The 288,358-nt window shown below is 37.7% G+C and overlaps 1 protein-coding gene and 1 long non-coding RNA gene across 3 annotated transcripts; one reads left to right on the forward strand and one right to left on the reverse strand.

The window, feature by feature from the left end:
- Window positions 1-1,630: 1,630 nt before the first annotated feature.
- Window positions 1,631-144,121, reverse strand: TTC29 (tetratricopeptide repeat domain 29; the record flags this gene model as incomplete). The annotated part of the gene is made up of 12 exons (XM_065688281.1): window positions 1,631-1,896; window positions 2,014-2,086; window positions 51,727-51,958; window positions 54,960-55,083; window positions 62,300-62,391; window positions 78,073-78,155; window positions 82,477-82,689; window positions 103,435-103,620; window positions 122,041-122,264; window positions 137,089-137,172; window positions 140,666-140,762; window positions 144,022-144,121. Coding segments are annotated over 12 exons (1,509 nt in total), but the record flags the coding sequence as incomplete, so codon positions are not given.
- Window positions 144,122-233,937: 89,816 nt separating this feature from the next.
- Window positions 233,938-266,752, forward strand: LOC136007287 (uncharacterized). Of its 2 annotated transcripts, none has more exons than XR_010609584.1 (3): window positions 233,938-233,984; window positions 260,676-260,754; window positions 265,391-266,752. It is a non-coding gene; the product is annotated as an uncharacterized LOC136007287 (long non-coding RNA). The 2 variants fall into 2 exon arrangements; XR_010609585.1 differs by lacking the exon at window positions 233,938-233,984 and adding an exon at window positions 240,928-240,984.
- Window positions 266,753-288,358: the final 21,606 nt, after the last annotated feature.

The following is a 288,358-nucleotide window of genomic DNA, read 5'->3' on the forward strand; positions in this document are numbered from 1 at the left end:
ATCAAGATCATAAGAGTCTGCATATTAATGTGATTTTTCAGAGATTATTTCAAAATTGTACTGGTTTGGTATGTATATATATTTATGTCAATAGCATTAAAATATAAGGGGTAGACTGGATACTCCTTTCGTTTATATGAAATTCATGGTCCTGTTTATCATCTTCCTGGTTTTCATAAAATGTTCACCTCTTTTTAACACTCAGCAAAGAGATTTGTATCTTTGTGTGTGTGCATAATTACACGTAGGAATATTCTTATACAACTTTTCAGGTTTGTAAACATTCTAAATGAACGTTGCTTGGTGTTCATTTATTAATAAGCTTGGTGTTCAGATGATAAAGACCTCTAAGTAAAAGAATAAAATTATTGAGGTATTGTAGTTACATTGCATATAACATCAAAATGTGTACATTATGTGTACTCTTATTACACCATCAAAAATGGCCTAATAAGAGCTAGTTAATGAAACATTTAATGAAAACCTTTTTACCATGCCTTAAAACAGGGAGAAATTCTATTGTCACATGTCAACCAGTTACTCAAGCTGCAATCCTGAAGAAAACTGTGAATTGAATTATTACTGTGGCAAAAGCTATTGTTTGCTCAAAGACTGCCATAAAAACTTATTACAGGTCTAATGGATCTTGTTTCAAATGCTGAATCTGGAAACTTCTGTTTAAAGAAACAAATGGTTCACTATTTGGATTCAGAAAGCTCTGTTTATGTGGTTTGAAAGAACAGATTTTCTAATACATGAAATTATGAAAGCTTGCACTAGATTAAATTTAAAGGTTCTAAATCCTGCTTTTACATATATTTTGTAAAGTGATAACCTCCATCTTCTGTCCTCTAACTTTTCTTTGGGCCAACAGCAATGGCAGCTGGAAAACGCCTTCTGAGGACCGTGAAGACAACAGGAGTTGGACTGCTGTGGGTTGTATGGTGAATCCACAGTCAAGAATTTCATCAGCTCAAAACGGGAGACAATTCTCCACACACACTCCAAAATCAGTGCTTCAGGTTATTTATCAGAAAGAATCTAAGCAGAATTTTTTTACCTGATTGTGTGAATGAACACAGGCTTTGCTCAAAGGGAAATTTCGTATTCACTTTTGAAAATGTGATGTAGGTATTCTACCAGATGTACTTTCATTGTTAAATACAGTTATTTCAGCTGTGCTTGTAGATTAACATTGCACTTGAGACAGCCAATGACATTTCAAATGCTTTGATTGTACAGGCTTTCAACACTTTCATGAGTGTACTCAACCAGATTTTAAACAAACAGTTGTGCTTTGGGTCCAACCTGTGTTATAGATTAGGTAAAAATTGCACCATAATGTGCCACCCATGTTGGATCTGTTCCATTTAAGCTACAGTTGAACACTAACTGTTAATCACAGCTGCTAAAATCACTGATAGCCCTATGAATTAAGTGTCAAGCTTGTAGTTGTTTTTTTCTGAAAGGGATAATAATTTGGCATTTAAAGAAAACTCTCCAGGCACGTTCAGAAACTGATCTTACAAGGTATTGAGCAGCTTGGATTCCCATTCAGTAGGCGTAAAATATGTTTAGTATCTTAACAGGAGGATCTTGCTGCTTTGGAAGGCAATAAGAATTAGAGGCACAACATGAAAAGTTTTTATTCTATATTACTCTTTTTCTTTTGTATTTATTTCAATGACACCAGCTATTTTTTATTAAAAACATGCAATACACATTGAAGCCACACTTCAGTCATAAAAGAACTTCCAGCTCTCAGATATTTATATTGCAACACTGTGCTTCCATTTAAATTACAAAACTCCTAGCAAAATTCCTACTTGGTTGCATGACTCTTCAATGCTCTTGCTGTACTCATTACTAGCTTCTCTGCAAGTAAGCAGGCATCTTCTATAATGAAAAACAGCAAATAAAAACCAGTAAATGTTGTAAGTATTTGATATCCACATATTTTATATTTGGGTTCAGCATATGATTAAGGCTATGGATTAAGAGCAAATACTGTACCATGAAGGATCTAGATCTGGTGTCTCTGGAAGAGGCTCACAGGGCTCTGAAGCACTGGTTTTGTTATCAGGTTCTGTTATTAAAAAAGAAAAAAAAAAAAAGAAAAGAAGTGCATTAATGCTTTAGACTCACAACATTCTTAATGGTAAAAAAGCCTGGAAGGTTTATTTGAAACGTGCAATACAGTAAAAAGTCACAAAAGAAGGAATCTAAGACAACACAGAGGTGAGCCACAAAAATCATAATCTTAGAATACAGGAATTATAGGGTTTTCTATTCTTATTTCTTGCACTCCTGTGAAGCTGCTCTCAACCAGGCCAGTTTTTCAGGATAGCTCCAGGTGGGACCAGCTGGGGACCCAACAAGGAAGATTCATATAGGAGAAGACAGCACTGAAAGATGGCAGGCAGTAAGAAAACTATCCAAGAGAATAAGCGAGCAGTGCCGAAAGCAAAAGGAGAGTGAGGAGGCTGGATAAGTGATGCTGCCACCTCTCAGCAGGGTCCTCCTAACGGGATGTAATCAAAAAAGCCAGTGGCTGGGAGGCAACGGCTTAACTGCAGCTTTGGGCAGCCACGCATTTCCTTTGCTCCAGTGATCTCTGATGCTCAGCCTTGTTCCTTCCTTGCTCTATTTCTGCACCAAACTGCCACCTCCCATCTGCACTTTCTGCTCTGTTCTCAGTGGCTGTCCAGCAAATCTCTCTCTGCCTAGTTACAACCTCCCCATCTCTGGGGGATGGTTTCCTATTTTGGGAGCTACTGATGTGGTTCACCTCCTCAAATGAAGAAAGTGCACATATATCTAGTCCATCCCTGACATCTATTTATCAAATCTATTCTAAAAGGCTTCTGATGAAGGTTGTTTCACAACATCCCTAATCTCTCCATTCCAGTTTCACAATCTTATAACTCAGTTTCTTCCCTGATATTCAAGATAAATATTTATTGCAAATTAAGCTGATTTTTGTCTTTTTCTACCTTTGGTAGACATGAAGAGCAGAGGAATGCCGTCCTCTTTTATAACAACTCTTTATAGCTTGAGAGACTATTTCCCTTCCTCTAATCTCTTTTTGAGGTCTCTTCAATATTTGAATTGAAGATTCAGTCTCTTCAATATTTGAAAGGAACTTGTGTTTTGTAGACAAGGATTATCTGGACAATCCTTGGCTGGATCCTCCTTAATTTGTCGCACCTCTTTGTACTGTGCTGCCTAAAACTGGACTCTTTCTTTCAGCCACAGCAATACCAGTGGTACTTATATGGTATCCTAATAATTTAATGTCCAAAATGAATACATTAATCCAGCTCTGGTGGAGATGAAAAGTAATGTTCAAAGCAGTGTCTCTGCTGGTGCAATGTTTGGAACAGATACAAACTACTGGACCACTCAATACTCAATAAAATTTACCTTTCATCATATCATAGGTTTTTATTAAGCAAAATTGCTAACTAGGACTTCACCTGTAGTTGTATGCGAGTAAGAATAAGACAAGTAAAACTATGAACAACCTCTGAGAATTAGCGTAAGTCGTGATATGAAGTCTCATTTTGTATGAAGGCAACATGTATGTTAGGGGTTTACTGTGTATTTAGCAATGTAGTTATTCCAGGTAACATTTTCTGAAACCAGGCCTGAAATACATCAATGGAAATTCCTTTACTAACAGACCACGTCTAAGCAAAAAACCTAACAAAACCTAGTTGAATTCAAGGCACTCTGCTCACAGCTACAGAGTATATAACTTCTCAGATTAGCTTAGGAGCTCAAACACTGTGAAACAGCTGAGAGCCTCATGCAATTCCAAAGTGCTAACAAAGGGTCTGAATTATGTTGCCCTACCCAGCTTTAAACCAGGGCAGCATTATTGCTCTTTCCAGTGAAAGCTTATTGTTGAAAAAGTGGTACAAGACAGATGGGTGACTCAAGCCCAAAACGTGATTACGTATGTGTAGCAACATACGTATTTGCAAGTAAATACACATGAAAGTGTGACTCTGACAGCAATGTATCTTACATAGACTGACACATGCAGAAAATGGTGGGGATGTGTACATGATGGGGAATTACAGCATAAATTGCTTTTTTTATGCACCTTTTGGCCTTTTGCCTTCACACTTGGACACCAAGCTATTATTGTCTGATTAACACTTGTACCCTCCCAGCAAATGTTAAGCGTATCAAGGATAACTGATGGAATACTGAGCCATAAATGTTTTCTTGGCATTTGTTTGGTGTGTGCTATCTAGGAACAATAAAAGCATCTCATGTTCATAATGATAATACATATATACCACCACAGATGACACCATCAAGCATTCTTCTTCTATCATACTGTGTTGGGCAAAATGCAGAGATAAACATTAATATGTATTAATAGTATGCAAATATAATTAATCATAATAGGATGTTCCTGACACATTATCACTGCTGTTGATAAAATATAATTAAAATTGTCTGGTTGAATTTTCAGTGCAGTTAGAATTGACATTTCTCTTCTTGCTGTTTACATGTGCCTATCTAAAGAGTGTTACACTTCTAAAAATCTCATTATTCCGTTATGTTCCTGGGAGAAGGCTAAGCAGAGCTGCTAGTCCTTTACAAAATATAATCAGTGAGAAGTCATACAGAAGAATGAAAGCTGCATCTACAAAGACTGAAGCTAGAATGATCACTAACTCCAGAAACGGCAGGAATTTTTGGCACCGTTCTCTCAAAAGATTCTAAATGACATGAAACAGGCAATGCTCGTGTTCCTGAGCTTGCAGGCCCACGTGATGGGAAAGCATCCAAATCCAGGTTTTTAATTGTTCAGAGTTTGCTGGACTCTATTAAACAAGAACTCCACTGAAATGCTTCATGAACCGATGAAAGATCATAAGAGGACTATTATTTTAGGAGCTGAAATTGCTTTGGAAAAAAAGAAAGGTAGTATTTTGAGGAGATAACAAAAGTTAAGAATACGAGTAGCATGCAGGAGGTGACCCAGAAACCATTTTTCACTGTCTCTTGCAATAAAAGAACAAGGTAGGATATACTGAAAGCAGCATGTGGTGGGCTTGGAGTCAAAGGAAGGGCTTCTTTGTGCATGGCTAACTCATCCTTAGAACTCCCTGCTGCAGGATGCTGCAGGAATGCCCTGATTTTCTGCAGGCTCAATAAGTAACATGGCAAACAAATAAGAGAAAAAAGTCTGTACCTCTCCTACTCTACCGCTACAGCTAACTGGCTTAAGTGGCATAAAATCCTATAATACAACACCTCAAAAAAGACAGCAACAGTGCTGTTATGTTTTCACATGTATTTAGGTACACATATGCAAGCAAGACCATACTTACAACTGCTGTTAATGTGAATGAACTCTTACTATGTTGTACATATAAAAGTATTAATATAAGAGAATTCAGTGTTTTCATTACTGTTAGTCTATTTTCCTTTAATACAGCTAATTCCGCTGTCAGCCAATACTGTAGTTTTGTCACAAGAGGGAGAGAGAGAAAGCAAGACTATCTCACCATATTCTTTATATCCTCCCCATGATTTGGTAGGGTATGCTAGATTTTCATGTTGGTGTAATGCAGCAGATGAGATATAATCCATTATTGTAGTTTAAAAATTACTTGCATTTTTAAAGGTCATGCAGATGGTTTTAGTTATATAATCTGTAGAACGATATAATGAAGTAGTAATAAAGATACAGCAGAAAATAATATGACTGCCAACAACATGCATGTCCCACACTTGTAGAAGATCATCCTACGTTTTTTCTGTCTTGACAAATGAAAATTGATGCAAGGCTTTTTGAAAAGCAGATTGGGCCTACATGTTTATCCATGTATCCTGACTAGGTTCGTTTGGAATGGAGGCAGTTGAACTTCGAGGTTTTATGAATATAAAGATTAATGAATTTGTACAATTTGGCCATGCAAAGCATTTTTATCAGGCATATTCCATTTAGAATAAGCAGTAAACCATATATAAGGGCTGTGTCAAGGTTTACTGAATAGGGCCCTTGGTAGCTAATGTAACATTTCTCCAACAAATCAAAGGTATTGTTCTATGCTCACATGAATACACAGTAGCCATTACCTTAAATTTAAAACTCACTGTAAGCAGCAAACACACTGTGGGAATATGAAGGCCATATTGTATCAGTGGAGTCTGCAGAGATTTTCTTCATATGGCTTTGCCTGGTTGAAATATACGTTGCAGTTGAAAGCTAAAGGGATTACTTTTGAATAGTCATCACAAAGGTTGATTATATTCGTATATCATTTAGCTGGACCCTGCAGGCTATTATTCCATTAGCTGTGCTGGCCCTGCACTGTCAAAAAGTTGATCATATAATGTAAAAAGGTTACATGCTCTGTTAAGGTAGGTGAAGTAACTTGAAACAGTAATCTTTTAAGAGCACTACGGCTTTGTACTTGAAAGTAGATTGCATTTAAAACAAATACTCTCAAAATGGAATAAACACAATTACCCTACCTCTGCTTCCTATTTTTCCTATTTTAAATAGGCTGTATATAATTTGAATAAGTTAATTGTACCAGGAAAGACTTTCACTATATTTTTTCAACCTATATCCAAAGAACTATACCTCAAAATAGCTGTGTCTTTATGTGAAATGCTTACTGAAATCATGTCTCTGGTGAAAAAGATTTGCTGATTATATTTCCCTTGCACATACAAACACACACACATTTTCTTTCAGTGCTTAATAAAATGGATCTTCAGACGGTTCCATTATGTGGATGCCTTAATATTATTTTATGCTAAAATGTGGACAGCACATTAGATTGAAAGCATCTTACTGTTCCACATGGCAGAGTAATCATGGACTATCCCTAGATAGCAAATGCTCCCATTGGGAAAACAATACCAACAACACAGGCTAATGAATCACAATAGTTATTAATCACGGGCATTTGTAAGAGCCACATATAATAGAGATGAACTCTCAAGATTAGAAAGGTTAGAAGGTGGAACCAAGGAAAGGACAGGAGATCATCCAGTTGCATTTTAGAAGTTTACAGGTGAGTATTTGTTCCAGTACAATTGTGCCCCTGCTTGCTCCAGTCTTTCTAAGCAGGCATAAAAGAAAAGAAACAATTTAGTCAGCTGGGTTCGCTTAGCTTTCAGATCCTTGCAGGACAATGTGGCAAAAATAAATAAACAAATAAATGCACACCTACAAGACCCTTAGGGCTTTATGGCCTAGTTAGAAATGAGACAGCACTTCTTTTATTAGACAAAGTTGTTTAATTTAGATTGTAAAAGTGAGAGTTGGTTCTTTTTCAGTATATCATATATATTATTCAGGGCAATGAATGAGTCTTTAGGAGTACAAAAGGGAGTCTTTAATGAACTGCAGCAAGTATTTGAGCAGGTAGGTTTCCCTGAATAAAGGCTTCACAGATGGGTAAGTTTATGAATGAGAAGCAGAATTTATTTTGCATGCTTTTAAAGAGCCTACTTGACTATGGCACTATAAGGAAAGTGCAAGATTTTTCTGGTTTGGATGAAAAAAACCTAACGGGAATATGAGTTTTTCCCTGCCTAATAACTTCCATTGTTTACTTATTCATATTCAGCAGTCCTCAGACAAGTTAATCTTCCTCTCTCACAGAGTTTGGGCATGTGCCAGACATTTGTTCAATGGAAATCTCTCTTGATCTTACATCTTTCAGTTCTGTTCATTGTGAAAATTATACCCTCATCTGTGGCAATGTAGTACCGCAGCATCTTTTGCACAAACTATTTCTTGAATATCAATTTTAACTGTTCTATCATGTCGGACTATTGACTGTAGGTAGAAAAAAGGTATTTTCTCAACGCCAAAATATGACACTGTGTCTTTTGTGTATCTGGAAGTTAGGGATCACAAAAATTCTACGCAAATTTTGGTGCACAGAAAAATCAGCTTTCAAAACAGTCATCAAGAAGATCACTTTGAACATGAAGAAACCTAAACAAAATACCAGCCAGTTTTTAGCTTATAGTTTTACCTTTACTGTCAACAATTTTTTTATGAAATCCAAACTATCAGTTTAAAGTTTCAACACAGCATCTCATCTCTCGCTCTACTCCAACTGAAGCTAAGCAGAAATTAAGGAAACAATGTTTCTGATTCAGTATCTTGAAATAGGTTAAAACTTAAACAGGGGAAGTTTAGATTGGATATAAGGAAGAAGTTTTTTACTGTGAGGGTGGCAAGGCACTGAAATGGATTGCCCAAGGAAGTTGCTCCATCCCTGGTGGTGTTCAAGTCCAGGTTGGACAGAGCCTTGGGTTACATGGTTTAGTGTGAGGTGTCCCTGCCCATGGCAGGGGGGCTGGGACTAGATGATCTTAAGGTCCTTCCCAGCCTTAACTATTCTATGATTCTACGATTCTAAACTTCCTCAGCCAAGGCAAAATTTTCCAGCAACATAAAGCAGGCTGAGTGCCTGTCCAGCTGGTTAATCAAGGGTTCCACAGCGCAGAGGAGAATTCCCAGATGGCCCAGAAGGGTTTCTTTTCCTTCATCCTCCCCCCAGATGCAGAATATATATCACAACTGGAACCTACTTTCTCTCTCCTAAGGACAGGACAAGCCCCAGGGGAACTTGCAAAGTTCTGAGCAAAGGGGGTGCTGCTCACTCTTGTGGTAGAAGCCAAATTCACCCTTGGCTACCCTGAGGAGCTGGTGAGGAAAGAACATACAACCAGTATAAAAACACTTCCACTACCTCTATACGTGCTGAAACCCATGAGCTGTCATTAAAGATTGAACTCAAAAGCTAGTTAGAAATCCTTACAAAAGGAAATCTTTACCTTGCTCACAGAGTGTGGTATTTTATAGTCCTGGAGAATTTTTGACAGCATTTTTAAAGATATTATTATAGGCTTTTACAAAGATGTGTGTATCTTAATGGTGTAAGCACAGAAGCTTTTAACACTGCTTTATAATTATGAGTAAAATATAAATTCATCGCAAAGCACAAAGAAGCAGTAAGTGGACTGATGTTTCGGGCAACATAATGATCATAGCAGAAGCAGAATATTTGGTTTCAATTTGTGTGCAGAATTATAACTGCTACATTAATTTTAAACCAAAGCAAGGTATATCAGGAGCTCAGTAAATAATTACAGTACAGTAGATGTGCAAACACATATTTTAGACATAGTGATGATTCTAAGACCAACCGGTGCCCAAGCCAGTTCACTGAAAAAATCTTACTGTCTTTCCCCAAATCACTACGGTCCTTGTCCTGTAAAACTTTTAAATAGTCTGTTTGAAAACCTACTTTATGCACTTATTATGCAACATTTTTTCATGGCTACGCTTAAGACCTCATTCCTTACCCTTTACTCGTAACATGCATTAATTCTGTTAAGTACTGCTATAAAGGCACAGTTAAAACCTGCAAGACAGAATAGCAGGACAATTCATAACTGTATTCTGCAAAATCCACTTTGTATGCATTGAGCAAAATATGTCACTGAACAGAGCAGCTTCATACTTACATCACTGGTAGTCTGTGATTTTTATTTCTGAATATGCAGCTTGATGTGTCTTCAATGGATCTGGCTATCAGAGAGTGCTTAGTACCCCTTTCCCTGAAACCCAGGTCCCTCAAAGGTGTCCCAAAGGGAGGAAAAGCTGGAACGACTATTTAAACAATTCCTCTTACTTAATTATATTCCATTAGCATACTGTGGTTCAAATATAGTATCAAGCTGCTCTGATTAGATGCATACCTGATTTTAACTCTTTTTGCCTTAATCTCCCTATTTTGACATGAGTGCTGTATGTTATTTTATTGAGAGTTTCTTGCTCTGCAGAACTCTATGTTCTGGTTTAGCTCTGCTGTTTTCTGGCTTCTAAAGGCTTACCTACTCTTCTATAATTCTATGCAAGAGTACTTCTTCATGGTTGAAACTTCTTTATTTCAGCATCTTCAGTGACTACTCTGCCTGGCGGCTCACAAACTGTTTATGATTGAGGCTTCTATAATGCATTTTTTTTGCCTGGGAAACTGCCTTCCAAGAGCTTAGCCAAAGGTCTCTTTCTGGGTACAGAAACTGATGTCAGTAAAGCAGAGAAAATCCAGCAATGCACCTGCTACAAAAAGAAAAAGGATCCCAGGGAGATTTTTTTCTCCTTACCTGACTTCAGCTTTATGTGTTCTAATGCACCTTAGGCATGAGTGCATCCTCTCTGGCTAAGGAGGTGTAGGGGAAAAATCTGGAAGATTGTGTTCTTCAAAAGAAGACACACAATCCTCTATGGAAGTATCAATTTTCTTGTGACTAAGGTTTTCTGGGGAGAATATCATTCTCTGTAGCAGCTAAAGTCCTTCTCTAAAATTGATGCAAAGTGGTCCTACTTCTCATTTAAAAAATAACCAACAAAAACTAGCTGCTGGAAATTAAGGTCCTGGTTTATGCAGGGTCCTTGGATTCACATGTGGTGACATGTATACAATGCTGTGAGATACCTCTCTCACAGGCACTTCAGAGAAGCTCCTTTGTCTCAGCTTTCTTTGTTGATTTTACCAACATAATGAGATCAGACCTACTTTTCTTCTCCAGGCATTGGGAACAATACTTTTGCTGGGCAGAGTAATACTGTGTGTTGGGTTTCTCCCTCTTAGCTTTTGGATTTATTCTTCCAGACAACATGGGACAACTTGAAAGGCCACTACTCTTCTTCTGTCTTCACAGTTGAGAGCTCTATCTTTCAGGCCAGTCATCCACTTCTTTTGATGAGAAATAGATTCACATGAAAAAAAGATTACACTGAAAAATGGAAATGGATTTTCTGTTTTATTAGCAGTCAGCATACGACTTGTGAGTAACTTCAGAAAGTTATAAAACTACAGAGACTTCTAAGAACATGCCAGTAGAAGCTAGAATTTAAAAATAAATGCTTTGGCTAGTCTGAGCCCAACCCTCAAGTGATGCAACCAATGCAGCTTCAGCGAAGTCAGCATCGTTATGTCAGCTTAGCCAAATTGCTTCAAAATAGGTCTTTTAAGAAAACATTTAACTTCAGTAATTTTAAATTCACTTTGAACTATGCCATACCAATCACATTGTTTTGCTCTAGGAACAGCAGAGCTTGGAAACATCTACCAGGCAAACAAATGTTTTCATAAAGTAAAAGACGTTGCTCTGCCACTCTGTTCCTTGACTGCAGTGACGAGGGTGAGACGAGAGACACCACTGGATACTTCCAGTATGGCAGAGACTTAATGAGACTGAAGGGAGGCATGGACTTCTAGCCCTGAGGGTAGGAGAGAAATGATTTGGTTTCTTTTGTACCTTTCCGCCAGCCATGATGCAAGGGGAGAAAAGGAAACAGGGTTATTTCTGTGTTACTGCCATAAGTTAGACTGTTAAGGGACGGTTCGACTCTCAGTTCAGTCCCTCACAAAGGCATCAGCCGAAGTGGAAGCAGACACCATTTCAGTTACAGTTGCTGCTATTTAAAATGCCAGTGACAAAAATGAATGACAAAATTCCTTGCTATAAATTAGAATAAGACTGCCCCACCTGGAGGTTTAAGAATCTCCAAGCAAAACCTCATTATAGCAAGAAGGGATATTTCACAGACACAGATCTTGAGGTTTGCCCTTCCAATAGCAGAGCTATTTGATCCTGGTGTGCAAATTCAATTAGGCAGCATAAAACTTGAAAGTACTTTGGCTTCTTCTGGATTTTGTTTAGATTGTACCTGTTATATTATGAACTAGCTAAGAAGAATATTTGTAATATGAAAGAATATAAATGCCAACCATCCACAGAGGCTTTATTTGAACTGAGCATTGGTCTGTAGTGAATTTGACAGACTCTGCTAGAGCAGCACAAGGCCAGTGCACTCAGTGACATGAACAACTGCATCCTTTACACGCATCTTCAGCAATCACATAAACTCGGTGTGCACAAAGAGGGCATGGTGGGTCACATGCAAGCCTGCCAGGCAGATGGCAGTGGGCTCACAGTCCTGGAAAGGTTTGCTTGTCTGACTGCAAACCTCTGTGGTGAACTGCTTGCTGTGGCTCTATTTAATTCTTAATCTTTGCTTCTCTTTAATTCCTAGCTGCTTTAGAGACCTGTTGTAACACAGCAGGTAAAAAAATATTCACATGTACTGTCAAGCCTCCCCAAAGAGCACTAACTTGACACGTAGGCCATGACAGCTGGGCTTGGACTACTAAGAAATCTAATCCAGGGTTTCCATCATCTCAGTTGTTGCCTTTCTTTCATTACAGTTTGACTCAGCCCCTAATGGATTCAGCTTTATAAAAATCAGAAAAAGGGGAAAAGAAAGCAATTTATTCATGTTTCACTAGAGCTCACAGAAGACATGAAATTTCTCTAAAAATGCAAATTATTTTGTGCCACACAAGTGAGACTGGGCAGCTAAAGCTCTTAGAGGAAGGGTCTTTCCCAGGGCTAATGTTTTTATGCCCAGTGATTGAATAAATCAATCCCTTTATTATCACATCTCTTTTACTCTCCTTTTTCTTCAGAACCATATAGCCAAAGGTACCAAAGCACTCTTTTTAATTCTAAGAAAATTGATTATGCGTGTTAATTTTGTTTTTAATCCCAGGCATATAAAAATAAACACCATAGATGTGTAGCAGAAATCAATCTCTCTTAAGTATCAAGTTGGTAAAAACAAGGATTTAGTGAGAATCCAAGATGTAAACGACTAACGTACAAACTAAGCCCTTATTTATGTAATGTGCCTTTATACAAGCTCAATATAAACCTGAAAGAAACTATTTCGGAAGAGCAGAAATGGTTTACTTGCACTGCATCAAAAATGACCCCATAAGACCTCCTTTACTGAGATAGCCCAGATATTTAATGTGAACATATGTTTTTAAAGGATTTCTTGTCTTATGTCCAGTCATTCCTGTTAATTCATGGGACAGCATACTGCAGATGTGCTCTTTTTTATGTTACATAAAGCAAAAATTACATTTAACAAGTGTAAGGTTGGTCATAAAAAATAAATAAAAATAGACTCTTAAAAGCTGGGAAATCACAAAGTGAAGCTATCAGTCATTCTTATTGAGAAGGGTGAGGACAATGTGAAATAAAACTTGCACATCTATGAAGAGACATACCTAATATGCCAGCACTTGTCTGTTATTTCACATTCTCTATAGGTTGCTTTCATCAGCCCAGTATTTCTTCCTTTAGGGTAAGCTGCGATGCACATTTTCCCTTTCTAGTCACTGACTTCAATTTCAATAGTAATTAAATATTTTGAACCTATTTGCAAGTTTGTTTACTTGAAAGAATTGAAACCAAAATCAGTGTTAGTTTTTGTGTGTTTTACTTCTGGGTAAGAACTTTAAGCATGTGTTATAACAGCAGTGTTCATTATCATAATTGCTTAATAGGCAAATAAAATAACTTTCACAAGATTATTTTTCTAACATTAATCCAAATCTAAGTACCAATTTGTGCCCCTTATTGATAGGCACACTAATCATTATAATTGTTATTTCTGTATGGTTTTATTCCTTCCTGAGTGCATATGAGATAAGCAACACCTCTTCAAGAAAGGAATATTATCTTCTATTTTTACTGACACAAAAGATGTTGATCAATCATCATTGATACACACATCTTTTGTTGTCAAGTACTGTGCTCCCCAAAACCACTTCTTACGTTGGCATAAGATGGCATATTCTAAGACTTACTACTAGGAATTTCTAATTAGAAACCACTCTTAGAGTTTTGGTACAGTGTAAATTCAAGCCAAGATGTGGAACCCTACTTGGCTTGTGAGGCTGTGAGATCAGATTTCCTTTAGTCAACACTTAGAGGACAGACAGAAAAGTTGTTCCTTTGGACCACTCTTCAGCATTTGAAACTACTAAAAATTGCTGTCTCACCTCAACAAGATGGATAGAGTCCACAATAAGTTAACAGTAAGACTTAAAACACAGCTTGAATCTTCCCAAAAGTAGGCACTCTGGGAGAAACACAATCCCAGCACCAGCCTTCTTGTAAAGTTCCACAAGGGCTAAGGGTAAGTTTAGTTCTTTGTAAGGATACAGTGTGAAGGGAAAGATCAATTGAGACAGTACCAAATGCCATGCAAATGACTTGCGCAGACCAAGAGACGATTTGAAGCACAACTAAATGTCACCTTTTGGTGCGTTACTTATGTTACTGGTAATGTTACTTGATTCAAACCAGAATATCCACGGAGGCACATCTACACAGTAGCTAAATCACTTCTGAATTTTGGTCTTTCTTACTAATCACAATTCTAGCTGTCTAAGTGAAATTCAGAAACAGGAATCATTCTGTAGTCTTCTAGGACATTGCTAGTTTAGAGATCACTAAGTAAATTCACTGACATTAAAAATATGGACTACTCAAACACGTATCTTTTTGATCTATTTCTACTCATGTTATTGTTGGTAATGGCAAAAAAATAATCACAATTAATAATTATATGAGAAAACAAATTTACAATGAAATTGGTTTTCTGATTTTATAGGAAAAGCATGTCACAGAGAGCAATATTTACAACTCAGTTCCCTGGGAGCTTTTAAGTAATGCTGTAAGAAACCAGAGTAGTTTATTATAACTTATTCTGAAGTTTAATTATACACACACATGCACAAAGGATTTACAAATAAATAAAGACTACAGCTACTGGCACGTTACAAGTAATTTTCATAGAGAGGTTTGAATTACGAAATGGGAGATATTTATTTGAAGAGTTCTGAAACTGTTTATGGACAGCTAAATTTATGAAGACAATGTTAAATATTTTGCAATATGTCAAATAATATGTTTGCTGAAGTTGCTAATATGTTTGCTATTGACCAAAAGTGAGTGTAAACAATTTAATGTGAGCTGCATCACTGCCAAATTAGTGGTTCAGGTGTGGACTGAATCCTGACTTTGTCAAAATTCTCAAGTTTATGCATTAACCACTGTGGGGATTGGTACTAAATGGCTGTAATTTTAATAACCTGAAGAACAGAATTCTTCCATTAATGGCAACTGAATCCTGGTGGTTCTAATGAAATATTTTTTGTACAGCCATATATTTTCTGTAAAATATTAAGCTGAGGGTTTTACCTTGCACTCAAGTCACCAAGTGAATTAAAAATCTTAAAACATTTTTGTTCCATCTCTCCCCAGCTATACTAAAATGATGGTTGAACCTCACTCCTAAAAATGTTAACTAGTGAAAAAAAAAAAGCAAAAAAGAGGGTGAGAGAAATTAAAAGCACAAATAACAAAATCCTCAATAGTCTTAAAACACGCCATGAAAAACTATGAAGGGAATCATAAACTGCTCTCCCAAAACTGAATCAGACAACAAGAAGTGCCTGAGAATCTTCATTTTTTAGTTTATAAGTCTGAATCAACACCCTCTGTGCTTTTAGGATCATAATCTAACTGTAGCAGTCACATATTATAATCTTGTTTATGTAAGTATTAAATCCTACCTTAACAGAAGTCCCCAGCGCTTTATGATAGGATTTTTTCAAGACTTCTCTACCTTTATTTCCTGACCTAAATCAGTGAGCCAATTCATAAACCCCCCTCTCTTCTTTTATCAATATTATCCTTGAACTTTAAAGGTCTTCTAGCTTGGTGTTTCTTCATCTGTGTAGGTGTATGCACTCTGCTAACTATGGTGAGATTTGGAACATGCACTAAGTATTTCATTGCATGCAAAGCTCACACCAGCAAGCTCAAAAGGATATTTGTCTGGTTTTGATATATTTTTTTTATATATAATTGCATTATGATGCTACTTAACTAAGTTGAAAGCAAAGAGGACTGACATCTGCATACAAGGCCTTAATACAAGGTTATATAATATAAATTGAAGGTTAAATTTTTACTTGTGTACTTTTATGTTTTGTTCTTTTAAATGTAGGTCTTGACTATGTAAAGAAAGTAAATAGGAAAATCAGCATGCTGAGGACACTGTAAAGTAAAAAACTAATAGTTAAGCTGTCAAAAAAAGAACATGAATTTTTCGTCATTTTTACTTCTTTAAATTTTTTTTTCAAGCATTTAAACAAACCATGACATTTTAATTTAAACATACATCATACAATTGTGAAAAATGTAATCTGGCAAAAATGTACTATGAGAGCTTTAAAGGTAACTTTGAAAAGCTCACAAAAAATACCACAAAGCACACACCACATCCAAAATTTCCAAAACAATTCAGCAAGCCTACAACCTTTAAGCATTCCTTTACAAACAGAAGATCAGCCAAAAAGATAGCCACAAAGGATCACAAACCGGATTTTCAATTTCTTTTGAATCCCTGACCCCCCTTATTGGGTGACCAGGCAAAACTCTTGGAAGATGCAAATCTGTCTTTCTTTGAGTGCTGATGTTACCGCTGATTGCACCGTTTCATTGCATTTATGTATTCCAAACTCTTTCTTTCTTTTCCTTTCTCTCAAGTACACAAAGACTTGTAGGATAGTTCCACTGAACTATTCCCTCCATTTGTTTCCCCAGAGGTTCACATTGTTCCTCCAATATGTAATGCAGTGGTATTTGCCTAAGTGAGCAGACAACTTGAAGCAATGTCCCTTGAGGAGTAAGTTTCTTCTTCCACTCCCAATTTGATGAGGATGTTATCTCTAAATTCAAATAGTGACACTGCTATCAAGCCAAACTTCATCTCTGATTATTTAACCAGTGCTATGAGGAAAGAATTAGGAGTGAAGTCCCTGTGGGAAAAGAAATTCAGAGAAAAGATGGAAGAAAACCCTGAAGACAGCAAAAATGTGAAGAGAATAATGAAGGAGGAAAGAGCAGAAATGGTCATGAACAATACAGCACTTTTTCTCAAATGACTAATAAGATAATACAGTGAAGAACCAGTAAATCGCTAAAAGTTTAGTTAACACAGAAGGCTGTATTCTGACGCTGATTACTGTAGAAGCTTTCCCAGGACTTTTTAACATGCAAGAAGGTAGGTACAGATGTCTCTAACATATAGCTCTAAATTAAAAGCAGAATCATGGCCTTTGTAGTTTGACATGCCTGTCAGAAATTCCCTTGGATAGCACAGGAGTGCATAGCTGTTTTGCAGGCACTCTGTATCCTGCTCATTTGCCACTGACACAGAAACCCATTCACTGATGCAGCCCAAGAACGTCAACTTGACACCCTCCCTGCACCTACAAATAGCTGATGATTACCTGGCTTTAAAATAAACTGTAATGTTAACTTGCACAATGCCAAGATACTTGAAACAATTTTCTAAAATAAAAGAGCCAAAATATTTCAGGGTATAGGCACAAAAAATACAGCTTAGTCATTTGCTTTATCTTATGAGGACTGCACAAAGGTAACAGAGCACAGATTTCAGGTACCACATTTCCACAGGTTATATTATTTTCCAAACAGAATTTATTATTGCTACTTGTACCATTCCAATAAAGTAGTGGGAAGAACCATAATTACATGCAATTTGTAATTTTTTTATTTTTTTTTTCCAAAAAACTCCGCACGCTAGAGTTCAGGGAATAAAAGATAACAATAGATGGGTGAAATGTAGTCTTGGGATGGTGGTCACTAGGGAAGACCTCTAGCAGAGACATACATCAACATCTTTATTTTCTAGGTAAGACAGAGGAACAGTCCCAGACTGAAACATCATTAGAGGAGAATTAGAACAAACTCAGAAATGCATCAGTCTAGAAAGTGGTATTTGCTCAAGAGGTTTAACGGACACACACATACCTATTGCTTAAATCAGCCTCAACACCAGAATAATAAAAAGTGTTAAACAAGACATTAATTAAAACCTATAATTTTCCCTGGGAGGAGAGACTCATAAAAATCTGATTCCATACTAGGCAAATTAGCTACTATTCTAACAAAGGATATAATGATAGATAAATGAATTAAAATGTTATAATGAAGAAAAGAAATCAAGATAGCTTTTGTAGAGATCTCATGAGATTATTGTCCTTTTGAGGAATGCATGAGGATCTGGATGAATATTACTTGGTTTGATTAGATTCTCAGAATGCTTCAGATAGCTCCTTAGTTCAGATAACTAGTTAAAGATAGGAAATAAAGATAAGAATAGATGGATTGATTTTCACTATGGAGACAGATCAGTGGTGAATTCAGCAGGGATCTAAGGAAGAATTTGTACAGTTCAACGTTAAAAAACCCCCAAACCACAAAATGTTAGTGAAGAGGGAAGTGACAGAATGTACTGCTGATAAAAAGCTACACAGGGTAATCAATACAAAAAACTTTAAAGAACTTCAAAAAAATTTTTTTGACTGGGCAATAAATCTTTGGACAAAATCCAGTGTTGATAAACGCAAATTAATGCACATGTGGAAAATAGTCTTTTATGTATCGGGAGATTGCAAGCTTCAGGTTGATAGAAAGATGACTGACCATGGGATATAGAGATGTATGTATTTTCATGAGCACCATGAAGAAAATGAGTGAGAAATGATAACTCACTATTTCTCACAGAGGAAAAGTTGAGAGGCCACAACTAACTGCAACACAGTGAGTTAAGGACAGATTTAAGGAAACTATATTTTAGCTGTGAAATTCAGTGAGGTGCCTTGGCTGCCAAAATTATGCAACATTTAGAAATACAGTGGACAAGTTCACGGACAAGTACAGGAAAGCCTATTAAATATTGTGGGATCTACACTCAACAGCTTCTTCAAAAAGTTCCTGTCTTGCAGGCTGCTGAAGATGTGGAGAGACTACCAAACAGAAATATCGTTTCCAAATTTCCTGTTCTGAATTTTTTTCCTAATATATTAGCCACTGCTAGATATATACCAGACTAGACAGGCCTTTGATCTAACTTACTGCAGTCATTTTTCCAGTATATCATGCTAATAGTAAAAAAGCAAGATCTCTAATAACGGAGATTAGAGAAGGGTTAACATAAAAAAACCTACATAGGAACTCCTCAAATTGTTCCCTGTATGAAATTTGACTGAACTAACTGATAAACACTATTCCAGAGTTTTCATCACTCTTTAAATTTCCCATTTTTGGCCACTAAAAATCTATTAAACTTGACATTTTCTGAGTGTTAACACCCATTTTGCTCCCATTCAAAAGCTACTAACAAATGATGGTTTGTGAGCGCTGATTTTTCCGAGATATGAAATCATAATTTTTACTTGCAAAAATTAACACTAATTCTATCTGTCATGCTAACATGAAGGTATTTAGACTGTTTTCCTAGGTTTTCTCAATAATAGAGCATAACAGCATTTCATAGAAAGACTGGACATGAAACTGTTATTTCAGCACTTTACCCAACAGCTAGATCCCTTTACTTTATATACTGAAATTGGGAGCACACTACTAGTTATTAAAAAACCCAGTACAAGCACTGATATTTAAAAACAGCAGTGCCATTTCCTAGAGCGAGTGGAGTTTACAGGCTAGTCTTCAGCTTGCAGATCATCTGCAACAGCCCTGTGGGAGGATAGTTTTTATAAATAAAATATTTGTGAACAGCAGTAGTCACAGCATTATTACAAAGTCCAAAAAAAAGATATCAAAGGGCACTGTTGCATGTGTTGAGCAACAAGTCTGCATTTTTTTCCCCTGAACAGTTGTATGCTTCTGTACCATACCCAGAAAAAAAAGAATTTTTAAGGTAGTTTAAAATACAATGCAGGATACATTTTTTTAAATCTAGTGATATTGCTTTTGTGTACACATGGAATTGTTTTTACCTGCTGAATTAGTTACGATTGTTACCATCTTTACATATTTTGCATCTGACTGAGGGTATATTCCAAAATCATTGCTTATGCCCTAACTCTCTTTTTCAGTAAGAGTGAAAGGCTAGGGCAAAGCTGGAGAAAACCTTTTAAGAACAAGGTACAATCACCCTCAAATTTGGCAAACATCAAGCCTTCGTGCACACACACTGGCCCTTGTTCAGGCTCCCTCATTTCTGGCAGAGCGATCTAAAGCAACTATGGCAGGACCATGGAGAATGGTGATGGGTAAAGATGTCTGCAGGAAATGAATAAAGCTCTAGTCTGAATCATCTTTTAGCTGCGTTGCTGTAGGCAGCTGGAAAGTTGACAGTGTGAACCTATCTCCAGGCTTTCAGTCATTGTCTATCTGTTGTTGTCTTCTGTGAGGGACTTTGCTAAGGAAGCATGGTCTGTGAGACCATGGGTAATTGTACAGTCGTTTGCAACACACCTTGAGTCTTGTTACAGTAACTTGGGAACTGCCTTGACTCCCCATTTCTGTGGGGTAAGCCTGATTCCTAAGTGTTTATTGTGGAAGTGCGGAGGGCTTAGGTAGGTACAGACTTCATGGTTTCTCTGTTAAATGAAACGATGAGGACTTCGGGATTTGGGTTATAACTGAGTAATGAAAAAGCTTTCTTCCTATGCTACTCTTCCTAGTATTGAACAGACTCAATTTATAGAAGCATGTTTGAATGGAAATGCTAAATAATTGTTGGATAATATGCTTATAATACATTTATCATTTACAAGGAAAAAAAATGTGATAAACTAAAAACCTGCATAAATGTATAAAAGCAAGTTCATCAAAATACATCACCCAGCATGAAGCACATGCCAGCAATGAGTCTGCCAGATTCAAAGGCGGTAATACAGTGTGATACACAATCTTAGTTCTTGGTAAACAGAACATTACACTGAGCTGATTAACATGAAAAGCATGATGATCCAAGAGCATGCATTGGGATTAAATATTACTACCAGACCTGCACATCACTCAGTAAAACCTGTCAGGATTTTTAATCCTTTACAGTACTGCTACTGCATCACAGTCCAGATTTTCAGAGATGCTATCACTGGGACAAATACAAATATCTGTATTGATCCTGCCATTTCCTCCCATGCAATGTCATTAGCTTCAATTAAAGACACTGAAATGAAGTTGAGCCTCGATTTTACATGATCACCAAGCATAAGTTTTATAGGTGGCAATAATTTACGACAGAATGTTGCGGCAATCTCTGAAAATTTTAGGGCATCACAGCATGCAGATAGAAATTGTTGCAAGCCAACAGATTTGCTTCCAGATTTGGGTCAGATTTTGTCAAAGATCTGTGGATCACATGAAGTTATTGGTAGTAGTATTTAAAAAGAAAATATATTTTTCTTCTGATGTACTAATATAAAAATGTTGGTTGGTTCTTAACAGTTCTTGTCCACAGCTGAGCATGGTGGCATTGGTCACAGATGATTGGGCATTAATCTCTCAAAATAACGCAATTTTTATTTTATTTATTTATAGGAAATGCCTATCACAAACTCACAAAAAAGAATCAGCCCCTGTTTTTGAGATTAATGTGAATGCTAGCAATGCTATCCTTGTGGCTTCAACGATGCATTTTTATAAAGCATAGTCACTACTATGTCCATTCTTCTAGCAATCACAGTATCTTTACTAGAAACCTGTTCAAGCAAGCTTCCCATGCAGGTTTTGTTTCCTGCATATATTTCAGTGTTGAAATAGGAACTAAGCAGCGCATTCCTGGATTATATTATCTGAGTTAAGGGTCAAAACCACCTTGTATTCCTCTGGGTAGGATGCGGGAGTTGGAGAAGACTTTAGCTGAGCATCATCCCTAAACATTTATTTTTTATTTATCTTTTTTTTAAACAGACTTGTGCCTGTTGTTCCCCTTTCACTTACTCTATCTTTGGTGTAGTATAGTATACATAATTTAAATAACCAGGGAATCTCTCTGGGCTCAAAACCACCTGCTGGCTTATATTAGCTAATTAATGGTGATTTATCCAAGTTACTAATTTGAGTGGAGCTGATTGCCTTTAGGAATTTTGAGGACGTTGTAAGAATTTTTATTATAATTATGCTTATTTGATAGGCAGTCCTCTTAAAATACTTTAAAAAAAATGCCTGCCAGCTGATTTTCAACTGTGCCAAATGAAAGACTTTGTGTTGTTTTCTACTCGAGATCATGTATTCAGGTAGTTTGTTTACTCTGCTACTCAATTTCATCTTTCTCTGCCTCCCTCTCATTTTCTCTTTTATATTAGGGTTTATTTGCCTAGCTTTGAAACAATGACTGCTTGAAAAATAGTACTGATCTGGAACCTGCAGAGCTTAATCATTTTCACAAAAACTAATATAGCAGATTCATTTTAGCCAAACTTCTCTGTCATGCTGACCTGATTCCCAGGGCCTGGAAGTGTGAATTTAATGGTGGTACAATGTCTGAGGTAAGAATATAATAGAAACCTCTCAGCAGTATATCTATTGGATCAGTGTAATTTCTTTTTTCTCTACTGGTCTCAATGTCTCTTAAGGCAATCTAGTCTGCAGACAGCAAAGGAGGCTAGCCTTCTCTTTTATTGTGATCCCAATGCTACTTATACTAAACAAAGAATCAGCTCCCTAGATAAGGTACACAGTAGATATCTGTTAAACACAGAATCCTAAGGGAAAAATTACCCTTAAAAAACTAAACTGTTCTTTTGCTGTGAATTTAGGAAGATACTACTGTGAGGTCTATCCTGATGACCAGAAAATAAAGTTATTACAATTTGGCTGTATTGCCATTGCTTTTTAACTTTGGGGGTGAGAAAGTTTCTCTCTTAATAATTTTCAGGTACTAAAAAGAGAATTATATACTGTGTTTTCTAGAAAGTAATGAGAACCTGGTGGTAGGTACATTGGCTTCCAGCACACATTTGTACATGTAAATTTAATGGAACTAAAATAATTCACCAAATGGAAGTAACTGTTTCAGTGTATCTCATGCATGAGAAATTCTATTCTTGCTGTATCAGCTCTTCCACAAATAATCATATTGTGCAAATTCTTTCTACAGAGACTCATATGATAAAGGGCACTTAGGATATGACCCAGCATAAGGGCATGTAGTGATATGACAAGGGGGAATGGCTTTAAACTGAAAGAGGGTGGATTTAGATTAGATATTAGGAATAAATTCTTTACTGTGAGGATGTGAGACACTGGAAAAGGTTAACCAGAGAAGCTGTGGCTGCTCCATCCCTGGCAGTATTCAAGGCCAGGCTGGACAGGGCTTGGAGCAACCTGGTCTGGTGGAAGTTGTCCCTGCCTCTGGCAGGGGGTTTGGAACTGGATGACCTTTAAGGTCCCTTCCAACCCAAACCATTCTGTGATTCTATGGTAAGTGTGCTCTTACAGATTCTTCTTTATACGAAGTGTTCCGACAAAGCCTTGTCTACTACTGCTGAGTTAGGAGAAATTGTAGACAAGTTTCCTCAAAGTCCCAGTTAATTTTATATGAGAAAGTGTATAAAAGTTATTATTTGTAGAAAATGTCTTTAAAACTGGAGTACTACATTTAGGCGTTTAATGCTACATCTTTGACTGAATTCCAAGAAGTGCAAGATAATAGTGAGAAAAAAACAGTCCTGGAATACTTTAGATCAGAATCAATTTTACCTGAATCATTTTGGACACACACTTTTCTAGCATACTCTTTAAACCCCCCAGTATCACCATCACACCCCCTCACCCCATTTCATTCTTTCTCTAGGCTTCTTATAAGTAAAGTGTGTATTTCCAGTGGGAGTAATGGATAATCAACATCTCAAACTGCTTTAAATATTTAGGTATGGCTTTCACTGCCTAATTATAAATAGCCAATATTAAAGAGATCTGACCTTCAGTTTCAGCAAGCTCTTTTCTTGACTAATGAAAGATTAAGAGAAGCATTAATGAATAACTGTACTTTTCTGCGACTATTTAAGAAACGAGAAAAAAAAAGTAAAAAAGGAGAGGAAAAGAGAGTTCTTAACATTCCCGAATCAAATTGGTGGCAAAGGGGCAAATAAATAGCTATCTCACACTGCACAACCTTCAGTGCCTTATCCTTTTCAGATATTACTCCCTATGCGCATTTCTGACAGTCTGAGTCCTTCCTGGGTATCAAATGTTGCTTAGTATGAAAATCAGACTCCACCATTTTTGTCCAAGTTGGGCTGCTCCTTATCATTAGGCTTTCCTCTCTGAATAGTGTTCAACGAAGTAAAACAGAGAAATTCAGAGTAATTTTTTCACTGTTCATTCATTAAAAATTATCTTACTGTTCAGCATAATGGGAGACAAGGAACAGAAGTGTTACAGTTCATGTCTGTAGTTGAACTTGTTCACCTTCATCACAATAAAAGCTACAGAGCTTTTGTTGTCTTCTACAGCAAAATAACTGATGCTACAATTAGTTTTTTTACTAGAAAGCCACACCTTTTTTGGCAGAGAAGACAAAGCCAACTCTCCCTCCAGTTTCTCTGCAATCTTTGATCTCTTAATTCCCCTTTCTCCTTCCCCTTGATGTTCTGGTCTCTCTGATCTTTGTTCATCACTACCATATACGTCCGTATAATCTCCCACTCGTAATAGCTTTAGGACAACCAGAACCTCATCCTTCATTTCTGGCAGATGTGCATTTCTTTGGAAATGAAAAGCTAAGTAATCCTGTGGTCTCATTTTAGACCAGTTTGTCAATGACTTTCTGCAGGACTTTTTGATTATGACTGTCCAAATTCAATGAGCAGGTCAGTGAATCATGTCTATGAGCACCAGATTTGCAAGAATGTGTAATAATGAAAAAAACATAAAAGAAAATACAAGGGACTCTTTGTTGTGTCATGTCATATTTAAAATATTGTCTGATTTAGCACACTCAATTGCTGCCCATGAGTATGTAAATTTTGCTTAATATGTTGATAACATAACACTAAGTTTAATTTTTTATTAACTTTCTGATATATTTACTTACCACGTGCAAAATAAAAGAAGCCTAGTCATTCAGTAACTAATTGTTGAAGAGCATAAGTAGCTGAACTTGAAAAACATGATAAATGAAGTATTTGCCATCACCAAAGAGTAAAGCAAGAAATGAAAGTATGAGTTATAAACATAGCCTCAAAATCTGCTGCACTGCACAGTCTGAAAGCAATTTATTGCAGTATATATGGCATTGTGATATCTAGAAAATGCATACTTATTGATAGTCCCTATTTTTATCCTTATCTCAATTTCTCCCCCACAAAAATTAATACACTGACTGATCAAGTTAAATATTATTTAGCTGAAAAGCCACTGTTGAATGAAATGAAATGAGCTTTATATCTCTAACCAACTCCTTCACAACTGGTAAAACCAAATTGAGCTTAAATTCAAATTTCTGAGAAAGATATGAGCCAAACTGGCTATCTGTAGAATGTATTTTATTTAGGATCTATTCACATTTAACACATCTAGGAGTGCCTGATATTTTAAACATACTATACTCTCCAGAAATTAGCTGTGCAGCTTTGGACTCATTATTATTTTCAAAAAGAATTTCTTGTGAGAAAATACACTTTAACTCATAGGTACTGTCTTATGCAATGTACTTATTAAAAACAGCACATCCCTGTAGCCCAGAGGGCTGACAGCTTCCTCCAAAGCTGTACTGCTGCTCTAAGCTAACCTCCAGGGGCTACTCGAGAGTGATGCAGCCTTCATCCCCTCCTACAGAGTCTGAACATTTCATACCTACAACAGTCTCAATCTCAGCTATCCTGAGAAATGTTATTCCTAAGGTGGCTACTGAACTTCACTTCTGGTAGAGAGGCAGTTTGGCTGAGCAGAGAAGAAAAAAAATCACCTATCATTTTCAAAAGATTTCAAACAATTTTATGAAAGAATAAGAGCATGGATTCAGTGCAACTGAGGGCTTTTTTCCTCCTGCTCAGACACAGGTAACATTTGTTTCCATTATATCACTCATCCGTGACTTTTTATCTCACATGATGAAAATATAACAAAGAAATAAAACTGCCAAACTCCAAGCCTTATGACTGAGACAGGGAATGCTCACAGACAGCACTGAAGAACAAAAAAGCACTGAACAAATTCAGTTCAAAAAGACTGATCATATCCTGAGGTAAAGCTAGGGCTTTTTTGTTGTTGTCTGTTAAAAGTGGCATAAAATCTTTAGAGATTTTTTTTTTCCTAAGATGATATTTCTCTAGTTTACTAGATACACTATTTTACTTTGCATGAACACCCTCTTTGACATAAAGTTCAGCCTTCAGGCTAGCATCACTTATCCCTGTTTCCAAAAATCCTCATATTTGATCATCACATTTATTAAGTCAGACTCTGAAACAACTTCCATCATTCTATATCCCTTTTATCTTTCTCTTCCTCCTCTAAAGTGTAAGCAATCAAATAGTTTAAAGGCTTATAAGAAAGTGGTGAAATTATAGATACAGATTAACCAGAAAGTATTGTACTCAATTCATTTTCTAAATAGTTGTCTGAATTTCAAATCCATAAATACTTGTAATTTCTTTAGGCCAAGAGACATGGAAAAATTCTCAGGTATTTAATATTTTACAACTTACACCTCCCTCCCTGATTTTCTGTTTGCTCAGTTTAACCTTTAAAAGTCCTAATTTCTTAGGTTATAGATCCCTTAATATTGAGTATAGGGAGAAAACACTACTGACCCAACAGAACTTCTTTCAAATTCATCTGACTTGTTAGTTACCTATGCCTAAAGTTGAATTAACATGGAAACATTTTAAACTTGAAAAAAAAATTTTAGTGAAAATCATAACTATGTCAGAAGACTTGGCAGCCAGAGAAACAATCTTGTGAGTGCACGTAAAATGCTGAACAAGAAAACATCCCTTGGTGATATCAGCCAGTGAAAACAAACGTTTCAATTATAGCATGTGGTCATCTTTGGATGCTAATTACCAGAGGTTCTAAGACTCAAAAAAGCATGTAACAGAACATTTTACCTTGAAGTAGCTTTAAAACAGTAATTGCACAGTGCATTATTTGGAAAATGTATCAAGGCAAGATTGGTTTGCCCTTGGAGAAGCAGGAAAGATTTTAAAACGAAGTAAGAACAAGAAAGTAGGAAATAATCTCCACCCCTAATTCTTACTTGCAAGCTACTCTTGATCCTAACACTACTACTTGCAAGCTACCCTCAATGCCTTTTAAACAGGATCTGTGAACTGCTTTCCAGAACAATTTGGATTGGAGCCCCTCACTGACATATGTCCCAACAATACAGGGACGCCATATTCAGGTTTTCATAAATAACTACTACATACTGAATAGGAGCTTCAGTATTCCTCACAATTCTAGTTTTGAGTACAAAGGTCTCTTAGAAATCATTCAGTAATTTTACCACTTTCTCATATGGTGCAAGCTTTTCAGCATTTGCGGGAAAAAAACACGTACACCAATGTATGCACACATGCATTTTGTTTACAGTCAAACAATTCATGTGAAAAAAACCCACAAACCAACAAAACCCCAAACCCTAAGAAATATACTGAATTGCTGCTAGAGGCTCTACCCTCCCACGCTTTCTAGCCAAAGCTGCCAACATTAGCCTTTAGGTTCTATGCAGAAAGGATGGTGGTGGAACCGCATGCTGCTGGTCCTTTAAGATAAGCTTGTCAGATTTTGGGCATGCAACCCAGGGAATAGCAAAGGAGGAGATCACAGATTTAGAATGTGTATGTTCTCTTCACTGGAATATTTGAATTTGAAAATGTCTGTACCTGAGGATAAAAATCACAGAAAAGCAACAAAAACCTTGTGCTATGTAGCCAGCACATTCATGAAAGTGCCATAAATAGCAGCTTAATATGAGGTCATGCACATGGCTCAAGCCCCAAGAGATGATGCTTTGGAAGGAGACAAAAGCTGAAAATGTAAAAGATTGCATTTACCACTTGTAGTAAATCCTGGTAGATTTAATAGATCCTGTAGTAGATCCTGGCAGCCCAGAGACTGATAATGGTGAGAGATAAAATGGGTCTGGGCTGGAAAGTTGACAATGGAAAGTTGACACGTGGTAATGCCTGTTCAAGCAGGATGAAAAGACTGGTTTCTTATTCTAGCCAGAGAGAGAAGAGACGGGCAGTGGAAGGAGGGAGGAGTATGAACTGCAACTGTGAACTTTGCTCCCTAGAGGCAAAAGGATTTCACTCAGTCTTCATAGCTTTCCCTCACACTAAACCTGAATACGAAGCTGATTCTAGGCTTTTCGACAATAGGCAAAACTGAATATTGTTGCCCTAAGAATCTATTGGATGAAAATTAATACTTTGGAAGCCTTGAAATGGTTTCTGCAGAGGAGCAGGGATAAGAAGAGAAGAAAGAACTGGAGAGCTTCCATGGAAGAAAGGATGAGGGGATAATTTGGGGTAGGCAAGGAATCTCTCTCTCTCACTATCCTTAAGTCAAGAAATATTTTGGAAAGCTATTTTATAAAAAATACCAACATCTTAAAGCTGATTTCACAGATGGGCAAACCGAGGCACAAAGAAATGATTTTACCCAACTTTTCTTAGCAAATGTTTATTTTCAAATAAAATGCAAGTTTCTTTATTCTCAGAAAATAACAGATATATCTCCAGGATTACAGCACATTTAGAATGCTGCTGTTTGTATGTATGAACAAATATATATATATGTGTATATAAATCACCCTCATCCTAATGCAACTCAAACCATTGAAACGTGGACATATGTATATGTATACAAAATGGACAACACACAGTCTGTTCCTCAAACTGCTATAAGTTTTTCCCAATGGCTAATTGGAAGCATTCTTCCAGTAATCGCACTTTTAGTTCAAGCTATCATGGACAATGAGAAAAGATCATTATTTATTTTCTCTCCCTCTTCAAATTATACATTACTCAAATCTGCTATTGTGTCTTCCCTGTGTTTCTCCTGTAGAATCAGAACCTCAAAATCTATAATTAATCTTTTCTTTTGGTCACAATTTTTAGATACTTTTCAATCTTTCTGAACTTTCTCCAGCTTGTCTGCATACTTCATAAAGCATGATATCCAGAACCGCCTTGATACTAAGTTGAGACCTTGTCCGTGTTGAGTAGACAGAAGGATTACTTCACGAGTCATCATTTTTTCATAGCCAACAAGATGTTTGCAGTTTTTTACAACAGCTTGACACTGTTGATTCAGGTTCAGCTTGTGCTTTACTGCAAGTCTAGATTTTTTCTTCCCCTCTCTGTAAAATTGGTACTTGCTCCCTTTTTTTTAACTTTGCAGTTGTTTATTCTTGATTATATAAACTCACACACACACATGCACACACATTAATCCTGAGAACATTACAACGTGTGTTTCTCAATTCATCAAGATCCTTTGGAATTGCAGTACCATGAAACAGAATGCTTATGCTCCTTCCCTAGTTTGTATTGTCTGCAAATGCAATAAGCATATTTTCTATTCCAGTCTCCACAGAAGGAACGAAAATGCAAGACAGTACAGACTCAGATCCCTGCAGAAGCACATGCTAAACAGCCTTCCATTTCTAACAACAGCCACTGATAGCTTTTATCAGGCACATTTTTTGGTAATCATTATTCAATCACTTAATAGTAGGTTCATGTAGTCCATGCTTCATTATTTGCTAATAAATATTGTGTATAATACTATGCCAAAAGCTTCAGACAGACTATAACATATATTCTCCTTATTTTAACCTCTTTACACAGAAGTCCTGTTGCCCTGTTAATTATTTTGTCTTTAAACAATTAGTTTTGGCAAATCCATTTTGGCTGTCATGCATATCCCTGTTTTCTCCTTTTTTTTTGATTCTATGTTCTGGTGTTTTTCCAAGACAGGATCTTAAGTTGATCTTTCTGAAATTCCTTGGTGGCTCCTACTCTTTCTCTTTCTAAAAGCAGGCATCAGGTTTGCCTTTTTCCACTACTCTGGAACCTCACTTGACCTCCATCAGTTTTCAAAAATGGCTAATGACCTCAAGATTGTTCCAGCCAGTTTTTTAAGTATTGTAGGATGAAGTTTCTGAAGCCCATCTGATTTGAAGATCTAACTCCTCTAAGTACTCTCTAGCCTACTTTCTCCTGTTCTAGACTTAGATCTTGCTTTTTTGTGGCAGATATAAACTGTTTGCCACATGATCCCAACTGACCTTTTTCAGTTAGGATTAAAGCAAAAAAAGCATTAAAGCACATTGGCCTCCCCTAGGTCATCTATTAAGAGTTTCTCCCTTCTGTTGTATAGCAGACTAGTACTCCCCTTGATCTTCCTCTGGCTAATAACATACTAATAGTTTGCTATCCTTGATGTCCCTTGCTAATGGTATCTCTACCACAGCTACTCTTATTTTCTACTTTATCAGAACATGAATCTTTTCTCTTCTGCTAGATGTTCTACTTTTTCCATCATACTCCTCCATATATACAATTCTGTATGATTAAAAAAAATAAATAATCAAACTCTGGTATATTGGTATACAAAAGATGTTCTCTTTGTATCAACATATGCACTTCTGCCTGAAAAATGTCATGGTGTTATGAATTTTTCAGTATTTGGAGAAATAGAGGTGCTATATAAAAAATGCTTTAACCATTTATTGATTGGTGTTTTAACAAGATCTGACTCTGCTAAAATCACAACTAGATGACTGGAAACTCATTGCTTTATTTAAACTCTGTGTTGCAGCATTGACAATTTTGGAGACTTGAGTTTAAGGATAAAAATTGGTGCTGACAAACAAATTAATTGGAAAGAAAATTATACCGAAATTAAACATATCTCAGCACTGGACTTTTGGCATGTGTCTCAGTAGAGCTATTGAGAGGTAGGCGTAAGAGAAACAGTTCCCCCAGGGCCTCGCAACAGTGGGGGCACCATATGGGTTCTGTGGTCTCAGAAAATTCAAGGAAAAGGAAAGGGAAAACTCAGGAAGGTGGATGAGAAGGAAATGTTATAATGGGAGATGACTACCATGGCAAGTGAGAATAAGAGTGAGGGAGAGGACAAATATTTTGCTGCCTTCAGGGCTTGAAAGAGCTCCAAGTATCTTTGTCCCTCAAATGTGAAATTTATTACTAAATTTATTACTAAAATCACAGAAATTATTTGTTTCTTCTCCAAAATACATCTGAAAGAAAACAGTAAGAGGAATGAAGCAACCATAAAAGGTTAGCCTTTTAAAGCTTGTTTAAATCTTTCAGCTGAACTATTTCTACAATAAGGGTCCAATCCTAACCCTTACTGCAGTGAAACTATTCATATGGGCAAGGATTACTCACATGAGTAAGAATCACAAATGTGTTTTCTAATGTGCTGATACCAAAAAAAAAAAAAAAAAGGTATTGATTTTTCTGCATATTTAAAGGACGCAATGTGAAATAATACAGAAAAGGCTTTAAAAGTGATCTTATTTCTGTTCATCTCAAGTTGGAGAGAAAACAAATTAATAATTTGCAAACCAACAAGAATTCAACCTTGAAATGCCTCTGGTCATGAACTGTTTCAAGAAAGAAAAAGCAAAATGAAAAAGAAACCTGAGGATTACATTTCAAAATCAAGAAAAGAACAGCTTCTGTACAGAAGAAATGTTTGCTTTGTACTCTGCACAGATGCTGTACAAGCAAAATTCACAGTATATTAATATAAACTGTCTGAAAAAAATTCGACCTGATTTCATAAGACCAACAAAAACAAAACAAAGAGAAGCATGACGTTTATGGGCTTTTTTCTATAGCACAACCATGCAAGCTGAGCTGTGGAACTGTGATGGAAATATTAGAGCTGTTGTGCCTGAAAAAACGCAGTGATCATTTCATTCTTCCTGTCTTTTAATGCTCCAGGGTTTTGGAGACGAATAGGAGCAATAAGTTCACTTTGCAGAATTAATGCTGTAATTCTTTATCATAAGAGCGGAGCATTACCTCAATCTGATTTTTCTACAAAATGGTTCAAAGTCTATTTTTAATGATGGCCCTAATTTGTTAACACCTTTTAAATTATTAATACCCTTTATATTCAAGTAGTTATTGCATGTCATAACAATGTATCTATGCAGGGAAATTTAATAGTATTTTCTGCATGTCAAGAAAAGGCTTGTTCTGCAAAATGCTATTAAAACTGATAATGAGCTAAATATTTGCCATAGCAAACACTGAAATTACTATATCAATCAACTTTCGGTTCTCTTATTCAATAAACAAAATTTAACCTATTAACTTTGCCTAATTTTAGGCAGGAAAATGCTTGTTTTCAGGCATATCTTGCCCTTGACTTCATATCTTTATCATCTGATAACTACATTTGCCTGGCCAATTAAGCCATTGTTTTGAATCAGATGTAGCAATAGAAGGCTTTATTCTGTCTTGAATGCAACTGTATTACTAGATCCTGAATGCGATTTTCTCTGAGCAAATTTAGACTACATTTTAAAGCACACATCTATCACAGGAAAATGATAAGCTATGTTCCTGAAGACACCTTTCACATTAAAGGAGAAGAAGAAAAAAAAAAAAGGGTTTTTAATAAGTCAAAAGGTAAAATAAAACCTTATATTGCAAATCTCTTAACTCTTCAGATTTCAGTATCTCCTCAGATTTGTCTATGTGGCAGGATGTTTTTGCTAATATTAAAAAAAAATACTCCAGAAATATAAAAACTGCAAGCAAGCATCACCACTGACAGGCACAAGAAGGGAAGCATCCTCTTTCATGAGCATCTAAAGCATAAATCTGAATGCTGATTGAATACCTTACACCCAATTCAGTGAAAAAAAGAGGCAGGTTCCACCTCTGAAGAGTACAAGCTGAAATGGTTTATTGCATAAGATGAGAGCCTTGCTTCAACAGTGTCTGCTGGTGTGTGATGTTGCTGTTCATGCGTAAGCGCCTATATTCACCCCCTCACTTTGCTTTTGTCACAGCAAATTGTTGTGTGATCAAGAGGGATCAAAGTGCACCCTCTAGAGGCTAAACGCAACTTCTGGCAGGATTGCAAGTCACCCCCTCACCCGAGGGCGGTATTTGGCCCTAGATCACCTCTTGTAAACAAAACAACCATAGACGGTTATGAGAGAGGTGTTAAAAATATTAGTTTTGCATTGGTTTCTTGATGTAAAACGCTAGTAAGGAACGTTCTTTCTCAAGTGCATCCTTCAAGGCATTGCTGTCTGGGATAGTAAGGCTGCACAAACTAAATGAAAAATAAGATTTTCTTACTCCTGCCTGCAATAAGGGCCACATCTTGCTCATGCTGGACTACATCATGAAGCTCATAATAATTTCAAAGAAACATAGGGGAAGCAAAGTGGAGTCAAAAGGCAGGCATGCTCCCCCAGATTCAAGGAAAAGAGGTGTATATACTAATTCAATAGCCTCTCGTTCTTACTCAAAGACAATCTCAATATAGAATATTTCCAATGAAATGATTCAGAGCCATTCCTGAATAGAAATTAACTGTGCTGTAAACGTCATTTAGGTAAGACAAGGCTACTTGTAAAGGCTCATGCTTGTGAACCTTGTCCCTCAGCTCACAATGAAATGACTACTTCTTTTCTCATATTTCACATCCTGCTATACCTCCCTGCTGCTAAATAAAGCACCCATGTGAAAGAATACCAATTTCATTTAATTAGGGGCAAGCACAGTATTAAGTTATTTTGTCTATATAAATTACATGAAGAGTGGACCTGAAAGTACCAAAATCCCACTCAGAACAAAACTGTTACATGGTAAATCTCTTACACTTGGCTTTCCAAGACAGTGCTCTGTTCATTAAGAAACAATTTTCTATTAAAGATCTTATTTTTCATACTGATTATTAAAAAAGGCTTTTTTTTTTTTTTTTTTTTTTTTTTAATGGATACCATGCATTGGTCATAAATACATGTAATATCTTAAACCCTTTCATAGTTTTCTTTGGTTACCAAGATGGACCAAATTTTCAGGTACAAGTTTGCAATCATTCATGTATAAAATTGCATTTGATGTAATCAAATCTGAGTTTGTGTCAGGAATTTGTGCGTAAAAGCAGTTAAATGATAACAGCAACTCTGCCTCTCTTCCCCCCCTCCCCAGCATAATAAAGCCAGGAAATTCTGAATTACCTTAAGGTTATATTTAAAAGAATCTCAGATTTACAAAACAGTTGCTGTTGAAGGTTCAGAAGCAGTTACCTTGGAGTGACATATACATATAAAATGACCACTAGTGGCAGCAGTTTCAGTTAAAACTGATTTTAAAAGCCACACTTTGTTGTTTCAAGTATTTCTGCTTACAATACTGCTAACATGAAAGGAAAAGAAGGAGGAAAGAGTGACTTTGCAACAGGGGAGTTACTCACTTCTAGCTCACACCGTGCCAACACAGCATCAGAGGTATGTCATGCAGAAGCATGAGCCATCAGCCAGGTAAACACATCCCTTCCAGGCATCTACTGAGACTTAGCCACTGTGGCTTCATCTGAGATTGTTCTATAGGCAAATTTTTTAAGTGATTATATTTGCTAATAATGGTTTGTTAATCTTACTTTTAGCATATAAAAAGTTGGTTAAATCTCGAACTAGAGTAACAAAATTGTGTATAGCAAAGCAAATATGAAAGAACCTCATGGGTGCCAGGTAGATATGAAAATCAGGCAACTGCCAAACACATATACACATTATATACATATATATATATACATACATATATATAAAAATAAAAAATTTGCACAGTCAGGATGAACAGCCTGGAGAACTGCACCAAAATCAGTCAACGGAGACAACTTTGGAATAAGGAAAGAACTATGAAGAATCAGGATTACTTAAAAACCCCCAAACTGAATATATTGTGTGTGTGTGTGCAAATAATCCATTTTTTTATTTAATCAAAACTGTCATTTAAAATAGCAAGTAAAAAATAAAGTTGCAGCTCACTCTTGCAGCTAACATATATCATCTGCTAACGCCTCAGAATCACAATTAAAACACTGACAGAGGAAAGCTTTTTTCATCAGTTCCCAGGAATCTATAGAGTACAATCCTTCAGTCTTCTAAGTAATGATTACTTCAGAAGCTCTTAAGCCCTTGTTTCATCCATGGAGACTGAGATTCTCAGGACATAGGAAACCTCAATCTAGCCTAAACAAAATGCAACAGCCTCCTTAATATCTAGACCACAAAGTTCTGTGTACACAGAAATTATAAGGTTAGGAAAAAAACTTTTCCCCTTAACTAAATGTGACTGTCAATGTTGGGCATGTGCAGGTCCCACACATGCATCCTTAGAGGCAAATACTTGGAAACATTTACAGCTAGAGAGGCATTGAAGATGCAATGATTATGAGAACTTGAACACAAATCTTAAGTTTATGGAAATCAATAATGGACAACATATTTTAAGTCTGACAATGTTCATAGACAATTTTCTTCTTTCCATTAGAAACACTCCTCTCCCCAACATCCCCAAACACAGTGGCATCTCACAATATAAAGACCAAAACTGTACATGTCTTTGCAGTGCTCAGTGCATGTCTAAGTAGGGGAAAAAAACATCCTTATTTCCCAGTGAGGCTCCATCTATCGATCTGGAGCATTCACAGCAGAGGAGATGACTGAAACTGGTAGAAGAAAATCAAACACACCTCTATTTCATGTGAAAAAATGTATGGAAGACCAACTAACTGCCTGGCCATAACTGCTTCTATAGGATACTCATTCTGTTCAACTATGATGAAGTCTTTTTCCTGAAGCAATGTCTCCTTGAGCTGAACGCTTGCTGGATGCAGTTCGAGTGGGTTTTACTTTCTCATTTGATCTGTTTGGAGATTGATACTTTTTGTACTCTCTTCCCTTAGTTATAACTTCTGCGGAAGACAAATAGAGCCTCAGACTTTTTTTCATGAATGAGTCCTATGCAAACATATAGCCTTGCCAGCTTCTAACTCAGACAGAAACTTCTTTGCAGGAAGCTAATAGAGGCTGCTACAGTTAAATCTTAGTTAGGACAGAAAGGGGAGTGACATTTAGAAAAGAATTTGACTTGAAAACCTGGACCTAGGAGGCTGTTGCAGATAAGACTATTAGAAGGGTCCCTAAGATCAGAAAAAAAACAAACCAAATCAAACCAAAATGCCTTAATTTGCCATGGGAGGGGAAAAAGTATGAAAAGCGAATAAAAGCATTTGATAAGGGCTCAAAAGATAAGCCATTTGTCTTGTAAATATTTTGATTTCTATTTACAAAAGACTGGCAAAACAGGACTTAGTACAGCTTTATAAGAATCAAGGGTTGTGAAGGCACAGAGCAGTAGTGTAATCATATTTATTTGAGGATATGGATTCAATTACTGAACTCTGAACCCGGAGAAAAATCAGTCTGGTTTGTGAAGTATCAAAACATGCTGTCTAAAATGGATAAAGAGACTGTTCAGATCTCACACCTGGGTTTCTAGAAGAAGCACCCTCAGTCATAAATAATGATCTAAAGCATTTCATTTGAGTTCAGTTGCACCTCTAGTAAGTGTATGAGTGGATTAACTCAATAAGATGAATTCAGAAATCTAGCTGCTTTCCTGCTTTAGAAACTTATGTAAGAAGAGTCCTGAATTATGTAAGAGACTTTGAATAAGAAAGCTTCCCAGCACTTAGAGAGACCATTTAAGAATTAGCAGCAGCCCTTCCCTCTGCATTGTTCTAATTCTTGCTGATGAAGCCCTTGTTCTTCCTGCCCTTTTGGGCCCAATACCAATCTACTATGCTCAGCTGAGTGGACTAGTCCTATTGGAAAATATAACTGGAAAATAAATAAAAAGGAAACAGGATCCTTGCATCTACTTTCTACTTCCTTCCAGAAGTCATGCTCATAAGAACGAACTACATTCTGTCCTATTGAATTAATAATTAAATAAGTAATCCTTATAACCATCCTTTTCAGAAATCACTATAAAATTTTCTTCTAAACCCCGGCACTTGTCATGTAACTCCTTTCTCCCAAGATTATTGCAAAGATGGAAGAAATGGGTTTGAAGTCCTCATTGGATAGAATAGATATGAGTTTGAATTACAGGCAATTTTAGACATAAAGGTAAAATGTTCTAGTCTTTTCCTGCATCATTTTAACCTTTAGAATAGATTTTCCATGGGTGCTGTGGAAGTTCCATTGCCAGATACTTTTTAAGAACAGGCAAGACAAACTTCTGTTAGATATGACATAAATACAATTACTTCTACGTCAGGGCTGGAGAAGATGACTTTTTAAACTCCCTTTCATTACTATTTTTCTATGATCCTATGTTTATTGTCCTGGCTCATTAAATTCCAGTTCTGGAAAAGAGTAGAGATTATGCTGCCAAGATGATTTGGGTATCTTCAAATTAACCCCACAGGCTTTTGCACTGAGAAAGACTGCCAACTGCTCTTCGCATTTTCCCTAGCCTGCCTATGATCCTTCTAACTGGCATCTAGACAGATTGAACTTGTACACGTATGTGTTTAAATGTATCAGTCCTATAGTTTATAGAAACAAATGTTCAAAACTGATTATTTTAAGCAGCAGGTTGTGTTTATGTGGAATCTGAATGTATCTGCTTTGATTATCCTATCCAAGTGTCTCTGAGTAAACAAAACCTCTGTCTCCATGCCTGATCACATTCAACTCCTATGTCCTACGTAACCGCATCATCACAACTGGTGAAGATTCCAGCTTTCTCCATCAGAAGACAATTATTTCTTCTTTACAGACCATATTGAAGACAGGTCTTTTTCTAAGATTGTCATTAACACATATTAAAACACACCCAGGGAGCGCACACAAAGAAGGTGGCTTAAAGGTGCTTTATAATATTAAGAAACAAATTGAGTGAAATGTAAAGATAATTATACTAATAAACTTAAAATATTATAATACAACGGTAAAGAGGCAACAAAGTAGCAACATGTTATTTGGTTTTCAATTTCAAAAGATGCGAAACATTTGTCAGCCTTATTGACTACACTTAGCTTTAACTGTTCTTACTCAGCTGTAGGTAAGCTGTTAAATGGTGAGAGCCCCAAGTAGTAGCTAAGTTATTGCACATACATAACGCCTAACTCAAGGGTTCAAGGCTCAGCTAGGCAGGTTAACAGCACGTTATACAATTATATACATAAGAAGAACTTTAGCAATAGGCATCTGAAGAAATGCCATACTGCAGATGCCACAATACTGTTAGGACAATGAATAACATACATGATGGTAGTCTCTTTCTGCAAATATCAGATGTCACAGTGTGCAATTTATTCACATCAGAAAGGTTGTTTAAAACTTACACTGTAAGGAATCTAAGTTCCTGAACTGATACTCAATTCACTTTGGAACTGAAAGGGATGCAGAGATTTCATGTGTTGCATTTGGAACAGCGCTTCCAAAAGACTTAACACTGATGTCTTCTTCAGTCTAACCAAGGAGGGAGAGTAACAGTGTCCTGCTGGTTTGATTCTGCGGTGACAAAACTGGCATGAAGAAGGAGTTACACTGCAGTCTGCACAGTTACTTTATGCTGCAGATTGTGCACAGTATCACCAGCTCCAGATGGCTCAGGGAACAAGGGATTTAATTTGGGGAAAAAAAATAAATTAAAAATGTTGCAAGAATCTAAATGTAAGACGTACATGTGAGATCCTAATGGTCGAAATGTAAGATCCCAGATCTACCACACAATGTACTATTGTGGACCAAATGGTACATTTTAAGGTAACCCCAAAAAATTATAGTAGGACTTACTGAAAATGAAATAAAAATTAGCCAGACTATATATAGGCTACAAAACTAAACCAAACCAAACCAAAACAGCAAACTGCTATAAACACTTTTAAAAGGTTAAGACTACGTCAAAACTTTCCAGAAAACAGGGAACCCCGTGAGATATACTGGTACAGAGATGCAGATATGCATTGTTGCATGTACAAAATGATGTGCATATATATATATTCTGCAGGTATAACCGAGGATCAGAGTTCAAAACGCCCTGGAAAATCTAAATACCCTTGCCCAAATCCTCTAGATCTCTTACTCAAATGGGAAAAAGTACTCTGAAAATAAACACTGATTGCCTCTTCAGTCAAAGGCTACAGTGGATTCATTGCTGACTTCGTCCATTTGCCAGTTGTTGACAGTTGTTAATACAAGGATTTGATTTCTTTATCCAAGCACCATGAACACTACATTAGTATCTTCAGAGAAAGATCTTGACTGTGAGCTGCAGTTTCACTGCCCCAACTCAATTACCGCATTCTTGAACTGCAATGTATTCATTTGTGGGCAGTGGGGCAGCCGGTGGGAAGGTATTGATTGGAGTACAATGTCATGTGTAGCAGGGAGAGTAAGATGAAAAGTGTTTTCTGCTTAATGGGTTGGTATTAAGTAGGTGGGAATGGCTTCTAATTAGCCAACAATTGCTGTGTTTCTCAGTTTCCCTCCCTTCCCTCCTCCCGTCGGTCACCAGCTGCCAATCTCTCTCTCCTTTTCCCTTTTTGTGTGGAGTTCATTGCTCACTGTAGTGAAAGCCTTTGTTTGAAAAAGAGGGCTCCCAGGGTCTCATCTGCCAGGGTACAGCTTGCTGCCTGCGATGAGTAGCAACTGTCAGTTTATTTTATCTCAACCTTTTCATCATTCTGCTGAAACTGGTCGAGTGAAACCACCTGAGAGACCTGAGGATTCAGTACCTACAAGTCATTAGCCAGGACTGCTCAGTCTCTCCCCACACATCAAGTCAACTGAACACTGCTTAAAATATTATCCACTTTAACCCCGTATTTTCCTATGGATGTATTAGAACTCTTCCTGCATCTTCTGAATTATACTTGCATGATCATTCCTTAAACATACTACAACTATGATTAGTAATATATTTTTCAGTGCTTCTCAACTCAAATGCTCAAGCAACACACTTTAGAAATACAAAATATAATACACTAAAACTTATTAGAATGCCTTCAGTCAGAATCTCCCTTTTATCTAGGTTATGTTCCCCAGCATACCATAGCTAGCAATTCTCACAATTATTTGAACCTCTGTTTTTCATAATGAATCTCAGGTAAAAGGGATAAATTCTGTTCACAGTTACACTTATGCAACCCCCCCGCAACTCAACGAGATTTTATGGGCATAACAAAAAGCAGTATTTGGTCCACAATTTTTAGCATATTTACATTTTCCTCTCTTTGCCGTATAGTTTCTCTCTCTGTATGCACATATACATGCATATATAATCCACATGCACTCCCACCTTCCAAACAGCTAGTATAATTGCACTACAATAATTAATAAACTCAAAGTATGTGAGAGAAAGAAATATTTTATTTTGAACTAAAACCAAATTAAATTTCTCTAAATCAGATTTCAAAGTCATTAGCCTGAACAATCTTTTTCTGGTAATCACAGCTAACTTGTTGCTGTCATTATTAGGTACGAAGTTTTAATACAGCAACTGAAATATATCTTGAAATAGTTCACTGTTTGCATGAGGGAAAGCAATATAAGAGATGACAAGAACAGAAACCCACATATTCTCCAATATATCAGTTGCTTAAAATCATCAATGTTTCATCTCAGTTCTCTTCTTACTGTGTGTAAGTGTGCATACTTGCAGAAGTATCAACAAAATAAAATACAATTTGCTTTAATATTATTCTCAAAAATGAGCTAAAGGTACCAGTGAGTATAAGCTTATTTTCAGGGAATTACGCATCTCAAGATGCTGTTTGGCAGAGTGAAAAGATCTGGAGTCAAAAGACTGGGCTCCATAGTACCCTGAAGTGACATTTTCCACCAGGAGAACAAAAGATTCAGGTAAACAGAGGGCTGCAAGTTCTGCACACGGGATAAGAAATCAGATGATAGCCCAGAATTACCAACATTGTGCAGCATGCAGCCCTCTCCCCTCTTGATTCCTACCAACTACAACATTCTGATTTTCCTTGACACCAGCTACTGGGGCATAATCTGAAGTTCTCATTCCTCAGATTCCATGGGTGCACAACATGAACTGAGCAAGACTACTATATGGCATATTCAACCTCCATTTTTCAGGTTCAATTTTATATCAGCAATGAGTTGAATGCACAGTACTAACTATGCCCTGGCTGAGGTATGTGGACACAATCAAACAGCTTGATGTTCACACCATTTGTAAATATCAAGCAGCATGAAATACACCTTCACAAAAGAGACATAGTCTGAGTACAGGCTTTCACAGACATCATTAGCGTATGAATAAGAACAAAGTTTAGATATGATGGTGATGGCCACCTGCACTTACCATTTCAAAAACTGCTGTAGAAGATTAATTCCCCACAGGAGCTGACACTAGCACTGTTTGACTAACATCCATAGCAATTACATCTCAAAAATCAAAAAAATGTGCCAGAATTTTTAGCAAAAGGAATTGGATTAAAACACTGTAGCAACCATGGCAAAAATATGAAAAACCCTTTTGATTCACAACAATTTCAAATTGGCCTCCCCTGATCAACTACTCTATCTGATACTTATTATTTTCAGTATTATAGGACAGCAGGTACATGTTCAAAATGATGCACTTGTATGACACATTGTGGAAAATATTGTATAATTACTTAGCTCTGTGGCAAGACTCATATGAGCCCTTAAAAGAGAATATTTTGTATTACAGATAATATTGAATGCTTAACTAACTGAGTAGAAACAAGTGGATGAGCCTGGGGGCATGGTCATCTGCTTAAGCATGCATTTGGATCTTCAAGCTAATTAATCACTAGTTGTATACTTAAACTTAGTCAATCCATTCACTCAGGTGATTAAGGCCTCTTCAAAGCCTATTTTGATACTTTGCATTTTTCTATTAACCAATTTACTGTGATATTTAATAGGAAATGTGATTCTTTCCAGTGCATTCTCTGATCACAGTGTAATAAAAACACAGCATGAAGATCAGTTCCAGAATGGCAAGTATGAAGAAACTGAAACACCACTCTTAAAAAAAACACCTATTGATTCTACTGCAAACACAGAAGATATACCTAATAAAGTATAGATTGAGATGCGAACTACAGGGTATAGGGGTAAGTGACTTCTGCTCTTCAAACACTGACTGGAATCATACATAAAATTGGGGTTTGGAATGAAGGTGTGGGGCCAAAAAGTGGGGAGAGAATAATTTACAACAGAAAAGTGAAGAACAAGAGACAAAACAAATGTAGGACACTGAACAGACAGGGAAGGATGAAAAACAAAATGACTGTTTCAGAAACTGTTCCAAAAAATCATGATATATTCCTAGTGATTATGGAAAAGAATAAAAAGAGATGTGGATTTTGGGGCAAAAGAAATATGGTCTCAGCTGCCAGCTGTTCTGCATTATGACTCTTCTCTTTGTCAATGCATTTCTTATGCTTTGGACTGCAGGCAAAGCTGAAACTCCTAGGTGCCTCCAAATCAAGGATTTCTCTGGAAGTGTCCTAATGTGGCTGGGCAAGAGTTTCTGTTTCTTTTGTACCATTCAAATGTCCTAGAGAATCAGAGCAGGACTGAGCTTCAGCCCTGAGAATTTAAATTGGTAGGGAACTACAATTTGGAAGAAGCAGTGACAATGCAGTGCACAAAGCTACACTAGTTCAGTGGATAAAGCTACACTAAAGAGTCTGACAATATATTGTGGTTTGAACACCACTTCCGATTTTTATTTTTTGTTTTCACAAGAAAGAACAATTCACCTTATTTAGGAAAACATTTTCTGCTGATCTAAAAAGATTGTCTGGGAAAACACAGCTGGATGCCAAAAATGTTTAGCACTGGATGTGTCTAAAGGAAATAAATGCATGGTGATATCTACATGTTTCCATTGAAAGTATAAGATGGAACAAAAATCTAGATGAGCTCCAAATCCTCTTCTGGTTAAGATGTTTATATATAACTGATGGCAAGAATACTCACAATCACATTAGGCAGGATGATACTGAATTTTTTTAAGTTATAACACCACTTAGGTATACAAAAACTGCCAACTCTTGGCAAAGAATATGAAGAAACTTCTCCTACCACATTATTCCACAGCTAAACATCAAAATATTCTACAAATCATCTCAAATTTGGTACTGCCAATCCACGCACCTGGCCTGAGTCTGATCCTGTGTCGCAATCCCAATTAAGGCAGCATTAAAAGAACGGGGGGAAAAAAAAATCACAGGAAGAAAACCTGGATAGTGCATTTGTACAAAGCACAAGAACACTGAATATCAACACTTCCTTATCAGACAAACTTCAGCCATCAGCAGAAAACACAAGCTACTGCACTCACAGCTAAACTGACATTTAAACTGTGTTCTCAGACTCTTCATTGAGAACCTGCTGCATCCAGCTGCTCTTCACAATGCAACAAAAAACTTCCATGTCACCCTCAGTTCTTCTCTATGCACCAGATTCGTTCTGTAGTTCAAGCAATAATCACTCTCACTTTCTAAAAAATCAAAGTATGCCAATAAGTAGACTTAATCAAATACTTTAAACCAAACCCCAATTAATAATAAATAAAATGTGTGAACCACTGTCCTGGTTTTGGTTGGAATACAGTTAATTTTCTTTCTATTGGTTGGTACAGAGCTGTGCTTTGGCTTTAGTGTGAGAATAATGTTGATAACACTGATGTTTCTGTTGCTGAATAGTGCTTACCCTAATCAAGGACTCTTCAGTCTCTCATGCTCTGCCAGTGAGGAGGGGCACAAGAAGCCTGGAGGGAGCAGAGGCAGGACAGCTGACCCAAACTAGCCAAAGGGATATTCTATACCACAGAATGTCATGCTCAGTACAGAAACTGGAGTTGGAGTTGGCCAGGAGATGCCAATTGTTGCCTGGGGATGGGCTGGGCATTGATCAGTGGGTGGTGAGCTGTGCATCACTTGGGTTTCTTGGGGTTTATTCCTCTTTTTTTCCTTTCCATTACAATTATTATAATATTTTACATTAGTTAAATTATTAAAATGCTCTTATCTCAACCCATGAGTTTTTTGTTTTTTGTTTTTTTTTCCTGATTCTTCTCCCCATCCTATTGAAGGGGAAGCGGGAAGTAAATGAGTGGCTACATGGTACTTAGTTGCTGGTTGGGGTTAAACCACGATAAGCACATAAACTGATTTTCTGAAACACATCTGTTCCCTGTCATCAATGTCTGTATGTAAGCATGCTGGCTTTCAGCAATTACATAAGATATTTTGCATTCATATCAAAGGTACAGCAGTACAAAAAAAAAGACTGAGATTCTTTAAAACAGAAAAGTGAGAAAAGCTAAAATTCACCAACTGGCGAGTGCTAGGTGATATGAACAAGCAGAGGCAGTACAAGTTTAGAAAAATATCAGGGAAAAAAAAAAGACAGAACCATCTCTAAATTCTTTTTTTTTTCCTAATCATTTTTTTTTAAGTGTACATATTTTGGCATTGCTAGCCACAGTATTTTTCCAGAAGAGAGCAAATTATTTGAAACAGTAAACCCCACAAAAATGGGCAGAAGCTATCCTGTGAATTTCAGTAGGGGACACTTAAAGCATTTCAGCTACTTCTGAAACATGCTTATGAAGAAGTGAGCCTTTGTGCCCTGGCACAGGGACAGCCTTGGAGTCTGTACTTGGTCACACACCTTTCAATAATCTAAATTCATAGTTCTTATTTAACAGTGGGAACAAGTGTATAATTCCCTTATTCCATGTTCAGTTGCATTTTCTCAGAAAACACTGAAACCTGTCTCTAAAGTCCTTTCAATTTCTCATTATTTTTGGTCATATTAACAATTTGATATTGACGTAAATCATAAACATAAAGAACTTGAAGGAGTGTCCGTTACAGATCCTACATCCAAACAGACTGCTGAGAGGAGGATGGTCCCCAGAGGGTTCTTGTGAGGCACAGGCATGCTCTCAACTTCCCAAAATGAAGGTCTGAGTCATTCCCATCCTCTTTACAGCAGTGGTTGGGAAGAAAGTTATAGTTTGTCCTGTTCAAATTCAGTCAAGCTACTTTGTCACTAACTTTACTCAACAACATAGTTACAAACCCCACTAAAATGCCATCAAGATAAAAGATGTTAAAATAGTAAGACTGTATGCTAATTTCAGTCACCATGTAAGCTAATATATATTTCCCTTCCATACACGCTAACTGAAGAATAGACCTTTTAAAGTAATAGATATAACAAAGACACAAACAGTGGCTTTGAGGGAGTGCATGCATGTGCGCAATTCTGATAGTCCTACGTTGGTATCATGATAGGCCAAAATCTATGATAGAGCTTTAAATACGAAATATACAGTGAAAGGAACCTGCTAACCCAAGCCACTACCTTTCCACTGATATCACATAAAAACTATTTTATGGATGTTTATCTGTGTAAAGTACAAAGACTTGCTGGTTTTATAGTTTTGATCAGTACACCATAGTTTCCCTTTCTCTGAAATATTCTCAGATCAAAAAATCTGCTACCACCAAGGCAAATTTACCGGGCAAATACAAAATATAATTTACAATGCATATTCCTGATGAAGATTGGTTTTGATTTGCTCAAGTACAGTAAAGCATTTTGGGTACAGTGCCATGGCATAACTGCTTTATTTAGCATGCATTTGAGGTACCTATTAAAGAACGAAACACAAGACTCATACTGTTAGAAGCTTTCCTGGGATTAGTGTTCTTCAGAAAGAAGAGACAGTAAAAAAAGCAGTTTATCACATTCTAAAGAGGAATGCTAGAAATAGTTCTGAAGTTGATGGTACATGATAATTCCATTGATTGGAGGATGTCACAATTGATAATATGGGTAAGACAATCATTTACTCTGCATTTAGAGTTATTAAAAAAAAAGAAAAAAAGAAAAAAGACCAAACCAAAACAAGAAAACACAGAAAACCTGTGATTGTAAAATGTGCCAATTTTTCAGAGTTCTCCGACGTTAAGAAATGTAAATGTAAACTGTGCTCAAAAGCACATAACGTTTTGTCCTGGGTTTAGCAGTATGTACTGTACACTGCAGCTGGGGAGAATGGTCCTACCTGGAGCCTCTGACAGAAAACTCCAGGGGAGACTCGAAGTCGACCCCTCAGCTTTTGGAGTCGGGGATACAAAGGATCAGAGACCAGCTATACCCCAACTCAGAAAGATAATGGCAGTCTATGAACAGGTTTGAGCTGCTTTGGAAGTGATTGACACTGAAGCACAGCTCCTCCTGGCACCCTGGTTGCCTGTGCTGGGCTGGATGTTCAAAGGAAGGGTCTCCTCTACACATCATGCACCTGATGCTACGTGGAGTAAATGGGCTGCACTAATTACACAGTGAGCTTGAATAGGAAATCCCAGTCACCCAGGAATTCTAGAAGTCATCATGGACTGGCCAGTGGGCAAAGATTTCGGAATGTCACCAGAGGAGGAGGTGATGTGTGCTGAAGAGGCCCCACCATATAACAAATTGTCAGAAAGTGAAAAACAGTATGCCTTGTTTACTGATGGGTCCTGCCATATTGTGGGAAAGCATCGGACATGGAAGGCAGCTGTACAGAGTCCTTGACGACGAGTTGCAGAAACTGCTGAAGGAGAGGGTGAATTGAGTCAGTTTGCCGAGGTGAAAGCCATCCAGCTGGCCCTGGACATTGCTGAACAAGAAAAGTGGCCAGTACTTTATCTCTACACTGACTCATGGATGGTGGCAAATGCCCTGTGGGGGTGGTTGCAGCAATGGAAGCAGAGCAACTGGCAACGCAGAGGTAAACCCATCTGGGCTGATGCACTGTGGCAAGATACCGCTGCCCAGGTGCAGAACCTGGTGGTGAAGGTATGCCATGTAGATGCACATGTACCCAAGAGTTGGGCCACTGAGGAACACTAGAACAACCAACAGGTGGATAAAGCTGCCAAAATTGAAGTGGCTCAAATGGACTTAGATTGGCAACATAAAGGTGAATTATTTTTGGCCCTGTGGGCCCATGACACTTCAGGCCATCAGGGCAGAGATGCAACATATGGATGCGATTGTGATCAAGGGGTGGACTTAACAATGGACACTATAGCCCAGGTTATTCACAACTGTGAAACATGTGGTGCAATTAAACAAGCCAAACGGTTAAAGCCTCTTTGGTATGGAGGATGATGGCTGAAGTACAAATATGGGGAGGCCTGGCAGATTGACTATATCACACTCCCACAAACCTGCCAAGGCAAGCGCCATGTGCTTACCATGGTGGAAGCAACCACCAGGTGGCTGGAAACATACATTGTGCACCATGCCACTGCCCGGAACACTATCCTGGGCCTTGAGAAACAGATTTTGCGGCGACACGGCACCCCAGAGAGAACTGAGTCAGACAATGGGACTCATTTCTGGAATAACCTTATAGACACTTGGGCCAAAAAGCATGGCATTGAGTGGGTATATCACATCCCCTACCATGCACAAGCCTCTGGGAAAATCGAACGGTACAATGGGCTGTTAAAAACCACACTGAGAGCAATGGGTGGGGGAACTTTCAAGCACTGGGATACACACTTACTAAAGGCCACCTGGTTGGTTAACACTAGAGGATCGGCCAATAGAGCTGGCCCAGCCCAGTCAGAACTTTTACACATTGTAGAGGGGGACAAAGTTCCTGTGGTGCACATGAAGAATTTGCTGGAGAAGACAGTCTGGGTTATTCCTGCTTCAGGTAAATGCAAACCCACTGGTGGGATTGCTTTTGCTCAGGGACCCGGATATACTTGGTGGGTAATGCGGGAAGATGGGGAAGTCTCATGTATACCTCCAGGGGATTTGATTTTAGGGGAAAACAGTCAATGAACTTAATTGTATGCTGTTTCCTGCTGTATAATACTTTTATAGCCCATCAACTAGATGTTTTCAGGTCACCAGCGACTGGCCCTGACTTCCCTCCAACCATCATCCCAACAGAGAATGAACTTTGATAGAACCAGATGAGTTCTGGTGTAAAGGAATGATCAGCATCAGCAGGCAACGATCCAACACTGCAGAAAGCCTTTCCTGTCCCGAAAGACTGTTACAAGAGATGGAACCTGACATCATGGACCAAGTGGACTCGACAGCATTACAGGGATTGGTCCATGCACTAAGAAATTATCTCTTTCTCTCTGTCTGTGTGTGTATGTGGATGTACATATGTAAAAGCGATGGTATATCGAAAATGTGGGTTCTGAGCATCACGTGAATGGTATGGAATAAGGGGTGGATACTGTCCTGGGTTTAGCAGTAGCAGTCAATTTTTCTCCTTCTTAGCAGCTGGTGCAGTGCTGTGTTTTGATTTTTGGCCTGGGAACAGAGCTGATAGTAACAGTGTTTTTAGTTACTGCTCAAATGTTTGGTCTGGCCAAGGACTTTCTGAGCCTCATGCTCTCCCAGGGATGAGGGAAAGCCAGGAGGAAGCAGAGACAGGACACCTGACCCAAGCTAGCCAAAGAGGTATTCCATACCACAGCACATGATGCCCAGGGAGGTAACTGGGAGTTACCCGGAAAGGCATCGGCTCTCTTCAGGGGTTGGGCTCCTTTTGGCGGATGGTATTGTATTCTCTTCCCTTGTTATTTCCCTTATCATTATTATTACTGGTGGTAGCAGTAGTAATTTGTGTTATACCTTAGTTACTGGACTGTTCTTATCTCAACCTGTGGGAGTCACATTCTTTTGATTCTCTTCCCCGTCCCTCTGGAAGAGGGGATGGGGGGGGTGGGGAGGAAGGAAAGAAAGAGGGAGGAAGGGGGGGAGTGAGTGAACAAGCTGCGTGGTTGGGTTTAAATCACGACACGCTTCTCAAGAAAACAACTGAAGACTTTTTAGTATGAGGAAAATGATATATTTTAAGTCTACTCTCAAAAGTGTTTAGATGATTTCAAGCATTGAAGGCCTCTTGCTGAGGCACAGCCCTGATAGATGCAATGACCAAGAAGTTGCCAGACTCACAGAAAACACAATTCCTGGTCAGCATTTCATGTAATCAATATAAAAAATCTGATCCAAAATTTTCCTGCCTTCAGCACCTTTAATTATTCTTCTGCCTTGGAGATTATTTACTGCAAGACTTGTGAAATATTTTCTCATCAATGTTAGTCATGCTGTAGGTTCTTTTTTAGGTTCCAACATGGAGTCACAAGCCTTTTTATCTACTGGTTCTGCTGATTGTTTTGAAAACATGTTTGACTAACCATAAAAGATCAATAAAAAAATTATTTGTTCTTGCAGTGGCATCTCAGAATGGCATAATTATTCCTTTTGTAAGTGAAGTGACCAAGTCCAATGCAAGAGATGGAAACACATTGTCCTTTGCATTTATAAACACGGTTTTCTGACAATCCTGTCCCTTTTGTCCATGACAACTTTGGTCAAAGCATCCATTTTATTAATAAATGTTGAGATAAGTTGAGTAGTTAATGGTTCTTCCCGCCTAGTTGTTGAAATGATTGATTTAGAAAATAAGTCTTGGTCGAAAGACATAAGGTACACAACAGTACTTGAATTTAAATGCCATTGCTTGTCTAATAGTCTAAGTATTTATTTTGTCTAAGTATACAGAAACTCTGATTTTTTTTTTTTTTTTTTTTTGGTCGCAGAAATATTATTCAGTCAGAACAGTTAGAAATAAAAATTTATTACCTTCCTGTCATTAAAATCCCCACGTGGACTGAGAATTAGTATTGTATCTTGTCTTTAGCTGTTTTATCCTAAGAAGACTGAGAAAAATCTAGTAGGTTATCGATGCCGAGCTGTTTGAAAGAGCTAGAATTACCGTTCTATTATCACAGCAGGAATTTCCAAAGTGATGAGTTCATCACAGGATGCACAGACATTCTCCTGGAAGGTAGGATAAAGGCTGTACCTGAAACTCAAAGCCAGTGAATCCTAATACTGAATTAATGCCAGGTCATGTTTTGCCAGACAAAGATATTAAAAATGTAATGCCAGTACTAACGAGGGATTTGGCACACAAAACATGAAGAATGTTACAGATTGTGCAGACAGTGTGACACTATGTTTTCCTGGATGTAATCTGGGGTATCATGAGAGTAAGCTTGGAGCACTAATGAGAAGAATGATATTGAACTGGAAGAGCTGCTAAATATGCAGTAGCCACAGGGTTCCTGGAGTTAACTGGAACTAAAATAAAAACTGTAATACTGAAAGTAACAGAGGGTAAACTAGGCAGAAATGCAGAAGGAAGAGACTCTCAGCAGGTAAAACTTGTTTCTGGCATCATGCTTGCCAGGACATAAAGGGTTTTTCTAATCATACTCTTTTTATCCCTGAAGTACCGTTAAAAAGAAGCATGAATCTCAAGCTTAAAGGGGCACATATAATTTCAGGATATAAACAAGTTTCACAATTGACTGGAGAAAGCAATGTATAAAAGTGGAATGGAAAACATCTTTAGGTGAAAAGTAAAATACATGTTGAAGATACAAATATAATCCTGTATTGTTGAGGCTCCTGTTATTTTGTTGTTGCCATTGTTCATTTTTCTTTGCCTCCTATTTACATCAGCTACAGCTAATGATCCTTGTGTGAAATACATATAAAATTGCTTGACATTGGATTCTTCTTTGACCATATTGGAATTCTTGGCATGTGCACTACAGGTCTAGGAACTTACTGTCCTTTGCAGGAGACATGCACCCAATTAACTCTGTCAGCCACCAAAATCTAAGAATGTGCTGAATATTCACTTATTGAGGCAAAAATCATAAATATATACAGTTATTGAAAAAGAAACCCAATATCATTGAGAAAGGACTGCCTTGTTACCATCACTAGAACTCCAAAGAGTGTGCTACCTAATTTGTCATCGCTTCAGCATGCCAGTGAATGTCTTTGTTCCACAGTTCTCAGTTGCTTCCAGTGTTGCCTCTGGTATCCTGGCTCCTATTAAGCTGCTCACATCTTTGAATACCAGTCTATTAACCACTTATTTTAAATATCAAATTTGAAATTGAAGTTATACTTCATTTCCCAATTCTATGAAAGGAAAAGATACAAAAGAAAACAGCAGACATGCAGTTCTTTGTCTTTGAGAATATGATAACTGAGGAAATTTGGACACAGTAACTCTGAAGCTCCATGTTACGAATTTGGCCCAGCGATCATTTATTTTCACTATACTCCAGATTCAAACTCTCCACAGGAATACAGAGAGGAAAGCTTTAAGATGCAGTACACTTGTCCCTTTTCTTTCCAAAGAACAATACAGTTTAATACTATCAATATTTGGAGATAATGAATAATTCAGTTTTTCTTGTATTAACAGATAGCAAAGGGGAAAAAAAAAGTAAAGAAAGTTTAACCCATGAAGAGGTCTACTCCATACAAAGTCCTCCTCTACTCTTTATCTCAGATAAGGAAACACAGCGAAGAAAACAGAGTAGCTTTTTTTTTTTTTTATTCCTTCCTTCCTCTCCAATGTCAAGTATAAGGATGCTAAAAATAAAATGGCATGCTCTTCTGAATTCAAAACTATGCCCCCTATATCAAGCAGAAATTATTTTTTATTTTTAGAAACAGGGAACTTATCCTTGGATGCACATGAAAAACTGACCAGAAAGAAGATTTTTTATGCTTGCCCATAACTGATGTTTTGGAAAACAGCACTGAAAAAAAGTAAGTTACCATCTATAGCAACTACTACTATCTGTTTGTTACATTTTTTCTCCCTGTTTTTTCCCTGTTTCTACCTGTTATTAAACTTACTTAATTCAGCCTTTAAAATAAGCGGACAAAGGAGTAAATCTAACCCCATTCAGCACGTGAATTAAACCCAGGAAATAATTTAATAAAACTCTACAAGAAAAATGACTTAACCATTGAGGACAATACAGCACTAATGTGTTTCATAACCAATGTCTTACCAACTGTAAGAGGGTCAGTGCACATGTCACTTCTGTTCTCCTTCCATGCCAGCAGATACTTGAGGTTGATGAGATCTTCTGCTTCTATATGGCTATTAAATGGCACCATCAGTTTATGAGCCTTTGCAATGCCATAGTAAGCTTTTGTTTCATCCACTAAAGGCAAATTATTTAAAGTTTTTGCTGTCTCATAAGCCTGACTGAAATATTCACAAGCTTCATTATAGCTCCCCTGGTAAAGAAAGAAAAAAAATTAAATTGTAAAAACTACTTCTAGACACCTGTATTTTATCCTGATATTATAGTTACAGCCTGTTCCTCCGGCACCTCAAAGATGTTGCAGCTGAGAGGCCAGCCCACAGAATGACCCATGGCAAGGTATTAAGCAAATCACTCTCCCTTGCTGCTTCCTAAGATCTAAAATCCAGATAACACTGCTCATATCTTTCTCAGGAACAAAACTGGTTTTGTAGTATTTTGAACATACAATACAAATTAAAGCACCTCTGGAAGATGCCTTCCATTCTCTTATTGGTGTGGAATTCTGCTGTCCTGATGGCACAAACTTCCTGAGTGAAAACATTTTCAGAGCTGTTGTATTCTTTCAGCTCAATTTAATAAATGTGAAATTTCCTTCTGCATAAAGCATAGACCAGGAGGAGAGACTCCAACTGATACCTGTTGCACTTGGTATTACTTTTGGGGATTGAAATTTATATAACTGCTAAAATGTGCATGTAATTTAAAAAGTAGGAAAGAGTAATAGAAATTCAGGTAGTCTTTAAGCTTTGTTTGATACAAGAGAGCAGATTTAGGCATATGAGGATACAATAATGAACAATAAGAGTAGGATAATAGATGAAAAGCAGAAACATCTACATATACTCATGAGAACCATAATAGGTTAAGTGTTGCGATTAGTGAGAGGAATACAACAAATCAGGCTAAGAAACTTGAGAAAAGTAAAATGAAAAATGACACTGTCATGTTAACTGTCAGAGTTGGCATACTAAGTAAGGAACTCTTAACTAACTTAACTTACTTAAATTACTTAAACTGGGAGAAATTAGACCTAATACTTGCACATAACACAAACCAAGGCATTTTAGGAAACAAGAAACATACGGGTAAAGCAAGCCTGTCTAGAAAGCATGAACCAATTGTTCAGCATTAAAGAAAGACAGTGATGGTGATGCAATAGTAAGAAGACAGAACTGTAAAGATACAGCAACAGCATGGATAGAACAAAGTGAATTTGGTCAAAGTCACTTTAGGAAGAACAGTAAAAGTTATATCCCTGGTTTACTAAGGGCTCCCTAAGGACATATCTGGATATAAATAGAGATATCTTTAATTCGATGAAAAGGATAGTACTACTGCAAATTGTGTCACCAGGGAAGTACAGAGTTGAATAAAAATACCCTAATAATGAATTAGAGAATACTGGTGATGACAGCTGACACCAAGCAGGCAGTGACCCAAGAGAGGAAATGGTACTTTAGATTCAGTTTTGGTAAACATTGCTGACCTTGCAGAAAAAATGGTGTAGAATACAGGGAATTGTAAATCTTGAGAAGATTTTTTTTTTTAGTATGTTTAATTTATATATTTTATATAAATTAATTAGATTAAGTTACTAAATTTCTTCCCTTCTACACCTCTATCTCAGTTTAAGGCAGCAAATTCTGAAATGTGAAGGATAATTTAGATAATAACCAAAAAGAGGTTAATTCTTAAAATATCAGTTCTCATAGAACTGATTATTAGCAATGGTGGTAGAAGCAGTGAAATATAGTTAAGCAGAATTTAGTTAATTATTTTTTGAATTTGGAGTAGAATAATTTAGCCAGTGTCACATCACTCTACTTTCTTCTAAATTTTAGATCCATTTTAGAGTTACTTTAGCAAGTTCTCAAGGACTCAAAACTTGATTTTCAATGTGAAATTTAGCATTTATGCTAAGAATATACGTAAAATAGAAGCCTCTTCAGCTAATACAGAGAACAGAGTAAGAATTTTTTCTACAACTCATGAAAAAAAAAACAACGGCCAGCAGCTTTGGTAGTGGGATTTCTCTGTAACAGAAATCCAGAAAAAAAACCAAAGGCATCTTTGGATGGTAGTGGAAGTGAAAAGGGGCAAGTAGCCTCTTCAGTATGTTACACATAGAAAAGAAATTCTGACAAAAATCAGGCCACAGAAACCAGAATGGGTGATTTTGAAATGGGATTTCTATTTTTATTTTGTTCATAGTGGAATTGTTTCCTAATTTCCACATTGTACAATCCGCAGTACATTATTTTTATTACTCATTGTATCTAAATAATTTCATGTAACATTTAGGTGTTTAAGAGCTCAACATGAATCTTTCACTTTTGCAGTAATGTTTTAACCCTTCTCATTTAAAAAAAGTGCTACTGCAGTGCAAGTGCTACATCTCTAAATGTGGTAAGGGACAGAGGAAGCATGGAAATTGCCAGTCAGACAGGCTGCTGACAGAACTGCTGCCTTTGCAGGATCCATCCCAGAACCATTCAGAGACTGACACATGGGTCTGAAAGAAGCACTTCAAAAGACCTCAGAAACTATAATAAAGGAGTTTCTTAGTCACCTCTGGCTTAATTTAATATTGCCTATCACTGACTATCTATTGATTTAGACAGGCCAAATCAAAGCCATCAGACTGGATGGAGGCATATAGGAAGGAAAGCACTTCCGCTACCAGCGCACTACCAGCGCAGACCTTTGCCAAACTATTTGTTGCTAGCACCCACTTTTTAAATTTAGCTGAGAGAATGTAGAGAAAAAATAAAAGCTAAAATAAAATACTGGTTAATAATACTCAATATAGTATACACTCATTTTAAAAAAGCATGAATTTCAATGTGTAGTACAATAAAATTTCATTTGCGTTAACTCTTTATGGGCATATGAGGCTTGAATGGTGATTTGGATGCAGATTTTCACAACACTGAAAATTTTCCATAATCTGAATTTGGAGTTTTTATTCACCTATTCTAGAACAAACCCCTATGCATTAAATATGGTGTGAAATTTTCACCTCACCCAAAACTTACGGCACATTTTATTTAGTCACACAATATCTTCTTTGGTAGATCTTGTAAGACACAATACCCGGATCAAATCATTCTGGGCCATCTCATATGCAAACTTAGTTTTTTACAATGAATTAAACTCCATTGTTTGACATCATTACTGCAACCAATACTTACTCTTTCATTGTAAATATTCCCAAGTAATACACATGCATCCACCAGGCTTTGTCTTAGATGAGCATTCTCAGCAGCCTTCATAAACTCTTCCAAGTGCTTCGTAGTTTCATCTGCTTTTCCTTGACTGAAGCAAAGGACAGGGACAAAAACCACTGAGACGTTTTCTCCAAATGCTGAAGAACTATCTGCCTGTTCTGAAGCAACTTTGTGATGACTCATTCATGACTGGACTTTATTTCTGAAACAGTCATCTGGGCACTACCTGTGCTGAGACCAACAAGATGAGTCCACACAGAACCCCTAAGGGCAGAACTGGATCCTTTAAGTGAAATAAAATAAAGTTTTTCTTCCACATATGGTGCCATATTTTAGGGCCACAAATGAAAATGCAGGTGATGATTTTATAGGGGTTTTGAAGTTTCCATTCTTTCCAGTTTTTCTACTGAGCAGCTGATACCATTTTCAATACAGCAGGACCCCATATCCTGACAAAATAGGGGAAGGAGGTAAAAGGCTAGTTTTTCAGTAAGACTCTTTGGGCTCCTGTCATTCAGACATGCCATTTCTTGCTCTAGAACCTTGGTGGTGCAGGAGTAGCTCCATAACTGTGCTGTCTCTTAGTTCTGGGGTTAACAGCCTTTCCCTGAGTGCAATATTGCAGTTTGGTGGGGTGGATAAAAGGCTGCTGGAATCACACAGGCAAACCTATAAACTGTGGATTGCAGGTGTCACCCCCAAATCCCAGTGAGATCAGAGCAACCTGAGGTCACAGCTGAATCTAAGTTGAAAATTGGCTAATGTACTTTGACAGTAACATTTGCAGATTTCCTTTATTTTTTAATAAAGCCAGTCATATTAACAATATAAGATCTCTGCAGTATGATTACAAGACATAAGATAGATATCTAGGTTTGCTTGTGAGTAAGGCACTACGCTCTTTTTCCCTTTGAGGCTTAAGTGTTACTGCAGCTGACCTCAATATTAGCCATGAACTTGAGTCACTAATGTAGGAGTGTAGCATGCTAAATGTCAAGCCACCAGGCAAGACAGAAAAATCTAGGCTTAATTAAGAAACTCACAGAAATAGAAGTTCCTGTAAGTGACAAAGAATTGTGATTTATTTTCTCACCGTTTTAAAACACCTTAAAATTATCTTCCAGCAGCAAATGACTGAGGTTAATTTGCATTACAGTTTTTATTATAAACTATATTAGGGGTATGTGCTTTCAAAATCTGTCAGAAGTCTGCAATTCCCTTCCATTAGAGTAATTATAACAGGATAGACCCTGCCAGGGAAAAGTAAACACAGCAAAACATGGCTGCAAATTTACAATATTGCAGTGATTATCTATATGTGACTGAGATGAGCTAGATTGCTAGAAAAAGATGCTAAAACACTGCAGACTAACTACCACATGTTATAGGCTACCATAAACCTTAGCTGTCAATAAGCAGAGTTGGATTTACTAAAGTTTCCTAATTTAAGTATTTTAATATAATGAGAACATTAAATATGCTGTACTGTAAACATCTGCCACAAGCATCAAAAGGCTTCTAAATTTTAGAATTAGAAACACTTTTTTTTAATATTTTTTTTTTCAGGAGAGAAAATCAAATGTTCCTCCACAGAAACACAGCATATGATTTATATAAGTTAAAGGACAAGGTTAAAGTGTTAGACAAATATTAATTCCAGTTTTTCTAGTTTTCTATATGCAGTGCACAGGTGCAACTTGAAGAGCATATTATATGGTATAATCATTAAATCCATTCAACCAGACCTTTGAGAGTTAAAAACATATATTCTGAGCAAAAGGACTCCTTGGTCCAAGGAATGAGAATGAAACAGTGCAGAATATTTGTGTATCAAGGTGATTCCAGTTTCCAATTGGGAAAACAGGACTGTTAACACCCACATCCCCTGACAACTGTCCAATTATGTATATCACACTTGGCCTACTGTTTGCAGTAGAAGTAATCAATAAAGGATGTGGTTGAGTGAACATAGATTTTGGTTGAACCAATGCATGAAAACTTAATCATTTACTCAGAGTGGAGAAATCAAATAGAGCAGAGATGAAACAGCCACTAAGGGGTTTGTTGATTGTGCCACCAAGTTTGCAGGCTAGAGGCTGAAAGTAATAAAGCAAATGGAATCAGTGACAGGAGAAAATGTAAAAAGGTTTTCCTAATTTCATGAATTAATAGAAATGTTTTGATGTATTTTTGGTCATTTTTTATATTTCACATAAAAACCTATGCTCTGCATATAGAAAATATGAAAATTGTTAGGGCATGTAACCTCTTTCAAACAAACAAATCAATTTGACACATCAGAAAGATATTTCTCACTGTTAGAACTTCACTTATGCCAACTAGCAATTGGTTGGTAGAGTTTAACAATTTTTCGAAGGAAGTACTTTTAAAAGCACTCCAGCTTGAGATATTTAAAGTATGCTAGAAGCATTACTGAAACACTTTATCCTCTACAAGACCCAATAACAAGATGAACAGGTCTTTCCTACTCAAAGGGCTAATATTTTACAGTTCCTTCAAAAATCTACATGTTATTTTATACAGCCATATACTTTCTATCTCCTTAGATATCACCTCTCTAAATGCATAAAATGTAATTTCCAAAAGATATAGTCATTCATGATCCCACAGAACAGTTATGATGACTTCAGCAGAAGAGATTACACATCTACAGCAACTCATTTTCCAGTTTCATGCTAAAATGCCCTATGAGATTTTTACCCCCATTACACTTTTATGAAAATATGCACCTTTTATAGGATTGCTCATGTGATTGAATTGGATGTATAAATCATGTGTCCACAAGAAGTCATTACCATGGTGGACACCTGCAGAATAAGTCAAGAACACGATGCTATTATGTCAGATTTTTCCCTGGAAAATGACATGCCTAAATGCACATGATAGAGATTTTTATTTTCCCATGGTCTGTGAAAACATCTGGAATAGATTTCACAAAATATTCCAAAACTATAGACAAGTTCTGAGTGATTTGGGAAGGCTCAGTTGACTTCCTCCAACCTTTCACAAGGCAGTAAGTGCAAACTCTCGGATGTTATGTTTTAAACATATTATTTTAGAGAAACAGTCATCTTTTCTTTGCAAAGACATTACCCATCAAATTATTATTTGCACAAGTCTAGCCTAGATCAGATAAAAATACAAGTAAAGAAAAAGTGATCAAGATGAGTATGGAAATTCTGTCACCAACAGTATGTATTCATGCACTTATCCAATGTTTTCTGAACAGGTTTGCCAGAAATTTGCTTGTTTGTTATACATCAGACAAGGAAATATCCAAAAGTTTGGTGTGAAAGTAAACAGAAATGTTTTTTTTTAATGTCCCTACACTGGCTTCCCAAACCATTATTCTCTGTCTTTTCCTCTTATAAGAACCAGTAGAGTTGGATCAGCATGATTTTGTTCATGAAAAATTCTGGCACTGAAATTTAAGAAGTAGGTTTGTCTGAAATATTCATCAACTTACCAAAAGTGTTCTGCTAGAGAGCATTACATGGCAAAACAATTTATCTAGGACTGCTGTCTTAAGACAGCAACACAGAATCAGAATATAGTTAAGACTGGAAGGGATCTCCAGAGCTATCTCCATCTGCCTTGCTCAGAGCAGGGTCAGCTAGAGGAGGCTTGTGGAATTTTGATTGACTTTTGAAGGTCCTGCTCTGCCAAGCTCCTTCACTTCCAGTCAGCCCACAGCCTAGGCTGGTGCCGGGGGTTATTTGTCCCCAGGTGCAGGATGTTGCATTTCCCATTCCCAAGCTTCATGAGACTGCCTTTGGCTCATTTCTCCAGCTTGCTGAGGTCCCTCTGAAGGGCAGCACAGCCACCTATGTGTGGATCAATCATTTCTCCTCAATTTTGTATTGTCTGCAAAGAGGCTGAGGGGTGCACTTGGTCACATCATCCAGATTCTTAATGAAGATCTTAATCAGTATTGGTGCCAGTACAATTGCCTGAGTACACCACTAATAACTAACCTCCCACTGGACCTCATGCTGCTGTTTACAGTCCTTTGAAGAACGGCATCTCAGCTGGTTTTCAGTCTACCGCACTTTCTATTTATCTAAGCCATATTTTGTCAGCTTATTTATGAAGAGGTTACAGGCGATAACGACAGAAGCCTGGCTAAAATTGAGAGAAACAACATCCACTGCTTTTCCTTTATCCATCAAGCCAGTCACCTTATCATAGAAAGTTATCAGGTTGGTGAAGTACAAATTCCCTGTATTATTAAATCTAATCACCCTTTTGTCCTTAACATGTTTGGAAATTGCTTCTGGATCATTTGCTCTGTCACCTTCTTAGGGATAAGGTTTAGGGATGAGGTTTCCTGGATCCTCTCCCTTGAACACAGAAGTGACATTTGCAACCTTCTAGTCCTCAGGAATCTCCCCTAGTTGCTACAGCCTTTCAAAGATAATTGAAAGCAGCCTTGATTTGGCCAGCTTCTTCAACACTCAATTCAAATGTTGCTTGTGATATTTTCTCATGTCAGAGATACTTTACAGACTACTCAGCTATTTCTGCTGCTTGTGATATAGTGAAAGTTACAATGGAGTTTATCCATTTCTACTTAAAACAATTAATGAATAGGTTTTATGGAATGGTGTCTCATGATCTGTTATACTTCCTAACAGTATTGGCCTTTGAAGAAAATGGATAAAAACTTCACAAGTCTTATGATCCTCAGTCATGGAGTTCGATCATTACAGAAGACATAAGGCACACAAACAGATTACATATCTCACCTGAGACATGTATCCCATGACTGGAGTATAGCTATTGATGGCTACAGGCTGTTCAGAAGAGACAGGTGAGGAAGGAGAAGTGGAAGGGTTTCCCTTCACATCAAGAAATAGAGTGTGAAGAGCTGTCTCTGAAGAATAGCCATAAGCAGGTTGAAAGCTCATTGCTAAGAATTGGAGACCAAGGCAGCAAAGGAAACATCATGATTGGTGTCTAATACAGGCCACCCAATCAAGGGGAGTCTACTGATGAAGGCTTCTTACTCCAGCTACAGGAGGCATTGTGCTTACAGGCTCTTGTCCTGCTGGGGGATTTCACCATCATGACATCTGCTGGAAAAGTAGCACAGTGAGCTGCAGGCAATCCAAGAGGCTCCTGGACTGCATTGAGACTAACTTCTTAAGCCAGGTAACAGACAGCCCTGCAAGAGGGGATGTGATACTGGAACTGTTGGCCACCAACAAAAATGAGCTAATTGATGACATCAAGATTGGAAGCAGCCTGGTCTGCAGTGATCATGCAGTGATGGAATTCACAGTCCTGAGCGATATGGGTCAGGTGAGGAATAAAGTCAGGACCCTGAATTTTGAAAAAGCAAAATTCTAGCTCTTCAAGGAGTTAGTCAATAGGACCCCTTGAGAAACTGTCCTCAGGACAAGGGAGCAGAACAGAGCTGGCAGATCTTTAAGGATGCTTTCCATAGAGCACAAGAGCTCTCAGTCTTCAGGTGTAAGAAATAGGAAAAGAACACAAGGTACCAGCATGGCTGAGTCAAGTCCTGCTGGTCAAACTAAAGGGCAAGAAGAAAATGCACAGGCAGTGAAAGCAGGGACACAAATCCTGGGAAGATTATAGGGATGCTACTTGGCTGTGTAATGATGGGGTCTGGAAGACCAAGGCACAGCTGGAGCTGAACTTGGCAAGGGATTCAAAGAATAACAAGGGCTTCTAAAGGTATGTCAGCCAGAAAAAGAATGTCAAAGAAAGCATACTCCCTTGATGACTGCTGCTGGCAAAATGGTAACAACAGACAACAGAAGGCAACGAATTTTTGGCTTGGTCTTCACTGGCAACCTCTCTTTTAACACCTCTCAAGTGGATGGACTGCAAGATGTTGACGGGGGGAGCAAAATCCCTCCCACTGCAAGAGAAGATCAGGTTTATGAATACCCAAGGAATCCAAACATACCTATGCCTATGGGATCTGATGAGATGCATCCCAGAGTCAAAAGGGAATTGGCTGTACATTTGAGAAGTCATGGCTGCCAGGTGAAGTGCCTGGTGACGGGAAAAAGGGAAACATTGCACCTATTTTTAAAAAGTGTAGAAAGAAGGACCATGGAAACTAATGACCTGTCAGTCCCACCTCTATGCCTGGAAAAATCATGGAGCAGATCCTCCCAGAAGCTATGCTAAGACACGTGGAGGTCAGGGAGGTGTTGAAGCATGTCCACAGAAAGGCTGGAGCACCTCTCCTATGAAGACAGGCTGAGACAGCTGGGATTGTTGAGCCTGAAGGGAAAGCTTATTGCAGCCTTTCAGTACCTAAAGGGGGCTTATAAAAAAGATGGTGGCAGACTTTTAGCAGGGCCGGTTGTGATACCCTTGTAAAAAGGTAATGGTTTTAAGCTGAAAGAGGGTAGATTTAGATTAAATGTTAGGAAGAAATATTTTACAGTGAGGGTGGTAGCCGTGAGTTATGTATTAGGGAACTGAAGAGACCTGTGATTGTTGCTGGCCCCTACGTGCTCTGAGAGCAAAGGGATCTAACTCAGACAGGAGAATTTGGTCTGTACACTGAAATAAACCTAGTGAGAAGTCCTCTTCTATAAAAAAATTGCCAACCTCTGTCATGCATCATATGCACTGAAGTCCCTAAACATAGGAGGAATCAAGGATAAGCTGCAACCTTAACTTTAACCTCTTTTATGTTTATTTCATATGATAATTGCATTAGACAACTTTATGTAAAAAGTATTTGTGTAACAAGTTGAAGAGTTTCAAACGAGTTCACCTGGAAGTCGATTTTAATTTTAGATGTTGAAAGGAAAACATTGAAGACAAGCATTTTATTTGCGACAAATTTATATCTAGCTACACATGCCCAAACTAGAAATTCTTCCACAGAAGAGAGTACAAAAAATAGAAACTTAGAGCTCAGAAAGATTACACTGAGAGACCTGCTGAAGCTTGCTACATTCTTTAAAGTCTTTTTTAACCTGGAAAATATGCCTAGATTTCCATTTTCCAGTAAGATCCTTCCCGGTCTTGGGTAAAACAAACAAACATACAAAAATCCCCAGTCCCCAAAGTAGGGAGGGGAAAAGGACATATTATAGTTTACAGGTAAAGAAAAGCTTGGATGATACACTTTAGAAAATATGTACCAGCTTCAAATAACTTTCCATGAAAGGGTCACTTACTGCAAGAAGAGCACTGCTTAAAATTTAAGCAGTCAGTAATGGGAAGCGACAGACCTCTAACAATTTAAGTCTTTCACAGTCGAATAAATCTGCACTGACAAGGATATGCTAACCTACCTTACCAGGATCTTGGCTATAGCTGCATATGCTCTGCTTAGGCCAGCAGAATCACAAAGTGGTGTGAAGATTTTTACAGAGGTGTCCAAGATCTGTGAAACAGGAAAATAAAACCCAATAAATACAATGCTAAGATTTTATACTTTTTCTATTTTTATTTTTTTTTTCAGTCTCTGTGTCCATATGAAACACAAAATTAAAAGTTTTCCCACTTGTACATTTCTTCCTTAATTAGCTGTAATGGGACTAGGTTTTTGATCATTACTTATAGTTATTTGAAACTACTCAATAATTACAAATTAAAGAGATATAACCTGCATTTAAATCCCTCTATTTTAGCACTTTGCAAAAGCCAAAGGGATATTCTCTGATTCACAATATAAATTTCCTTATCCATAATTTAAAAGATTTTAAGAGGCTGTGCTTTTATGAATGTCTGATAATCGATACCTTAAGACGGTATCGTTTGCATTCATAGTGTTTTAGAATGATATGCTGAAATAAACTTAATTTTTCTTTCTTTAAACTATCAACTTGACAACTTTTCTTAGTAGAATCCGGATGCACAAGAAGTCAATAATTTATAGACTATTCATTTAATCTATGTTGCCTTAAAAAAACTGTAGATAAAGTTGTTATTTTTATGACTATTTATGCACACAAGCAATTTGATAACATTGGCTGGGAATGTACTCTATTATCAGGACCACTTCCTTAACCAAAGGCTTACAGCTGCTGTATAAAAATGTGTGATATAAACACTGCCATCACCACTATTGCATAATTTCTCTTTTCAGCCCTTTTGTTTCCAGTGGTGATGATGGGAGAGTACATATAAAATTAAATCTTATTCTTTCCTCCCTCCTCTTTATTGCTTGACCCAACCTATTACACACATGAGGAAACAGCAAATCTCCGAAGACGATCTATGGAAATCCTTTTTGCACATTTCCAAGAAAGGAATGTCATTTACCAGCTCTGAAGGGGGATGGGAGATGCCCAGGGACATACGACAGTATCTTGCATGCCCCAAGATGCCTATTTAAACTAAGATAAAAAATAGGGCATTTTCTATTAAGACTGCATCCCCTGTCATTGACAAAGTACACGGGTCAAAAGAAGACAACCTGTGTATGCTAATGCTGTGGATGTCACCATTTCTACCAGTTTCCACTACTCAGGTTTGCTAGTTCTTGAAAGAGTTGTACTCCATGCAGGAGTATCCTTGGACAAGGCTCTTATTTTTTTTTATTTTTTATTTTTTTTGTTATATAAAATCTGTGTGCACAAAAACTAGCATTTATTAATGTGCACTGTACTACTTACCATACCTCAAGCACTTTCTTATCAGTTATATTCTCAGGTACAGTAGCATTGCATGTTATACTTGAAGGTCATTCTCAATCGAGTCACTCTCAATTGAGTCATTTTCAACGCACAAGATATGACAAAAAGAGCATAAAGGCACCTCAGTTAGTAAGCTGTCACATCAGTTCAGAACTTGCCCAAAACTCAAAGTTGTCAAAGCTTGTAGTGTGTCTTTCTAATACTCCAGGATGGTATCAGAGATACACACAGGTGTCCAAAAAGCAGTTCTTGGGTTTGCATTTAACTCAGAGGAGTTACAACATTTGTTGTCATAATTGTGTCCATATAAGAAAAACTGCCATAAAAGAGTCATGAGGTTTCCAAAACGCTATGTACAGGACTGAAATCCCGAAAGACTTAAAATGTCCTCTGCAATATTTAACTAGGCCTCTGGTTGTTACTATCTAGTACAGGAAGTTTGCTTTGGCGCCTAAGGCTTGGGCTACTCTACTTTTCTTTTTATTAAAGATATGAAAAAGCCTAAAAAGTACAGTTAAAACCAAGGGAAAACCTAGACACTAAAGTAAAAAGTTGGTTCACTGCATCCCTGAAACTGTTGCTAGAAAGAAGTAAGTAAATAAATAAAGCCACTCATTTGTATTGATGAAAAGTGCTCATTTTGGTCCCAGATTACTATTACATTATACAAATCAGACGTTTGACTCTAAATAATGATGAAATAACAATAATTAAATCATTTACATGAAAGTGAGGAAATCTTCATAATTTACAATAGAAAATATCCTGTATTAGAAATAGAAATATAATAGAAAATATGCTTGTATTTTAAGTAACTCCTCCAGCTTCGTATATTACATACTGACACAGAAAGGGACGCATTCTTGATGGAAGGGAGTTGTACAGTGCCCCTGTATGCTACAGTTGCCCAGTATCCATTTATGTAGAGCAAATGAAGAGGAGCTCCCTCAATTATGGTGCATGCCTTAACTTCAACATTCAGGATAGAAAAAGGAGTGGAGATAGGGCTGGATGAAATGCTGGATTAACATGTAAACGTTGGAGGAACAAAAGTCTTATTATTAAAGTAACATTCATCTGCTTCAGTATTCTATGGTAAATATTGTGCATTAAAATGTCATCCTGGTAACTCAATGCTTTCAGAGATTTAGAGTTACTGAAGGGGCAAAATGTCCTTTTTTTTTAGTTTTATTTTGCTATGTACAAAGATTTCTGAGGAAGTAAGCTGTTGCAATAAATGTATCCTGATCATGCTAGACTCCATTGTAATATTTCCACACTGTTTCAAAGAGACTTTGATACTCCTAGCAACTAGTAGAAAAATACCATTCTATATGCAGTTGAACAGATCAGAATAATGTACACTTTTTTCTCCCTCTAAAAAGAAAATGTAAGATAAGTTTAACATTATAAAAATTCTGAAAACTGCACTGATTCTGATAATGAATTTATTTTTGGCTCTGTGTGACAAAGCACACTGACTATCTCAAACTTCATACTTCTGCGGGTCTACAGTAGAATTACTGGCTAAAAAAAAAAACAAAATACAATGACAGTAAAAGTCATATAGAAATGAACAGTGGATTTCAACTGCTTGTTCTTATTTATGCAGAATGTGGGAAGGTGGAAGGGTGAAGACTCCAACTTTTATGGTTCCAAAATACGAATAAATAAAAAAACCCTAACAGGGTTCATTGTACAACTTCCCTTGTTTTCCTGCTCAGCAACAAAAGCTGGACGCAGGTGCACCTGGAAGGACGATAGCTACTGTGGGAGCACCTCTTTCCAAAATCAACCCTCTTCCTGGGTCTTTGTAAGTCTATTGTGGCTACAATCAGTTACAGTGCAAAGATAAAGTAACAAGCTCTGCTTAAATCCTCAAACTAGAGCCCATTTGTCATATAGCTCTTGCACTGATTCTGTAGATAGAGGTGATATTCATGCTTACCCCCTTTGCCAAGACAAATATTAGTCAGATCCCAGGAGCAGATTTGCTTCTAGTTATCTCAGCATTATGCCAGTATGATCCTTGTGGGGTTATTCTATTAATATAAAACAGCTCCTCCCCTAAGACTCTCCCTCCTCAAAATCCCACCGTTTTGTTGGGTTTTTTTGTCGTTGTCACACCTGTACTTCTTTTATGCATACACAAAAAACATGCACATACCTCATTAGCATATACTGAGAATTCAGACAAAAGGACATAGGCTGTCCTAAACATTGACACATCTGGGGATAATGGACAAAAGAGTAAAAATCGAAGGTATGAATTTATGTTGAATGAAGAATGTCTATCCAACTCAACACAAGATTAATGCTACTACCAGTATTTTGCTATTTTGGTAAAATACATTACTCTGACAAAAACATGAAGACATAATATTGATTTATAATACTGTAACTTTAAAAACCACAAAACCATAGTTCTGCTCTCAGCTTTGCACTTGATATTGTTGTCAAACTTTATTGGAAATACATTTATTTTGATTTCTGAAAATCTAGCTGTGTTTAGCCATTGCACAGCTGGTAAGCAGTAAAGATGCTTCTGCCTCATTTACAGATCTTGAACATGAATCAGACAATCAACTGGAACATTAGTCAAAGAGATCAGTAGCTAATGATTTCTGACAGGCACTGCACTAACAGGCTAAGGCCTAGCCTGGCTAGCATGCATCTGACATTTTTCTGGAGCCAACAATAGGTGTTGGTAGAAGACAATGTAACTGAGTGAGACTACTGGCCTCATACCACTTAGAACCTCTTAAATAGTTTCAGAAAATACACATAGCCCTGACAGTCACTAAATAATCATTTTGATACCATTCAGTGAAAATAAAATAGAGCCTTATGCATAGGCATTTTGCAGTTCAGTAGACTCTCTCCCATAGCTCTCTAAGAAATGCATATTTAAAAACACCTAAAAATCACAGTTTTTATTACCATAATTTGAGTGGTTACATGCCTGTGGCCATCCTGGGTAAGGTCAAAGAAGAGTTTCATGATGCAAACCCAGATGTATTCTTATTTTGGCCAAAATGCAGTGTGAGAAAGGTTGGACAGCAATAAGAAAATTGTATTGATCATGTAATGTATTGATTACAATAAGCAGAGCTTATTGATCCCAAGAAAGTAATACACCAATATCACCTGAATGGCAGGCTGCACCTTGTTTAATGATAAATGTATTTGGACATAATGAGCATCCAGGGTAGAAGTAGCACAGCATTCTGTCTGCATGCTCACAGTTACAGGATACTGAAACTGGGTGCCATACTGGGGAGAGAGTGAATAGTCCCTGATTTGCTAGAATTGTTAGTTCTCTCTCTTTTCCCACAACTGAAACACATCAACTCAAATTCTGTAAATGTGAATACTAACTTCTTGCCCTTAGCCACATCCAATTACACTGGACTGCACTGTTTTGATGAATAAACTGTGGAAAAAAAAATCCAAAACCGCTAAAAAAACCCAAACCAGAAATGTACAAACTTTGTCACTGTTCCTACAGAGACAAAGAATTTGTCTGCAATTGGTCAAACTGCTATTCCAGGGGCTTTAATGTGTGTATTTGGATAATGCATAGCATAAGCATGCATCTAGGAGCAAGGGAATCAGGGACAGGAGGATGGCAAGGGATGTAGAGGAACCCACCCAGAAGTCTGGCTGAGTCAAACACAGAAATGGAGCACCCTGGTTCCAGGACATGGCTGTCAGTAAGGTGTTGTTTGGCTGACACTCTCCCTGAGGGGTAACTGTTCTATTCAGTCCCCACTCCTCCCTCCCCCGTCATGCCTGGCTATCAACTGCACTGTTTACCTTGACACCACATAAACTTGAATGGAAATTCACGATTTGGGTTACTCTGTATCTGTTTGTAGCATGAGAGAATACAAATATTTTACTAATTCCTTAACAGTCTAGCAAGTAAAGACCTAGGGTTCTTTGCCTGTATTTAGTCTTGTATGCTTTGCATAATACTCAGAGTATTTTGCTTTGATTCTGAATGGATGATATGTAAATACAAGTAACTAACTGGAAAAGTTCCTTTCCCCAGAGCAATTTCAAATGTCTGTTGACTTCCTACAAGGTCAGGAGTTCACCCTGTATTCATCATTTTGCTGCGCAGGAAACTTTAAAGAGATGCAATGTACACATGATTGAACAAACATTAACTTTTGTTCCCATCCCTTTCTTCTGTATTAGCCTCTGGATGGATTACTGTTCTTAATTCTGGCCTTCTGTGCCACTAAATTATATTAGTTCTGAGTCTTTACACCTACAACATCGCAGGAATGCAGTCGTAATTTTATTATTTAGTATATCTCATGAAGCATTTTATTAAAATAAATTAAAAAAAAAAATTAAAAAAAAATCAGTCAGGCCCTTCAAAGCAAAAACCTATACAAGCACCAAAACCAGGTATTTTAGTTTGTTAATACCATGCATTTTGAAATCTCAGCTGCAAGAGACATTACTCTAGTAAATGTTGTTGCAATCTTTATTTAGTACAGGAATGTAATGTTTTCCAAACCAGCCACTGTTGACATATTTCTTCAAAATAAAGCATGGCTTAACAGTCTGGAGTGAAGAAGCTTCATCTGTTACCCTTTAACAGCAATATAAGAGGGAAAAACAGTTTATGTATCCTTTCCATCCTGACAGATGTGACAATAGCTGGAAACACTGTGCCTGCCAAGAGCTTTTATCAAGTATGTTATAACAACTAGTAATAAGTGTAAATAATAAATGGCTAAGATCTTATGGGAAACGGTGGCAATACTAAACAATTTTTGGTGTTTGCTGATGGGAGTCTGCTAGTCTTGGAATTCCCTGGCTTCCCAGTAGAGTTTTGGCCTGACAATAAACAACAGTTTAATACTTTATCTAATCCCAGCCAGGAGGTAAGTTCAACAGCAAGCTTTTGCAGATGTTCACATCCAATAATCTATCCATAATTGATGAAACAGGGAGGTCAGATGTAATGGTTGCTACTATTCCAGCAACAAATAAATGGTTATTGACAAAACAAGGCAGTGTGGCGCTGAGTGCTGAACAGTGACAAGCATGAAACAGTGCTGAGACAGAAGTACTGATGTGAATACAGCCCTTCATCTTGAGAATTCCTCAATGTGATGTGTGGCACGAGGGCCACACTGACACATAAGCAGATGGAGGTGACTTGTAAAGGAAAAATGAGATTCTGCAAGTACATAAAAGGCAAAGGCAGAGGCTGAGAAAGAAACAAGGAGAAAGGGGTGGACGAGACTGGAAATTTGGGTAAGTGCAATAATGTGAATTGTTCAGAAATGTTTCTGTATAGCAGCACCGTGATCCAGATGTCTGGACTGCTTTTATCACACTGTTGTGTCTACATGAATGTACCTGGCTGTCAGGTTGCTGTAAGCCTCCTAAGACGTTAATGTCATACGATATGCATGTGTATGCTTAAACGCCCATTACTACTTGGACAAAACAGCTAAAAATATTCTGCCTCATGCTTATTAATATCTTTAGTCCACCCATGAACAGGTATTTTTAATTACACAGTTTTAGCTAAAAGCAAGCAAACAAATCCTTAAATATGCATAATACAATGGAAAAACCTGCAGAGATAATTTTTTTTTGCATACCTTCCCAGTTTAAGTCAGTTAAAAGCCATTATTTTTCTGCCTACCTATATGAAAGTTAAGCAAAAGTTCTCGTACAGCTGAAGACCTCATGTTCTTTGGTTTAAACCCATGTAAGAAATGTAGTAAAAGGATTAATAGACTGGTTTTATTGACTGAATAAAACTTGAGTCATTTACATGCAAATAGACGCTTGAAATCTTTTGCATCTATTTCAGTGCTAAAAGATAGTATTTTTACAATGTTTACAATGTAATATTCTAATAAGAAAAACAGCAGAATGAAATGGTGGCCATTATTACTATACGTAGTAATAAAAAGATTTCAGACAGAGATATTTTAAATATTAATATTACTGACATCACTTAAAGCACCAAGAAATGTTAAATTGGTTTATTTAGAAGTACAATTTATTTCACACTTTGCTACCAATTCTTTCGATCAGCTCTGAAATAATACATAAGCTGAAAGCAAAACAGCAATACAAACTGCTTCTAGCAATGAAGCAGCAAGCTCCATGCTTTATACTGGCACGCTTCAGTGTTTTAACTTCTCAAGCTATTTATCTATCAAAGTATAAATTTTAAATTCCTTAAGATCTGATGCCTGAATCAAGACCTCCTATTCTCCAATCTAGCTATCGATGGTTCTGATCAAGCAAAGTTGTTAAGCATTACACCTGAATATGTGTTGTCTCATTGAAGTCAATGGGAATAACTGAATTGAAATTTAAACATGTATTTAATAAGTAAATTGCTGTAGCTTGAACTATACCAATTTGAGAAACCAACCTAATTTTAAAATCCTTACTTTATAGATATTTTTTTTAAGCCTGTACATTTAAATTAAACTATACAAAGGAAAACAAATCCTCCCAGATTATGAATATATTTGCACTGAAGTACTGAAATTCTTGAGTTTGTACAGTGTGGACACAAATGTTTCATTTCTAAAAATACATAAAAGGCCTGCTTCCATAAGTATATTATCTAACAGAATTAGATTTTTTTTCATACAGTTTTTCAGCCATTTCCTTCATCCCTGGATATATGTGTGGTTTCACTAATGGACATACTACTGACAATTCTTAAGACCTTTCATGCTATTGTTTCTCAGATAATATAAGCTACGAACTCAGACATGCTGTAACTAACTCTTTCCTTCAATTATATACAGCATTTAGGTTCAAGGTTTAGCACACCTAGGCTAAAAATCCAATACAGTCAGAAGTACACAAAGTAAATAACCTCTATAACATACAGTTGTACTGCTTTGTCATTTTTGCTCCTAGCCTGTGGGAATGAAATGAGTGGAAACTTGTATATCAGCAGTATTTAAAAAAAGAAAAAAAAAAAAGAAAAAAGTAGTATATTTTATTAGCTACTCTAAAAAAAATGTTTCAATAGAGTAAGTAGAAAATGTCTGCCTAAATCACATCTTTTAACTGACAGAATCAGTTATTACAGTTTTAGAAACTGTATAGCTGTGGTCACACTCTGAACTCCTGCCTTGCTTGGCAAAGCATAAGGAAGAGTCATCCCCATTGGCCAACCCACCAGAGAATAGCAGAGATTGTTCTGTCCCATCAGCTACATCAAAAAGGTAGGACCAGAGTGAAGGCTCCATGATTGCTAGCTTCTCTGCTTTCCATGCCCTGCATTGTGCAAAATAGATACAAGGATATTTTCCCTTCCTTGCAGAGCAGTTTAAGGAGTTTTTATGGCTTTGTCTCCAATGTTTCAACATATTAGAGCTAAGTAAACCTCCAGTACCATACTAGACAATTTGTTTCAAGTTCAAAGAAAACAGCTAGCAACAATTTCATAGAAATGATTCATAATCATACAAAGAATTCTCTTGATCTTAGGATTTATGTTGTTCTTATTAAAGCAGAAGCATGTAATTATTCTTATTAATTTTGCACTGCAGCCCCCTCAGTTCTTTTGTGAACTCATACAGAGAATGGATGTGTACAAGTGCATGTGTGTAAAAGGTAATAGTAAAACTTGCCATTTTGTAACAGATATCCTTATCCAAAATCTTGAAAAAATAGAGTTCGAAGTTTGGGAAACTACATTTGATACTTTAAATTGCATGACTTCTAAATTCAGGATGTAAGTAAGGCTACATAAACCTAACAAACACATATAAATCCAGGAACATTCATACCATTTGGGAATTTAAACCAAACATGCCAACAAAACAATGTCCTCTATGCATAGCCCCCAAACTTTGTGTCACCAACTTGTATTCAGATTCCTAATAACACTTGTGGTCATATAGTCCTAAAATTCTGAAAAGGTGCTATAGAGTTATCTGATGGAACATGCAGTCAAATCTGCAGCTCACTGCAGTTGTCTTGCTCTTTTGGGATGTATGAATGATTAAACTTAAAATCATAAAATATGAGAGGAAAATTCACCCGTTTATTGTAGCCAGTCTTAGGGAACATGAGACTCCTGAAGAGTAAGGATGATATCAACAAGTTACTAGTGCATTTATTTTCTTTGTTGCTATGGGAAAACATGGAAATGTGCTAATCTGATTTGTTTGTCATCAAGTAATAGATTATTCACATATGCAACAATTTTTATTTTTCATTTTTGTATAACTTTACTATTACAATTCTGCAGCAGCACTACATTTAAGACTGTTTTCTTACAAAGGGTATTCTTGTAGGACACTTGATAAAAATCTGTTTTTTTTACAGAGGGGAGTTATTCTGATGCCATTAACCAAGAAAAATGCAACTTGAAACAGATTCAAAACCAAAGTGATATCACGTTCCAAGGAAAGTATAATAGACACTATGCCACCAAGAAAAGTATACATGTGTCGTGTACAGAAAACTGAAGGAGAATAGTGTCATTACATCTCTAGGCTACTCAGAATATTTTCCCTGTTTTTTTTTTTTTTTTTTTAGTTTTTCAAGAAACTGGCTAAGACAAGAAAACTGTTACTTAGATTAAACTAGCAGAAGGAATCTTCCCTTCACTAAGAGACTGTTGACTTTCATATTCAAATAAAAAGTTAGATCTTTCTTTCATCTTAGGAATTAAGTGCTAAATTATCAAAAAATTGTAACTGATCAGGCATTCACCTTTTTCCTAAAGCTTCAGGTTTTCTTTAAGATTCTCAACAGAAATAATTTCTACCTTCTCAATTCCATCAGTATTTGAGTTAGTATAATTTGTCAGGGCAAAGTTCACTACCAGCACTAATTGTTCTCACATAACTTTATTTGTACTATCTTCACAAATGACTAGCAGCAGTGTGACCTTTCAGAAACATGAAATTTAATCAGTTTCAGAATTGGCTCAGTAATTCTAGGCCTTCAAGGAGAAAACTTTTCTCTGTACGTAATCCATTGTCAGTGTCAAGATCAATCAGAAATGCCTACTTTCAGAGACGACTCAGAGCTTTATTTGGTTTTTTTATTCTTCAGATATGAAAAGTACAAAATTTCTATGATTACAGTTTTAAGAACAATTTAAAAATTGCTCTAATAAAAGTGACGCTTCTAAGAGTGAAGCTGTTTAACATCTTTTTTGGCAATATGGACAGTGAGATTGAGTACACCCTCAGTCCCACTGTCCATGACACACCCTGAATGTCAATGACACCAAATTGTGTGGTGCAGTCAACACATTGGAGGGAACGGATATCATCCAGAGGGACCTCAACACACTTGAAGGGTGGGTCAATGCCAACCTCATGAAATTCAACAATACGACGTGCAAGGTCCTGCACCTCGGTCAGGGCAATCCCAGGCACAGCTACAGGTTGGGTAGAGAAGCGATTCAGAGTAGCCCTGTGGAGAAGGACTTGAGGGTGTTGGTCAATGAGAAACTGCACATGAGCTGGCAGTGTGTGTTCACAGCCCAGAAACCAACCACATCCTAGGCTGCATCAAAAGCAGCGTGACCAGCAGGTCAAAGGAGGTGATCCTGCCCCTCTACTCTGCTCTTGTGAGACCCTGCCTGGAGTACTGGGTCCAGAAATGAGGCCTACAGCATAAGAAGGATGTGGACTTGCTGAAGCATATCCAGAAGAAGGCCATGAAGATGATCAGGGGGCTGGAGCACCTCTCCTATGGAGACAGGCTGAGAGAGCTGGAGTTGTTCCGGAGAAGAGAAGGCTCTGAAGACACCTTATAGCAGTCTTCCAGTATCTAAAGGGGGCCTAAAAGAAATCTGAGAGGGACTTTTTACAAGGGCACGTAGTGAAAAGACAAGGGGAAATGGCTTTAAACTGAAAAAGGGTAGATTTAGATTAGGTATAAGGAAGAAATTAATTATTGTGAGGGTGGTGAGACACTGCCACAGGTTGCCCAGAGAAGTTCAGATGCCCCATCCCTGGAAGTGTTCATGGCCAGGTTGGACGGGGCGTTGAGCAACCTGGTCTAGTGGAAGGTGTACCTGCCCATGGCGGGGGGTTTGGAACTAGATGATCTTTAAGGTCCCTTATGACCCAAATCATTCTAAGATTAAATCATTCTAAGATAAAAAATGGCAAGACCTCTTCTTAAACTGGCACACTAAAACGTTGGGTTTTGGTGTTTGTTGTTTTTTTCAAGCAGGTGATGCATTTGCTAAGCTGAGAATGTTACATTTCATTACTAGTTGCTAAATATCACTTACAGATGAATAAAAAAAAATCTGGTTGATTTAAAAGAAGGAAGTTTGAAATAATTTCCATTGCATAGTACCTTTCACGTGTTTTGCAAGTGTTCATTTAAGTGATATTTTTCGTAGTAACAGCAATGCAAGATTAAACATAAACTCAGTGTTTACCCAGTCACCACTGACAGAAATGTTCAGCCTTTTAGCAAAGCACTAGAATAGTAGGCATATCTCAAAGGAACTACCTTTCACAAAGTTTGGGAGAAAAGAGGATGACATTCAGTCCACCATTTGGAATTCCTTTACTTGCTAAGATCCTCCTTGATTCACCAAATTCATATATACATATAGGCATAATCTATACAATTAGATATAATAGATATAGTTAGATAAAATCTACTGTGATACTAATTTCAGGATGTCCACAACCCAGACACATTTGCTTGTATTCTCTCTAGCTGCATGAGTTGAGGAAAAAATTTCAGTTGTTTTGACATAGGCTTTTGCAGAAATTAACTTTGTGGTCATAAATCACCTCTGATTACTTTAATAAGGTCATTTAAAATGTGAAGATGTCTTTGTAAGTTCATAAATTTTCTTGATAATTTTATGCCTGTGGCTTGTATATCGTAATTCTGACAATTCGTGCAAGTAACGTTATGTCATAAATTACCACATTTATTTTTGGCATGAGTCTCAGTACTCAGGAGCACTGCCTCTATTATTTAAATGTGTAACATATCTGAAACACAGGATTCAATATCTAAAATATAAGAATACTTAGGAAAAGCCTAATGCTTAGACAAGGGATGAGGACCGGAATTCTCCTGATGATTTGGGATGCAACTCTAATTAAAAGAGGAAAAAATCCATGATGTCCAACTCTTTGAAGCATTATTGAAAGCCCAGTCTAAAAACAATTTACCAAATATCAAGCTTTAGATTGCAATACCTCATGCAAAATTTCTAATAACACAGAAGTGTTACAGTTAATAGCTTGTTATAGAAGTCTAAAGAAAAATTAGCGAATAGTAACTTATTTTAAAATTAGTCTACATGGAGAATTCTCCCTGACAAAATCTATAATGTGTAAGATAAAATCTATATAATGTGAACTATTAAAATTTTGTGTTATATTTTGTGGAATGGCCATTAGGCTTGATTATAAACCAGATGGTATGAAAAATATTATGAACATACCATGCTGCTACTGAACATAATTAGTTCTCAGGTTTTTAAACTTGCAAACACTTATGTTTTTACATCTGAGTAGGTCCACTGAAATCAATCATATATATCAAATACAATTAAAGTAATTTATACAGATTACACACCAAATCAAATTACGTAAGATTAAACACCAAGTGCCTAGCAAATAAAACACTTTCTCCAACAAAACTAGCCCATTAGATACAAAGTGACTGCGTATTTTTTATATAATAGGATGCAGCTTAATCATTTCAACCTTTAATTACTGCATCAGATAATGAATATTTTGAACATATGCTTCTCCACCCTGTTAGAAGACACAAATGAAAGAGAAACAAGTTTATATGCATGCTACTGTGTGTGCATGTTGGGGGAGGGACAAGCACTTTAAACAGCAAAAGGAACCAGTGGCAACAATTGGAGGAAATGGTATCTGTAACAGCTGCTCCTTTCAGATTCCCCTAGAAGGAGACTGCCTGAGGTGGACCACAGCACAAAAGGATAAAGAAGATGAAAACTGATGCAAAGCAGGAAAATAACTGCTGAGACCCCTGAGTCTACATCCGAATAGTCCCAAGCTGTGTGGCAAGACCTCTTTAGCATGCTACAGAAGCTGGTGATGAACTACATATTACCATGAGGCAAACTGGCTCCTAGCAGTATTGTCTGCATGTTATGTGTAATGATAACCAGTAGTCCTCTGGGAATAGGATGCAATGATTTCATCTCTGTAAGCATCTGAGCTCCCCTCGGATACAGAGACCATTAAACTGAGAACAGAAGGGTAAATTTTAGGCAATGATTTCCAATTGGAGAGTGAAGACAACTTGTGCTCAACAGCACTGTCAACCACTGATATTTTATTGCTGTCTATATTGATCACTGTGAAGGACAAAAGGAACTAAAATTGTACCCTATCTTCTAAGTCCCGTAACACTCACTATGTTTTTTGGAAGAAAGTGCTTCATAGGTTTCTTATGTAATATTATCAGAAACGCCATATTAGGTAATACCATTAGAACATAATACAATAATATATAATATTATTTACACTGAAATGTATTGGTATTTTCATTACTGTTAAAATAACATTTTATACTCTTAACATAAAGTATCATTTATATTTTACACTACAGAGTCCTTTTTTCCTCTTTTTCACATTGCTTTCCTTAACTGTCAGGTGTTTTTGTGAGACCAAACCCAATAGGCAAAACCTATCATGTTTATATTTTAAATTAATTGTAGTACATTACAAAACTCAAGTTTTCAGAATCTTTCTTAAAAAAAAATAAAAATCTGCATATGACAAAGCAAAATTGATCTTCCAAATGACCGCTGTAATTTTTTTGGCAGGAGCAAAGTGGGAGCAATGCAGGGAAAGGAGTAGCTACAAAATATAAGCAAAATAGATCCTGAGGAGATAATGCCAGGACATGTAATATTTCTAGCACTTTCAAGGGTGGTTTGATCCTTTGCATATCACGGAGACTGTGCAGTCTTGTTCATTAATTAATTTCTCCTGTGATGGAGAGTTCAAGTATGCGCTCAGGCTTCTTTATTTAGCACATTTGTTATCTTGCTGCTAGTCATCACTTACACAGTTTATTGCAACTCTCAGAAATGTAATAGTTGATCAGGTAAGAATGATGGCACACTTGTCAGTCAAAAAACAATGAAGATAAAGTTCAGTACAAAAAATTCTAGTCTAATCTCTTGTACCATATTCTTGGAAGAGACCAAATAATCTTCTCATGCTGCTGCAACAATTAAATATAATTTTATAAAATAATATGTAGTTTTTAAAATTTTGAAATATTTTCACATTCAGTTACAGACTTTAACTACAACTGATGTAAGAACAGGCTCCCACTTTCCAGCATTCAGTTGATTTATATGGAAGATAGGCATATCAGTGTTGAGGAGTTATATATAATCAATAACTCTTAGAAACAATTGTATCACAAGCCGCTAAAAGCACGTAGGAAGATATTTCAAGACAGAAATCTAGAACCTTTCCTGTACTGCAGAGGCCAAGCAAGCAATACTGAAACTCATGCTGAATTCACTCTGTGACTTCTATTGGCCCTTTTCTGAAAAAAAAAAAATAACCACCAGAAAAAAAAACCACCTCAAAGAATGACCTCTGTTCATTAATACAATACCAAGTCATTCTGCAGTTAAAGGAAGAAACAGAAATAGCAATTATCCAGGTGATTAATTGCAATAATAATGGAACAAATATTCAAATAAATTAATCATCCACACAACATTTTTAAGAGGATAATGGAGGACTGCAACTTCTCTGATGACTGGCACAGACAAAGTCAAATTGCTGCTTATCTTTCCCCTCATACTGACCTACGATGAACTAGAGGAACCCCCCTTTGAGACTGGAATTCCACATGTAGAATTCTCATTCTGTTAGAATTATTATGTATGGGATACGCAAGGGAAACATGAGGCGCTTGGACTGAAATATCAACAGAAGGGATTACATCTTTTTTGCATTACAGCTTTTCATACCAAAAGCAATTCATGTTTCTTCTAAATTCCTGATGTTCTGAAAGCTGAACATGTGAATTGACATATTTTTATTTGTTGCTCACAAATATGCTGCATCAAACTAGCTTGCAAAACTGGTGTTTTATACCAAAACCCTAACTAAAAAGTATCTGTTTTATATATATATGAATAGAAGAAAAGGAAAGCTAGTCACATATAACCTGAATTATAAATTTATATTATTTCTACAGATCCACGCACGGAAACCTGGACTCCATCAGTTCTGGAATTTATTTGAACCTTAATTGCTTAAGCCACATGGATCCCTGTTTACAGATCTAGATACTGTTATAAAAGGTCTGTGGGCCAAGTCTCTCCAAGTCTTTTCCACTCTCCAAATTCCTAAGATGCCAAGGAGTCAGAGAAAGGCATTGGGAAAGCTAAAACAACTTTAAAATCAACTTACTGATAATGCTTTCTGGTTTTCTCCAGCAAAATAATACGCTAAACTTAGGCAATATGTAGCTTCTCCTTGGATCTTCATTTCACCTACTAAAGAAAGGATTCAAGTTACACTTTACCAGCATAATCTGAACAAATTACATTAGTACAGACAGTTCTTGCAGGTTCTAAAATAACATACAGATGTTTAAATACTACATTAACTATTCCCTTCTCCTTACCATTGCCAATTATTTATTTCCAAAAGTGTATATTGGCACTTAAAAATAGATGCAATGGATTTAAGCAGAGTTCAACAAGAAAGTTCAGCAAAGTCAAAGAAAATATCTTCCAGTAAGTAAGTAATGCAGTATGATCAATGTAACATGCTGTAATGGTCTCTGTCATGAGTTGCTTAATAACAGCGTCTTCACATTAGAAAATCACACTAGCCTCTCTCCATATATTCATATACAAAATTAAAGTAGCTATCGACATATAACAAAAAAAATAAACACAAAATATGCTGACCCATACACTTTGCTGACGTGAAACTTCATGAAATATCCAGACAGAACTACCAGTAGGTAACGTTCATATTTGTTATTTGCATGGTCATTTTGCAAGCTACTGCGGGGTGGAATAGATAAAAAAAAAAAAAAAAAAAAAAAGGAGGGATAACTTACACTTGCAAGCAGAAGTCATAGAAAATTCTGCACAGGCAGTTGCTAATTGAGGTGTATCACACTTTTCCATGCCAGATTTTATTTCAGTAATACTGATCTAACAAACACTGCTTGCTGGTCTTTTTATATTGCTCCCTCAATAGAAAATCATCCATTCAGTACTGAAATTTACATAAATTAATTATATAACTGCTTACTGTATCACACTATATTCAAAAATTTCCCTTCAGAACATGAGTATCCATTAAAAAAAAAAAAGTAACAAAACCTCAGTCTTTCTATTGTTCAATATCCACCTTGTCAAATGAAATAGTGGAAAAATCAAGCTGAAGCATAACTACTACATATTAAGATATTTCATAAAGTGCATAAATACAGTTGCAATGAAAGGGGAGATTATCTGTTTACAGTATCTACTAATAATTTCTTTATGTTCGAACACATAGAAGCCTACATCTAGTTCTGGAACTTTTTGAATGATATAATTGCTGAGGCCATAGTAGTGCTCTACCTAATACGTTACAAAAATTATGAAAAGTCTGCAAACCAAAACCCTGATGGTAATTTGCAGTGCTCAATAACCTTTAAAAGGCTTAATGAGGCAGAAAAGAAATACAGATGACCTGCAGGATAATAAATGAAAATTTGCTAGGGATATAAAACACTTCCTTCCTCACTTAAGAACAGTCTGAGAGTCTGAAGTGGATGATATCTAATCCCAATTAATAAAATATATAAACACAGATGATGGTCCAGAAGGACAGAAATAGATATTACAAATAGTAGCCAGAGTCAGTATGGGTTTAACTAAATTAACTGTGGGCTCTGTAGGTAGAGGTTATGGTTCTGGAATGGAGACTAGACAACTCATCTGAAAGAAGCTTTAAAAGCTTTATATTTAAAAGAACAATGGCAAGTATATTCTGCACACATTATTAAATTAAAAAAACTAATGTATCTGGTGATAAATATTGAAGTAATATTATATATTAATTTTGTGGGCAATTCATATGCAAAATATGCCTCTTAAGGAATACCATGAAAGGTTCTTGAACTGGAGTGGTTGGAAAAACATGATCACTTGAAACCTTCTATCTTCTGAGAAGCACTCCAATAATCTTGGATAATCATCTAGGAAAAGTAAGCCTGTAGAAGCAGACATTTAACAGCATCTTTTAAGAAACAAGGACTATTAAGATTTCTAAAAAAAATCTGGAAAATTATAAGTATTTCCATAAAGTCAACTTGTAAGATTTGCCCTTTCTTTTCTGTTCCCTCTCATGTGTAAGAAATGTTCCAAAGCTAGTATTTCTAGCTGATCAACTTCTCACATTATATATAACATTCAAAAGCTATTCTATTTTCTCCCAATTTTAAACCTATCCATAGGTGGTGGATAAAGAACTGGCTGGACGGCTGCACACAAAGAGTTGTGGTCAATGGCTCGATGTCCGGCTGGAGACCGGGATTGGTGTTGGAACCAGTCTTGTTTAATATCTTCATCGCTGACATGGACAGTGGGATTGAGCGCGCCCTCAGCAAGTTTGCCGATGACACCAAGCTGTGTGGTTCGGTTGATACGCTGGAGGGAAGGGATGCCATCCAGAGGGACCTTGACATGCTTGTGAGGTGGGCTGATGACAACCTTATGAAGTTGCCATGCCAAGTTCAAGGTCCTACACCTGGGTCGGAGCAATCCCAGGCACAGCTACAGGTTGGCAAAGAAGAGGTTCAGAGCAGCCCTGCGGAGAAGGACTTGGGGGTGGTGGTTGATGAGAAAATGAACACGAGCCGGCTTCAGTGTGCGCTCCCAGCCCAGAAAGCCAACCGTATCCTGGGCTGCATCAAAAGGAGTGTGACCAGCAGGTCTAAAGAGGTGATCCTGCCCCTCTCCTCTGCTCTCATGAGAACTCACCTGGAGTATTGTGTGCAGTTCTGGTGTCCTCAACTTGAAAAGGACATGGAGCTGCTGGAACAAGTCCAGAAGAGGGCCATGAGAATGATCAAGGGACTGGAGCACCTCCCGTATGAAGAGAGGCTGAGAAAGTTGGGGCTGTTCAGCCTGGAGAAGAGAAGGCTGCATGGAGACCTCATAGCAGCCTTCCAGTATCTGAAGGGGGCTATAGGGATGCTGGGGAGGGACTCTTCGCTGGAGACTGTAGTGACAGGACAAGGGGTAATGGGTTAAAACTTAAACAGGGGAAGTTTAGATTGGATATAAGGAAGAAATTCTTTCCTGTTAGGGTGGTGAGGCACTGGAATGGGTTGCCCAGGGAGGTTGTGAATGTTCCATCCCTGGCAGTGTTCAAGGCCAGGTTGGATGAAACCTTGGGTGGCATGGTTTAGTGTGAGGTGTCCCTGTCCATGGCAGGGGGTTGGAACTAGATGATCTTAAAGTCCTTTCCAACTCTAAATAGTCTATTATTCTATGATTCTATGATACGTAGACAGAGCTTTATACAGCCCTTATTTAGAACAAGAAAGCAATCAGGGGTAGTCAGCACAGATCTAATACAGGCAATTTGTTCTTCACCAACCTGATAGCTTTCTACAATAAGATGATTGGCTTGGTGGATGAAGGAAAAGCAGTGGATTTTGTTTCTCTCAATTTTAGCCAGGCTTCTGTCAGTATCTCCCATAACATCTTCATACACAAGCTCAGACAGCAATGCAACCTCAAAGCAAAAGTAACCAATAGGATCATCCATCAGGCAGAGTGTTGCAAGCAGATCAAGGGGAGGTGATCCTTTGCCTCTGCTCAGCACAGATGAGGTCACCCCAAGTGTGTTGTGTCCCATGCTGGGCTCCCAGCACAAGAGATGGACATTGTGCAGCAAATCCAGCAAAGGGCTGCAAAGATGATGAAGGGACTGGAGCATCTGTCCTTGGAGGAGAGGCTGAGGGAGCTGAGACAGTTGAGACCACAGAAGAGAAGGCTTAGAGGGGGATCTTATCAGTACCTCTTAGGCAGTAGTAAATAAGATGGAACCAGGCTCTTCTCATTGGTGCTCAGTGACAGGACAAGAAGCAATGGACAAAACTGGAATTCCATCTGAGCTCAAAAAAAAAAATCAACTTCTTTATTGGGAGGGTGTTTGAACAGTGGAAAATATTTTCCAGCGCGGTTATGGAATCTCCACCTGTGGATGTATCAAAAACTTAACAGGATGTAGCCTAGGGAAGCCTGCTCTAGTTGATTCAGATGATCTCCGAGGGTATCTCCCTACCTCAGCTATTCTGCAATTCTGTAATCTTTCCTTTAGGCTTCCAAGTATTAAGATATACAGAAGAAATTTTGTTTTCTTATGATAGAAAACTGGTTTTATTTTCAAGTACTAAATAAATACGTAGAGTGAAAAGGTGGTGTCCCAGCAGCTAGCAGCACTCAAAATTTGCCAAACCAACAGTGACTTCCCAATCAAAAAATCAGTGGGCTGAGCTTTTGTCAGTGACTTTACTTTCTGATTATGACTTCACTGTTGTACACTATTATTCCCAGAAGGTGGGTTGGTTTGGTGTTTTTTTGGACACTAAGCTTTCAGGAATCTAAAAGATTCTTTGTTGTCTGCATGAAGGCTTTTCTACTTTAGTAAGATCTGGAAGTGTATTGATAGCACTGGTCTTTGCATTTCATAGGAAATAATCACCCAGTCAAACACTTGACAATTTCTGCTTTACTGTTGGGAAAACCATAACATGCACGTGAAATAAAGCAGTGGGAAAGTGTTTTTTTTTCCACCTACCATTTTTTGCCATTTTTAAAGCTTTTTTTAGTGTTTTGATGGCCTGTTGGTGTTCATTATTTTCTAGCATTTTGTCTGCTAGTAATGTATAAATTCTCCAGAGATACTCAGATGCCAGTGAATTGTAAGTACGGCCTGTCACATCCTTCCATGTTGAGCCAACCGTTAGATGATAAAATGTTTCATAATACTCTGCAGCTTTCAAGACATGACCTGAAAAATGTAATTCGTAATTACAATCAGTATAATCAATACAATTTTAAAGTTATTAACCTAGAATAATATTCTCATTAGAAATAAGCTGTAGCAAACCATATCAAAATTTTTCAAGAAACATCAATATATAACTTCTTAGAATATTTCCTGCCTAGAAAATACTGCCAAATCTCACCGTTACCAGTAATTCTGTAATCTAAATGTATCACAATTTAAATTAGCTTTCCTTTGTAGAGTCACAATGTTGGGGGTGTGTGATCCCAAAGACGCAAAGTCAGAAGTTTCTAGAACATACACCTATTATAGATTCATTAATATACCTTTTGTGGATCATATATTTCAAAATCACATCTATGCAGAAGTAATCACAATTCAAACTGCTCCTCAAGTTTCTTCTTTCATAATGAAAACCTGTGCTGAAAGAGTTGAGATGTGAAACATAAAGGTGTCAAAAGTGTGTGCACTGGGGGGGGGGGGGGGAAGTTTTAATTCAAAGAAATTAATTGCTAAAAAAGAATTATTATGCAAAGTAATTTATTCAACAGTTGTTACTAGGCTAACTCTGGTTATAGCAAACTTACTGGAAGAACATCAACCACTTATAGATTAATTATTGACACTCAACTAAGACCTTACTTTGAGGTCTTCAAATATAAGTTATTCATACATCTTTAAGGCAAGCAAAAGTCTGAAGATTAAGTTAAATTAATTTCAATATGCAAGTAGTTTTTTCCTCCCCTTTACCTTCAGCTAGACTTATCTCCATGTATACGTGCAATGAAGGAGATTTCCATGTTTCCTGGACGATGGAAATTCAATGTCCTTTGAAAGAACAGAATAACTTTTCTTTATATACAATAGGTGCAGAAAAACTGCTGAGAAGCAGGTAAGATGAGACATCTTACATTAATAAAATGTTATACAAAGAATGTTCTATAGCTGGGAGAACTGTAAATGTCACTCTTGCTTCTTAAGTTTGTTTATGTGTGATGGAGTAATCCTGTCCCATACATCATTAATATATCAGTTGCTATTTCTTTTAAAAGCCAAAACAAGCCATAAGCTAAGTTTGCATAGATGTGTTTGCAGTTTATACCTCTTCTGAAACATGTTTTATAAGGAACTGTTTCTGTTTTGCTGACTGTTTTTACAGCACTGAATTCAAATTACAAAAAGAAGCAAGGAGAAAAGTTGCTTCCCAGCTGTGGGAAAGAAAGTGAGAGAAGCTTGAAGGACCTTCTTTGAGGATTCTGAGAGAAAATGAGGCTAATTCCTGAAGCCTCCAACCAACCTAGAGGCAGCAGAAGAGTTATGACAGATCCCTCTCATTAACTTAATTTAGATTTGTGTTTTGCATATGTTACTGTTTTATAGCCATGCTTTCAATTTTGCAATGAAACATAACCCTTATCTTTATTAGAGTTAAATTTATTTTCCTACTAAGCTTCTTTGATGATTAAAATGAATTCAACTAAAACTGAGACGTGCAAGAAACTTTCAAAGAAGCAACTAAGAGTTTAACAGAAAAATCATTTTCAGGCTCTATGACCTATCATCCATAGAAGACACAGAGGACACAACAAAAAGTGAAGTGCCAGGTGAAAAGGAAGACAACAGGCTTTATTCAATTCCATTCTAGCTAGGGAAAGGTATCAGAAAGACGGTCCAAAATGTTGGAAGAAGAAGCATATTGTTATCAGACTCTGTAAACAGACAGGGAAAGATCAATACATTCTTTCAAAAATGTCACAGAGTTCATATCAGGCTGAACAAATAGAAATGCAAAGTGAGACTGTCATGACCAATACAAGCTGTTTAAGGATTCACTGACAGTTCATGTAACAGGAAATAGAGACACAGACTTGCTAAACCCAGATGAAAACTCTTGTCCATTCTAAAGAGGCTTCCAATTTGAATTTGTGTTTCTGCCTATCCAGCCCAGTTAACCTTTTAGGGCAAGCCCAACCCAGAGGTCAACAGAATGCCAGCTATCCAAGCTGCTAAATGCAGATTTAAGATATTAATCAAAGAAGCTGGTGTTGGCTTGGTGACAAATGACAGAAAATTGAGTTGAAATAGTGTTAATAGCTAGATCTAGTATTGTATCTGCTTGAATCCTCAAAAACACATACAGACTTGTCCTTGGAATTCTCCCCAAAGTTTATTAATCAACTGATTTTCCCTTTCAAAGGGTATTCCTAAGTGATCTATTTTCACTATGTGTGACTATTCTTTAGAATAGTAGAGTTTGATTCATGTGTAACTCAAATACTTCTAGTAAGAATGGGAAGCAGCAAATGAATGGTATCACATGGACAAAAACTTTGAAGCTGAACACAGTATCCGAGTTTCTCCTAACATTCTCTAATATAATCTCTTAATGGGACATATCATTTAGGTAAATAATACATGCAACTTTCAGAAGTATTGTTTAGATTGTTAGAACTATTGGGTATGGTAATTCTTACCCATGCTTCCTCACTTGCAGTATCCCCTTGAGAAAGTTTCTGTCAGACTAGAAATTGAACTCATATATTCCATGCACCCCATAGTTCTCAAGAGTTGACCTAACCATAACAGCTGTGACCTGACATCCTTTTTGCCAGATCTCAGTGAAACCTTTTTAGAAACAATCCATCTACATCAAGCTTCAAAACACAAAAGCATCTTTTTGGTAGTATTCAATTGTAACTAAATTGCATTTGGCTTCACTGAACTACCAAGAAAGATTATGAGGTAAAAAGTAATACAATCTGCTCACATAAATACTAAAAAGAAGAAGCTGAGCAAAAAAATCAAATACCTGCTATTTTCCTAAATGAGGGAGAGATGTAATTCGTGACATGAAACCCCTTATGTGGTTGGGAATTTGCTTACTGAAGACTTTTGAAGTTATACCAGCTATTTGGAGACCTCTCAAATTCATGGAAGGTAAAACATATTAGAGTTTGGATTTAATTCTACCGTCAAAATAGTCTGAAATCCTTTGTTCTCACTGGCAAATGACAAATTACTTCTTTAATCCATAATGTTTATGTGAACCTCAAATGTTGTGGAGAGAAAGAAAAAGAAACATTGTCAGAAGGGTGGCAAGTTCATTCACTGTCATGAGTCGATTCAGTTGGAATAACAGAACATTCTGAGAGTAAGATTATTTTTATCTTACTTGAGAAGTGACAAGGTAGACTTTTAAATGACTTTTTATCAATGGAAAAGAAAAAAACAAAAGCAAATCACAGGAAAAATAGTGAGTAGGAAAAGTTTGTAGAAATGCATCTTTTATACCTCTAGGAATTCAAAGAGGAAAATACAGAAGGTGTTTCTCAGAAATCTATATTTGAAATTTTTTTTTGCAAAGTGCTACAGAAAGCAGTATAGCTATTTTCAGTTGGCAACATTAACAGCAATTGTGTATTTCTTTTCCCACTGGCACACAGAAATTAACTCAGCATATAGTAAATTGAATTTGAGAATCTCTGATATCTTTTCCATGTTTATAAAAGGAATTTAAAAACCCCCAACAAACCACAAAACACAATGTACCTCTTACATCTATACATATATACTATATATATACAACATATATACTATCACTACTAAAATGTTGTCACTTTATATATCTTATATATCTATATCACAACAAAAGAAGCCCTATCAGCAATAGTTCAGTCTTAAATAGGGGAAGTAAACATTGTCACAACATAATTTTGGGAGTAAAGAATCAGCTTTAAACAATTATATGAATTTAAGACATTACTCTGCCACTAACAGTATCAGATTTTAGAAATTACTCTTATTTTCATACCAACTACATATGTATGCACAAATATTTGTGCTACAGTTTTCACTGAGTTTCTTAGAAGTAAAAAAAAATAAATCTATTCATTCAAGCAAAAGAACTTGGTGCAATTTTGTAAATACTGAAGAGAAACATATCTAAAACTTCCCTTTATAATTCCCCTTCCTAAAACCCACTCCAAAAGTATACATTTGTTATATCAAAATAAATATCAGACCTAAAGGGGATACATGGAGACTACTATTTTGCTTTTTTTTTTTTTTAAGTAGAAAGATTGACTAGATATTAACACAAATGGGTTTAAATGTGAAGCTGCCATAAAAGCAGGCACATAAATGTAATTCTCCCAGCCGCTATTTTGATGCACATTTTTGATTCCATGAATATTTTATGAAATGGACCAAACTAAAGCCATATAACATTCCTGCATTACTGATGCTTGCGCCCGTAAGCTACAAACATTAGAGGCATGATTGAGTGCATTAAAATGAACTCATTCAGCAGTGCATTGATTACTCGAAGGAGAAAAAAAAAAAAAAAAGGAAGTTACTCCCACTTAAGAAAACAGCACACAAATTTGAAGTTTTCAATACTAAAATTAAAGATAACAAATTTTAATAATGCGGTATTTAATAATTAAAGGCAGTGCAAAACTATCTCAAATTCTCTATATACAGTCCTGATATTAATTAGATGCGATGTTAATTAGGTCCACAGATTGCTTCTGGTAGTGTACAGGTAATTTAAAATGTCACAATCTGCAAAATGCAGTGACTGACCTGGTCTAGCTCCATGCCTCAGCAATACTGAGAGCACCTAATGATTTCCTTTTCTATCAGCTCGCACATTCACCACTGAAAATAATGCCACAGAAACAATCACACAAAAAAGTGACAGGTCTGCTAGGTACATTTCTTCAGCACCAGCCGTATAAGCAGAAAGCACATTTAATTCTAAAATGTAAACAGTTGTTGAGGACTTTAGAAAATACTTAAATTTAGCTTAAAACAACAACCTAGAGGAACAATAAATCTTTATGTATATTGTAGTATATTTCAACCTAAAACTGGGAGATCCTTTTAATCAGTTATTTCACTGTGCAACATGGACATAAAATCTGCTTGAAGCAACAGTTAACAGTAGTAAAAAAGAAAAATGTTATTACTATTTTAAAATACATGGCTTACATTTTAGTTTAACTGCTTGAACCACTTGTATTATTTTTAGTTTCATATGATCAGTTATGATAATTTGGTAGCACTATTCATGCTGAAATAGTTAAGGATCTGTCACAGTTTACAATGTGAACCACTGTCTACAGAAATTGCAATTTTATAAATTACAACAAGATGCGTTGGGAGGTGTTAAAAAAAGTTCACAAGAATCATAAAACAAGGCCCTCATTCAGTAAATAGTAGAACCACCTTGGACTCTTGAGATAAAATGAATTGTACAGAGGTCAGTAGGACTGACCTCATATAAAAGAACCTGACTTTGTGTCATCTGCAAAAGCAAGACAAAAACTGTGGAAGAGATTTAAGATTAAATTTTGTGGTTCCTTAGCTCTAGAAAATTCCTCTAAATCACAACAAATCAGACAACAATCAAGATGAATATTTTTAAGATAAAGAGTTATTTGCATTCACTATACAGGACCTGATAACTTTTTTCAGAAAGATTCCACAGGGAGTTTTAGCAAAATGACATAGACTGTTCATAAGAATATTGTAATGAACACACTGCCTCATCCCAGGGTATTCTGACAATTTCCTCGGTTTGACAATACACCAGTAGATCTGTCCCTAGAGTGCAAGCTGCTCAAGGTCAACTGAAAGCATGCTTGGGAAGTAGAAGGCTTGAGGACATAAAGGAGAGGAGAGAGATAAAAGGAAAGTTGAGCATCACACAACTCGAGATATGGCATTTGTAGACTGATTCCCTGATGTATGTGTGTGTGTGTGTATACATATATATATAGTCTTGTCTTCTGAGGCCCTAATTTACTTACCTTAAAGCTAAACACACTTATAAAAGCCTAGAGGACATGGCATATTGTAGCACCCACTGTAGGACTGTTTACAGTGTGATGTATCATGTCATAAACACATTATGATATTAAAAATGCTTTAAAAAGTTGTTGCTTAAAAGATTCTTTAAGAAGCACCTCACAAACTGGGATAACACTAGTTTCTCTGGTTGCCTGCCTGTCCTTCCCCTGATGCTGCCAACACTACTGAACTGCAAAGACGGAATAGTTTCCCAAAGGCAGCTGAAACAACAGCTGCTTTGGGGATAGTTTACTGTGGACTAGCAATAATAAAAATCCTGTAATTAACTGAAGAGCACATCACCAGAAAATACATGAAAAATATTCTTTTTCTTAGAAGAAATCATGAAGAGGAAGTACAGGTGGAACAGGCTCTATTGTAGAGGAGACTGGAACAAAATCCTCCTCTTGCCTTTCTTCCAGTCACTGCACTGCACTCTCAAAATTCTGGGTTAGCTCCAGGCCTTAAGTTGCTTCTAGCTTTATGCAAAACCTGTCAGATTTTCTCTAAGAGACATAGAGCTGTTCTCTAGATCGATTTCAACTACTCAGAGCAACTTCACAAAGAAAATCCAGTGTCAATTACATGATTTCCCCTGAAACTATGTGCACACAGACATCACACATACTTTACAGAGAGTGGTACAAAATATAACATATGGGCATACATGAAAGACAGTAATAAATCAAAGAACAATTTCATACTAAGTGTAACCTTAACTTGGAAAGTTAAAAACGTAGTTGTGATTACAGTCTTGCTATCTGAACTACATTATATCACCAATGTTTCCCTTTTCTTTAGGCTTGGCAGTGAAAAAAAAGAAAATAAAATTTCAGGCATTTTCACAGAGGGTTAGGATGGAATCTAGAATCTTTGGAGGCTTTGCAACACTTTTTGCACAAATTGGTTTAGCATTTTGCCCACATGCAACCTAGAATAAAAATAAAAGCTTACACTTCCAAGATCAGTGTCCAACTTCAGGAAAAAACTGACAACTGAAGAGCTCCCATACAAAAATTACACTAACTTGTCTGTATTCATATTCAGATGAACTAACACATTTGTTTACGATCAAAATTCCTTTATCTTTTTAGGCTAACATATTTTATGAAAGCAGCATTTGTTAGGTGGCCTTTTTTTCAATTTGTTTGATTTTTTGTTGATATAAACAAACACTTTTGATGTATGTCAATTTTAATCTAGAGAACATTGCAGACAACGTTGGACACTAGTTGAATAACAACATACCCATCTTAAAAAGAACAGAATTCTCTCTTCATGATAACATCCAAACCTTCTTCTTTCATGTTTGTAAAGCTTCAGAGTGCTTTCTGTATGCAAAGGCTATCTAAGACACAAAACCTATTCAGGATTCTCACAATGTAAGGCTCCAGTCTCTGAATAAGAGCAGGCCCACACTCAGTGGGATGCTCAAACTTCAGGTTTCACAGATATTTCAGTATTTATAGGCAGATATCCAAATGCAGGGAGGAGAAGGAGGTGAAAATGCAATGATAAATAGTGAAGAATGTCACATGCTTTGCAGTTAAGTTTTTCACAGCTTAAGGGTTTATTTTTTAGCTCAATAGAACTAAATGAAAACAAGTTATATTACAATTTCCTCTCAAAGAGTAATATGATCATTATCTTCTAAATACAGAAAGTGACACTGAAGCAGATGAGTTTCAATAGATTGCTTTCTTTTTTTTGTTTTTGCTAACTCATGTCAAATGCTTGCCTGAGCTTAAATTTTTTTGTAGCAGTTACATTTTATTCAGATTCGACCCCATTCCCATTACCTTTCACAGCTTCATCCTAACCCTAACCCTAATGCTCCAGCACTGGAGCTATTCTGTTGTGCAGATAATCTACTTCAGAAGGATGCTTTGAGTAGCAGGTTGGACTAATGACCTGCTGAGGTCAGTTCTAACTTGATTTATTCTATGATCTCCTGAAGAGTAAGATATTTTTATTAATAGCTTCATAGTGTTTGTTTTACCTATGACTTGTACAGATTACTGATAATGGCTGACGACATGCAACCCCATCAGCTTTCAGTCCCACTGAGAAGGGACCTCCAGAAACAGTACCTCCCTTATCAATTACTAAGAGGAAACATTGCCTCCAGGAAAGTTTACAATGACAACTGCTAGTTCAGGTGCAGTAGTCCAAGACCTTGCAAAGCTTTGAAGCAAAAAAATCTGTTAGTGAGCAGGCAGCTTTGAATAAAGCTTAATCTCAATACCAGTCATTAAGCAGTAAATAATTAAAACACCCTGGAAAAGACAGGTAAAATACAAGCAGCAATGTCAGTAATAGACATGAAAGAGAACAGAGGGAAAAAGAATTTAAAAAAGCAAAGAAATAATTCATTTGAAGTTTTAATAAAGTTTCATTTGCAGTCTTGTTTAAAGATATATCAGACTTTGGGGATGTAACCTAATTAGTTTTATTCTAAGTTCTAGTCAAAGGCCTTGGACTTTGAATCTTTAACACAGATCAAACATAGTATGATTTACTCACAGCTATCAATACTTTAAAAAGATCTCTTCATTAAATGTCGTAGTCTTATGAACATGCACATGAAGCAAACAGCAATATTTGCTAGCAAAAACATTAAGAATATGATTCTTACATAAGGATATGTATAAACAACTCACCTGATGTCACACTTATATCCAAGTGTACATAAAATGTTTTCTAAAAAAATTTCTGATACGCTATCTTTAATCATTCAATGCAAACAACAGCAATACTTTTTCAGCAATTTTATGATGTATTTGAAAATGAACTTTACAATCACCAGATACCTAAGAACAGTAATTAATTTATGATGGGGTTTTTGTGCGTATGTCAATATTTTTAAGGAAAACATAAATTACAAAGTTTAGAAGTAGCACTTTTGCACTGCTGTGAATATTCCAAGGATCTTCTCATTACAGAGGAACAATACAGAGCTGTTCCCAGGTGTTTTACCAGGACTGAAATATTCTCCATTTGAAGAATAAGGCTAACAAAGTAGTGGTGATGGTGAAAGGGTTAAGGAGACTTTTGGCAAACCTGCTCATATTTTTCTAGTGCAGAGAAAATTATTAGTTCCCTATGCTTAATTGTAAGTCTTGATTCATATCAACTGACTGAAAAGCATGAAGAAAGCTTTTCATTTTCACTGTAATTATTTTCAGAAGTGAAAATAAGAGCTCTACAGAATTGTCTATGAATTCTTTTACTCAAAATATCTCCATAGCCTACAAAAACTTTTAAAAAAGTAATTATATGAAGAAAAATCTTATGACCTCAACAGGCCCTTCTTGCTTTCTTGTTGCATGTTCAGAAGCTTCTTTCAGACTTTAAGCATATACTAATTTGAACTGAAAACTTACCTAATTTCTATAACATCGATTCAATACAATACCTGCTAGTTCAATACCAGTAACAAGCATGTGATAAGATGTCATTTATAGAGAAACTACATTCTGCACTTGCATGAGGCTGGCCTCAATTATTTAATAAACCTTTTAAATCTGTCCTTCCCAGGAATCCCTCTGGATTTATGGCTGCATAAGTCTGCCACTGGCTGAGAAAAGCATCTGATCTGAAGACTTTCTCTCCTACAAATCTGCTGTTCATACTTTTTAAATTATAGAACCATAGAATCATAGAATACTTAGGGTGGAAAGGACTTTAAGATCATCTAGTTCCAACCCCCCTGCCATAGGCAGGGACACCTCACACTAAACTATGCCACCCAAGGTTTCGTCCAACCTGGCCTTGAACACTGCCAGGGATGGAACATTCACAACCTCCCTGGGCAACCCATTCCAGTGCCTCACCACCCTAACAGGAAAGAATTTCCTCCTTATATCCAATTTAAACTTCCCCTGTTTAAGTTTTAACCCATTACCCCTTGTCCTGTCGCTACAGTCTCCAGTGAAGAGTCCCTCCCCAGCATCCCTATAGCCCCCTTCAGATACTGGAAGGCTGCTATGGGGTCTCCATGCAGCCTTCTCTTCTCCAGGCTGAACAGCCCCAACTTTCTCAGCCTCTCTTCATACGGGAGGTGCTCCAGTCCCTTGATCATTCTCATGGCCCTCTTCTAGACTTGTTCCAACAGCTCCAGGTCCTTTTTATGTTGAGGACACCAGAACTGCACACAATACTCCAGGTGAGGTCTCATGAGAGCAGAGGAGAGGGGCAGGGTCACCTCTTTAGACCTGCTGGTCACGCTCCTCTTGATGCAGCCCAGGATACGGTTGGCTTTCTGGGCTGGGAGCGCACACTGAAGCCGGCTCATGTTCATTTTCTCATCAACCACCACCCCCAAGTCCTTCCCTGCAGGGCTGCTCTGAACCTCTTCTTTGCCAACCTGTAGCTGTGCCTGGGATTGCTCCGACCCAGGTGTAGGACCTTGCACTTGGCATGGCAACTTCATAAGGTTGTCATCAGCCCACCTCACAAGCATGTCAAGGTCCCTCTGGATGGCATCCCTTCCCTCCAGCGTATCAACCGAACCACACAGCTTGGTGTCATCGGCAAACTTGCTGAGGGCGCGTTCAATCCCACTGTCCATGTCAGCAATGAAGATGTTGAACAAGACTGGTCCCAACACTGATCCCTGAGGGACAACACCTGATTTCATCACGTCCCATGGACTTGTGTATGCTCAGGTTCTTAAGATGGTCTCAAACCAGATCCTCTCCTACAGTGGGCTTATGGTCACCATTCTCAAGGTCCCTGCGTCTGCCTTCCAAGACTTAGGTGGTGTGGTCAGAGCCTTTGCCAGTGAAGACTGAGGGAAATAAGTCATTAAGGACCTCAGCCTTCTCCAAATCCAGGGTAGCCAGTTCTCCTGACATCTTCTGGAGGGGGCCTACATAGTCCCTACTCTGTCTTTTATTCGCTACGTACCTATAGAATCACTTCCTGTTCTTTATGCTCAACAATAGTTTTTTTTCCAGTTAACTTAAGCATTTAATTCTTAAGCAACCAGAAAACAACCCCTAATTGTGAAATAGTGTAAGCAAAGAATAACAAAGAAAGTTATCTTCACTTGATATGATGAAAATCAATGACTAGAAGTGTCTTAAATGGTCAAACTGTGTATGCAGAATTCCATGTGCCATTAAGGGAAGGTTTCTTGAAGTTCCCTGATGTGGAGACTCTTTTTAAGAATATGACTGCACGTGAACTTACAGACCAAATTTAGCAACAGGTATATGTAACCAAAGACATAGGATTATGAGACAATGTAAGTTTTCACGTCTGAACTATTCATGATAAATCAGTGGTATTTGGTTACTACCAAATAAGGTCTGTTACATGAAGAAAAAGTAAAAGAATCAAATGAAACACTGTTTTGTTTCTTTTGTTTGTTCTCTCCAAGCATTGAGCAGTACAAAAAGACATTTTTATGTCAGTCTCCAAAGGAAACAAACCTATGTGCCCATACCGTCCTCCAATCAGATTTGCAGTGAACTTCAAATTTGCTAAGAAGTTACAAGACGTCTGTAGGACAATAAATTCCCACAATTTTTTAGAAAATTAATAGCTTAAGAATAGACATCTATCCAAATTCCAAACAGACAAGCAGGTAGGACTGTGCTGTACATATTATAGAGGACAGCATGCTGCTTGGCAGCAACTAAGCACTGAGCAGTGTGTTCACATTTAGTTTTCAATTTATTACTGAACCTTACCAAGTACAAGTGTTACAGAAGCATACAGGAAATAGTATTGTATAAACACAGAACAGAATGGTGGCTCCTGATTCAAAAGATAGGTAGTCTCTACATCTCTAGAACAGCTACTCTCCTTAAAACCACTGTCATATTTTGACAACCATTCAGGCTTCCTATAAGAAAAATTACATAGGCATTTGTATCTTTAAATCCCTTTTGTCTTTTTGGTCCACATTATGAAAAATCCAATCATAAAAAAATGACAAAGGAAGCTACAAGGCTAATCTTTTACCAAAAAATCACAGACTTACCTGAGTATCATTTTAAACCAAAGTTTCTTACAAAAATGAATCTCACTTTTCACAAATGTCCCCCCACAGTTTTGTTTTATTTACCAGCTGTATCCAATTTTGTGGATTGTAAAACAGCACTTTTCATTTCTACATTATACAGCACAATGAGGATTTACTATTTAAGTGGGCTTAGCAGACTTGCAACACAGGTAACAATATAAAGTTCTAGTAACATGAAAAGTGCATGTGTGCCATCCATCCCACAGGTGAATTTTATTCTGGCTATACTTCATAATCTCCTACAAGCAAAGGACACTACAGGTTTATGCAATTAAAATGTCATAAAATGTTCACATACAAAAACATAAGAAATTTCATAAGCAATTTTAACTTTTGCCTTTTTAGACCTTTTTAGTACTTCATTTTGCAATATTAACATCTTTTTTTAAAAAAATCTGAATATAAATGATTTCTGCCTGAAGCCAAACCAATTGGGGAAATTCTGCTTAAATGTGCATATTTCCTCTGCATATATACTCAGGAATGTATGCTGAGTTTATCTCATTTATGCACTACAGTTTTTAATTGAAAAACACTTGCCATAAATACAAAAGCAACACTTTCTTATCAATGGATTAAATAGGACATGCTAAGAACAAGAAAATGATCAAGTTAGTTTTTTTATGTTCCAAAACAAAAAGATGATGTTATGAACTGTCTGTAAATTGTTGTTTACCAAACATATTTAGAAATTTGTACTTAATCTTCAGAAGCTTGCATCAAAAGCCTATTAAACTGAACAGGATTTTTTCCACCAAGCTCTATAATGCTTTGATTAAAAACTTTAATTTCAGCAGCATGGTTACATGATAGGCACAATCCTACTTGTTGGTCTTCATCCAGATTATCAAAGTTTGTAGGAACACTGTTTCCCACCCCGAAATTAATTAAATTTATTTATAAGTTCCTTGTGTTCAGTAGCCTTTCAACCAGAAAAGTCTGTATCAAATTCTAATATATAAAATAGATTGTATTTTATCCATGATTACAGATAGAACAATTAGACCTTTTTCATAAATTAGGTGCAATTTATTAATATTTTTGGGGTAGGTGCAGAGAGATCAGAAATTATCAACTCTGGCATAACACTGCTCTGACTGAAAAGCAACAGGAGCTTAACATTGCTGGCAATCAAGGCAGAACTGGATTAAGACTGAACACTTAGAAACCTTCATTAATTTGGAGAATATGGCAGATTTTTTGAAGTGTCTAATCTTATTTTAGAAAGGAATGAGGAGACCCTGATCAGGAATTTTTTAAGAATTGCGGCTGAAAACCACACAAAGACACACAAAATTTGATTCACAGATTAGCTGCATGTTGTAGGAATCATCAATGAGATATCTAACATTGTCACTTGCTTTGCATTCTCTGTGTTACTAATTCTGTCTGCCTGTAGTCTTTCTGGTCTGCAAGCATTTCCTTTTGTTGATCCTTATATGCTAGCAGAGTATAAATCTGATGACTAATTCGAAGTCACAGCTGCATTGAGAGAACAGCATAATGTTCACACATGTGACAGCTCTTATACCTGGGGTTATGCAGTTTCTGGCATGGCACTGATTTACATTTGGAATTAATTGTGAAAGTTTTATTCACTGGACTCTACTGTGATATTTTCATGCTTTCTCAAAACTAGTTAAATGTATCCAGAAATGTTTCCAAGCAACCAGCAGGTATGAAAAGGTGTGTCTATCCTAGTAAACTCAGCCTTCAAAAGAGTGTGACTACTTGCAAACTATTAGAAAAAGTCCCTGCAACACTCCTAATTACCAAACTGCACCCATGAATAATTGCAGGCCAGGAAGGTCCAAGTTAGTACAAGCTAAAAGCATTTGCAGGACTAGTAACACTATTTTAGCACTAGGCTATGCTCCAGCAATCATAGACATTCCTGAGCATGGCTTTACTTATGCAGGAAAGCAGCCATGGTGGTCTGTGGATGTCTACCTTTGTTGCTAACCTCTGAAGTATAAGTGTTGAGATCCTTGCATTATTTGAGAGTGGGAGGGTAGATATTTATAGTAAGTTTGTAGTACTGAAGTTTTCATTACTTCCAGAGTTATTGTGACTTTTCCTTCTCCGCTGTCCCACAGACAATGTACCACTAACCTACCCTTCATAAGGGCGTGCCTTAAGGAAAAACACCATCAGATATATTAATTAGTCATCTTTAAGATTCTCTCACAAATGCAGAATTGTTTGATATTAAGATTGAAATTTTGGTATCATCTGCAGTACTTGCTAGAAAGCACTGGTTATTTTGAAAGTGTATGCACACATGTATGCATACATCTGCGTATATATATGTATGTATATATTCATGCACATACATACATATTTATGTACACACATATTTATACAAACACATCTATTATTTGTAGTGGCCTTAACAGTTGCTATTAGAATAAGTACACTTTCAGATATCTGTTTTTATTTTTTTATTATGTTTTTGAATAACATAGAAATATACTATATTTAATTTTATTATAACCTATTTGAAGCAAATACAAGTACAAATTCCTTGTTTCACCTGGACTTGTTTTATTACTGATGTAAGTTATCTGAATCTTTTTGATGTATATTTAAGGCCTACATAATTTCATGGCCAGTAGATGTTAACCATTTAATACAGAAAATAAATCGCTCAAATATTGTAATGATGAGCACTGGTAGAGTAAGAACCTATGCACACTACCACTAGCCATTATGTTTATCAATACACTCAGACTGTTACTTCTGCAAGATACAGCAGCGTAAACCTGAAGTTCACAACTAACTTTAGCAGAATTTACACTATTATAATAAAAAAAACTATCACAGGCTATGATAACCGTATTCTCTAGTATGCAGAAAAATGCGCACATTTGTAATGACTGGTATTACTTCTAAAAACACATTCAAAGCACAAGAATGAACATATTTTTTAAAATGAATTTCTCTTAACTGAGATTCTGTAACAAAGGCAGTGCTTACTTGAGTGAAAAGTAATGCTGGATTTAATGGCAGGGGGTGAGGAAAGGGAGATGACACTGCTTTTTTTTCAAGTGTAAAGGGCGGCCTTGGATGCAGCAATCACGAGATGGTTGAATTTGAGATCCCCAGGGCAGTGGAGAAGAGCATGTAGCAAGCTCACTGCCCTGGACTTTAAGAGATCAGACTTTGGCCTCTTCAGGAGCCTGCTTAGTAAGGTTCCATGGGATATAGCCCTGGAGGGCAGGGGGGCCCAAGACTGTTGGTTGATACTCAAGGATCACCTACTACAAGCTCATGAGTGCTGCATCCCAACTAGAAAGAAGTGCGGCAGAAGGGCCAGGAGACCTCCTTGGATGGATAAGGAGCTGCTGAGGAAACTTCAAAGGAAAAAAGAGGCTTATAAAAAATGGAAGCAAGGACAGGCAGCCTGGGTAGAGTACAGGGATGTTGCCCGGGAAGCTAGGGACCAGGTTAGGAAGGCTAAGGCCCAGTTAGAATTAAACCTAGCCAGGGATGTTAAGGATAACAGGAAGGGATTCTACAGGTACGTAGCAAACAAAAAACAGACTAGGGACAACATAGGCCCCCTGAGGAAGCTTTCAGGAGAGCTGGCTACCCTGGATTTGGAGAAGGCTGAGGTTCTGAATGACTTCTTCGCCTCAGTCTTCACTGGCAAAGGCTCTGACTGCACCACCCAGTTCTTAGAAGGTAGACGCAGGGACTGTGAGAATGAAGACCTTGGGCCCAGTGTAGGAGAGGATCTGGTTTGAGACCATCTTAAAAATCTGAACGCACACAAGTCCATGGGACCTGATGAAATCCATCTGCAGGTCCTGAAGGAGCTGGCAAATGAAGTTGCTAAGCGACTGCCCATAATACTTGAAAAATCATGGCAGTCAGGTGAAGTTCCCGACGACTGGAAAAAGGGAAATATAACCCCCATTTTCAAGAAGGGGAAAATGGAAGACACAGGGAATTACAGACCAGTCAGTCTCACCTCTGTGCCTGGTAAAATCTTGGAGCAGATTCTCCTAGACAGCATGCTAAGGCACATGAAAAACAACAAGGTGCTTGGTGACAGCCAGCATGGCTTCACTAAGGGGAAATCCTGCCTGACCCATTTGGTGGCCTTCTATGATGGGGCTACAGAATTGATGGACAAGGGTAAAGCAGTTGATGTCATCTACCTGGACTTGTGCAAAGCGTTCGACACTGTCCCACATGACATAAAAAAAATTGGAGAGATATCAATTTGATGGATGGACCACTCGGTGGATAAAGAACTGGCTGGATGGCTGCACACAAAGAGTTGTGGTCAATGGCTCGATGTCCGGCTGGAGACCGGTAACGAGTGGTGTCCCTCAGGGATCAGTGTTGGAACCGGCCTTGTTTAACATCTTCATTGCTGACATGGACAGTGGGATTGAGTGCACCCTCAGCAAGTTTGCCGATGACACCAAGCTGTGTGGTCCAGCTGATATGCTGGAGGGAAGGAATGCCATCCAGAGGGACCTTGACACGCTTGTGAGGTGGGCTGATGCCTACCGTATGAAGTTTAACCATGCCAGGTTCAAGGTCCTGCACCTGGGTCGGAGTAATCCCAGGCACAGCTACAGGTTGGGCAGAGAAGAGATTCAGAGCAGCCCTGCGGAGAAGGACTCGGGGGTGCTGGTCGATGAGAAAATGAACATGAGCCAGCAGTGTGCGCTCTAACTGTTCTATGATTCTATGATTTAAAAAACAGAGTTTTTTTTTAAACAAGTTAGAATCTCATTTCGTAAAGAAATATCACTAAAATAATTTTTGCTTCAAGCCAAATGTTCCATTTGTGCTTGTAGAAGGCTACCCAATTATTCGTCTTTTCTTTCCCTTCTGTACTGACAGCCATAATCACCTGCATCCAAATACCACGACTGAAGTCTACACTGCTGACACCTCAAATATTTATCTTTGAAGGTTAATGAACATGAGATTATATCCAGCCTTTAGGACAGGGACTAGGCTGAAAGTCAAAGAACTTTAAATTTGATTACACAAATATTACCCAGCATATTTATTGATTTGCTTCCAAGGCAAACAACAACCTTTACAAGTACATGTTTAACTTTATATTCACAAGCAATCAGTCCTAAGCATATATAGACAGCTTCCATTTACAAGTAATAAAAAATACACTGTTGGGTGAGAGAACTGAAAAAAAATGGTACGAGATATTTAGAGTTAAAAAGATGCACATATGAACAAAAGACTAACTTTGTGTTCCTGCAAATTTTCCTGTCTTCCTGGCTGCACTATTAATCAATGAAGTTAATATGATTTAAATCAGATGAAAGTACCATGTAAATGTTAGGCATCTTTCACATACGTACAGGGATATACTTGTGTTTATACAGAGCCGTATAATGGCTGGGTTTGGAAGGGACCTTAAAGATCTAGTTCCAGCCTCTAGTTCCAAACTGCCTGCTATGGGCAGGGACACTATCCATTAGACCAGGTTTCTCGAGGAATATAGGCACAAATACATATTCATATATGTATATATTAATGCACACATACCTGCTTATACATGTGTATCTATTCCTGTATGTATATGTATATACACACCCATAGGAAGTGAGCATCTGACTCATTCAGTTCACAAGATAATTAGATTACATAATTATAAATAACTGAACATAAAGACCAATTTACAAACTATATCCATCTGCCCTAATATTAAAATTAGCATGTTTAGAATTTTACTTATAACACCATAAATACTTACTCAATTTTATACAATGCCAACTCAACATCTGCTCCTACACCTTTTCTTCAAACAGAACTTGTGATTTTATTTTTCGCCCACTGAAAATAAAGAGTGCATGGAATACATCTGCTGTCTTTTACTCAGTAGTCCCTCAAAACAAATCCTACGTTTACCCTCTCAGCTTCGTCCTTTTTTTTTTTTTCCTTTCTTTCCCTCTGGCAAGAAACATTTGCAAAGGATGGATCCTACTATACCATGGAGCTTTACCCTGGGCAGTGAAAAAGCACTTTGCTTTATCTCTTCCTACCAATGTTAATAATAAGCTTATCTTTTGGAAGTTTCTAATATTTTACAGCAGGAAAATGAAATTCACCCTTCTCTGAGCATCTCAAAGTGTATTTCATAACTGCTTATTGGTTTTTGTAATGGGCTTAAATATATTTAAGTATTCAGCAACTTTTGCTTAACACATCATATAATTAGGAAATGCTGATTTTTTTTTTTTTGGCAGCGGTTAGATAACAGTAGTGAGACACGCTTAGTATAAGCCTTTGAAGCTCCAAGAAGATAGGGATGTTTGCTTTTATGCACATTCTCATAATTTTACTTTTTAGTAACTGAAGGACCAAGTGAAAAAGCTACAAAAAAACCCCTAACCAAGCCATCAACCTCAATAATTTTATCCTACTGAGCATCAGACAGATAAGGTAATTGAGCATTTTTCACTCAAAATGAAGATAACTTAGTTGTGACTGACTGGGCTTTAAGCAGGCACTATCTTATCTACTGGAAAACTGGATTTAGCTTAACTTAAATTCCTAAAACAATACTGGAATAAATACATACTCAAACAGACTATTCCCAAGCATGTAAAGAAAGCATGAAAATATTATAGCCAACTCTAATACATCAAGAGCTTATGCCATCAAACCAATCTTCTATTTAAGTTAGTAAATTCTTTCTCACTTTGACTATAACTTTCTTGTAAATATAACTTCTATATAGTAATAATAATTTCTATAATATAACTTCCTTGTAAAGCATGAGGGAAGTGTAATTAACCTGCAATTATTGTTAGGTGAGTGCAAACTAGTTAGGAAATCCCATATAGATGTTGGTTATAAGTAGTTCTACTTATGCGGAACTACAGTGTGGAAAAGGTATTTGATGAGTTTCCACAGATGCCTGTTCTAGGTCCAGTTTATTACCTAGCATTTTCATTAAGGATCTGAATTACAAGATATAAGACGCTTTTAAAATGTTCATATAATACCAAAGTAGGAAAAAAAGAAAGCATGCTGAAGGACAATTCAGAATTCAAAGCAATATTGACAATTTCTAGAAACTACCTACGAAACACAGGATGCTACTCAATGCAAAAAGAAAGCAACATATTTCATTTTGGCAGAAATAACTGCTGATCTCAGAATGGAGAAAGCATAGCTGGTTAATGGTTCTTCAGAAAAGAATTTAGAGATTACTGAAGGTCATGAACTGAATATGAGTATGCAATTTAAGCTGAAACGAAGAATGTGAATGTCATAATTGAAAGCACAAATAAAACCACTTGTAAGAAAAACAAGTGTTTTTTTATCATTGATAGGAACCCAAATTTTAAAACTAAATTTAGCTCTGGGTGTTGCAGTCAAGACAGATTCAGCAACAGTTCAGAGGAAAACAGTGTGAATGACCAGCAGCCTAGAAAATATGAGGGCATACTGAAAAAAAGTGTGATGTTTCAACTACAAAAGAAGATGAGAAAAATAACCCAGGACAATCACCTCTTAAGGGGGTGGGGAGGAGGGAGGGAAGGGGGCGTGAAGGAGGGGAGGAGGAAGGGGGGACGTGTTTTACGTCCAGGTTTCTGTTAGGAAATTAGGCCATCTTTCAAGACACACCCATTCTGTCAGATATTTACAGGAATTGCACCATTTAAAAAAAAAAAATATTTCAATTTCTGTGAATCTTTTTTCTGTCTAAGAAAAGCCATTCTATTCGAGAAACCAGCCACAGACTGAGCTCAGAGTTGGAATAGTTTAAACCCACAAACTTAAAAATAAAACTGTGATAACTATACAAACCACATATATTTTAAGCAATGGTTAGGCCTCCACTACACTTTGAAATTAAAACTGAAAGAGAGATTTTATTCAGTTGCTTGAGGGTCGCTCATTGCTTGTCTTCCCACAACATGAAAGGATTTAATACAAATATAGGAAAACACTTTTTTTTTATACCCAGACTACTATACACACACAAAGCCTTCAGCCGTGAAAGATAATGTATATGTTTTTAAACATAGAAACAAGATTCATCTTGATATAAGAAAGTAATATTTACAGAGAGAGCAATAATTCACTGGAACAGCCTCCCCAGGGATGTAGTAGGGTCCCCATTACTGGAGCTTTTCAAGATGCGATTTGACAAGGTGCCTAAACAACCTCATCTTGGCAATCTTTCCCATGAAAGTTTGGGCCAGAGATCTCTTCCAGCCTGGGCTCTTCTATGATTCTAATTACTTCTGTTAATACCTTTTCTAATTTCAGAGTCTCACAGTTTGAGGATACAGATTAATGAATGGAGAAAAGGAGCTTGTGGTAAGATACAAATCTGAAGCAAACACCAATGTGGCAGTTGTATACCAACAAACAGGGTGCCTTTTTCAGTCAAACTACCAGAAGGTAGTTTTTAAAAAGGACACAAAAAATAGAGGCAATTTTATCCAAGTGTAAATTGGAGGCAGGATTAAACTGAACTACTCGTTTATACCTCTCAAATCAAACTCAGTTTGTGTAACCACAGATGCCATTCTATTCAAACACCGATGGCCTGAGGCAGCATTATGAGTCTCGTCAAAGACAAGCAAAATGAAGCAAGGTCAAACCCAAAGAAACTTTGCACTGAACAAATGCATCCTTTAAACTTGTGTTTTGTTTTTCATCTGATGGAGTACTCTCAACAGTAGAAGGAATGTCAGAGGAAACAGATCTGTGAATAATTACAGATTTTTCTGTCTTCCTATTTGCAGCTCCAAAAATTAAAATTGTAACAGTTTTAAAACTTCTTTCAAATTATGGTTGCAAATCAAAGATGGCTGTCTAAAATACTGGTAAAATGTAGCTTTATGACCTCAGTGACTTACCTTGTTCCTCTTTGATGAGTCCCATATTTGCATATGCTTGTGCCTCTCTTTTCCTGATATCAGTTGTTATTAGTTTAGCAGTGTTAAAGCATCCCTCATGAAAATAATTACTTAACCACTTGTCCTCAGGGTCATTGAAATAGTAGGCCAAGTTAAGCTGGTTATCATACACCTCCTCATAGTGTCCTTCAAAGAAAAAAAATACAATCAAAATGTTAGATTATTATCAGCTTTCAGAAATTTTACAAATTACAGCAATAATCATATAATGAAAATGAGGAGCTATTTATATTTCCACCACTCAAATACCAAGTTCTCCTACATGTCCACTCAAAGAAATATAAGGGGAAAATTATAACCTTTCAGATTAGACAGAACTGAGAACTTCACAAAACCACAATAAATTGCTCTTATTTCTCTAGGTAAAACCAAAATTCAGTTCAATAAAACATGTAGAACCTAGATAAGACAAAAGAAAGAAGATACACTGAGCAAAAAAAGTACACAGTCATTTCCAGAGGACTGTTTGTCTGAGCCCCTTAAACCTGAAAAAGGCACTAAGAGCTTTCAAAACAGGTTTAAGGGAGTGACTATGGTGATGGAGATAAAGAGACAAACAGATCACTCTGCAATCAAAAAAAAAATAAAAAAATTCATACAATTTAAAATGTTTAAAGAAAGTCTTTCTTCTAAGTCTTACTGCTTTCATTTATATTCCCATTTTTATCATCCTCAGAAATTAAGGACAAAGAAATTTTACATCTTGCCATGAAAAAGACAGGTCACTAGGTATTGCTCTCAGAGCAAGTGTGGAAAGTAGGGGAGACTCCTCTATGATCTGAAGAAAAAAACTGATCCTGCTGTTTATCATCTCAGACAGCTCAATGAACACATGCTAATGCTAAAATTTGTACAACAAATGCAAGTCACAAATCTAAGTAACATTACAAACTTATCAACAAATATATCATTTACAATTTAAAATTTCAGAATGAGAGCCTCCATGGAATTAGTTATCTCTCTCAGAAAAGCACCTTAAAAAAAAAAAAAATCCACAAAAAAAATCATCTTTGAATTATTCCAAAACTATATTAATTTGGAATAGAGATCTAAAACTTATGTGACAACTCTTACAATATCTTATACCTAAGGAGGATTTGAAGTATATGTTCCCTACATGATACTGAAGAATCTATAAGATAAAGTACAGCATTGCCATCGGTTCAGCAGTAGCAGTCAGTTTTCTCCTTCTTAGTAGCTAGTGCAGTGCTGTACTTTCGGCCTGGGAACAATGCTGATAACACCAATGTTTTTAGTTGTTTCTCAGTAATGTTTACTCTCACCAGGGACTTTCTGAGTCTCATGCTCTGCCAGGGAGGAGGGGAAGCCAGGAGGAAGCAGAGACAGGACACCTGACCCAAACGAGGTATTCCATACCACAGCACGTCATGCCCAGTACATAAACTGGGGGCAGTCACCCAGAAGGGCTAGATCACTGCTCGGGCTGGGCTGGGTATCAGTTGGCGGGTGGTGAGCGGTTGTATTCTCTTCCCGTGTTATTTCCCTTATAATTATTATTATTGGTGGTAGCAGTAGTGGTTTGTGTTATAGCCTAGTTACTGGACTGTTCTTATCTCAACCTGTGGGAGTTACATTCTTTCGATTCTCCTCCCCATCCTTCTGGGAGGAGGGAGAGGAAGAGGGGGGAGTGGGTGAAGCGGCTGCATGGTTCTGAATTACTGACTGGGCTTAAACCATGACAGTTCTTTTGGCGCCCAACGTGGGGCAGGAAGGGTTGAGATAACGACAGATCTGACCAGAGTGTGTCTAATCGTATTTGTGATAAGCATTCATTGTTTTGGATTAATAGTCACTTGTCACAGTGCTGATTTATTGGCTCTCAAAGTTGTTGCTCTTGATCTCGGAGTTTTAGCATGTCATACCTTACTTACCGCCAGTATTTGCTGTGTTAGTGTTCATTGGCTGGGGTACCTGGGCTAAGGTTCTTGTTTCATTGTACTTTATTGTAATGACTTGTAATACAATAGCCTCATGTATGGTAATGACTTGTAATACAATAGCCTCATTGATCATGAAACTGATCTGGCTTGCATTCCCAGTGTGGTCATCACCTCTGTACTTTGGGAGGTATATAATAGAAGTATTTAGCAATTACACATCTTTTTTTTCCTCCTTGGGTGGTCAACCTGTGAAGGAGACATTCCCTTACATCCCCAGCTCCCCCACCAAACTATTTACAGCATCATTTGAGAATTCTGAAGGTTTTGAATGGCCTTTGAGTACCTTTGAGACCTGCCTTCTGATAGTGATGGGGATCACCATGTTGGCACACAGAGTGTGTTTTATCCACAGCCATTTCATACGATCTCAAAAGTTAAGCAGAGTCAGGTTTGGATCTTGTCTAGGGTTAGATGGCGATATAGGAGGATCAAGAGATTTTCCCTGAGGCTGGAGAGTCATGAGTGGCAGGGTGTGTGGGATAGTATGAGCCAGTATCTGGGCCAGTGGGCCCCTCCAGTGCTTTGAAATGTCACCACTGAACAAAATCCAGAAAAATTGGTAGAATACTTAAATGAGGTGGGTTGTCATCCTGGTCATACCAGAGAGGGACAAATCATGGCAACGTGCTGGGGCTTTGCCTATGCTCACAGAGCCCTGTTCAGCACTATCCAGTACCTTCAAAGGGACAAAGATATCTCTGGATCTGATCGCAAAGCAACAGACAATGCAGCTACTCCAAGTACAGCAACTACACCAACCCCAGAGATAAGCACAGCAGCTACTCAAACCCTGACAGCAACAGTCAGTGCAGCTGCTGGTGCTACTCAACCCCCAAGCACAGTGACTGCATCAACCCCGACAGCAGATACTGCAGCCACTCCAACCCCAGTGTTAATCACTGCAGCTAAACCGGAGGACCAGCTTGTGCCAGTATCAGTTGCTCCTGTATGCAAGGGGAAAACCAAACAAGAGGCACAAAAAGCAACCCGTACAGTGAGGGAAGATGAAGAACCAATGCATGGGCCTACTACATGAGCCAGCATCTGAACAAGAGTTATCATTATGTGAATCAGAGGAAGAGGAAGAAGAAGAGGTGACTTCTCAACCCCGGACCTCAACTGAGCTATGGAATATGTGAAAATATTTCATCCGTCATCCAGGGTAGCAAGTCATCACCTGGTTGCTCTGATGCTGGGACAGGGGGGGCAATGGTCATGAACTAGAAGGTAGGGAAGCCAAGCAGCTGGGACCACTTGCTAGTGAAGGGGGAACTGACAAAGCAATTGCCAAAGAGAAACAGTCCCTCAGCCTTTGGAGGTGGCTCTTGGCAGCTGTGAAAGAAAGGTTTCCATACAAGGATGATGTTATGAGTCGTTTGGCCAACTGGACCACGATAGAGAAAGGAATCCAGTCTCTGAGGGTATCAGCCATTTTAGAGATGATATAGCGTAGGCCGGATGCTGGGAATGCATCCATAGATCCAGCTGAAGTTGAATGTACACGACCTGTGTGGCAGAAATTTACACAAAGTGCACCACCATCATATGCTCACTCATTGGCATCAATAACCTGGCATGACATAGTACCACCAACAGTGGATGAAGTGATTCATCAACTCTGAGAGTTCGAAGACAATCTCAACCCTTCCATCATTTTCGCTGAGGAAAAACTGTCCCAGGAGTTCCAACAATTGAGAGATGATCTATCCGATCTATCCAGCTCCTCACGTGTATCAACACACGTCTCAGCTATTAACAAAAGGTGTCCTACTGCTTGAAAGAGAAGATATAGGAGGTACACGCCATGGGTCACCCTATGGTTTTACCTGTGGGATCACTGAGAATACATGAGAAAGTGGGATGGAAAACCAACCTCAGCTCTGTAGGAACGGGTGTGTGAATCGAAGAGGAGAACAAAGGTCAAGGATGATCATCCCATGAAAACTGCAGCTTCAGTCCCCAGATGGAGTGGAAGAGCTGATTTTACTCCAGCTCCTGTGATAAAGACTAATCCTTGTCTACAATACTTAAGTGATCAATATTGTGGTCACTATTAGAGAGGCCCTGCCTCCAGCCAGGTGGAGGTAAGGCAGAATCGGATTTACTGGACTCTGTGGATCAGATGGCCTGACACATCAGTCCCACAGAAGTATAAGGCTCTAGTAGATACCGGTGCACAGTGTACCCTGATGCCATCAAACCATCAAGGGGTGGAACTCATTTATATTTCTGGAGTGATAGGAGGATACCAAGAGTTGACTGTACTGGAGGCTAAAATCAGCCTGACTGGGAGGAAGTGGCAAAAGCACCCCATTGTGACTAGTCCAAAGGCTCCATGCATCCTCAGCATAGACTACCTCAGGAGGGAATACTTCAAAGACCCAAAAGGGTACCGATGGGCTTTTAGTGTTGCTGCTTCGGAGACAGAGGAAATTAAACAGCTGTCCACCTTGCCTCTCAGAGGATCCTTCTGTTGTGGGGTTGCTGAAAGTTGAAGAACAACAAGTGCCAGTCGCGACCACAACAGTGCACCAGCGGCAATATCGCACCAACCGAGACTCCCTGATTCCTATCCATCAGCTGATTCGTAGACTGGAGAGTCAGAGAGTGATCAGCAGGACCTGCTCACCCTTTAATAGCCCCATATGGCCAGTGTGAAAATCTAATGGAGAGTGGAGACTAACAGTAGACTATCGTGGCCTGAATGAAGTCACACCGCCATTGAGTGCTGCTGTACCGGACATGCTAGAACTTCAGTATGAATTAGAGTCAAAGGCAGCCAAGTGGTATGCCACGACTGATATTGCCAATGCATTTTTCTCAATTCCTTTGGCAGCAGAGTGCAGGCCACAGTTTGCTTTTACTTGGAGGGGTGTCCAGTTCACTTGGAACCCACTGCCCCAGGGGTGGAAACACAGCCCTACCATTTGCCATGGATTGATCCAGACTGCACTGGAACAGGGGCAAGCTCCAGAACACCTGCAATACATTCATGACATTACCATGTGGGGTGATACAGTGGAAGAAGTCTTTGAGAAAGGGAGGGAAATAATCCAAATCCTGCTGAAAGCCGGTTTTGCCATAAAACAGAGTAAGGTCAAGGGACCTGCACAGGAGATTCAATTTTTGGGAATAAAATGACAAGACGGACACCGCCAGATCCCCACAGATGTGATCAACAAGATAACAGCAATGTCTCCACCAATTAATAAGAAAGAAACACAAGCTTTCTTGGGTGTTGTGGGGTTCTGGAGAATTCACACCCCAAACTACAGTTTGACTGTAAGCCCTCTATCATGTGACCCGGAAGAAGAACGATTTTAATGGGGCCCTAAGCAACAGCAAGGCGTTGAACAAATTAAACGCGAGATAGTTCATGCAGTAGCCCTTGGACCAGTCCAGACCGGGTCAGATGTAAAAAATGTACTGTACACTGCAGCTGGGGAAAATGGTCCTACCTGGAGCCTCTGGCAGAAAACTCCAGGGGAGACTCGAGGTCGACCCATCGGCTTTTGGAGGAGGGAATACAAAGGGCCTGAGGCCAGCTATACCCCAACTGAGAAAGAGATACTGGCAGCCTATGAAGGGGTTTGAGCTCCTTCAGAAGTGACTGTCACTGAAGCAGAGCTCCTCCTGGCACCCTGGTTGCCTGTGCTGGGCTGAATGTTCAAAGGCAGGATCTCCCCTACACATCATGCAACTGATGCTACATGGAGTAAATGGGCTGCACTAATTACACAGTGACCTTGAATAGGAAATCCCAGTCATCCAGGCATTCCAGAAGTCACCATGGACTGGCCAGAGGGCAAAGATTTTGGAATGTCACCTGCCATATTGTGGGAAAGCATCGGAGGTAGAAGGCAGCCGTATGGAGTCCTTGACGACAAGTTGCAGAAACTGCTGAAGGAGAGGGTAAATTGAGTCAATTTGCTGAGGTGAAAGCCATCCAGCTGGCCCTGGACATTGCTGAATGAGAAAAGTGGCCAGTACTTTATCTCTACACTGACTCATGGATGGTGGCAAATGCCCTGTGGGGGTGGTTGCAGCAATGGAAGCAGAGCAACTGGCAACGCAGAGGTAAACCCATCTGGGCTGCTGCACTGTGGCAAGATATTGCTGCCTGGGTGCAGAACCTGGTGGTGAAGGTACGCCATGTAGATGCACATGTACCCAAAAGTCAGGCCACAGAGGAACACCAGAACAACCAACAGGTGGATAAAGCTGCTAAGATTGAAGTGGCTCAGATGGACTTAGATTGGCAACATAAAGGTGAATTATTTTTGGCCTGGTGTGCCCATGACACTTCAGGCCATCAGGGCAGAGATGCAACATATGGATGGGATTGTGATCAAGGGGTGGACTTAACAATGGACACTATAGCCCAGGTTATTCACAACTGTGAAACATGCGCTGCAGTTAAACAAGCCAAACGGTTAAAGCCTCTTTGGTATGGAGGATGATGGCTGAAGTACAAATATGGGAGGCCTGGCAGATTGACTATATCACACTCCCACCAACCCGCCAAGGCAAGTGCCATGTGCTTACCATGGTGGAAGCAACCACCAGATGGCTGGAAACATACACTGTGCCCCACGCCACTGCCCGGAACACTATCCTGGGCCTTGAGAAACAGATTTTGTGGTGACACGGCACCCCAGAGAGAACTGAGTCAGACAATGGGCCTCATTTCCGGAATAACCTTATAGACACTTGGGCCAAAGAGCATGGCATTGGGTGGATATATCATATCCCCTACCATGCACAAGCCTCTGGGAAAATCGAACGGTACAATGGGCTGTTAAAAACCACACTGAGAGCAATGGGTGGGGGAACTTTCAAGCATTGGGATACACACTTACTAAAGGCCACCTGGTTGGTTAACACTAGAGGATCGGCCAATAGAGCTAGCCCAGCCCAGTCAGAACTTTTACACATTGTAGAGGGGGACAAAGTTCCTGTGGTGCACATGAAGAATTTGCTGGAGAAGACAGTCTGGGTTATTCCTGCTTCAGGTAAATGCAAACCCACTGGTGGGATTGCTTTTGCTCAGGGACCTGGATATACTTGGTGGGTAATGTGGGAAGATGGGGAAGTCTGATGTATACCTCCAGGGGATTTGATTTTAGGGGAAAACTTAACTCACCATCCCCCCCCCCCCCCCGACCCTTCCCGCTCCCGGAGGGATGGGGAGGAGAATCAAGAGAATGTAACTCCCATGGGGTGAGATAAGAACAGCCCAGTAACTAAGGTATAACACAAACTGCTACTACTACCACCAGTGATAATATTGATAAAAGAAAATACCAAGAGAATACGATACCACCACCGAACGAGTTCAACCCCCCCGAGGAGAGACCATGCCCTTCCGGGCAACTCCCAGTTCCCTCCCTGGGCACGACGTGCTGTGGTATGGAATACCTCTTTGGCTAGCTTGGGTCAGGTGTCCTGTCTCTGCTTCCTCCTGGCCTCCTCTCGTCCCTGGCAGAGCATGAGACTCACAAAGTCCTTGGCCAGAATAAACATTACTTAACAACAATTAAAAACAATTGGTGTTATCAGCTCTCTGCCCAGGCTGGAAGTCAAAACACAGAGCTTGCACCAGTTACTAAGAAGGAGCAAAACGGCTACTGGTAAACCCAGGACACTTAGTTACTGGACTGTTCTTATCTCAACCTGTGGGAGTTAAATTCTTTCGATTCTCCTCCCCATCCCTCCGGGAGCAGGGTTAGGAAGAAGAGGGGGGAGTGAGTGAGCGGCTGCGTGGTTCTGAGTTACTGGCTGGGCTTAAACCATGACAAACATTAACCTATATGTTTCACAGCTAAATTTATCACTAGCTGAACTAAGATTTTCTTTCAACACTCTGCTAGTATCAGATGTGAATAAAGAATAATTAGCTAAAATTTCATGGAAGCTTTGATTTGTTATTTATTGTGTTTGTGGCTGTTAAATGATTGTAAGCAGAACAGCTACTTCTTAAAAGATTTTCACGTAGTTGGGTAAAGATGTTGTTAAGAAGCACAAGTCTTGCAGCAGGTAAGAGACTGTTTGGTTAAGCTAGATGTGTGAACAGCACTGCTTTTCTTTCGGGAGTTCTGCAATTTGTAAGCTTTGCTCAACAAAGAGAAAAGGAGGAAAAGAAACACCTGGCTATTGAGCACCACACAGAAATCAAGAGGAAAAAAACAATATTTCAATACAAGCAAGATTTCACTCCTTATCTTCTCTAAGTGTTTTAAAATTATGCTACTGTGTCAAAACGAGTTTGAAGAAAAGTTTTGAAGAAGCAGTTAAATTCTGGTCTTTTGTTATCTGCAGGAAGAATTGGGGAAAATCCAACTTTCAAAAAGGACTTCCTGACTGTAAATTCTATCAATCATCTGTGTGAGTCACTTCTATCGTTTGGAACAAACAGCCACAATTACTCAATAAAGTACTTGGAATGTATCACTAAACCACACAAGAAAGTGTTTCCTCAGCCTCATCTCTAGCATCTCTTGTCCCAAAAGTAAAAATGACAAATTATGTATTATATATTAGGAAGTAATCTTAATTTCCTATTCTGTCTGTTGTCATGATTGTAGTGATAGGACAAGAGGTAATGGGTCCAAGTTTAAACAGGGGAAGAAGGTTAGATATAAGGAAGAAGTTCTTTACTGTGAGGTTGGTGAGGCACTGGAACAGATTGCCCAAGGAAGTGGTAAATGCTCCATCCCTGGCAGTGTCCAAGGCTAGGCTGGACAGAGCCTTGAATGACATCACCTAGTGTGAGGCATCCTGGCCCATGTCAGGGGGATTGGAACTAGAAGAGCTTAAGGTGCTTTCCAACCCAAACCATTCTATGATTCAGTGATTCTATGACTAAATTCTTCGACTTCAGAACATCTTGATAAAGCTTTCCAGTGCAGTGCACAACACTGTAAGAACTTTATTCTGCCTTCTGAAAATATTCTGTTACCACCTAATCATCTTGCAGTCTTCAAAAGGTTTATCTAGTATTTGTTTCTCCCTCATCTTTATCTATTCCAGCCATTTTGGAGATTATTGCCTGAATTTTCCATGCTTAATTTTCTGAAATCAAGCTGAAAGGTTTTTTCCTCATTCTTGAACAGTCTCTGTTTTTTTCTTTTGATTTACAAGTTAATTTACCTTCTTTAATGCTAAAAAATACTTTTCATTGCTTTAGCCTTTTTAGCTGTTATTTTGCTGTCCTATCTATTTTCTCAGTTTTTCCTCCATGAAGTAGTACCTTATATTTCTACCTTTTTAATAATTCTCATCAAAATACATAAAATTACGATTTTTGAGCCAGTTTGTGTTATATACATTTCCATTTTTAGTATTTTAAATAACACCCTTTCCAAGAAATAAGCATGTTTCACAGTCTCTTTAGAATCCCCAAAATAGAAATACCCCAGAAATTACATCTAGATTATAATCACATGCTTTCATTTGTATTTAAGGTTTGATACCAAAACATCAGTTTAAGTTTGGAAATTTGGCTTTGAGAGGAATAATTATCTAAGTATAGACTTCATATATTCCTGATCAGAACACTCTTCATGGCTGTGAGTTTTCATGCTTTTTGTTCCCCCTTCAGGCCAAAAAAGTACCTTTTAGGTACCTCTTCTGCAGAATATGCAGGAATGCACATCATATAAAACTTATTCATGCATTAGAAATGAAGAATATTGTGGTAAAATAGCCTCATAAAAATCTCTGCAAATGATACTGCAATGCAACTAACAGAACTGATTTGACCTTAATATATATATATCTGTGTATGTGCACATATAAATCTCTGTATATTTAAGTACATCTGTACATATGCATAGATTAAAAAAAATCAAGACACAGTTGGGATTCACCCAAACTAACTGATTTAGATATAGATATGGGTTGCCTAAGATCCCTTTACTCTCACTGAAGAAAAGCAGATACTTCTTGGCTATGGTTTATCTATTGCAGCAGAAGGGAGTGCTTTCAAAGATTATTTCAAAAGTAAAAGGCAGAGGTTCCAACGACGATTACGAGCACATAACAAATAACTACGTGAACAGAGAAATACAAAACCTAATTATAACAACCAACATAAAGATAACAGTACACATTCTATAGAGATTAAAGCTAAGTGCAAATGAATTTAGAAGATACCAGAGGATACATAAAAATGTTTACAATAACACAGTGAGAGGAAAGATAATTGGATTGTCATTGGAGTAGAACACTAGATACAGATTTGTTGCCTTTGAAATCTTTGCTACAAAGTATCAAGACACTAATGCTACATAAAATTAAGCAAATAACTTCAGGTAGTGCCCTACAAATCCCAAGAGAGGGAATTGACCTGAGGCGGACTATTGCTACTGCCACAGCTTTGATTGAATGAACTTTAATGTGACCCTCTGATGACTATCCTGCCAGTGAATAACAATGAGAAGTGCACAAAGACAACCATTTCTCTGTAATTGTCTTGGACAGGGGCTGACCAGATATGCTGGTCATAAAAAAAACCTCAAAGAGAGACTTCTAAAAGACATGTTGTCTTCTGGATTTGAACTCTGATTTACAAATCAAGAAATTTATTAAGATTGTTCTGACAGCAGTTCTGACCTAGCACATCAGACTTGGTAAAAGTGAACTTTTACCTCCCCAGGAGAAGAAATATATTAAAATAGGTGAATACTCTTTTCTATAAAATATCCCATAGTTAGTTCAGTCATTAAGTCTTTGAGCTCTGAATTTTTGTATTTTTCTACAGCTGATAACAGGATATATGTTGACAAGTAATCATTACGTATCTGTTGATGTATATAAAAAAAATTATCTGCATCACTTATCAAACAGAGGCTGACAACACTGGAATGTGATACCAATGAACAGAAACAGAGGTCTGAATCACACAAGCAATTTTAAAATGGTTCCTGCAAGACAAATTCCTGGGTTTAAACAAGAAACAATTAAGAAAGCACATAAATAAAAGTTCAAAGGCTAATCCTATTAGTATGTCCAAAATTATATTCATTTCATAAAACACTGGAAGCTAAATTCAGGTCTTGTGGAACACTTAAGTCACAAGATTGTAAGAACCCTGTAAAGATGAACATCTACCTAAACTGGCAGCTACATGGAGCAAACAGAACCTGATGGAGCAGATGGTGAGAAGGCCAGGTAGTTTGCCGTTTTGGACTTTACTGAAGATGTGGAGCAGGGGTAAGAGCATATCTTCTCAGCAATTATCCAACAGAACAGTTTTTCAATGCCAAATTACCAAATTGAAGGCAGCAATATTTCACAAAAATTAAGTAGAAAAATTAAAAGTCACGCTGTGTTGCAGTATTTATTTTGTAGTATTTTAATAGTTTTATGTTTCTGTCACATAATTTAAATTACAGAAAATGGACTTCTTTCCTTTTGTTTGAACTGAAATTTACAAAATATTTAATTTTTATTGACCTTTGCAATGGAAAACAACTTTGAAATTGGGTGTGCATGCACAAAAAGAAAGTATCCCTATCAAATCTTGCCGAGATCTTTTTGTTATTTAAAATAAAAAATCCCTTCAAATTGACCTTAAACATTAAACGCCATATGTTAAACAATATAGTATTTCCTGCTCTGCATCAGGATCTCCTGAAGTGCATTTCAACTGTCAAGTAGGATCTCCTCTTGTTATGCTCAAGCTATAGCTCCAGATCAGACCACTGAACAATATCTTTGTTCCTGGGCTCTTCTGAGACCTGAGGCAAGAAAAGGTGTGCATGGAACAGAGGATCATCCAGTGATTTGCATGTTTGTGGTGTTCAGCTAGACAACTACTAAGTAGGGCAATGCATGGGGATAGCGAGGTGGAGTTTAACAATCTCAAGAGAGTTAAGGTGAGAGAAAACAAGCATATAGAAGATCTGCAAGCCATTCTACTATGATGTAAGTACAACTGCTGTCACATGTACATGATCTCCTTCATGATAAGAGGTAGTGGAAGAAAGGAAAAGAAGTACAAAATGGTCTTTAGAGAACAGATGAAAACAGCATCATGAAGTGATCCTATTCTGGTATTGTCCTTGAAAAGAGAACTGTTGTTGTTAATGGAAAATAGAACTTTTACCTATTTTTGAAATACAGATATCAGAAAGAAATTTTTCAACATCCATTTATGGCTCAATATTTTTCACTCAAAAAAAGCCCCGGTTAGAAATTTGTTCCTGCCAGACGAAGGCCATATGGAAACTTTTCAACAGCTGATAACACTTATCTTCCAGTTCAGTTACTTGTTTTCAGAGAGTATGATTTGATTACAACTGACCATTCATTATTGAAGACATATAAAGGAGTGGCCTAAGATCAATTAAGTCACTTTAAGTCACTAGGAGTCATTCTTTTTAATGTCAGAATGAGACAACATTAATACTGGAAATTCCATTTTTCTTTTGCCAAAGAGATCAATACCAGTGACTTAGCAACAAGACAGCTGATGCTGTGAAGAATTCACATACAGAAAGATCCAGAATGGAGGCTGCTAGGCTGAAAAGAAGCATGAATGTCAATAGAGTATGTGCTGCAATAAGTTTATTTCCACCTCAATCCATACACAGCAAAGAATCTGTCCCATTTGCCTGTTCAGGATAATCATATAATCATAGAATAAACTAGGCTCAAAAAGACCTTTAAGATCATCCAGTCCAACTTTTACCATTGCCAAGGGCACCACTAAATCATGTTGCCAAGGGCCTCACCTACACAGTTTTTGAACACTTCCAGGGATGGAGTGGTGGATTCCACCATTCCCTTGGGAAGCCTGTTTCACCAAATAAGTGAAAACTGAGAACAGGACCCATAAAAAAGTTTAAGAAGAACACACCCACTAAGCCTGCATTTTTACATCAAAGAAAGAAATAGTTAATAGCTAACTATGTAGATAATTCATGCCTTACATGTGTATCTTAAATCAGGCCATTAACAATCATGCCTCTACAGGTTGAGGACAACCCAATCATTCTTTCTTCCAGAAAGTTTATCCATAACCTAAACTCACACACAAAGAAATGCTGACGTGTTTGGCATGCTGACATCATTCATTTTCAGGCAGACCTGCTGCTTCCTATATATCATGATGCATAGCGTACAAAGAGTACATCCCTTCTGACATTGCTGGTTACATAAGGGGAATATATTCAATGAAAGTACAATCTATACAGAGATGCTAACAAAACAGTCAAGAAGTAATTTTGCCAAGTTAGGGCAAAGATATCTAATAATCATAGGGCACTTAACTGGTAATCTTGGATGCTAAAGTGGAACTCCAAGACTTTGCAATGAAAATACACTACAGAGTTTTTCTAAGAAATGCTGCTTCTGCTGAAGTCAATGGTAGTTCTAAAATCTGCTATATTTTGATAAAGCTTCTTTCCCGGGCAGAATCACTTAATTTTTTGTAAGATAATTACAAAAATAATAAACTCCTCCACTGGTCCATAGCAACTGCTGTGTTTTTCCCTGTGATAAAAACTGAATACAGAAAGAGAAATCTGCTCAACCAAACCAAACAAAAGTATTCCTCTTCCAAGCAAATATGAACAGAGGTTTTGGTATGCTTATCCTTGTTCTTTCTTTTTAACCTCTTTCTATTTTTTTTTTTCAAAGTAGCATGGGTAATATGGTTATTGCAATGTTTCTAGCCCAGCCTAAGGCATAAGTGTGGAATCTTACAGAAAAGCTTTCTACTGTAAAATGCTGTAAAATACTAAACTCTATTCTCAACCTTAAGTACCTCAGACAAAGAAAAATTTTCCAGTGCAAAAATATCAAATACTCATGCTTTCTTCATAAACTTCATGAAAAGTCATCTTTAACAACAACAACAAAGGATAACTTATACTGTCCAAAGTTTTCTCTACACTGAATTGAGTTAAAAAGAGCCAAGTTAGCACTTCCTTCTAATTCTGCATGTCTGATATTCTCTAGAACAAAGGTCTGCAGCCTGAGGCACACACAGATTCAGTGTTTAGCATACAGCGTACCACAAAGGTTGCATTGGGTCAGGAGTCATGAGCAGACGCAATTTGAGAATGGCAGCAGCTTCCAGGTCTTAACTCCTACTCTCCATCAGCTGTCCCAGAGATCAACCAACAAGCAGTGCCTTTTGGAAGGCATGTTCACACCCAGGTATAGGTTCCATGCACTGGCTTTGGCACCGTGAACTCAGTGATCTGTTACTATAGTGCTGACTGCTCAATACACATTGCAGCTATTTATTGAACTGTGTCACCTTCCCTGATTTTGCTCCTCTGCTCTGGCAAAGTAGAGCCAGTGTCTAAGACATCTCTTCCTTTAATTGTTCTTGATCTGTGCATTGCATTCCCTCCAACTTGTACAGTACAAGTAAACCAGCTCACTTTAACAAGCGCGGATCATACCAGCTCTTCAAGGCCTCAGTTAGTCCTAGGTAAGGATTCAGTTAGGGTTCAGACCTATATTAAATATGTAGTTAAGATGTAATATGAAGAGCAATACTTTCCAAGCCCTTCTGAAATAATACTGGGACAGATGACCTCTAATTTGACAAAAATCAAATTTGGTGCACGATGACTGAGAGGCTGGCCTCAGCCTAAACCACGTGATTGATGCTCTGTGGTATAATCTGCATAACATCATTCATTCTTCTAGTAGGGTCAGTGCTAATGAACTAAATAAAAGTAGCTACATCATACTTTGATGAGATGATTCAAAGAAATAAGTGCTTTAGCCTAATGAGCACACAGACCCAACAAGTAGATTTGCAATGCATTATAAAACAATAAGACAAATTGTAGCAGCCAAGTAGTGATTTAAAGTATCAGTTACATTCATATGGCAAAATGAACAAATGTACAAATACCAGTTTAGAGATTTTCATTTCACTTTTAAATGTTTTTATCTGAGGAACAAGATTACCACTATAATGGACTGTTCTTCCAGACACACATTACTCTGGGTGCTGTTAAAAAATTCCAAAATATAAAGAAAAGACTTCTTAGTCATATTGTCTTTGTTCCTACATCTTCCCTGTGACCTACTGAAATACGCAGATATATAGAGTTAAATTTTGTCTGGGTTTTAGACAGACAAATATTCTATCTAGTTAGTATACCACTGTAAGGTATGGTCATCATTTGTTCACAGGGTAGAGGATATTAAGTAAGCAACCCTTAATATCAGACAGGGATGGACAGTGGCTTCAAACTCTCTCTCCTGCTAACTCGCAGAACAGTACTGAGTAGGGGATAGGGAGCTATGCCTCTTCAAATGGATAGCAGCAACACCTTGCTAGCAGTGTATCATACCCTTCAAGGACAATTATAGCTTTAAGTGAAATTACTCCTAGCAGTTCAATCAGTCATTCAAACAGGGAAGCCATTTCACAGCTTCAAAATATAACTTTCTTTTTGAAAAAAAAACCCAAACATAAAACCCCAAACAAAACCAAACCAACATTTTCATGCACATGCCAAGAGATAACTGTATAAATCAAAAGCCGAGCTGCAGGTATGTTGCTTTGGTAGTTATCCTGCATTCTTCTGTAAAAGACCCTACTACCACACTTATTTAAACAGCTAGACTGTCTCACTTTATTTTTTTTTTTTAAGCTGCTGAGACTAGAACTAGTGAAAAAAGAGGTTAGTCCAGGATAATGAGGGAAGATCAGGGAATAAATAGAAACAATTCAATTCTGAAGCCAGAAACATTTACATTATTTGCATTAAAATGGACCAAATAGGAATGCAGTCAAGTATTGCCAAAATTTCTGTCACTGGTTTGGGGGTAATGCTGTACCTAGGACAAAATAACTCTGTCAGCTATTCTTCCAAGAAGCTGCAAGGATTAATGCTAGCTGTCTATTTTTAAATACTTGGAAGGTATTCAGATACAATGACAATGAGACTAAGTTGGACAAAAAAGAAAGGCATTTTCATTGCCCACTATAATATTGGTAATAGCCAATTAAAAAAAAGATGTCACTTGTATGATCTGAAATTCAATCAAAATGCTCCACTAAAAATGAGAACAGAGTAAAGGCAAACAGTCTGTACAATCTAACACTGATAAACAAAATGTTACTCTTCTCAAACCCAGCAGTAAAGAAAGTAATTCCTCTTTGATATCAGCTCCCACGTCATGGCAGATGGCACTGATCCTGTTCAAGCAAACAATTTATGTCCAGCATTATAGTATCCTATAACTACAAACTATCAAAAAAAAAAAAAAAAAAGAAGATTAGCATATTCCACCAGTAAATGGAAAGTAAATGAATACCTAGCTTTCTCTGTGCACTATGGTAACAAAGATAAAACTCTAAAGCAGGAGCAGCAGCTCTAAGTTATGTTCACAATTAAGACAGAAACACTCTGTGATGCAAGAATACCAGGTGAGAAAATTAAATAACAAATAAGAAAAGTATTTACTGACAAGGGAAGTGGAATTTTGCTTTCCCCTTACCACTTCAGGTTACAAAGCAATCCCCTCATGAAGTTTAAATTTATCAAAAACCTTACAAGTCACAAAGATTTATTTTTTTTCCTTCTAGTTTATACCTGTTGTGTCTTCTTACACACCACTCTTAGCTCAGGATAGCATGCCTGAGAAAGGCACTTTCAGCCTAATATTAGTGATAGCAGACACACTGTGAAATTCTTCTAGTTTGCACCCTCAAATCTTACTTTCATCCTTGCTTGAACTATGGCAGCTGAAGAGCAAATACAAGTCATCTGCTGTTGTGACTGCTACATAATGGTAAGTTCCAGCTGAGGTAAAATGCTGAATGCTTCTTAAATAGTGTCAACAAGAGTTGTCAGGAGATCATAAGCCAGAGCCCCAAGCAATTTGATTAGAATCAGAGAGTAACTGGATTAGCAGATCTACTGAATTGGTATTTGACGAGCTGTGTAATTCATGTTATCTTCACAGCACTACTAGCTCTAACACGTGCAATATGAATTAGCATCTATGGCTTCACATGCCAGGTGACTTGAGCCTCACTCAACGCAAACAAGAGATTTGTGCAAAGGTTTGCACTGAAACAGGTGAAAAAATCAAAACTAAATATAACTCAATCTAAAAATTCAGTAAAGATGCTTGCCAGCTCTGGAGATACATTCTCATTTAATCTTCCTTCATTTCAATAAACTTTAACAGGTAAAGCTAGGAGATACGCTTTCCTAGATGCAAGATACAATTAGTCAGACAATTGGTAGTATTTTGTCTCTGTGAGAGGTGAAAGACTTACAGAGGCCAGCAAAAACAATTGCTGGATTCAGTGAGGAAAAGAGCCCCTGCCTTTCACAGGGACAGAAACTGCATGGTCCACAGTGCCTTGAGACTTTGGCAGCATGTCTGCCAACTCTGTTGTCACACATCAGTCTGTAACACTGTAGTGCTGAAGGAAGGCAAAATTTTCTCCTTAAGCAGCTGCAGGAATCAGGCCCATCAAGATAAGGCATATGTACTACTTTTGAACAAATTGCTGGCAGTAGTATGCTTCTGTCAGGGCAGTCTGAGTGCAGAACTTTCCTCTTTTACTCCTGCAAGGTACAGGGGTGCCTATTCAGGTTTTAGACATGTTTCATGCAAATCTGAAGCTTCCTTCCAGTCATGGGATGGCTAGACATCCTGTCTAGAATTACAGTGAATTAACACTGAAAAACAACTTTTGGCTTTCATAGTAAACATAAACATTAAAATGAATGTGGTGGTTGGTTTTTGGTTTTTGTTGTTTTTTGTTGGTTTTTTTTAAGTGCCGGAAGGGTTTTTTGCTGTTCCCTTTTTAAATTTTTTTACTGTAGGTATTCATATTTATAACGATCAAAACTCGAAACAAGCCAACTATAGTGATAGCAGCTCAGCCATCAAACAGCACTGCAGTTAGAGCTTTATCCACCTCCATCCCTACAATTATTCCAAAGGAGAAAGACGAAATAAGTTATGTTACTATTTATAGTAAAAGGAAATGATAGATATGGCCGCTTAGTAAATAGTAGGCAATAGAGAAAATACAGTAATTTGGACTTATGTCTTCACTAATATCTAGTAATTCACATGTGGCGTTTTACATCCGTGTGCTGTATTTTATTTGACATGTTCACAATCCTTTTTAAGTCAGTCACAAATCCAAACACAGTTAGCAGACAGAGTATTTAATAAAATCAGATTTATAAAACTATTACTGTGTGAAACAGAATTTCACCTGTTAAATTTTTCTAATACAAACCCAGCTACTCAAATCAATAGAGAAGGAAAAACAATAAATAATAAAACAATGAGAAATTAATTGAGATCTTAACAAAGCTATAAATACATCAAACATTTCTGATGATATCATAATGCACTCTACATGGTTTTCCTTTTTTTTTTTTTTTTTCTTCACAAAGCCTCTCCTGATATCTGCAGTTCTTAATCATCTATTCTATAAATACAGCTTAGTTGACTAAGGCTGAAATGTGCTAAGATGCAGTAGCGTTTCAAATTCATACATGAAACAATTTGGAAGCTTCCCCCAGGCATTTGCTGCTGCGGCTCCCGCTGCTCTGCTACCCACAATCCCCCCATTTACCTGCTCGCTGGGCTGCCTCAGCCCTGGTCAGGAAGTGGTAAAGCTGATCCAGCTTATCAGGCTGCTCCTCCAGGGACTTCTGCTGCCATATGGCTGACCCAGGCCCTGCAGCCTCCCTCAAGGCATTCCACTTCTCTATCAGAGCGAAGAGCTCGGAGAAGGACTTGTGATAACCCTGTCGCAGCATGTCTATGCAGATGTTCTTCTTGTATGAATTCCTGTTACTGGGAATAAGAAAGATAGATTTTAAGCCTTTAAACCCATATTCTGTTCTCTGCCTTACCAAATAAGTACAGATAACTAAAACAGCTTTCAAGAAGAGACCTCTGCAGTCCAGCAGCAGGGAAGGGGTATTTTTATCCCCTGCTCAAAAAGCATTCTGCTAAAATATGATTACAAATGTCATACCATAGGGAAGTAAATATGGCAATAATGAATAAATACCAATATATATATATCTCGAAAGCATATTAAAAATAGACTGGTGTTCTTTAGCTGATATTGGTAAAAAAGGCTGACTGATGGGAGACACCCCCCCCATGTTTATATTAGTTCATGAAAACACAATGAACTTTTATTTTGCTTTAAGACAGTGCACAGGGAAAAATGAGGCACATTCCGCATGTCAAAACGATGTGTATGTTAAATAGTTTTGCTGTAGGACATGATGGGTTGGTTTAAAATGTCAGATAAATGCTATGCCAGAAACATAATCATTAGGTATTATTTTGCTTCTGTTCAGCATATAACTTCAGCTGGGACTGGTTTACTGATGTAAAATTTTGATAATTTCTCACTAATTTTAACATTAAATGATGCAATGATGAATTTATATCAAAGTTATCTCATTCATAAACTCTGATAAGATACACATATCAAAAAGTTGTGCAATCAGATATTCTCAAGAGGAAATATATCTTTTGGGGTGTTATTTATGGAAATAATAAAAATATTTCTTTTATGTGGCATGAAACAATCATTGTGTCCCATCCTGGAGAAAACTATGAGTCCAATGGGACTGCCTGTAACATTAAAGTACAGATGTAAAGGTTTGCAGGAGTAGGAATCTAGTGTGAGAAAACAAACCTTTGTCCCAATAAGATGGCAAGGACCCAGAAGTGTTAGTTCTATTTTTTATACTCCATTAAGTCTCCAAACTGTTTTCAAGACTATCTATTTAGAGTAAAATCCACTAACTTCAGATTTTCAGCAGCTTTCAAATAAATATGAAATTCTGAAAACTGGGATTTATAATGCATGTAATAAATTCAGATGATCTCATGATAAACAATAGCCTAATGAGACTAATACTTCTAGCCAAAAATAGCTACTGCAGTTCTTAAACAATGCTAGTAAGATGGAAGTGATGTAAATAACTTCTTAACTAGATGTGAATGAAATAAAAAGTAATGTAAGATGTAAGAAGTAAATAATCAGCATAAGTTCACATTTAATACGATTAAAATAAAACCTATTGCTTACTCTGTAGATGAATGCTAATCCTTCATGGGTTTTTTTTTGTATTTCAGTTTTAAAACTGAACACAAAAGTACTACAAAAGCCTGATAAAATTTACACTGGACAGTACTAAATTTATCTTTAATACATAAATAGATGTTTTTGGAGATTGAAAAACATTCATTGCTCATACAGACATGAGGAAAGATGTAACTTTGTACCAGAAAATATTTGCAACAAGTAAATGTAAATGTTAAGAAAAGTAAATGTTAAGAAAAGTAAATGATAAATATCTTAAAAAACGTACATTTTAATTTGCCAGTATATGCTATATTTGTCATAGATCCGATGCACAGTATATAGCTTAAAAATAATGTAAAACATTATGTTAATACCATACAATATATTCTCTAGTCTATACTGAATGCTTTCTGCTTTCTGTTTTAAAATTCTAACTAAAAAAATTTGAAGAATATGGGTAAGAATTCCTATAAACTTTGAAAGGCCTAGAACTGAATACTAGAGTAATGCAACTCAGAGCAGTGGAATAACAACTTGCAGAGCAGACACAGGCATATTTATTCCTATAATGTGATCTTTATATGTGTATATGTGTGTATGCATTAGATCATTAGATGTGTTGGAAGTAAACAAGAAAGTACTGCAAGAAGATCTTCACAGTAACTAAACAAAATGTCATTTAGTTAGTTTTTAACATTTGCTGCATAGTCACTGAGCACAGTACTTATATTTGTATAAGCAGGAAAACTGTCTCCATCTAACATTATTTCAGGTATACTGATGCAGTTTGCTTGGAGTCAAAGCACATTTTCCCCACAAGATAGCATTATTAGCAAACCAATTCAGGAGAACAAAACATACAATAAAATAGGTAAGTTTTAAAAATTAGTGTCAATATTCTTTTAATAAATCCTATTCTAATTAATAAAGTGAAATAATGCTACAGTAATCATAGAGAACAGCGCATGTTTTTTTCCTTAGGCAAAGATAACTGATTTTAGCTCACAAGCAACGAAGCTGCTATCTGTTGTATAACCATTCAAATTTTACAGTCGTAAAGTTATATCTCTGTTATTCTTACAACCAGAAAATACACAAAGCACAAAATAATACTATTGTTTTGTTAAGCTTCTACAATATATCAGCCATAAGTGACTGATCACACACAAACAATAAAATAGGTCTAGAAATGAATGATATTATGTGGATGAATGGTATTTTTGACACCTAAGAGAACCTGACACTGCAAAGAACTCTGAAATTTATTCAGTTATTGAAGTGGTTACAGATGAAAATGCCAGTGCCCTTTTTTTCCACCAAACAGTGCTTTTGAACAGAGGGAGTAGTGTAGGTGACAGAAGTAAACTTTTCATGATATCTTGAGATAAACTATAAATCAACCCTTAAAATCCTTTCCATACTGTCTTTTTATGATGTCATGCAGCATGTAAAATGTGAATTTAAATAGAGCATCTCATGTTTAATGTAACTGAATATCACTTTATTTCTAATATCAATATAAAAAACTGATATCTAATTAAAGGTACATTATTTTACAAAATCCAACTATTAACAGTATGTTTCTACTACACTAATGAAGCAGTTTATGCTAAACCTTTTGAATCTTCCTACCTCATAAATTATATTATTAAGCAGATAAGTTTATTTTTCTGCATGGCGCCCACGTCGATTTTAGGCTTCCTTTGAACAATTATGTTACTTCAAGAAAGAAAATGAAAAAAGACTGGCCTTTCATTTGTTTGGAGTCGTTCAAGAGGTTTAATGGTCTCTGGGGGCATCTACTGGAAATCCGGAAAACTGCACCCAGGACATGTTAATCTTGGAGCTGTCAGCGCGGCGGGGCCCGGCCGCAGAACAAAGGAAGGGACCGCGCGGGTGAAACGCGGGAGCGCAGCGCCGCCGGCAGCGCGCAGGGACAACGCGGTGCGCTCTCTGCTCTGCAAAGGCTCCGGTTTGCCTTACACCGTGCCACTGAAGCACAGTGCCGCAGCCACACAAACGCTGCCTGTAAGGAGCTCAGCCGTTCGAATTGGAAAGAGCAGGCAGCTCTGTCATGTTGACTAGGTTTAATGTTAAAACTGAAGCATGAGGTGAATATAAACCTAAAGCCCTCTTTCCCTTTCGAATGATCACATGGGCATGCCAGAAAAAAATTGTTTCAGATGGATTTTTTTGAAAACAGATTAATTTTTAATGAAATATGGAGCATATATGTGCATTTATGGTAAAAACAAAGATACCAATTAATCTGTTTTTAATTTCAAGCAGATTTGTTTCATTTTTTTTTGATCCATAAAATTCAACAGATGAAAATTAGAATACTTAAACAGTGCTGAGAATCCACTGTTCCTCTGTACAGTTACCTCTGTTACTACTGAAATCCTGCAGATGTTGTTGCGTGTTTATTTAATCAGACTGGGTCAAACATGAGTAAGATCCACTTAGTAGCTCTGGTAAGGTATCATGCATTTATCCTATACCAGCAGTTACTGCAATGTGGCATTTTATGCATGAGGTGCTGAAAAAAATCTATACCCTTCTGCATGTGTGTCATGGGGGTGAGGGATCAGAATAATTTTTAGCACCAAACAAACAAACACAAAGAGTTGAAATTGTCATTTTAGTGATGCCATGTTATAGATAAGGGTTTCATGTAGTATATCACATGGGTGGAAGAAGCTGTTTATTGAATGTGGATCTGCAAGCTTGAAAAGGCACCGCTTGCTATTGTTAACACTGTGCTTTAAGTGTACCTAGCATTCCTACAGGCATTATACTTATCTTAAATTACATAGCTACTTATATGATTTTCTTATATGGATTTATTTTTATTTATTATCATTGCTATTCTAAAATGATCTGGAGTCATGCTGAGGAACCACAGAAATCTGGTTCTAATCTGTCTTTACCCATGCAAAAATCATAAATAATAACTTTCAGCGAGGCTAATGAAATTACACTGTTGTTGCAATCTCAAGTACCTTCCTATCTTATGGCATTGTACTTTTACAAGACCGTTGAGCAAAGCTAGGTGATCAGGACAGTACCATACTACATTCCCTCTAACTTAAAATCCTGCACAGCAAGGCTGTTAGCATTCTACCCTTCACACTGAAAGAGAGAAAAGAAAAAAGAAATTAAGAGACCAACAGGCAGGTACAGGTGTTGAAAAAATTCAAAACAGTCAGTATAGCATAACAGAATTATTTATCATTATTTTAATTCTCCATGCTTCCTGTCTGGTGTGGTCAATTACAGGCATGCAAAGTAAGTGTTAAAGTCTGCTATTTTCAGATGACAGGTTTTTTTTGTGGTGTGTTTTTTGGTTGGTTGTTTGGAGGTTTTTTTATGTGGTTGGTTTTGGGATTTTTTGGTGGTTGTTTTTTTCTTAGTATCAGGGTTCATATTTTTAAATTTGTAGGATTTAATTACTAATATAGGTTAATGCCAGCTGATTACAATACAAGCGTACTATAGCACTCCCATTTTGTAAAACACAAAATGGCATGGATTAAACAATGATAGTATATGAAATATGAAAGTGTACTTCCAGTGTAAAATAATTACTAATTATTATAATGTTTAAAAACTGTGTTCAAACAGGCTTTATCCATTTGGGGTTTCCTTCCACAGTTAGCAAACCAATGACTGATACAAATGCCACGGAGAAGGCTCACAAAATTATGAAAAATAATCAAGACATTTTTGCTTAGGTTTGTTCAAACAAATACATTTTACTATTTTCCCCCCTCACGTCTCCTGTCTAGAAATCTACAAGAAAATGAAAATTAAATCAAGTATGCGAATACTTTGCTACTGTGTGCTTAACTTATATGCAAACAAACAGCATAAACAAGGGGAGACCAGAATTTCCTCACTAAAATTTGAAAAATATGTGCATTAAGTAAAAAAAACAACCCCAAACCAAGCTATACAAAACACTAAAAAGCCAAGTATGCTGTAAGAGCTTGTAACTTCAGGTTGCCTAAGAATTAAAAGAGGAATTATTTAGTTATAGCTGGACAGTCGAAGCCCAGCACTGTTAGTGACCCATATCTGAAATCCAGTTCAGACCTCTGCAGGGCATTGCTGAATACAAAAAGCAATTATGCCAATACCTGGCAAATTTGGAAGCTGAAGATTTGACTATTGCATTCAGCAATGTTACGATTCAGGTTACAGAGATATAAATCCATGTACTGTTGAAATCTAGATTGTTGTGTCTGGGCACTGAAGTTATAGGTACATAGCTAATTTGAAAATGTATCTCAGTCATCTGAGTATCTGAGTTCAGCTTGAAAATTTATACACATAAGTACTTTGGTGTATCAGTTGGTCAAGTACTCAGCACATTTTCACTACATGCTGCTACTTATACAGAGCCCTTTAACTGGATCAGGGCACAACCCTCTAATCCTAGTTTAAAGACTGTCAATTTAAATACTTTTAATACTTTAAAGTATTTTAAATACTTTTAATTCTATGATTCTATGAAATATTTACTGGATAGTAGTATGTTAAATTGTAGACTATAGTAACCCTCATTAAGGAAAGTACAATAAGTGCCAGTAAGTATTAATAGACATCAGTTATACATCAGAATTTTTCACTACTAAGGCTGAGAATTAACTTACATTGGGATGGGTGCATGGTTTTTAATTCCAAATTACAAAGCTGAAATAGCTACTGTTCTAATTGAAAAAACCCAAACATGAAATCAACTAAGCCTCCAAAATGTTATCAAAGGAATTCCCTACTCTAAACGGTAAATAAAAAATCTTGCATGATAATTTGTATGTATCTTGAGAGGGAAGAACATTAAATTGACTTTTGTAACAATTTAGATTCTGTATTTAATTAAGAAAAGGTTTATGGAGCTATGTATTCAGAACTATTAATAGAAAGATGAAAATACAGTATATCAGAAAACAAGTATATAGGTACTTTATGCCATATATTCCATATAACTTTCAGCATCGGTAATGCAGTATTTTTCATCTTCTCTTTCAGACTCTCTGACTGTTGTCAAACCACACTTTAACCTAAATCATGCAATCAAAAGTGGATGCATAACCTGTCAGCAGGATCTCGCAAAGGACACATATACTGAACTCGCTTCCTTTTGTTCAAAGCTACGCTGCCACTTTAATACTACATAAAATGAAAAATTAATCAATTATAAACATCAAAGGATGACACAGAAAAAGTACTTTAAAATGAATGTAAGTACTGTAATAATTAAGAATCCTCATTAACCCAGAAAATGGAAATATAAATTTAGCAATGAACTTTTGGAACATTATGTCCCTAAACAGAAATGAAAAGAAAGCACTAAAAATAAAGATAAAAGTGCTAGCCTTATAAAAATATTCTTCATACAAGAGCACACACACCTGTGAATATTTCAAGCATAATCAGACAAAAACATTACCTTCATTAATCTTTCTGCTTTTCTTTTTAAATTAATTATGTTCATTAACGAAGAGTAATTCCAACCATATTTTATGAACTGTTATTTATCAAAATGAAGTATTTCTCAACTTTCCTCTTTTATTTCAGAGCTGACCTAGTGGACTGAGAGCTAGAAACATATGAATTTGGAACCCTTTCCATTTGACTTGTGTGATATTGGAGAAGTCAAATTTCTCTGCAAGTTTCTTTCACAGTGTACAAAATTATCTTCAGAAAAAGATAATCATAACTATTTACTTTCTGATTCTTCTCAAGCTGATGCTACAAATTATCACAGAACCTTATACAAGTCTATACATTTATTATACTACTGTTATGAACAATTCCCACAGTATTTTTGCTTTTGTTTATGGTAGCTCATTCAAGTCCCTAACAGAACTTTTTCAGTAGTCCAAAGACAAATAGACCACACAGAGATTTAGAGGGAAAAAGAAAAGAGAGGATTTTACACAATTTAGAGGGATTCGCTGTGAGAGTTATTTAGGAAGTCATGATTATACCAAGGCAAATTAGACTTTTTTTATTTCAGACTCTCTTTGTATGTTAGAGATACTTCACCTTTATGAGCATTTTAAAAATAGAAGTCAGTTGTGCATTGCTTGTATATTATCTTCAGTACTAAATATTGTTGAACTATTGAGAAATGAAAGCACTAGAAAACTGTAAGACCAAACTTAGTAAAAACAACAAGATACATAAAAAAAGGAAAACTTCAGCTCACTGTGTTCTTCTTTATTAAAGTATGTCATGTATTTTATCTTTGCAAGAGTTTGATGAGTTTTTGCAAGTAAAATTCTGTTTCCTCTATACTTGCTAATAGTCATGAGAATCTGTAGTTTGCACCTTCCCATTAAAAATGTATTGTATTTTTTGAAATTATTCACCCCGCCTTTTATCCAGATCATGTCTTTGAAAGGAGGAAGTAGATAATAAATGGAATAATTCATGATTTCCCATTAAATATGAAACTTTCTTTTGCAGAGTTTAGAAAATGAAGTTCTACATAATGTACAGAAGTTGATTAGAACTTTTTTTAACCTTTTCAAGAAAAACCTTTCACATTACACAAACGCTCAGAGAAGTTTCTTTAGGAAAGGCAAACCAGTCACTTCCCACACAGTTCTGTTCTTTAGATCACTGCCTAATTACACTAAATAATATGTTTATCAGGCCCAAAATTCACAGAGATCATTCATTTAACCAAAAATAATGTATGCCTCTAAGTGCTAAAAATCTCTTTTTGCAAGTTGTTTAATAAACATTGAATCCTGGTCATGTCAAGCAAGATTGTTAGGAATAATTCAAACAAAAAAAAAAATACATATTTAAATAATATTGTGAAAGAAATTTAAAATTTATCCTCTAGCTCAGTAAGTGACTTGTGCTATCTCCCTTTCCACAATCAGCAGGGAGTTTGGGATACAGTGCCTTAATTTAAAATTTCTTTTACTATGAAAAGATACATTTCTTTGGTTCTGATTTACCCTTTTCCATAGTTTTTAGTATTTAAGAGTGAAGAAATATCCTCATAAAATATGGAGTTGACACAGCATTCCACCAGTTCTCAGAGTAATGCGAACAGTCATAAGGTCATATCCAAAAATTGATATCAGCAAGAACCATAAAATCATGCTGGACGTGCACATGAAAGAGAAAGAACACTTTATCCTTTCTCCTTTTACTGCTACGCTCTTCTTTAGCTACCAAGAGCTCTCATCTCTTCCTCTGCCTTCATAGTGTTATCTACAAAAGAAAAGGTAGCTTGTCTACAAAAGAAAAGGTAGCAGCTCAAATTGCTAGAACTAAATACTGTGCAATTAGGGACTGCAATACAAGGTAGAAGCAGAATACGATTTACACATTATCTGTGTCTAAAATTGCCTTATGCAAGGTTTCTAGTAACAGCAGCTGCCACTCTTCCTTCCTTGCCTTAATCCCACACCAAGTTATTTTTTTTCCTAACTCTTATTCTTGGCAGCGCTCCTCCCCTGTCCCTTAGGTGCCACATAACACCACCTCACCCCATAACACAGAAAAGGTCATATCCACTTCACAACACAGAATTCTTAAGCCTAAATTACGCATGTTCAAATTGGGAAGCCCCAGTAAAGATTTAAGGTTGTGAAAAACCCTCCGACCAGAACAATGTGATATACTGTGGAAGAAGAAACCTCACCCATAACAATATGATAAGCTGTCCAAATCTATCTGTTGAGTAAAAGATTTCATAGGTCACCTATTAAGTCACCTTACTAATTTATTTGGTAGAAGCGACAGCTACTAGAAAGCCTGGATTAATCAAAACCCCAAGAATATATTTGTGTTCAGCTTCCTTAATAAATTGACCCATCAATGCAAAAGATAGAATAAGGACAAATAGAAAAGCAAAAAAATCTAAAATTGAGTACCAAATGATTTAAATCACTTACAAAGAGAGGACAAGATAAGAAGCCCAGCCTAATGGTAGGGTTTACTAGTCTGGCTGAACCCAGGACACATGGCTACGATGAAAATAAGAGACAGAACAACCTTCAAGCTAGTCCTCCTCTTCTCCATCAGCACACAAACCCCATTCTTCTCCTGCAGTGGACTCTCCAAATCATCCTGGCCTCTAATCAGGTGAGAAGGTTTCTTCCTGTAGGCTTGGTGGACAGATGGGGTTGAATATTCAAAGCCAAATTGGTAGTAGAAGTGAGGATGTAGGAAAGAAATCTTTTATTTCCACAAACTTATCTTGAGTACTCACAGTTACTCACTCATTTATTTTCCAGCATTTTTTTTCCTTAGCTGTACATAGCTGATACTGACACTGAAAACAGCAGAAATTTGGTTGGGGGGGGGGGGGGGGGGGGGGAAGTAATGAATTTGCCCCTTTTCATTCTCTCACTGAAGAATGGAAAAATAATCTTCTATCAGATGGCACAAACAGAAGATGTAAAATAGATGCCAGGTCACTTTTGTTCTGGACTTGCCAGCTTCTTGTAGAAATGCTACTGCAGGAAGTAGTGAACACAACTCTAAGACTTCTGTGTCGTCCTTTTTACAACTTTCAAAATTCAATAGTTCTCCAGTGTAGGATTTAATGGTGTATTTACATGTTTACACTTGAGCTGGTCACCTGAAGTTCTGTATGTAAGCTATGGAACAGGTGCTTCAAAAGTATAATCCACCCTGTTCTAAAGCAGTTTTGTAAATCCTAAAAGATTGGGTTTAACTAATCAAAGTACTTATTCTTAATTATTTAAATTGATTATATGTGATGATTAACCTAGTCCTCTGTATCAGTTAAACTCAGATGAAAATCCCTTTGCTCTATCTGAAGAGAGGGACAAAAATTTACGGAAGCAAAGGATTGCTACTATATTCAACCGTTTGCTCCTAGAGCAAAAATATTATAATCCAGTTGTCGCTATACAGTCTGCAAACTAGTTTAATGACTAACCTTCCCAGTATTAGCTCAGATACCTGGCAATTGCTCTGGGAGATACAGCCTACCTGAGGGTGAAAGCCTTTGCCATTTTGTGTTCCAGGTGATCTTGAAAATGAAAAGCTTTCTGGTGAATTCTAAGCAGAACAACCTACTATATCTCAAAAAACATCTGATTGAATGCATGTAAAATAATCTCATCTCCTGCCTAAAATGTCATATCAGAGCGTGTCTTTACCGGCACAAATTTATCAAGGCAATAACACACTGACCCACCACTCAGAAGACAGAAAATGCAAACACAAATTTTCTGCATATCTAGGTCAAGCCATACGGTCTCTGGAAAATAATTCAGACGTCATCTGATTGCCAAGGGGTGTTGACTGAGGATACTAGGACAGCATCATCCAATCACAGAAATACATCTAGGAGCATCATGAATGGGATTTTTTTTTTACTTTTTTTTTTTTTTGTTAATACTAAACAGAGCTTTTCCTTTCATCCAAAAAGATTTCAAAATCTCTTTTTCTAGTCCTTAACTCTGTTTTGATGATATGGTCATATTTGGACAATTTTCATTGATATGAAGATTAAAGAACTGTTACTTGGTTTTTCTGGCAACCCAGTTTTGAGGCATTAATGATTTGGTGAGTCAAGGCCAGGAACAGAAAGTATCAGGGAAGGCTCACTGGAGGCCGGTGGAGTCAGCCAACCTCCTCATAAGCTTACAAAAGCCTAACGCTGTAGCAGGAAAGCAGTCACATGCTGCATTAACGGAACCTTTACTTTTTTCTGTTTCCAGCTACTTGCACTGCATTCATTTCTTATTTCAAGTTAAAGTTTTAGAGAAGGTGTTGTGGTTTAAGCACTGTCGGCAAGTCAGCCACACAGTTTCTCTCTCCACCACCCCCCCTCCTTGCCCTCCCCCTGCTCCCAGAGGGATGGGGAGGAGAATCAAAAGAATGCAGCTCCCACAGGTTGATAAGAACAGTTTAGTAACTAAGGTATAACACAAATCACTTGTGCTACCACCAATAATAATAATGATAAAGGAAATAACAAGGGAAGAGAATACAACTGCTCACAACCCGCTGACTGATAACTAGCCCCACCCCGCCCACCTGAGCACCAACCCATACCTAGTCCAACCCCACTGTGACCTAGCCCTTCTGGGTAACTCTCAGTTACGTCCTGGGCATGACATGCTGTGGTATGGAATACCTCTTTGGCTAGCTTGGGTCAGGTGTCCTGTCTCTGCTTCCTCCCGGCTTCGCCTCCTCCCTGGCAGAGGATGAGGCTCAGAAAGTCCTTGGTCAGACTAAACATTTGAGCAGTAACTAAAAACGTCAGTGTTATCAGCACTGTTCCCAGGCCAAAAGTCAAAAACACAGCACTGCACCAGCTACTAAGAAGGAGAAAAAAATGACTGCTACTGCTGAACCCAGGACGAGAAGGAAAGAAAACAAAACCAATGAAAAAAATGAAAGCAATAGCCTTTTTAAATAGGATTAAAGTACTATCTTTCTTAAGAACTGTTTTTTCTTCCTCTTATATCACCCTGGGACAAAAAATTATGACAAAGAAGAGAAATGAAAAAATCTCAAAATTTTTTCACAGAAAAATGAGGTTATAACATAAGCACACTCAACAACATTTTTCTCGTTTGCTGAAGTCTGGAACAAAGTAAAATACTGTATGATAGAGGGATAACTGCAACCCTTTTTTCCTTCAGCTCTGAAGAAACTAACTTAAATATTGTGAAGGACACAATTTTAGGGAACAGTTTTAATTCAAATATTGTTACTTTTTTCCATAAATATGCTACTAGCCATACATGCCTTTATCTAGGAGGCAATAAATCTGCCTAACACGTGCAACTCCCTCTCCCCCCCTCCCCCCCCCCCCAAAAAAAAAAGAGAAGAATGCTTAATATTAAGGAGGAGTGTGGCTACAAGAATTTCTCTTAACAGCGAAATGACTGACAACCTCCGTATTAAACAAAAGTAAAGATATAAAGATAAAAGTGCAATAATCCACTTTTGGAATGGAAACTATTTAAAGAAGTACACAGCATATTATAAGCCATTTCTCTCTCTCTTTTTTTTTTTTTTCAGAAAAACATCTGTTGTCTGCCAAGGCATAGAAAGGATAACATCGTTTTCAGTAAGATCATTTACAGATATGGCATTGCCTTAGTTTATAAATTGGTTTAAAATTACAGTTGGTCATTTAGTTTTTTTATAAAGATATTATCCTAGTACTAATTTAATTGTGTAGCTGCTAGTTTGTTGCCATCTCTTTGTTCTCAAATGATTGTATCAAGTTTATGGAAGAGCAGTAGTAAATGACATACTATAGAAGTTTTGTAACTGCTGAGCTACTGTCAAAAGCTAAAATTCTGAGAATAATTAAATACAAAGAACATGAACATAGTCTTTTAAAAGATGTACTTAAAAAAAACTCCATAGAAATAAACTAGAATACATGTATCAGTTTAATCTTGCAAGAGGCTTTGATAACTTTGACAAACAGCATATTACAAACCAGTAAGGAAACACCCCACTTCGTGTAGGTATTGCAGAACAGATGATAAAATTCTCACTTCATTGTGGATTTCCTTGCTGGTTTCTTTTTCCACAACCTCCAGACCAAGAGTTTGGATATAAAAAGAAAAATCATATAGGAAGAGGTTTTGGATGTGGGTTTTTGTTGTTGTTGTTGGCTTGTTTTTTTTGTTGTTGTTTTTTTTTTTTAATAGCAGTAAAATGCTGACGTGATCAAATCAGATCTGTAAAATGAACTTTGAAGCCCCAAGGCCTTACTAAAACAGCAGTGACTTCCTGTATAATCACAGAGAACACTTCTATCCCTACCACAGTGTGTGTACTGCAGAAATCCACTGGGGCTAAAGACTGAAACAGGTCACTGGGTAGGCAAGTTGGTCTACAACAATTGTAGAGTAGTGACTACAGCAACACTGCATAGCTGGCATGGAACTAGGGTGACAATAAATGAAGGTACTTATTTCTGTGCTTGCTCCCTGGGGTCTGATACATCTCCCCTCAGAGCAGCTACACTACTCCTAATTCAGGGGACAGGACCTCTTGTCAACACAGCATTTGCTCAGGAAGGACTTGTTCCTTATTTTGGTCCAGCTCATGCAGAACGTGACTGAGTCACAGACCAATTTTAGTTTCCTTCTCTTTAAGCAGGGAATATTGAAACCAGCTATGACACCTAGCACAATTAGTATGACAACATGATCAAAGGTAACTGTCCCACATCAACCACATGTACTCACAGAGCAGTAACATGGGACTTCCCTAACTCACTTTCCTGTCACTGTCAGGCTGCTCTCTCCCACAGACCATGACTATGGTGATAGTCTCTCATACAGAAACGAAGGAACATATTGAACTTTGCAAACCCTGGGATGACATATTGAGAAAGTCCTGACCAATCCTACCACTGAACTTTGGTTCAGTGAATCTTTAGTCCTTTGTTTTTGAACCTAGGCAAAACACAAATAAAAGAAGTGGGGTATGAGTTTGCTTTAAATAGACTGCTTTCCTAGAGCATCAGACCAGACACATTACAGTCTTTGTACTGACAGAGCACTTACTAGCTTTATCATGTTACCATTGTAAAAATAAAGGCAAATTGGACATGTGTTACAGGAAAGAGAAAGGCATCTGCTGGCTGAGTCTTATCTGGTATGGTTTTAGGACACTGCTAAAGTTATTACCCCTCAATTCAAATTTGGTAATTTTCTAGATTTTTAATTTGAAAGATTTTAGGGAAGTTTTACTGGTCCATTTTTGAGCTAGGAAGGAGAAAAGAAGCATTCTTTGCAAGCAACTACTGGTCGAATTCCTGTCTGACTGATAAAATGTTTTTATGCTACAAGGGTGATCTTGCAATATTAATTGTTAAGGTGCCTAGAGGCCTTGTATATGCATCTTTTTATTATTTAAATATTGAAATAAATAAATCATCTCACTTAAGCAACCAGCAATTCAGATTTCTTAGAATTCTTTCATTAATTTTGATGGTGCTGATCCCCAGATCTGTTAAAAGACTCCAGAAGAATAAGTCAGTTATAGTCTCTTGTAACTTCTAAATGTAAATACCTCAGCTGTAAGAAATCAAAACTTATCTAGATTTCTTTCTTTCATTGGGTTTTTAAATAACTAATGGTGTATTAAATGCTTCACCACAGAAGTCAGCACTTGGGCTTGGCTAAATAGTAATTCAAAATTACAAGAATGTGTATGTCGGTATACAGAGCTTCCACCCCAGAGGAGATATTTCACAGAGGCTCAGGAAAAAAAAAGCAAGGGGGGGGGGGGGAAGGGAAACACAATTTCAAATATAATTACTGACACAATCTTAACAATAATGTTACAAATGTGATATAATACTTTGTTAAATATACAAATTGGTTAAACTGAGGAGTTAAATGCTTTGATATATTTAAGATAAGGAAAAATGAACCATCATTATTTAATATCAACTTCAATTTTAAATGCCAAGTTCCACTAAAAAGGGTAGGGCCTGGGGAGCTTTAAATTTAAATTATTATGATGAGTAGAAACAAAGGGAACAATAAACTTAGGTATGTTAAAATGCCTCAAAAAAAGCCAACTTACGCAGCAGCTTCTTGTTTTGACAACCCTTTGATATTCTTCGCCAAATAATCATCTATGCCATCTTTGTCTTTGATCAAGTGAATCCTAAATTTAAATGAAAAAAATTAAAAGAAACACTGTGAGGTGCTAACATAGACTTCTGCAGCATGTATAATGTATTAGCATTGCCAAGTAGAGCTAAATACTGAAATACTGAGAAAGTAATATATCAGACATTCTATAAACACATACAAATATCTTGTTAATTTTTTCGGTCTGTAGGTATTTCAAATCTTGATTTCTAGAGGAAAACAGAGTTGGTATTAGCTTTCTAGGACCCGGGTACCTTATATTTCTGTCTAAACTAGAAGAAATTGTGTATTATCTAAATCAGTAATGATTGATTAAGCCATCCATATTTAAACTGTTTTCTAAAGAAGAACCATCACATTTTTGCATTACCAGTATGGGCCAAAATGGTCCAATCTATTTTGCATTTAATTTTTTTGAAATTAAAAAAAAAACCTCTGCAAAAAATGTCCCAAACCCAACTCAAAATGTTTTCCTCAGTGCAATGCAGACTTTTAATAATGTTCTCAGCTTTCCATACTTCAAGCAGCATATTTCAAAAGGTGGTCCACTAACAGGGTAATACAGAGGGCATCAAAATAAACAGCAAATTTCACGATGCATGGATTGAATTTTAAAATTTGAACTGTACATCATTTCACCTTTCACTTGAGCCATCATCTCTTTGCATCCCCACTCTGATACACAAGAGATACCTAGAATTTTAAAGGTTAATACATACTTACTGACCATAAAGTGTACTTGAATAGATTCTGATAACCTGACTTTGGAGGTTATTATATTTATAAAAGTAATGTGAATTTATTCTTCTTTAAAAGAGCATGAAGATTGTCTGGTTAATCACTCAAAGATAAAAGAAATTCAACATCAGTGTTCCACATAAATCTACTACTTTCCTCTTTCTCTCTCTGTATTACACTGCTGTCTTTCATTACAGTGATGAGACTAAATTCTTTTCATAATGTTAGCTAATATAAGCGTCATAATTGCTCTGAGAATACCAAAGACACTTCGTGAAGTTAATTTAAATGAAAACAAAATAGCTAAGCAATGTAGAGATATTTTGACATGTCTGTATTTAAAACAATGTAATAGTAAAAACGTCTGACACAAATAGTACATTTAAATGTGTTCCAGAATTTATTACTACTGCTGTACCAAACAGAGGCTTATGCTTTCAAGCTGCATGTAACACAAGCCATATGAGCTTCTGCTGACCATGAAAAATGTACACCTTATGGATATTGCCATAAAAATTCAGTTATAATCAATACCAATATTTAATCCATATAAAAATTTTCACACCAAAACAGTCACTATTTAGGAAGATACATTAGGATAATGGAGATGAGGTAACTACTGCATATTTTAATCTGAGGTAAAACATATTTCAAGATCCAGTAGGTTTACAGGCGGTAATACAAAAATTGAAAAATAATATGTCTGGATAGTTAAATATGAAGTGTTCAGGAGGCAACACAATAAACACTTGGTGACCTTCGTACTTTAAGCCTGCAAAAATGAGCTTTGTGCACTTAGAGAACACACCAGATATGGGTGGAGTGTCCAAACCCCCAAACTGAAACAGTCAACTACAACAAATTCCTAGGCATCACTATCAGCTTGCTGCAATTTAATCTACACTGGAGTTAAAAATCATCTCTAACTGGAACAAAGGAAAGCTTGATGGCTTCTCTTTATTTTCTCAAAGGTATTTTAAGAAAAAGCAATCAGGAGGAAAGCCCCTAGAATCAAATACAATTTAAAATGTCACCTGCCTTATAGTCAAGGTACAGATTTCTGAGTTCTGTTTGCTAACACCCTCTAACTTAAAGAGAACTACAGCCAAGGGGGGTGGGGAAACCAAAAGCAAGAAATTGCAAAACAATTACTGTTCACATAAGTTCTGCAAAAACCTTTTTTAAAGTTAGCCAAAACAGTAAATTCTTATCTCATTCTGGCTGTTATTATCAAATATGCTAATGTAGCAATAACACAGAAAATATAGGCAGATGATACATAGGAAAAAACTTGCTAGAAAATTTTGTCAACTCGAATAATCATTATTTAAAATGGTTTGTAATATGCAATGATAATTAAAACCAATAAATTTAATTAATGTGAAGAACTGGACTGTGACTTGAAATGAATGTTGATTCTTAATAAAGAAATGAGGTGAGGATGGCACTGGCTAAAGAGGCATTGTTTCTTTCCCTCCAGAAGTTGTCACTTGCTATTTCCAAACTGTTTTAGCCTTATTTCTCCAGTGTTTCCAGGATGACTCACAGTATTTCATAAATAGTTTATAAAAAAGGTCTACTTCACCTGTAAATTGGCTTCTATTTAATTTTAAATAACTCATTTATTAAAGACAAATATATTTAATCCAATGGACACCTATTCCAGAGTTAACATTTTACACCATCCTTTCCTATAACTATTTCTGTTACCAGTTTACACAACAAAAAAATAACTACTGGGGTTTTTTTGGTGGTTTTTTTTTTTTCCTAGAAATAAACTTCATGATTAATACACCTGGCTTTTTACTCAAAGAACAGAACAAAGTCCCATAAAGGACCAAACTGATTCCCACAAAGCTTTCTGTCCTCACTGCCTATTCTGTTAGCTTGGACTCCAGTTTTCTCAAAATTTCCTATCATAGAATATGGCAGTATGAGCCTCCCAGAGAGACTGGGCCAAAGGCTTCCACATTACTAGATCCTCACTGCTCTTAGACATGGACATGCAGCTGCTGAACTCTGAAATGTTGCAGACTTTTCAGCCAAAGGCTAAGGTGATTGAGTGGGCATGGGGGGTTGGGAGGGGGTGTTAGGGAAATGAGGAGGAAGAAGAAATTAACCGCAATTATTTCTGAAATGGAGGCAGTTCCAGGAAAAAGACCATACTGGGGCAGAGTAGTAGCTGAGACCAACACGTGCTGAGGGAGACAAAAATGTACGGATAGAAGTAACTAAAATGAGAAATGAGTGCAATAGAACAGGAAGCCTTGTAGGCATTTGCAAGAAGATGGCTTGGAAGTATTATGGCACTGTTGTTAACCCAGTTATTAAGTACAGGATAATGCTTTTCAACCCAGTTTTATTCATTATATTTTGAGAGATGCAAAACTATTTTGTGCCTGAATTAAAAAAAACACAAACAAACAAACAAACAAAAAAAAAAACCACGACAGAAACCCCTAACAAAACCAAAATCTTGTCTTTTCATTCAAATACATTTTCAATGACCTACATTCATAACAATGCTAAATAGAACTAACTTCCTGCAGCTGCTGAAGGGGTTTTGACAAATTAGGATATCTACCTTACACAGAACACATTTCCTATTTAGGTTTTTCCCCTCTTTTAATTATGAAAATTTCCTAAAAGAGAAATTCTTTGACTCTGATTTTTGCAGTTTTAAATATTGCAAAAAACCCAAACAGAATTTGTCACCTTAGTTGATTGAAGCTATTTACCTTAAATTCTGAAAGAAAAGAGGTACATACCTTGCAGAGTCTAATGAGGGGCCAAGAGTCTGCTTTATGAACCTGGGATGCTCCCCTGGGCTTTGCAGGATCTCTTGAGGCAACACATTCGCTTTAACTAAAACAAACAAACAAACAAAACACATGTTACTTGAAACAATGTCTTCACAATGATAAGGTTTCTTATTCTTTTTGTGCTGCTACTCAGTCAACTTCCTTTTTTTCCAAGGGCATTACATGTAAAACTGGACTCAGGTTCCACACAAATCTTTTCAGGCCTCAGCATTACTTCAGTAGGACACAATGGAACAAATGGTCATGATCTTTTTTTCAATGGTTTTCTCTTTTTCCCCTGAGTGCTTTTGATTTGCACAGGAACAACTAATTCAGGAACCTTACTTGCACATGATTCCCTATTCGTCCTCAAGCTATCTACATCCAAGCATTAGTAATATTTTAAGTTAATACATAAGGTGGAGAAATGATTGAATGTACAGTGTGCAGTGCAACAACAGGCACTGTATTAACATCCAAAATAATACATAATCATAATAGTAACAATCCTTTGAATAAAAAATGTAAGTAATGCTATTCTTACAACACAGGGTTTTACTTAAAACAAAAGCTGAAAGCCCCACAGTTATGTAGAATCGTCTAGCTTGTCATTTTGAAGTACATAAATGCTAATAGGACTTTTTTGTCATATAGAGCTACTGTGTTTTTTCCCCAACTATTCAGTCTACACTTCCTACCATTAAAGTTTCAGCTGCCAGTTCCTTCATTTTGCATGTCTGTGATCTGAGGACGTTAGCAGCAGGAGCAACCTTACTTTTAAATTTGGTTTAATGTAGGTATTGCATGCCCTGCTGGTAGGCCTCAAGGCAGAAACTTTTAATGGGAATGGGAAAACAGAATGTAATAGGAGGGGGGAAGAATTTAACCATTTGCTACATTTAGAGAAAGGAAATTTATTTTACAGGGAATCAATGTTAGATATGAACCAACTTGATTCTGAATGATCAGCATCAGACTAGCAGATATTTTACATATCAGCCTTTCTGGGATCAAAAGACATTCCAGTGATGCAATATTTTGCTGCAGTTTTAGTGAAATAATTTTTATTTGCATTACTTAGAATGGAATAATGTAGACAATTAGAGATTGAAAAGATGACAGGATATGATATTTCCCCTAAATCATTCTTTTAGGGCTTAGTACTAATGCTAACATCTGTTACAGAAAGAAAAAAAAAAATTATTTATAAATAAACTAACCTACAATTAAAGGCAGCATTTTACAGAAGTGCGTCATGGAAAAACAAAATTAATAGAATAAAAGCATATGGGTAATTCATCACTATAAGAGATTATACTTTTTACAGAGAATGATGGGTTTCTATTCACAAGCGATATAGAAAGGAAAATCTCTTTTTAGGAAGATGCTGTTCAGTAAGAAATAGTAATTAAACTTTGGAACAACAATATTGAAGCCCAGAGAAGATGAAAAGCTTTCTACAGTCCTCTTAGTTTTGAGGTATTAGGTGAGAAAAAGCAAGTAGATAACATCTTAATGGCAACTGTTGTATTTGGCAAGGCAGGATAGCTGACCATTTGCAGGTGTGGTGCAGAAAAGGAAGGGTAAACTGCTGAAAGGAGACCCTGGAAAGCCCTGGTGGAGACACTGCAACAATGAAACGCTATCAATTGGTAGCTGTGTTTTGTGGCATGCCACAGGTCACAGGCTCCATGTTGCACCCACTCGGGACCTGGCTGGAGCGTACAGTAGCTCCTCACTGGCCCACACACTCCCAGTTCCTAACCCACAGACATCAAGCGTATGATAAGGCAGCCTGGCACACACAGGTCTCGCACTAACATGAAGCCAGACACAAACATTTCCTGAGTCCAATACTGCCTCACAAGGATTAAAAGTATTTCCCTGACTCCTATTTCAAACTCATAGCTTGGGATTGGAAAAAAAAATAAATAAAAATCTGCTTCATACTAAAGCCAATTTAATTTTTGTTTTAGAAGTGGGAGGTAGCTTTCACAGTGAAATGCTGGTTTTCCCTCATTTCCAAGGTAACTCTAATCTTTACAGGTAAATTACAGTCATGGAGAGACATGAAGGTATCAGCAACACATCCTTCTGAAATGTGTCCTATTACACTCACATACATTTTGTTGCTGACCATTTAAAGACTGCTGATGCCTTTCCATCTTACTCTAATATAAGGCCCAAGCCACATCTCATTTACTTAATCAAGCACCCACAGACTTCAGCAAAAACAAGGCAGTGCAGTTTGTTCCTAAAGAAGAGCTATATTTCATCACATGATGAGGTGAATCTCCCCAGAGGCTGGAATTACGCCAGCATGCATTGAGGCTAAAGGTAAAATGCCAACTGATAACAATGGTCTTTCCTGGAGCATTTCAGGAAACGTTTGCTGCCACCTAATTCTTCCCATGCATTTTCTGCATAAACGCAACTGGAAGCTGAGCATTTCTGAGGGGCAGCAGCCTAGGAAGTAGGCATGGCTACATCCAGCTCCCATTGCAAACCTATTTGCTGCTACCCAGCACCCCATAAAACAAAAGGATGTCAGAGTGTGACAGGACTGACTTACAGACATGCTTCTTTGTTACGCTGAAAGTACTGATATGATTGATTAAAGCAAATAATAATATTTATTTTTTTTTTAATGTATAGCTTTCATGATAGATGGAATTTGGTCCAAGTAGCCGGGATGAGGCCACAGCTGAGACCAGTGCTTGGTTTTGGGGCAGTCGACCCCATGTTCTGAACCTCCTCTGGCTTTGTGGCTATCCAGCCCTGGCTGTGGGTGACAGAAGACATCCTCCCCTTGCCGGCTCCTGTCTTTCACCAGCCACCAACAGGTACACTTTTTGTTCCCCTCACCTGTTAACCATCCTCTTACCCTGCATACCCTCAGTCCTTGGCTCGGGTACGGTCTCAGCCACTTTAAATAAACCAGAAAGAATTAACCGAACTTTGAAGGGGAACAGACCTCTACCCATGGCGCTGCGGCTGCAGGATGAGCTCTTCACTGCCAAGCCCTCCAAACCCTTCTCTTAATGGCTTCGTTACTGTCCCGCCGCCGCCCAAGACGAGACGGCGGGTGCGCCCTGGGAGGGGCTAGGGGCACAGGGAGCCCCCAGGGGCCCCAAACGGCCGCGGCCCCTTTCTCCCGCGCCGGCTTCGCTCCGGCGTCACCGCCCGCAGCCGGGACGCTTGCGGCCTCGCCATGGCAACGGGGGTGGGCGGTGCTGAGGGCCGGCCTCCAGCCGCGCTGCCTTCCCCGAGCCCGCCTCCCTCAGGCCCTGCCACCGCTTCGGTTCCGCCCCGATGTGAGGTACCTCTGCCCCTGGTGTCTGCGGGGCGGCCGGGCCCCGAGGCGTGAGGAGCAAGCCTGGTGGCTCCCTTCTGGGCCAGGCCAGGGGGGCCGCGAGGTCTGGCTTAGACTATGGGTAAACGTGGAAGCTGTGAGAAATCAGCGCCACTCGAGGTGCTCCGCATTAACGGGTGCTCCAGCTAACGGGGTGGTTGTGTGTTTTCTTGCAGCTCAAATGAAATCCAGATGAGCTTATCTGAAATGGGAGCATGTCGCAAAGTTAAGTGAATTTCTGAAGCTGACAAGCAAAGAACCAGTGACAATATCATATTGATACTTAAAGGAAGGTCTGTGGGCAGTCTCTTAGTTTATAGATGAACACTTCCTGTAAGCAGGCTTTTTTATTTCAGGACCTCTGATCTTCCCAACATCCTTCAGGACTTCTGTGCAACAGAACAGAGAAAGTAGAAAAGTCTAGACCTAATTGCTAAGTAAGTGACATAACATGAAAGCTTTTGGTTAATGGAAAAATTCTGTTGCTTTCTGTTGATGTGATCCTGCTGTTTAGTTTATTGTAACAAAGAAACTGTTCTTCCAGGGGACAGATCGGCTAAGGAATCTGGGAGTTTATAAGAAATGGAAATAGTGAGAAGGAACCAATGAGTTTTTCATAAATGCAAATTAAAATTATAAGAGAAACATAATAGGATGCTGAAGAATACCAAGAGCAGCGGTTTTTAAGTGGCCTCTTTTTTGGTGTTGGAAACCTGCAGAAGAGATCTTTTTTTTTTTAGCACAGGTTTGACCTAGTTTTTATTGCTAAAACTGTTTGGAAAACCACGATGTCAAAATCAATTGTTATAATCTATTTTGGAAGGATCAAGTGGACAGAAAGCACTTCAAAAATGGCATTACCTCTCTCTGAGTTGATGGCAGTCGGAAGCAAATGATCTTGAATGTTTATGGGTCAATGTTCTAACAGATAAGTCAGAAACTGACAGGGTACTTAGCTGATATCAAATCACACTAGAGAACACCATGACCTATGTCTTACCCACCTACAATATATAGGGAAAACACTGCTGTACTGTGGTGAATTTCAATCTGAGTGACATATGCTGGAGGTCTCATGCTGCCTGTGTTAAAATGTACCTGGCATTTCCAAATACTTTAAATGTCAATTTCCTAACTCAAAAAGTGTTGCATCCAACACAGGGGAATTCTATATTAGACCTCATCTTGTCAGATGAAAAGGAATTGATCACAGAACTAAAAATTAGCCGTACCTCAGATATAACTCATAATGATTTGATCACATTTGTTATGTGCAAACAGAATTAAGTCCAAACCAATATATATTCTTAATGATTTTCAAGGGCTAATTTTGTAAAGGTGAATACCATTATAAGGTAAAGCGGTTGGGAGAAAGAATTTGATCTGAAATGGGAGAATGATAATTGGAAACCGTTTAAGGATGTTAGCCCAGATACCCACAAAGATGTAATCCCACAACTAGGGAATACATTTGCTGAAAAGCCGGGGTAGTTTACAAGGAAAACATGTATGAAGCTGAAGAAGGAAATGTGGTATCATACATGTACACTGTAAGGTAGGAACTGCAGAAAGTTACTGTGGGTAGTTAAAGGTTGTAAGGGAAATACACATATGGTCAACAAAGTTAAAATGTGGAAAACAGAATTTTATGTATAGATGATAGAAAATGATCTGAATAGTGAGAAGACCCTATTAAAGAATGATGATGTCAGCTTTAACCATAATTAGTGACAAACTTTGTATGTTAAAACATACACACACACACGTACGCTACTTCTGCACATTTGGGAAGATGGCAGCTGAAGTAGTTACGTTATATGGCATCAATGAGTTGTTTTCTATTCAAGCGATAATGTAGGAGGACAGTTCAACTTCAGTTACTAAACCAAAACTGGCATTATAGAGCTTTTGAATGGACATGTCAAGAAGTTGTATACACAAATGATGTTCGTATTCAAAATTACTTGGAACACTGAGACATTTACATAAAGAGGGTACAGCTGGTAGTTTTCCAACACTTTAAAAGAATAAAAGGGTTAATAGTAATTTATCAATGTCAGACTTCACAAGTGAAATATAGAACAGCCAATATAAAAGTCAGTTAACAAAAAATTTAAAAGATGACAGATAATTCTGATTAACTTGTGGTTCTGCTATACACACACACACACATGCACACACACATATATATGTGTATATAGTAAGAAAAATAGAGCCTGGCAAACAGACTTTGTTTTCTTAATGAGGCTGCAGGTTTCATTTATTGATATAATTTAATGAGATTTCGGTAAAGCATTTGACTAATTATCACAGGGATTTTGGATAAAGCACTTCAGTAGCACAATTGTCTCTATCCTGTACATAAACTTACAAAGAACACTTGTAAAGACTGAAATGATAAACCAGCAGACTTAAAATTACTGGTAATATTCTGGAATGATCTCTGAAGTAGTTCACAAGCAGCCATTTTACACCATGGCTACATCTTCCATGTTAAGCATATATAAGTCATTTGACTTGGAAGCAAAGTAAGATTTTTTTATGAATATGTACTCAAAAGATCCTGCATGCCAAGCAAAATGTAACTTGGAGAGGACACTCTCTAGAAAAGAATCAAAGGCAGTCTACACCTATATATTAATACAAAGAGGAAGTAGGCTTTTTGTGGTTAAGGTTGAAACCAAGTCCTGCTACAATGCTGTGTTGCAGCACCAATATGATTAGTTTAGAAATGTTTGGCCTGCAAGTCCTGAAGGGAAAGGGTGTCTGTCCATGGAGAAAAAACCACCACAACAATTCAATTGCTAACACTTTTTGTTCCTGTCACTGGGGTAGGTCTTCTACCAATTCTGTAAGCAATGATAATGTCCGAAGACGGATAACATTTTATAGCAGATCAACTTCACAAAAACTATGTGAAAATTTAATTTGTTTGAGCAAATTTGGTGTTTGGATGTTGGAATATTCAAAAACTGTAATCTAAAGAGGCAAAGAGTACAAGATATTGATAATTTTGAGTAGCTGGTACCCTTTTAGGTAATGTGTTGGTGCAGCTTTTATGGTTGTTTGAAAAGGGAATTGTTAATATACTGTCCTTAAATGTGCAATGCCAAATTATATACATATTGTGCATTGGTATACTAGATCACTGTCAAGTTCCATTGCTGGCATAATAGGCTCAGGAATGAGCCAAATATTTGACAGAGAATGCAAGTCTCCAAAATCTTTACTTCATGGTTCTTGTCGTGTTTCATCTTGCTGTAGCTTGCAGCTCATAGATGGAAATGTTCCAGAGCAGCATTAGAGAAAAGGATTAGACACCATAAATTTTCTTTTATCGCAATTTCCATTTCTCTTTGCTTATGGCAATTCAAACACTGTAATGGGAATCTAAGCAAAATAGGACTGTGTTAACACTGATGTACTGGTGAACATTTACTTATACATGTTTTTCCATTCACTCAAAATGGAACTACTCATATAAATTAAAACTTGCTAAAATAAGTATCAACTCTTCCCAGTTTAGCTCTAAACAAATAGGTTTAAGGGCTACAATGGACAAATTATTCTCATCCTTGGGCATTACTGTTCTGCATACCTAGAAATTTGAGTTTTGCATTGTTAAAAAGAGGGTATAAGCATTCATTCGTAGGCCTGGAAGTTCCAGAGATACTGCACTTCAATTTTATGGCTATTACAAATGAAAACTGGATTTATGGTAACCTAACACATCTCAGAAGTGTCTAAATCAGTATTTCTTTGACTTGAGAGACATGTATAGAACAAACAATGGTGGCATTGTACAAAGATTTTATTAACATTTCTCTGAGATCACCTAATAAACTTATTAGTGAATAATGGAGTCACAAGTAATACTGCTTTCCAAAACTCATGCTGTCAATTCTTTTCTATCATGCCATTGTATGCTTACATTCTACATGCATTGCAAAGAAAACTGTCCCAGCATGCACTCTATACATTTACTTTTGCTCCCCCATTTTACAGTAAACTGAATTTTATCCCTTTAATATCTCCTCCTTGTTCTGTGGTAATGTTTACTTAATGTCAAGTGTTAGTACTCACAGACTTATAGGTATTCATTAGATTTGAAACATTTGTAACATTATCAACTTACTTGGTTTGTCTTCTTTGGAAAGTTGTCTGAAAAGATTTATATAAAAAGTTAATCAAAATACATCACTGGCTCGGCTCATCAGTACAACTTTTTCATCACCATAACAATATCTATGTGACATCTAGCTTATCATCATGAATTATGGGGGAAAGGATAAACAACCCATTAAGAAATTAAAGGCCCACAAAGGTGCAGTTTGATAAAGGATAAAAAAACCCCACGGGGTATGTATAATAAGATCTCTCTCCCCTGAAGAGTGATCGTTATCTTTCTTTCATGAGCGTCAAAGACCTGGAGCTTCTCAGTGCCTCGGGCAAGTGAGTTTGAAGGTCCCCTTCATGATTGAATGGAAAATAGTAATCAGAATGAGGTTAAGACTGTTTATTTTATAGAGCATTTAAAAAAAAAAAAAAAAACTTTATCTGTAGAACTGATATTAGTAACTGATAGAAATAGCCACTATAATCATATGTAGAAAACTTCACTGTGTTTTGTGTATACAATGTGTCATTGTCTGTTTATTCTGGTATGTGCTGGGTCAAGCTCTGTTTCGTGGAGAATTGAGCTGAATAGCTCTGATACATTTATTTGTATAGTCTTAATTCTGTACTAAATGGAAGCCTGTATAAAAGAACAGTGACTTACAGATAAAGATGTCTTTACAACCCCAACAGAAATAAGTTATTCTTAAATAAGTTTTCATTTCCTGGGACAAGGTATACAGCCAATATCCTTCCTGTACTGTAATTAATTATGCCTTTTTTGTACTAATAGAAAATAGTACTCTGAGTGAAGTTCATGATTCTGTATATGGTATGACTTGTGGCTGAACGAGAATCTAACTAAATCAAAGGAGGTGCAGTCAAAATTAACGACTTGAGTGATGAAAATAGAATTATCTGGTACAGTTCTCTTCCTTGTCTAATAGATTGTGCTAAAATTAATGAAAAAAAAAAAATTGAGATAATCAGAAAGACTGCCAGCAAAAGCTGCTCCTATTAAGTTACACTGAAGGATTATTTTTTTTTCCTCAGTAAGTTGACATCCTGAAGATTTACACTTGGTCCCTGCAGGTTGTTTATTCTTAATTGCTATAAAATTGTTCTTCCATTATTGTTTTCTAGCTCTGGTTACACCTGTTGATTGCCTCCCCTCTTAAACACTGATACAGGTAAGTAAATATATGTTATTTACAGGTAACATTTCATGATGGAGCCTAGCCCTGAGAGCTCTGTGCACTACTGCAGTGTAAGTGATAAATAACAGTATGTTAAGTACATAGAACAGATGTCTTTTGAGGTCAGGAGATCTGAAATTCTCTTTCTAGTCGACTTCTGGAACACTGTCAGTGACAGCCAGGATTGCCTTTGGCCTGTTCTCTGTTGGTCTGTGATTTAGATAATGTATTCAGGTGGGAGAGTGAGTAGAGGCTCACCTACATTTCAAATGCTCACCTACTGAGGATTGTAACTTAAAATAGCAGAAGTGAAAAGGCATGGAAAGGCCATGTCTAGGAAAATAATGTGGCATTGTTTCATAGTCCTAGGACAAAATTTTGTGTATTGTGCCAGAGATCAAATCCTTTGGGTTCAGTAGGTCTAGCGATTAATGGATGTTTTTGTTCCCCTGTGTAAACTTCTATAAGGCTAAGAAGTGTTGCTGTTTTTAGGTGTAGTAGATAATAAAATTGAACTTCAGAAACTTTGGGGATGAAAAGCACTTTGCAGGCATACACTTCCACATTACTTACCTTCAAACTGAACTTAAAATTATGCACCGTGTTAAAAACATTGCTTTATATGAATGTAATTTGTCTTAGTATTCTTATAAAATTATTTTGTGTAAGTTTCTGGTACATTGGATTGTTGTTATCAATCAGCCACAAAAGTGATACTGAAATTCTAATGGAGGCCATTTTAACATTCCCTATCAGTGACATGAGTATAGGCTTCATTTATTAATTGTAGCTGATTAGCCACAAGGCAAACATTTAATTAAACCTTGAGAGACAATAACAATGCACATATATTATCCATTTAAGAGCACATAGGTCTTTATATTTCATTAAAAATTGTTTAACCAATAACCATACATCTTAAGCTCAATCTGTATTTGCACAAATTTGAAGTCAGAAAATCCCCTGGTGCATTGCTGGTTTTTCCAGACATTTATTTCTTGGTGCATTTTGATTTGTATTTACTTACACTTGATCATGCTGCTTTCCTGATTAGTGAGACTGCCAGTCAAATAATAGATTAACAATTGATTTTGAAAGTCCTACCAAATTATTTACTTGCAAAATTATTTAAAATTAGTCTAAAAGATACATTTAGTGCTCATGGGATTCAGAAGAGCAAAAATCAAAACAAATACAATGTTATATTGCTATATATTAAAGGTTTCTGCTTTGAATTATTTTTGTCCCAATGCAGCTGTTTTCTGCTCTAGTACTGAGATATTTTTTTTTTCCTACAAGAATACATGGTTATTGTTTTATATGTTTTTCTGAGGACTGGCGTTATATTAAAAGCATACTTGAGTATGAAATTCAGATGCAAGCAGAAAGATGAGTACTTAACAAAATGCTATAGGAGTATTAGTACCTTTAGTTCAAACCATTTCCATGAGTTTGAACAGATAATTATCTGCTCTGTGAAGTGACTTTAAGAAGTGGGAGCATCCTTAAAGCACTTGTGGCCAGGTTATTTTTCTTCAATGGATATTTTCTACCAACTGTATTTTCTGAATAATGTAGACTGAGGCAAAGATGTTCTGACAAACTGGTGAGGAAAAAAAAAATCACCTGGTAAAATGAAAAATGGTTTTGATAACATAGGGGCACTGATTCTTGTTTTGTATGATTTTAACACTTACAGCCCAACCTCAAAGTTACAAGAGTTTGACACTAAATTCTATTTCACTATCCTGTGATACTGTATGAGGAGCATAGAGAAGTATGATGTGAGGTATATGTGATTTTCCTATTTATGTTAAAAATTACACAAGTGTCAAATATGTCAAATACATTTATGTGCATTGGACATTGCAAATATTTGCTGAAAATAAGTCGAAGAATATTCATATAAATGTCATTGCCAGACCGTACATCTGCCTCTTCTTTACCTGGCTGTTGTCTGTGTAGGCAATACTCTTAGAACAGAGATCTTGTCTCTCTGTTTTCAGATGCTCTTATTTTTAGGAGTACTGGGAAAACAGCTTCTGCTTCATTGCAGGATGAAAGTACTTTTGAAAATCAGTCTTGTGGGGTACTAACAAAGCTTTGCAAATAATTACTGCTGTTACTAAGACATTATAACAAGATAGAAGACAAGCTACTCTTTCTTGAAATAGACATTTTTAAGGAAATTGCCAAGCCTAAGTACATGAACTACACCAAAGGAGCCAGTATGACCAAATCTCTTAGGTCAAATGAGCCCTCTAATATTCCAAGCTAGCCTCTTTCCCTTCTTTCCCTTCAGGTTTAGGGATAGGCTCTGTAACTTCTTGCCTTTTTTTTTTTTTTTTTATTTTTTTTTCTGTTTTATTTTAGATCTGCAAAGAGGGAAAAAGCAGTTAGAAATCATTTATCAAATAAAACCAACCCCCAAACCCAAAAACTGAAATACAGTAGATTTGCACAACTGTCTATTAAGTTAAATGTAGGTTACTCCATTCAAGTACAAAGGTATTTAGATGGCAAATGGAAACTAGCAGCTGTGAACTGCATCACATTCATATATAATTAAAGCACCTGAGAGTAAAATACTGAGGCACAATAGGTGACAACTGGTAAAAACAAGGGAAGTATAAAACAGGATACAAAACTCTGGGGAATATAGGAATATCTAACACAGGCTGAAGAACCTACAATAACTGTATCTAAATTACCAGATAATATAAAATAATAACTGAACTGTTGAAGTCAGAGAATTCAATGAAGTACTGTCAAGGCACAGAGCTTCTGTTGGAATGATATATTGCTGGAATCACTAACATTTTCCTGATTTTTTTCTGTACCTTGCAAAGAGAAGGAAGATTTTTTAACTTGTTGCAAGATGTCCAGAACAGAGAAGCAGAAATTCCCCAGCATAAGCCATTATATTTGTGTCCCTGAAAGAGCAGCTTCGCTCATTCTTCATGGATCTGCCTCAAAACAGTGTTTAGAGGTGGAGGTGACATTTATTGCCCCTCAGTCTGCAGGGACATCCAAATGTTACTCAAAGCAATACTGGTTCAGTCCAGCCTTTTTTCTGATCACTTATCTAGTCAAAGTAACATCTCTTGGAAAGTGTAATTGAAGACAGCAGGTGGCAATGACAGTTTAGGACCATAAATCCTGGAAAAGACATTTTGCTATGGTAATAGCTGGACTTGGATCTACGTGCAGTTGCAGCAGGCTCTGACGTAAATGCCTTTGTCTTGTGGTGGCCACATGGGCAAAACTGTGGAGTCACATTCTTTTCTAAATGCGAAACAGAAGTTTGTATCAGGCAGTTTCTTATGGATTAGCCTTAGGGAGAGCACACTGTTTATTGAAAAGGGATGATCTTGGCATTGATTCTTCTGTGGATTAACTTTACTGTAACTGTAGTACATACATATGTAGCAATTTTACACCACAGTTTCCTCAGATGCAGAGAATGCAGGCATCTGAATCATCTATCCTGACCATATTTTTTTTCCATAATCATCATGCTTTCTGAATTTTTAAACTCCAGAAAGAAGTGAGGATGATGCTAAGGGCTCCTTTTCTTGGGACTTGACTGTCAATTAAAAGCCTTTGTAACATTTATGTCATACCAACATCAGCCTTTAGTTTCAGTCTTTAGTCTTAAATGTTGCCAGATATATGTTACAGAGTGATTAATAATTTTTTTCAAACAGTTTCAGCTAAGTACATAGTATCTCTGTCTTGAAACAAGCTTAAGTTTAGTCATGTGGCTCACCTGGGAGATGGATTACAGCAATATTAAAGATAACAATATGAGTTTGCCGCAAGAAAGATTAGAAGCTAACATCCATAATGAAAGACATAATCTCCTGCTGTAATGCCACTGTAATGCCAACACCCATCTGCCTTTAATCTTGGATTTATTGAGAGGAATTTGGAGTCTCCAGAACCCTGAACAGAGTATTTACCCAGGATGTACCTTTGCCTCTACTTATGGAAGGTGGCTTTACCAGCTGCTACTGAGGGCAACATCCCCCAAAATGGCATTTCTCATTGCTGGGGATAGAATGGAAAGGCCTAGTTAGAACTGCTTAGTCTGATGGGGGAAAGGCTTCAGATGTGTATTTGGAGCCAGCAGCAGCATGACTGCATTGCTAAACTGAAGCTGATCAAAGAGGAAGAAAAAAATGGTAGAACTGCCTTGGGACAGTGTGTTGGGTAACAAATTTGGAAATCAACAGAATTCCTCCTATCTGTTTTGCAGAACCAGAACCTTTTCTGCTTAAAAAGTACAGGGTTAAGAATTTTGCATAATGTAGGTTTATAATTACCTACATTTTAATTTTATAATTACCTAATTTTGTAATTTTAACAGCTGTCTTCTTGTCTACCCTGTAAACTTTTGCATCTCAATTCTTGCTAAGGTCTCATAGTTACCTTTTTCAACCTCAGCAGAATTTAGGCACTGCCTTTCAGTCTTTGTATACAGTTTCAGCATTCGGTTTCCCTGCCTTGCGCACTCCTGGGAGAGCTGGGTCCCTGCTGTCCAGCCAGAGAGAATTCATTACAAAGACAAGTTCCCCAAGACCTTCAGGAATTTAATATTTCTTTTTTCTGTTGCAAATTAAATGGCATAGGTTCTTAAAGTACCATAGCAATGCAATGAAATACTGGCATTGCAAAGATCCTATACTTGATTGGTTTTACTTTTATCAATATGCAGTACTGGACAAGACTGTGTGACACACAGAGCTATCTGGCTTGTTTTCAAGTTGATGTTTCTAAAGAAAGAGCTAGTGATTCTCCTTCTTTGCACCTAATGTTTTCCTTCAAGTACTGATATTTCTTTTTCTAATTTAAAGGTAATTCTTGATTCTTCTTTGAACTTATAGCAAAATGGGCCTTCTTACAAGAGCAGTCCCTTGGTTTTGCTGTTTTTACCTTAGAATTTTTTTTTTTTTTTCTCATTATGTTTACATTGTCTCTTGAAGAGGGACAAAATTCTGTATCCATGCAGACAGGGAAAAGGCAAGCAGGGCTTCAGGAACACACAGAAACACTGGAAACTTAGTATACAGACAGGAATGCCCAGAAAAGCAGATCATATTGCTTATGGCAGAGTCATATCCACATGGAAGTTTAGTAAGAGTTATCTTTGTTTTTCTTTTTTTTTTCCTAGGAAAGATTTAGTCAGGGTCCATTCATTTCAGATAACTTATTTATGTACATGAAAACTCCTCAGGACACAGCTTACAATGTCTAGTGCAGGCAGTGACAAAAGTAGGATACTGACATATAATTGTGGATGGCTTATAAAATAAGATAAAATTTAATGAAATAAAATAAAAATTGTACATATGTTCTTCTATGGCCACTGATTGCTTAATGCAACAATATTGATTTAAACTTTTTAAGTCTTTGCAGAATATCTGCTTCATTTATAAGTGAAAAAAAGCACTAATCAAGCCTGCCATTCAGTCTTAAAAGATTGATTTAGATAGTTTCTTATCCAAAAAAATCTTGTACTTATTTTAAAAGGTAGAATAATCTCTCATTATTATAAGGCTAATAAGTGGCAGGTTAGAAAAGCAGTGAACTAAGCCTTTATTAAAATTCACTTTCTGTTTGTATTTTTGATGCCGTCAGCTGTATTTTCACTAATTGATAATAATGTGTCATAGAATGAAGTGTTATACTTTTTTATGTTTACATAGTTGAAGCAGAAGATAAATATTGATGATAGCTGTATGTATGATATGAAAGTTAAATTGAGTATTTTTAATTTTGGGGGAATGCAAATGATATTTAGTTATACAAATCAAACATTTCTCCTCCTTTTTAAAATATCACTACAGGATTTATATGGCAATTGTTTAAGACACTATAAGTAACAATAGCAATACTGAAGTTTGCAGTAGTTACTATAGAATATTGTACTTTATAAATGTGATATTTCACTTTGTATTTCATCCAGTAAAATTCAGTCTTTCAAGTTCTAAGAGTGAACATCTAAATATTCAAGTGCACAGTTATAACGATGCAGATAGAGAAACAAGTGTGAAAACCTAGACCTTCATATCTATGTTTATAGATAATATATAATCAGCATACAGTTGCAATTCAGCATGATGTTCTTAGAAAAGGATGAGAAACCCTCAACTTTTTCTGGACATGCATCCAGAAGTAGGGACATGCATCTCTACTGAGGCAGTGTGGTAGCTAATACTGAGAAATAAAAATGTATACAAGTAAGAATATGCAGATCTAAACTACTATATACAAAACATCAATTAGATTATTACAGAGTGGTTTCATTCTTTGATAGGCATCTAAGTTATAATCTATAATTAGTAATCATCAGCCTAATTGCTTTTGCCTGGCTCACAAACACAGTAGAATGCACAGCTTTCTATGCTTCCCCTGTTATTTTTATTTACTATTATAACCATTATCACAGTATTAGTTGTTTTGGTAGTGATCAAGACACTTCATATGGGGATGCATTTTTATATGCCATTCTGAGAATCAAATACTGACTTCAGTTCATGTTTTTCCTCCCAGGATTAGCTGGAGTTTGTTCAAATTCAAATCCAAATCAAGAAATAGGTATTCTGGTTGTGGGTTGGACTTGGTTATAATCTCTACAGAAGATAAAGCACTTGACTGTATAAATGTTTCTTGGTTGTTGTATGTGATTGTTTGCATCTTCAGAGTAAATCAGGTAGTAAAAAACTTCACCTGTGATTTACTTTTAGGTGCACGTGACATGATTTATCATACCATAACAGTTAAGGAAGTGGACTGTAAGTTAGTCTAAAATAGTGTCCTAGATGTCTTTATATCTAAGAGCTTTGTACGATGATAAGAGAATTCTTGAACACACATTGCTTGCTTTTCTGTACAAGTTTTTGTACTTTAAATCATTGTGCATCTTTTCTGCACATGTATCTGTGGTATTTTAGTCCTTATTTTCTTTTCAAGCATTAGCATCATAAGTGAAATAAAAAGCCAATGTCAGGTGTCAGTTTGCATATCCTTTTTTGATTCCAGTCTTGTGCGCTGATTCAGGCATTCCAACTGCTTATTCCAGTTACATCTTTTGAACTTCCTGTTGCCATATAGATAATTGGGTATCTTGCGCAGTCTTTTTCTATACAGAGTAAACCTGCCACTTCTAAATTATAAGTACAATCTACGGTCAGTTCTTATGCAGTATTTAAGCATGTCTTTCCAGAAGGGTTATTTTAATGCTAATTTAGGCCACTGAAGAGCAGTGAACCATCACTAGTAAATTAAAACCTGTAGACAAATCAGATCTCAGATTTTGTATTTTCAAAATCATGACAACAACTAAATGATGTGTGACTAACACATCTATCTCTCCCCCTCCCAAGCACTTCTCAAATCCTGTCAGTGACACAGAAGTTTGCAATTTTTATGGTTTCATTTCTGTGAACTTTTGCAGGGTTCTACTATTTATGAAGTGGCAGGTACTTCTGGAAAGTAGAGATTGATGTAATATGTAAGAGTAAGAGAAAGGGTACTGAGACACACAACTTTTTCTACTTTGCCAGAAATTTGCAGACACAGCTGGTAGAAAATCTGAAATGTTACTGATTAAATATATTATTTGGCAAAGACCATTGTGTATAATATTTCAAAACTGCTTCAGCACTATGGACCAAAATATAATTTAAAATATGGAATAATCAGTAATTGTATGTTATACTATTACTGCAACACTAGTAAAAGGCAGCAAACTGTGACCATGTAATAGAATTTTAACGTTCTGGGTTTGTTTTCTAAGGACACCATTGATACAATAATGTAAATAACTCAGGTAATGTGGCCATGCAAACCTCTCAATTTGTTTTAATTTTTCTTATAGTTATGCATTATTCGTGTTGCATTAGCATGTGCACTGTTTTATTTCCCTAATTGTAACAAGCACTTAATTAATTACACTATAACCTCTTGAAGCTATAGTCCAACTGTTGCATCTTTAGTTAATATTTTAAAATCTCATCTTTTTGCATTTTTCCTTATGTCTTTGATGTTTTGTTTCTTACCCTTCTTGTTTGGGTTCTCTGTGGAATCGTCTCAGAATAATCCTGCAGTTCTCTTTTATGACTGAAACTTTGCATTTTAACAGTTGTCTGGAGATAGTTTCTTCCTTGTGAAATATCAGTTTTAATAACAAGAAAAGAAAAATGCCATAAATCTGCACTAACCACATAAAGCTGAAGTCTCTGAGAGACTGATTAACATTGAGACTCTACACAGGTTTTTCAATAATTAGAGTGTGTGCTTGCATGGAGCCGTGACTGCTCTGGCCTTGATGCCATTTCCCAGGGCAGACAGCAATTATTACAAACCACAGTATATTTCCTACATGCTCTGCCGCCAGCCACTGAAGATCTTTTTGGAGTAAAGGTCTCTTAATTTTCTGCATTCTTGCCATCAGTTTGGATTAGCAACCTGTTTTCTTCAGTTGCTTTAGAAACAATTGACAGCTGCTTTTCTGCTGTAGTATTTTCTTTGCAGCTGAGGTTGAAGAGATCATGATCGTAGCTTTGATTATATTAACATAGTAGATAACAGTCTTGGCATTTTCAGCAGGGCAGCTAGAACCAAACTGTTTCCACTATCTTTGAGCTCAAGTGAGTAACCTCCACTCAGCACTCTCAAGCTTTGTGGTATGGATTACATTTATTTATTGTTCTCAGATTTTTATCGCCTCCATGCTTCACAAATGAATTATTCATTGAGGTAGAGGGATCTTTCTTCTACGATACAGTGTCTTCACCTTGTATATACATTCTGTGGTTATTTTGACTAGAATTTTATTGTATTATAAAAACACAAACTATAAAACTGGGTCACATAATTTAACGTTAAAAACCAAAATATATATACTCATGGCTAGTAAATTAAAAGCTAAGTGGTTAAAGTGGTTACATTGCTCTTTAATTGTACAGGTAAGATCCTACTAGTTATTAGTAGGCAGAAAATGTTCAGAATGCTTTTTGTAACGTAACATTGAGCTGGGTTGTGTAACTGCAGAACTATATTCCTTGCTCTTGGCTGCTTTATGCCTGTTAATTTTTTTTAGCAAATATTAATATGCTTTATGTCTGGATGTAAGGACTGGTTTAGGGTTCCTATTGCTAGTTGAATATCTTATCAACATACATGTTTAGGTTTGTCCTAAACAGCTAACAGCTCCTGCAGATATCTAGCTGGGCAAACTGGGTGTAATACAGACAGGCAACAAGAAGGAACTGAGCAATGAAGAATAATCTCCAGAAAGAAGAAAGGACTATGACTTTGTAGATTAGCAAACTGATTAGAAATCCTTTGGAAAGGATGTATGTGGAAACTAAGAACAACTTTTCAGAAAAAAGATAAATTTTGAAATAAAGATTGACACTAAGGTGAAGATTGAAAGAGGAAGAGAAGAATAGACTTCTAACATGGAACAGGTAATCCAAAGAAATACAAATGGTTAGTGAAGAAAGATAAGTAAGTGTGGAGGACGATGAAAGATTTTAAAGTAGTAGTTAGAATGTGAAGAAAAGAAGGCATAACTAATGTTAGTGGGAGAAAGTAAGTTATTAAAAATGTTGAATACACTTCTGGAGAGAAAATAGAGGAAAAACATCATCAGGGCAGGTATTGGCTGAGAAAGAAGAGTGAAAATGCAGGTAAATACAACTTCATATCCAGTGGACTAGTGTTGCCAACTACAATGCCTGGAAGTTTCGAAGAAAAGGAGAGATATCCAAGGCAGCTGCAACATGTAAACAGACTTTTCATTCTCAGATACCTTCAGTAGGATAGGGTTGAGTTACAAGGTGAGAATATCCCAGTGAAGGGAGTACCATCTTCTATTCCACATGTTAACAATATCTTCAAGTCAGGCAACATTTAAAAAGAGTAACAATTTTATCCGACATTTCTCTTAAGGGAAGGGACCATAAAATATCCTTTTAAAGTAACATCTCAGCTGCAAAATCATTAATAGTGGTGGCTTTGAATTATATATTTCAGTACCAGAGAAATTGTGCTGTGTTAGAAGAAACTGCTGATGGTTACACTTCATCCTTTTCTAAATAAAAATGGGGGTAAGAAGCAGACTCTGAAATGAAGAACAGTGTTCTTCCTAAGCCACTTCAGAAAGAAGAGAAACTAACACTGTTGCATCCAACAGAGATGACAAGAGTCATCCACTAGTACGTAAAGAGGAGGCCACAAAGTAGTGTTGCTTGGAGCTGACCTTTTCTATACGGCATTGCAAGAACTAAGACAAAGATGTGACTGATGCTGGAAGAAGGAAATTCCAGCAGAGCAGGTAGACTGGTGAAGAGAGGATTTCTCTTTAAGAATGTCTTAGCATGACATTAGCTGCCAGAGGATCAGAGGAAATCTGACAAGCTAGCAAATGCAGAGGTAGCCTGTTTCTTCCTGCCAGAGATGGGATTAGCTAAGCTGAAGGTGACATAGAAAACCACAAATGATAAATACTTTTAGTATTGATTACACTGATAAATACTTTTAGCCCAAGATCTTGAATGAGTTTCCAGTCAGAGCCCTGTTCCAGGTTGAATGAGCTTCTACTCCTGCACCACATACCCTGGACTTCATGCCTCCAAGGTTGTCACTAAAAGCTGTCATTCCCATGTACTGCAATTGCTTTTTCCAGGCTTTATGCATTTACATAAAAAAAATTCAAAAAATTGGACCCATTCAGGAGTTTCACTCAGTCTTGCAGAAACATTTCTCCACAGTCCTTTAATGTTCTGTACTTTTAAATTTCATGCCATTGAAATCACACTTTCAGAGTGATTTTCTTCTAACCTTTGGATCCTTCTCTGTACTTAAAACTTCATCTCGTCTTTGACTCCTGATTGCCAAGACCATTTTTGAACGTATCACATGGGATTTATCCCCTTACCACTACTTTACAAATCCTGCATATAGTCTCGTTTAACTTGGCTGTTTCTCCTTCAACATCGTGTATCACCATCTCCTATTCATTCCCTCCATACTTTCTTGTATAAGCTCCACTACAAAAAGTTGCCCCAAGTAGCATTGTATTAGGGTTGGTTATAAAGAGCAGATAGGAAATCTTTGCATTTCTTTTGTCTAGAAGGAATGTCAATTATCTTGACTAATATTAGATGTTAATCTGACATTCAAAAAAAGTAAAATTAATGAGATTTTCACATTTAGTATCTAGATAAATAGGAAAACACGTGCTTCAGTGTTTATGCCTGTTAAAGAATATTTTTAGGATATACAGTATTTTACTTTCAGAATGGTTCCTAGTGCATTGCTTTTTAGTTGTTTTGTAGTAATTCAGATTGTAATTAATAATACATTTCCTAAATGAAGGGTGTTGTAAATGGATTAGCATATATAAATATATATGTGGTTTTATATGCACATAAGCCTAGCAGCTCATCACTATACTGTGTTCCAGATTTTAATAGAATTTTAAAAGGGAATAAACATTTTTATTTAGGGAGCAAAAATAGTAAATTAAAAAAAAACCCAACAAAACACAAGCTTAATATTCAAACATAGGATTCTATCTGGCTTCAAATAGGGAAACAGACTTCATATAACTCTTTCAGAAAGAGTGTAACCCAGGAGTAAGTGAAAGTATAAGATGGAAACATCCAAACAGGGAAAACTATGTCATAATTCTGCACTGAGATGTCATATGCTTTTTTATATCACAAACAGAAGATATCAGTTTCTGCCTGATTTGGCAGGTGTTATGCTCTCATGAGGATAAATGATATTACATAAACAGTGCACAAAATATTTTAGTAAAAAATAATGATACCACAATGTGTTATTTTGGGATAAAAATAATTAACAAACTATCTGACCACATTCACAGCTCCTTTGTTTCAGGACAGGGGGTGGGATCTGCAGTGGCAGACACAGTGCATGTGTTAAATACAATCAGGAAGAAAGAGCCTTTCAGACTAGAATACTGAATAAGGCCCTCATGAAAGAGTAGTTCCTCAATTTTATGTGGTCAGATCAAGGGCTGTGCTGGCTTTCCACAATGCACAATGTTTCCAAGTATCCTGGGAAAAGGATGCTGTGGACTCCTGCCTTGCAAAGCTCATGCTGCACCCTTTTTTGTGGACTATTGTTTCCCGTGCCAGCTGGGTCTAGCTAACCAGGGATACTGACACATGGTAATGAAATTATGTCTTTATTTTACTAGGTAGACAGCTGCTCTGATGTTAGGATTCTGTGGGATTTCTGGAAGTTTATTTTTTTAAGGCAAAACAGGTAATGATATAGTTTGATGTTAAAACTGATGAAACAGACTAAACAGACTTGTTCAGAAATGTGGGCAGGGAAAAAAAAAAGACGCTGGGGTAAAGCAGCACTCAAGACAGACTGATCAGAGGGAGCAGGAAAAGATACAGTTAGAACTGAAGACTGAATAAATTCACAAGCTGTTAGTAGTGTTCTGGAAAAGTATGGCTGTCTGTGACAAGAGTGTTCTGGAGAAGGGGTGATCAAGGTCACATTTGAGACACTAGAAAAACATTACATTGAAACTAGTTGAGTTTTTGTGAACAGGAGAAGCAAATAAAAAGCCAAAAATAAAGAGGGGGTGTTGGGGTAAGGATATATAACAGAAACAGGCTAGTTATATTTTTCAAATTTGGGTTAAATTTTGAATTTACCCTGCACATACAATTTAAAATTTATAACTAAAACTTAATGAAAAAGTATGTTAAATTTCTTCTATACTATATGCACTCTCTATGTTTACCTGTTAAATATACTCAGGGTTAAATTTAAAATGCTCCAGACTTCAAATTTTATTAATTTTATTAACTTAAAAATTATTTTCTACAAAATTCTTAGCTATATGAAAGATTTTTCTCCAAGACTCCTGTCTTGGAATTTTATGACTAAGTGAAATTTATAACTATACTTAAGGAAAGGTCTTCAACTTCATGCTTTCCAAAAAAATCACCCTTGAAAATGTTGTTTATAGCTCGCTAATGAAACAAGAAGGCAAATAGCAAGAAGCTGTAATGATGTGTATGTGTTGATATGTATGTATAAATAATTATAATTTTAACTAAATATTTCTCTACTCTTAGATTTATTGTGTCATATTTATGACAGAGAGGCCTTTTCTAAAGAAATGCTCGAACAGAAAGAAGAGATAGTAACTTCACTGAATCCAGCGAAATTCGGTATTTATCTTGCTTCTGACATTAATTTCATGTTATATCTGTGTATAGGTGATTGTCGTGGTTTAAACCCAAACCACAAAGCTCGTCCACTCACTCCCCCACTTCTTGCCCTCCCCCTACACCTGGAGGGACGGAGAGGAGAATCTAAAAGAATGCAACTCCCACGGGTTGAGGTAAGAACAGTTTAGTAACTAAGGTATAACACAAATCACTACTGCTACCACCAATAATGATAAAAGAAATAACAAGAGGAAAGAATACAACACCTCAACACCAGCCGACCAATAACTCGTGCCACTCCCCCGAGCCGAGCACCGACCAATACCTTGTCCAACCCTGCAGTCCCAGCCCTTCCGGGTAACTCTCTGTTACATCCTGGGCATGACGTGCTGTGGTATGGAATACCTCTTTGGCTAGTTTAGGTCAGGTGTCCTGTCTCTGCTTCCTCCCAGCTTTACCTCCTCCCTGGCAGAGCAGCAACTAGAAACATCGGCATTATCAGCACTGTTCCCAGGCCAAAAAATCAAAACACAGCACTGCACTAGCTACTAAGAAGGAGAAAAATAGCCACTACTGCTGAACCCAGGACAGTGGTGAGGACTTGACCATTTTTTTTAAGGGTAACAGTTACTGGTATGATTATTAGCATGGAAGAAAGGAGATTTTCCTTAGTAGCTATAGCCCTTCACATGAAGCTGAGTTCCACTTCAGGATATAGCATTCTCCATTATTTAGATGAATGCCACTTGGCCACATGAAAGCATCTTCTAATTTATTTGAAATTATTTACGGTAAGTTTCTTAATAACATTCTGTCAATAGCTGCTGTGCAATTACTTTCATTCAAGTAGGACTCTTTACCTGTAACTTGCCATTCAGGTCACACATCTTTCAGTTCCCTGAGTGGATGACTGCAGTCTCTTGAACTGGCTATTTTTGGTTCTGTTCTCTGCTCTAAGGTTAAATTAAATTGTTTTTAAGATGGTTAAAAGAATGTTTCTTCTTTCACTAGACCCTTTTTTTGGTTTTGGTATGAGGAACATTATGAACTTTCCTCATTAAAATACTATCTGTAGAAAAATCCCCTTAATAGATTACAATAATTTTTGTTGCTAAAAAGAATTGCACAGAATCTCTGTATTGTGTCATACTGTGCTTTAGTTTCTGGACCAGCACATTCATTAAAATTCACAGTTTCATTTGCCTAAAAGCAGGACAGGCTGGACAGACATACTGGGTATTCCTCATTTTTCAGGGACTAGTACTGTGTATATAGTCCTGTTCTCTGTGACATTCCCCCTAAAAGTCCATCTTTGGATCCACGCATATAGATAACTGAGGGTAGGGCATAGTTACGGTAAGAGAAAGGCTTACCTAAACTAGAAAGGGTTGACTAAGAGGAGAATAGCTGGAGACCTATTTAGTCATTCCCCATATGAAGAAAGTGGTCAAGGAATGATTGCTTCTTCTCTCTTTTAGAAGAAAAATTTGGGAAACAATAATTTCTGGAAAATATTAGATGTAATCTAATTTGCTAAAAAGGTTAAGATATCACCCTCATTCTTTTTTAAAAATCTCACAAATTTGTAGATATTTTTTGAACTTTCTTTTTTGGTTCTACTGCAGTTCCTATACATTTATTTTGAAAGAATCCAAGATAACCCCTGACAGATTCCATTGTATTCATCACTGTATGTTGTTCCGTAGCACAGTATTACCTTAATTTCTCTTTTTTAATTTTCCATAATTTGAGTGATAAGAATACAAAGTGTGCATAAAACCAGTACCCCATCTTTCTTAAAGGAATCATATATACATAAATATTGTGTGCAATATTTCTCTGCTATTTCTGGAGCACCCCAACTTTTTATGAGTTTAATTGAACCGTTTTTATTATTTGCATTCTATTTTGTTATTTAGTATTCTTCTAGCTGGCATGAGAAATAATGAGAAAGCTTTCAGAATGCACATTAATGCAGGAGTTTTTTTTCTCCCTGGCTGACATTTCCTATAGACCTACTGTACAAGTGTCATCTGGGAAAATAATATTTGTCACAAATGTATTAGCATGAGGAGTAAAGTAGAAAAAGGTTTTAAACAGAACCAAGTTGTGTGTTTCTCTGTTTTGTTGTTTGGGTGTTTTTTGTTTGGTTGGTTGTTGTTGTTTATTTTTGTCTTTTTAATGGAAGAGCTATATTTCTCACATCATTGCTAATATTGCAGAAATCATAGTAGAGATCACTTCATTACTGACCACTTGGGCAGTATGCAGCCAAAGCTTAGACAGAAAAGTCAGTGTACATAATCATAGAATCATAGAATGGTTTGGGCTGGAAAGGACCTTAAGATCGTCTAGTTCCAACCCCCCTGCCATAGGCAGGGGCACCTCAAACTAAACCATGTCACACAGGGCTCTGTCCAACCTGTCCTTGAACACTACCAGGGATGGAGGGTTTACCATTTCTTTGGGCAGCCTGTTCCAGTGCCTCACCACCCTAACAGGAAAGAACTTTTTCCTTATATCTAACTTGAACTTTCCCTGTTTAAGTTTAAACCCATTACCCCTTGTCCCTCTCCAGCATTCCTGTAGGCCTCCTTCAGGTACTGGAAGGCTGCTATGAAGTCTCCACGCAGCCTTCTCTTCTCCAGGCTGAACAGCTCCAACTTTCTCAGCCTGTCTTCATACGGGAGGTACTCCAGTCCCCTGATCATCCTCTTGGCCTTCCTCCTTCTTATGCTGAGGACACCAGAACTGCACACAGTACTCCAAGTGGGGTCGCATGAGCAAAGGGGCAGGATCATCTCCTTCGACCTGCTGGTCATGCTTCTTTTGATGCAACCAAGTATACGAGGCTGTATATAGTATGTATTTCACATAACACTATGCAATTCTATTTGAGCCTGGAGATTTGAAAGGAGGTTCAGCCATGAAATAGGAGGTCTTTTCTTATGCTCCATCATCTCACTGAGATTTAAATAAAACATTGGGAAGTGAAACAAGTTGAGAGTTCTTCTCTTCCTGAGCAAATAACTTCCTGCAAAACAACTGATAGGTAATACAGTCATCATGGCAAAATACCCTTAAGAAGTAACTTTAAAATGTTTATTTTTGTACCTGGCAGTTTGTATATCTCTGTAAATTGCCACAACACTGTTAAACACAAAATCCACTAGCTACTCTCTCTTCAAATTCCCACCTCAGTCATAAGCAGTTGCTCTATCTTCAGTGAAAGAAAATTGCCTAGAAATTAAGTTACTATCATCAGTCCAGCTTTCTATGGGGGCTATCAGAGGTAGGAAGTTTTCCTGCATCATATGTCTTTTGTGGTGAATCTGACAGAAACTGTCAGGTTAGCGTGAAACAAATACTGCTGCATCCAAAGTCATAACAGAATCAGTATTTTACAGTGATTTAAGATTTCTACAGCCAAAAGAGAAATGCCCCAGCTTCTGGGTATCTTTCTGTTCAAAATGAGCACAAATAGTTTTATTTTGAACAAAGATGATCCAAATTGCACACAAGTAATTCTGCTTTCAAAATATACAAATCAGACACTGCTGAGCCAGCTCTTGTTGCCAATACCTTTTTGTCTCTCATCTCTTCCTCTTGCTTTTAGTCCATTCTCTTTTCCTTTCTCTGCTCAGTTTTTGATCTGCAAAGTCCCTCAGCTCGAAGGAACTAACCTTCATTTTGATGTTTTAAAAGCTTGCCTGGGCTTAGGCAAGTGGGTGTAGCAGTTCAGCCCCTTGTAAGGGTTAGAGATGAGGCAATGTCCAGTGGAGCCCAGATTTCCACCAATTCCTTTTTATCCAGATAGAGCACTTAACCTATGGGGTCACCTGAATGACAAGACCCTTTGTGTTTAACACCTTCTTTAGATAGTTTAATATGAAGTAATTCTATTAATGTTTCATACTCTTACTAATTTTTTGAAGGAAGAATGTATTATTAAGTGTTCAGTCCCTTCTCTCTTATCAGTTCAATTAAAGTGCAGGAGGTACATCCACTAAGTTGTTCTCCAACGGAATTAACATCTGATATTTTGAGGATTAAGAAGGCTGGGAAGATCACAAAAACCCCTGAAGGTTTTCAATCTCCTCTTACGTATAATACACAAAGGAAAAAAAAGTGCAGTTACTCTTTTTTAATTAAAGAAAAATGTTTCAGCTTATTGGAACTGTAAATTGTAAATGTGACAAAAAGTTCCTCTTAAAAATAAATATTTTTCTTGATTGGGACCTTTCCAAAGGGTATTCAGCTTTTGCTTCCCATTAAAACCTTTGTCTCTGTTCTCAAAGCATAAGCCCTTCTTTCCACTTCTCAGTATTTTTCTTTGCTCCCTCCACCTAATTATACCAAATTCCAATGTTGCTACCTAATGTTCCATTTCAGTCATTTTTAATGCTGCTTATTAACACTATTTATTTACTTCAGACATCCCGTGACTGACTTAACTGCATGAATGTCATGTTTCCAACAAACACCATGTCTATCTATTTCTAAATTTTTGCATGCAATATAGTTCATTCTACTCACCGTAATTCAGTTGACTTTATCATTAGATTACACAGAATGAACAGCCCACCTCAGGATGAGAATCAGCTTTAAAACATTGGGAGTTCTGTAAAATGATAGTCTACCACATATGGCAATTATGATAGACCTAAAATTGCTGGGTATAAGATTCTCCCTATGGTGGGTGGTAGAGCACCTTGAACTGGGACCTGACGGCAAAAAGTGCTCTAAGAGCACTTGAAGAAAAGCAAAGTTCATGAAAACAACAGTTTCACTGTTACTGCATATAGTGCAGCTGGGTCGTGGTACAGACTTCTTGAGTGTCTCATGCAGGCTGAGCACGAATGGGATAATTCTGTCCCAGTAAACTCTCACACTGGTGTCCTTCACAAAAGTAACTTTTTTCAGGATTGTGCCATCTTCAACCTTTCACCAAAGCTCTAATGCTGGTTGACAGTTCCCCAGAACAGATTCCTTCTGTTCATGCCTGGACTTCAGAAACCTCAGATTCCCTCCAGTCACCCCCACTTCTCTGCGCATTATGTGTGGTTCTTTTCTCTACTATTCCTTCATCCTATATAGCACAAGCAAAGACGTAGAGTATTTTGTTTTGGGGCTTTTTTTTAATATGCTGTGCCTAATGAGAGCCTATATTCCTGTGTGTATGTTACAGAGAGTTCTGTGTAATGCCAATCATTCCTTTGACTTTATTGCTATACTTCGGAAAAATTTTCTGATTAATGAGTCTCTTTACCCATGTGAGCAAAAAGTGAAGAGATACCATATAAACCCAATGAGCTGTGGAGATGGGCAGAGGAATCAGCAGTGTTAAATGTGTTTGACTGACTTACAGCTTGTTACACAACTGAAATAGTGGAGGAATATTCATGCTTTACCTTTTCATAGAGCGCTGTGCTGTAAAATGTTTTCATATACAGAGAATATTTTTTATGAAGTATGGATAAAGCATGTATATTTAAAAAAAAATTCCTGCTTGCCTGTACATCGATGACATAGTTGGAAGCACTTTATGAAACAATGTATTAACCCACTAAAATATAAATGGAACCTGTATATTAATTGTTTTATATGCTCTCCTATACTCATGTTTTATTAACCTTTTAATATTACCATGCATTAGCATGTGATACTCTTCCAAATAAGCTACTATTTGTACTTGGTTTATGAAAATGAGCATTTCAGATTAGCATTTTGATTTTGCATGAAAGCACATAATGTTTTTTCTTGTATTCCCTGATTGTTTCAAGGGCATTGTATCATACCATAAAGCTGAAAACTCTTTCACCTTTCCTCAGATAAATTTGCTAGTTACTTTAAATTTTACATAATATTTAAAGACTTGAAAATTTATTATTACTATCAGTACTAAATCCTACCATCATCCAGAGGAGTAAGGCACTCGGTAACTTTTTTTTTTGAATGTTTCTGTTAAAAAGTACAGTCATGACAAACTCCACCATCGCATCATTCTCTTACCTGACTATAGTTTTATCAGAGTAGAAATGTTAGGAAGCTCAATGAAAATACAGTTTAATGCAGCCAGTTAAATTGCCTGAGAGGAAACAGTGAATACAGCTTTTAAAGCCTTTCCCCTCAGGCCATTAACTAAAAAACTGGTCACTAACTGCTGGTTACAAACCATTTTGGAGGGATTATTACCGATATTCAGCAGTTTATAGCTACATTTTGTTAAAGACATTAGGAACTGTAACATGGATGGGCCCATAGTGTTGGGGGGGAAAAAAAATCATTTGTTTCCCTTGTGATTAACAACAGTTTTTCTTTCAGTCTAGAAGTCTCTAATAGTGGGTTCATTATCTCTCAATGCTGTAAGAAAAGCTTTTCGACAGGATTCAAATGAAAAGAGTGGAAATATAATATTGATTTCTGAAAAAGTATGACTTATGTAGAAACCATCACATCTAGACGAGGTTTCAGCTGTTTTCAAGAATTTTAGCTGCCACTGAGAAGTGGTTGACAGAACAATACACAGTAGCTTTCCCTTCATGTGATCAGCTGTTTTTTGATGAAGGCATTAGCGCTGCTGAAGAAATAAACAAGGTTATATATTCATTTTATATAATGAAGTAGTGTAAGTCTAGGTGTAAGTCTAAGAAAGGGGTTTTGATCTGCATGTTTCTAGCACTCTACAGTTAGTTCCATTCACTAATTATTGCAATTTACATAATCTATGGTATTAGCAAATATGGGGCAGCCTCAGCTGTAATGGAAACTGCAGAACCATAGGAAGTCCAGAGCCCAAGTAGGAAAAGTTCGACAGAGCTCCAGAAGTCTTTCTTTTATTCTTTTTCTAAGGAACTCCATCTAAGAAGATACTTTGACAGCTTAGTTGTATAAATGATATTGTTGAGTGAGAATACAAATTACAAACACATTATTTGCATGGCAAATATGTTTTTCACTCTATTCTATTCTCCTCCATCTTTTAATTTTTTTAAAAAGCCTCATAGATCAGAACATATCATTAGCAATGCTTCTTAGCGAACCTGACTTTTCTTGAGAAATTTACATCTTTCTCTCATTTTCTGTTAAGGTTTCTTACCCTGTTTTCTCACCTAAAGAATTATAATGAGGTAGAGTGAATGAGATCTATGGGGAAAGCAGTGGACCTAGAGACTAAAGGTAAAAGGATGATTGATGGTATGAAATTACCATAAAAGTACAATCAGGATCAGATTTTAAAATGAATTTTTAAGCAGCCTAAGAGATACTCTTTGATTTGTAGTCTGGTGGAATGGATAATGTCTCATTCAGTGGATAAAGTTTCTCACTGTGTGACTTGAGCTTTTTCTGATCTTTCTGACTGGGAGTAAAATGGAACCAAAGCATAAAGTGGTTTTTAATGCTGAAAATATCAAACACAATATTCTTAATGTTGAAACCTAGGCATAGCAGGTGAGAAAAGAAAAATAAATATAAGAAAATTATAGTGTTGGTATTATTGTATTAAAGACACTCTTTTTTAGCATCCTCTCGATCTATAAAAGTATTTTAAACATACGGACAGGGTCAGATCTTCATGTCAGTATGTAAAAAAAACCCCTAATATTTCAACAGCTTAAGTATTTGTGAATTCGTTACAAGATCAGTAAAGCCTACTAAAATATTCAAATACAAGACCAATACTGTAATTTATGTCTATCTGAGCAATACATTACATAAGTTTTGTGATCTCTGTATTAACTAACAACAATTTACAGTGCATTGGGGGGAAGTTAAAGCAGAGCTTAGTGGGTATTTATGAATATAAACTATTCATTGAAATTATTCCTATGTAATTACAACAAATATGAAAATAAATTTAGCAAAGTTTTAAGTTGAAATTAAGACATTTTTATCTTTCTGATTTAGTGCAACTACAGTGTGCTGTAGGATTGATAAAAACGAACACGCAGTTGACAGGCTTTTTCTCTCAACAAAATTCTTGCAACTGTGAATTCTTGTTTTTTCTCCCTCCACTCACTAGTTTTACTTATTTAATTTGGACGATTTAACATTTAACAGAGGATGGTAACATTTTAAAATAGGAGTTCTTTTTTGTAAGCTAATTCACTCCTATTTGATGTCAAAGAAAATTTATGATTAATTTCTACTATGTATGTAATAAAGAAGGATGTGATTACCATTTATGGCATAACTTCTAAGGATTTCTTTTATTATATTGACCCTTACTATACGGCTGAACATTGCAATATTAAAATTATAGACAATATTTTAAAATAGTTTAGCATTATAGAAAAAAATTCCTAAGATTTCCAACAGTTGCTTCTTATGACAGTTTTCATTTTTTTCCCTCCTACTGACAGTTCCCATAATGACTTTAATCATATAGTCTGGAAATGGAGCAGGTTACTGAACAGCAACAAACTCACTGGTCAATGTCGGTGTCACTTTTCTGGGAGCAGGACTTTTTGAGCATCAAGGAACTAATTTTAACAGCCTGCTGGAAAAGTGTTAAGTGCATTAACTCCCTGTCAATCAATTTTTAGCAAGCTAGCCAAATTATTATTATTTGACTCGAGACATTCTATTGAAAGTTATTTGTATGTTATACTTATCTGTGTACCTTATATGACTAATGATGATTGTTTATGGAGAGGTGCCTGTCCAATTATTTTTGAAGGAACACAAGAATGCAGAATGACTGGAAGCATCAGGTTTTTGCCAGAGAATGCCTCAGGTAAGAGGAGAATGGCTAGAGGCTATAAGGAATCACAAGAGACAAGTCAGAGTCGTAAATTGGGAAACTGACATATCTCATCTAATATACTTGCTAACTATGCCTTTAAAAACCTTGACATTTAACTAAGTTTGTGGAAAAGTTATAGATTTTGTCCTTTTCTATTGGCTATAACTCATTAATATGATGAACTGAGGTATTTATAATCATTACCAGCATTAGCAGACTAGCATATGGGATCATTTAGAGATCCAGTTAAGTGCCTAACAACTGCTCAGTTGTTTATATAGGTTCTGCCTTTTTCAGAGTCAAGTCAGTCAAAAATGATATTGCAAGTTATTTACCCTTTTGGTACTTCCATGTGTGAAATGGGATAAAAGAAAGCTGGTATTCAGCTGAGGCATTTAAATAATGCTTTGGAAGTCCTGGACTGCTTAGAACAGACTGCAGTCTTTACTCTAAAATGGAAATTTCTGATGGTTTCAAGAAAAAAAGGTAGCATAAAAACAAACTTTGCAGTGAATGCTGCCTATTAATTCAAATCGATTTATATACATTGGGGACAACTTTTTTTTTTTTTTTTTTTTTGTGAAAATATACTTTGTCTTTACCCATTAAGGTTTCAAAACTAAGACACACTGTGTAATAAGGTGCATACCCTGCCCATTTCCAATTCTGCATATACAGATTTTTATATGAGTGAAAAATCTAATTTCTGTGTAAAAAGTAAACCAACAAAAAAAAAAAATCAAGATATAGAATTCTGTGAAATGAACAACAAAAGGAACTCAGTGCTGTATGAAAACTGGAGATGATCACAAAAAAGCAGGAGGAGGCACTATAGCACAATAGCTAGAAAACACTAAGTTTTAATTTCTGAAGAGTTTTCCTGTCTGAAGAATTAATTTAAAACAATATGCTTTGTAAGCAAGCATTTTTATGCTTATGAAGTGCTATAATTATTCCAAAAAGCGGGGAAAATGTGAAGGGGGCTAGGCAATGGGGGAAGGGGGAAGCTATTAGGGATTGTTTTCCCAGGGCGGGAAACTGAAATTCAGTAAGAAATGGCATTTTGACAAGCACTTTGTATTTCCAACCAAAGTGGAATACTGCTCATTTAATGCAACTGGAAAACAGTTAATTGAGGCAAAGACCCCACCTTAATCTTACATGAGAAACTATACTGACTTCTATAGGATTTAACTCTTCCAGCACTAAGAGTTCATTGCTTTTACCTAATGTATGTTAGAACATGAATAAATTATACAGTTACATATTACAGTAGGAGAGAAATTGACTACTACTGTTCAGGTCGTGTGATGTTTTCCATACTATTCCCATTTCAGCAGCTCATAACTTTCTGAAAACTTATGGTTGCCAGTTGAAATTTTCATAGCTTAGGTCTCTGTTGGATGAAAATTATATTCCAAAAGTTTCAGGGACTCCTTCCATTATTTCTGGATATATGTGAATAAAAACATATAGTCCATCAAGCAAACATTCTTGTTTCTTCTGCACTATGCTGTTGTCCAAATGGAAATTGGAAAAAAAATCATTTTATGTGAATTTATGGGCTGCAAATGAATAATTGCATCTCTGCGTTTGAGTAGCCTAGTTACTTTGGCAAATAATGAAAATCTTAGAGGAATTTCTATGTTAGGTAATTCCCTAAGCTCTTTGCCCTCAGCACATTTTTCATGTGGTAATCACAGAGATTTGTTAAATATGTGTTCTTCAACTGGTCACTTATGATCAACAGGCAATGTTTTGACTGGTCTGACACAGCTGAAGACTGTATGTTGGGCTACACTCAAGTAAGACTTCAGATGTAGCAAAATGAAATCTCAGTGTTACAGTAGGTGTAGGCTCCTTGAAATGCTACATTCTATCATGAATCTAATCTTTCAAAGGAACATGTTCAGATGGCATGCTAATTTTCTTCCAATTGCACCGGAAGACATTATCCAGTTAGTTAAAGGAATATGCGTAAACAACTTTGAGAAGACATTTATGCCTGTGAAAAATAAAATCTGACTGTTCAAACTGTTCATTTCACCCTCTTCAGCTGAAGAATTCAGTAGGAACCTTCATAGAGGTAGCAGGCTGCTAAATACCAGTCTTTATACCAGAAACCTGGCTACAAATTATTGCCAGCCAGTGAAGAAGTAGTAAGCATATGATCTCAATGAATGTTCACAGAAAAACAGTAAAATATTTTAACCAACTGCCTGAAGGTAATCTGCAGGACAAGAATGACTGTAAAAATGGATTGGTATATAAATGCTTTAAGTAAGAAAGGAAATAATTCCTATCTCAAGAGGCTGTAAATTAGGGAAATAGTCAAGGCAAAAGACAGGCAACACAAACGTGAACTTTTTAATTAAACTAATCTTATTATTCTGTTTTGGTGTCATTCAGTTAGAGTCTTATCTGTCCTTCCTCGTAAGTTCTTCCGGTGTCACTTCCATATAAATCAGAAGGTATTATACAGTGTCCTTAGTGTTGTCTTTTGGTAGATACTCAAAATCAAAAATCTCTTTGAAAACAAAAGGTCTATTCATTACCACACCATCTTCCGCAATCTTCCATTTCGCACTGGCAAAATAATTTCCTTTGCCAGTAGAGACATGACTGTCATAATCAGCCCCTCCCTGAGAACCTTGAGATTATGCAGATACCATCAATATTTTTGGAGGGGCTCTAACAGAAAGGCCATAGCAAAGTAGACTGTGATGGGCTGCCCCTTCTTGTTCTTTGAGCTTTTTCCTCTTGGTTTAATACTTCAGCTGATTGGTAGCAGAATAGAGCATCAGTTCACAGGCAACATCTTAGCAGAAACACTTTCACATCAGCCTTTTAAGATAACATGCTAGTCTGGGAAACTAGGCATCTGAGAAGCAGCCACAGAACCTGATCTGCTGCCCCAGCAAGGTGCACAACAGAACAGAGGGATGAAATGCTGCAAGTTGTGCCAGAGCTTGTAGGACATAGGCTTGCATTTTCTTAGTTCCAAGTGTTCCAAGTAAGGCTGTTTTATCCTACAAACTTAATGATACTTCTGTGATCTTCAGCTCTGGATGGGGTCATTAAATAAAATGCATGCATGGTTGGAGCTGTGGGTTGATGCTGTGGCACAGGAGAATGGGTTGGCAGGTTGGCAGCTGTATTAAGCTCTATGCTTCCCATGCCCTTTCCAAACAATGCTTCTTTTGTACCACTATGCTATGTGCTGGAGAAATCTAGGCTTGACTATTTAAAGTAACTATGTTGAACATCATCGTTTGTAAATGACACACAAATATCTTTGCAGAACCCAAGACAAGAAACATGCAACTCCCCTTACTCTGTTCTAGTCAGTTCCTTATCTCAGTGAGTTCCTGACACATGTGCAAGTCATCAGTCTGGTTTACGAGAGTACGTTCTCTGATTTTATTGGTGAAAACTGATTTAATAGCCTTCCTTTTTGAAAATAACTCTGAAACTCTGACATCTCCGTTAGATTCATGTGCATTTTACTGAACTGATGTTCTTCCAACAGCCTGTTATGTTTTCCCTGCTTTTGTTCATATATTGCTAATAAAGCCGCCCCAAGAGTCACTTTAGCTGTGTCCCACATTATCTTTAGTTGCATCAACAGTGTTATTTAGATCGGAGTAATACTTACTTGTGCAATTTTTTTATCAACATCTAAGTGATTCTTTAAAAGGCAGTTGTTATATCTTCAAAACTTTCCATTGGTGTTTCTGTTTGTGGTTTTTGAGAGACAGCTGCCTAGTACTCAGTATACTTGGCTCTAGGATGTAGCATCTATTCTCACTATTGAGTAAATGGTTTCTCAGAAAAGAATTGCAAGGAGCATACATCACTTTTTTCCACTAGCTGGGGTTGCTTGTAGCAGTATCAGGGAAAGGGTACCATCTGCTCTCTTTGGAAATTGCTTACCCGTTGCAGGTTTAATTGCAACAATCTGGCACTGAAACCTCTTACAGCTAACCTAATCTAAATTCAGGTAGACTAGCATAAACTGCTCATATCAATGTGTAGTCAATATTAAAAAGCACAGATTAATAACAGGAAAGCAGCTAGCCTCAGTTTTCCTTTAAACAAATATATTTACCATTCACTCTTTAATAGCTATTGTTTTTATAAGTCTTATTTGCAGCTTAGAATTTCTCCTGTCCTCAGTTTACTTTTTTCTAAAACTCAGAAAGAAAAATACAAAAGATATTCCCACCCCCGTACTGCTAAAAAACTATCTGCTACTTCCCATTTCCCAGTATGATTCACACTAGCAAATGGGAGATGGTTTTTAAAGCCCATGCTTTTAGCCTGTGTTAGGCTTATCAGTAAATTTTCACCAGCAGCCATCTGTTGTGAAATGCACTGTTATCTCAGTTTATCAGTGGAGAACTGAAGTAGAAGAAAACAATTTACTCTATCTCATACCAAAGGGTTATGATAGAACTAGGACAGAACCTGAATTCCCTTATTTTGATAGAAGGCTTTAACAACATATCACACAAAATTGCTAACTGAAAAGATATAAATTTGGCGATTGCATTAATAATCGTTATATGAGGAGGAAAAGAACAATTTGTCTTTTATATTACACTTCGTCTTTTCCATGTCTTTAAAGTCTCTCAAATTTAATGTTTTGGGGTGTCTGTGTTGGGGTTGATCTTTTGAGGGAAAGGCAATTTCTGGAATACTTAGGGACTGATGGAAGAGTGATTTTCAATGCAATTGCTTTAAGAGTGGCAAGTGCCATTGTGTCTCTGCTTTACATAGCATGTTTGCAGCTATCACTAAGGGTCTGTAGATCTATTGGATGAAGCTGGAGAAGTAGTGTTTGATGGCAGTGACACAACTTGTGTTGGCTTATTTGCTGGTAAAAAGAGCCTTCTCTTGTCTAGTGCTGTTAGTATCCTTCCTCGTATTCTGTAGATTGTGACTAATTAAAACAAGAAACAGTGGTTATTTTTTAGAACAAATTATTAGTCTATAAATATAACCTGCCTGTAAAGACATTATTTTAGGTAATTACTGTGTTGCCCTGCTCATTATGCATACAATAATATCTACATGTCTATAAATTTTTCTGATTAGTGCATTGACAGATTTGTCTTCCCATGCAAACTTTAAGAGTTTGTAAGTAGGTTTTGTCCTAAATATTCAAATTATAATCCAGGTTTTAATTTTGACTATTAAACTGCTGGTGCATTGCCTATGGTAAATATAAACAAACTTGCTGGAAAGTAAACACCAGTTCATATTTGGGATATCACTATAATTATTTTAGTGGAGGGCAGAACACTTGAGTCACTATTTTGTCAAGACTTTTGAGCTGAATTACTGTGTCACTATTAGCAGGTAGATGAGCACTGTAACACACCTATGATGAGAACCAACCTATCATATTTTGGTGGTCTAGATTTTGTGTTGTGTAATTTTTCTATCATAGAAAATGTTCTAATTATTAGGCAGGGTTGCTTGGAGTAGAGCTTTTCTCTGCTCTCACTGAAAGCGCTTTTGGTGCCTGGGTTTAGGTATTCTGTGTTTTTCTGAATGTGCTTACTGTTCTTATTTTCTGACTGTTTCTGAAGGTAGTTGAGAAAAGCTACTGACAACAGCAGATCCTTTCATCACTTTGGTCTTTTTATCCTCTGACAAGGTTGACAATTAGCAACTGAACATTCAATGGCTATAAGTCTTGTGAAATGATTAGCCAAAGGCTATCATATACTCCTAACGATTGAGAAGTGTTACTACCTAGCTGGGGTGCCTTACAGATTTAATTCAAGTTACTCTTTGAGTTAGCCTAACTGAAATAGGACAGCCACTTTGCAAATGAACAAACAAACAAACGTGTGCCATTTTTTTGTTTGTAAGCCTAATCTTACAAACCTTAACTTTGAAGATCACAAAGGATCAGAATATAAAAACATCGCCTCCATAATAAATGTTAATAAAAACGTAGAAAAAAGTGAACTGCAACTCCTGAATTCCCTATTGCTTTCTGTTCAATCTAAATACACTTTTTTTCTTGTCTTTATGGAGCCAGGAGATGATTAAAAAGCTGCAGCAAGTTTTCTTCTTTCCCATTAACATCAAGCAGTTAGCAACAGGTAACTACAATCAAATGCCTGTAGTTTTCCTTAGCATGCACTTTACAGTTGGAAAGAAAGGCAGTAAATAACTTTAAAGCCATGTGTACTACTGTAAAGCTTTGATACTTTAACTTTTGCTTTTTCTTACAAGGTATTTAAAAGATTTTACTGGTGTTCATAGCCACGAGAATAAGCACACTAAAAATGTCTATGCAGAATGAACACTTAATGTTTTAGTGTAATACAATAACAGGGTCAAGTTAACACTACTGGCTATTGCGTCCAAAAGCTGTAATATCAAACAGGTGTAGAAGTTGACTGACTCTGTTCAGAGCATATGCTCTCCCTTGCACTGGAGTAAAGCAAGCACTTCTAGGAGTTATTGTGTGAGAATTCTCCAGCGTTCTTCATACATGTGGGGTAATTTGGCAAAAGCAAGGGAAGAAAACTGGAACTTCAGCTGAGCTAATCTGCAGCCATGCTACTGAATAGTTACGTTAACCACTGGTGTGTTCACGGAAATTCTGGCAAACATCTCTCTCATGGCTATTTGGAGTGAGAAGGACCTTTGACTGCCTTCCCCCTCATGAAATGTATGCTAGAAACTTGTTAATGAAAATACACAAAATGGCCTTAAATTATGTGATTTAAGATCATTTTGCCTAGGGTACTTGTCACCCTCACATCAGTTTTAATCTGATGAATCCTTGGGGAAAGCAAAGAGATACAAGCCCAGTACAGTGAGAGCTCTGACGGCCCTTCAGCGCACTGCTCCATGAGGCTGTTATGACCTGATATCAGAAGAGTAATTTAAAATCATCATGCACAGGTATGTGTCACTAGGCCAGATCCATTTCAGGAATCATTTTACTGCAGTCAGTGAACAGACAGGGATGGTTAATGTTGATAATTAACCGTAGTTTACACTGTGATGCAATTAACACTTTTTCATGTGAATGAATTACATTTTTAATGAGAAGAGATTACTGTGTAATCCCATTTTTATTTCATACTTATGGTGTATACTTTGTTCTTCAAAATACTGTTAATATTCTCTTTAACTACATTATGTACAATAATGCATCTCCCTTTTGATTTATAATATATGCTTATAAGACTAAAAGCACATTAGATTAATAGAGCCACTGTCAATTAAAACATTCCTCCAAAAATGCAGTTTATGGGCACATCAAAGTCTCTTGAAAAAGATCAGCCCTGGAAGGTTCTGGGGGAACAATCTGGGGGTATTTTAGTCAGCAGGGAGCTGAACTCTGAGCTCTCACTGCTCAGCACAACTCATAGCTGCCTAAATAGCTTTATAATTCAAGAATTTCATCTCATCTGAAGTGTCAAAGTAGAATATGAATAGAGGAGTGACCTTTGTTCAGTAACTCAAACCATAAAACTCAAGTATTTGGAAACTGAAGCAACTGCAAGCTTCCCTGTGAGCAATCCCACTGCACACAAACAGGCACATCCTGTACATGAAGAGATATCAGGTTTATCTCATCTTGAATGCATTACGGGTCGAAGATGAATCTCCGAAAGGAAAATCTGTGGTTTTCTTTGCCAAATATATCCATGAAGAAAACACCCTTAGCTCCTGACATTATTTGTCCATCAAGAATAACCAAAGTCCTAGTTTGTACACATTTCCTGCAAAACTATGTCTTTTCAGGCAGGTGTATTTTACTAGAAGAAATTTCCTCACGATAAAAAGCAAGAAATCATTAGACTGTTGTCTCTCTAAAATGCTACTTAGTTGTCTCTCTACTTAGCAGCAGTAGCTGTGATATGGGTTTTATTGATTTTCATTTAAATAAAAGATTTTTTAAAATAAATTTTATGAAGAAAGCAAATTCTTTTAATGAAAAGATTAAAGATCCCATTTAACTAGCGCAACACAAACTACTTCAGAATTATATTACTAAGAGAAAATTTTCTATTAATTTTTCAGACACAGTTCTCATAAACCAGATATACACAAAATAATCCTTTGTAGCTTTTGCTTAAAGATGCCCCTGGCTCCAAAAAATATCTGTGTACTGGACCAAAGTATCCATGCAGCATCTGGCAGCTTTGTTATAGTTAAAAAGAAAGAAAACTACAGAAGGATGTGCAGTGTGGTATGACTAGGAGAAAAGAGATTTTTAGATTTTCTGCATTTTCTCTGTGAGGCTGTGTTGTCAATGTTCATATTAATTTAATTTTGTGACTACGTTTCTTTGGTAAATATTCAGTCCTGCTGTAGCAGATGATTGGGGATTGCGTTGGCAGAAGAAGCTTCAGCTTTCATTTTTACATTCTGCTGTTGGTCATTTAAGGCACATTCAAGGAATGTGCATATTAATAGAAACGGCACTTTAAGCATGTAGCTGCTCTTGCTTCTCTCACTACTGTATGAGGGGCGCCTTCATTTACATCACTTGAATGTAGAACTAGTTTCAGAAGATGAGGCCCATGAGGCCTGAGTCCTCGCAGGCTCAGAGCTGCATCTAGTTATTCATCAATGCCAACGGGTTGTGTATGCACAGAATGGCTCTAAGAGGACACGCTTCCACTGTACAGACCCGGGTAAAAGACAGCTAAGCAGAAAGACTCATATCGGGCCAGTAAGAGTACAATAAATAAAAGGAGCTGATCTGTAATAGGCATCTCCACTTGGACATTTTGCAAAGAGTACTATGTTCATCAAGCATCCTTTGAGTAGTGGACACTTTTGTTTAAAGAAAGGGAGCCTGTATGCTGCAAGAGCAACTGCTGATGGCTGTGCTGCTGCAAATCCTGTCTGCCAACAGTATCAGAAATGTCTGCTGAACACAAGTGCTGTCCACAAGATCCAGAGTCACAAAGCTGTACTTGAGGAAGAATACACAGAGTGAGCACAGGTTAATGTCAATGTTTGGGTGAATTTGAAGGTAGGATATTTGCCCAAGAGAAAATTCAGGCATTTCTGGATTTTTATCTTGAACCGGAACAAGAAGGCAGCATTTCTAAATTTGCTACTGAATTTCCCCAAACCTCAGGGAGAACAGATTTTGAACAATTCAACATAAATATAACAGTACAGAAGTAATCTTTGAAAATAATAAACTTTTATTTTTTTTTTAGTATCATCAATTTGTAACTGATTACTGGAACTATGAATATGCTGACATCCAGAATGACTGTGTAAGGTAGTTCTGAGAATAGGAAAGTAGAGATATGTCTGAGTAACACTCAAAATAAAGCCTCATTATCTACAGCTGTTCTTTTCCACTGGAAGTAGTAATGAAGTAGAACTCATCTTTTCTTTATGACATGTCTTTTAATGTCAGTTAAATGAAGGAGACTTCGAAGTTTCTCAATGAAGTTTCTTCTGCCAAATTATACAGACATCATCCTCATAAAAATCAGTATTAAAAAGTGAGGAACCAATCATAAAAGACCCTTACAAAACCCATGGATACCCATTCCACATTTTAGTGCATGGTAAACTGCTGCTAGAGTTTCTCAGCAGGAATCATCAATATAGCACCAAGAGACCAAATGACATCTTTGTGACTGGCTATTTATCTCTATCTCACTTATGTCAGGAAAATTTGTACTAAAAGCATAACAAATGATTCTTGAATTTGTAATACCTAATTCATGTGATATAACTAACTGCTCAGTGATATATTAATGTCAATCTCAGTTAAACTGGTCCAATTTTGTTCCAGTTGCTCCCAGAAATGAATGTCACCTTATAAACTGTATTCATTTGGAATGCATTGAGTATAACGCAGTACAATGTTACCTTCCAAAACCAATTTACGATGGTTTTAGTATATCTATGTGTTAGTATGTCAATCTGTACCAGCCCTTTAGCTAGTAAGGAATTAAGATTAACACTAAGTTAACCACTAAGATTAACAAAAGTTTTTAAAAGCTTTTCTCTTCAGCTACATCAGTGTAAGAACAGAGGTTGAATCCGTGAACCCTTTTTTAAGTGGGGGCAGTTTCTAATGCAATGCAGTGAAATAGAGATGAATGCTGCAGTTTGAGAAAGAAAGGAGAGGAAAAATGATCAAGGCAGATTTCATTGAAGAAAACTAAGCAAGAAAAAGCTTGAAGCAGCTGTATTCTTGCTGGCCCTTTATATTGTTCTGGTTCGTATCAGTTTACACAGTTGTGACATAAAATGAATGAAGAACACATACTTGGAAGAGAACAGTTACTTTCTGAGGAAAGGGAGAAATAAGTATATCCTTTGCAGGGGGTGGAGGAGAAATGTATGTAGACAAAGCGTGAGAAACACCTGTGCGGAAGAAAGTGGGAGCCATGAAGTACTTAAAGGATTAAAAGGAGACTGTAAGAAATGTAGCATGAAAAAGGAGAAACAGTAATCTTAGGGATTCAGGACACAGTTTAGAAAAGAAGAAATGAAGCTTAACCAAAGACTGTTTTGGTCATATGAAAAAGAGAATGAAAATAGGTGGCAAATAGGTTGAATGAAATTTAAAAAAATATTAACATTCAAAGGGTTCCATGACAGTTTTTTAATAAAGATTCTCATATCGAGCATGGCTCTGACTGCAAGTGTAAATAGGGCTGTCTGCAGGATGCCCAGATGCATCTCATTGTCCCACCACATAGGCTCTCTTAAGTAGCCTTTGTGTGATCTGGTTTAGAATTGCAGTTTTTAAATAAAAGAATTTCCCAGTCTGGAGGCTGCTAAACGACAGGTGTAAATGAAGCAAAAGGTCATCTGTTTTATGAGATTTAGAAGCTGCAGGCCAATTTGTATAAGAGTTTGAATTTGGTCTGGCTTGCAAATAGATGGAAACTATTAAACAGCAGCGTTAATTTTGAAAAAAGGACTTAGACATTTTTAAGCTTTTAAGTAAAGTGAAACAATAGTACTGAGGTATATGAATTTTTCGTGCATGTCAGGGGCAGATATTACTTCTGAGCGTTATTTAATGTTTCAAGTACATACATTTTGGAGCTGACCATTTAGCTGAATGATCAAGTTAAACACATATATCCAAAACAATGTGGCATAGTGACTGGTTTAGGACTGGGTAAGTCAACAAGTAAGTGCTGTCAAGATTTCCTGGAGAATATAAAGAAAAATTCAGCGCTTCTTTAAACTTAAAATCATCCCCATCCCTTCCACAAAACAAGAGAAATTTTCCTAGTAATTGTGTTACAGTTTGCTAGGTGTCATGAGGACCGCTGATATGTAGTAAGCTCATAAGATAAAAGAAACTGGCCACCTCTGAAAAAGGTTGGTCCCTATTTCACTATATGAAAAAAGATAAATTAGTTGCAGACAGAACACTGAGATACAAAATCAAACTTTAGAATCTCTGTCTTAACATGAATATGCCAAAAGTAGCAGTCAAACTATTGTCAAGGTGATTTCAGGAGTGATGATAGTACTTTATAACAGCTCCCTGCATTCTGCAACCCTGGTTTCCCTGCAGTTACCATCTCTACTGTCTTATGAAACAATCTCCAAGTCTTTTTTGCATATCTCATTTGCGTGGTTGCTGCTCCAGTATGTTTCCTGCTGCCTGTGGACATTTCTTCAGTATCTTAGTTTGTGAATGATTACTTGCTGAACAGGGCTTCACATGTTGTTGATCACAGTGTGTAAATGGTTATGGCCAGCGAGGGCATACAAATATATGGAATTGCAACAATTTATTATGCAACATTTAAGTGACTTTTAGAATCAGATGAAGCACATTTTCCTCTATGAACACGATACAGTGGTGTCTCCACTGCCCCACTAACTGCAGAGAAGCTAATTTTGTTTTCCATTTTATACTACATTTCAGGGAGCATGTTGTGACTAAACGCCTTTCACAGTTTGTTCTATATGTTTATTCTGTGAAGGTTTATAGAGTAAAGCAGTTCTATGGCTGCTCCAGCAAAAGTGCCAGGGTAAGCAAAGGAAACCTTCACTGTCCCTCAGTCAAACTCACAGTTTTGCAGACATGTTCCCTCAGATCGTAGGGTTGACACTAAACTTTGCACATTGTGTTTCCTTCCTCAGTTCACATTCACGCAGCAGAATTATTTAGATAAGTTCACATTTCCCCAGTTTGGAATGGGAGGGAAAAGTGTATGGCGCTGCCAGGCAGAAGATTATATCTTCGTTTTGGTGGAGGTTTCATGCTCTTTAGAGAGACTGTGGTTGTGGCTGTCACTCTCTGCCACACTCAGAGGCTTTTATTATTGTCCCTGTCAGTTAGCAGCCCAAGGTTACTGCCAGCTCTCTGTCAGCGCTTTGATTTTTGTCAGCTATGGCCAGGTCCTTTTAGTTATCTGCTATCTTTTCAGCTTTGTTCAGCCTGAGCTCTACTTGTCTACTAATTAGCTCTTTGGAGATTTCCCTTTTAAAACTCACTATCACAGAGGACAGGAACCGTTCAAAAGTTTTGTGCTTCATAGAAATTCTGTATTCATCCACATTCCATACAGCCATCTTTTTAAAATTAAAAGTGGCAGGTCAGGCCAATTTAAGGTATATAAGCAGCACAGACTGTAAAAAGATACCTTTAGGTTCTTGATCAGGTATGTAGATGAATGACAGAAAAAGAAAAAAGGTTTCCACAGAAAGGACCAGCGTGTACAAATAAAAAAGAAACTATCATTCTGTGTAACGTATTCTCATTTTCTTTATCTTCTGGTGTGCAAATATTGTGCTAGCTGAATATAAAAGTAGCACAACTTTAGGGTACAAAAAAAAAACCCACACTGTAACAACATCAAGAGTGGTCTTACATCAAGGAGGGCCCTGAGGATGTCTTTGTTGTCAACTTCAGAAGAAAAGAGAGGAACAGAAGAGGAAACTGGCAGAAGGAATAGATGCCAAAGAGAACTCAAAGGATTAGGTCCGGGTGAGGTGATCGGTATTCGAAAACAGTCTGCCTTCTGGCTCTGATCTGAGGGAATAGGCTGGCAGCAAAGCCAGAGGGCATAACAGCACAAACACACCTTCAGCACACTGCTGGAGGCTTGCCTCAGTGCCTTAAAAATTGTGGTAGCAATTAGAAATAAATGTATATAGGAGCAATAGGCGAAAGTGTTCTATTTATGAAAAAAAAGTCCTCTTTTTACATGATGCTCAGTCTACTTGCATCTTTTTTTCCTTCTTTTTTGCCACTTACTATGTTTTTCTTGGTATCTCATCGATGCTGTAAGTTGCACCTACATTGCACTTACATAGTGTTAATGCCTGGAAGATGAAAGTAAAAACCTTTGAATATATTAATGCTATAACACAGATGTCTTACTTTTTATACTCCTTTTTTAGAAATATGGTGTGGTTAATAATGATGCAGATTGTGCTGGATGGATGAGCAGATGAAACAGGGGAATACAGATTAAATAAGAATTTCTTCAAAGCTTACGTTTGCTTCATAATTTAACTTCTGTACTTGTCATGATAGTAGTAGGTAGGTGCAACCATGCATAATCACATTGTTCTAAAATATCCTGGTGAAACAGAACAAACCTAATCTAAACAGCACTGCCACACTTGTTCAGGTCACTGGCAAAAAAATGTAATTAGGAAATGTCAGCTTGGCTCCATGGTTGAAGGTAATTAGAAATCTATAGTTACAATAAAAAGCATACAAACAATTTTACAGTTGAGTACCAAACATTTATTACTGAAGGCAAGACTGCAAAGAGATCATGAATTCTGTCCAGATCTTCTTTTCTAGCACAACATCTCATGCAATTTGTACCTGGTTTCTTATTTTTCTGCTTTCGTACATGTCTTATGCATTGGACACCAGAAAGACATACGGATTTGGCAGCTTTTGCTTTGCTGATGGGAAAGTTCCCTTCTTAGGTCACCGCTAACCTGGGTGATGTCTGACCAGCATGTGGTAACTGCCTCCTTAGAGCACTTACACTTCTATCTGAGATCTGTTTTCATTCTTTAGAGCTCAGTTTTCAATGACCCAAGTATCACAAGGAGTTAATGGTATAGAGGATCTTATTCTTTAAACCTGCCATGTACACAGGGTCCTTTGCTCCTGCTGTCTGGCTAGACTGACAGAACAACGTATAGTTGTTTCTTGTTCTTTACATTGGGTGTTTTCAGCCTCTCTTAAAAGTGCCTCATAACTAGTCTGGTTGATAGATTTAGAGGCTTTACACATGTTTTCTCTTGCAGTTCAAAAATTTCAGGCATATTCTATGACAATTTTATAATTCTGCTGTTCTCAAGATTGTATCTATACCATAACCCTTTCCTTGTTGGATTAATCTAAATTAAGGCATATTAGTGGTATAAAAATAACACCAGTATTTTAGCTGCATGTGTTGAAAGCATTTGGAAGCCACTCCTACTGTTTTTGAGAAAAAATCTGGTTAGTCATGCTCATTTTCAAATTGATTCACAATCTTCAAATTGCAAAATTGAACTGGCCAAATTTTGCATTTGAAAAGCCAGTTCATGACTTTCATAATTTACATTCCATTGATAACAGCAGGTTTGATATGGAAGCTATCTGGTGTCCTTTATGTGGAAGAAGTGTCCCAGACACATTCTCTCTGGCATCACATTGTTTGTGAATCTAGCATTTGTACAATAGACGGTCACTTACTTCCAGAGTTACACACTGGATGCACCAAATGGAAACAGTTATGTCTGCATTGCATCTTTGTTCAAGTGACACCTTAAATGCTTGGAAGCAATATAGTCCAGAAAACTTACAGATATTAATAGTCTCTTAGTCTCTCCTTCTTTACTAGGAAGGTGATATACTTCAGGTACAGGCAGCTGTCACATTGCTTTAGCCTTCCCAGGATCAAGTTATACTCATAATAGACAGCAAGTGACCCCTGTATAACACTGTTGTCAGTCATTGCTTCTCTGTTTTTTACCTTTATTTTAGTCATGCTGCCCTAGCTTGCTCTGAGAAGCAAAAGGATGTTGCAGACATGATCTACCTTAGTTTCTGCTAACTTCAAATTACTATACCTGAGCACGCTGATTCACCCAGATATTTATCCAAATGAGTCCTCTTAGCATATTTGGCTGGCAGGATTAATATTCTTTTACAGCAAACTTAATCGATATTGTCTCTCTCAGCCATGCATTTCTACTCTGTAGTGTGGAGATTAGGGTTAGTAATTGCCTGCTTAATACAAAAATACCTGCTTGCAAGACAGCCTGTGTATTTGCCAGCCAACTCAGATATTATTTCCTCAGTTGTAGGCATCTGTTATTGAGCTCATCTCCGTACTACCTTGTTTAAATGAATTGCTCTATGTAAATGTATTTTGTCATTTTTTTTACCAGCTGTCATGCTCCTTACCCGACTCAAGGGCTGTGTCTCTTCACTGAGTTTTTCCACTTGCTTATACTGAAAGCATTTAATACATCAGTTGAATCATTTCATCTAGTTCTCATACTGCATATCTGACAGATATTACAGTCCTTGAAGTACCTCTCAGTAATCTTTTAGTAGCTTTCTTCCAAGGTGCATATTTTGCTTTGACTGATTTTATTTCTTTGGTGTTTATTTTATGGCTTGTTTGTCCTATTATAATAGCTGAGGCAATGCATGCCCTGCAGTAATTCAGCTGGCCAAAATGAGGGTGAGGATTCATACAGTATTGTGGTTACCAATGCATCTGCAGCATGGTTGGGGTTTGCCTGAGAAATGCCTCATTGACTAGGTACTTGCAGATTGGCTCTACTGGACAGCAACAGAAAGAAGAGAGGGTCCCAAGAAGTCACTAGAAGCACATTACATCACCATCAAAACAATCAGTTCGTGTTGAAACCCTCTCCTAGGAAGGAGAATGCTAACAGTGGGGAAGTCCAGAGGGAACTTTATCTCTCTGACCTTAATGATTTATAAAGGTACCCTATCTCCTCCAAAATATAAAAGTCTCTTACCACTGTCTGAAGTCCCTGCGTCTGCCTTCCAAGGCTTAGGTGGTGTGGTCAGAGCATTTGCCAGTGAAGACTGAGGCAAAGAAGTCGTTCAGAACCTCAGCCTTCTCCAAATCCAGGGTAGCCAGGTCTCTTGATAACTTTCAAAGAGGACCCATGTTGTCCCTAGTCTGTGTTTATTCACAATGTACCTACAGAATCCCTTCCTGTTAACTTTCATGTCCCTGGCAGTGTTCAAGGCCAGGTTGGACAGAGCCTTCGGTGTCATGGTTTAGTGTGAGGTGTCCCTGCCCATGGCAGGGGGATTGGAACTAGGTGATCTTAAGGTCCTTTCCAACCCTAACTATTCTATGATTCTATGATTCTATTAACAGTCTTTGCTATAAAAAAAAAAAAATCCATAATCTGATCCAAGTTAAATAAAATCACTGATAGCTGCCTAAGTTTGCAGACAACTGTGTTATTATTTGTGAGAAAAACTAATTTATTAATCTATTTACTGTTTGAAATGACAAGCAAATCCCATCCCAGCAGTAGAACAGAAATAGGAAAGGAAAGGAAAAGGAAAGGAAACCCAAAATACTACTCCTGTTATTCCTAACATGCCACTCTCTTGGGAGTGGTTTCTGTGGTTATTGCTCCAAAAGTTTACCTTCACCTTGAGTGTGTACATACTAAGGGCCATAAGGTCAGGGCATGGAAGTGAACCATGTCACGCCACTGGAACCAGGGCCCTTCCCACGTCACAGGCAAAGCAAAGCTCCCATGGACAAAATTTCATGTTGTTATTCTACTGCCATATTTGAAGTGCAATATAGGCCATTTACTGTGAAGGGAATAGCTGTCTAGGGGAAGGACAGGCAGACAAGATCATGTTAACACTAAACTCGTTTTCTTCCCAAGAGCTTCATTAAAGAGAACAGACAGTGTTTCTTCAGGGCTTTAACAAATACTGAAATCCCCACAATCCATTTTTGGGAGATGTAGCTGTTAACAATCTTGTTCTGCAGAGAGGCAAGACCGAGTCAGAAATTTTGACTAAACATTTGTTAGCGGTCTTCATTTTAGGTCCCTTGGATTTTGGAAGTTTATATTTCCTCCTGCTGTCTTCCTCCTTCCTTTAAAAGGTGCTGGGCTCCCATGACTACAGCTAAGAAAAGTTGTGCCAATGCTCAGCATCACAGAAAATTAAACTCAAATGATTTCAGGTAGAAGGCTGAGTGTTAAAAGTTTCAGTGCAAGAAACTGGACTCTCAGCATACCCAGGTCTTTGAGATTTGATTTCCTCTAGCTCAGCACTTCTGCACCATAAATTCACAGTGCTGCCACCATGTATCTGTGTGAGTGCAAAATATCTTCAATAGAAAAGGCCAAAGGGCAAACAGCTCCTGCATAATACTTTGAAAGTCAGTCTCCGAAGTGATGAATGGTTATAGGGACATCTACAGTCTTTCAAAAGGACAAGAGCCTGCTTTGCTCATTCTCTGAGCTTGTCAGGAATGGACCACTCCAAACTGAAAACCTGCAGCCATGGCTAGTGCTTTGATGAACGCAGGGACAACGAATGGGCCCTGCAGCCAGCATCAGCATTATGGTAACATTATCATTTAGCTTTAGCTGCCCAGACTGCAGGCAGAGCCTCTTCTCATCCTTATTGCCAAGACTTCACACACATGTTCTAAGCAACAGCTGTTGCATTACTCTCTTGGAAATAAAATATAATGTTACAGAAGTCTCCCCTCCCTCCTCTCATGGCTGTTTTCACACGTTTTTACTCTATATTAAATCAGTTTTATGTCCTTCTTTTCTCTTTAAAAATCAGTGGTTTATCTCTTCAAAGACTGAAGCTACTCTGCAAGGTGAAGAGTACCATGGAGAGAAGGCACAGCCAGAATTTGGGAAGCTCGAGAGTTTTCCACATCACCATTTTTCTCCTGGCTGTGAGTGCAGAAGAATAATTAAGATTCTTACAATTAATAAAATTGGGTATCTGTGTAACTTCTGACTCTCTGTATACAATGATTCATTAAAAATGGTGATTTATCTGGTTTGTAGTACAAAGATGAAGTGACATGCTCTACTTTTTTTTAAGCAGTTAAAAATCATCCCTCAGTAAATACAGTATTTTACTTAACTGAGTTTTTACTTCCTAAGTCATCCAAACCTCACTGACATGGGACTATATAGCAGAAATTTTTATCACAATTTCATCTTTGCTGATTTAGTAAATAAGGACAGGAGTCTGTATTTTGTAAAGACAAGATTTTAAAAGCTTAACAGTGGCCTTGAGCAGCCTCTGTGTCAGACTAAATGATGCAGCATAACTTGAAGCTGAGGTCCCCACATTTGTTTCGTTCCAGACCATTTGTGCTGTAATGTTTACAGAAAGAACCCAAGATAGCTGCTCTGATAGTGGAGACCTGTGGTTGCATTGAGCAGTTGTCTACATCTGCAGATGGGTGGTCTGCAGATCTTCTTATTCCACCCTTGCTATTTCAGGCTTTTCTCCACCCTGCATTCCATGTCTTGTCTCACAGATCCCAGTAAAGTTGGGGAGAAGCCCAACTGTTCCAGCATGGCCCAGTGATTTCATAAAGATTTCACTTGAGCAAAGTCCACCTCTGTGAAAGTGGAGGATATAACATAAACCCCCTGAGTGCTGTTACTCCCCCTCTTTCACTTGAGCCGTGCAGAAACCATTCAGGTAAATGCAATTATTTGTAATGAAATTCCTGTGTCTGTGCTATTTACAGTAGAACTTTCAGTTCCAATTGTAGTTTTCTGATTTAGATCTTTTAGCAGTTCTTGTGTCCTATATAAGATCTGTCAGATCCCTGAACAAATACTACCCCATTTTATAGCAAATGAACTATAACTTCACTCCTAGCAGGACAAAAATCCTGGTTCCAGAGGAAATGAGAAGAGGAAAACAAGCAAAAAGGAGATAATTCTGAGCTAAATGCAAATAATTAATGGAAGTTGCTAGGAGGGAAAAGAAAGGAGAAAGTGAAGAAATGAACAAGTGAAACGAGAACATTCATCTAATTTAATTTAGGCATGTTTCACCCATGTTACACTAAAAAAGGAATGAGCTTGTTCTCAGCCCTGCAGGACTGATGCATTTGCCGATCAGCTCGCTGTAGGGAAGCAGGAGGGCTGTGGGGGGCCAGGGCTGTTGGCAGTGCGTGATGGCATTCCACCTCCAACCTCTGCCTGTGCAGTGTGAAGAAACACTCCGAGCCTGAAATGTACCACCTGGGTGACAGTTTACACCCTGACACACTGGTGGTTACAAAAAACTTTTACATCATTCTGAAAGTCATTCTTATTCCAGGAATAACAAAGTAAATAATTGTCAATGGTGTTCTGTGTGACAGCAGAAAGTAATATATTCCTTCAATATTTATAGGTAAAATGTGGCAAACATACAATACAGAGCACAGTGAAGTGTTACAACAGCCTGCAGATCAGAAAAGAACAGAAAGGGATCTCCAAAATGCAGGACTGAAATATATTGTTTCACAGCCAGAGGTATCATTTGAGATGAGCAAAATAAAAAGCCAATTGATACAGTCAGCTCTCTGCAATCACCCATTTCAGTAGACAACCTATCAGCTACTTTCTAGCAATCACCAAATATTGTAACACCAGTAAAACATGGAGTCACCACAGTTCTTATAAAGCCAGGGGTTCTCTTCATCTCACATGCAGAAATCAACCTGACACAACAGTTTGTTATTAGACATGTATTGAATGTGGATCTCTAGAACAGAGTCATACCAAGACATTTTTAGTTCCAGGGCAGGTGGAGCTCCCACTCATTTTCCCTCTTGCCTGATCCCTGAGCTGGTCTGTATTACAGCCTTCTGCCAGCACAGGAGTGTCAGGGAGCAGTATAGTGAGGTGCCAACTTTGATTAGAACAAGTGTTGCTCTGGCAGCAGAGGTCATTTGTGTAGTTACAACCTATTCAGACAAAATTCTGCTTTTGTCAGCCAGGAATACAGTGTTAAAAGAAATGGGTGATTTTTGGTTGAGGGTTTTTTTTTAATTTGGTTTCTAGAAATGGCATCCTTATTTAGTATACTTTCAACATAAACTTGGATTTTTCCTAGAGTAGAAGCAGCCTGCAAGAGTTTGCGAAAGCAGCTCCTTTCTTTAGTGAGCATACCTTCTGTCAAGGCAACTTTTGTGTTATTCTGAACTGCCCAGAAGGCAGCAATTCCCACTGCCCAAAACTAATCACCAAGTTGAGGAGCTCTCAGCCTGGAGAGCAGTCAAGCAACCAAATTAGGCACCTCTCTGATGAGTGGGCCATTTTACCTGTAGCCATTTAAAGTACTTCTGTATTTCACAATCTGTTTCATCCAGTTGTTGTCACATTAGCGAACATTGTATATGCATTATAGTGCATTCTTGGAGAAGGAACACATCTGCATTGCCAAACACTAGATACCACAGTCCAGCACCATGTGATAGTTCCCCTTCCACATCCCAGAACAGGTGGAGTGTCCAAAGCCACATTTTCAAGATCTCATTAGGTCTCTATTGCCAGCTTCACAAATGACTGCAGTTTTTTATATGGCACTAGAAATACCCATTTTCCTACTGTGTTTGTGATTTAGCCTACCCATCTCTGGCTTCTAGGCTGATAGATAAATGGGATAAATACACTCAGTTTAACACTAATTCAGAATTAAACACTTTCCATTCTATGGCTCTACCAGAGAACTTATAAATGTATTTTATAAAGGGAAAAGGACACACCTTTTCTGGCAGTTACAAAGTCATGTATAATTTACATGTATGGGTGCATCAGATAACAAACTCTTTCAGGATTAGGAAAGTACATGGAGCATAATCAAACTATGCATAGTTTTAACAATGTTTAAGGAATATACAAGTTAATAATCAACATGACATTTGATCGTTCTTGTGCCAATTATCAATAGTTCCTTAATCCTTACCCTACTCAGAAATAAAGGTTGAATTGTTTTTCAAATTAGAAAGAAGGAGGTCCCAAACACTTTCAAATTAATCTGGAAAATGGAATACCTTACATGGATTCCCTCTGCATGCCCTTCTGGTGACACAGATGTAACTTTCTGGGTGTAAGAGCCACATGCTCAAGAAGGTAGAAAAGCTCTCATGACTCAAATTCATAGACTACAGAGTTTTCCTATCTTCCATATTTAGTTCTGGTGGATTACAATTTGAAAAACATTTTTGTATCCAAAACAATGTAGTGGAATATGAGAAGGGTGAAAAGTATAATTAATACCAAGTAGGATATGTAAAAATGCAACTTCCCTGTGCCAGAGAAGCAATGAGTTTCTACCTGGTCCCTTTTGGGCTAAGCTGTTTGATCAGCTTCCCTCAGTCTCTGTGGATGTCCTTATACTAGTCTAATTGAAGGACCCCTGTTCTCTTTTTATTTTTGCTCTATGAAAAATGCATTGGACATGTCTTATAATGAACTTTGATATGGTGAAATGATAATAATGTCCTAATTATATATAAAAATGTAATTACACTTGCTACTATTATAGAAAAACTCCCTTTATAATGAAGTGTTATGTTAGAAAAAAAGATTTCATTATAGGTGGATTCCTTTACTTGTTAATTTGGCCTGTGATTCATCGCTTTAATATTAAAAAAAAATTCTAAGTTACTTTTGATGTTTCTCATTTATGGCTCATTTCTCTGCTCTGGCACCTTAAGATGCCAAAAATTACAAACTTATTTAAGATATACTTTAAAATGCACTAGTTCTTTAAAAGGATGATAAGAAAAAAAGGAGTAAGAGTTTTTTTTCTGGTAAAAATATTTTATAATGGAACATGGAACCAGGTTAAATACCATGGCTGTATTCTCACTGACCAGTTGCCTTTGCTGTTAAAACTTCTTTCCTCGACATATTATTAAAAAGCAGTAGTACTGAATACCTAAAGTTGTTAACGAAAGGAAGAATAATATTAACCATTCAGAAAATACAGTTCAATGAAAGACACATCCAGTCACTTGTGAAAGTCGCAATAAAATGACAGTCCTGAGCAAAATCTGAACAAAAATAGAAAAGAGGAGAATGAACATTATGTGATTTCAAGTCTAATATATCAAAATTGATATGACTTCAGAATAAGAACATTTTCCCTCCTGTACCATGAAAAAAGTACTTCAGGTGTTTTTATGAGCCAGCAAGTTTTCCTCTGCATTATAAGATAGCAACTGATAATGCACAGGAAAACTGATAACCCTTTTTAAAAGCCAGAGGGGGAAGGTGACAGTAAAGCAGTGGTTTTCTAATAATTGAGAAAGATAACAATGTTCTGAGCAGGAAATAGCATTTCCCAACTCAAAACATAATGTTGTTATGAGGGGATAGAATGTCTAACCAACTCTGCTGAACTACATAGTCGCTGTAAAGAGACATCTCCTAAGATTTTTTAAATTGAAAAAAAGGATTTTTAATAAAGTGTATGCCCCAGCTTAGATCATCTTTCCAAATACAGATCTTCAGTTTCCTTTTGCATGGAACACCCTGCCCCTGGTCATTCATCATTTCCTCTTTTTATATTCAAGGTGGCCTCAATAAAAGAGCCTCTGCCCCACTAGCCACCAGCAGTTGGAGCTCCAACCCTTGATGTAGTGGAACCACCTTGTTACAGTGCATTGTAGAAGTAAACAAAACATGAGGAAGAGGTTCATGCATCCAAAAGCTCCTCTGTACTGGAGACCTAATGGAAGATACCATTCTTTCCTACAAGCCTTGCCTCATCTGTCTTTAGACCATCACAGCTGTAACACCACTGATGACAAAATTTATCTATCTATGGATAAAGTTAATGTATTCTGCATGATGCTTACCCTGCATCATACTCTCCACTCTTGCACCCTTGACAGATACTTGTGTGAAAATAGCTTTCTGCTGTCTTTATAGTTCACATCCCTAGATACCTGTTAGCCTGCGTATAAAGATGGAAAGAGTCTGAAGGTCCATCTCTTTGTGGGTTTAGTAGTTTATTGCATGTTTTCCTCATTTTGCACTCTTGCAAAGCTGCATAAGGTAAGCCCCTCAATCCTGTGATAGTTCTCACAAGAGTTTTGGTCCATAGAAGTCCTTGCTTCATTTTGCTTATTTGAATAAGGAAAGAAGTAATTACTATTTAAACAAATATTTTTTTAAAAAGTGAATTTGAACATAACTATTCTAAATGAAACTACATCTGTCCATCTACATGGTTTTACCTCCATTGGTCAGGAATTCTGGATGTTATTTTCCTGGCCCACAACACAGGTAGTGTCTATTAAAGTTATACACAATTACTTGCATCTTGTGGCGACAGAATGGGGTCTGACATTTTTTTCTTACTCTCTGTATAGCCTAGATCTGGCTAGTCCAAATAATTGGGACAAATTCTTAGCATTTGCCTTTACAATATTAAGAAAGAAAAATTAGAAAAAAAAAAAAGGTGTGTGCGTGTGTGTGTGTGTGACGGGGACAGATCAGAAGTTTGGGGTATTCACCAAGCTAAAGTCAAAGCATTATACTTCACAAGTTTTTCAGCTGTTTCACCCTGCCAAAGCTGAGACTTCCCACCAAAAAAAGAGAAGAAAGAAAAAAAAGGATACTGGGGAAAGCTACAAAGAAATACATTCTTGCCTTAAGTGAAGTTGGTGTGAAAAAGGCATTTGTTAAAAGAATGTTCCTGGGGACAGGACCACTCTTGTGCTGTGTGACACCACTATCTCACATTCCAAAGGGTCATTCAAGGTAATGATTCCACACCATTCTGTTACTGTTGTACTAACAGATGAGATTACCTTTTCCTGGCTAGAAAATTGACATTTTTAAGATTATTTGCACATGCAAACTAAAATATATTATATAGAAAAAACATTCTGATAGATACTAAGCATGAGTGGCTGGTGTAGATTCAGATTTATGATATTGCACTTTTTTTTATAAGGTATAAAAAGTTCCAATCATGATACTCTACTATCATGACTGGGGAGTATATCTCCTCTAGAGCATCCTTTCAAAACATTTTCCTAATGAATGCTGCCCCATGTAACACAGTGATTTATTTCTTCACAGTCAGCAAATCAGAATCTTATCTTAGCATGCATTTAAGCTTATATAGTTAACTCCAGGAAAATTACTTAAATGAGACCCTAAAACCTGGAAGCCTGAGAGAGGAAGGGACATATCCAAGGCCATAGAACAAGTCAGCTGTAGGACTGGGACATGGGCAACATCAACATAGTGGACTGTTCTTCCAGCTGTCCTAATAGAACACCTGGCTCCCTTTCCAGTTAAAACCCCCCAAATCTATTAGTCAACCTACTGGCTAAATCAACAAAGCATTTGCATGTCTAATGGCCTATGTTTTGAGGATATTTGGGGGTTTGTAGTTGGAGAGTCTAGATGTACAGTTAAATAAAAACGAGATCAGCCTGAGAGGTGGTACTGAATATATGCATTCCTAAGCTACTGCATTCTGTTGAACTATTCTGTCTTCAGAGTGGAAAAATCCCATAAAAAAATCAGTGAGAATGTGGGGAAAGGCAGAATAGACTTTTAAAATAGAGCAACAGATGCAGTCTGCAATAGAGCAGCAAGTGTTGGCTGAGGAGTGGCAAACTCATGCACTACTACAGTGTAGAATCCACCCCATTTTTTTCTCCTTTGCTGAAGTAGCACTCACATGAGTAACTGCACATGAAAAATAATTGGTTTTCAGGAGGAAAACTAGTTACAAATTTAATCACAGAAAAAATCTGAATTAATAAGATGGCAGGCTTGATTCTGTTCCCTTTCAGCACCATGAACAGTTTGTTGGGATTCCTCTGATGTTTTGATAGAGATTTTTGAACTGTTATTTCTGATTATACCAAAGTTATTGGAAAATGCAGGTCTTATTTTTCTGCTTAGTTAAAATTACAGTGAAATATTTTAAGAAATGCCTATTTCTTAATTAATAATAAATGACTATTAATTATATAATTTTTCAAGGATCACCTGCTACAAGCTCAGGAGTGCTGCATCCCAACTAGAAGTGCAGCAGGAGGGCCAGGAGACCTGCTTGGATGGGTAAGGAGTTGCTGAGAAAAATTCAAAGGAAAAAAGAGGCTTATAAAAGGTGGAAGCAAGGACAGACGGCCTGGGAAGAATACAGGGATGTTGTCTGGGAAGCTAGGGACCAGGTTAGGAAAGCTAAGGCCCAGTTAGAATTAAACTTGGCTAGGGATATTAAGGATAACAGGAAGGTATTCTATATGTATGTAGCGAATAAAAGACAGACTAGGGACAACGTAGGCCCCCTGAGGAAGCTCTCGGGAGAACTGGCTACACAGGATTTGGAGAACGCTGAGGTTCTGAATGACTTCTTTGCCTCAGTCTTCACTGGCAAATGCTCTGACCACACCACCCAAGTCTTGGAAGGCAGACGCAGGGACTGTGAGAATGAAGACCTTAGGCCCACTGTAGGAGAGAATCTGGTTCGAGACCATCTTAAAAATCTGAACGTACACAAGTCCATGGGACCTGATGAAATCCATCCGTAGGTCCTGAAGGAGCTGGTGAATGAAGTTGCTAAGCCACTGTCCATCATATTTGAAAAATCATGGCAGTCAGGTGAAGTTCCTGACAACTGGAAAAAGGGAAATATAACCCCCATTTTCAAGAAGGGGAAAATGGAAGACCCGGGGAATTACGGACCAGTCAGTCTCACCTCTGTGCCTAGCAAAATCTTGGAGCAGATTCTACTGGAAGGCATGCTAAGGCACATGAAAAACAACAAGGTGCTTGGTGACAGCCAGCATGGCCTCACTAAGGGGAAATCCTGCCTGACCCATTTGGTGGCCTTCTGTGATGGAGCTACAGAACTGATGGACAGGGGTAGAGCAGTTGATGTCATCTACCTGGACTTGTGCAAAGCATTCGACACTGTCCCACACAACATCCTTGTCTCTAAACTGGAGAGACATCAATTTGGTAGGTGGACCACTTGGTGGATAAAGAACTGGCTGGATGGCTGCATGCAAAGAGTTGTGGTCACTGGCTCGATGTCCGGCTGGAGACCAGTAATGGGTGGTGTCCCTCAGCGATCGGTGTTGGGACTGGTCTTGTTCAACATCTTTGTCGGTGACATGGACAGTGGGATTGAGTGCGCCTTCAGCAAGTTTGCCGATGACACCAAGCTGTGCGGTTCGGTTGATATGCTGGAGGGAAGGGATGCCATCCAGAGGGACCTCGACACGCTTGTAAGGTGGACTGATGCCAACCTTATGAAGTTCAACCATGCCAAGTGCAAGGTCCTACAGCTGGGTCGGAGCAATCCCAGGCACAGCTACAGGTTGGGCAGAGAAGAGATTCAGAGCAGCCCTGCAGAGAAGGACTCGGGGGTGCTGGTCGATGAGAAAATGAACATGAGCCGGCTTCAGTGTGCGCTCCCAGCCCAGAAAGCCAACCGTATCCTGGGCTGAATCAAGAGGAGCGTGACCAGCAGGTCGAAGCAGGTGATCCTGCCCCTCTACTCTGTTCTTGTGAGAACTCACCTGGAGTATTGTGTGCAGTTCTGGGGTCCTTAACATAAAAAGGACATGGAACTGCTGGAACAAGTCCAGAGGAGGGCCACGAGGATGATCAGGGGACTGGAGCACCTCCTGTATGAAGACAGGCTGAGAAAGTTGGGGCTGTTCAGCCTGGAGAAGAGAAGGCTGCGTGGAGACCTCATAGCAGCCTTCCAGTATCTGAAGGGGGCCTATAGGGATGCTGGGGAGGGACTCTTCATTAGGGGCTGTAGTGACAGGACAAGGGGTTACGGGTTAAAACTTAAACAGGGGAAGTTTAGATTGGATATAAGGAAGAAGTTCTTTACTGTTAGGTTGGGGAGGCACTGGAATGGGTTGCCCAGGGAGGTTGTGAATGCTCCATCCCTGGCAATGTTCAAGGCCAGGTTGTATAAAGCCCTGGGTGGGATGGTTTAGTGTGAGGTGTCCCTGCCCATGGCAGGGGGATTGGAACTAGATGATTTTGAGGTCCTTTCCAACCCTAACTATTCTATGATTCTATGTCCCTGATACTCTTGACTATGCAATTTCTGATTCCAAACAGTTATGCAGTGGTGGAGGGAGTCCTTTCTGCCAGCTGTGTTTTTGTCCAGATCTTTTCATCATCTACCTCAACATACTTGCCAGGTAGCTGCACTGACGGGGTCCTGGCAGGTCCACTAGGAAAATGGCTCGATGGACATTTAAAACTCTCTTACCAGCTACTTCTGGCATTCAGAGATGCTAATGTTGACATACAAGGCAAGTATTTCTTCTGTTAGCAAAGCCTTACATAGCAGAGCAATCACAGTGATTTTTGACAGAAAGCACAGCTTTGAAGGCTTTAAGATCCTTGCAGCCTTTAAAAATTTCATTCTAAGCTAGCCAGTTGCAAGATATTTCAAAAGCTTTAGCTTCCCATGATCAAAGGCACTCTTGAATAACACTATTATGTTCTCCTCCTTAAATCCTGTCTACTTGGCAGTGTTGGTGAAGAATTTGGCACTTTATTGCTTCTACTAGTGAAACATACTGAAACATGCAAACTTCATGCATATAACTCCTCAACGGTGTCATATATTCCGTTGGCTTTGCAGGATCTAACAACATGTAGCAATATTTTGAGAAAACAAGATTGATGTTTGTTTCACCATTTAGTTTAGAAAGCAGAAAAGTGATCAGTGTTTACTAATACCATTGTAGGGTAAGACAAACATATAGTTGCCAATTTGTAGTCATACACTTTGACAGTAGAATCCATTTGAAAATAAAATTGGGGACCAATTACACTCTCTAGCAATAACATCTGACCAGAAAAATGACCTATCATAAAACAAGGTGTTGTGTAAGCAAAATAAACCAACAAAAGCTCATATTGCTTCTGCCTTGTATACAAAATGCAGCAATTCTGTTTAGCTTCTAATTTCTTTCTAGGATTGGAATAAGTGGGATTTATTTTTATCCTGCTGACCTTTTTCAATTAAAAACGAACAGTACTTAGGAAAAAGACTACAGTTGCAGTTTTAAATTCCTGGGGTTTCTCTACAGAGTGATTTCATACACAGCACTTTCAGATGGTCTAATAAGGACCTGCCACTACTGAATGATAGATTGCTCAGATGTTCCAACACCACGAATGACAGAAAAAAGCGCAAGTTTTGTGGAGGTGTGGGGGCAACTTCAATCAGCTTCAGTAGGGGAGCGTAGGTAATTTTGTGTCTTTTCTGATAAATCCAAACACTGTCAATATATACAAGTGACTAATAAGTTAGAAGGCTGTAGCAGAAGCTCAATAGTGCAGCAGAGAAAGCCATACACACTCATGGCTCTTTTAAATGAAGTGCTGGAAAGTCACTCGTGGCATGAAGGAAGCACTCTCTTCATAGCAATACTACTGAATTTGCTGGAATTTTAAGTTTCTCAGTGCAGATAATCACTTGCTTTAGGAACAGTGTACAAAATTCCATTTGGAATTATCAAGACTGTTCACAGAGTCAAGCCTCATCGTCTTGATTAAGTGCAGCAAAATTCCCTGTGAAGTTTGTAAAGAATTCTGCTAGCTGAGTGATAACTGACTGCTGGGAAAACCATACAAACAAGAAAAATCTCAGTATATTACTTTATCATTCCAAAATAAATGAAAAATTATATATTTAGGGAAGAAAAACATCTTAAATTAGAAAAAAAAGGGGGGGGGGATATGAATAGGAAAGTTCTGTTAATGTTTCACCTTGAAAGAGAAGCAACAGCAACAATCATCAGGGTATATACCATCCATACAGGAGCTCCTGCGTTTCATCATAAACCTGTAGTGTTTAGGCAGGGCAAACTGCTGCTGTTGGTAGTAAACCAGGAAGTCAAAGAAGTCTGCAGAGAAGCTTTGCTAACTTTTCAAAAGTTATTCATTATCACTGGGTTATTCAATTCGAATTTTTTCAGTTGAAGAGTATTCGTTTGCAAATGCTGATTTAACATCCACGATGAAGGCAGAAACTCTACAGGGTCCCAAACACATACTAATCACAAAACCAAGATTCTTTTCAGAAAGCATTAACTGAGACTTCCAGTTGTGAGTAATCTTTTGTGGATTTTCACAGAGCTCTTTTTCGTGTTGAAATAAAACTGTCAATATGTCAGTAATAAACTGGAATGTCAATTATTTTTCTCCAGACAAATGTCATAAAGGACATGCATTCTGCCTCAGGAGCTGCACAAACTGCAGACTGAGTCACTACACAGCAACATGTAGCAAACAGCAATATTTAGCCAAACCAGTGATCCTTCCACTTTTAACATTTTCTTGATTTTGTGAAGTGCAGACAACTTTTTATTCAGAATTATGGCAGATTGGGGAATATCTGCAAGACATTTCTGTGTCTTATTCTTAAAGTAGCTCATTAGGGTGATGAAAAGCCACATGATGAAGGAGCAGTGCAATGCTTGAAGAGCTAGGGGTTCCTGTTGTCGTGAATTATTAACAAGTCAATATTTAGTGGACTGTTCCTGACTGCCTGCCTACAGCAGGTGGTACCCCACTGCCTTTCACTTGGAAAGCATCTGCTTGCTCTGAGCCTCCCCAGAGCTTGCTACAGTCATTTGTTCGATTTAAGACAGACACTGTCATTATTCCATGCAGCACTTCACAGAAATATTTCCTACTAAATGCTTGAACCATCTGAGCAGCACTAGGCAGGCTGCAGGCTTCATTAATAATGCATCCCTGCTTATCAATAGACTTAGACAACTGGTATTTAGAAGCTTCTTCAGAAGGAGTGGGGTTTTTTCACACCAGTTAGCTTCATTCTGTCAGTTCCTTGATGTAGACATTACATCCAACTGAGTTCTGAAAGGCAGAGGTGCTAAAATTGTATTTCAGCTGCTCCCTTGCTTTAGAGCACCATTTGACGGATGTAAGTCTTAAGATCAACCCCTCTGCTGTGTTATTCTCTGTTGGACTCAGGGTTTGGCATGCAGGCAGGGTTACATTTACATTAAAACTGAAATTTGGCTTTTTCTTGCTTAAAATGCATAGAATCATTGACTTTACATTCTCAACAAATTCAGCTTCTGCAGAAATTTCTCTGGACTCAGCTCACAAATGAGGGAAGAAGTGTCAGTATTAGTCATCTCGTGATTTGCACAGGAGTGGCTAGCAGTTTCAGCAAAGCATTCAGGATGCTGAAAACAGCAAAAAATATCAAACTGCTGCCTGGGTCAAACAGCAATATGGAAAAAGTAGCTATTGCCCAATTTAATACAGGGAAAGGGAAAACCAGACATAATTCCATTTTGGAAAAAAGGAAGGTTTTTTAAAAAAAAAAAAAAAACCCAAAAGGCATCCTCAATAGTTGTGTCAAAGGGAAGAAGTGTTTGGATCCATTCTGGTTCTGCTGGTAAGCCTTCCTTCTGGATCAGGTTTCCCCTCCATCACCCTTTTGGTGACTCCTACAGCCTTTGGATGGATTTCTGCAGTGCAGTTTTTTTGTTTGCTGGGCTGGTTCTCTTTGACAACCACAAACTGATTGGGGGTTTTGTTCAGTTTTTTTTATGAAGGACTCAAACAAACAGAAAATTTACTATGTACAGATCTTGCCTACACTGTCATCTTGATTCAAAGTTTACAGAAATCTCTTTCATCCCTGTTACTTCCATCACTGCACAAGGGGAAGCCACTGCCTGCTGCAGGTTCTACCTGTTCATCTCTAGCTGATGTGAACCCACTCAGCAAGGTAATGTTTTTGGTAGACCTGGAATTCTTCAGTGGTTTCCTATACCCTTTCGCTGCCTTGCCAAGCAAGACAGTGTACACAGTTTCCCTCTTTTCCTACATGCCTGACATAATTCCTTAATTCCTCATGATAAGGAAATTTCTAAGTTTGTTTTTGGGTTGTTTTGTTTTGGGATTTTTGTCCAGCTACAGGAATGAATTAAATAACAGATGCTAGCAGAAGGTATGGAAATATCTACAATAGCAATGGACAAAATTTGCTGTCAGGCTAACTGAAGATTTTTTTCTAGAAATTGGTTTAAATCTAGAATTGCTGGTGGCTAATGAAATAACCGGATATCACCTTTTTTTTCTATGCCAGCGATTCTCACTGTGTATGCACAAATTAGTCACACATACACATTAGATTTAATACCTCTTGGCCCTATCAGAGGTACTGTATACAAGCAAAATTCCATGTGAGCAGCTATCTGATCTGCTGTCTGAGGCACAGTCCATTTAAATGCCCTGATTAGTGGCAAATTAAGTCCTCTACCCGTTGATTTGAGAAGTACTCAACCAGAAGAATTGGATGCTGTTTGTACGCTGTACTCTGTGAATAAACAAACACTTATTAAAATGTAGACACTGGCACAGGACTGGGGGCTGCTGTATGTGGTCTCAGCATTTGCTGAAGTTCATGGGAAGCTGAAGTTTGTCCAAAAAGGGCAGAATTTGGCTGTAATGAATAGGATGACATTCACACTATAAACAAGGGAAGCTGAGCTGTAGCTCCAGCTGCTGCTGTGCTTACAAGAAAAGCACCCCTTTCAAATACCTGTCAAGAACTGAACATGAAACCCAATTCTGTGATGCTCTAAGGACAGAATTCTGGTAATAATGCCACAGTTAAAAAAAAAATAAAAACAATTTTGTTCTAATAGTTTTATGCTAGAAATAAAATTATTTTGATCACAACTCTTCTAACTCCTTTGAATCACACAATGGATGAAGCTTTTCATAATGACATGATTACAGAGGATTGAACATCCATGCTGAAAAGACCCTTGGAAAGGGTTTGCATCCTAACCCTGTCCACAGCAGCTAGGTCACACAGGATTTCTACAAAGATGTAAGAGCATATGTCAGGAGGACGACTTCTGGATCAAAAGACAGTTCAATCTCTTTGCCTCTTAATTCCTCAGCCTAGCTAAGAGGTGCCAGTGGTAACTAATTTGCAGCTCCGCCCACCAGTAACTATGCTGTTGTTAAAAACTTGTTTAATAAATTAAGAATTATTATTTAAGCACAGGTCCTGTAAGAGGTACAGGGAGTCAATGTACTCATTATGATTTGGGTTTGTTTTGTTGTATTTTGAAGGAATAAATTCCCTTATGCCATCATTATATCCCTCTAACAGGGTAAAAGTCACATATCATATAGCAAGCAAGCACAATATCTCCCACCCCATCTATAGACAATCTTGATTCATATCTTCACATCCTCAGTGGACAGAGGAAATGCAGTAGGCAATAGGCATGTGCAAAAACAATGAAAGAGGAAAGAAGCAAGAAGTTGTGCAGGAGCCTCTGTTCCTACAGATTCAGTACCTCTAAACTGCCAGAAAGAACAGCTCTTCCTGAAGCTGAAGCAGTACCCACCTAGGAATAGAAGCACCAAGCTTCATGTTTTAGAAGGTGTTCTCCATCCCCAAACTAAGTCAGCCTGTTCTTCATTAGGACAGTATGATTCCTCTATTCCACCACAGAAGATTATTTCACCCTCAGGCTAGTCTGATTTTTCAAATGCCGGCAAATCAGAATAAGAATTCTAATCTTTTTACAGAGTATTTTCTTGCTTTGTGCACAGTTAAAAATACCCAACCATCCAACCAACCAACAAACCCCAAACCAATAAAACTGGTTTAATAATTTTTAAAGAGATTTTAAATGATACTCACTTTATCAAGGCTGATGAAAATGACAGTAGTGTCAGAGGGTAACAGGTTGCTAATAAATACAATAGTTTAGGAAAGTGCAATTCTTGTCATGGAAAAATATATTCCAAGAAAAATAATACCGCTGTAATTCATTTTTGAAAGCTACAAAGACTTCTTGGATGAGGAATGCAGTTATTAAAGGCAAAAGTACACAATATGTTGTAATGAAATGGTTGGGCTACACACTTCATTAAATGCTTTGTGAGCCATCTGGGAAATTCCAGCTCTCCTCCTCAGAAGAAAATGTTTTACGTGGTTAGATCACTAGAGGGAGCACACAGAGCAAGACTGAGACAAAACCATATTGCCTCGGCGGCTCCTGCAAGCCGAGCTGAACATGAGGAAAGATTAACCAATGGGTTGCCCTTTGTATTTATTCTTCCAGTGCAAGAATTACAGTTCCGGGATCCACTGAGAAAGACCTGAACGCTTCCAGCTAACAAAAATAAGTTGATGTAAAAACACTGAAGTTCACTCTGAGAGACACAGTTGGGAAAGACCTGGCAGGCTGTGCGTTGCACATGTCCATTGGAAGAAAACACACTTGTCATATGAGATGCTGAAAAACTTAAACATTCAGAGAGCACAGTAGGGAGTCTTCCAGGAGGATTCAAAGAACCAATGTGTTTTGAATATGCTGACTGTTTGATTTACTGTACGCGAAGGTAGAAAACAAAGGGGAAAATACCAGTCAAATTTTATGTGAATCTCAGAGGAATGGAAGCTAAGGGCTGAACTGCAGATGTACTGGAATATCTATGATATTTGCATGATCATTTCAAAAGCTCATCATTTGTGAAAAAAAAGTAATCCAAAACAAAACCCTAACTCTGTGCTTTAATATTATGAGCAGTACTGCTGAAATAATACTGTTTACAAAGTACGTTTCATGGCTTTAGTTCACTTTAATCCACTATTCCTCTTAGATGAGCAACAAAAGCTACATTACAGACAAAAGAACCAGCGCAGAAGAAACTGCGCTCATATCACAGAAATCAGTGAGCTGCTGAAGTGCTGCATCTTCCTTAAAAGAATTTACAATCACACTGTAAACTTGAGGTATACACCCAGCAGAGCGTATAAAGCACACATGAAGATATTGTTGTACAATGTTTTAGAAATAATACATAATAAAAATAGTGGAAACTTCTCTCTTTGCTCATTGTTTATCAAAGTCTGCAGCCTATTCACTGTTTTGCCTTCAACTGCAATTTGCAATAACCTCACAGCTGAATATTGTAGCATAAAAGATTGAAATTTTAAATTAATACTTTCATTATCAGGGTTTTTATTAGTGACTTAGAGTAATACCACTAACAGCTATCTCTGCCCATATCCATTAACCCACTGAGAAGGTCCAAAACTGTACCGTCTGGCACCCCAGGCTTCACCCAGACAATTTTACATTTGAGTCCAGTGAAACTCTGAGTAAAGACTGACTTTAGTTTGTGTGACACTTACTCCCCAGTCCTTAGTGGAAGGAATAGTACTGTTGAATGCTGACACAGTGCACTGAGCAGTATGCATGCATGTAAAACAGATTATTGCAGTCTTAAACTTCTCTCCTTAAAACAGCAATTAGGAATTTTAGCAGTGAATTGCTATTAACGGTCAACAACCAAGTCTACCTTCTTCCTGCACCCCCTCCTCAAAAGCATAGGGGTGGGCATGCATTTCCACACGCAGAAATCTCATCTCTGTGAGGAACGCTTGCTGGATGGTCCTGCAGGATTTTGTAAATATTAGCCTATAAATGGTTTCTTTAATTGCTTATTATGATTATTCCACTTGTAGAGAGCTCACTGATTGATCAATACCTGTTTGGGTAAGAGGCTATAATACAAGGTTGTTCCTATCCTAGCTAATATTTTTTACTAGTATATACATAGGCAATACAAGCCTTTCTCTTGATGTGCAAATATTTACATGATACACTAAAATAAGTCTCAATACACTGAAAAAAGTCTCATGTATATAAAGATTGCCAAGTCAGTCACTCACAAACTGAAAAAAATGCTTCAAAACCAAAAGCAACACTGATCTATTTGTACAAGCTTAGTTTCTCCATGAAACACCAGAATAGTACAATCTTAAATGGCATTAGAACTCTTCTTTTTTCCTCCCTACAAAATCAATACCTAATTCAAACATTTACATATTAAGTCCTGCAGATGAAAGGATCATTACAAACCTTATTCTCCCACACTCCACATTGCTGCACTGAGAGTAAAAATGATTTCTGTGTCACTGTTTTCATCGTGCTTTACAGCAAGAATGTCTGTATTTTCACATACACAGCCTCCACCAGCAGAAAAATTATTCCCATTTCATAGATGGAGAACTAAAAGCCAGAGAGGTTAAAATCAAAATGTCAAGTGACAACTAATTTTCTTAACAACACTGAGACTGAAATGAATTCTACAGAGGTAAAATCATTTTCATCAACTCTGAGATCATTTATATTTTGTCCTGTAATCTCCTCCTGAATTCACTGCAAACCTTCCAAATGGGGCAGTAAAAGAGGAAGGAGTCCTAGAGACATGAACCTCTTCTCTTGCATTTTTCCAAAAGACTTTTCCTCTCTGCCATGGCACCAAGTGGAATGCCACGTATAAGCCTCATTTAGCCTAGCTCTCTGAATGGCAAGCCAAAAGTCTTATGTTGATGTTCGTTGTTTGTTGATGCTGTTCTACTAGCAAATAAACCAAGCCCCTCTGAAAACGTTCTTACAAAACAGACTATAGCACAGATTTTTTGCAAAGGGAGGAAGCATGAGGAAGTAGTGGGATTGTAGCCCCTCTTCCAGTACTTCTCAATAACAATGAATGTGCTCTAAGGTTATGAGATGGGTTTTGCTGATCAGTTGTTTAAAGCCACCACACATCTCTCTACTTGTGCATGCTCCTTAGGATGAGAAATTTTCCTCCTTATTCAATTTTTGTTTGCAAAGCCGAAGAGTTCTGCAGGGAACTGAAATGAATAGTAAAGTCTGGTTTAACACAGCTTGTAGCCATTCTCGCTTCAGTTCTGTATCTTTTAAACTCCAGGGCATAATTCTTCTTCCTAATCAATCCTCTTCTGCATTCCTTTTGGATTCTCTTCTTGCTTTTAACACACAGTTTAAGATGACTGTCATTCCGGGGAGTTCTATGCTCCTTCCTGCTAGTATCTTGCTTGCTGTTAAAGCTTTTTTGATTCAAAGTTATTATATCCTGCCTCCTCCTCCACGTTCAAATATGTAAGCTTCCCAGTACTCCCTAAGTATCCTCAGTTTTTCAGTTTGCCTTTCTAAAGCTCCAGAAGTACAGATTTTTCTTTTACTTTTCTCAGAAAGAGAACTGGCCAAAACTGAATCTGCTCCAATTTTAGTTTTTATGTCCACCCCCTTTAGATCTTCCTGTTTAATGAAACTAAACATCACACATCATTTTATTTTTTTTGCTGGTTCACTGACTCTTTGATAAACAACAAACAAACAAACAAATCTACTTAATTCACTTCCAGAAATATCTGAGACCTGACTTTATTGGGAAATGAATTTGGGAAAAAGATTACAGTATTCAGAGTTCATTTTTCAATGAACTTTATTTTTGTCTTAGTCTGGGAAAATTAGTCACCCATGATCATATTAATTCCACTACCACTTCCTGCCCTCCCACTCCCCACCCTCCACTCACAAAATGGATATCATTATCCAGTTCTGAGCCTTGGATATTTCTCAACATCCCTCTTTCCAGTGGTCCCATGTTTTATTTCACTAACAGACAATGCTATCTCACTGCCTATATATACAGTTCTCACTTTCCTCATCAGTTTATATCTTTCAATTTGTTAATCCAGAATATGTCATGTCTACCGTATTCTTATCACTACTACAAGATTTGGTCTGTATCCAGTCCTAGGAGTTCTAATTCCTTCATCCTATTTTCAGACTTCCAGTAGCAGGAGGAACAGCCAGTTGCAGTGACACAGCTAGTTTACTTAATGTATCTTTCATTTGCTAGTGTTAAACATTACTTTTTTCTTAATTTTATCCTCATGTAACTATGCTTCTTTCCTTTTTACTGTCTGTAGCAGGCTTAGGTTTTAGCAGCATCCTTCTTCAGCTTCCTAGTTCAGAGCTTATTTTAGCAGTCATGTCTGCCATCAGCCTAGGAAGGTCTTTCTTGCAAATGAACTGGAATCCTCTCTTAAGGAGACTTAATTCCTACATGCATCACAGAGGTCACACAGTCATACCTTAATAAGAGCATTACACCCTGATTTGTCAGGATCCAGGTCAAAAGGCCTGAAACTGTCTTTGCCAAAGGCTGAGTTAAGCTCCTGCAAACTTCTAACGAACTAAGGAAAGATGAACGTTGATCTTATGGGAATACCATATAAAAGCAAGCAATGTTTACAAACATCTACCATTAGGGGAAACTCAAGAAGTAACCCACCCACAGTGTTGCAAAGGGCCTCCATGCTCATGACTATGCTTCTCTATGCACTTATTTTGCCACCACAGTCCCATTGGCCTCCGTTACCATTCCATTTATGAAACTAAGATTGGAGAAGTGCAAAAGAGTACAGCAAGGGTCTAGGTAGAACCTATTATTATTTTCAGCCTGTTCAGAAGTTTCAAACGCCCTGACAGCAATTAAATGCAGGTAATATAAATATACTACCTGGTGGCACAAAACATTAAGAGGTAAAATCTCAGGTAGCATAATATCAATCTGCTTGCTCCCACATCTATCCCTAACCCAGGAAAGAGTTACTTCCCAGAAGTATCTTCAAACAGGATTAGGAAAATAATACAAATTAATTTCATGTGTAAATAGTTGAGGATTAAATCCAAATATAAAGGTAAATAAATGTTACTTCAAGGAACAATAACACAACTTTTTTTTTTAAACCTAAGAAGGCAAGATCCTGCAGGGCGAGGCCTCTTGCCATATGAAATCCGCATTTTGAACTGCTCAGATCAGAAAATGTCTGCAGTTCCATGAAACCTGAAGGCTTTTTGTGGCATTTCGATCATCACTGCTCTTGTCCTAAAAGCATTTGCCTTGACATCCCTTACTGCTGTTGCCACCACACACTCACAGGTAACAGGGCACAGCCTGGGCCTTCTTATGCTGAGATGTGAGAAATCAATTGAATCCCCAGCAGATGAAATCACTGGTGCAGAAAGTGACTAAACACTAACAGTTATTCTGTGATACCAAAGTCTTGAAAGAGGATACTGCAAACACATACACTACAAGGAAACAAAAAAAAAAAAAAAAAAAAGAAAAGAAAAGAAAAAAAAGAAAGAAAAAAAAGAAAAGAGATTTAATTTACAATAACTGCACGGTATTGTTATTTTGAGTCTCTGTCCTACAAAGATTCACTGATAAATCAAGTATTTCTCTCCAAGTAATTTCTATTCACTGATAAGACACAGATATATGATAAGATATATACACTGATATATGACACTACCACATCATGATAGTGAAACACAGAGAATATTTCTATTCCCTTACAATCATGCATTAAAAATAGACAAGACTGACAGTGGAGTCTTTACACACTGTGACAGGAAACATGATTTTTTTTCTATTCCAAACTTGTGTGATTCTGGGCTCAATATGCTTATTTTACTGAATAATATCTGATTGTTATATTCTGGACATAGTATCTATAATATACAATTTAGTCCTAAGTATTAATAAATCCAGCCTGGCTCCTCTTCCTTCGCATCTTCTACCCTTTCCCCCCCCCCCCTTTTTTTTCTGTCATTCTCTATATTTTCTGCTGATTTTATCAGCATCTTCTCACCTCTCTCTCCTATTCTTTCTCTCTTTCACTTCACATATTGCCTTATGTATCTGTGCTAACATCCAGCTGAGCTGCACAGAGCATTTTTTTAAAGTGTGCTCAGTTTGTGTCAGTCTTATAACATATTCAGGATGATATATATCACCTGAAAGCTTCTAGTATAAATACAAAGAAGTAATTTTATCTGTTCTCAGAAGAATGTTAATCATAACTAATTATAATGATAATTGTATACTTATCTGGAAGGAAAAAAAAAGCAACATTGTATGGTTGAGCATAGAAACAGATGTCAGAAGATGCATATTATTGTCTTGGCTTTTGCACAGTCTTACAGTCACAAGGAAGCAATCCAATTTTGTTTTGTAGTTTAGTTTACCTGTCAAAATACACAAATAATACTGGCCTACTTGGCTGGGCAAAGCTTAGTTCCAGTTAATGTTTATAAATGTTTTGAAAACATCGACTGTGCTAATATAATGTTGATATAACACAGGCTAAAGAGCAGCAAATTATTATTAGCTGTCAGTTATGTTTATTAGAAAACACCATGGCTGAACATTCAAACTAGCAAGTTGGTAGAAAGAAGAAGAATAGAGAGCAAAGATGAGGGGGAAAAGTCTGATCTGAAATTGAATGTATTGGAGCCCAAGAGTGATCCGAGGCAACAAACTTTTGCATGAAATCCTCATAATCTGCACAGCTACTCCTCTCCTGAAGAGTGAAACGGCAGCATACACACAGAGATTGGTCAAAATGAAACTTTCTAGTTTTAAATTCTCCATCTTTCTGTACACATTCTGTGCTGTGACTATACTGATGCTAATGGTATGAGGTCAATTAACTTTGATCTGTAATGACAAGAGCACTAGCTTCCTAATTTAGTGGAAAAAAATAAACTTTCAGCAACCTTGAATACTCCCTATGCACCACTGTGTGCTTCGTGGCAGACTTATAATTGAGCACACTCTAGCGGTCTCTAGCATGATAAAAGAACTGTGCACACAGAAGTACAGTCAGACAGAACAAATGTGTTCCTACATTGCAGTTAAATATAACACAGCGGTTCAGCTGTGGACAACTCATCCATGGTCTTCCAGTGGTTTGAGAACCCTCTGGCCTAATGACTGATGATGTGCAATATTTGTAATTTCTGATTTCTGTAGTTTGCTTTTCAATGAGATCATATAATGCTTTATAAACCAGGTTTGGCAATTTATGGGGAAAAAATGTACCTCACTATGTTAACCAGTTTGAGAACATAATTTGTCCCTAAAGGCTTTCTTTAACAACAAGAATCCAAAAGAAAATTAAAGCAGATAGAGCTGTTCTAGTAATGTCAAAAGTCGGCATTCTTTATCAGTCTTTAACTTAAAAGCAGTTCTTGTCAGAATAATGATAAAGACATCACAGAAATTTTGCTTTTCATCTGACTGACATAAATCAATGATCCAAACACTGAATCATTACATATGTATTTTTTAAATGAGTATAAAACAAGCCAGCTTGTCTACATTTTGTATTCATCCTTGACAAGAGTCAGCTATACCCTTTCTCCAAGCACTCACTCACAGCTGAAACTGCTTTGTCTTCCCAGTTATAACACTGACCCTGTTTAGAAAGCACATCACAAATAGGTGCACTGAAATCTGTAGCCTTTTCCAGGGTGTGAGCTGACATAATGGGCGGCTTTGCTTTCCCCTGGGAGCAAGCACTCTCTTTATGACTAGGACAAATGACCTGTAGGAGAGGTATCCAAGGCTAGACACTATCTTTCCTTATAAATGCCAGATCAGATCATAACACATTACTGTGACTCACTGTGTTAATGACCAAGCACTTCGATTTGCAGGGGGGGCATGAAGACATATCAGGCTGCAGTCAAGCTTGTGTATGTCAGAGTACGCTTTCTAAGCACTACCCTTAAAACTTCACTTTCCCTTTCAGCACACACTTTGAAATTCATTGCTAAAACAGACCAAACCACTCACATTATCAATAAGCAAGGCTTACCTTACAGCAGTTGTGATCTGTTAGAAACAGTGTAAATGACATGTTTTTCACAGAGGGAGGGTGGTTTTCAGCTCTCAAGGGGTCTCCTCTAGGATTCTTAATTTTGGAGTTTTTCTCTTTTCCCCTCATTCCTCAGAGTGGGCAAATGCCAGCAACTATATGTCCTTCCTCAGAAGTACAAGGCTCCACCTCATTCCTCTATAATCCTGAGAGATGAGAAGGATTACTGAGCCTAAAAAGGAAAAAAACTTTTTTTCGGGCTTGAATGAGTCAAAGGAAGAGAAATAGAACTATTCCAGATTTTGGTGGAGGAAAAAACCCAAACAAGGAAACCCCACCAAAACCCAAACCCAAACCCTGCTATGAGAACAATTGAAGGTAAATTAAGAAAGAGGAGAAGTAGAAATGAAAATAAAGATTCAATGATAGAATATGGGACAGAGAGAAAAGAAGATGGAATCAAAACCAAAGGATTAAACCCAAAAAAAAAACCAGGCTAGGCGTTTATTAACAAAAAATAATTAGTAGAAGTAAAACTATTTGCTTTCCCTTTGGTGCATCTATTAAGATTAACAGGAGCATAAGGAAAAAATAATAAAAAAGGAAAACATTAAATGTCTACAGTGAGTAGAAAAGCTTCTCGAAGAATAGAACAGAAGAAACACAGGAAGTGAGAAAAAGAATATGTGTGGAGGGAAGGAAAAAAAGATAAAGATATAACATAAGCACATAGGCTTTCCTTCACGTTAGTCACCAGTTCAAGCACCTTGTAACCAAACACAGACATATTATGGAAGCCTAGACTAGCATTGCCACCAGATACTCAGTTCATGCCAGGCCATGAAACACTTAACAGAGCACCAAAGTAAACAAAATGCTTACTGCATCAAAGTAATGTGTCAGAGACAGAGACCAAAGTAGGACACAGTATCTTAAGACCCCACAAGAGAGATATTTTAAGTTAAAATTTACAACGAACCACAGAAACTGTACCCCCATGCTTTACAGGAAGGCTAGGAAAATGTTCATTATTGCTAGCTTTTCTGACACCCCACACAAAGCCAACTCGTACTCCTAGACTGTTTTCAGAAACTCATTAACTGCATTATTCTAAAAACCAGTGTTTGAACTTAAGCACCTACTGCAATGAAAAGCTGACAGAGCAATGGACCATGCAAATTATCTATCTCCTTCCTCTGCCAAGGATATTACTCTCCTACACACTGTGCTTTTATCTGCATTTATCATCTAAACTAAATTAATTGAAATAATTTCTTTATCTTCCACCACTTGGAAGTCCTTCTGTTGTTCTCACCATAAGGCAACTTCTTAGTGGAGCCCCTTTGCTTTTCTATGAAAGTGGCATAAATAACAGTGGTTGGAGAAACACAACAGGTTTGGTGAAGTGGGTTATAGTTAGTTGATTTTAGCTGGCTAAGTCTTAGGTTTTCCAGCACAGGAACTTAAACAACTACTTATTTTGCTTTAAAAGGTGTTGATGCTATTTTCCCCACACACATTGCATTATGTTAAAGGTAAAGCAAGACCAAGTTTTAAAAATAAGTCTTTATCGGATGTAAACAGCTTTTTAAAGAAAGTGTCACAAAAGCATTTCAAATGATATAAACCACTACTAGGTAACAAATTATCAGAGCCTTGAGGTTTAGTCTTGGGTTTGTTGTGAAGATGATTAGAGTTGTTCTTGCTCTCTTTTCTTCCGGTTCCCTTCATACAACCACGTGGAAATTCCTCTTAATCATATTTATACAGTATGAAAGGTTACCTTCCATTTTAGAAAGTCAGATTACCGCTAAAAACCCACAATCACAGGAACGTTTGGAGACAGTAAATAAGAAAGAGAATCAAAGCTAAAGTGAATTTAATGTGAAAATAGAAACTATTTGGACTTCTGATTTACCATTTATGTTTGCTTGCAAATAAATGTTCCTTTCTTTCCTTAACATGTTCTTGGTGTTTAAAAGGGTACATATATATTAGAACTCAGTTTGTATCTCTCAGAGAAAGATGGTAGCATTTATACATCATACATGTTAGAAGAGTTAGAAGTATCCATTCTATATATAGATGTACTACTCAGACAAACACTTTTGGGGGGTGTGTGTGTAAATATGTACACACATACAGGCTTCTTGGTCCCACAGACAACGTGTGGATATAGGTAAAAATAAGTTTCCCTTTTCTACACAATACCAACCCTGTGTCTGGTTTTGAGCAACACAATTACTCTTCCCTAGAGTCAGTAGGAAATAGATTCAGTAACAGCATCTGAAAGGTACAGAATATAGATCAGTCCTTGTTAAGTTTATATTTGATATGAGTGTCATGTTAGTGAAAACGCACGAGCAGAAACTCTCCAGACAGTAGATTGCCATTATTAGCTTCTTCCCAAGCAACTCCATGACACCTGTTCTCAGGCATCCTGATGAATCAAAAGTACCTTCATATACGTTAAAGAGCGAGAGAAGCAGCAGGTCAGAAGACAAAAAAGATCTATAGGTTGGATCTTTCACCCGTGAGAAAGGAAAAACACCCACACCTATACTTAACCTTAGTAAATTACCAGGATTTATGTGGGTTTTTGTCAGGGCTTTGTTTCATTCTAAATTGCTGCAGCTCTTGTTCTTTCCTTGATACCTCTGTATGAAGGTTGTTACCGTTTACCATCTTGCAGTGAGATGTTACATTTGATTGAACATTGCTTCTGTCATTTACATTGACAGAATTATTACATCGGTAATAATATTTTGCAAGAATTTTATAGCTTGAATTATTACATGTTTTAGAAAGAAAAGGTTAATGCTTCAGAAACGTTCAGGTTGATAGCATTCACCAGAAATACGCAAACTAGCTAAATAACAAAATACAATGAAGAAACCAGGATTTTTTCCAAGCAAAAAAAATTATTTGCTAAGCTTATTAGATATCTCAAACATCCGTGTTAATTGTGCTAGTCTCTTTTAAAAAGCCTGCCTTGACTTTGTGGAAGGGATATTTATGCTGGGTAGCTGTGATAAATAAATAAGTGCTGGAACTTTTAATCCTGTGCATAATTTTCTGATGCAAGCCGAATATAATTGGTTTTCAATCGCATTTTTCCACTGGTTCTCTAAACATTTGATAGTGTGCAAAACTTCATACTAATGATTTGATTATGTAAAGCTGCATATACATACACACATTGCCAAGAGTGAATCCTGTCAGAAAATTAGACTTTTAAAGTCTCCTTTTCAGTGGCAACAGAGCGTGCCCTGCCTTACATAGGCTGAAGACCCATTGTACTCCCCTGTACCTATAAAACCCCCAGTTTCTCAGCTAACGAAACTATTTATCTTTTGTTTGCTCTACAATATGATAGAAAGGTGATCCTTTGAATTAAATTTACATAAAGCAGCAGAAAGAGGGGCTGAGTTAGGCTAAGTATCCACATGTACCTATGGAAATGCATGTTTCATAGCTGTGGACAAAGATAATAACATGCAAGGAGCTGCTATTCCAGAAAATGATGTAGCCTTTCATCCTTAATAACCAAATAAAAAATGGGAAGTCAGTACTTGAGAGCTACTCTAGCAAGCAGATCTCCAGGAAACAAGGTTCCCCACAGACTTCTGCTTGATCTTTAAGCTTAACGTGAAACATTTATATGCACGCAGCACCTGGCCAGAAGACGTGGGAAGACACTTTTATCACACTGGCTGTATTTCTTTCTTAAATAATAGATTTCATCTTTTTTTCCCCCCTTCTCCTGGAAATGGAATACATGCTCAATAATGTTTCTGTACTTTCTTTTTTTTCGTAGTTTAAGAATAACCAGACAATCTTGAAAACCTCAACATCACACAATCTTGAAAACCATCAACACCCCTCAAACTGCCTGGTGCTGAATTGCATCCCAGTTTTTGAATGTAAAAATATGTAGTCAAAGTAAGTTAAGCATTATTTGGATGAAGAAGTACTTAAGGAAAAAAATGTGTTAAGGTTAATTGAATGCTAATCTTCCATCCACATTTCTTTGACATCCAGACACATGGGTAAATGAGGCACAGACAAACAAGATCCAACAGAAACTACATAAGTCAGTTGAATTATGTACAAGATTTTCCCAAAGGCATTCCACAGGAGTGAAGAACAGCAGAATGGGAACCTTGAATTGTTGCTTCACACTGTTGGCAGCTTCACAATGGTTGACCCACTTGTGTCTTAAGCAGGAGTCAACTTATCAAATACACAATATGCATGCAAACCTGCACCTCTTCATGTTCTTCAAACTATTCTTGTTTTATATACATCCTTAATGCAGCAAGCAACAGTTATATATGCAAACCTCCATGATAACAGCATAAAGCAGCCTCGATGTAGCTGCTTCCACTGAAGCAAATAGCAAAATACACCTTGATTCAAGTGACAAGCAGCTTAGTGTAATGCTTTGTATGGAAAATGAAAGGGAATTTTATCATGGTGGGTTGCTGGGTTGTTTAGGGTTTTTGTTTTGGTTTTTTTTTTTTTGGTGTTAATATTTTCTTTAAGAATAAGAAATCCCAAAATATGTTATCCCTTTAGACCAGCATCTATGGAGTGCATGGGCTGAGAAAATAAAGCCATTTTTTTTTGCAAAACAACTCTTTACATCTTTCTCAAACAGAAAACTTAAGAGTTTGCTTCAGCTTTCCAAAACTGCCCTGCACTTTGTCTGAAAGCAAACAGGAGGCGAGGAGAGGGTGGGGCAGGGGAAGAAGTATATCCAAACAAGATTACTCATAACTGCAAATTGGGGTATTCTTTCATTTGGGTTTCTGGCTGTGGCTCTATTGCTACTATGGTACAGAGATTTTCCTGTGGTTTAAGTGTGAGAGAACATGTTTTAAGAGAAACTGTGAAAGAAGTTTTTACCCTGGTTACATCTGTGGTCTGGGAGATGCAGATTTGCAGAATTTGGACACCAAATTTTAGCCTTAAACCACCTCTCGCATTTCAATTTTTGTCCCTTTTTCAGGATTCCCAGGGATTTGATAAATAAATGCTAAGAGGATCACAGGTACACAGGGGAAAAAACAGCTGCAGAGACTGCATGCAACTCAGCAGTAACAAATGCGATTAGGCCCAGAAAAAGCAAAGGAAAAAACACTGGAAAAAAAAACAGAAGAAAATAAATCTTTGCTGTAAAGTGTGAATTAGACTTGTACCACCTAAGATTAGGATTTGAAAGTAGAAAAAGCAGCATCTTTCTTCCTCTGCAACAGGAGCAGAATGTGAAATACCTTAAAAACATTTTGGGTTACTACACCTATTATCAGAGCACCCATCTCTCCGGCTGATTTTTCTAGATTTGCATATGTGTAGAAGAATAACAAATATTCCTCTTTTTCTGCCTTCCCTTGTATGAGAGTGTGTTGTTTCCAGTTAGTATTTTCGAATCTGAGACATGGGAAATTCTCTGCACAAGCCAGTGGGAAATCAAGACTCCCCCCTGTGCTCTCTCTGATGCTTTGAAAGCGTATAAGAGCCCTCACCGGTTTCTTTGCAATGCTCAGGAAAGAAACTCCAGAAAAATCAGGAAAAGTGGGGCCACTAATTTTCAGTTTTCAGCTAGACAGTCTTGAATTGGGCAGGTTAAGCTATGGATATGAGTTTAGTGAGAGTGAGCAAGCCATTGCGACTGTAAGTACTGGGGTACTTGGTCACCCCTGCAAAGTGCTGCTGTGTTTCTTACGCTGCTATGTGAAGAAATGTGAATGCTTTGGAATAAGGGTCAAAAAAAGCCCAGCATAATAAGCAGGAAACCCACTGTATTTTGTGGCAAACAAAGGGAAGTCAGCATGGCCGCAACTCAGAGAGCTACAGCTTAGCAACGTTCTTCTGACACACAGGTCTAAACCCAACCCCAGTTTTCCTGAGCCAATATCACAGCCACTGAGCAGTCGAACAGAAAGCAGGCTTTGCTTTTCTCTCCCATGTATTTTCCATAGCTTGCTCTAAGAACAACAGAAAGCAGAGCACAGAAGGTGGGACAGGCAGAGAAATCCCAAACTTTTAACAGAATCCTTAAAGATGCACATTTCCAATACTGTGACATTTGGGGCAGTTCATATCAGAGCTTTAGACATCTAGAATCATAGAATAGTTAGGGTTGGAAAGGACCTCAAGATCATCAAGTTCCAACCCCCCTGCCATAGGCAGGGACACCTCACACTAAACCATCCCACACAAGGCTTCATCCAACCTGGCCTTCAACGCTGCCAGGGATGGAGCACTCACAAACCCCCTGGGCAACCCATTCCAGTGTCTCACCACCCTAACAGGAAAGAACTTCCTCCTTATATCCAATCTAAACTTCCCCTGTTTAAGTTTTAACCCGTTACCCCTTGTCCTGTCACTACAGTCCCTGACGAAGAGTCCCTCCCCAGCATCCCTATAGGCCCCCTTCAGATACTGGAGGGCTGCTATGAGGTCCCCACGCAGCCTTCTCTTCTCCAGGATGAACAGCCCCAACTTCCTCAGCCTGTCTTCATACGGGAGGTGCTCCAGTCCCCTGATCATCCTCGTGGCCCTCCTCTGGACTTGTTCCAACAGCTCCATGTCCTTTTTATGTTGAGGACACCAGAACTGCCCACAATACTCCAGGTGAGGTCTCACAAGAGCAGAGTAGAGGGGCAGGATCACCGCCTTCAACCTGCTGGTCACGCTCCTTTTGATGCAGCCCAGGATACGGTTGGCTTTCTGGGCTGCGAGCGCACACTGAAGCCGGCTCATGTTCATTTTCTCATCGACCAACACCCCCAAGTCCTTTTCCGCAGGGCTGCTCTGAATCTCTTCTCTGCCCAACCTGTAGCTGTGCCTGGGATTGCTCCGACCCAGCTGTAGGACCTTGCAGTTGTCATGGTTGAACTTCATAAGGTTGGCATCAGCCCACCTCACAAGCGTGTCGAGGTCCCTCTGGATGGCTACTAGGTACTTCTAATGTAAATGAATGTAAGCAGACATAGAAACTGGGCAAGTCCAGTGTCCAATAAGTAAGGGACTTGTGAAGATAAAAAATTCGGACACAACCAGTACAAAGGGCAGGCACCTAGGTGAACCATATGTCCCTAGTGTGAATTTACACCTAAAACATCACTGTTAAAGTTAGCTTACTTGGCTTGCTAAATACACTTCTGAATCCATATTCTTTACAGTGAAAATACTTGTTTTACTTGAGATTATTTCCTGCCCTCATGAAGCACACAGAGAAGCAATTGCAAAGTTCTGCTCCAGCACTTTCACAGTCATTCCAAAGGCTGAGTTTTGGTACATCAGTTTCAGGTGGAGACAAAAAGGATTGCTTCAAATGTATTCAACTATTACTTTTCCAAGAGGAACTGTCCTGGGTTGAGCAGCAGCAGTCATTTTTCTCCTTCTTAGGAGCTAGTACAGTGCTGTGTTTTGATCTTTTGGCCTTGGAACAGTGGTGATAACGCCGATGTTTTCAGTTGCTGCTCGAATGTTTGGTCTGGCCAAGGACTTTCTGAGCCTCATGCTCTGCCAGGGAGGAGGGGAGGCCGGGAGGAAGCAGAGACAGGACACCTGACCCAAACTAGCAGAAGAGGTATTCCATACCACAGCACGTCATGCCCAGGATGTAACTTGGAGTGACCCGGAAGCGGTAGAGGGACTACAGGGTTGGACGAGGTATCGGTCGGTGCTCGGCTGGGGGGAGTGGGGCGAGTTATTGGTCGGCTGGTGTTGAGGTGTTGTATTCTTTCCTCTTGTTATTTCCTTTATCATTATTATCATTGGTGGTAGCAGCAGTGGTTTGTGTGATACCTTAGTTACTAAACTGTTCTTATCTCAACCCGTGGGAGTTGCATTCTTTTCGATTCTGCTCTCCGTCCCTCCAGGAGCAGGGGGAGGGCAAGAAGGGGGGGAGTGAGTAAACGAGGTTTGTGGTTGGGTTTAAACCACGACAGGAACTAAAGACAAGCTGGCAACAGTATCCAGCCTTTGCACCAGTCAGTCTGTTAACTGCTAGAGACCACAAAAGAAAGTCCAGGCTTTTGGCCAAGCCAATTTTTTGGTATGCAATCTAATTCTTGGTACTAACTCAACTTTCTCTGTGACCCTGGGCAAGCTGCCTATCAGTCTCAGTTATCCAGCTATAAGGTGAGAATTCAGAGTACCTCCATGCTTCCTCACCATCTGCCAGATCTATTTTCATTGTAAACACTGGGCAGCGAAAAGTCTTCTATTATTCATAGACTAAGGCCAGATGGGACTAGAACACCTTCTTGTCTGACCTCCTGCATACCAGAGGCTATTATTATGGGTATATACAATACTCAGTGGGGAGCTGATCACAAATAGCATCTCCAGGTGCTCATTCAAAAGAAGAGAAATAATAACTCAAACACAGCCATCACTATACATCCAAAGTGGTGGGCCTATTTAGAATTTTGAAGTAATTTCTGTTATTTTTCTAAAGGTAACAAACTTTGTGTGTTTCTTTCTTATTTATAATGTCACCAGTGGCATAATTTGCCTTCTGGAGGTTTATAATTGAGTATTCAAACGACAGTCAACTCTATTTAGGAGAGAGTAAAAATTCAGCTTAATGAGAATGAAGCTTACTCCTCATTTCTGCTGGTATAAGAAAACTGTGCAACTATTCAGCATAGCAGTAGAATTTTCATATCTTGCAACTTGAGGGACTGGAAGAAAACGGCACAAAAGAAAATACTGAAGCAGAAGGTATGACATATATATGTACTTGTTTACTCAGTTAATAATTGCATTACACACTGCCATCATGTCAGCCTTCAGAAAGACACAATCATATTGACAAAGGCAGTAATTTGCATAATTTCTCTCATCCAAGTGTGTGTCTGTATGTGTTTTTCCTTAGGCTTTCCAATCTTTGATTAAGTAACTATAATCGTCTCAGGGTCAAAATTCAATTTATTAGATCTAATATGTATTAAGGGAGTAAAATGCAAGGGCTCACAGCATGTAAGAGTTCAAACAATACAATCTGATCATCCCCTCCATACTTAAACCCCATGATTCTGTGACACCTAGCACTGAAGTGAACGAGCTAGAAAATATGCTGTGTGCTTTGTCTCCTTACAATACAAGCAAGCTGATTTAATTATAAAATTTGAGAGAGAATGTAAGACAGTCATTGACTGTACTCCTCTCTCATTCAACAGCTACATAGGTATCTTCTGAGAACTGCTTCCAGGAAAGAGTAACTCTGAAGAAAAGAGGTAAAGTTCATCAAATCTGAAGATAAAACCTACCTAACAAATACAGGCAGGACAATAACTTGGCTTGCAGTAACTTCAAAGGTTACATTCACAAAAATACCTTATGGCCCCTGTGGACCCTGTAGGGGTGAGGGAAGCTGGTACTGGAAGTAGAAGAAATGAAAATTGGAAGCAGAAAAAAAGCATTTTATGATGATTCTATCTGGGGTAAGAGCCTGACATCTGGAGTAGTGAGGCAGTAACAGGAAACTTGTAGGTTTTGAAGTGATATCAGCTCATCTGGAGAGTACTGGGCTTAGAAGACAGCAAACCAGGGAGAACTGAACCTAGAGTGAGCCAGGAAGTTGGAGAAAGCATTGAGTTAGCTTTGAACAATAAAGAGAAACTAGATGAAGGATTCAAGGAAGAAGAATATTAGGACAAAATACAGTTGGAGAGAGGAGAATGACATGGAAGAATAAAGCACGGAAGCGAGTAGTTGTGAGACAAGGACAGAAAGGTTCAGTCATTTAGGAGCCAGCCAACTGGCCAAGAATTCCTTCCCAGTGACTTGGATCATATGGGAAAATTTCTCAACTCCCAGCAAGAGGTTTCGGAATCCACAGGATGCACACCCTTTCTACTGACAGTCAGTATAAAAGATAACTGTCTGCAACTGCTGTCAGTGACACATCGCAAGCAGCAGACGGTTGTCAGATGTGTCCAAAGATTGCCGTCTTGCTGATGACCCCTGTGGGGAGGTGTTATGATTCTATAAAATAGTTTGGTGCTTTCAGTCTGCTTTTCTAAAAACCTAGGGAAGTACACAAAATACCCAAAAGAATATTATGCTTGCGAGTGAAGAAATTTGTAAGACTAGCTGTATCAAAATTACAAATGCCTGCTCCTTCTTAATGTGCTCAGTCCTTACGTTGCTCTACCATGATCACAGCTACGTAGCCAGGGCTGCTGTTGTCCTTATAATTTTGTCTCATTTCTTTTTCTGTTGTTTTGTTGTTGCTGTTTGGTTTTTAAGTAACACAGGAGATGGGTGGCAAATTAAGATCATTGCAGGGAGAAAAAAAGAAGCATATTTTTAGGGTCAAGGCAGTTGAATGCTGCCTGAAGAATTAGGGCCTATGTCTGCCTCTGTACATAACAGAAGGCAGTATTCCAAACAAAACCTTAACTAACATGGTGTTCACTAATTCTCTCACTTCTTACATGTCCCATGTGGAACATCTGGCCAAGTTGGCTGAGTGCTTGCATTTTCAGCCAAAGTTTCATGTATCAATGGCTTTCTGAATACCTAATATGGTATGAAAAAGCAGCACGCTTTGGAAAGCATTTTCATCACATCTCACTGTGACCACCAACATTAACAGCAGTTTGGCAATTTTGAGCCGTCTCACAACACTGCCCAGGTTGCTCAGTAACACTGCTTGCTTTTTATGTAGACAAAGTATTACAACAGTGTCCACAAAGAAATTATTAATTCAGTCATCATCACACCATACGAATCATGTCTTTTTCAATGAAGATAAAACAAAGCACTGAATGCTGATGATGCAAAGACCATCTCAGCTGAAGATGAAAGAACATGCTGACATGGTAAAAATAAGCAGTTTGGGGTTTGTATATATAAACACTGCATTTCTACTTCTGTAGAAAGAGAAATCACAGGATACATAGGCAATATTAAATTTAACACACGTGCTTCATTTTGCATCCTTAATTCTTTTTTAACCCAGATTTTTTAATGCAGTACTCTATGAACTCATCCATGTAGTTATCAAGAATTTATAGGGAAGAGACAAACCCTTAAAAGTTGAATCCAAGTGTCTCCAGTTTGGGAACTGTAACCTAACATGTTGCTCTAGAGCCAGTGGCAGCACAAAATTCTGTCAAAGATTAGGGCTAAGATAACAAGAAATCCAAGGTTAAGTTAATTAAACAACACTGACTAATTTTCTGGCATGGAAACTGTCATACGTCATTCTGGTAAGAACAGAATCAATCAAGTTCATGATTTCCATCCGTGGTTGTCAGGCATAGTGAACTCAGTGGAGGACATGGATCGTAGCAGTTTTATTCATCATAGGCAGGATCACTCCCTCTGAGCCATTACAGTTCGGGTTAAATCTAATTGCAATAGCACTTTTGGGACTCCTGCCACTCGATGACACTCTCTCTGCAAGCGCACTGGGGTATTTCTGTCAGATGCACCACTAGCGCCTGCGCGACCTTGGCTCCTCGGGTGTGCTTTGAAATACCCCGTTCCTGAGAATTCAGTATGTGAGCGCTTACTGTGCCCTGAAACCAAGCGGCTGCTTGTTTGCCCGAATGAGGACGCGGCCGCCGGGGGACGGGCGCCCAGGCTGACCCCGCCTGCAGAACCTCTCTTTGGAGGTGGCGAAGAGCAACGGTGCCATCTAGTGGGGACGGCAGTGTGTGACACGCCGGGAGAAAGGCGGCGGTGGGAAGGCTCACCCCTGCATCAGGAGCGGGGAAAGCGGTCGTTCCCTAGGGAAGCCTTGTTAAGAGTTTCTATAACCGTTCCAAGGATGCCATTAAAAGGTATTTTAGATAAGCGAGTGGTCCCGAGTACTTCAGGGGAGATGGGGACAGACGCAGAGACGTCAGATTTCAAAGCATCCCCTGTTTCGACCATAGACGTCAATTTAAGATGACAAGCTAAGAAGCCTCCAGTCAGCATACATATATGCATTTGGTTTATTTGGTTTCTTTTTCCTCTATATAAGAAAAAAATATGGGAAACCCTTGACACCACAACTCCTGTGTCAGATTAAAGGTAAATAATGATATTATAAAACAATAAGAAATAGTGAATAATAAATAATAATTAAGAACTACTCACTGAAAAGGCTATGAAGAATTTTCTGGACAATAATATTTTTCCCCTTCCTATCTTAGAAAGCTGAATCATTCTTGCTCTTTCTGGAAAGCTTCACTCAGCCTGATACTGACATTTGCAGGAGAAACGTGCCATGGAAATACCAAGGGCAAATGGCTAAAACCTGGCACATAATAATCAGTTGAAACCAGAGCCTTACAAGTGGGAGTGCTGAGCAAACATACAAGGCATAATGCTGTGCTCTAGCCCTTCAAAACTTACACAGGCTACGCAGGGAGGTCAAATTAAATATGCTCTATTTTGCAGCCCAGATGTTTTATTGCACCCATGCAAGTCAACAAAAGTTTCCTAAACAGACATAACGTTTCACTAAAATGTAGTCCTGCTTGAGCATTCTTCAAAAAATAGGGAACGGCATGTACATGCCAGAGACCCTTTGAGGATGTGTTCAGTGTGACACATCCGGTAGTGCACGAGATCAAGTCCTTGGGAAGTGTGACACAGGAAGTTTCGTCAGCCAAACCCAAACTTTTCTCTTATGAGCATGTGAGCCCTGTGTTTATTTGTCATCCATACAGCCAGCAAGGCTTCTGCTCCTTTTTGGGGTTTCTACCAGAACAAAGTTTAGGAGGCTTATCCTGTCACAGGCTTTAGAAAGAGGCAAATAGAGCTCTGATGGTTTAAACCCTATCTACACGTCCCTGCTAGCCTTGGTTTCAAACCTATTACTCCCAAATAATTTACAAGAAGATGATACACCTTTTTCCATCAGTGTTTAAAGCTAAAACGCTGGACTTCATGTTATAGCAGCTAAGACTCGAGCACTTCCTTGTCTCAACCTCAGAGGTGGAAACCTCCAGCAGAGTCGCAGCATGGAGAGCTGCAGGTCAAGGAAACAGTTCAAAGTACAGTGTCAAGGTTGACCAGAATTTGCCTGACAAATCCCCAAGCCAGAAAAACTCTGAAATTTCCACAGACACCCAGCTGGCTCGCTCTAGCCTATCAGATGATGAAGGAAGAAAGTAGAGTTTCAGAAAACTATGTATAATGTATGGGGGGGGGGGGGGGGGGGAATCCACTGCAAAACATATTGCAAGGCCTATCCACAAGGCTAAAGTCTGGTCAGGCTTAGCATCTACACCACAGCAAATAACACTCTTTTCTACACATGTTCTTACATACTGCCAAAACCTCTAGCACTTAAGGAGGACAAGACAAAGTATTTTCAAATACTTGTTGCATCCTCCTGACTGAAAAGATTCTTACTTGACTCAGCTAGCAGGTTTCTTGTACACAGAACATAGGGAGGCTTCTTATACACACACCAGAGTGGTGCATATGTGGGGACAGAAGCAGTGAAAAAACACAGGAACGTGAAAACCAGAAATAATCATAATAGTGAAAGCTTTCTTTTTCCTCCTAAAAGCTAATAACAACAGTAAAGCACACGCTGGGTAGCAGCAGTTAGCCCATGTGCCAGAGGAAAACAAATAAAGCAAAACTAAAGAAAAAAAATAATACTTTTTTAAATGTCTAAAGATTTACACAAGCCAAGTCCTTTGAGAGAAAGAACAGCTCTCTGAATAACCAAACACTGGGCTCTGGAATAAGTTTTTAGAGTTGTTATTCCTCTCCTATAAGACTGCAGTAATCTTGAATGTCTACTTACCCTTCTGAGGTCCATGCAAGAAACTATTTATAACTGTGGGATACCAGCGTTAGTGCATCATGACACATGGCCTCTGTTACTGGAAATGATCCTGGCTGATTTACTAGCAACAGAATGAGTACTTGACATATCCTATGAGAACAAGAGCATAATTCTTGGAGAGGAAGTACAAAAAAGAAGAGAAGCCTTGAGATGCATTCAAAGGTACTCAAAACAAACAAAAATAAAAGGAAGAAAAAAGTCTCCCTTTTGAATGTGATTGTCCTCATATACAGATAAATAAATGGAGTAAAGAGCAAGCCAAAGTATCTGTCAATTCTGTCACATCAGCTCTTGGATGTTCTAAACAAGGTAACACAGGGCTACTTTTTCAAAGTGAAAAGCATTAATAACCACAAAAATAGCAGCCAAAGGAACCAGACCTGGCATGCACTTAAAAAAATCCTTGCTCACAGACTGTCTATTACCACACAGCAACTCCACAAGACTACTAGAATAAAACTCCTAAAACTGATTTTGCTAGAAGTTTGAAAGTTATTCTTCCCTGCAATCCATCAGGAGAGTATCTTCACAGAACCAGAAAAAGAAGTCCTGCTGGGATATCAGCTGGCACATTTTGCATCTTCCACAGCTTTCTCTTTTCCATTCCCTTGAGTGTTGTATCAGTCAACACTTTGCAATGTCCACATTCCCTTATCAACAATCAGACACCAGTGTTCATGGCATCCCCTTGCCAATGGATAGACAAGTTTGACACATGCCTTTTTTATTGTAGAGATTTGATAAACTGTGATTCTTGGCTCTTTGTATTTCTAAGTTTGGGAACAGCTTTATCACCAGCTCTGAATTCAGGCTATAAAACATTTATGAGCTGTGCAACACAGCAAATGAAATGGTTAAGTACAATGTCTGTTCAGCAGTAAAAACAATTGAGCTGACATGCTAAGGAGTAACCCACACCACTACTGATATGACTGGAGTGTTTGCCACACTTTGCGACAACAGGAGTCTATTTATACACTGGTGCATGGAACAGACATTGTGCTAAGCAGAAGTGAGAGTAAGAATACACAGGTATGAGCAGTCTAACCCCTTTTAAACTATATTCTTAGATTACACAAATGAATCACTTTCAAGGTGTTTTTCATAGAGTTTAAGCAAGTCAAGGGAAAACAACATTCCCACAGTTGCGAATGCTTCTGGGTATTCAAATGTCACCCAGCGGGAAAGTTACTTTGTACTGTTAGTGTCAGCAGGAAACCCTTACTAGGGTTTCCAAAAAGCCTCCCCATGTCACTGCAACTACATGGACAAAAAAGGGTACTCCTTCACATATGGCATATCCTCCTGACTCACCTCTGTATAGTTCACCTATAGCGTTCAGTGCTGTGTATTCAGAAGAAGCTGCTATTTGAGATAGTGAACTGCTTTTGCAGACATCAGTGTTTCATGATAAAGGAGGCTGTTGTTGGGACAGAGCAGAGTATTGCTATAAATATCAGCTTCTTATAGTTATTTCTGTTCTCAGTAGTGGCTGATATCTGAAGTGCCAAATTAAAGAACAAATGAGATAAATACACCTCTATTGTAAAATCCATAAATTAACAAGTCTCCTTGAGTCTTTCAGTCTAATGTAAAACCTTCATTTCTTTCTATACAGTAGAAGATATTTAACTGGGCAGCTCACACTGCAGGAGTCAACAATAGTCTGGAAAGTGCTTTGCCTCAGTTTGAAGATGACATGTTCCAAAAGCCATTTCTCTAAGGAAAAGTCAAAGAGCTTCAGGTTAAGTCAGTGTAAGCAGCAGCCCTAGAGATAGTACTGATGGTTTTTGCAACCTAAGTATTTAGCTTACACAGCACCTTCCTAAAGGAGATTCATTATTTTTCAGGCTAAGAAGGAAAACTTGCAGCTGACATAGATCATTAAGTAATATGTTTTACAACTGCAGATTAGCTGCATCTGTATTGTCACAGTTATTTGGTGTTTGTTTGGGTTCTGCTACCTTCTTGCACTGGCTACAGATTGGGCAAAGAAGAGATTCAGAGCGGCCCTGCGGAAAAGGACTTGGGGGTGCTGGTCGATGAGAAAATGAACATGGGCCAGCAGTGTGCGCTCGCAGCCCAGAAAGCCAACCGTATCCTGGGCTGCATCAAAAGGAGCGTGACCAGCAGGTCGAAGGAGGTGATCCTGCCCCTCTACTCTGCTCTTGTGAGACCTCACCTGGAGTATTGTGTGCAGTTCTGGTGTCCTCAACATAAAAAGGACATGGAACTGCTGGAACAAGTCCAGAGGAGGGCCACGAGGATGATCAGGGGACTGGAGCACCTCCCGTATGAAGACAGGCTGAGGAAGTTGGGGCTGTTCAGCCTGGAGAAGAGAAGGCTGCATGGAGACCTCATAGCAGCCTTCCAGTACCTGAAGGGGGCCTATAGGGATGCTGGGGAGGGACTCTTCGTCAGGGACTGTAGTGACAGGACAAGGGGTAAAACTTAAACAGGGGAAGTTTAGATTGGATATAAGGAGGAAATTCTTTCTTGTTAGGGTGGTGAGGCACTGGAATGGGTTGCCCAGGGAGGTTGTGAGTGCTCCATCCCTGGCAGCGTTGAAGGCCAGGTTGGATGAAGCCTTGTGTGGGATGGTTTAGTATGAGGTGTCCCTGCCTATGGCAGGGGGGTTGGGACTAGATGATCTTGGGGTCCTTTCCAACCCTAACTATTCTATGATTCTATGATTCTATGTTGTGCAAGCTGTCAAATGTGCATCAATAAAAAGAAACCTTTTGCCTTCAAAGTTTCCTTCCCCAGGTGAATTTAATATCCATCACTTTGTAATAGGGGCTGCACCTCTGTTTCTGTTATGGGTTTTGATAGGATTTGGATTCAATCTAGAAGGTGCAATTGCAGTAGATGCATGTCCATCTAGTGAGAAGCTCTTTATTGATACTGGGGATTCCTCCTTCTCTCCCCAAGCCAGCAGGATGGAGTCTTGGCACTCTTGACTATGGTATATCCACATATCTCTAGACATATTCTCTTGATAATTAAATTGTGGTCTGTCTTTTAATCTGTGCTTTCTGGTGTTAACAGTAATTCACAGATGGCTCTCCAGGTATCAGAGTCAGCATTTCCGTGTCAACAAGGCATTATTATTTATTTATAAACACTGACATGATGAATCTTTACACTCTGATTTTGGGCCAGGTACTGCTTTCTAGGCACCTTCTTCCCCTGTGGAGAAGACAGTAATTTGCAGGCCACACACCAGACAGTTGCTGAACATTAAAGAATGACCTCAGGACAGCCCTGCCTATCACCACATGCTGCTTCCACATGCAGAGCCCAGTACAGGAAGGCAGTTTCCCTGTTTATGTATTAAGCACTTGTGTAGTCTACATAGACATCATAGACAATCACTTTATCAGCTCTGCGCTCAACTCACAGATTGAACTATTCAGCTCTAGCAGGTTCCCTGACTCCCAACAGCTGTGGCTCCCCAGCACATTAGCTGGGAGCAGAAAAGCCTTTCTGAAGGCCCCCATCTTTGTTGGCTCTAGCTGTCATTTCCCAGCCTCTGTAAATCCCATGACAGCCCAGCAGTGCTCTGCAGCTGCTGTAGCTTTAGCCAAATATATCTTTGGCACTCTACAGGGTGCCTCTTGAGGAACTCAAGCCAATTGTCCTCTGAGCTGCTAAAAAGCCTGAAACCTCCACCTACAGACCCTTCCCTCTGCATAGCGTGTACTGCCAGCTACAATGACAAATGTTTAATCTTTATTTTCACACAAATGCTTTACTTTCTTCCTAGTTCTGTAATGTTTAAGTTACTTTGCCATCATCTATCTGAGGATTTACCACTTTCACATCATTCATAGAAGATTCAGTGAAATCTAGAAACACCTGACACTTAGTAAAGAAATTTATAGGATATGACGTGGAACTCCATATAGGAGCATTACAACACTTGTTGTCCTAGAAAGCACTTTAGCACTTTGCACTTTCCTAAATCTATGATGTTCTAGAGGCTGAAAATTCCCAATTTTAGTACATAGTTAAAATAAGGATCTTTGTTGGATACCCACAAAGTGCTCTCTATTCAAGTGATATTCTTCACCTACGCTTCTTACTCCCAGTCCAACCCGCGCTAGAGCAGGGCCAAATGAAGCAACCTTGAAGGGGATTATTATGAATGTTCTCATGGGACTTCATCTGCCCACATAAGAAACAATTAAGGACACCTCGATTTTCTGTCATCTGGTTTAATGAGACCCCACTTTCAGGGAATTATTTTAGCTTTTTATTTAATTTCTGATTGCCCACAGGTTCACCATCATGACGAAGCAGACAGATTTTAAACACTACTATTACTGTTAACCAATATGATGCTTTTCTGTTTCTCCAGAAAAAACACAGATAACCATCACTGTCAACAGAATTTCTGAGTGGGTCACACAAGCATATTTTTCCCCAAACTGACCCAAAGAACGCTCTAAACATCTGTCCTCAACAGTTTTAAACTGTCCTCTGGCACTAGCTTGGCTTTCTTTCCATGTTATTCTTTTTTTAACTCAGAACAACTTTTTCCAGTTATCCAGAGGAATCTCCAGTAAAAACAGACAAGTCATGAGTTGATGTTCTTGATATTTTTGAGGTTAAACAAGTATTTTTATTTTTATTCGGAGAAAGTCAACATAGTTCCTACAGATTGCAGTGGAGACTTCTGACTGAAGGGAAACTTTGTCTCACGTGCTTTATGAAGCTGTATAGACAGGAAAAGGAGGACATGAGACTTATTCTTTAAATTACAGAAATAGTTTAACTTCAGCCAGCTATGTTTTCCTTTGCAGTCAATAATACTCATTCCATATCACAGTTTATCCTAGGATTTACACCCTCATGTAAAAGATCCCACACTTTCACAGATAGACGTAAGCTTGCAAGTTTTAAAATGTACGCACAGGAACACAGTGACAGTGAATATGAACATTACCAAAAAAGTGCTTGTGTATGAAGTGGCAATGGTCAACAGTGGCTTAATGGATGAACACGTAGTGGATGAAATCAAACTCACAGAAGAATTCCTTCTCCAGCTGGACTGACAAGCAATTGAAGTGAGGCAGGTTTAATGTTGTCTACTGCAAGAACTAATTCTTTACTTCACAGTTTCTTCTAGCACCCTGATATGGATTCCTTCTTCCAGCCACGTAATCAGTTAGGGCTCCAGGTAATCTAATTCTACCTAAACATTGAAAGACTTGAATTGGGCTGTTGCTTCTGACTTCTGGTGGTCTAAGATCAGCTGAAATACAGGACAGAGGCCTGGAGAAAGAATTCCTGGATATGAAAATATTAATTCCCCCCAATGATCACAAGAACCTAAAGAGAACGAAAAGGGAGTCTAATTCAAAATATCACTTCTTTCAATATTCCTTCCATAATTAGGAGCAACTTCTTAGCAGCTACAGCAATTTACCATTTACTTTAAAAATGCCCATTTTGAAGGCAAACTTATTTATTTTTTTAACTGATGCTTAATAGCTCTCCAATAAATTCTCAGAGGGCAAGAATCAATATAGCTCCATGAAAATCAAACGTGCTGTACAGATTTACTATACTCAAGGTTTTTTTTCCTCTAGCATCAAACTATTAGCCAGTCATATTGTCAATGAGGACACTGGATTTCACAGCATGGATTACTCCAATATAATCTTGGTGCTTTGTTTTAGGAATGTTGTTGTTATATGTAGCAATGGAGTCCTTGGAATCATCCCATTTTCTCCGTATTACTAAGGTGAACATAACGAAGGACAAAAATAATTAGTTTATCCTAATGGAATCTGGATGACAGAACATAATTTCTAGTAAGTTCCAGGAACAGAGAACTACATGTGCTAAAGGAATAGGGTGGCACAAGGACAGACACAAGTTGTTTAAAAATAGAAGCAAAGATGGAAATTAAAAAAAGTTTCTAAGAATGCAAACAACAATGAACTGAAGCAAAAATCCCTAACCTCTTTAAGGGAAAACCTGAGGGGATAATGGAAAATAAAATGCCAATGTCAAATGAAGCATGCAAGCAAGGGAAGTCTAAGACAACTTTCTGTGGATATTTTTCAATTGTCTGAAAGCAGTATGAAGGCAGGACAAACCAGCCAATATCAAGTGATGACTCAAGGATTGATGTTAAAATGTAAGCTTAGGGATGGTTTCACAATTAGAAATAGCTTACAGAAATGAAGAACTGTCTTTGGATGATAACATCTGACTGGATCCCTTAAAAAAAAACACACAACCAAACCACCCTGTTGGATCAAATCCAGTACAACCAGAGAGAAAAAAAGCCCCAAAATATCTAGAGTCTAAATCAATCACACAAATGTAGGAGCCTTTGATTGCCTAGTCCTGTTCCACATAAAAATAGGAGCAAACATGACCACTCTGCTCCCAACCTTTTTTCCAAGCTGCAAGAGTCTGTCAGGTTACCTTAGTGTTTCCTCCCTGAGCCATTTCCAGTTTATGGAAATCCTTCTTGAAGTTTGGCTTCCAGGGTGTAACACAGTGTTCCGATAGTGGCTGACCTAGCGCCAAACACGGTAATGTTTATCACTCAATTCCTACAAGAATTTCCACTGCTTATGATACACGTGTCCTAAGTTCTCTGGGAGCTTAAGCAAAGCTGATTAAAGAAGTCATGGTGTTTATGATGCATTAAGTTACTGCTTTATACAGTAACTGAAAAGAGAAAAATCATACTCTTAAGTTCAACCAACAGTCTTAGGTCCTACATGTCTGGCTTGTTGTATGAAATATCTTTTGTTTGCTTAGAGTAGGTCAGCCTCAATAATTTCCTGATCCATTTCCACCTGTTTCCTTACTCATAAGCTCCTATTCTTTCACAGTTTTTTTTTTTTTTAAGTTGCTTTTAAGTATTAAATAGCTGAGGAACAAGAATTAGTTCCTAGAGGGCCTATTAGAAAGACTCTTGACTGTTTAGTGTGTCTCACACTAAAGTATAAATTCATATAGCACACTGTTTATTCTTAACTATAATGTCACATAAAGTATCAGACATTGCAAAGGCAAAAGGCTGACAAAGGGCTAGGTGGCACCAATTATATGTGGCCTTTAGCCTACATTAATATGGCACTGGGATACTTTCCTGTGATACAAGCATGAATTATGTATTGCTTAGGGAAGAAGGTAAAAGGCCCAGAACCATCTCTAAGTACGTACAGCGAGGTATTTCTGGACTGTGCTCCCAGTGCTTTGAGCTAGGGTGGGGTCCAGGTACCTGGAGACAGGCCTAGTCCTGAGCTCTCTGTGCATTCACACCATACTGAGCTGAAACTTCTCCTTCCTCCAGGAATCCAGCATGTCCAGAAGGAATTCTTGGTAGCCTTGAAGGAATCAGCACAAACATAGGCTGGTTTCTAACACCTGTTTGAGCTGTAGCAATGACAAGTTCAAGCTTTCTCTCTAGAGGGCTTTACAGCTGGTCTGCATCACATTCACAGTTCTAGTAATAGAAAGATGGCACAGAATTGTTGAAGATAGGATGAGATACATATAAAGGTCCTTCCTTCTTCAGCCTGAGTGTCTTTGTTACTGGTCCACTGTTGTCGACTGAGTGTCAACAAGTACTGCGAGTGTTGCTACCTTCTCTCAACCTGCAGTCTCATTAGGGAAAGATACCAAGTTACATTTGATGTATTTACCTTCCTCTGAACTGATAGCAGTTGACCTTCACTATAATTTTTTTGGTGTGATAGTTTATTAATTTGTTCTCATGTTTTCGTCTCATGGTTCCCATATGTCAGGATGAACTCTGGAATGACACAATCTCTTCCAGCCTGTTGACACCATCTCATAGCTGTAAAACTGCTGCTAGCAGCTGGCTTACTAGCCACTGTTTTTAAAAATCTCAGATGCATATTTTCCAGATCTGCATATTTAAAAATAATTGATTTTCTGTCTAAATACATACAGTAACTAAAAGTAATGGTAAAAACAGAAGGGAGTGCTGACAGATCAGGCTGGCAAGCTTTAGGTGAGAATTGAGTGATGCAATCTGTATTGCTTTTTCCTTGTGACTGGAAACTAAAGGCTTTGTTTACTGAATGCATGTATGACAGAGTCAGAAACCAGCAGGAATAGGAAAGATCATGAAGAAGATGAGTTTGGGAAGACTGCCCATAGTGCACTGGTCTTCTGGAACAAAGACTTCTTTTTTGCATTGAAGGCCCTTTAGAATGAGATTTGAAGATAACAGCAGCTTCCCCCTCAAATTATCTTTCTCCATAAAAAAGGTATGGAGTTGTATTTTTAAAAAGTTATTGAATTATTGGCTTTTTGATTGTTTTTTCTTCCTAAGAAGAAACCTGCTAGGCCATACCTAGTTCTACTGGACTAGCCACAAGGCTGGAGTTAGGCATGTGCTTCGGTATCTTGCTGTATCTTTACAGTATCAGTAAAAGAAAGTTTACTATCCTTAAAAATTTAAGGTTATATACTAAAAGCTCATAAAAATTCAACTGTAGGTAACCGTTTTAGCTACAGCATGCTTTCATGCACGTGACTTTACCTCCTAATGGAGCTTCAACAACAATTTCAGGGCCCAGCATTAGTTTGCATGTTTTGAGTCCCCTTTACTTCAAAGAAAAAAGATGTCCAGACTAATTTTTCTATTATATAGTTTACTCATTTTGTAAAATAAGTAGCTGCAATTGCTTAAGTTTCACAGATTTTACAATTACAATTCTATTTAACTAACACTGGCTATCCAGAGCTTATTTGCTGCCAGCTGGCTGGCACACCTAACTGTTTGGATGGCAGATGTCCTCTCAGGTTGCTCTATTCTCTTACTGAATTTACTTGTTTGAAAGAGGACCATCATCCATCCTGAAGGACCAAAGATGAAAGTTAAAAGGAGATTATGAAACCCTGGAAAATTTTGAAAATACCACCTGAAAAAACCTTTCAATACTGAGTATGGGTCTTAGCAAGGACAAGATAAGAACCGTAAATAACAGACAGGCTGCTGTGATGAAGAAAGATTGATTTGCTCACTGTGCCCATAAAAGAACTAGTGGATTTACAGAGGCATACACAAAAAAAGCACCTCTTTTTTAATGGTATGATTAGCGAAGCTCTGGAACAGATTACCTAAAAAGCTGTAGAGCTTTGGACATCGAAAGTTTTCAAGAACAGAGGAGAGAAGTGTCAGGAATGATGCAGGTACAGCACAGCCTGCCTTGACTGATCTCATAAGGTCTACTTGTAGCTTGTTTTTCAGTAAATACTCCTTTTGTTTTTTGCTATATCTTTAGGTGAATTAAGAGTCTTAAGAAAATAAAATTGGCTGCCTGCCTGACCAAACAAACTGAAATTTGTATCAAAATTCATAAAATCTGCAATTCAGTAACTTTTCAGCAAAGCATGTTCCCAGTGTTAGACACATATGACGCTAACGTCTCAGTAAGGATTGATTTAGGCATGTGTTTACTACAAAAGCAATATTTCATAATTTGGCGGGGGTGGGGTGTTGGCAGAAAATTCCCCAAACTCTAAATCTTTAACATAAAATCCCAGCAAACGATGCACAGGATTTTTATTTCTCGCAGTCTCTGCTTTCTCATTGGACAAGGAAATGAAAGCTGTAGCAAGTGAAAGAGACCATAGCTTTTTCTTCATTCCTCCTACACATGCATTACAAAGAGGGGGTTTGTGGGAGGAACAGAAACACTTTAACCCATTTACATTCCCTTTGCTCCATTTCCTCAAACCAAAAATCAAACAGAGTTCAAATGAAATACGAGAAGCTTTAGCCCAAAGGCAGAAAATCTCAAAAAGTGTCAGCAGTTGTTATCGGAATAAGGACAGAGTGAGTTTAAGAGGCCTTCCAGAGTGCATCAGTTACATTAACGTCCACAAACTAATTACCTTTCCTGCCCTGAACTTTAACTCTGAACGTATATTAAATGACTAGTGACCAAAACCTACTGATACATCGTTGTAAATTGCCTTCTGAGCACATATATCAGTAGTTTTAATCCATACCACTTAAAACAGAAAAGGTTGCACACACTATGAGTTTTGCCACTACTTCTGTATGAAGTTGAGACACTCCAATATTTCTTTACAAAGTGTTGTATCTAACTGCAAACACTATGTAAAAGTGACTGATCCAGCACATCTTCAACAACACATTTCATGTATGAACAGTTTTTATACACTTATTTTTCTGTAATGCTATTAGGTTTCAGAATTATTCCCTATAGTCCCAACAGAGGCAGAGCTTATCCAGGAAAAATAAGTTGGACTGCAGTCCACAGAAAAGTTAAGATCTAGCAAAGAACTTTGATGTTGAAATGGCCATCATAACAACTTGTTATCAAACCAATGCACTTTGTGCAGTTCAGCTATTTGCTATGAAACCGAAGACTACATTATGCTTATTGTACAGTATAAATTAACTCTTTGTTTATTAGAGTTTTTTAAATATCAAAATAAATTACCTTTTCCTTTTTGCATTAATTTTTCCAAATTTATTTTAAAAGAAAAAGTCTAGGCAAAAGCCTAGCTTACAGGCAAAATAGAAAATTGTTGTTAAATTGGTGTCAACCAGAAAATGAATGGTGAAACTCATCTGTGAAACTTTTGCTAATAACAAACGTTTGTCCCATGACGTGGACTGTAAGTACAGCACATGACAAGATATGCATTACAGCGGCAGGATGCAGGAGTGTTTCGTTGAGTGAGTCTGAAGACCCAATACTTCTGGTACCAAAATATGTAGATGTTACACCATCAGATACTCACTTCAGTAATATACTATCAGCATACTTTCCATGTTATGAGTAGAACTCTTAGTTTTGTAAGCTTCTTTATGTTCCTTCAATTGATCTTTTCTGTGTTCTGACTGCACACCCTTTTTAACATGTGCGCCATTTTCCTCAATGTACTCACTATTTCAACCTGAACTGGTCAAATTATTTTTTGAAGTGCATAGCAATATAACCAAATATGTTAGACTGGTGCTGCATGAACAAATCTGACAGTTTTACTCCCAGCTACAATAAATCTATTAAAAAATCTAAGTTTACAATAAAATTCAAAAGGACTCAGCATAGCAATCAAAACAGTGAAGCAGACACTTCCATTTCCAAAAGGAATATTCTCCTCCCTCTCCTTGTTCATTTTTATTTGCCCAATGCTACAACTTTGTATTTCTTGTGCAAGATATAAAGGAATGGGTCCATAATGTTTTAGCTTCATAAAACACTGTGTTGAATATAAGCCATCTCAAATATTATCCTGAAACATGAACAAAACAGGAACTTTTTTCCAGTTCAAAGAGTTAACAGAACCCCATGCTTCTTTATTTTAATACGACACAAAGTCCTTAGGTGAAAGACGCGTTTAGAAATTAAGAGATTGTTAGAGATTTCCAGTGATTTCCAGAGCACAGAGGACCAATCCATTTATAAATTGCCACATAAAAGCAAACCCAGGCTAGAGATGTATTAAATATGGCTATAATCTAAGGCTAGATATTTAAAGATGCTGTATTAATTTCAGGTATCATTAAAATAAAGGAGATGGCAACTCCTGTTCTTGTAAGAAGTCAGATTTCTTCCTCAGTAGGAAAAATAGTGGCCAGTTATAAACTTGCAGTTACTTATGCTACTACATACAGGAATCTGAGGTATCCCTGTAGCTTGTGAAACTCATCAACCATCTATTTCTTGGTATCTTCAAGTATACTATATAAATTCATTGCACAAATGTCAAAACACTGATCTGATGATCAGATACTGAGCATTCTTCATTGACCCTGGTTGCCCTCAAGTACTAAATATTGCATGAACTTTTTTTCAGCTTATAAACTAATCAGCTAACATACAAGTTCTGTTGCAGCTGTGATGGTCTGGAGACATCACAGCAAGTAGAAGAGCAGTATTTTCACATTATAATGAAAATAACGCAGTTGTGAAAAAAATACACAAACTTTTGGGCACTGAAGCCTTTTGTCCGATAGTTCCCCTACAAAGTGATACTGGGGTTCGTAATTCAGGATGCTATTTGTGCACAAAATCCTTGACTCAGCTTTTCTGGAAATTACACTAAGAAAATGGTGCTGACCATGACCTAGCTGCTCAGACAGGATAATGTCTCTGTTAGGGAGATAAATCCCAATTAACCAACCAACAAAAAACCCTCCACCTTAAACAACCAAAAAAACCCACCATCACACACAAAACAACAACAGAAACCCGAACCCACACACAAAAAACCCCTCCAAAACACATACACACAAAATGGTTAGAAGTCCACCAATCGCATTCTTTACTCTTCTCCACATTGAATTCATCAGTAGCCCCAAATCACTGGACCATTTTTCAGAATGAAGTACTTTTCTTGGAGCCATGACATCTTCTAGGCTCCTAAGTAGGAACTTGTGTTCTATGGTGATAAAAAACAGAAATCTTCTTGTAGGGAGAATCTTTTGCTTCAGTGTTTTTGGTGATGATTTATGTAGTCGAGTTTTAAGGAGTATTACTGTGCAGTCAGTGAATTCATCATTTTGCTCCTTTTTCCAACACAGTTTCAACAGAAATAACAAACACCCTATTCCACCTACTACTGACTGCCACCATGATTTCTGGAAGTGTTTGAACTCAATCAATGTATTTATGGTTACTGTTCATCTTTCTCTGAGATGTGACATACAACATTTAAGAGCATCATGACCGATAGCTGCTTCTTGAACTGTTTACTCAACATGGTTCAAAAGTTTTCTTCAGCTTTGGCTCAAAGGGATTTCAGTCTTGAGCCAGAAACACTGTGATCTTTGGGGGCCTACAAAGCATAAGTAGCCTTATGAAATCAAGGCAGCTTGCCAAAGGCTTTTAAAAAACCCAAAACAAACCACCACAACTGTTGAACTGTGGTAGAAGGTTAAACAATTCACACAGTTTTGATTCTCCCTACCCCCAGTTAGCTTCATATTTAATGTTTTCTTGTCAAGAAATAAAGTAACGTCGTAACGGGATGGATGGAACCATTTCAGCTGTTACACAGCAATGATGGTATTGTTGGAAATCTGAAACAAATGTTAACCTCAGTCCTCCTCAGCTTTAAAGAAATAATTATATTTAACATGCTGAAGTCTTTATATCACATGGTATCAATTTCCTTATGAGTTAAAAAATATATAAATAAAAATATCCAAACCCAGCTTTATGTCCTCTGAGAATTGGAGTGCAGGAAGTGAACTGCTCATGCCAAGGGCACAACTTGAAAATTTGACCTGAGTGAAAGAATGTCTTGTTTCCAAAACCACTAGTGCACACATTGTATAGTATAAGCATGTTTTCACACATGCATTTTAATTTACACATGCTTTGTGATAGAAAAGGTCCATCACTTAAGACACAATAGAAACAAAAAAGGACAACCTGTTGAAAATTAATATCTGAAAGCCCTGAGCCATATCATGCCGTTGATTTTTACGACTAAATCCAGATGTTTCCTCTCTAAAGCACTCTGGATGATATATACATTCAGAGAACCCTCCAACTGGACATAGAGATTTTAAGTCCTATTCTGAACCACAAAAGTTTTGTAAATCAACTCAAGTGAGCAGATACATTAGAAACAGAAAATACAACACAAAACACCTACACACAAACTTGGAACATGTGTTTGTTCATTTTGACAGTGCTATTTTATTCCTGATTGCACTCTAGTGTGTTTGGGGGCAGAAGGAAGACAATGAGAGGGTTTGGGTACCTCTGGTAAGGAACTTTTGTCATGAGATATGAATAATGGGCCCTGTTTGTTCAAAATATAGAATTCCTGAATTAGGCAAATATTAATTCACAGAATCATAAAAGTTCAGCTAGTAAATTGCCAGATACACTTAGGCTGAAATTTCTAATATGCAAATTATACCCTCATTAGTGAAAAAAGAAATATACTCTTGCTTAGAAACATATGCACAGAAGGAGAACCTGACATGTCTCCCTTTAGAGCAAAGAACAAACCCAAAGATATGATCAGTAACACTTTTTCCATTTTACACCTCCTCTTCACATTTAGAAGGGGTCACTTCTGTTTGCTCTTTCAGGCCTAATTATTGCCTGCAGCAGAGCTGCATGCAGCTGCATTTGTGAGGATTCATTTTTCTGGTTTTAATGTAAGAATAAATAATGCCAGTAACATTATGCAGATTGCAACAGTCGTCATCTCCAGTATAAACCAAGATGTGAATGTACTCTACTAACTTCTGCTACTAGGAAAACACAGTCTAAACTGGAGACCCATGCTCTTGCCAGGATTTCAGTGGAACAGCAGTGGGTGGGTTCTCACATGAACAGGCCCACTGGCAATTTTAGGGAATGCCTGTGAAGGCAATCACCCAGCCACAGAGACAGTGCATCTCAACCTGGCCTTAACTGACATCCCCAGTCTGGCAGCCATGTTTTGCATGCTAGTGATGCTTTCTCTTCCTCAGTTTGATAACTTTTCACCTTCCGTCCTAGCAATGCACAGAAAAAAAATGCTTCTTCTCTGGGCTGACAGCCCAGCCACTACATTAATATTTTTACCTCTTTGAGTAACCCCTGTAAGGTCCCATATGGTATGTTTTACAAATTGTTGCCAAATTTCAAGCCACATTGCTAAAAATTTCGCAGACATGTTTTTATTTCTTCATTTCTTTATTTCTTTTTTGAATAGCATCTTTCTATAAATATTCAGTAAGTGAGGGCATGCTTTGGCATTTTTGCTCAAAGACAGCATTTTCATTTATGTCAGCAGGAGGTTATAGGACTGCACATGGAACATTTACTGTGAACTATTAGCTCCAAGTGGTGGTTGTTGGAGGCAAACATATTTCTACTAAGTTATTTAGGGGTCTCACTGGCTCTGGCTTTGATGGAGCTATATGACATTCCCTAGTTCACATTACCCCCTCCTACAGTAGTATTTCTAACACCACATTTCTTTCCATCCATTCATGCTTTATCCCAGTTTGCAATGTTTCTGAAAGTACTCATCCCTCATTGACTGGCTATAATATAGCAGAATAATTGTTCTGCATTCCAGTTTCAACACTAATGTTTAATACAAAGGTGCATATCAGCACCATACTCTCACATGCAGCCTGTATGCAGTTGTTTATTCAAGCATGTGCCAAAAACTTATGCCTCTCACAGGCTAGTCTGCAGGCAAGATGCGAAACTCCATGAAACTTACTCAGATACTCTGGGTATGGGCTGTACCTTGGACAGATTAAATAATATTGTGAGTATTTTAAAGACTATTTTGTATTATTGCAATATTTTCCCATGACTATTCGCTATAAAGATGTTTCAGTTTGGTTTAATTGTTTAACATTGGCAAATATAACTAAAGTACATTCTAAAATAATCACTTATCATGAAATACCAGGTTGGAAGGGACCACAGGGATCATCTGGTCCAACTTTTCTTGGCAAAAGCATGGTCTGGACAAGAAGTCCCAGCACCCTGTCTGGCTGGATATTAAAAATGTCAAATGCTGGGGAATCCACCACTTTCCTTGGGAGATTCATCTGGTTGATTGTTCTCATTGTGACAAATTTTCCTCTTGCATCCAATTGGAATCTCTCCTTGACTAACCTGTACCAATTACCCTTTGTCTTTTTCACTTGACTACATGTAAAAAGAAGTCTCCATCTCATTTGAAGCCACCCTTTAAATACTGGAACGCCTATACTGTAATCCTCACTTTCCTACCTGTTGGATAATCTGGTCACATTTTGGCATCTTGCTCCTGATGCAGCATTGCATATGATTGCATATGTATACTGACAGGAATAACATCCGTAAATAATTTGCAGCTCAGACTGAGGTAGGTTTGAAGCAAATATATTGTTTATACCAATAGAAATCCTTATGGTAGTTATATAATGAAATACAATATGTACAATAAAAATGTACAATAAAAACTGTGCTGCTACCTCACTGTATCCCTAACATTATTTATATAGATATATTCCACTCTAAGAAATCAGTAGGGCAGCTTGATTTTCTCAGTTCCTCGAGGCTTACCTCCTCAGCTTTATCACAGAGAAAATGCTTATAATTGCGGCATTTCAAAAATTAGAGCTATGATGGAAAGAATCAGAGCAAGCAAATACATACAGCAATTGCATTAAAATGTTCCCATTTAACACTATATTGGAGAGGTGGGAAAAGGGAATAAGGCATTTGTGTAAGAGACTGACCTATAAGACGTCTCAAGGTGATTTGAGTTTCTCAATGCAAATGTAAAAATGCAAAAAGCTGAGCATTTATGCTAATGAAAACTACTTAATCAATTGACAGTTATTAGACATAAAAACCTAACTGCATTATAGTCAGTTAATACCCTTGGATAAGCTAATAAATTCATAACATACACAAGCAATTTACCTGAATGGTTTGTGCTTTATACTTAGCACCAAACTCAACCTTTTTGTACTCTGGACATCCCCAGCAGGGTGGCAATCACTGCACAGGCATAAACATTGAGAACATAGGTTATTTTCACTAAGAGTTTTTCAGTATGAGAGCTTGCCAGGAGCAGATGACTTCTGTTCTGAGCTACATAGCATGATCCCAGTGATGCTCAACAAAATAAGCTTGGTGCATGCAGCACACAATTTAGTGGAGAGAGTGGATAAAGTCTTTCTAAGTATTGTTGCTGTACTGGGACCATAGTTTCAATACATAGAGCTGGGACACAGAAATAATATCAATGCTTGACACCAAACTCCACTTCCCTGCTCAGGCCTGTTCTGCACTGACTAGACACTGGCCTTTGACCCGAGAGCTCCCAGAATGCAAATGCTCTGCGTATGTGTTCTGGCAGAGATCAGGCAGAATGGCACTTCAGTTCCCGAAAGGACTGTACCACTCATTGTGCGCAGAATACATCTAAAATACACAACTCAATCACATTATTCTTATGAAGGGCCAGATCGTCACTTGGAGAACAGACAAACAGTGGGGAAATTTGCCCCCAAAATTTAGAGATGCAAAGCCAGTGCTGCCTTAGTGCTTTCCAATGGGGCTCCAGCCCAATTTCTAGAAACTGCATCTGACGATGAGTCACAGCATAGGAGATAGGGACACCCATAATCTTGTGCTTTTTTTTGGCATTCATGTCAGGAGCCATGGCACTGAAGTGTCTCTAATGGTGGCCTTACCCTGACAAGCAAGAAGAATCCTCAGTTCTGTTCTCACTGGTAGTTCTAAATTCAGTCCAGTTTGTAGCTGATCTTACCTCCCATCGTGTCTGCTATCAAAGATTCAGATCTACTTTGACAAGTGAAAGAGTGTTCTTGAAAAGAAACCTAATCAGCAAACTGAGTAGAATTAGTAAGATAATAAGATGTCATCCTCCCTTCTCGACTTTAAAAAAGGATGAGACTAAAGAGATTAGACTGAAATCTTGATTTTGCCACAGAGCTAGAGATAAATACACGTTTCATGCAGGCTGTCCAATCATACTGAATCTACTAGGCCACCTACCTTAGCCAGAAAGCCCACAGGGAAATACCACTGTATAAACTATAAATGTTCTGCTCCCGGAATTTTCATTTTGCTATTTTTCTCATAGTACTACACTGATTTCAACATAATGGCAAAAAAAAAAGGCAGCATAAATCAAGGCTTCCCAGATAGAGACAACCACCAAATACCATACTTGCAATGAGATCTTTATCTAAAGACTTGTAACAGGAATAAGTGCTACACATCAACTGTTTAAACAAAGCAAAAAATCCCAAGCAAGCCTACTACATATTTCAATTTGCAGCATATCCTACAGGACATAACGCATAACATATGCTACCTCAGCACTTCTAAAACTTAGTTCACACATCTTGGTTTCACTGAAAAGGAAATCTTGGAGACTAGGATCTATTTCTCTTTTCTGCTTGCTTTTTGTCTTGCTATGTAGGTATTCACAATTTTTCTCTTTCACAAGAGGAAGAGGAATTGATTATGACCCTATTGGACTGTTTTCTCTCTTTCTGTATATCAGTACTGGACAAAGCTGTGAATATAAACTGTATGCAGGGGGCATCCTTTTAAAGTGGGTATAATGTGTTGTTAGTAAAACATTTTTAAAAGCCACTTGCACTTATCCCATGTGAATATCCTTCCTACAGGCAGTCTAGACTAAGACAACAGAAGGTGAATATCCTTTAAGACCCAGGTCCAAGTTATGCTGTGACATGTGACCGAGGCTTATCACCAGTGTTCACAAAATTCTACATTTGCTTAAGAAGCATGCTCACATCTTCTCTCACGGCACTTTTACTGGAGCCAGTGCTAGAGCAATGCTTATGTTTTCCTTTAATCCCCATGTCATAGCTTCCATTAGGTATACAACTAACTGGAACCATTACGTGGTGAGGGACAAGCTGTGGTGTATCTGCCTGAGACAGTAAGATGCTGTGTATCACAGTATTTTTCTTATTCTGACATTATTCTGTATTCTGACACACATATTTGTCTTGGACATCTGCTATTTCTCATTCCTTGCTAATCCTAAAGGCAGAGACATACTTTTATGTGTCTAATACACATTGTCTCTAAGCCTTATCACAATATAAACACTCACTGAGTGCCGCAAACACTGCTGGAAGAAAGAAGTGTTCATATAACTCATAGCTATGAGTATTAATGTATCACTTCCATCGAACTGGGCCTCTGACAATACTTTTTAACTAAGGAAAGGAAATGAGCCTTTGGAGTGGGAGGATCTCACTGGTCCTTTAAACCTCTGTGTTTTACTTCTGGGGTAAATAACCTATCATCCTTTTAATAGAAATGCTAATATTGTCTTGAGGGATAACATAAATGCTGCTGACCCATCCATGATTAAAAGAAAACTGTAATAAATAACCACGTTTTTCTGAGAATGGTTCCCCCCCACTACTTTACAAATGTAGCCTGTTAAAGATGACTTTGAGAAGCCTCCAAGTTCAAAACCTGTGTTAAAAAAGCAACCACTAAAATCTGTGGTTTGGGGAGCCCAATTTGTACTTTTTATTTTTCCAGGTTGCCTGTGGTACAGTTAGAGATCTCAGTGACCACAGTGACCTGATAACCTACTTGTGCATTAGGTACACATGCAAACTCAGGATAATACTACATACACAGTTGCACAACCTCAAACTTTTGGAACTCCCTCCCTTAACCTGCCTCATTGTAGCAAGTAGAATGAAAAAAATGGTAACAGTGCATTTGTGCAGTAGAGCACTACTCGTAATTCTCATTGGTTACCTAATGAGTTTGGGCCATAATCTTATTCGAAATTCTGTCTGAGAAAACAGCAGTTCTCTGATAATGCTTTTTGCCACTGTTGACATTTTCTTCCCTCAGAGCTGAGGAGTGAATCCCCATTGGTATTGTTAAGACTTTAAAAACTTTCCTTTTAAGCAACTGACTATAAATCAATTGACTTTCTGTAGTTGGCAGTCAAATGGCAGTCAAAATGACTTGAGAGCCAGTGAAAATAAATACTTCGAGATTATACTTCAGCTAGGAGTCAATTGTATTCTGTTTAATGTCATTAAAAGCAAGAAGGAATAACCACACTCCTCCTCATATTTTGCCCCCTACCTGAAGGGATGATCTCACTGCTGATCTCCCCTTGGGGATAGCAGTGCTTAAATCCGAGTCACTAACTGACTTGCCTGTTTCATTTCCTGCTTAAAAGAAGTTTTATAATTATAAATAAGGTGCTTATAGGAATCAAGTTTGAAGCAACTTTCAGATCTACTTGCACTGGTTAGTAACTCTGGTTTGTGCTATGCATAGCCTATTAAGGCAAACATAAAGGAAAACCTAGGTATGCAACTTCAGGAATATTTCTTCTAAGCACAGAGCCAAAACCAACTACACCAATTCTTGTGATGCCAAAGAACCTCACAGAAGTCTACTGCTGGCATAAGGTGAAGAGTATACCAAGATCTTTCCTGGTACTGGCACATAGATGGAATGGCAAAAAGAACCCTCTTGCTCCCCAAACACACAATTTTATACAGCAAACAACAACACAAGCTACTTCTTCAGGCCCTGAGAAAGGAGGGGAAAAAAACAAAACCCAACCACCCTCCTCCTGCAATACTCATGTGCAACTTTGGTTGACATCGGGCAACATTGCATACCTACGAATCAGTCTGTCAGATTAGAAGTTGCCTCCTTAATCTCGCACACATGGTCCCCATTACAGCATTTAACAACAAGAAAAATCTTTGTTTATGCTCAGAATCAAATCCACAGTCCCTACACTGACCATGTAACAGCTTTCTTATCTTTTGAATTTGAGCTGTTCTCCCTCCTCATGCCAGAGCAGGCCAATACCAGTTTTCAGGGTAATGAAAACAACTTTAAAATTAATCAGTTATGCACAGGACATTCAGGATTTAACTGTATGGTTTTCTTTAGACATGCTTCCCCCCCCCCTGCTCCTCCCCACCCCACATGTTATTCATACAGCTTAGATTAAGATGCAGACTTAGATTTTTCTTCCTGATATTCAACAATAAAACTGGGATGTTCAAACACGTGTTAATAAATTCTAGGCTACAAACTCTGTATAGAGGGCATGAAGACAAACTGCTCTGGAAGCAGAGTGGCAGGGGGACTCAAATAATAGTAAGAACTCCTATATTTGTAGAGAAACAGAGCTCAATCAGAATTTTTCTTGATATGACATGTTAATTCCTCTTGATCTTTCATTGTGAACATCAGCAAGAGCCTAGCCCTGCCTTCTCTATAATTTTCCATTGGGTAGTTGAAGACAGCAGTAAAAGAGCCTCCCTTGGCCGTACCTTCTAGAACACATAAAAGTATTTCTTCTGAAAGAAAAAACCCTAAATGTGTTCAAAGATAGAAACATCAGTGCAGAGCTAATAGAATTACCTCTCTTTTCTACAGGTAATGAAAAAGATGGTGATTTTGACTCGTTACTATGTAACTGTTATAACAGCATATGCTGAGGTATGAGAGAACCAGTAGATGTTATGCAGTGCAGTGCATTTGTCAGAGATAGATGGTATCAACTGGATGATGTTTGAAAGCATTATCTTAGTATAATCCGAGTATCACACTCTACCATGATAGAGCTTTGATGTTCATGTCTAGCCAGGTCAGATAAAAGATGATGATACCTTATCCCCCCACCCAAGAAAATCACATTGTACTTTAAAGCCTTTAAAGAGAAGGATTTAAAACCAGTTCATCTGGCTCTCAGAAGTATTTTGCTAGAGGAAAAAGAATGTTACTGAGTTACATGCACTCATAAATAAGAGACAGCAGCTGGTTTACTAGAGGCACAACCCAGTAAGGATACTTCAAGACCAGTGCCTAACTTGAAGAAAGGGAGCATCCTTATGAAGCAAAAAGATTTAGCTCACATGTTTGAGATAGGGGAATACTTTAAAGGTTTCATTAAGACTTCAGGATTTGCATTCTCTAGTCTGCTAAGTTCAAAGTAAGCTTCAGTGAATTCACAGCAACATTTTGGGGTGGGTCTGCTGTTTTTTTTTTTGTTGTTGTTGTTTTTTTTTTTTTTTAAGAGATTTTTCCGTAGAAATAATTCTTTGTCAGTGGACTCTTGTACTCAATTTATAGTTAGGGTTCTTTAAAGTACATTGCATTAAAACATTTGGTTTGGCTTCTTCCTCTCCACCAGCAAGCAGTCTTGTTACCTCTCACCTCTGCACTTCAGTACTTTAAAGTGTTTAAGCTCAGTAGAAGTCTATTTAAGGAACAGCAACTGGAATTCATGTTCTTATATTGTCTGGATCCTAAATATGATTACCAAATTCAGTCTGGACCTATGCAGGTATAGGAAGTTGGGAGTGTCCAAGAAAAACAACTCTAAGCAGGTTGGAAGGCAAACTATGTTTCAAGTTCTGCCTTTCAGTTATGAATTCACAAAGTTGTAGTTTTGGAGCGCCTGTAGAAAAATCTACCATACTTACTCATTTTCAGAGTCTACTACAGCCGGAGAAACGGGAATGAAAAAAACCCACTATCTGTTTCGCAGTCAGGAAGAATCAACAGACTTCTTCACAAGACAGAATAAAACACTGAACCAGGACAGAAGTCTATTGGCTTCCTGAGATCACATAGTGAGCGTTAGGGACAATGAACAGCAAGTAGCATCTTTTCACAGTAAAGTTAGCAAGCTAGTCAAACCTCTTGCTTCATAGTTAGAGAGTGCACCTTCCCCTCCTTCACCCAGCAGACAAAGAGCATCAAGACATTATGGTCACCAGCAGCTTGCCATACAAGACACATTCCCACCCATTCACATGGCTGATATTTGTCCATTTGCTGGGACGACAGCAGTCTATGAAGGTCATGGTTTCCACAACAAAACAATTGGTTAGCGATAAAATGCAGTAAGTAAACAACACATCACAGCTGATATTCAGAGAAGCCTGAAACTGTAGTCTGGGAGAATTGTATTAATTTCAGTCCTTCATAGATTTTTAGCTTTCTTCCCCTCTCTAAAGGGCAGCCCCTTTATACATAGATTTTATTATATTCCAAATGTTTTATAATCATTAACATAAGCCAGTGCACAGGAGCAGAGATGAAAATTCCCTCTTACCCTTTCAATTACAATTACTGGTTTAAGAAATACACCAACTTTTAAAGACACACTCACATTGCATTTCAAAGTACTCTAGCTTCATTAATTTTTCACCCTGAAGGTAAATTGCATGCAATCATTTTCTGAGGTCTGCTACAGTCATAAATGGGTACAGAAAGCCAGTTCTTGAGCCATCGTTGCTATATAATACTTCAGTAGTCAATATTGACATTAGCTTTCATCTACACCAGAGAGGAAAGAAACTATGTTCCTGCTAATCTCTTGTCTCATACACTTTGCATTTTACTTCTTGCCTTCAGTGCTCTCTCAAGATCATCTTTATGACACTTTCATGTCAACAACGATTGACTAATTTATTTTGGAAAATCTCTGTACAATAGAAAATCCTCATTTCTATTCCCTGTTCTGTAGTTCTTCCTTCTCTATCCCTCTGAGTACGTTCACACTGCAGATGTGACCCTTCAGGTCAGGTGACAGGTGTGGTAGCTAGAGTTCAGTTTATCAATTTTCAGCTGTCTCTAGTACAGATGTGTACATGTGAGCTCTAGCACAGGGTAAATTCTTATTTCTCTCAATTGCCTAGAACTCAGTTAATCTAATTTCTACAGAAAGAACAATTTTCCATCCGTTTGCATCTGCTCAACATGTGGCTATACAAACATCTATTGTTGGTATAATGCCAGGACAGCCGAGGGGCAGGAAGAATACCTGGGAACCAGATGGAGCCAAGTATTTCTGAGTCATTCTTGCCTCTAAAGAAATGCATTTGAGTTAAGACTGAGTTTTACGAGACATCGTCTGGCCAGCTGTCTCTCAAAACCACCAATCACCATTGCACAACTATTTGGGTGGCCATTTTAAGAGCCAGTTTGGAGAGCTGACCTGGCTTGATAAGAATATATAATATTTTCCTTTTTCCCACTCCCCCTTAAATCTTACTTTAAAATATGTTCTGTTCCCTCCCTGGGTCACAGCACAGCCACATTGGTAGAACTGAGAGGGTTATATAAAAAGAGAGGAAAAACAATCACCCGCAGCCACCTGTCAGTATTTCCATTAAGGAAATCAGTCTGACAGTAGCTGTTCCTCCTTAATTTCACAGCTTTTATTTCAGAACAGCATACCCAAACCCTTGTTTTTTTCTTTGATTGCTCAGTCCTACCACATAGCTTTTTAGTAAAAGAAGTTATTACCTCTGCCTACAAGTCTTCGCTCGCTCAGGAAATGGAGGAGTGGGAAGAAGTTGTTGAACAAACAAAACAGAATAAAGCCCTCTAGAGCACCCCATTCAAACCTGAAGTCTCTCTAGAGATTTAATTTCAATGAGAAATAGTCCCTAAGCGTTAGCTACAAGTTGTCCATTTTTAATTTTTATGCCATGAGGAGACACTACCGACAGTTACCAAAGGCAGACTAAAAAGTGTGCAAGTTACCTACCCTTCTTATCCATCTTTTTTATTTTTTTCTAGCCACTCCTGGTTGTATACATGCTTTTATCAGGTGCCTGTGGATATTGCTCATAGGTAGTGGCTTGGCTGCATGCAAGATCATTTGAGCACAGATAAACATGTCATGGATGGGACTTGGGACATCTAAGCTTTTCTTTTGGTATCTATAGCATAAGAGGTTCACACCCAAGCTGGTCATCTTGATTCTTTATGGAGACAACAGAAGGAACAAACACTGCTAACATGCAGTCCAGCTCATTCCAAAGTGGATATCCAGCCCATACTTCCTAGTTTGTTCATACAGCTGATGCTTGTAGAACTTGCCCATCCAGAGGACCTGAGGGGCTGGACATAGGCAGACAATAACAGGAAGCTAGGCATTTATTCTTCATATTCAGAGTAAAAGTGGCAAAGACTGATCTTATATAACAGGACCTGACAGTGGCATTTGGTCAAGTTCCCCAAGCACCCAAATATTTATCTGTTCATCTCACTCCACTTACTATTACCTCTCCTTTCCGATTTCTTTCTAATCACTTTTCTCCCTCTGAGACTACAGGAAAACCAGGTTATGCTAAGCTAGGCACCAGAAGCTATATTAATGGCTTTCCAAGAGCACAGAGTACTCCATGATCTTACTGCCTTAACAATTCCTTGAGATTCGTTAAATACTAAACACACATTTAGGCTCCTCTTTTCTCCAAAGAACAACAAGCTTCTTGCAGCTTAGTTTCAATTTAGCTTCTCTTGCCAGGGCTAGAACAGCCTGAGGATGCCATACTGTATTGAGACCCAGAAACAGTATTTCATCCCCTCTCTGTCAAAGCTGTTCATGTTGTGATACAGTAGACAGATAATTATCAAGAAAGAGAGATCTCCATTGTCCTTGTGTTCCCTTCCTTTCCCCACTCTGCTTCTTCTGATCTCCTTATGAGGGTGCCTTGTCAACATCCTGGTTGCCAGGGCAATCAATCCTGCCTCAGGTCATTTAGACCATTTCCCCATATGTCAGATTTCTTTTCTAGCCATTTCCTTCCCAGCACACCCTTAACAACTCACAGTTTTGCCTTTGGCCTGACACAGCCTCCCCTCTATTGCATTTTTCTCCTTCTTCTCTGGCTACGTTTCCTTTTTTCCATTTCAAGCTGGAGGGCAAATGAGCAGTGACCTCTGTAGCTGGCACCAGGACCTCTCCTGCAACTACAGAGGAGCCAGGCCTGCATGAGAGGCGGCCAAGTCCCTTTCCCAGGAGAGGATATTCACCTCCCCACAGCAGTTGCACTCTGCTGAGAAGCTGAACAGAGTAAAAGTTAGATATTGATTAATCCTCTGTTTGTCTGTTTCCTTCTATGTCCTCTTTCTGTGAAGCGTGGATTCTCTCAGGAGAATGAGGTAGCTATAATAAAAAGAGCTTTCCCACATTTTTCTCCCTTAAGTGCAAACTACATCTAGAAGAAACCCATACCAAATTCAGTTTACCAGGTTAAAAAATAATAAAAATAGTAAAAAATATTTAAGCGCCTGGGTTCCAGCAGAGATATACCGAAGTACCACAACAGTACAGCTGGTCAGTTAACTTCTTGCAGATAGCATTTTCTGTGAGATATTTTGCTTTCAGTGAATGAGTGTTCAAACACACAAATTTCTGCTTTTCAGTTGGGTTACCCGTGTGCTATTTATGAACCCAGAAAAAGCAGGAAGCACTCAAAAAAAAAAAAAAAAAGAAAAGAAAATATTTATCTCATGGGATAATTTTTCCTCGTCCTTAAGTTTAGAATTGAAGGAGGTCAGGTCTGACTTGCATAAGTTTTGTTCAAACCTACCTCCCGTATGAAGACAGGCTGAGGAAGTTGGGGCTGTTCAGCCTGGAGAAGAGAAGGCTGCGTGGGGACCTCATAGCAGCCTTCCAGTATCTGAAGGGGGCCTATAGGGATGCTGGGGAGGGACTCTTCATTAGGGACTGTAGTGACAGGACAAGGGGTAACGGGTTAAAACTTAAACAGGGGAAGTTTAGATTGGATATAAGGAGGAAATTCTTTCCTGTTAGGGTGGTGAGGCACTGGAATTGGTCGCCCCAGGGGGGTTGTGAGTGCTCCATCCCTGGCGGTGTTCAAGGCCAGGTTGGATGAAGCCTTGTGTGGGATGGTTTAGTGTGAGGTGTCCCTGTCCATGGCAGGGGGGGTGGAACTAGATGATCTTGAGGTCCTTTCCAACCCTAACTACTCTATGATTCTATTCTAAGATATGTGAAACCACTGTCAGAACCCTGCATTAACTCCACTGCCCTACAGAACTATGTAATACAGCCCTACACCAAGCTACACAGTGCACTCTAAGTTACATTTGCATTTGAACCACTCAGGCTATGTGCTTGCTGGCCCTTGCAGGGCCCCAGCGCATGCCCCTGGCAGCAATGGCTACTGCCATTTACACTGTGTTACATTGTCTGTGGCTTTAGAAAGTGCAAAGTTAGCACTGAATGAGTTGGAAGGAAGATGTAAAACCAACTTCTTTTGTGTCCAAGACTCCTAATACTAAATAATAAAAATGAAAATTAAAAAAAGAAATTATGCATGAATGCATTAGTTACACTTTTGCCTTGGCATTCAGACTCAGCATCACCCACAGGGCTCTGATTCTGTGATGATCATAATTGCCTTTAAATCCCTTTTTGATCTAAATAGGAAATGGAGGCAATTATCTTCCAAGGCTTCTGGCTCTCCCCAGGTTTGTTGATGTTTTTAACATGCTGCAGGACCTTCTCTTTCAAGGTTAATTTTGGCTTCACCAGATGAAAACAAGTCACAGTGACATGCAGCACTAGAGCTGTCCAGCTTCACACAAACTAATTCTATGAGTGGTCTGCATTATTCTAGCCCTGTTTTGCTTCTTTCCCTGCAGAGTGTCATAGTATAACTGATTAACACACGACAAATTCAGCAACTATCAGGCCAAGCAACTGGAAGGATTTTGCATGGCAGACACTTTCTCAAAATTGATTTTATTTGATAAACACAGGAATGTCAGCTCAGTCCCTGTAAAGGAGAGTGATGAATGGTACATCTGAAGTGCCCAGGGCTGGCTTCCTGTCACAGGAATGCCACACTCCCCTTTCTCCAGGACTAAGATAAGCCCAACTATGTTTAGTAGCTTTCGCCAGCAGACCGTATATCAGAACAACCAAAGCTGCTGTTTGACATATTGGGTGTCCTGTCAGCACAAAAATGCTTTAACCTTTAGTTGGTGTTGCACATTCTGTTAACATTAGAGCCACGCATAAATCTAGGTAACCTATGGAAAAATGGTAAGGTGAGAGGGAGGTTAAAAACTACTGTGAATTAAAAAATGAATTGGTTTGAGGGAGCCAAGACATACAGATCTTGCTGTAGTACTTTGGTAATGAGAAATTGAGTTCATGCTTTTACTAATGTTGCTATAAAGTCCTGCGGGACTTATGGCTTCCAAGTTGTGGGAAACAAATTTTAGCAGAACAGAGAACCCTGGAAACCGAACTTAAAAGATAAAATAGGGCAGAGGCATCAGTTTTCTCTCCATCAGAGCTGTCCTAGAGAAGTCATTTCTGCACTAATAGTCACAGAAACACGAAGGCATTTGAAACAAAATTACCCCAGGTTATCTAATGAAATGTTTTCCTTAAGGCTGAAAGCAGCAATACAGAAGCACAACTGGGATATGATCTGAAAGTCCATGGTGATTTGCACTCAGAAATATTCATACTTCTAGACTGTCAGCTGTTAACATTACCAAAGTCATTACCTTGAATGACAAAATAATATATATCAACAATAGAAACTACAATGCAGTCTAAAAAAAATAGCTGCAGTTCTTTCTTCTGTTGGTTAGAAGCAAGAGCTACCATAAAATTTCAATCCTATTTAGCTAGTGAGTTTTCAAAAAACTTTATATATTTAAATAAAATCCTAGACTTAGACTAATTCTCAGAGTGCCTTCTGATGTTCATAGAGCTTACATTATTTTGATTTTGAAATAAAACCTATTTTACATTCATTAAAGTAAAACATTTTTTTGATAAAAATTGAGAAAGCATGAGGTGACCTGAAACCTTTCACGCCCAGATTCCACTGCAAAAACATTGGAAAACTTTGCTTTCTGTCACAATTTAGGATTTAATGTAAAAATGCCTTTTTACATTAGATTTAAAATACATTAGTAAATTAAAAAAAAAAAAAACAAAACCAACCAACCAACCAAAAAAAAAAAAAAACAACCAAAAAACCCACCAAACCTGAAAAACCTATATTTGCAATAAGTAGCTTCTAATCATTGTGAAATAAAAGAGAAGACAAAGAATTTGGGGATTTCTCCCAAGGGAGAAAACAAGCAACAATAAGCAAAGGGACAATAGAAACCTAGTTGTCCAATAAGATCATTCTTTCTGTGGTTAAAACCAGAAACAGAACATAGAGCCAGATTATGCTGACTGCCACTGGTAAATTAATTAAAATATGTAATACTAAAAACAAGATCCAGAATAATTAAACAGTGGTATCTAGTGCTGCTCTTGGAAATCAAAGACTTTAAACCACGTCATGACTGATAGAAAAGATACAGAATCACAGAATCACAGAATCACAGAATCCCAAGGGTTGGAAGGGACCTAAAAAGATCATCTAGTCCAACCCCCCTGCAAGAGCAGGGTAACCTACAGTACACAGACGTAGAATTAAGATAGTTTCAAATATTCTTTATCCTCCATTAACTTTCAAGACAGACACATGCAAAGCTAGCAGAAAGGCATACATCCAGGTGCTAATCAGAGATGCAGCAGAGAATGCATCTGTATTATGGGGAAAACATAACAATTCCTCCACTGAAATGACAATTGCTGAGAAGCAGTTTAAGTTTAAGAGACAGACATTGAAGCACTATGGAAAAAAAAAGAGAGATACTGAACTTGGGTTGAAAATGAAACCACATATCAGGTTACACACTATAGTCAAGTAACAAGAATCATTATATTGGAGTTTAAAAACAAGAATCAAAAGAGAGACTATGTCTAGGAGTCAGCCACTGACCTGGAAGACAGCACTTTGAAGATGATGATGTTGTTACAATTTCATGCAGCATTAAACACATAATTCATGAAGCTCAGACTAGTTGCAGGTTAGAATTATGTCAAGAGCAGAGCATACTTACAGTAATTGGCACTTTGCAGAGGCAATGCAAGTAGCTCTGTCCCAAGCATTTCTTCTGCAAGAGGGGGGAAAGGTCACCGATAAGAGCAAATTAAAAATGTTATGATAGCTAAGTTACACCATCCTAATCAGCAACACATGATTTTGCCCAAGAAGACAGCAGAGGCTGAAAACAGATGTTGTAAGGTGGCTCCAGCATCACTAGAACTCACCACAGAGAAAGGGATAGCCCAGAAAGACAAAGCCTACAGCAGCCATCAAGTGAAGGACCTCTTCAAACCTCTACTACTTGAGTAAAATTACTCTCTGGAGAATAGGCCAAGTGAAATACCAATTTACAGGTTTGCCATTGACTTCATATGACTGTTCTGTGACATTTGTATGAATACAAAAAGGTACAATGATCTTTCTGAGATGACATCTACATATATTCAAGCTCATCTGTGGCTTTCAAAGATCACTTTCAGGGAGGAAAGGCAGTAGTGAGTTTAACCATTACAAATACAGAATCATCCTAAGCATTCTCGAAGGTGCTCATTGGCAGGGGGAAGGTTTGTGTTGTGCTTCTGTGGAGCTACAGGGAAGACACTTTTGGAGCAAAGCTTCTGACATTAGTAGAGGCTATCTGGATAGAGAGAGGCATACTTGAAGTACACTGTGTTTATAAAGTCAATTTCTCACCAACTTTGATACTACTTGTCGAGTTCCCCCCAAGCTCCATCAGTGTGTTTGCCTCCACGTATATTTCTGCAAGGTTTTGAAATAAATTCACAGCTCTGCATTCTAACCCTGTGGAATTTGCCAAGAGTGCTACAGCAAAGAAACCAACAGTCACTGCGTGACAAATTGTAAGAACTGGGTAAGAAGCTCTGCAGAGCTGAGTGTTTTCATCTGTTTCTTCTTCAACTCAGCTTTTGGATTTTTGCCACTGAAACTGTAGAGGACCACAACTCAGACATCTGACTTCTGAACTGTCTACCTTAAGATTACCATCCTTCCCTTCTCAGTTCTGGTGCAGATGATAAATGTCTCTCTTAAATCAACACCAGATACTTCTCTTAAATCAAAAATTAATTTATTTCTTGGAATTAGCACACTTTCCCCTTAAAACAATGTATTTATAATTTACTTTGTTTCTATTTTAACTTTCCTCTTACAGTGAATCTTTTTCTTTCATGCTTCCAAACCAACAGGCTGAGTTTTCCCCATGGGCTATTGATGGTATTAAAGTGGACTGTTCAGCAGCTGTGCCTTACTGCCTGCCCTATTGATTGGTTTCTCACATGGCTCTTAATAGGTTTATTGATATTTTGGATTCATTTTGTCCTGATTTTTGTGAAGCTTCACATTTTCACAGTCAGGCTCCATTTTGCTTGAGAAACATATCCAATTAGTTCATCTTTTAAAAGCCAAGTTCTCTTACTAATGATTTAACCAGTGGCTTTATCTAACCAACTTCTTTGCCTTTCCTAGTGTTTCTTTGGGCTTTCTTAATTTTGGTTTGGTTTGGGTTTTTTTGGTTCAAATATTAAGGATCTGGGTATTATCTGCAAATTTCTGAATGCAAGCATCTTGGTAGCAAAGTATCCCCAAGCTAGTTTTTGTTCTTTTTAGGAATCTCAGTCTACCATTGTTGCTTGACAATGTTTTGAAACTGTATTTGTCAGACATTTTAACATACATGAATTTTGAAATCCTTTGCTGGCATTAAGTAACATAGCATTGTTGTTACAAACTAGCATGAAGCATTACTTCAGGCAAAGATTAGTTGCTTTGCCATTAAGAAGAAAGGCTAACAAATAAATGTATTTAAGCCTGAACTGTTACTCATTTAAAAGCCTTACTGAAGAGCAGAAAACAAATCCAAAGAAAATAAGTCTGTAAGATTTCTGGAGCTATTGAAATTGTGCAGCTTCTGGAACCTCATGGAAAGACAATGTACTAAATGGGTTTACTGATAACTGACAAATGTTATGTCATAAAATGTTTCCAAGTTTCTCACATGTTGATTATTTAAAATTACACAAAATTGATGGAAAAGATTAAATGCTCATTTTCACTATTCTTGTGGTGTTTTGTCTGGCTTGATTTGAAAGAATTCAGATACTGTTAATTTTAAAGTTTTTTTCCTTGATGTAAGAATAGACCTCATTTATAATCTTTTTTTTCAGTTACTTTCATGACCTTTATCCAGGATGCTACTTTAGGTACTATATTGCTTTACATTTCTGTTGCAGCATTGCTCTTTAGTTTTATGGCGCTATTCATTTACAAATTTAGGATAACAAGGTGGTTTGCAATTAAGTCAGCATGAATGTTACATGTAAATGAAACAAAACCAGCTTTACAATTCTACTGCATTAAATGCCTGATAACGGGTATGTCACTTTAAATTCACTCAACAAACAGGGTAAACCACAACAGTGTACTATCAATGCGTAAGCAAGACATAAGAATAATTTTCTCAGGTTCTCAATAGAATTAGCAATCAAATCTAACTTACAAAAGACAACCACCTGTCTCACTGCGGGTTTTGTTAGAAATTCTCCTGGAACTTCACAGATGGGTTCATTGTAAAATAGAAGGCCTTACTTAAATAACATCAGAAATCTCAGTATAACTTCTGTAGTTTTAAACATCAACAGTGCAAAATCCCCACTGAAGTTAAGGGAAATTTTACCTCTGACTCGGTCAGATTTTTATCCTATTATCTGCAACATATCAGTGTATAAGAACCAAGATTTTTTTATTTAAGATAATCTTCAGGAAACTAAAGGCTTTATAATTTGCACCAGAGAATCATTAAATGCATTTTTGAAAGTCCTACATTTAAGCAAGCTGACAAATTAGGAAAGCACCAGCCTTTAAAATAATACACAGAGGTTTTTCACTTGAAAATAAGAGATTTATAAGCCTATGTTCCTATTCTCTAAGAGGGTATTAATGCCAAACTGCCTCTTACACTATAGTAGGCCACAAAAACAAATCAGAGGTTTAGTAACATGACGATCTTACTGTATTTTTTGGTTTATTTTTGGTGGTTTGTTTGGGGGTATTTTTGAGTCTTACATTTTTTACAAACATGATTTCTCCTTTCAAACTCCTTTTCAAATAAGTGGCTATGTGCATAACTATTGTTTTCACTATCATCCTCCATGTTTCTTAGACAACTCTCCAGCTGCTTTCAAAGTAAGCAGATTCTCCAGCAGAGGCATGATGAAACTCTAACTGTAAGGGAGGCCTCTGGGCTATCTTTTAAAACAAATTAAAATATATTTGAAAAAGCAACATTTCTTCAGGTGTTCCTCAAACAGCAGAGGACAGTTACACAATTTCTTCAAAGAAAGATACATGTTTGTAGAGAATAGGTCCATGTATCAGTTAAATTTATCTACTGAGTAGCTTCAAGTTTTAGCCGAGTTGGAACTGAGACTATGTCTGTCTTTTGTTTACACAGCAGGATTAAAACAGGAGGATAAATGAGGGGTTCTTGGCTGGCTGAGGATTATAGAAATAACAGAAAGACCTCATAAAAACAGATAGCATCCTGCTTCATATTTGCAGCTCCAAAAAGCTAAAGTTTGGCAGGCACACACTGCGGTTAAAGCTTCCTTATTTGGGAAGAAAAAAAGCAGTAATACTAAAAAGGTTGAAAGACAAGCAGCGTTCTTGAAAAGACTTAAATTCAGATAAACTAAAGTAGGCATATACTAACTGGGCCAGCATCAAACTGATGGTTTGGTAACCACTACTTCCATCAGAAGAGTTTGGACTCCCTAAAATATGTTTCCAGTCAATTTTTATTAGACATCAGTAATTAATGTCTGGACAGAGATCGTTCAAGCTTCCTTCCCGTTTGAAGCCTGCAGTGTTATGGCTGCATGCAAGCAGGGAATTAGAGAACCTTCTGTTCCCTTTGGTCACCAGCATCTCACTTAGGAGCCAGGAAGGAGGCAGTGCCAGCTGCTGGTCAATAAGCAGCTTCATTTTCCTGGAAAGCTCTGTGTTCTAAAAACGTACCAAACGTGCAAAAAATAAGGGTCAGTATTCAATCTGTGTCATGCTGGAAACTACCTGCCATTTAATAAAATCAGATCCTTAGAGAAATAAGAGGATTAAAAAGGGCCTTGAAAATGTCAACTGAACTCTTTCTTCACCATGAGGTAACATTGGTTATACTCATGCCAACCCTGACCAACAGTTGCTTAATCTGTTCTTGAAGGTCCCCCATGACAGCCTACAGGGCTGTCTACTCCAGTGATTCACCATCCTATTAGGTTTCCTAAAGTCTAATCCAAGTCTTTGCTGCAATTTCAGCCCATAGGACTTACTATCCTCCTACTCCACTCAAATGTAGAGAAAAGTCAGCCTCTGACATTGCAGTAGCTTTTTAATAGACAATGTCTCCACTGATGATCTCAGTCTTTTCTAGACTACATAATTTCAACTCCTCTGACTTTTTTTTAGCTCATGGTTTCTAGGCTTGTGAACATTTCTGTCACCCTCATCCAGAACCCCTCCAATGGGCTGACCTCTACTTGAGGTGCAAAGACCCAAACCTGACATGCTATTCTAGTCAAGATGTTTCCATGCTTAGAAGAACAGGGATGCTTCTGTCTTGCATATTCTACTCTTGCTGTTATGGCCCAACAGGAAAAGTCCCTTATTGCAACAACAGTTGTGACAAAATGGTGTAAACACAAACCAGTCCTTTTCAGACAAAAAGCAGCAGCATATGAATTCAGACATAGACATTTGTATATCAACATATAGGTGCTCCATTCTCACACTACCTGGAGAAATCTGTAGTAAAACAACTTCATATACACTTTATCAAACCAGGTCTTCCCATCAGTCACAAGCCACATCTGCTATCCAGGGCAAAAACCCCACCCTGGGATATGATCAAATCTAATCAAATACTGCAGAAACTGCATGGTATTGTAGCGAAGACAAGGCTTTCTTGCATGTGGGATCCAACATTTTCAGTCACAGCTCACCTTTTGCATGATCATAGATTTATGAATACAGATCTGTCATTGATCAACTCAAATTCTTACATTTGAGACCTCTGCTTGAGTTCCAGGTAGATGTTTTTAAAAATTGCACTAGGTGATTAAAAAAATCCCCACACCAAGTACATCTCTTCTGGTAAGAGCATCTTAGACATTAAAACCTAAATTCAAATAGAAATTTAAGATAAAGATGTTTCCAAAATCTTAGCCTGCAAACATTTTTGCAGCTGCCATGGGAGTTGTGGAATTTAGGAAGCTTAGAGAAAAAGTTACCACATTTAGATTATATTCTGTCGCACTCAAGAGGATCTACAGGGTTGCCAACACCTCACAGATTTCAGCTGCATTGCTAAATACTCAATATAACACAATATACACAATATAACCTTTGGCTTCTTATCTCCACATTTGCTTGCTGCAGCCCCACTATCTCTTCTTCAGTGTCTTCAAGAGACGCAGAGAAGCTGAAAAGCATCAGCAAAGCTCTGGAAAATCTCTGAGATTGGGAGACTGGGTAAGGCAGACAGGGTTCTTGCAGCAGTTTATTTATGTAAGTTTAGCCGCTGGAACCAGGTTGCACACAAACAAAACATGATCAGGAGTGAAGGGAGGCCTAGCTACTTTTTATATTCACACAGCATTCAAGAACAGACAGGACATGAAGACTGATTTTTCATTTTTTTTTTCTACAGCAAAAGATTTCCTGAGAAGACAAATTGGCTACAGAGCATCACAGTCCTTTTGGTCAAGCTGGGTGTGCTGAAGTAGCCGGTAAAGAGAAAAAACAGTTAAATACGTCCTTAAATGCCAGTTAACTTGACTCGTGGTTTTGGTTCAGCAAAAACACCTCTAAGTGTTATAGTAGAAAACTGCAGCAACAAAAGAGAAATTTGAAACAGATTTTCTGGAGTGTTTCTAATGCATCTAACCTTCTCTCCCATAAAACTAGGCATATTTCTTACACACAGAGAAAAAACAAAATGCATCCAAATTTTAATATGTAACTTGAAGGAGAAAGGAAATATATAGCTCCCTAATTGTTTTCAGAAGCCACAAATGATCCTAAATATCTTTATAAACAAATCTGACTGAATACCTTCACAAGGTCAAAGTTCAGTTGTGTATTCTTGAGATAGGGTGTCATAAAGCTTGAGATCAGAAAGTATTTAGAATGGTAAAAGCAGAAGACTGGAAAGAACAGTAAGGATTACTGCTCATGATAAACGATACAGTACTGCGCCAAATGCAATAGTCCAGCAATTATTTATTTCTAAAGAGCCTGGAAACAATTATTAAAGCTGAAAAACTGTGGTTTTAATGAATGTCAAAAATTATTACATGTCATAAAAGATCCAAATCCTTGATTTAAACATATTAATTAAAGCAATCATTTGATTAGAATTGCTTTAAGCAAAACCTAAGTAAGAAATAGTTGAGAAAAGCAAATGTAGAGTGTGTAAAATAAAGAAAAAAAAAAAGAAAGTAAAAAGGAAAGAAGTTGCCTGTGAAGCCTTACTAACAAACAAATAAAACAGTAGAGGTCTGGAGAAGCTCCCAGCAATGAGTTACATCATTTACTGCAATATTTGACTAAATTTCCAATGGACTTTGAGTGCAGAATGTTGTTTGTATAATGCTAGCAAGCCAATGGTGGGCTCCAAATAAAAGGAAAAAGGATTCATAATTTACCATCCCTTCTGCAGCTTTCTTTTCATTACAACAAAAGGCTGTTTCAATTAGAGCTGTGCAGATTCTCTGTGCTGAGTTTGGTTCAAAGTGTTTTTATGCAATGCCAGCATCTCCAGGGATTAACTTCCCTGCAGGCCAAAGCTCTCCCAGTGCTGGGACTGTGATTTGTTTGGGTCAAGCTGTGCTTGCCATCTCTCCCCATAGCTCTCTTGAGAATACTAGTTCTCAGCTACAGGCCTGATCTGACCTTTTCCCAGTGAGTTAAACTCTGCAGCCTGTAGCTTACTGCCCTTCAGACTGAATCTTGTGGTGACTGTAGTACACCAGCAATGCACCCCTGTGGCAGTTCTTTTCCCCCCTCTCCTGACAGGGCCCTGCAGTTCACTGCACATGTGTGGTTCTATGGGTAACCACACGCTTCTGTCTTCTACCTTCTCCATTTCCCAGACACATCAACACAAGAGACCCACATGCAACTGTCACCTTCCAGGTGCTTCTTAATAGAAAAGTTAAAGGCATCCTAACAGGTTCTCTTACACACACAGACACACTGACTCAGATATATCCAGCCTGTTGAGTAAAGCATGCATAATACACCAAACCTTTGTGTACCTAATGCTATCGCATAAAGCACAGAGAAACCAGCTGATACAGAAATGAAATGGATCGGAACGAGCATGCAGACTGTATGCAAATATGTAGAGGCTTGAAACCATAGCATTATGCATTATTATCAGTCATCTCATTCCTGAGATTAATTCAATGTACTTGCCTCAGCCTAGGAATTAAGACACGACACTGATAATATATTGCATTTCCTAACAGCAAGAAAGTATAAAATACTTCCAAAAAAATTGGTTTAATTCTGAGTCTCATTTGCAATTAAGTACAACATTCTGTATCTGACTGGCAAAACCAAAATAAGATCCACCCTAGACCTATACAGTCTGCATTGAGCTGAGTACTCGGAGAGCAGCAAGGTAATAATTCTGCCCGTTACCGTTTACATACGATAAACATAGCTGAAGGAAATGCACAAGACAGCAGGCTCTATCAGGGAGCTCACAAGTATTAAGTAGGCACTAACAGTTGCTGTTCAATATTGTGAATAACACAGGCACATCTAGGCAGCATTTAAAAAACACCCCAAAAGCCCCTACTTTGCCATAAGTATGTTGGCCTGTAAATAAACCAGTATGAAGTATTATGACATGCCTGTTAGATTATGTCAAGCTCTGACAACTGAATCTAATAGGCTGCAAGAGCAAACATTATTTCTATTCTTGTATATAATATCTTCTCCACCAAAACTTCTTCACTATTACTGTTAACAAGTTGAAGAATTTAGCCAACTTTATGCCCAGCACCAAAGCTGAAAGTGATACACTCAAAGGGGCATTCTGTTGTTTACAACTACCAAGAATGTTTTCTTTTTTTGACTTATTTTGGTATGACATAACAAACCCTGTATTTAAGCTAAATCTTTCAGTATTAAGAGTTTCCTCTGACCTTTGCCTAAGAAGGGCTGACATTATTTTCATTAAGCATTTGAAACTGTTAGCAAAGGATAAGTAGAAGGCATCATGTTTTGACCGATGTGCCTAAAACAATGATCTCTCCTGCCACATGCATTCCACAGAAAGATGCTGATAACATCTCAAAAAAGAAAAAGATGGGAAAGAGCTGGACTCGCACCGGGCAGCAGTTGCAGCATGCTGCACTCAGGAGCGCCAAGGAAACAGGTTTTTTCCCATCTTCTGAAATTCCTAGCAGCTCAAAGACAATTTCTAAAATTAATTTTCACTAAGAGGTTAAATCAAAAAATGGGAAATAGTAGATTTACAATTTCCTGTATGTCCTTATACAAATAGGTTATGATACTGACTGGTTAGAGGACTAAACACATATTTTCTCTGCCAGTCTATGCATCAGATCCTACCCTCCTTATGAAAGCGGCAAATTAACATAGCAAAGGCCCTTCTGAATCTGGAATTTCTGAACTTTTGAGGCATCAGTTTGCAAACTTAGTATTTAAAAAATAGTATTAAAAAAATATCCCACACTGCTGCTAACTTGCAGTCTATAATACCATTTTAGTAATATCAGTGCTATTCCATTGGTGCTAAAGCCAGTGCTAAGGAAGGCATGACTATTTAATATAGAGGTAAAGACCTAGGCTGATGTTTATAAGACCCCATGACTAAGCTCATGCAGCATTATCCAGGTTTGATGATATTTTCCCCCAAACATAGGCCTTACTGCTTGAAACAAGGATGGTGAGGTCCACAGATTGGCAGCATGGGCCATCTTTATTAACAGCATTTGCAGAATTCTGGCGGACATGTAGAAGTCTTATTCAGGAATATTTTCCAGTACTTTTGTAGGTCTTATTTAGATGTGGGGATACACTAGTTCATTCTTGCTTGTTTAGCTTTGGTTTTAGCAGGCAAGCTTGGAACTATGATGGATGCTCATTCTGCATGTATCATCTGGAACTGGGCTATAGCTTGGACCAAAGGGGAAACTGTTATGGAATTCTTGGAAAATTCCTCAGCCAATCTTTCTGTTCACTTTAGTGCTTCATTCCAAGCAGAACTAGGAGAGTAGAAAAAAAAAAAAAGACCCATTGCAGAGCACACACACATACAGATGGAACACATTATTGTTAAAAAAAAAAAAAAAAAGAGTTATGATGAGAAAGAAGAAACACGTTTGTGAACTAAAATACAGGTACTTTAAGACATACACTAAAAGGCAACTCACAGAAAGTTACTCCAGAAAAACGCTGCATACAAACTATGAAATAGATGTACTGAAACTTAAAGAAAAGTAGTGATTGAAGCATCAAGGGAAATAATTTATGACAGAATTTTGCAATGGAAAAATATTTTCAAGAAAACAGAGAACTGAAAGGAAAGAAAAATTAAGAGTTTAAAAATGGTACTTGAATGTGCTTGATCCTGATTGTCCTGGGTTTACCAGGAGAGCTTTTCAATTATATTCAGAACTGGGAGGGAATCACAAATCATACTCCCCCAAACTAAAGACAACTGAAAATATCACATTCCCCATCTCTGGACAGTGATCAAGTCTTTCCCTTTAAAGGAGTAAGGACATTTAGAAAAAGACAGTTTCTTACACTAAAGTCCTAATTGAAAGAACATGGCATGACCTGAAACAAAATGTTAATTAAAACCACTCTGCATTTCTTTTCCAAGCAAAGTCCTTTTGTCTGACTTTTATAGATTAATTTGACATACTCTCCTCCCTTGCCTGGAAAGTTCTGGGGGTTTTTGTTTATACTGTACAAAGCATAAAATTATTTTCCTTAATGCTTTGTTCTTTCTAATTGCATGAAATGTAGCATCATTTTGAAACACATTCGTAAGATGATGAAGGCCAAAGTTAACATATGAAAAACATATGGGAATGTCCATTTGCATGCGTAAAACCCATACCAAGTATATATGAAAACAAGCACCATAGTGCTTATGATACTCTGCCCACAAGGCACCTGTACTATTGATTAATACTACACATCTACATGCATCTGTTGGAAAATCAGATGCAGAAGCACTGCTTGCATAAACCCCTCCATTATCATCTAACAAAATTATGTTTCTCTACTTGTAACACACAAGAAAGCTTTCTCTAAAGCCTTGCGAAACAAAACTCACTCTAAATTTAGTTTTCTAATACCATTCCATTTCTCTCTTAGGTCATACAGCCTCTCTTCTTTTCAGTGGAAAATTGGAAGCCTGAAAGGACATCATACTCCAACAGGCAATGCCACTGAAAATGAAATTCATTCTAATCCTGTGTTCTAAACTCTCACATTCAAGCAGAAGATTGCCATCGTTCAGAGCATAGAACAGTCTCCTTTTACTTTCTGCCATCCAGAAAAATTCCCTGTATTTACTTTCAAGGGCACTTTAAAATAAGTCAGCAGTAAAACAAACCAAAAATGCATAAATTGCAGAGATTTCCCCCTCCTCCTGCAGATGACAACAGTGATAATGAATAGCCCATTTTATACTCACTAAAACTTCTGTGATTTCCTTTGTAATACATTGCCTACCAAAGGAAGTACAAGCTGAAAAGACCAAGAAATTGAAGACTTAACCCCAAATTTCCAGGAATACAATACAACAACAAAAAAAAAAAAAAAGTACAGCAAGGACAGGAAAATAAAGTTTGAGGAGAGAAGAATATGCTCCCAGGTAATCTCACTTGATTTACTAAATTATCAGCAATATTTCAAAACACAAATTACACACCATGGAGAAAAGTCAGATGGCTGAAGAAAGAACATACACCCTATCACTTCTACCCTTCTACAGCAAAAAGAAAGTGATTTTTCTGTGATATATCCTGAGCTCAGGTGTCCAAGATCACCTCACAGAAGTACCTCCAGCTGAGACAGGGGAATGCAGTAGCCTAAACAAGAATTTGGTAGTAAATTGACTGTTTCTCTGTAGAGGAAAAAAAGGGGGTTGGGAGAAGATTAAGAAATTACCATCTGGCAAAACCTTTGCTTGGGGAGTTTACAGTTTGGTGAATAGATTATCTTTAAAAGATTCTTATATGCCTAAATAGCTTCAAAATAAATGAAAACTGTAAAACACTTACTGTGCTTACACTGCTTGGCTGGGAATTGCACAAGTTTGCGTATTTTGAATTAAAACTACACTCACGGTTACCTTTGAGGAATTAGTATCTTGGACCTAATCTAAATTAGTTAAAGTAGAACAAACAACTGAATGACTCATGAATGTTTTGTCACACCATTCGCAGTGAATTCTAGTTCATCTGTAGTTTACTGCCATGATACAATAAGAAGAATCCACAGTAAAACATTTTCTTGTGCTATCTTCTGTTTTAATTTTTATCACAGATAAATGAATAGAAGTTTAATTAAATATGTCCCTTATAATTTCTCCCTTCATATAAATTCCAAAATCAAATAGCATTCTCAAGAGCTGATATGTAATCAAATAGTTAAGATGTAAGTTAAGACTGAAACACTTATAATTTTACAAATGACATAAGGCAATTATTCATTAATAAACATGGAAATTTGGTTTGGTTTGGATTTTTTTCTCTTTAGACAGAATAACTTCCAAGATCTAAATAGAGTTTCTTTCAGGTGTTCCTTTCTTAAGTCTATTACATACACCTTAATTAAGAGTTAACTATTAGTCCGGTTAAACTATGCTTTATCCTAAGGCAAAAATTTTGAAGGCCTAAATTTGGAGATGACTGTTATACAGAACACCCATTGCAGTCATGAGAGAAAAGTTTCAGCTGAATCTCTGATTAATTGATTTTTAGCCAGAGTGATGGTAAAAATTAGGAAAGCACTTTTTGTGTCAATGATTTTACCCAAAGTACTTAAGATTCCCTGCTCAGGACACCTTCCGTGCTTTTACGTCCTTCAAAGCAAAAGCTTTATTGAAATGGGACCATTAGCAATCCGCTTGTGACTGAACTTCATCCTTATTTTGCTGGGTTAACTATTACAATAACTTCTTCCCTGTACCATCACTCACAATATGTAGCACCGGGCAGTGTGTTGCCTGCCTACCCTTTTCTTTACAAGGAAAGAGGGAGCTGGAGGGACAATCTTCTGCTGTTGTCCTGCAGTCGATCTTCCTTACTCCACAACTCCAAGAAGTGAAACATGAGAAAGTATAAAGATAAAAATTATTTAAAAGTGACATACTATTATAAAAAATATGAAGTAGAAATTCTTTTCTAAACTATTAGCATTCCCATCTAACATCAAATTATGACAATCTGTTTACAAATCTGTAAATTGTGTCATTCCTACATAATTTATTTGCAACTAATTTATTTTATTTATAAATTATTATTTATTTATTTATAATTTATTTATAACAATTTTATTTCTAAAAAACACACAGATTTTCTGCTCTGAGACTACAAAATGGCTGGAAAACTACTTTCATTTTCAGAAAGAAAACTCATAAAATCAAGAAGTTAATTGGGGGGTTTGAATTGCAACAGCAGAATATAGGGCACTTTCTACGCTATATGAAAGGTTATCTAGTGGAATTAACAAGTTACACTCATCAATTGTAAGTGTGCAACAGAGCGATGCCAGGCATGAAGGTGACCCACGAGTCAGCAAATAGCCCTGGAAGACCTTTAAATCTCTGTTAAATATCTCAGCTGAGCTCTGTCTGCAGCTTTGGAAACTTTAAAATGGTCTTCTCTTCTCCTTCCAAAAGCCCCTGAACCTCAACACTGTGCAAGATAAAAAGGATCGCGGGCTCCAAAAAATGCTATCTGTGACATCTTAGTATATATGAATGGCCACACTATTTCAGATTGAGTCCATCTCAGCCGGCACAATCTCTCAGCCTCCATGCAGAAGCAGTTTAGGACATTGTCTGAGCTTCCTGTGGTTTGCTTTCCCAGTTACCCCAATAGGTATCTCTTCCAAATACCTGAGCAGTCTCCCTTAGAATCTGTGTTGGAGAAGTTGAAGGTACACATTTTTTTACAAGGAGTCCCACAGGTCTGCTAGCTTCTTGTTTTACCTAGTCAAACATTTGAATAAAGCACAGCAATCTCTCTAATGCAGGGCACAATATAGTGCCTGTTCTGTAGCACCTAGAGGACAAAAGGCTGACAAGAGTGCCTTTGCCTTCACCTTATGTATGTCAATGACCTAAAATCTGTTCCTTCTTTCATGCTCTTATTATCCCATCGCAATTGTTTTCTCCCATACATTTGCTCTGTGACAGCATCCTTCAAACTCAACAAAACATTAATCCAGCCCATCTTCACTCTTGTCACAAAGCCACTTAATCTTTGAAGCTGCTTTCTTCTTTTTCTTTCTTCTTTCACCCAAATCTCACATTTGGACCATTTCCAAATCCTGATGGTTTTCCCTCCAAAAAGCTCCAGACATCTCACTGTAAGTAAACCTCGATATCCCAAGTGCCATGATTATCCAGCTTCACTGATGTAAATTCCTCTTGTCTGGATTTCTTAACATCAGTGCTTCTTGGTCCAGTACAAATAAAAAAGAGCCACAAAGATGCTGGGAAGGAAGAACAGATAAACCACAGGAGCCACAGGTAGACTTGGAGGTTAAACAGAAGGAAAACTCCCTTTCAGTCCAGATTCCTTGGGCCCTAACTTATGGTCAATACAGATGGAGTCTTCAGGAACTGTTGCTGCCACACTTCCATAGAGACTGTATAAAAGAAAATTTTCAGAGGTTTGTGATACAGCCAGATTTAAGCAGATTCCTGATCCCAGGCTCTCCAGCTTCTCAAAGAGATGGTTATAAGATTTTTTTTTTTTTTTTAAGCATTGGCTAAACAGTATGTTTTGCTTCAAATTTGTTCTTTGCCCACTGACACTTTCTCCAAAAACTCAGCCTCAGGCTGATGCTAGTATTGGAGAATTCAGGTCCATTTTTTTCAAGTTACACACGATCATAAAAAAGATCTTATAACAGAATGTGTTAGGGAATCATGATGACAGCCAGCTCGGCCAACTTCACCTATAACAACTTTCAACAAGTTGTTGAACCTTATCTTTTGTTTTCTCAGCAAAGAGCCACCTTGGTTTGTGTTGTGTGACATTCTACGAATGGCTCATGCAGGCACTTCCAGATTAACTGCAAGTCAAGGTTTCAATACAAATCTTTTCTGATCTCCTATTGCTAAATAGTTTCTAAATTAACACAAAGGCAGCACATTGCTGCAAGTGCATTTTGAATTGAGCCACATTGTTTGAACTTGGTTACTGAGGGTCCTTACAGTCATAGAACAGTTTGGGTTGGAAGGGACCTTTAAAGGTCTCCTAGTCCAACCCCCACTGCTAGTCTAAATCTACCCTCTCTCACTTTAAAACCGTCACCCCTTGTCCTATCACAACAGGCCCTGCTAAAATGTATGTCCCCATCTTTCTTATAAGCCCCCTTTAGGTAGTGGAAAGCTGCTGTAAGGTCTCCCCAGGGCCTTCTCTTCTCCAGGCTGAACAAGCCCAGCTCTCTCAGCCTGTCCTTGTAGGACATCCTTCCAATAATTTTTGTAGCCCTTCTTTGGACCCTCTCCATTAGGTCTATTCCCCTAAGGAATCATGAACTCAAGAAATTTCAGACATTAAGAGAAATACTGAAGGTGCTTTGTTTATATTTTTTTCCTCCCTTTGAACAGATTTGAGGGTGTGAAGCATTTCTCTTGGACGGTGGGTATAATAATAACTAATCATTTTTTTCTTTCACCTCTGAGCAACATTCATTGACCTCTTCATCTGAAGGCAGTTGGCTGACAATTCAAATTTAATTACTCTTTCTGCATGATAAACTCCAGTCCTGTGAGCAAATATGTCTCGTTTTCAAGTCTGGCTAGACAGCAACACTGTAATAAGGACCTTTCCACCCCTGGTGCAGCCTGTGGCTTTTGAAATCTTTTCTAGATGACAAAACACCCTCCCCTACCATAAAACTTTCTCATAATATTCTATTAAATAAACACCTAACCCTTAAAATCCTGTAAACTAATAAACTGTCTGCAGGCACCGCTGGTAAATGGCAATGTTGGTGGTGACTTTCAGATTGAGGTTTACTAAGCAAAGATGAGAATTGTCACAGTCATTCTAAATATACTGTAGTTTTTCTCCACCGAGTAAGAATTTCCGGTGTCTGAATGGTTGTAGTAATCTAAACTGTATAATCGCTGGATACAAATATCCAGACAGCAAATTCTGACAGGGTTGCTTGTGCTGTATAAATTCACACCTTGGCTTACTATGCACTACTTCACTGCCCAGACTCAAACTAATACAGCAGTATTAAAGAAGAGTTGATTGAAATTTTACTTTTCTACAGCATCTCCAAATGGGAATTTTTATAGTAATTCACCTTTGGATAGCCCTTAGTAATGAGCAAAATACCAAGTTTTGCAGAACTGGGGGAGTCACTTTCAGTACACCTCAAAAGTATTTAGACTGTCTTCCAGAAGAAGGAGGCCATCAAAGCAGAGGCCTTCCTAGTCAGTCACATTTGCAAGCTGTTAGGAGGCAATTAAAATAGTCTGGTCATAGGCTGCCAAAGCAAAACCACTAACAGTTGCAACTCCCTTAAGAAAGCACGTCAGAAGCAGAAGACTTCTCAGACATGAGGCCAAGAGCAGTGTTTGACAAATATGCTCAGTCTGCAAGAGTCAGATGAAGGGAAGTACGAGAAACAGTTTATGCCCTGCAAAACTAAGAACTGAGCTATGCTTTTCCTTGCAAGAGTTTTAACCCATGAACCCAGAAGTAGCTGTTCACCTCTTTCTTGCTCAAACTGAGACAGGTATCAGGCAGGTATCACACATGTGCAAACTGCAGTTTCTTTTAATGGGGCTACAAGTGATAAATGTATCTGTATTAGTACTGATTTTGAGTTAAAACCCCAAAGTAAAGAAACAAGTGTTGGTAACATAAAAAATAAACATTACAATGACAAATTCCCCCCAACAAAATAAAAATAATAAAATTGGCAAAGAATAGGCCACATAAAATTAGCACTGCAAAATGAAGCAAACACCGCATTTTAACTTCTCTGCTCAGGAAGGGCTTGGTTTTGAGCTGGACTATTTTGTACATCCCCATTTTTTCCTTAAGCAAGTGATATTTTCATTGACTTTTTCTAGGAAATTCTAAGCAGGAGTGCGATAGGGTTGTGTAAAAGATCAATCTTGTTCAAGCTCTGTTGTACCAGTGAAGGTTGTGCTATTAGCACTTGTTAGTTCAGTTCTCACATACCATGAGCCTTTTAACAGAATCGTATTTAACATAAAATCACCATGACCCTTACTGGGATACTACCAAAGAAATAGTAGACACCAGGAATGCAGTGTGCTTACAGGGCCAGATAAACCATTGATACTTAATTATAATGCTTTGAACTGAGGCTGGCTGGCTGGCTGACTGTGGGAATATAAACCAAATCCTCAGACATCACAAAAACTGTTAGCTGATAGCATTTGGGCTTCTTATTTTGTTGAGTTTTGGTTTTGGTTTATTTGTCTGTTTGTTTTTTAACTAACCTGAACATGTCAGAGAATTCTCCAGTTACCTACTTAGAAAGGCAACAGTCAGAAGAAGTTGTACATCACCACACACAGAATTTGCCTTCACTGCTTATTTAAACCAGGAACTCAGAAGAAGCTGCACGTTGCATTCAATCAGTCAAGATACAGGTCTGAGAGAGCACCGTGGAAATAGAGAGAAAAGGCAAAATAGAGTGTATTTGCATATATCACACAAAATTAGGCTGTGTTGCAGCAGGTTGTACACATAGCATTGAACGTCAGCTGAGTTACATTTTTCTCAAGGTGACATTCGTGCTTGTAGTGCCAAATTTGATACAACTAACAAATGTTTTCATGTAAGGGGATCTATTCTTCCTACCACCTTGTCAAGCTGAGTGAAGGCAAACTCCAGCATGTTTCTTCCTGGAGCTATGAGGTGGTTTCGGAGTCATTAAAAGTCACAAAGTTACACTGCAGCAATGTGCCATGCATACCAGATGAACTCAGCCAAGGCTGCCTTCCTCAGGTCTGGGGAAGGCTCCAGCTCCCAGCCCTTTCAGCTCCCCTGCAGACCCAGCCCTGGCACCTGGGTAAATTCTGGACTTGCTTTTCTTTTTAATGCGCTTCTCAAATTTTCTGGAGAATTGTGAGTATCACTTTGGCCAGTCTCACCACGGCTTGCTTTCTCATTAGACAAATATCTGACATCTTTTTTTTACCCAGAGTATTCCCAAACATAAGAGAGTGATCAGTGTTATCGTGGTGACAGGTTTCCCTGCAGCTGTCTCAATAATGGTAGTGTTTTTCCTAGCAATAGTGGTAAACAGCTTAGCAGGAAAAATGCACTTCTTATAGAACGTCTTATCTCTCTTAAATTATCATTTTCCACAGCAGAAGCCTGACAAGTATCATGGGCATACTTACAGAGTGCCACAGAGATATGAAAATTATTGTAAAACATTTTTATGAAAGATAAATAATCCAAAATACAATCAAGTTTAAAAGGGATCTGGAGAGATGCTATTACTGGTCTTTGCTTCAGGTATATACTCTTACCAGGCTGAAACTTTTGGCTTGAAGCTAAGTTCCTTTGTGTTATTATGTGATGATGTTATTATGTGATGTATGATTGTGAATTCCAGCTACATAGCATCATGCTGTTTCCTGTGCCCAGTGAGGTGTTCCTTAATTGAATTATGTCATAAAGCACAGATTCTAAAATAACGGAGCAAATTTATTTCCCTTTAAATAGCCATTTGATTAACAACTTTGCTTGGTTTTAGATTTAAGGCAGCGTAAGTCAACACAATAACATACAGTTATCTAATTCCTTTCAAATGGAGATATTTATATATATACACACTCTAGAAAACAATCTCAACAAACTTCTAAAATGGATTAGTAAAATCACATCAAGTTACCCTGCACATATGCTTTTATCTTAATTAATTGTGGAACTTAATTACAATAAATTTAATGAAGCTATTTTATTTCTGAATAAGAATATGTACACTGTTCTTGAATGTCACCAAATCAATCTCCTTTATCACATCTTACGTTTCAAGTTCTGACATTTAAGAAAGATATTTGGCTTTTTAAAAAATATATAAAATTAACTGATAACAAATCACATTTTCATGTGATGTGTAAAATAAACTGTCGTTTGAATAACACCTTTTCAATTAACATACCCTAAATTAAAGCACATAGTTTAAGAATGTTGAATTGAAATCTTGATAAATGTCTACTTGAATTCGTCTGTATACATCAGATGGTCTCAATTAATAAGTTATTTGTTGATGTGCAAGACGTTGAATTATTCTGTTAACCATAAGAAAAAAAAGAAGACATTCTATTGTGCATTTGCAAATGTCAACTTTTAAAATAATGAACCCACATTTCTGAATTTCAGTTTGTTTTTCACTCCAGTTTGGGAATGATGAAGCAATCCTGCTTCAAGATTTATAACAACAGCTGTGTGAGTTATGAAAGCACCAAAGTGTCATTCAGAGTACATGAAGACTATAACTGCCTCAACCTTTGCTTTCAAAACAGCTGAGAATAATTTGCTTAATTTTTTCTGAAGGCTGGACATTGTAACTGAAGCCAGTTGTACACTGCGTCAGGAGGAATTCTATCTCAGAAACTTATGAGCAGATACATCACTCAGAAGGAATAAGTTAGAAAGACTTCGATGTTCATGCAAACTGGTCAGGCAGTTGGATTTGAATGGAAATTTCAAAGGTAAAAAATCATATAACATTATATGTAAATATAATTTGCTACACCATGACTCTACCATCTGGAAGAAGTCATGTTACACCACCTTCTCCTGTTTCTTTTCTCGTTTTTGTCAGAGCAATATCAAATCATTTTGACATCATTCGTACATCAGGACGAACAAAAAAAGCGTTTATTATGTCCTCCAATTTGGCAATGTTTGGTGTAATTTAATGTGCTTCATGAGATTGCAGATTCATGAAGACTCATAAACTTCAGCAGTTTTACGCCATCCTAGAATACCTCCTGATTTATCCCACCTTTGTTCCTGCACTGATTTGTACTTTGTCCCATGTTAAGATGCACATTATACGGTAAGAGCAAGGTTATTTGAAATCGATATGGCTCTATTTCTAGTCAAAGTCTAAAAGCATAAAACCAAAGAAAGAGCCATTATAGTCAAAGAACCATGTGATTGGGTGGTAGAAAAGCAGCCAAACAGTTTAGTTCTGGGGTCTGGACCAACAAGTAGGATGCAATTAAGAGAAGGGAATAAAAGGTGCAGAGTGTCCATGTTCATGGCTCATATGAAAGGCAACAGGCCTAAAATGAAACTGGTCATCCCTTATGGTAGCAGGGAGAATTCTGCTTTCTACTATCCAATTGATATAGGGGATCAATGCAAAATACCCCCATGAACATGCAAACCAGCACTAGCTTAGGCATTTTTCCAGCTTTGATGCTAATGAAGTAAACACAGCAATTAGACATAGACGGTTTTGTTGAATTAAGCACTTTTGAAGAACACTTTCATACTAAGGAATATCAAATGTCACACAATAATTCATCAAATGCAATTTTTTGTCCTGTGAGTAGCATGAACCATTATTGATATTTTAATTCTATAACAATTACTTTCACAATGGTGTCTACCAACTCTCGATGTATAATTCACCATCAGCTAAAGAGGCTTTCAAATTTGTACTACATTAGTTAGACTGATGCAAACCACATGGTAGTATTACAATCTACTTATTAAGTGACTAACTCTTACAGTCAGGTTCCTCATAAAACTACTACTTACTGATGAATTCCAAATTCATTTTCCACAATAACTCCCTGAACTTACAGTTTATTTGTCCCATGCATGTTCCTGCCAGTAAATGTTTAGACAATTTCAGCAAAATCAAAAGTAGAAGGAGTGGAGGCACAACTAACCAACACTTGGTTCTTTCCTTCAGAGAGTCTTTCAAGAAATACTTTTTGCCTGTAATCAGAGCTGCCAATAATTTGTTTCCATCAAGATTTATAGAATTCCTCCCACAAACACCACAGCTCTTCCATTCAGATTAATATCCAGGAACATCCACTTTAATTTAAAATAAAAGTCCTCTTCAGAAAATTGAAGTTCAAAACTGGAAGACAAACAAATGTAAAATATGTCTTATCTCTAAACATCGTATGAAATTAAGCCAAATTGAAGATTTTAATGAGGAGGGGTATGGATGTTACTCTTCTGCAAGATAGTGGTTGTCACAGCTGTGATTGGGTTGGCCATATATTAATACTCAGGTAAACCAAAATATGTAAGCACAGCTTAAAAACAGCTGCAGCTGCACTAGAAGGAGGATTAAATTAAAAACTCAACAAATTATTTACATTAACGTGACACGATGTTAAGAATTGTTGAATGGGAAAAGCACAGATAATGAAAAATAAGGGAATAAGATGTACAAAATGGACAAACTGCATGGATTTATGAGAACAAAGAGACCATTTACCGAAAGTTAGATAAGCAAGTTAAAGCAGATCATGGTCATCCTCAGCAATTGGCACTTACATAGCAAGCCTTCCAGGACTTCTATCTTGGCCATAATAAAGACACTCTTTACCTAAGAAATAATTCAGTATAAAAAACACAAATGTGTTTTTCTTCTCTATAAGTTATGTCTGCTTTTGTTTGTAACTATTGCCTGAATAATGCCTTACCTGCTCCATTTTCTGGGTTATGAAATAAATCTCTGTTTGTGTCAGACTTGTCCCATTTCTACTTTTATTTAATAGAGTACTAACCAACAGCAGGATCTGAGTTTGATATGCTGCAAACTCAGAATCATTGATATTGTGTAAAGATATTGCACAACATTTGTTCTTTCTTTTGAAGTTAAAATACTTTGCCTCTTGCCAAGACTCCAGATTGCCATATGCCTGATGTTCTATGAGTCCACATCAGCATGCTACCCTGTAGAAGATAAATGAACATTACCTATTGACATGTACAAATTTAGAGACCTTCAGAGTATGAAAACTCTTTCTGCACACTTTGGTCCAGATTCCAGCTCTCAGTTAGTAAGGTACAGCTTGTCTCATTTGCTTTAAATTCTTCAGTGGGATGAAGTTACCATTCCAAGATGAAGTGGCCCCTGCCAATTTCAGTTCAGCTGCAGCCCGTAGGGAGAAGGCTATTCTAGGATGAAGTATTCCTAAGTGATATGAATTCACTAGCTAAGAAAATAGGACTATGGTGTTTTCTTTACATTGTATGCAAAGTACTACACATGTAGTTTAAATTTAAATTTCTCAAAGGCCCCTCAAAGTAGCAGCAAAGATATTAATCTAATCTATATGGGGATGCTCCTTAATTTTTCCACAGAGAAATTGTGTTATTCAATTGTTTTTAACAGACTTCAAAAGATTAAAAGACTAGGACAATAATTCTAGGGTAGAAAAACATACTGTGACTTCAGGCTTTGAGAAAGTATTAACCTCCACCAACTGAACTTTTTGCCTCTCAGTATCAAGCAAAACATCACATCATGTATTTGAATATGACACATTTAAGAAATTAAAAAAGAGAGAAATGCTTAAGATTGTTTTCTTGCTCTTATGTGAAGTTCAAAAATACTATCTGATCAATGGTTTTCAGAATAAGACTGACTGGGATTAGATACAAGTTAGCCTACCACTTGTTAAGTTAAATAAAAAGCTAAGTACTTAAACACTGAAGGAAGAACAGAACTGCTTTGCGCATGATGTTACGCCATTGCACTGTTGCAAAAAAATGGCCTGATGTAATACTGTAAAGTCTTTAAACAGAGGAAAAGCCTAAATGTATGTAGCCATATAACACCCCTCAGATTAATTCAAGAGTCATCTCACAGAACTGTGTTTTTCTTTCCTAATTTCAGATTCTTATTATTCAGAAACACATGGGCTTGCATCAGAGTATTTACTGGCTTGAGTTATGTTCCCAGCTGTGTCTGCTGGAGATCAACATTATTACTGTCCCTATGTAGACACTTTTTTAATTTTTCTTATTTTATTCTAACTTACCTATTTAAACCAAAAGCTCTTCTTTGCAATGACTCCCACTCCTCCAATGGGTTTGAAGAGCAGCAGCACATAGGGTCTGAACCTATTCTGAGAATCCTATATTAGCATACTAAACATGTATTAAAAAGCCCTTCAAACAATGCATCTTAGAAAAAATCCAAAAGGCAGAAAAATACAGATGAGTATTTATTATAAATACAGATATCTGCTTAGGAAACCTGGTGAAACACAGTGCTTGTGCATTTCAAAGGGACCAGAGAAAGCAGATTTCAGTCACAATTTCAAATTGTTCATCACTCACAGTGGTACTGCTTCGTATTATTATTCCAAAAGGTGCTTCTTAGTCCAGCTTTGTGCTGAAACGTCGGAGCTCCTCTGAATCTCAGTCTCATTGAAGGTCTTGATATTTTTTTCCCCAGAAAACCCTCAGTATGTTTGGCTGATATGCTCAGTGACGCATTAGTAAAGAAATAATAGATTTTTAAGGATTATACCTGAAGGACTTTGGCCTTCAAAACTGTTCTGTGTATATTAGCATTCTTTTTATATCGATTTATATCGATTTAAGCTAAACCTACCAGCATCAGTTAACAGTTAGAATTAGTGAAGACAGGGATGACTGCGTACAGGTCTGCATATAATTAGGAGGACCTCATATTTATTAGCAATCAGTAGTAAAACATGAGAAAATAAAATTTTTCCTCATTCTTTCTCTTGGTAAATCCTCATTCACAAAAAGCCTCAGTATGTCATGTAGAACTTCTTCACTCTAATATTCTTTCTGATGAAGATTATTTGAAGTAAGATGTGGGCTGTTACAAGCTATGACCAAATACATATTTTTAATATACAGAATTATACCAAACCCCCATTAATTTTCATAATTCTAAACTATTTTTTCCAGATTCTTGCTCTCAGAGTGGGAGCTAGGAAGGAGCAAAAGAAACAGCCAGATACAAGGGTATCAAAAATAGGAACAAAACTGAGGTTTTGTCAACAGTATGTTAATCATTTCAAAGGAGTAATAAAGAGCTTGAAATGAGTATGAAAGTGACGTTCTGAGACAATAAAGTAGCCAGGTTCTGGGAGAGGGGCACACTGCTCTGTGCAGCAAGGCAGTGCTTTTTCTTTTCTCATCACAACTTTCCAATCACAAGCCTCCTTAGGCCTGCAGCAAAATGCATCTTGGAGCTTGTTTCTCCCTGAACTGGATACAAGTGTTTTCACAAGCTAAATTTGCTTTGTTCTCTGTGCAGTTCTAAAGTTGCTGCTCTGCTGCCAATAAAACAAAATATAATGAAAGCTCTCTAGAGACTTGAGAGAGCTGGAGGCTCCAGAAAGAAAGAAGGAAGTACTATTGCTGTTTTACAGAAAGAAAAACAGGAGTATGGAGGATGAAGTGACTTTTCAAAAAGCACTTAGCTTTTTGTGATACAATAGTAATACAATAGTAATACAATGAAGTAAATACCCATGCAGAACAAATGGGTGGGGGAAGATTAAAATAGAGACAAGAACAATCTTTCGCCCTCACTCCCCTTTATAAAGTGACACCCACGTCTATAAACTTTAAATACTATAGGGGTGTCTTGGGAAATCTGAAGCATAAATTTAATCCCTTCAGTCATTTGTAAGTCATCATTCTTACGGCAGTTCTGCCAGTTCAGCTTACTCCTAACCTACTGCATTCCTGACACAACGCTGAATTGGCTATTGTAGTAGTCTAAACAAAACATTCTTCTAGTCGCCTTCTTTGGCTTACAGCCCCATCATTTATTATGCCATAGCAAGCACCGTTAGGAAGGTAAACAGCTCAGCTTAATTCTGTCTTCTTTAAACTGGCCATTGAAAGAGACAACAATTAAAAATTCAGCACTTAGTACTTAAGGAAACATTTTATTCTATGATTTGACCCTTATCTCTGTGAACTTCTTGATTTAAACAGAGAGCTGCAAACTTGTAAGAGAGATGTTTTCTAAGGGCTATCATAGGAACCTTGCAGAAAGATAGTGACAAATCAGAAGTTTGGCTGACAAATAAACGTCTAGTAGGCCTGACATGCCAGACTGACTACTTGAATAGGCACACAAAATTACCTGTCAGCAAACTCCCAGAGGGCCTTCCCAAGAAGGAATGGCTCAGCCATTCAAAACATGGCATTCCCAGTTTCCAAGCACTTTCTCCCATATGTGCTGGAAGTGTCATATGGCTAGAATCAACAGCTGAATTTTTGGTACAATCAAGACTCATATGTTTGCAAGCTGGAGCGAGGAAATGCATTTTGTCTTCTCCATGCCCAAAGGGGTTAGATGATTTGCCACAGCAAAGACTTGTCTAGCCTGGAATTGTCTGGGCCAAGAAGGAAATTCAGCAAACGAGGGAAATGTTGAGGCAGAAGAGTGGGAGGACTGGTTTGTGAATGTCAGTGTCTCACAAGTCTTGTGGTTCCATTTGGCTGACTTCAGCTCTCAGGAGAAGAGCGGTTGGGGGCATTGAGGGTGAAGGCTTGATTCCAGGAGAAGGAATACAATTTACCTCCCAACTAGCCTGGATAGTAGCCAATGCAGTGCTGCATCAGACTGTTTCATGTTGAGGAGACCATGGGAGAATAATCCTTAATTTTCTATTTTTTTAAACTTGAGCTGCAGCCACAGAGATGTTTTGTATTTCATTTCACATTGTTTCCCAGAGTCAATACATAATCGTAGAATAATATAGGTTGGAACAGAACTCTAGATGTTAACTGGTAAAACCACATGGTGTCCCATATGAAACACTTGAAAGAGAAACTCATCTCCAGCTTGCTCTTTCCTGTGACAGCCCCTTCGCAGCCCCGGTACAGCAGATCTAGGCTCTGTCTTTCTACCAGCCCCAAACCTAGACAATGGCTGAGTGGTATGGGAAGCCCCATAGCTCTCCCCCACATAAAGAATTTCTGAAGGGAGAAGTCTACTTGACCATCTCTTTGACAGTACCTTTACATCCCCATTTCACCTACAGCTCTACACCTGGTCTCTCTCCTAACCCCAGCCCTACCCCATACATGTGCCGAGCCTTAGCCCAAGTTCCACAACATAGTTTTTCAAGAAGTTCTCAGGAGCCAACTTTTTTGTACCCTTCCCTCTCCTTTGGTAGTCTGTTTACATTCTTAGTCTACCTGCAACCCTAAGCTTTGTCTCTCCTTAGTTCACCTCCCTAATCCTAGTCATTGACATGGACTAAACCATAGATTAAGCCTCAGACTAGTCCCACATGAAAAGTCCTCAGTGGACAATGCTTTTGGTATCCTCAATTCAAATGATACCATAAAATGAGTTTCTTTCCCATCCCCAGTTCTAAGCATAATCCTTGACACTATGTCAAGCTATGGGCTGACCCTTAGCCCAAGTTCCCCATCCCTGCCACATATGATGTTATTTCTGCAGGGACAAGTCTTTCTGCAGCCTGTTCTTTCCTCTGGCAGCTTTATGGTAGCCCCATTCCAACTGGAATGCTAGGCTTTTTTCTCTTACATCCTTAATCCTAACCCTAGCATTTAACATTGGCTTAGTTTTAGTTTAAGATGCCCAGCTCCAGCCTAGTCCCACAAGAAGAAGTTTTCAGGAGATATTTCTTTGGCAACATCACCCTTTCTTTGGTAGTCCTTTACTACTTGAAGCTGGACTGTATATAGACTCTTCAAATTTACTTCATCCACTCTTTGAAATGAACTTGATGTGGTATTTTAAGAAAGTGTGTCAAATCCTGTATTGCTATTTATAATATATCAGAATATTAATCCCCCATTTACACAGTGGATTTGCAAAGTTCCCCTGAGGTTACTATACCATTATACCTTTATATCAGCTTTTGCTTCAATGGTCTACACAGTCTAGGAGAATGCTGTTTAGTCATTATCTTTCCAATAAATGGTGTCAAAGATAAGATTTTCCTGAATAAGGACCTCAAGATATCCAAAGTTATTTTCTTCACCTGTCCTTATTCTTTCTAACTTCAGGTAGTAATGGATCTCTAGACAATAATGTGATGATCACCATCACAGTTAGTCAAACCTTTTACTCTTTAAATACTTGTGAAATATAATAGATGCTCTTTTGGTATAAAATCAGTTCAACTCAAGTGAAGCCAGAGAAGTTATAAACATATCAGCTGAGGAACTGACATCTTGTTAAAATTTTAGGCAGCATTTCATAAAATACAGGTAATAATCTGTTACAAAGGCACTTGGAGATTCAGTTTCAGAGGGTTGCAGAGCGCTTTTGAATCTTTGATGAAAAAGGTTATCCAGTAGGCTGATTAAATTTCATTATTTATTTTAACCCAGTTTTGTTAAACATTACTATTTTTATAGTTTAAACTAATTGCTCTATACCAGATTCTGTGTTTGATAATAATCTGCCTAAGCAGTCAAATCTAGTTTAATTTCCAAGACGGCTGGGATGCCCAGAATCACTGTTGGCTAGGCCCCATCCGAATTCTTAGGATGTAATTCCATAGACAAAAAAATTCATTTCCAGGCTTCCAGCTCCCAATCTTCCCTGAACCCCAGCCATAGATTCCCCACTCCCACTCGTGAATTAACATTGACATTCAGCCAGTGGCAGGGAGAACGATTCAGATTGACCACTGAGGGAAATCTTGTTCATCTTGGTGAATAACTGTGCTGAAGACGTTTTAAAATATTCAATGATCTGAAGAGTACTGCATACTTTTAAAGGAGAACCTATTGACTGTTTTATCATTTAACAAGAACAAAGTATTTTCCCCTTCAAGATGAAAACAGTCTGAAAAGATACAAACCCATTCTAATTGAAATGAAAAAGGAAAATAAATCTAACAAAATTGCCTCAGATTATTATTCAACATGTAAAATTTTATCACAAAGAATTTTTTGGTTCAGCAAATTTGTAAACAAATTGAAACAAATTAACAAGAAATGTCAGGCAACATGAACAGTCATGGACAGATTGGGCAGGAATACAAGTACTGTCCTCCAGGTTTTCAGTTTTCTACTGAACATGAACGTAATTTGAGACAACCATCATTTGAATTTCTTGATTTTTGCATGTGGACTTTATTACAACCACATCTGAACTGAATTTTGTTATCTTGTTTACACTTGTGCAAAGACAACACTCTCAAGCCCACTGCTACATTCACTACTGCAAATGCCATGTTTTCTCTAAAACGTTTCTTTCATAGCACTCCAATTCTTATCTAGTCTTGAGACCACAGGTTTCAGGATTAAATTTTTATTCCATTTTTTGACACTTGAATTATCTAGAATGAGCAGAAAGAACCTTATTTCAAAAATAAAAAGCCAGTTACACAGAACGAGCAGAGTCACCAACTCCTGTCTTGACCTGAGACCATCGAGACAGATGGTTTTGGTCTTGAATACCATCGGGATCAGACTGCTCAGCACCTTGAAAAGGGAGACTAAGACTTTGAACTTTGGTCACCAAGACCATATGTGAAGCCAGCATAGGGAACAAACAAGAGTTATGTGTGCCTGTGCAGTGTCAGTAAGATGTGCTGATGGACTACAGGACTATTATTACTCATTTCATTAACTCATATTAAAGATGTCATAACCAGACATGCCTCATTGTTATATTCTGCTTAAACACTAATGTTCCAGGCCAAGACCAGCTACAGTGGGTGCAGTGCTCAAAGCAGTTGAAAAGATTAGAAGCTTTTAGTCATGGATACTACTCTGTGAGAGTTCAAACAGGTTTTAATCAATCAACTGCATCCTCTCTAAGCCCATTACGAGAGAAAGACAGCGCTAAAAGTGAGAGACATGGAGAGCAACTTTACTCCATAAAGAAGCCAGTAGCAGGTTTGGAGTGCAAGCAAGCTCTTCTCACTCCCACCTTTAAGTGTTATTCTCTAGACCACCCTAGTGAACGCAGTTTCTGCCAATGTACTTAGGACATACACAGCACATAGGGGGCAACATCATCTCATAGAGATAGTAATCACTTTGAAAATGCAGCCCGGTAGCCCTTTTGCTAGGGACATGGATAGTTTGTGGAAGCAAAAGGCATTAATTAACACAGATTAATACATAATCTGTTCACTTTTTCCAGTAATACGATAATTATTAATGTTTCCCAGACAGAAAACCACCTCTACTCAGCAGCTGAAGGAGAGATGCTTGGAGGTCTAGTTTTTTCAGCATCTTTTATAAACAGCTTTAGAGTCTTTAGATAAAAAACCAAACCAAATCAAAACAATCAACTTCATAAATGTTTATTTCTTTTTTGTACGTTTTTCAGCAATGGTAGAATTAGGTAGATACCTTGCATGTTTACATAAACATATCGTAAGGTTTTACTCATCCAAAAATGTCTCCCGAAGCTTAAAACTGGATACAATTACTGACTCATATATTTTAAATCATGTTACTTTAAAATTACCAACTAGCAAACAAATTCTCTGTATCATTGTCACAGAAAAGTTGGTAAGTCTCATGTGAATATCATCTGTGTAGAGAAATATTTGAACTTGGTTTTAGGATTAAACCTGAACTGAAAACTCACAACGTACAAATAATGAAGACAATTCAAATCCAAATGTAACCTTACACACAAACTGTATAAATAGCTGTTCCTCTCTATTTTTCAACAGAAAAAAACCCCGAATATCTTGAATCTAAATATCCTGTCTTTCAGTATATTCCAGTCTAAATATTGTTTTAGATCTCATAATTTGAGCATTTATAACACGTAACAAAGTCAAACCACTTGAGTACATCATAGCTTTCCAGATTTTGCATGGAATGGAAACAGCTGCTCCTTGAGGAATTCTGCTACTTCTCAGAAGCAGCATGAAAAGTTAAGAAGAGTGGCTGCTATTAGGGGCTCAGAAGATGATTTCATTAACTTTTACATAAACAGATTATTATTCTATGTTAAAAGACATATTGATCTATAATGTAATTGACTTATTTTTTAATGTCTGTAATGGTGTTCTGGAGGTGCCAGATTGATTTGATATAGCAGACCCCAAGCAAGTCAGCCTACAAAAGTAATTGGAACCCTTCTGAACCTAACACTGTCTAGACCCACTCTCTAAGACCAGAGACTATCAGCAGGGCTGGGTGAGCAGAAATCTGCGTTTACCTGGAAGCGCTCTTGTTTCCAGGACTTAGATTAGGCATCTCCACTACTTTCTATTTGTTTATGTGCCCATCTTGAAACTTTTGTGTACTGTCTGCCTCTTAAAAACATTTCGGCTTGTTTGATATTGACACAGATAGCTACTTATGTCTACACAGTCACTAGAACTAAATTTCCATTCATATAATTTAATAAAATAAATTCTTTTACATGCTGCCTAGGCATTTTTAACACATAAAAATTTATTTCTCCCAAAGTTCATCTGGTATTTGCAACCTGGTTTAATTTTGGCACATGCAATTTCTAGTTAGTCCTCTTTTACTAATCTCTTAAAATTGCACAGCAGGAACTGTGTGTCATCCCATCAGTGTCTTTTGCAGCAGAAGGAGCAAGCAGTAAGGAAACATTTAACTATCATAGATATAGGTAGGGCTGAGGAATGACTGCTGCTGTTTAGTCTGATGACTCTCAATGAAAAACTTTGACAGGAGAGAGAGAAAATGGTACAGATCTTCTTTTTTTTCTTTTTATCACTTATTTCCTCACACAATCTTTCATGGCCCTTATCTAATCATTAACTACTCATCTCCCTTGTTATTCTCCTGCACATTCCATTTACAGTAACACATTCATTGAGATGCTAAACTATTCCCAGACTTACACAAAATCTATGTCTGATCAGAGTCTAACCTGGTTGTGACTTAGGTAGGGAGCCCATACATGCCACAGTAATAAAGATATTGAAGTCAAATCAATATTTCCAGGAAATTACCAGCTGCAAAAACTTAGGTACCTATGCTTTAACCAACCTTACAAAGGTGATGAAGAAAAAACCGCATAGAAAAAAAAAGGGATGCACAGTGCTAATAGAATTAGACTTGCAGAGGGAAAACTTTGCTTGAACTAGAAATTTAAACCAGGTCTTCATTCCAAGCAGTTATGCTGGGGAAGAAAATAGTCACAAAACCAGAACTACACAGGAGCAACGTGTCAAATAATATAGGTATACACTGGAACACAAACCCCAATATTGTTAAAAGACGTTGCTAGAAGCACCAGACAAGAATGTCATCAGTACAGAAAGGGAGAACTCTCATCCTTGTTAGAGAACACGGCATACTATAGCTTTGTAACTTGACCTATGATGACAGCATAAACCAGACAGTATCTTTTTGGACATTATATATTTTGCATGAGTTGAAGTGATTTAGGAGCCTAAGTCCCCACAGGAATTCCAAATCATCTTAATACTTCACAAATTCTATGAAACAGGGAACAAAGATAAGAATATCAATAATGCCTTGGCTCTTAAGCCACGTTACACTCCAGTGTTTACCGAAGCATAATAAAGATGTTTTTCATTTCCTATGGGTCAAGAGCAGAAGTATAGTTAAAAATGGAAAATTATTTTAAAACTTCAGACCTGTGTGATGGATCATGTAGCTCAAGGATTAAATATTGACTGTGTGAAGTAAAACTAAGAATAGTCTATTCATGTGTGATCCATATGCTGAAATCTAGTCTCATAAATATTTGTCCAAAACTTTTGAATAATGAACATATTTGAAAAATTAATTATTCATTTCAAGATAGTTTCCACCTAGAAAAACACAGCTAAATTCAAGAAAATGTTCCCGGCAATTAATGTGACTAAGTGTTGTAAAGGCTAATGTTTGTTTCTTCTTTGTCTTGCACAGGTCAGAATTTGCTGGAAAAATACACATTTCATTCAGAGCCTTTAATTTCTACAGCAAATTATATTTTATATTATGTTTCTCTCTTCCAGTCAAAATTGGTCTGTTTGTCACTGAAACCCCCCAGTGTGAATCAAATTCACAGTTACTACACACCGGTTTTCATATTGCTGAGTTTGAAAACTCATCCAGCTCTCAATTGTGCCACTTAAGATTTTTTAGCAATATTTTGCTAATTACTTTTAGGCTAATTAGTGCTGTGTATTGGCCTCTCTCTGTGTGCCCTGAAGCCATTTATTATGCCAGTTTAATACAGAGAGTGTTTTGCTACTCATTTGCTTCCCTACCTGGCACCATGACGGATGCTGGGAGAAAGGCTTGAGTATCTGGTGTTTCCCTGCAGGGCTTGAATCCCGACTGCAAACTTCAGGCTGCAGCCCAGTTTGAATTTAGAAAAACATGCTGAATCATTGGCAAGTTTGGTGCAGCTTGTTTCTGTCACACAGTAAGGGACTGTTTTTGTTGAATCTTAAAAGAAAAACTTTCCTGTTCCCAGTGGCTTGCTACAGGATACTGAGCACTCATGTCAGGACACTCATTTTTCAACACTTTAAAACTGTAAATTATACCTGAAAATATAGAATGCAATTAAAGTGAATATTGCAGAGTCTCTTGCTGCTGCTAGTCACTTTTTCTGGCAATTGTCATCATTTGTGACATAAGAAACAGCATGGGAGCTCAATGTCAGAGGTTGTATATCAGCTTCCATCCTGTCAGAAGAAATTTAATATTTAAAGATGCAGCCAGAATACTGATCCTCAAATAACATCAGTGCAAGGCAATGAAAAATTAGGCCCTCAATATTTAATCTACCATTCAACATCTAATAACATTCATCATCATCTTCTCACAGGATCAGACAGTCTCTACCTCTGAATCTTGCATAGTTGGAATTTCAGACGTCACTCAGATACCACTTTTGTTTTTCACTAATCTGAGTGTCTGACTCAGCAGACATCAGGAATCACCTCAAATTAGGTTCCTGGCCTAGACACCAGAGATGGTAGAGTAAGTAGTGCAATCCTCCTGCCACCCTCAGAAAAGCAGGGAACCAGCTGTCCAGCATAGCGTACCACATGTGCCAGGACCATCTTAGCTAAGGAGAGAATAGGACCAGCAGGAGACCGGCAACAGTAATGGTTACGTTGGGAGTCACTCATGGGCTGCCCATATGGGATCCTTTGGGTCAGCCTGGCACTGACAGTACTTTCCCTTCAAGTGTTATACTCCATTCTGCACACTCTCACTTATACTGTTCCTCCACACATCAATTGTGGTTAAAAAATCCTCTTATTTTGAAATACAATTAATAAGTGACGAAAATTACTCCCAGTGTACACTGGTGTCAGGAAGGATCGTGCAGCCCCAGCAACACAACCTCAAGTCCTAGGCATAGACATCCATTTAACAGTTACAGGAGCAAACATTAAATGGAGACCGTACATGCTCTGTCTTTTCTCATCATAACTTTCTAAGCATCATGCAGGAGATATTAAATATGGCCTTAACTGTGGAGCACATTCCTCTCATCAGTCCACTAGAGCTTGGGTTTGACAGCCAACAGAACAAAGGCTAATCCTCTGCTTTCATTCTAATATTCTGCGTGCTGTTTGTTGCTATGCATCTGGGCACAGCAATGCAACCCTGCTCCGACTCACTGCTAATAGCTCTTGTACTCTCAGTTTCCACACATTTAACCTTAGTCACTGGTTGCAGAGACAAAACCAAGACCCTACAACAATAAATAATACACTTGATGTTTGTTACTGCATGCCTCCTCTGAATTTCAGGAAACATTATTTTGTAAGCGTACAGCAAAAACCAACAACTTTAAATTGCAATCTACATACATCTGAAATGATGGCATACCACAGGATTAAGTTCTTCAGAGTGTGTTACTGGTTCAAATAGTACACATCAATAGATGTAGGTCTCACTGCCAGTAGATGGTTAAGAGTGGTTTAAATCTGACACATCGCATAAATCTGATTGGAATGCAGTGATGATAATGTGACTCATCTTTCACAATGTAAAGAGTAAAAAAAATACCTTGATATTAGGAATTGGGAAATGGTAAATGGCCATATTAAAGCAGTGTTACCTCTGACATTTAGGCATGCATCTTTGAATACTATTTTCCATCCTATGATCAGCTAGTAGACTAATGACAAGCACACTACGTTTCAGTGCACGGCAC

This window comes from Lathamus discolor, chromosome 1 (assembly GCF_037157495.1).
Source record: "Lathamus discolor isolate bLatDis1 chromosome 1, bLatDis1.hap1, whole genome shotgun sequence".
Classification (NCBI taxonomy): domain Eukaryota; kingdom Metazoa; phylum Chordata; class Aves; order Psittaciformes; family Psittacidae; genus Lathamus; species Lathamus discolor.